Raw genomic sequence first — 288,358 nt, 5'->3', positions numbered from 1 at the left:
TGAAACTCCACTGAGCCTGAGAGCTATCACGTCCTCTTTGTTGGTTGTTGTTTGGGTGGAGCAATAAACAGAACTATATCCTGAGAAAGACACTGCTTTGATGCATTATTCAGAGTGCATAGAGGAAGACGCATCTCACACACACACCAGCACTTGCACAAATTTGGAGGAAGAGCTTCGGGCACCATAGACACTCTGAATCCAAAACACCATTAACACACCCTACAACACTTGTTTTCTCCTCTAGGAAACCAAGGAACTAGATTATCCTTGAGGAAAGTGTATACTTTTTTGCTTTTGAGTACAGTTTCATACTTGTAGTTGATATGATACGGTACATTAATGCATTGTGTCTATGTAAGGGACTGACATAGGTATGATAAATTAGAGGTAGTATGTTGTCACTGCATCCTATGGGGACATGGCTAACACTTTGGATTTGTCATTTCTTAAAATCCCATAGGGCTCGGCTTCAGTATTGCAGGTGGTGTGGGAAACCAACACATCCCGGGTGATAACAGCATTTATGTCACTAAAATCATCGATGGGGGCGCTGCGCAGAAGGACGGACGGTTACAGGTTGGAGACAGACTGCTTATGGTAGGTTTAAAATGAAATGAAAACATTTGAAATTGTACTTTAGTTTAGTTTAGGAGGTTTCATTTAGTTAAATCACTGACCAAACACATAGAAGCAGCCCTCGGAGATGTTACATCCATAGTTGGCTGATTACGTTCCTGAAGTTTCGCTCTAGTGTCCGTGTCAAACTCCATTTGCTTTTAATCCAGGGGGGTTGTTAAATTCTTTAAGACTGAGTTTGATTTAATTAGCAAGATCAGTGCTGTGTGTAATCCACTGGGCAGGACACATTTGGCAGCGCTGATTCGCCATTGACCACTAGAGCGTAACTGTTTACGTAACTCTGGATTGCCCGCTTAACACTCCCTGCTTGTTTTCTCTTTCGCCCAGGTGAATAACTACACTCTAGAAGAAGTGACCCATGAAGAAGCAGTGGCCATATTGAAGAACACGTCAGATGTGGTATACCTAAAGGTTGGGAAACCCACTAGTGTCTATCTCTCAGACCCCTATGGGCCACCTGACATCACACACTGTGAGTTATTCTTACCACGTTTCACACTTGATTACGTAATACATATGCTTAACCCAGTAGAATGATTATTTTCATTCAGTCATTCAAGCTGTTGGTTGTTCTATTGATTGGCATTGTATACTGTAATATACACTTTCTCTCTCTTTCTGTGTCTCTACAGCATTCTCACCCGCAATGGAAAATCATATCTCTTCCCCCGGTAATAACGGCACTCTGGAATATAAGTCCAGTCTTCCGCCCATCTCCCCCGGCCGATATTCCCCCCTGCCCAAGCACTTGCTGGGGGAAGAGGACATTAACAGGTTGGATGGTTTTTCCTTCCTACGGTAATTCCCTCCCTCTCTACCAGATGCCACTGCCCACAGGTAGACTGTGTAGCCCCCTTCCCCCATGTGTCCTGTGGAAAATCCGAAAGACAATCAAGCAGCGTCATCACACCTAGTGATGGGATTGTTTGGGGATTTACTGTCCCATCCTAACTCCCTCCCGTCCTGTTAGTTCCGTACTGTTTTATGTCCCTGGATGTTTGTTGTGAATGTACAGAACAACATAGGCTCTATCTACATTTTTGTACTATGTTATGACATGTTTACCATACTATGTAATTTGTAAGCGAATACATGTTGACGTGTGCATCACATATGTATGGCTTTTCTGATGTAGTAAACTTGCTCAGTAGCTCACCTGGTAGAGCATTGCACTTGCGATGTGGAGTAATCGGGTACGTCTCCCGTGTAACCGTCGTGATAAAAGAGCTCAAAGACTTGTAGAAGCAAGCTAAAATGGCATGGTAGTTTTAACATGCGCTTTTTATCTAACGTTTGCTTTTGTTAAGACTATCGGTTAGGTTTAGGGTTAGGTGGTACATTAATTTTAAACACAATAGAGCATTCATTCATTTCTGAACTGCTGCAATATGTACAACAACCAACGTTATAAAAGGTTGCCAGATTCACGTTCATCTGTTTTGGATAAAACTGAATGTTTTTAGCACCATTCACTGGAGGTTTTATTTTGAAAATTCATGAGTTATGTTAAAAAAGTCCTGGCTAATCCAAGCTTTATAATGGCAGTGAATTGTTGCCTCGTTTATGAAGTCCATAAAAGTGCATCTATCCATCATATAACTGCTCCACACGGCTCCGGGGAGTTAATGAAAGCCTTTTATTAAGTGCCGTGTTTGTGTAAGAAAAATATCCATATTTAAAACTTTATAGACTAAAATAACTAACTTCCGGTGGATTGCCGTACGCATCGATTTACGACGAAAGAGTAACCCTTGAAACTTGAACCCTTGATGTATGCATATTAACCCCCCCGGAGCCGTGTGAAGCAGTTATATGATGGATAGATGCACTTTTATGGACTTCACTGCCTTTATAAAGCTTGGATTAGCCAGGACTTTTTAAATATAACTCTGATTGTATCCGTCTGAAAGAAGAATGTCATATACACCTAGGATGACTTGAGGGGGAGTAAATCATGGGCTAATTTTCATTTTTGGGTGAACTATCCCTTTAGGAGTGGGCTTTTTTTGTACTTGAGTCAGTAAAGCTGGGCTCACACTACAGGATTTTTAGGCTGATTTATCCCCTATTTTCTGCTCCCGAGAATCAGAGAACAAAACTTGTTGAGGGCCTCAATCGGTTTCCGATGTTTGGAGCAGATTATCTGGTAATGTGAGGCGTTCACAGATCAAATCTTACACCTCCCGATCTGCTCTCGCACAAATCGGGGCCGCCCCTATCATATCAAACATGTTAGGATTTTAAATTGGGATGATTACGCCAGTGAATGAAATGAAATGAAGCTCTTGTGTGAGTCCGTTGAACAGCGGAGGTGGCGGAACAGCGTGTGGAGTGTTGCAAGAACACATCTATTTGTATAAAGTGTCCTTTAAAACATGACACAACTGTACGGACAAAGTGAAGGAATCGCCTTGGTTTTGAACATACCGCGTGAGTGTAGAAAGCTGTTAGCAAATTTAAACATTACCTGTTGAGACCTCAATGACGATCTAATACGTGTTTACATCCGCTTCCCTAACATGATAATCTTAATAATATCTTGTAGTGTGTGATGCGCAAAAATGTTAAAATCTTGTAGTGTGTGCACGTTTGAGATTTGAGAGAAAAAACCTGTGAAGATTCTCCTTTTGCGAGTGATGCCACCAGATTTCATAATCGGTTAGGATTTAAAAAACCCTCTAGTCTGAGTCCAGCTTAAGAAACCACCTAAAACACCTCGTACAGCATCTACCAAAAAAGGGCAAAATTATTGTAAGGATTCAAACTCATAGTGTGTGTCGACAGCATGAGCTTGTTTTTGCGCGCTTGCTTGCTTTTAAGGGTGTTTTGGGAGACATATGTTCAGGACTGCAGGGCTGGGGATGTGTTTGGTTCACTGCAATGCAACCTGAACCTCCGAGTGATGTGAATACTGAGCATCATCCCTGGAGTTTTCTGGAAAAGAAAACTAAAGCACATAGTCAGAACTGAATCTGTGGACTTATCGAAATCCCTAAGAACTGTGAATTCAGAATAGCAAAAAAAAAACATCTCAGCAGACTTCGGTTTTGATTAACTTGTCATGCCCTGTTTCTGCAGGCTGGATTCTCGATTTGTTAATATGGACCCTGTGGTTGTTTGGGGCTTCTGAGGCTTTTGATAGCAGCGCTATGAGTGTCTAGCGACGGTTGCTTGACAACATTTGGGGCTGTTGCCTCTCGGACATGTATTGGACGTGTTGTAGCTGAATCAGAATTCCACTAGTCTTATTGGCTTATGGTTTACCATAATAAGCTTTATCTACTCCTAGGGGAAAGTCATTTTGTTTTCCTGTATTTTTTAGACGAATATCTAATTACTAAATAAATACCTAAGTTCGACCTGCACTGTAATATCTCAGCAATGTTTTACTTTTAACGGACGGTGTTACACATTTAATGCAGTGAAAAATTCCCAGTTTCTCAGTGAATGTTAAACGTGCATGCAAACATGCATGCCAAACAAACAAAGGGTGTGACCTTTCTTTGAGGTGAGTGAGATTAAACCCCCTCCTCTTTGCCGGGGGTAAGAGGTTTACATGGTCCCTGTGTTTGTAGAAGGCATAAGCCCATCTGGAAGTTCAGCCCCCTTCATCTTCACTGTGTTTTCCACAGGAGAATTGAGCACTCTGAGAAAATCAAAAGTCTGGATGAAGATTATAACATGGAATGACAGAATGTTGTAGCCGCTAATATCTTCTCTTTTTTTTAAGTTCAGAGGCTCGGGAATTGATTGCAAGTGAAATATGGTATGGGGCGTTTTATGTGGATTTGCATAATAAAATTTGAACTTATGTTATGGCTCACAAGTTGAATAATTAATTAGGTGTGACATTAGGCAGATGTTCAAGGGGGGAAGGATGAACATGTTTCTGTGCATGTGTGTGTCATCTCGGTTTAGGGGAAATGGAGTGTGCAGATGTAGGGTGTGTAAGAGTTGGTTATGTTGCAATAATCGGTAAAGCACAGCATTGCATTAAGGGAACACACAAATGCACACACACATACACCTTAACATTATACACGAAATGTTAAAAACAGAACATCTTTTAAGCTTTAGGCCAGCAAACACACACACACACACACACACAGCCTAGTCATTCATTCATCATGAATAATACAGTTTAAAAGGTAGAACATTCCATACTCACATCATGTACATACACACTCAGCAGTGCTACATTGGGTCAGTACTCAATTATTACTAAGCTCACATTTAATGAACTGGACATTCATAATTATTAGATGTGTAGTCAGAAAGTTCTTATGAATTATATAGTTCAGCAAACTATGTGGTTTGTTGCTGTGTGGTCACCCTCAAGTTGTTCCAAACCTGTTTGAGTTTCATTCTTCTGCTGAACACAAAAGAAGATCTTGTGAAGAATATGGGTAACCAAACAGTTGATGGACCCCATTGACTTCCATAGTATTTGTTTCTCCCATACCATGGAAGTCAGTGGGGCTCATTAACGGTTTGGTTACCCAGATTCTTCACAATATCTTCTTTTGCGTTCAGCAGTAGAAAGATATGTATGCAGGTTTGGAACAACAGAATTTTTTGGGTGACCTATCCCTTTAAGGACCAGTTTAAATCCCAGGAACTGTTGTGCATGGTTATGTATGTACAGTATGTGTGGGTATGCACAGTGATGTACCAAAGTAGGACACGTTCTTGCATCACAATCCTTGTTGGTCATGAAAAGACAATCAACCATTGTACAATCATAGTGTTAACCTTTACCTTAAAGCAGTTTTTCTCAACCTTTTCGATTGCAAGGCCACTCTAAACTTTTGAACGGTAGTGTAAATTATTATATTTTTAAGAAATAATCATTTTAAGACATATTGCCAAACATGGAAGTTAGCTGAGGCCCCCTAGTGGGCTCCCTGGTCCTAAACCCACTCCTAAATAAAGGCATTTGTCTGTCCACATGAAATGAGAAATTTCGGAAGGTATTGATGTTTAACACACAGACTTTAGACTAGTAGTGAGAACTCACAATGAGCAGGGCTAACCAGTACAACAAACTAATGTATTATGTGATATATTCAAAATATAAGCCATCATTGATAATTATCCATAAACGTGCTACTTAAGTAAATCCACATTAGGTTTGTGGATCTCTGTATGTAGCGTGAGTGGGTGACGCTAGCCTGTTCCCAATTCTATCTCTGTGCCTGCCGTCACTGTGAAGGGCCAGAGGGTTTGTGCCGTGGTTGATAATAAGGGTTTTGTCATGGTTTTATTTAGCCCTCTGTGACCCTGCATTAAGGGCAAGGAGAAGGGAAATATTGCAGATGTGCTGAGAGAGAGGCAAGACACACAGAGGACTAAAAGAGACAATGAGAACTGTTAAATATAGAATGATAAAGAGACAAGGGGGTTGAATGAAGGGTCTGTCAACCATCTCTGTTCAGGACAAGTCACAAGCTAGCATCACATGATGCACAGCGAAGAGAGAAAGCAGTCCAGTGAGGAGGCTGTCAAAAATATATTCCACTTGCATTATCTTCAGTATACCTAATGTAGCCTTGCATCCGCAATGCGATCTCGCTCTCTCTTACCCACAACCAGATGCTACAAATTAGCTCACTGAAACTTGCAGGGAATGCTAGAGCCATAGTGATTATCACACATACTTGCTGCTCATGTACCGATCCCATTCCTGAAAATGTGTGTCAATAACTGTAGCGAAGGATTGATTCGTTGTATACAGGAATGCCGTCTCTATTTTTTCAGTGGAGAGTTTGTTTACATACACTACCTTTCAAAAGTTTGGAATCGACCATTTTTTTAAAGTCTCATGCTAACTGTAAGTAAGTAAAACTGTAATATTGTGAAATATTATTACAATTATTCAGTTTCTATGTTGTTATATTTTGCAATGTAATTTATTCCTGTGCTGTCAAAGCTGAATTTTCAGTATCATTACTCCAGTCTTCACTGTAAAAAAAAAAAAAAAATCCCGTACAATTTACGGTAAGAAACCGGCAGCTGTGGTTGCCAGAACTTTACCGGTAAAAATACGGTAGCAACATTTGAGGTTTTACAAATTTAAGTTAAATTTACAGTAAATAACCGTATTTCATTAACTGAAATCATGTTAAATAACCAACCTTTTGAAATACTAATATCTGTTATGTACCTTTGATATATACTGACAACCACCAGTCACATGATGAATCAAAGCTCATCACAAGCAGCTTTTAGGAGGACAATACTAATTTATAGATGGTGCACACAAACACTGAACACCATCATGGTAACACACATGGAATGTAAAAAATTCAATAAACATTAATTTATATAACTGATTCGAAAAAACTAAGAAGAAACCGTTATTTCAATGAAAATACATCAAATGTGAAGTCACCAAAGGAATTCTGGGAATGTCAATTTACATTTTTTCACTGTACATTACACAACAACTTGTTGTTTTTCACTTCCAAAAACTGTAAATGTAATGGTATTTTACTGTAAATTATATTAACTGTAAGGTTAGATCTGTTACAGTTATTGACTGTATACGGAAACTTTCTGTTAACCAGTTAACTGTTTTTAACCGTAGTATTTTTACAGTCTTTTACCATTAAAATCACGATAATTTTTTACAGTGCGTAAAATTTCTGGATCCTTCAGAAATCATTCTTATATGTTGATTTGCTGCTCAAGAAACATTTGTCATTATTTTCAATGTTGAAAACATTTTCACTGCTTAATATTGTTGTGGAAACTTTCATTTATTTGAAATAGGATTTTTTGTGTAATATTATAAATGTCTTTACTGTCACTTTAGATCAATTTAATGCTCAATTGAATTTCTTATGGAGCCCAAACTTTTGAATAGTAGTGTATCTGGCTTTACATTCAAATATTTAGTGGTTTATTATGTTTGTGTCAAACCCAGTTGTATTGTATAAGGGGGCTTGTTGTGTTGTCCTGAATTCTGTTGGTGTCTGTTTTGTTTCTGCATGCTACACGTAACAAGTACTGAATACATTTCTACAATACTAGTTTCATTAAAAAAAAAACTGTCTTCATGCTAACCTATTGTCTGTTTCTGATCAGAAATCCCTCGTTAGATGAGATGGAAGGTCACAGGTTTGATTCCCAGCACTTCCAGTTGAGGTGAGCGACTTGAGTGAGCCGTCGTTTGGGTCTTGATTGTTCATTTGTATCTCACTTCCAGCAGCCTTTTCTGTTTTGAACCTTAGAAACTGCGGATTGCTTGTATAAAATAAAACGCAGACAGTCAGATCTGTAATTCTGAGAGTCCAAAAGTGATTCAGAAAAAGGGAATTAATAAAAGAAATGAAAGAGAAAGCAAGACTCTGGATATCAGTCCCTGTGAAGTCTCTTTAAACTTCCATGATAGTATTAACACAGCACATTCATTTTTATTTTGAAAGTTTTGAAGATCTGAGGGATGATTGAAGATGCATTTGCAACACTACTTATCAAAGCTAATGTACTTACAAAGGTTGAACTAATGCTGCCGTTCCTTCCTTACTCCTTTAACACACTTCCACTGCCATGTTTTTCACCCTCTCTCTTTTTCTCTCTCTGTCTATGTTTCTCTTTCTTTCACTCTCTCTCTGTTAGTGGTCGACCGATATGGGTTTTATAATGGCTGATACCAATATCAATTACCCATCATAATGTAGATATATGGCACATTTCAGTAGCATAAGAGATGTAATGAAATATACACTAAATTGATCAGTTATCTACTTATTTTTACTGATATCTACTCAAAATAATGTAATAAGGAAAAAGATTTTTTTCATCAGTATTCATCAGTAATAGGTTTAAAGGGATAGTTCGCCCAAAAATTAAATTTTTATCATTAATTACTCACCCTCACAAATTAAGATATTTTTGATGGAATCTGAGATGTTTCTGAACCAGCCATGGGCAGCAACTTCGGAAAGGTAGTAAAGACATTGTTAAACAGTCCATGTGACTACAGCGGTTCAACCTTAATGTTATGAAGTGACGAGGATACTTTTTTAATTGTTGAATAAAGTCGTTATTTTTGTTTGTTTGTTTTTTTTTGAGTGTATAAAAAGTATTCTCATCGCCTAACATTAAGAATAACATTAAGGATGAACCACTGTAGTCACATGGACTATTTTAGCGATGTCTCAAAGGAACACTCCACTTTTTTGGAAAATAGGCTCATTTTCCAAGTCCCCTAGAGTTAAACATTTGAGTTTTACCGTTTTCGTATCCATTCAGCCGATCTCTGGGTCTGATGTAGCACTTTTAGCATATTTTAGCATAGATCATTGAATCTGATTAGACCGTTAGCATCTCGCTCAAAAAATGACCAAAGACTTTCGATATTTTTCCTATTTAAAACTTGACTCTTCTGAAAATCCTAGAAAATCGCAACTTTTCATTTTCCGTCGGTCTTAGTACATGATGTAACTACAGAAGAGTCAAGTCTTAAATAGGAAAAATATCGAAACTCTTTAGTCATTTTTTAGAGCGAGATGCTAACGGTCTAATCAGATTCAATGATCTATGCTAAGCTATGCTAAAAGTGCTACCGCCAGACCCGGAGATCGGCTGAATGGATTCGAAAACGGTAAAACTCAACTGTTTAACTCTAGGGGAGTTGGAAAATGTGCATCTTTTGAAAAAAAAGTGGAGCGTTCCTTTAAAAGTTGCTGCCTATGGCTAGTTCAGAAAGTGCTCGGATTTCATCAAAAACATCTTAATTTGTGTACTGACGATTAGCAAAGGTCTTAAGGGTTTGGAAGGACATGAGGGCGAGTTATTTTCAGAATTTTCATTTTTGAGTGAACTAACCCTTTAAAAACAAGAAGAAAAAACATTTCAAGATAGTGTATTTTATTAAGTGAAAACACTGAATTCAGGACATATTCTCTGAAATCTGGAGTCTTAATATTTTATGCAGTTTTGTTTCTCAGGTAAATGTGTCTTGTAGGCATGTTTAAATATTTATATTGGAAACCAAGTCAAAAAATACACACAAAAAAAAGTATATGGCTAATTCTGCTTCTATATACATATATCGGTCTGTCACAACTCTCTATCCATCTACTTGAGCGCACTAACCCTAGCTGCTCTGCTCTCTGCCTCTCTCTTTCTCTCCCACACCAGGCCTCCAGAGCCAGTTTACAGCACTGTGAACAAACTGAGTGACCGCGCCCCCTCTCCCCGTCTCTACTCCCCCGTGGAGTTTGATAAAAGCCCCATGCACTCACTTCCCCACTTCCCGCACTATCACGTAGGCCTGCTCCCTGACTCCGAGATCACCAGGTACTGAGCACAGCGCTCTGCATGGGACGTGAATACAAATCCACACCACACCGCATGACCACACCATAATTTATGCTGGCTTGCATGCTCCGCCCCTTTTTAAAGTCATCTGCATGCCTCGCCCATCATGTACTAGTTCTAGTGTACCTCACTCTTTTTTCTTTTTTGGCATTTTGTGTTTTGTGAGCATCGTATAACAAAATTAAATGATTTTACTTACATTTTTTTAATAAGAAATACACTTCCATTCAAAAGTTTGGGGTTGCTGAATTCTGAAATCATTCTAATATGCTGATGTGGTGGTCATGAAACATTTCTTACGATTATCGAAAAGTTTATATTTTTTGTGAAAAATATTCTTTGATGAATTGAAAACTCTTCTGTGAAATTATGAATGCCTTTACCGTCAATTTGAATGCATCCCTGCTCAATACATTTCTTTCCACAAAAAAAAGGAAAAAATCTTACTGACCCCAAACTTGAACGACAGTGTACATCTGATAACAGAAGAAAACAGGTTGCGAATGCCTTTTCATGTTGGCTTTAATGAAAAAATGATGGCAGCGAGGACTGCAAATGAGCAGTTCTTGCAGCTTTGCATAATTCTCATTGATTTTGATTCTTCATACTTCATCCGACAATAATGCAAAGTGCACACAGAGGACACAAGCGTGGAGATTGGTAGTTACCATGGCAGTTACCCGTGACAACAGTATAACTGAATCACATCTCTGCTGCAGCTGTCCACTTACTTCCTTCCCTTCCGCTGCCACTGTCAATTTGTCTGTATTTTCATTTGTTAGACTGTATTGCTTATTGACAGCTTCCCCATGAAGGTCAGAGCTTGGCCGCTGTCATTCGCGGTTTGCCTGCGTGCCTGTGGCATCCATTCAACATTAGTGCATTATAAATCAGAGTGAATTGATTTTATCTTCCTTATTTCCTGCCTAACTGATTTTACTGTAGGTCCAGGCAGCAGCTTGTATCATTAATTGGACATAAAACTTTATTAGCAATAACGCGATATCTCTGCTCTTGCTGATTAAACGACTAGGCTTATAAATGTAATAGTCGAGAGATGAACGGAGTGTAAACAGGGGGTTCGGCCGCGAAGGAAATGCTCCTCGGGACTAAGAGACTCTCTGGCACGAATGGCTGAGTAATGTTTCGCTGTTATCCAAAACCTGCGCATAATGCCCTCAGCGTGGGTGTGCTTTGTTTGCCGGTTTGTTTTGATTTGAATTTTTTCGTTCATTACTCTATGAATTATAAAGCGCCGTCTAATTGGCTTCTCTGGGATTTGAATTGATTTGCATTTCAGAACGCCACCGCTAACACCTAATGCCTCGCTTAAATCCTCAGGACTTGCGAAAAAAGCATTCATGAAAATGCCAGCGTTAACGTCTGTGATTAATGGATCGCTGTCTCTCATGTTCAGGGTCTGCCGGTTTTTGATGATGCTCTTCAAGGGAACGCTCAGGCAGCAGTTCTGTGAAAACGGCCAATTCTGTGTGACCGAGAATGTGAGATTGTCAGTAGCTTACCAAAAGGGAACAGTTATCATTTTATGATGCATAAACACCAAAATACTCTACCTAAGAGTGCTGTTACTTCAGATTAGCCTTGTTCGAGTCGCTCCTGACAGCAGCCAGAAAAAATTCTGAAACAAATCTCATGTGGTGCTCTAGGAATATATTGTGTGACGGAATGTTAAATAGCTGTGATTTATGCCCTTGTGCATTTTCTATGCCATTCATGGTTCAAGTTACCCAGCAAGCAATTGCCGTCATTTCAGTTAACGTCTCAGTTAACTATAGAGTCCGGCTATGAGTAACCCACTTCTAGAAAAAATAACCTTGAATTAGTTTTTTGCCAAAATATTCCATGTAAGCAAAGTCAACAGTGATGGATTACAAGGTGTTTGGTTTAATTTCTTTGACATGTTCATGTTCTAGATGACTAGGCTATTCTTAGGCTATGGTTAGACATCTATTTAGTCCGTTTTTCCACTGTCGGGCCAAGGCGAGCCAGGGCTTTCCACGGGCCGGGCTAGGATAATAGGCTCAGACCTGTAGCACCGAGCCCAAAAGCACACTGCGCTTCCACCGTCGGGTCAGAAGCTCCACAGCATGTCACTAAAACCCGCCCGTAACACGCCTGTCTGGAACAACATCACACAAACCCATCATTTCACCAACAAATGGAAGTTTTATCAGAAAACCAATCAGAAAGAAATCACTGGAAACTAGCGAGATCGCAAAACCAACATGTAAAAGCGGCCGTTTGTTGGCATTTTTGTAGTTTACTTAAAGATTTAAAACCCAAGAATCTCTGTTTTTCCACAGTTTTACAATAATAAGGGATACATTGATCATAATGTATTAAGTTGTGTCAAGATTGCTCATTAGTCCCACAGAAATAAATTGGCATGAACCGTTATTTCACGAAAGAAAGAAGGCACACATGCTTATTCAGTCACGCCTGTTTCTGTTTATTTGTAGTCAGAAGACAGTATGTCTACATCACATTTAGAAAGAACAATCATTTCTGTAAATTTTCCACCAAAAATACGATCTTCCTGAGGAGCTTTAGCACTCTCTCCAGTGACAGTCCCAATACAGTTATATTTACAGTCAGAGAAACTAAGTATGAAGCTAATATAGAGCTAAATATGGATATCAGACAGTCCGGTATAAAGGGACGTACTGACGGATTAAATAAATATGAGTGTGATAGCCTATATGATTTGTCTGATTTCTTCAAGCGGTCGTATTTATGTGTACTATAGTAATTGTTGGCATTTGTAGTCTTTTGCATTCTGCCTTAAACGGTGATCAGAATCCACATCAGATCACAAACTCTGCTGTCTTAAAGTGGCAGCTAAAGTCAGTGCGTCTTTTAATACTGGACTGTCTGATATCCATATTTAGCTCTGCATATGTCATTAAATAACGCAACTCCAGTTTTTCAGGAGCTTCCTCTGTTTCTCTGACTGAAAATATAACCGTATTGGGACTGTCACTGGAGACAGCTAAAAGGAAGGTCGTATTTTTGATGGAAAATGTACAGAAATTATCGTTCTTTCTAAATGTGTTGTAGACGTACTGTCCTGTGACTACAAATAAACAGAAAGAGACGCGACTGAATAATGTGTGTCCTCTTTCTTTCGGGAAATAACGGTAAATAGCACTTCAGTCAGGTCCACTTAAGTCAAAAACACCATAGACAAACTTTTAGTCAACTCTCTATTGGCATATTTTGCAAAAATTTACATTTGGCGATATGGCTCGGTTCTAAATTCCCCATCCTTTTCATGAGCTCCATGAAAAGCCAAGACAGCAGCAGATTCTGGGGACAACCTCCCATTTTTAAACTGGGAGGGCAGCGAAACCCCCCTTTTAGAACAGAGTATACATCAATGACAACAGAATGACATTGATTAAGTTAAACACAGTTTAAGGAGGAGCTGGGGAGGGAGGTGGGTTGCAAAGCAGCTTGCAGCAGAAGCAGCCAAGCAGGCAGATTGAACTGATGCTACGCTTAAGTAAGGCGCCCTGTTTGAGAGTTGCCAATTGAGTGCATAGGAATCGGATCATCTCATATGGGTGGGGTTGGAATTTTTCCAATCAGCTGATAGCGGAGCTTTACTATGTGGCCTGCCTGAACTAACGCAGAATGCTTGATTTTATTTCTGTGGGACTAATGTGCAATCTTGACACAACTTAATACATTATGATCAATGTATCACTTATTATTGTAAAGCTGTGGTAAAACCGAGCAGCAACCTTCCACAGTTTCTCTTGAAGCCAATACGGAAGTGACATATACTGCAATTCATCGACTGGCTCCAGAAGGGAGCAGAATCTCATTGAGCCCCATGTTAAAATGCCCAACTTTACAGCTGAAAAAAACACTACGATTTCAAAACAAGGCATCGTGAAGCTTCGAAGCGTTACAAATCACTGAGCCGAATCATGATTCGGATCGCGTGTCAAACCGCCAAACTGCTGAAATTTGGCGATTCAAACCGCTGAATCGACTCGCTGATTCATAACGCTTCGAGGCTTCATGATGCCGTGTTTTGAAATCGTCATCACTATGTAAGTCGTTATGTAGGGTTTTTTTGCGCACAAAAACTATTATCGCCGATTCATAAAGTTATTGTAGAACCACTGTAGTGAGATGGACTTTGTAACGACGTCTTTAGTACCTTTTAAGGGTCTTGAGAGTGAACCGTGCATTGTGCCAATGGAGGCCTTTCAGAGCCATCAGATTTCAACTAAAATATCTTAATTTCTGTTCCGAAGATGAACGGAGGTCTTACGGGTGTCGAACGACATGAGGGTAAGTAATTAATGACAGAATTTTCATTTTTGGGTGAACTAACTCTTTAATGCTGATGTTAGTATATGAAATCATCCATGGTGCTGCCGTCTCTAGACTGGTCTGCTTCGGTCCTAGGTATTCGGTGGGCCAAAAAACCCTGGCCATTGGCCCCGGAAGTGACAGTGGAGCTGTGACTTGCCCTGGCACACACTAGCACGACCGCTTTGGGCCCGACAGTGGAAACACGGCTACTGACAGCCCAAATTTAGCCTTGGTAGACGTCAGGGCTGTGTTTGGAACGGCTATTATACATCTTTTAAATGCAAAATTTGCTGGGTATTAGCTCAAACCCCTGTATCTAGAAATGTGGTCCATGAGCTGGCGGATGTCAAATCCGAGAACCATTTCCAGGTATTACTGTCCTCTTTTAGGCATCACCAGGAGATACTGGTATACAATTTGCTAAATTATCCTCCAAGCAGATTCTTTCTTGTTCAGTGTAGTCGTACGCTTTGATTTGACTAGAATTCAAATGTCTTTGATGTTTTCTTAATGTGTATCCACTTGGCAACTGTTAGTGTGATCTTAATCAACAACCTCAAGCGTGGTTCCCAGAGAGATGATGCATTTCAAGTATTTCTGAGGACCGCAGAGGATCCAGATCCTGTCATCTCTGAATCATCAGTCAGGAGGGAGATTCCTTTACATCACTCAATTCAGATCCAAATAGATGAAGCCATTTGGCAGAATCGCTCTTGGTTTCCGGGCACTTCTATAGCTTTGCACCATATGCATTGGGGGCTGTGTCCCCAACACCGGCTGCTCGCTGATTTGAACTGATAGTTTTGTTTGTATCATGATTAATAATTTGTTTGGGGCTAAAAGCGAAGGGTGCATACTAATTGTGTTTAGCTGATGTGGACAATTTTGCAATGACATAGACCATAAATCACAGTTCCCACAAGATTTTGTTACTTCTAATTTGTATGACTTGTGTTCCTGTTAGAGCAGGATAAACTAGCTTAATCTAGTTTGCTGGCATATTTCTGAAATATGCTTCTGGAGAATGCAAATAACAAATGTCTGAAATCTAAAACCATTTTCTAGCAGTGACAGGTGTTGTTTATGTATATTAGTATTTTACGAGAAGAATACTAATTATACTACAGCTTTTCATCTTTTATTCATAACTTATATTATCAGTGAGGATGTGAAGATTATATTAGCTTAATGTATTAGTGGTGTTTGCTAAAACAGCCTAGGATGAGAGATTTTAACTAACCAACGAGCGAACATTAAGAATTTTTCTTTGGTAAATAACAAAAAGCCTTTTGCCTATGAATTCTGATGGATTTATTAATTAAAAAATAAAACGATTTAATTATATAAATATGTTTAAAAATATGATTACATGATTTTTAGTGGTGTTTGCCCTAGCAAAACTCTAGTATTCAAAATGAAATGGCAAAAACAAAGAACACGTACAGATCTTGATGTGGTCAAATGAACGATTTAATCATTTTGCTGCTTGCCGTGATAACGTTTGACAATCCATCTTAATGAACTGTGTTTATATTTAATGTGCTCTTTGGCTGTTTACTTAGAAACAAAATGTTAGATTCCCAGAAAAGCTGTTTACATTGTGGCAAAACTGCATCCATTGTTTGTTCTTTATTCCCTAGATGTCCTTTGCAATGCATTGTGGGACATGCACTTCAGTGAACCAGAAAATAATGAAACATTCTCTACTTAACCTCCATCTTCTCTCTCACTGATAGTTGGCAATACGGATGCAGCTCACATTGATCGGCTGTACAATTTCTGCCAGCTTTGTCACACTTGTTTTCATGATATACCAAGCATTTTCCCTCGGGAGAAAACATTGAAGTTTTTTAATAACAAAAGTTCAATGTTTACTATTGTGTCATCCTTAAAAATTCCCTGGAGTGGCCAACCTGCTCTTTAAAAGGGACAGAAAATGAAGCAGAAAAGATTCGATTGCACCTACTGAGTGTTTCGGGGTTTACCGCTGTGATTCTTACAGTTAAAGGTGCAGAAGAGGCTGCTATCTGGAGACTGCATTGAGCTAAGAAGTGAAAAGGCCATCCAGTTCTCTCGCTGAGAGAGCGTTTTTGAGGACAGCGGGGAGGTGCGCGTATCAATACGCGCCTTAACATTTATACTCAACAGCTAAATTGCTCTGTGAGTGTTCTTTGAATCTGTGAATCTGATGAAAGCCTATTGATTGTGTCGAGAGGTATCGGATATGTTTGAGGGTGTTGATCGATCTGCGGCATTTATAGATTGGCATCACAGAGTGTTGAAGTCTGAGAGAAGCCCAACAAAGGTCATAAGGTATTCATGGTTTTATTTCGGAGGTCATAGCTGTTGAACGGATGGATGGATGGATGGATGGATGGATGGATGGATGGATGGATGGATGGACGGATGGATGGATGGCCGATAGGTAGATGGAGGAATGGATGGATGGAGGAATTGATAGATTGATAGATAGATGTATTTATAGGTGGCTGGACGGATGGATGTATAGATGCATGGATGGATGGATAAATATATGGATGGATGTATAAATAGATGGATGGATGTATAAATAGACAGGTAGATGGAGGAATGGATTGAGGAATCAACGGATGGTTAGATGGATCAATAGATGGATAAATCAATAGATGGAAGGATTGATGGATGGATGGATATATGGACGGACGGACGGACGGTTATATAGATATATGGACAGAGACAGACAGACAGACAGACAGACAGACAGACAGACAGACAGACAGATAGACAGATAGACAGATAGATAGATAGATAGATAGATAGATAGATAGATAGATAGATAGATAGATAGATAGATAGATAGATAGATAGATAGATAGATAGATAGATAGATAGATGTATTTATAGGTGGCTGGACGGATGGATGTATAGATAGATGAATGGATGGATGGAAGTGTAGATAGATGGATGGACTGGTGGATGGATGGATGTATAGATAGACAGGTAGATGGAGGAATGGATTGAGGAATCAACGGATAGTTAGATGGATCAATAGATGGGTGGATTTATGGATGGATGGATCAATATATGGATGGATGTATAGATAAAAGGATGGATGGACTGGTGGATGGATGTATAGATAGATAGATGGAGGAATCAACGGATGGATGGATGGATGGATAGATAAGGAAATCAAGGGATAGATGGATGGATGGATCAATAGATAGATAGATAGGTGGCTGGATAGATGGATGAATGGAAGGATAGATGGATGGATCAATATATGGATGGATGTATAGATGGATAGGTAGATTGAGGAATGGATGGAGGAATCAACGGTTAGATGGTTAGATGGATCAATAGATGGATAAATCAATATATAGATGGATTTATAGATGGCTGGATAGATAGATAGATAGATAGATAGATAGATAGATAGATAGATAGATAGATAGATAGATAGATAGATAGATAGATAGATAGATAGATAGATAGATAGATAGATAGATAGATAGATAGATAGATAGATAGATAGATAGATAGATAGATAGATAGATAGATAGATCAAGGGATAGATGGATGGATGGATCAATAGATAGATGGATGGATGGATCTCTACTATTGACAGATATGATGCTTGAACTCTGCGTGTGCAGAAGAAAACTGACAGCCATATTGAGCTCCAGTGTTGTTGACGTGCCTGATATTTGTGTCCAACAGATGGCATGTAATGGGACTAATGCTCTTTACAGCACACGTCACACACACAGTTTCGCTGACAAACCTACAATTTGTTTCAAGTTACCAACCATCTAGAAGCAGAAAGAAAATGTTAAAGAACAAAGATCCATTAAGGGGTTTTCTTGCTTTGTCTTTAGTGCTGAAATATGCAGCTTTTAGCTTTCAGCTCGTTTCTTCAAGGCTGAGGGTCATTACAGGCATTCTGCAATTCTTCTCCTTTATTAAGGTTGAATGTGAAAGGCAATGGTTATTTTTGCCATCCGACAACAGCGCTGCATGCAAACCCAGTGGAAATGAGTTTATATTTCACACCGATGAGGCTTCTGACACATTTTCATATTCAGATCGCTCTTACAGTGGAGGAATGTTTGGAGTGAGAAGGGAGGATGACAGTGAACAAACGGTTGAGGGTCGAGATGTGTGTGAGGGGCTGCATATGAAACGCCAGGCCGCCCCTCTCCTCCTCCTCAGGTATTGTGAATTGAAAACGAGTGTAATCTATTGGGTTTGTTTTCCCATTTGGCTCTGAACTTGAGATGATAAACAGTGGCTGTTTGTAATCTGGGACTGAGGTGTTGGAGGAGGCAGACAGGAGCTCTATCTGTGTTTTGCAGCTGGTAGAGAGAGAGAGAGGAAGAGAGAGAAAGAGAAGTTTGGAGCATAGAAATACAAGAGAAGAGAGAGTTTAATGAGGAGACAGCCGACGGGGCGCTACACGCACTCAACCCACCTCTGAGCCAGCTACTCAAAATAAATCTATATGCAGTGTCAAATACCGACTGATGATCGGCATATGATTATTATCAGCGTGAGTGTGACTCCAGATCGGCTGTCACAGATGCTCTCTGAGTGATAAGATGCAAATTATGTTTGTATTAGCTGGAATAATGCAGGGCTCAAGCGTTTCTTTTATAGACTTGGTCGGCATTACTGGGAACGCCCACAAAACGTCATATTCGCCATATGCCATGGGGGAAAACAAGCCATTCGAATGACACGCGTAGACCATGTTAGACGCTTTATCTTTACTCTTTGTAATGATTACGATTGATTTTTGCTTGATGCAGTCCCGAAAAGTTGCCATGTGGCATTCTGCACCTCTAGTAAGTTAAAAAACCCTGATCTGAAGTTTTAAGGCCTGTACACACCGGGACGAATATCGCACGCGCTTATCGCCAGCGTTTTTCGTGACGTTTTTAGGCGCATCTTGAGTGTTCACACCCAAGCGATTTCCACTGGCGATGCGCCGAGTGAACGTGCACATTCAGTAGATGCGCTCCCGGTACACAAGGTGATGCTGCGGCACTTACGCTTCTGACACTCGCTTGTCACACAGAAGAAGAGGAGAGACAGTATTTACGTGCTTGCCAAAACCACAGATATATTATGTCTATGGCAAAACCATTCACACACTTTTTGCTAACTGGCAAGCAGCATTAGCAGCCCATCTTCTTCTTTGTCTACTTACTACTTCTTCGTCGTATCAATGTGTGCTCGGCAAGACCGATTTTGTGCTTGAGCGCCACCAAGTCGTGTTTTACTGTCACTTCAGCAGCTCCAGGCATGTGAACAAAAGCGCTGATCTCATTGGTCGGCCAGTTTTTAACGCGCCGCGTCAAAATAAAAAAACGAACCCGAGGCGTTTTTTTTAAAATGACGCTTTTACGCCTGGCGTTTTACGCGTCGGTGTGAACACTCACATTGGCGCCCATTGTTTAATCACGAGGCGTTAAACGTCGGCGATAAACGCGCGCGAAAATCGTCCCGGTGTGAACAGGCCTTTATACTGCCAAATAAACAGACAGAGCCGTTCGTCAATTCCGAAAGCCTGTGCAAATATACGTCTATTACAATTAAACATTTGCTCTACGTGATGCTGGTATTATTGTACAGATTAAAAAAGAGATTTCATTCATTGCAATGGCAAAGCTGATAGTCACATCATATGTACGGCACTTGTACATGTTCTCGTCTAAATGCGTGCTGCTCCCACAAATATTACACAACATAATAGCTAGGCTACTTCATAAATCACCCAGTCTTTTGATGAAGACGGTTGCTATAAAAAAGTAAAGAAAAAACTTCGCTATTGTTGTAATTCTAATAATATTGTGACACTCACATGTCAATTTCATTGCACAAGACACGTTTTATGATCATTTTAAAACGTTAAATGTATGTAATAGGAAAGACTGTGTGATTTATGAAGTAGGCATGTCATGCCTATATGGGGTTTGGCGGAGCAGCATGTGTTTTGAGGAGAAAATGACACCTCTGGCCAATGATTCCGTTGGGTCATTTATCAGTCACAGATACTGTACGGACAATCTGACCCAATATGGCTCAGTATTTCTATATATCTTGCTCAGTCAAGCGGCAAAAGTGATTCTACACCGGCTAAACTGGGTTAACCCCATTCATTTACATTGAGAGGGAATGGACGGTTTTCCCCCAGCTGTGACACAACGCCGACCAAGTCTATAGCCTGACAAGCCAGACCCACATCAAGAGGTTGGGTCTGGGAACGCACCATTGGCAGGGCTCAATCCGAGGGGCGGGATAAACGGTTGTCTTTCAAATTCCCTCTGCACGCAGTAGGATAGCACTACAACCAACCAGAGCAACAAAGAAGGTGAAGCGGAGCTAGTTGATAGATTAAACTTTCGCCATATCCGGTCGGCAAAACTCCAAACACATCTTCCTTTTTTAAGAATGACTTCAGTGCCGTTCTTTTCTCAAGAGAAGCTTAACTCCAAGTCTTCCAGAATCGCGGCCAAAGCCGATTCGAAAGACAGCTGTTCGCCAGCTTCTTTGTTTACAAGTAGCACACGGAACCGCAGCCAGTGTTGCCAACTATTTTCCAAGGAAAGTAGGTAAAGCCTGGCCAAAAAGTTGCTAAATTTCGCTAGATGACGTCATGCGTCAATTAGCATATCCGTGAAGTCACCATGTCGTCCTTGCGTTCTGCCTGCCTAATGTGCTTTCTCTCCTAATCTGTGCTCACATACTGCATTTAAAAATAATACAATATAGCCAACTGTCCAATAAATGTTCTAATTTCCTATATCTTTTTTTCGTACAGTATAACGAGTACGATAGAGTGAATGACTAAATTTTTTTAAACAATCTGAATTGAGAGATGGATGAACTAAAGCCCTGTGATGATAAGCACACGGGAAGAATGGAAATCATAATGGGTCAAACTAAATTCTTTAAATATGAACTTTACAACATTTGTAAAGTAGCTGATGTTTGTCCAAAAAGTCGCTAGATTTGTCGGTAGTCGCTTTTTTGAAAAAAAGTCGCTAAAGGGGTCTGAAAAGTCACTAAATATAGCGACAAAGTCACTAAGTTGGCAACATTGACCGCAGGAACTCTGCCGTCATTATGTTAAGCCCGCCCACTGACTCAATACACGATGTGATTGGCCTGACCGGAGTTTTGTTTTTCCAGCTCGCAAGCCAACGGAGAGTTGCTGGACGCCCTGGCGCTAGGGTGCATCTAGATTTCTAGGCTATTTCTTTTATGCTCTAAAGTAAAACCGATTACTTGCTTATCCAAAAATCTATTATTGTGTAAATTTTGGCTATTCTTAAAGTTACCATGAAATCAAAATCGTATTTTTTTATGTAATATTGCACGGTTTTTAAATGATTTATCCCTTTTTTTAATTCATGTGCCTTTGTAATGTTTAATTAAAATAACTTAATAAATGTCTTTTATATTAACTTTCATTTCAGACTGACCTTAATTATAATAATTTTATTAGTCAGATTTTATTTTATTCAGAATTTTACAATTACGTTATAAATATCCTATCCTATTTAAATTCTCTGAATAGTATGAAAGCTTGTTTCCGCCACAGAATAAAAAATAAAACAGGTTATTGCAACTTTTTATCTCACAATTCTGACTTTTTTCTCGAAATTGCGAGTTATAAAGTCAGAATTGTGAGATAAAAAGTCAGAATTGTGAGATTTAAACTCCTTTTCTTTTTCGCCCCGCAATTCTGACTTTATAACTCGCAATTCTGACTTCTTTTCTCAGAATTGTGAGATATAAACTATTATTTTATTTAGGGGTTTTTATTTTATTTTATTTTCTGAGGGGTATTTCTTCCCCTCAGAATTGGACTTTGTAACTCGCAAGTTTAAATCTTGTAATTTTAAGGTAAAAAGTCAGAATTGCGATTGTGAGATAAAAAGTTGCAATTATCTTCAAAAATGTTTTATTCTGTGGTGTAAACAAGCTTCCGTAGATTAGAATCAGAGCCATCCTGAACTTGCATGTGTCTTGTCTTCTGTCAGCTGTGCAAGACAATTATCAGTCAGCAATCATGCCACTTCTGTGCCTCGGTTAAAATGTCTGTCAGCACACATTTTCTGTTCCATATTTACAGTGTAAGACTTATACTTTCTCTATCAGTATGCTGTTGGGATTCAGGGTAGATTCTGTTTTCACTGAATTTAGTGGTTGAAAAAAATGGAATAGAGTGCCATCTAGTGGTAACAATGGACTGGTGTAGATCACTTTTTCCCCATGTTCACTTCAGAGTGGCTCTCATTCATTAACAATGGGCGGCGTAATTATATCTAATTTGTACTACTAAACATGTGAGCATCATTTCTGCAGCATCAGACCAAACATAGATCAGAATAAGTGAGGTAGACTAACCACTTTTATAGACTAAAGGTGAATTTAATGGGCAGCATTTATTCTAGTTGTCTTAATAGCAACCATATATATATATATATATATATATATATATATATATATATATATATATATATATATATATATATATATATATATATATATATATATATATATATATATATATATATATATATATATATATATGTATATATGTATATGTGTATATGTATATATATATATATATATATATATATATATATATTAGTGCTGTCAATAGATAAAAAAAAAATTACCAAATAATCGCACATTTTTAATTTAATTAATCGCAATTAATATTTTTATATTGTGATAATTTCACATTTAATCTTCAAATTAACATAAAAACAACAATATCCGTATCCTATATTTTAAATATTTGTTGTGATGGCATATTTTTATGAAAGAAGGCCAGTATCACCAATACTGGTACTGATGTCTCTGTGAAATTGATTTATTTTCTAAATTTTAGCCATTATAGGCATTCAGCATTACAGTATAACTGAAAGCTATAATTCTTTAACAGTTATTAGGCTTTAAATAATATAACAACTTTAAATTTAAGTGAATTTAAAAACAATCTTCACATAAACCCATTATTCAGATTTTTACTTGCCCTGTAAAATACACAAAAAGTTATTGTTTTCATATTGTTTTGACCCATATGACCTTGTAAACAGTTCTTAAAGATTTTTAGGTAGGTCTAACAGATATATACAGAAATTAAATAAAGTTATCAAACACTTCATAGTCTTCACTGCATAAATGATCAATTAAATATAGATGAATCCTTCTTAAAGCTACAAATGTTATTCAAATGTTAGTGTCTTTTGTTCATGATGTACGTTAATGACAGTCGGCAGTGGGTTTATTAGGCTGCTGTCCCTTTAAGAGCTGCCGCGCATTACCTGGATCTGACGCACATATCAACTTTTACGTTCATTTTGGCATAATTTTGTGTGTTTTTGTCCGTGCAAGCCTGTCTGAAGTGGCTTTCTGTGTGCACAAGTGTGTGTGAATCTCCTGTCTGTGTGACACACACACACTTGTGCACACAGAAAGCCACTTCAGACAGGCTTGCATGAACAAACACGCGCCAGTAGTAACGTGTGAATGGATTAAAAGCATTTGCTTGAATAAGAGCATGATCATATATTGTAACGCTAGCCAAAGGATGACGGGAAAAAATGATATATATATATATAGTGATGTTACAGTACATGTCTTCCTGAGAGGGGGGGTAGCCAGAGGCCGTGCCAGTCTGACTCATGGGTATTAATTAGGTTGTTTACCATTGGCCAAGTAGTCGTGACTGATTTGCTGAAAAGCAGGATTACTGGCACTATCGGGATTAACACTAACTAATTACATGTTTGTTTGATCAACTTCTGATGCAATCGGCTCTTCTGGGTTTAATGCTGTTGTTTATGTGGTCTGCTACAGTTTTCTTCTTCATACTGCAGCCAGACAGAAAAAAAGCTCATAAATATAATGATTATGCCCAAAAAGTGTGTTCTCACATTTCATGGGATGCAGTTTGGCTTAGTTTGTGTTTATGGCCTGAAGAGCATCATCACTCCGAGGCGAGGCGAGGCAAACCGACGTACTGGGAGAGAGAGAGAGAGAGAGAGAGAGAGAGAGAGAGAGAGAGAGAGAGAGGAAGGGCCTGCCTCCTCCTCACAACTAGGTCAGATTGAGCACAGCGCTCACGGATTAGCCTTCTGTTCTAAAATAGCTCCATCTCGGGTGTCGTCTCTTTGCATTATCATCTGTAAACTCAGGAGATTGTTTATCTCCACATTTCAAGTGTATCTGACAGAAGTGTCACAGCTCAAGATATCTCTGGGTTTGATTGGTCACACTTGACAGGATGATGTCCCATCTGTCAGGATCCCATGACTAACTGAATGGGCCCAAGCTAAGTGGATCAGACTTTTTGCCCAACCTGTAATGCATTTCAGCACAGCTTGGTATTTTTTTTTTTTTTTAGGATTTTTGATAAATTAAAAGAATAAAGAAATGTTGTGACATAAATTAAGATAGTTTTTTTCATATTTTCAATCCTATAATAATATACATTTTTACTATTTTATTTTAAAAATGGTTTATCATATTTTATATATTATGTTTTTATCATATTTTCTGTTTTAACTATTTAATTGACAATTACCATCGCACACCTGTTGGTAATAGATAGGTGCGTAGGAAAGAGGATTAAAAAAAATCCAAAAATCTCAAAAGTTAAAGGAAATCCCGCACACTATCTATATTTGCAGGCGATATCAAAAACTTTGTATGCCTGTTTTAACTATTGAAATGTATTATTATGCTATTTTATTATATTTTATTACATGTTATATACACACACATTGTTAGAAAAAGGCACAATATATCAATGTCATATATTTTAATCACAAGATAATTAGGAACGTACTATCTGTCATAGTATATACAGTATGAAGTAACTGTGTGTGTGTGGGGGGGGGCATTTGGTCCCCATGAGGAAACCAGCTTATAAACCATACGAAATTATGTTTTCTGAAAATGTAAAACTGTGTGGTTTAGGGTTAGGGGATGGAATATACAGTTTGTACAGTATAAAAATCATGTCTATGCCATGTCCCCATAATGATAGGAATACCCGTGTGTGTGTGAGTGTGTCCCCACAAAGATGGCAATATCCAAAATCCATCCTTGTCCATTTTCGGTCCCCATGAGGAAAACAGCTTATAAATCATACTAAATTATGTTTTTTGAAAATAGTTTTGTGTGATGGATTTAGGGGTAGGGTTAGTGTAAGGGTAGAGAATATACCGTTTTACAGAATTAAAATCATTATGTCCCCATAAAACATGGAAACCAGGTGGGTGTGTGTGTGCGTGTGTGAGAGGCTGTGCGTCGACTCCGTTTCTAGGAAACCGGGCGGAAATGGGACAAATAGCACCATAAGTGGAGCAGTCCCCAATAGGTGTCAGCTAATGTACTCGACTACATTGTAGACGGTTTGGACTGACCCAAGTGTGTGTGGATACGTGTGCACGCATAGGTTGCATGTGTATATTTACAAAGTAGCGCAGCGTGTGTCAGTGGAGATGCTGAGCCCTACGGACTCTGATCTGATGTATTACCTGAACTGTGTGTACAGGGAGCCCAGGAAGATCGTTCTGCACAAGGGCTCGACCGGGCTGGGCTTCAACATCGTTGGAGGAGAAGATGGAGAAGGCATTTTCGTCTCCTTCATCCTCGCAGGAGGGCCGGCAGACCTCAGCGGAGAGCTGCGGAGAGGAGACCAGATCCTATCTGTAAGTGGATGCCCGAAAATACACAAATATAGATGGGTTTATCATACATATGAGGGCAAATATAATCCTCACAAGGTACATCATTCTTCCTGTTTGTTTCTAAACATGAGATAATCAGTCATTTATTGGGTTTGCATTTATTAAGGTTCAAATATCTGCCTCAAAGGTCATGGATAGATGTCATTGTTTGCTTTTCTATGCTGTAAACACTATAGAAACATTTAAGAGGACACATCACCCTTAATGTTCAAATGAATAGTTGATAAACCCATGTTTTTAAATGACCTTGTTTCTTTAACTTTACATTAGGGTCCACTAGTCATGCGTATCATTGGTTAAAGAGCCCTAAATGTGTTATGGAGTAATATTCATTATTATACAGATAATTTTTGAATTGAACAAACATCATGTCTTTAGGTAGTTGTTCAATTTGGTAGATACAATTCCCACGGAGTAGTGCAGAACCTGTGCTGAACAGGAGATGGCGCCATTACATTTTTCTGTGAATCCTAAAAAACGTGTGCCAAAAACGTAGTTTTATTTGTTACATTTTTGGTCTAGTCCCTACTCAGAACTCCACCAGTACCAGGTTTCCTTTTTCTCATTATAATTTCAGCACAGAGTTTTTGGCACAGATACAGTGCCGTAACTTTTTTTTGGCGGTGTGTTAATTGACGGTGCAATTACAGCTCTCATTGAAAGAATTCAGATCAGCGATCCACTCGAGAAACTCTCCAAGCTGATTTCTCGTCGCTGATCTCATCATTTATGTTTATCAGAGCTTCATCAGAACTCGCCGGTCGTAATCAGACCCCTCCATCCAGATCCCGCCGCAATTACTGTCGCTGCCACTTGAGCTGAGAGCAATCACGGCCTGCCTCCTCAGGACACTGATTAGAAAGCGAGAAAGAACAAGGGAGAGGAGAGAAATAGAGAGGGAAGGAAGAGATAATGGAGTGCTGGCCTGATTTGGAGTCTAAGAATAGCTGTGGTGTACCTTCTGAGTTCACACTGTTAAATGAGCATTAGGACACGCTGCAGGCGCACTGAGACTGGCATACACACACACCTCGTCTGCCCCTCGTGTTAGTTCTTCTGTTTGTTTTCACACTAGATCCTCTTCCCCAGCAGAGACCGGCCCTCCATGGACCCCAAAGAGATTCCATTGGCTGAACCTAACTATAAATGATAGAACATCGCTTTATTTAGTCTTAATCAAGTATTTTAATTTAACAAACTAGTTAAGAAAAAAGCTTTGATTAGCTAAAACAAGAAATAACAATAGGTTGTTTTTTTCAGGCATTTAGAAAGGGTTCTTTTAAGACACAGAAAGAGAGTTGGTATTTTGCATTTTCAGTTTATGAGCTGCATAAGTTCTGTGCTTAACTTTACTTGAAGATACTTTCCCAATTTCTTTTAAAACATAAATTACGCACCGTCATTACACACATACCATTAAAAAAACATAAATTTATAAGAGGTCCTGACTCTCTGTGGTCATTCAAAATTTCCCAGGATGTCCTTCGATAAAGAGTAGAGGTGTAACCCCGGCATTCTGGCCAATTTTGCCCACTGGCCTCTGTCCAACATGGCCTCCTAATCATCCCCCTATCCTGATTGGCTTCATCACCCTGTCTCCTCTCCACCAATCAGCTGGTGTGTGGTGGGCGTTCTGGCACAATATGGCTGCCGTCGCATCATCCAGGTGATGCTGCACATTGGTGGTGGTTGAGGAGATTTCCCCCTTCTGTATGTAAAGCTCTTTGAGTGCCTAGAAAAGCGCTATATAAATGTAACAAATTATTATTATTAATTATTATTATTATTATAAGACATTTATAATTTCTATATCTATATCAAATATATGATGTTCTTTTGAACTTTCGATTCATCTTTTCTATTCTGTTTTCTTAACTTTTTATTAATCAAGATTCCGGAAATAAATATGTTACGGTTTTCACAAAAATGTTAAGCATCACAACTGTTTTCAACATTGATATTTAGAAAAAAATTAGCAGCAAATCATCATATTAGAAGGTTTTCTGAAGGATCATGTGACACTGAAGACAGGAGTAATGATGCTGAAAAATCTGCTTTGCAATCACAGGAATAAATTACATTTTAAAATATTTTCACATAGAAAACTGTTATTTTAAATTGTAATAATATGTCACAATATTACAGTTTTTCCTATATTTTGAGTTCTTTAAAAAGATATTTAATAATCTTACCAACTCCAAACATTTGAATCGTATAGTGTGTATATAAGGACTGCAACACTTGTCAGCCATGATTAATTTATTCCACAACTGAAAGTGTCCTGTAATGGGGTGATACCGAACAAAAAAAAAAGGTATTTGCCTGGTCATGTGATCTAGACGTTTCAACCCCGACAAAACAGCTTTTATTCAGCTTCTGATTTGACTGGAGCCTTCATGGGAGTGTACATCATTTAATACATATTTTTCACAATTACTGTTGATTTATGTGCAAAACTTTTTAATGAGGAAAAATGAGTGCACCTTTAATAGCAGTTTGCCTGCAACACCTGCTCCAGGTTTGTGTGCCAGCAGTGTACAGCAGTTTCCTGCCCTCAGTCGGACTTGAACCGGGACTTTCAATGGATCAGTTTGGGTCATAAACAGAGCTGATGATGCACTACAGCTCATAGCCAAACTCATATTGTAGAGGAACACTGATTACTTAGAGGTCCAATTGTTGCAGACTCTGGCTTACAGTGTACTGCCACCCACTGATCCGCTACTGTAGGCTTTTTCTGAACCTAGGAACTGTGCATCTGGATCACAGCAGGCGTTTCCACTGCCAGATAACTCCCGGCTGCTCTGCAGCAAGATAGCACATTTTCTGAAAGTCAGGCAATTTAAATATGAATTTGCCAGAGAGCTTTAATAATACTGACAGTTTAATGCTTACAATTTGTGACACTAATATACACTATTATTGCCTAAAGTATTGGGACATCCCTCTAAATAATTGATTTCAGGTGTTCCAATCACTTCCATGGCCAAAGGCATGCAGACGCTTCTACAAACAAGGTGCGCAGAAGTAACTTTCTGCAGAGTCAATAGCTACAGATCTCCAAACTTCATGTGGCCTTCAGATGAGCTTCATGGAATGGGTTTCCATGGCCGAGCAGCTCACCCAAGCCTTACATCACCAAGTGCAATGCAAAGTGTGGGATGCAGTGGGGTAAAGCACGCCGCCACTGGACTCTAGAGCAGTGGAGACTTGTTTTCTGGAGTGACTAATCACGCTTCTCTGTCTGGCAATCCGATGGACGAGTCTGGGTTTGGCGGTTGCCAGGAGAACGGTACTTGCCTGACTGCATTGTGCCAAGTGTAAAGTTTGGTGGAGGGGGGATTATGGGGTGGGGTTGTTTTTAGGAGTTGGGCTTGGCCCCTTAGTTCCAGTGAAAGGAACTCTTAAAGGGTTAGTTCACCCAAAAATGAAAATTCTGTAATTAATTACTTACCCTCATGTCGTTCGACACCCGTGAGACTTCCGTTCATCTTCAGAACACAAATGAAGATATTTTAGTTGAAATCTGATGGCTCTGAAAGGCCTCCATTGGCACAATGCACGGTACACTCTAAAGGTACTAAAGACGTCGTTACAAAGTCCATCTCACTACAGTGGTTCTACAATAACTTTATGGAGTGACGAGAATATTTTTTGTGCGCAAAAAAACCCTAAATAACGACTTATATAGTGATGACGATTTCAAAACACAGCATCATGAAGCTTCGAAGCATTATGAATCAGTGAGTCGAATGATGATTCGGATCGCATGTCAAACCGCCAAACTGCTGAAATTTGCCGATCCAATCTGCTGAATCGACTCACTGACTCACAGAGGTCTTACGGGTGTCGAACGACATGAGGGTAAGTAATTAATGACAGAATTTTCATTTTTGGGTGAACTAACCCTTTAATGCTTCAGCATACCAAGACATTTTGGACAATTTCATGCTCCCAACTTTGTGTGAACAGTTTGGGGACGGCCCCTTCCTGTTCCAACATGACAAAGCGTCGGTCCATAAAGACATGGATGAGCGAGTTTGGTGTGGAGGAACTTGACTGGCCTGCACAGAGTCCTGACCTCAACCCAATAGAATTAAGAGCGGAGACTGAGAGCCAGGCCTTCTCGTCCAACATCAGTGCCTGACCTCACAAATGCGCTTCTAGAAGAATGGTCAAAAATTCCCATAAACACACTCCTAAACCTTGTGGAAAGCCTTCCCAGAAGAGCTGAAAGGATGCAAAGGGTGGGCCAACTCCATATTAAATCCTACTGATTAGGACAGGGATGTCATTAAAGGTCATGTTCATGTAAAGGCAGGCGTCCCAAAATGTTGGCAATATAGTGTAGGTCAGGTGATGAATGAGCTTTTATTTAATGCTTTATGTACACTTATAATCTGTTGTAAGGGTAATACATTGTCAAAAAGTCATTCTGTTGTTTGTTTAATTAATGTTTCAGGTGAGTGTTATTGATGAAACATCATTCACAGTTAGATGCTAATGATGTAACAACCTTTGTTGCGATTGATTTCAGGTTAATGGGATCGATCTGCGAGGTGCCACTCATGAACAAGCTGCAGCTGCACTGAAAGGAGCGGGGCAGACGGTAACCATCATCGCCCAATACCGGCCCGAGGGTAAGTGTCCGTCAGCTCCTCCTGACCAAACACTGAAGGTCACATGATTCTTACTCATGGGGGTGCAGAGGTCACCTTTAGCTGCAGGCAGGACAGAAACACAACTCACCCAGACGTTTTTGGGCCAAGCCCAACCCGGTGCGCTCATTATTCCTCCTGACTGTTACAGAATAGCGCATGTGCCCTCGGAGTGTTGAGGTGCCATGTTTGATAAGTGTCAATTAGGGGGTTTGGCTGCTCTGGACTCCAGTGACCCATTCAGATGGGGTCGGATGCATCACCGTAGTCTCGGATCTGAGAATGTGTTCACTGGCTTATCTTACTTAAAGGTGAAGTGTGTTGTTTTGTTCGATGTGACAATACTTTATTTAATGCTCGTTCAATGTGCTTAGACAACTACGAAACTAAAACCTTTGTAGGGCTCACAAATTCCACTAAAAATGTTTTCACGCTATCCACAAAAATATAAAAAACAACACAACCGATTTCAACTGAGATAATAAGAAATGTTTTTGAGCACCAAATCAGCTTATTATAATGATTATTTATGAAGGACCATGCAACACTGAAATTCACATTAAATTAAATTACAGTTATTCAATTGTAATTAAATATCACAATAATACTGTTTTTACTGTATTTTTGATCAAAGAAATGCAGCCTTGATGAGCATAAGAGACTTTTTTAAAAACATAAAAAAGCTTACCAACTCAAACTTTTGAACAGTAGTGTAAGTTTTCACTCTTCCAAAAAAGACTCAAACACAAAAACCTCCATTATAAAAGATTAAATATTAGTGTTATTTATGTTACTTGCACATATTTTTTTTAAAGAATATATCATTTTTTCTAACTATATACTAATTTGAACAAATATTAATAGAAAAAATGCGGTAACACTACATAATTAGGTTGTATTAGTTAACATTAGTTAATGTATTAGTTAACATGAACTAACCATGAACAACACCTCTGTTCAGCATTAGTTAATCTTTGTTAACTTTAGTTAATAAAAATCCAGCTGTTCATGGTTTGTTCATGTTATTAGTTCACAGTGCATTAACTAATGTTACCAAGATTTTAATATGCATTAGTAAATGAATAAATAATAATAATAAAAAAAGATAAATAAATGCTTTATAAGTGCAGTTCATTATTAGTTCATATTAACTAATGTAGTTAACTAATGTTAACTAATAAACCTTATTGTAAAATGTTACCGAAAATGCTTTGTAGAAGCAGATGGTGTACTGTAGTTGTGTTATCAACCAGCAGAGGCCAACTGAAACATACAGAGACTAAAGGGACATGGTGGTGAAAAACAGAATTGAGACGGGAGGAAAATTATATTTCAGTGCTTTTGTGTTCTTTTGCAAAACATTTGCGTTCCCCTTAGAAACGTTATGTTCACTTGCAAAAATGCTCTGGGTTTTTTTGTCACTAAGTTGGAAATAATTTACTTTTTTAAGCTAGAATAGTTTGCAAGAGCACGAATAAAAGTGGACAAGTAGTTTTCCTGTGTGATGACGTTTAATATTGTCCCAGTCCCATTTAGCCACTTATTAAAGGGTTAGTTCACCCAAAAATGAAAATTAGCCCAAGATTTACTCACCCTCAACTCATCCTAGGTGTGTATGACATTCTTCTTTCAGACGAACACAATTGACTGTACGCAAAGACCCGCCCCCTTTAGTTACTGTTGCTATGTCCGACAAGCCATGGCGCTCTCACACCACACACACGTTCTCACGCAGAGAAAATACACCACGGAGCAAAGAGGACACTGACAAAAACGCCGACAGACAGGACAGAGCAAGTTACTTTTGATTGGAAACAAAGTCTCAACTTTCTTTTTTCAAAGAAATTTAAACAATAAATAGCGTTTTGTGGCTCTTTAATGTGCCGTGATCGCTGTAGCTCCGCAGATAAAGCTGCTCGTGAACTGATTATCTCTTCCTTCTAGTTCATTGATAAGCTAGAAATAAACATGAATGAACTCTAAAAGACCATTGAAAGACGTCAGTACACACCGTTTTTCCAAGTTCAAGTCCACCGACGTTAATCTACTAACTCTCCTGACTGCTTTGTCGGACAAAACGGGATGTGATTGGTCAGATCGCCTGTCAATCAAACTTGCTGAAAAGGGTGAATTGGAATTATAATAAAAAATGTCCTGGCTCTTCCAAGCTTTATTATGGCAGTGAATGTTGCTCTGTTTATGAAGTCCATAAAAGTGCATCTATCCATCATATAACTGCTCCACACAGCTCCGGGGGGTTAATAAAGGCCTTCTGAAGCGAAGTGATGCGTTTGTGTAAGGAAAATATCCATATTTAAAACTTTATAAAGTAAATTATAGCTTTTATGGACTTCAAAAAGAGCAACATTCACTGCCATTATAAAGCTTGGAAGAGCCAGGACTTTTTTAATATAACTCTGATTGTGTTTGTCTGAAAGAAGAATGTCATATACACCTAGTATGGCTTGAGGGGGGGTAAATCATGGGCTCATTTTCATTTTTGGGTGAACTATCCCTTTAACAACTACCTTAAATGTGAAAATATTTTGATCTTTGTTAAGCACAGACGTTATTTCAGTCATTTAACCAAAAAAACAAATAAATAAAAAAACTCGTTGACTTTGGGACGTTGGAACTTAAAGTGCAAAAACGCTCTGGTTTTAGGATTCATTCCTGCAGCGAATTTTTCCCAATTCCAGTTGCTGTCACGATAGGAACCAGAAATGACACATTTCACCTTTAAATTGTGGCTATACAAAATTCAAGTTATCATATTTCCCTTGATAGGAATTGGTGTATGAGGTGTGCATAGCATGAGCTACAGGTGTGTGCTCATACAGTCTGTGATAAGGTGAGAGAGACAGAGTGGCAGTGTGGTCAGGTGTGTACTGATATGTCCTCTCTTTTTTCACCCGTCAGAACTTGCCCTGTGCTCCCCACGCCGGGCCCCGCCTCCAACTGCAGGTTTGTGCCATGTGATCAGCACCTGGGTCAAAAGCAGTACCACGCAGACAGACTGCACAGAGCTAGACCGCAACTAAAGACTCGACCGCTAGAACTGCAGATTTTACGGTTCCTTTGTTTTGCCTTCCCGTGAGGCTTTGGGAACTCCTAGATCTGACGGTCTGGGTTCAGAGCTCAGGTTCTGTCTAACTCTCTGCAGTCTGGCTGAGGAACGTGGTCTCATTCTTGCCCCAGTGGCGGCTCTGACCATGGGCCTCTCATTCAGGGGAAGGGACAGAGAGAGACCTTGCTCTCCTGATAATCCTGTGTGCATCCTGTGTTCTCCCTGCCTGCTGCCTCACTTGATAAACTCCTCGGCTCCTGTTGTGTTTGTTCTTGGCTCTAACCCGCTCGTCCAACACAGACGGCTGCTATACAGTACATACACAATCTAGATATTAATACTGAGATGCAGACATTTTAAAATGTTTGTGGAAACATGATAGATTTATTTGTAGCATTTATTTTGATTTAGATTTTCATTTTATGATTCCCTGATGAATAGAAAGCATTTTTCAAATAGTAAAGACTTTTATAATGTTACAATTTTTGGACCGATGTTTAGTGATTATAACCAAGCTGAAAGAAGGGGCTGATTCATATGAATTACACAATTCAATACGAAACACTGAGTGTTATTATTTTACACAGTTACTAGAAGATGTAGTAGCACTGTTTTATTTTATTTCAGTGTTGACAAATTGACAAATTCATATATGTATGCAAAACACATGGACACACATGGACTTAAAGGGATAGTTCACCCAAAAATGAAAATTCTGTCATCATTTACTCACCCTCAAGTTGTTTCAAACCTTTATGAGTTTCTTTGTTTTGATGAACACAAAAGAAGATATTTAGAAAAATCTTTGTAAACAAGCAGAGAGAGCAACCATTGACTACCATAGTAGGGACAAAAAATACTACAGTAGTCAATATTTGCTCTCTCTACTTGGTTACAAACATTCTTCTAAATATCTTCTTTTGTGTTCATCAAAACAAAGAAACTCATACAGGTTTGAAACAACTTGAGGGTGACTAAATGATGACAGAATTTTCATTTTTGAGTGAACTATCCCTTTAAAGGGATAGTTCACCCAAAAATGAGAATTAGCCCATGATTTTCTCACCCTCAAGTCATCCTAGGTGTATATGACATTCTTCTTTCAGACGAATACAATCTGAGTTATATTTAAAAAGTTCTGGCTAATCCAAGCATTATTATAGCAGTAATAGTTGCTCTGTTTTTGAAGTCCATAAAAAATGCATCTGTCCGTCAAATAATGTGCTCCACACGGCTCCGGGGTGTTAATAAAGGCCTTCTGAAGCGAATCGATGCGTTTATGTAAGAAAAATATCCATATTTAAAACTTTATAAAGGAAAGTTTCGGCCAACCGCCTTCCGTATTCAATTTATGGAAAAAGTGTTGAAAGTGCCTCTGCCGATCTAAGGCTTACGTTACCGGGTATGCCCGTCAGACGTTGTGTACTTATCTTGAATTGCGAGAAGGCACTTTCAACACTTTTCCATGGAAGGCGATCGGCTGGAACTTTACTTGATAAAGTTTTAAATATGGATATTTTTCTTACACAAACGCATCGATTCGCTTCAGAAGGCCTTTATTAACACCCCAGAGCCGCGTGGAGCACGTTATTCGACGGACAGGTGCAGTTTTTATGAACTTCAAAAACAGAGCAACTATTACTGCTATTATAAAGCTCGGAAGAGCCAGAACTTTTTTAATATAACTCAGATTTTATTCGTCTGAAAGAATGTCATACACACCTAGGATGACTTGAGGGTGAGTAAATCATGGGCTAATTTTCATTTTTGGGTGAACTATCCCTTTAAAGCCACAAAATTGGGTCTTTTACAGTAAGTTAAATGGGCTTTACCAGAATGTAAATGAATAGCTCAGGGTCAGCAGCCATGCTTGTTTACTGCTCTGCTCACTGTCTCCGCTCCTCTCCTCCTCTTCCTCCTTTGACCTTTTCCTCTCCCGAACTACCTGCTGCCCCCTGCTGAAGCCACATCCTTTCCACAACACACATAGATCATGCTCACAGAATGCCAGCATGTTAGCACAAACACAAACTACTATGGCAGTTTTCTAAACTAATATGTTTCTGCATATTAGTTCATATTCAGATTCAATCTATTCTATCAATTGTAACACAACTGTGGCCCCAAAAGTATTCGGACAATGACGCCACACTTAAAAATGAAAGAATGTATTAAAAAAACGACATTTTCAGGTGCAGCTATTTTGTATTTAATGCAATAATGTTTATTTTTAAGTGTGACTTTATTGTCTAGATACTTTTTGGGGCCAAGGTATGTATTCATGCATGTATTATTCAATGAGAAGTAACGCTGTTACATTCAAAATAATAAACACACGGCAAATCACTGACACGTGATGTTCTATTTTAGGAATAAAACATCTTTCTCAGATAATACTGCATTTATATTATTTCACTTTAAGACATCAGACGCCAACTATATTCATACTGAAGACTGATGATACATTATTCGTGTTAAGATTCCTGTCCTTCTGAGTCTGGCTAATGACATTCTAGCATCTGACACCCATCCAGCATATATCACTGAATGAGGTCCTATAGGAGAGACATAGTTAAGGTGACGATCTCTGTCTGCCAAGAGCTTAGAGGGGCGGAAGTGCTCTGGGGCAATCAGTTTGGCAAGTGCATAGGATTCCCCATTCATTAATAAGGACTTGAGGACTACTTTAGCAGATGGAGGAGGTTAGGATGCTTTTTTATTCAAATGGCAGCAAGAGACAGTCATCAGAGGTTTCTAGAGCAGCGTACTTGTCCCAACGACTTTTGACTCCCCTTGCATTTTGGCTGAGTGCGATAATGTTGATCTTTTGCCGACAAAGCTTTTGTTTGGGGTATTGTGAATCAACAAAAATTGATTCTCTTGCCATTAATATTTAATTCTAATGGCGTTTTCCTCTGTTTGCAATATAGCCGTGCACCCACTAAGCAAAACTGTTTAGTATAGACGTTTCGTGGGCTCTCACAATAAGTTTTGGAGGCAAGCTTTCACAAGTTCTAGATAGTCAGCATTATGATTATTTAGTCATAGAGCCGTGGTTCCAACGAGGCTGATCTTTTCTCCGTAGCTCAATCCAATTCCCCTGATGCTCTTGGGATCGATTCCGGGGAGGTAGTGCTCATTAAGGTGCAGAGGTAAATGCGAGCTTGCACTTTCTGCAGGGGTGTTGTGGGACTGCTGAGATGGGCTTTCCAAGGGTCCTTTTCATCAACAACTCCCCGAGCCATTGCAATTCGACATCCTCGCTGAAACATTCAATTCCAAGAATACTGAAGATGGATTGATAATCAAGCAAAATCATAGTCAAGCTGAGATTGAGGTTCTTAGTCTGTCAAATCAAAACATGAAGTAGACTCTTATTGCAGAAACGTTTGCTTGGATAAGCCCTAAAATGACTATAATCTAAGCCTGAATTGCTCTTGCAGGAGGAAAATAACTTATTTGGGAATCTATGTACTGGTCAGGGGACATTATTGAATGTGTTGGATTTTTTTATTTTTTTAGACTTTTATTTAACATTTTATAGCTTGGTTTTATTAAAAAAAATATTGGATTTTTTATATTTTATATGTATTTTTATTTTAGCTGCAATACAATTTTGGATTTTTTTTATATATATGACCTCAGATACAAGGGTTACAGAATGTATCCTCCATAAAATTAGACAAAACTGGTAGAGAGATGGTAGGCAGATCATTTAAGCGTGGTCAGACAGCAGCTAGCTTGTGTACCATCGCTGGGAAACATAATTACATGTGATTTTATCAAAGTGCCCTCAGGTACAGCAAACATTTCCTGCACCTTGGTAATTTCAGGTCAGAGTGTTCTAATAGGTTACTGAAACTCACACACAGATCCACATTCTGACTGACACAGACTGAATGGATTGTGGGATTTTGTGTGTAGCTTTTAGCACCATCACTACAAAAAATACTTTAATGGCTGTCCCTCAGTGCTAGCCGACTGATCATAGACATCCTCTCAGAACACACTGCAGTCTTTAGCTGGCATTTTGAAAAGCAGAGAACAATAGGGCTTGAAAAGGTTTTTCAGACCTGACATTTTCATTTGTGTTTGTGTCTGTGGCATTCTGGGAGACAGGATTGAGGCCACTTTTTGGGATATACTGACAGTGTGCATGCACTAAACTCAACAGACAGCCAATGATGGGCCAAGAACACCTGAGGGATCTCTGGACACACACGCACACACACATTTACCTAGCTGTCTAGATTAGGACATTGACTTCTGTTGTTTTAATATAAAGCAAATTAGAGATTCACTCCAAAAAAAAACATTTTTCTCAAGTCAGTATGTTTTCCCAATACAATTATTAATGTTTTCAGAGAATGTATCTTGAATTAAGTATATTATTCCTAGCCTATTAGCAAATTCTTTTTAAGCATATCTTGTTTTATAAACCACACTAAATTTTCTTAGAATGGGGAACAATGGGGACAAAAATTATGTTTAATTTAAGATAGATAAATAGACAGACAGACAGAAATTATACAATCCGTTCATGCGTTCTTAAAATCTAGCATTTTAGCACAAAATTCAAATTGGCCGACAGCCAAAATTTAAAAATTGGATATCATTCGACTCGGCATGTCACCCCGAATCTAACAAGACAATATTTATGATTTTTTTGACAAACCCATCAGAAATTATAAGCAAAAATAGCCATTTTTCGTATCTCCGGACCAGTAGGTGTCGCTGTGCCGAATTGCTGCATGTTGCCTCAGGTCATGCTTGTGACCACATGTTCCAAATTTGGTCTGAATATGATAAAGCATTGTGGAGATATAGCCTTAAGTGTATTTTCGCAACCGCTACGTAAAATGTGTTTGCGCGTTGTTTGCGAACGGTTGTACGGATAACTTTTTGTCGGCATGGTCTGAAGATGGTTTGGTTCGAGTTCTAAGGAGTTTCGGCTTTCGAGTTAAAAAAAGAAAATTTTCATGACTGAAAATGACTTCATGGGGTGCAAAGCTCAGGAATCAGAGGAAAAAAGAATTTTGTTGCTAGGCATATGGTTCAAAAGTTATTAGCATAAATATGAGTGAAACTTTGGATAGGTGGTGGCGCTAGAGGGAATGAGTTAGAGCAGGGGTTCTCAACCCTGGTCCTCGAGGCCCACAGTCCTGCAGAGTTTAGCTCCAACCCTAATCAAACACACCTGAACCAGCTAATTAAGCTCTTCAGGATTACAGGCAGGTGAGTTAGATCAGGGTTGGAGCTAAACTCTGTAGGACAGTGGGCCTCGAGGACCAGGGTTGAGAAACCCTGAGATAGAGAGACCAAAACTGTTGTATTTAAACCTGCACTATGTAACTTTTCCGTCCACTAGAGGTCGCCTATTCAAAACAAAGGCGTAGTTTGATGACGTCAAGTTTGAGCGCAGAATCTTGGGACATATGGTCTTCACCTCACAGCTGGTGGAAAAGAATCGGGACAGGACTCGGGCAGAAATCATGTTCATGGATGTGATTATTAACGTTACTGTAGTATGAAGCAGGAGCAATTGTTAATAAGAAGAGCGTAACACAAGCCTTGCGAGCAGCGGGTCCTTTATTATGGCATAGTCGCCGGTGGGACATAGTCGCCGGTGGGACATAGTCGCGGCGCCATTTCCGCTTTTCCGGCCATTAGTATGAAGTAACGCAGCTCTGTTTATCATATTAGACACATCTGAGTGTGTTGAAAATGATGCTATGACGTTACTCTGTGCGTTCTCTCTGCGGCTGCTATGACACTTGTTCACACTGTAGTAAGAGTAAAGCGTTTCTGCAAAATAAAACCGGAAACCGAGGGGAACGCAGATATGACGCCATTAACAGGCGACTCCCTCATAAGTCCCGGTTCCTTGGGTAAAATAGCAATTTTCTCACGATTTACAAATAGTTGGGAACATTTGGGATATTGTAAGTGCTCAACTGAACAAAATATATAACACTGGCCTAGTGGTTTTTGGATATTTTACTAAAAATGTTTTACATAATGCACCTTTAATGTTGGGACTGTCCTCTATCAGAATGTCCAGCCGTTACAACTTTCCCACAAACGGTTCTATGGGCTGCCATAGACTCCCAATGATAATATTATTAATACTATATTATAGAAAATAGATAATAATATAATAATAAATCTATATGAAATATGAATAATTTGTACCTTTGGAGACATCCAAACAGAATTATATTTTAACAGAATAATAGTTAACATTTGTTTATAGTTTAATAACATGATTTCAAAAAAGGTAGCCTATACCCTACATATCTTATCACAGAGAATGTATAGTAAAACTATTAATGAAATCAGTTGTCTGCATAAATGTAACGTCACTCTGATAAAGCTGGTTTCCATCAAAAATCCTAATATCTAACGTTTGTGTGTGAAAGAGAATGCAGTGTGCAGCTAACAGGCCATTAATCATTGAGCTGAATAGCCAGAGCTCTATGAATGAGTATTTTACTGCCATATTGTGTGTCTCGTCTGATTTATGACTAACCTCTGCTCTCTTCCATCTCATTCTTTCTAATGAAGCCCAAACATCTGAAGAACTTCCACAGAGATTGAATCTTCCACATAGCTAGTGTTTTATTGTTCTGGCAGGTTGTAATACATTCAAGTTTTGTGGTGCTACTAATTTAAAGGGCAACTTTGTGCCTGAACATGATTTATAATATTTATAATCATATCCTGGCTGTTTTGTCTTGCATGAACTGTACAAAAAATAATTAGTTTAACCTTCTTAGAAGCATTTTTAAGGTATCTCTCCTGTGAGGAATAGTTTTAATTGTGTTGTTGGTTATTTTATGGCGATGTCCATTATCTTCAGTGCGTAACTCGTCTCGGGCATGAATTATACATCAAATTGTGCAGCAGTACGTCATTTCTAAGTAATCAGACTTACAATTTTCACCTGGCAAGCGAGAAAACGTATCCTAAACACTTGGAAGGAGGAACCCAAGCCATAAATAGAGACCAAAATATCATAAAAACACCCAGAACATCCTAACAGTCACATAGCAATGTCTTGGCATCCACCCAGAACACCCTTTCATTGTTTTGCGCGGGTAAGCTTCAGAAAATACAAAAGTCTCATTTTAAATGTTCTTTTTGGTTTTGGACTGGTTTTCCAAACTCCCTTTGGATTGTTTTGCGAGTATATATTTCTGTAATGGGCTGTGAGGTGGACTTTTGCCAGCGTTTAGCCACTGCTTGGCCCTGATTCCAGATATCCTGCGGCTGAGTTTCGTTGGCTGAGCTTCTATATTGGCAGATTCTCAGGAGGACACACAGTCTCTGCATTCAAACATACATGACCGCTGTTTACACACAAACTCACTTGTGTCTGTGTAAACCACACCTTCATAGCACTCTATCACTCTTAAGGTACGGTCACCTTTACGGGTGCTCGGCAAAATGCCCACCTGGAGGGCTTTCCTCCATTGCCTGCCAGTTGTTGTTTTTTTACCAGGTTTGTACTAAGACAGTGATATTAAAAGACCGAATTCAATATACACCTAATTGATGATGCATGCTATGTTCAGCCAAGTAGATGAACACAGAATATAAATGCAATGCACAGTTTCTTGTTAAGCATTTTTCCACAGAAAATCATTATAAAGCGCTTAAAGGGATAGTTCACCCAAAAATGAAAATTAGCCCATGATTTATTCACCCTCAAGCCGTCCTAGGTGTATATGACATTCTTCTTTCAGACGAATTAAATCGGAGTTATATTAAAAAATGTCCTGGCTCTTCCAAGCATTGTAATGGCAGTCCACAATTTGAAGCCCAAAAAAGTGTATCTATCCATCATAAATGTAATCCACACGGTGTTGCTCCGGGGAGTTAATAAAGGCCTTCTGAAGTTAACCGATGGGTTTTTATAAGAAAAATATTCATATTTAACGCGTTATACAGTAAAATATATAGCTTCTGGTGGAACTGGTGCGATGATGGCGACAGACGTACGGGTAAGCGTGAGTTGAAAGCGGAAGGCGGTCCGCCGGAAGCTATATATTTTACTTATAAAGTTTTAGATATGTATATTTTGCTTACACAAACCCATCGATTCGCTTCAGAAGGCCTTTTAAAGGGATAGTTCATCCAAAAATTTAAATTGTCAACATTTACATCAGTTGTTCCAAACTTGCATGAATTTCTTTCTTCTGCTGAACACAAAAGAAGATATTTTGAAGAATGTTGGCAATCAAACAGTTAATGGACCCTACTGACTTCCATTGAGACAGAGCGACACGCGTCATAATCTGAAGACCACGCCCACCAGCAATCAAACCGTCTCCATTGACTTTGTATTGCGTGAAGCAGCCTCCTTGTCATTTTTGACTTATAACAAAAAACAGAACAATGTCTAAAAGCTGATATGTGACAAGCTAAACAACCCAGAACCAAAAACCCAGAAGTTTTTATAAGCTGTTGACCCAAAAAACGAGTGTTAAAGAACACAAAAGGGGATACAGTCAATTGAGACAGAGCGCAACATGTTATATTACAATGAGAACTACGCCCACTAGAGGGGAACGTAATCAGCGACAGGAAATATAATATATAAAACTGACATTTGGCACTTTTGTCTCCTTAAACGCTCGTTTTTTTGGGTCGACCGCTTATAAAAACGTACTTCTGGGTTTTTTAGCTTGTTTGCTGTACACCTTGTCACATATCAGCTTTTAGATATTGTTCTGTTTTTTGTTATAAGTCAGAAATGACAAAGAGGCCGCTTCATGCGATACAAAGCCAATGGAGAGCGTTGGTTTGTTTTCACCCCCGGTGTGGGCGTGGCCTAAATGCGCTCTGTCTCTATAGTAGGGGAAAAAATACTATGGAAGTCAATGGGGTCCATCAACTGTTCTTCTTTTGTGTTCAGCAGAAGAAAGAAATTCATTCAGTTTTGGAACAACTTGTATTTTCCAAAACTGAAAAATTCCAAAAGTTTGTTTGGGTGAACTATCCTTTTAACCATTTAGCCGTTCATATGAATTCACATTCATATATTTTGCCCTCCAGGTCTCCGCGCCGTCATGTGACTGAAAACTTTGAATCGGAAGTTCACCATGCAGATTTTGTTCATGTTCAAGTCATGCGAAATTGCCGCACTGACCCACAAAAAAGCTGCTTGGTTTAAAAAAGGCTTCTGTGTGAGCAGTCAGTGATTTATACATCTCTACAGTATTGACAATGCTTACAAAATGTCAGACTGCCATCATTACAAGCATCACTCACCATTGTCTTCTTCCTATCTCAGCTCTGCAGTCTGTAGATACAGTAGAATTATTTGAGCTAAAAGCTTGTGCACACTTGTGTGCTGACATATTACTCATGATGTTGGCTTAATTTACAGTCTCTACTTCCCTGAAATGTCACACTGCCAGTTCTGCAGCTCACACATTGTGATTGTACCTGCTGGCGCAGTGATGCTCTTTTCCCCTGCTGCGGGTGGAGCTGTATTTGGCATGTTGGAGTCACTGCACAGCAGCTAATGAGACTACACAAGCTGTCCTCTATTAACCGAAAGCACCTCGCTCCAGACTGACACAAGTGTGTGTCTGTGTGTGTGTATGAGTGATGTGCAAGGGCGTCTGTCAGCCTGGAAGTGTCCGACTGCATGCACCCTAATATAAAGCCAACGCTCATAATGGAACATATGCGCAGAATCAAGACATGTTTTGAATGAACTCGTTTGATTATATCAGAGCTCTGAATTTCCATCTGCTGTACAGTTTCTTATCTCTGTCTCTGGACATGCGCTAATCCATCATCCCAAACAGCCTGTAATCTTCCTCGAATTTCTCAGCTTGAAATGTGACAGGCAGAGGTAGAAATCTTTTCATCTGTATAGAAGGTTCTCTGTGCAGCAGATTCTTGCTGCTTTTCAGGGAAAGGTGCAATTTTGGGGAATTACAGTACAATCTGATTTCGAACATGGAGTTATAGCTCAGAGATTTAGATTTAGTCCACATTAAAAAAGAAAAAAAGGACATTTCCTTGAAAGTAATGAGATTGAATGAGGCTTTTGCTTAGATCTGCTTACTCCTGAGAAAAAAAAACTACAATAAAAAATTATATTACATATTAATTATAGCTGAGAAAATCAACCCAATCTCACGGCAATTTGCGCATATTTTACGAGGTGGCTAATCCGTACGAATTTGTACGACCTCACTCGATATTTTTGCTATATCGTACGTATGAATTCGTATGAATGAACTACCTCAAACCCGCCCTAAAAGCTACCCGTCACTGGAGTTTAAACAAAACTTACAAATTCGTCCAAGTGAGGTCGTACAAATTAGCCACCTCTAGGCATGTGCCGGTATCAAATTTTCATGTTGCGATTAATTGCTGAAGCTTTTATCACGGTATACGGTATTATCACGATATTGAAATAAGTTGCAAAAAAAGTGTTGTCATACTATAAAAGGTTAAATCACTTACTTATAACAAAAGAACCAAACATTTAAATACAATAAAGCAATACACAAAAATGTATAAAGTAAACAAATATTTAAAACAGATTAAAGTGCTAAAGAATTATAAAGAACAATAGGTATGCTGAAATGTACATTTAACTAAGATTAATACATGCTTTAGAAGTATTTTTCATTGTCTGTTTGTTAATGAAGGAACTAATGTTAAATACTGGAGCCTTGTAAAGTGTGTGATTGAACAACAGTCAGAACATATTCAAACAATATCTAGGGCATGTAATTTAGTCCAGATTAAAATATAAAATGCAAGTTTGAAAATGAAAAGCCTTAAGTCTTTAAGTATTATGTATTAGGTTATGTGATTACTGGGGAAACGGCTGCATTTCTGCTGTTCCGTCAGCGCCCTCTGCTGTCGAAGAATGAATGTGCACTTCAGCGTGTCTCCTCATTCCGCCATGTGCTCGGCTCATGCACGGTCTATTTACATCAGTGCGCGTTCCTCTTTGACGTGTTTTTCATTTTAAACGGTTGATGAGTAAAGTATTCTTAAAATTCATTCTAAAAATCTGAATAATTCGTAATAAATAATTATTCACGGTATTTTGAAGTGCCCACGATAACAATATTGTGCATGTTCATTATTGCGGTATATCGTATTACCGTTTACCGGCACATGTCTAGCCACCTCGTAAAATACGTACGAATTGGTCATGAGATGGCGTTGGAGAAAATACATGCAGTCTTGGTGAGCTTCAGTTGTCACTTCTGATCAATTGAATTCATCCTTTCTGAATAAAAGTATTAAAGGGTTACTTCAGCGATTTAGCATTAAGCTTTGTATCAGTAGAAACCCGGTAGTGTAATCAAATGATCGCATATCCCCCTGAGACGAGAGATTTATGTATTTTATGTCTGGACAAAAGCCATCGGAGGCTTTTTTGGCCAGAGGCTAGAGACTACAGCCAGTAGTAGGAGCTAGGGGGTGGGATGGGATCTCACTCACAGAATGTAAGGGTGCTTTTACACTTGGTTCGATTGCCTGGACCGAACCTGAATTCGATTGCTCCCCCCTCCCCCTACCCCTTATTTGGGTCTGAACTGGGGTGCGTTCACGTCATCAAAGCAGCAGCTGTTTACCCGGTTGCTTAGTAACGACAGCGACGAGCGTGAAGGCGGCAAAGTTTTTTTTGTTTTGTTTTTTTAACTGTTGGTTTTGTTTCCAAAGCTTCAGTACGTAATAGCACTTGCGTCTTTCTGCCGCGAATGTTCTGCAAATGCTCTAAAGAACGCTGAAGAGTTCAGCGTTCACATGAACCGTACCCCGGACCACCCTTTTTAAGCGGACTCTGGTACAGTTCGCGGGTGCGCACCTGAGGTCGGAGGACTGCGTTCACATCATCCAAACGTACCGAACTCTGACGTCAACCGAACCCGGGTGCGCACCAACACTGCTAGTGTGAAAGCACCATAAGACATAGACGGCCGCACGGACATTCATAACGGAGCGGTGCGGAGCAAAGTGAGTGTTCTCAATGAATTCCTATGAAAGTTAAGCTTCCATATAGCCTGACAAGCCAGACCCACATCAAGATGTTGGGTCTGGAAACTCACCATTGGCAGGGCTCAATCCGAGGGGCGGGATAAACGGTTGTCTTTCAAATTCCCTCTGCACGAAACTGGATAGCGCTACAACCAACCAGAGCAAAGAAGAAGGTGAAGCCGAGCTAACGTTAGTTGATATACTTTCGCCGTATCCGGTCGGCAAAACTCTGAACACATCTTCCTTTCTTAAGAATGACTTCAGTGCCGTTCTTTGTTCTTTTCTCAAATAAAAGCTTAACTCCAAGTCTTCCAGAGTCGCTCCAAAGCCAATTCGAGCTTTGTTGCTAGACTACACTCGCAGCAAAACAAATTTTCTGCTGCTAGGGTGCGTCTAGATTTCTAGGCTAGCTTCCATAGGCATGAACTGAAAACAAGCTAGACTGAATGAATGCCGGTCGTCCGTCCTCATTTCAGTTTCGGTTTAAAATTAGCGCCAATTTGGGGCGGGTTGCTTGAATTGTGGGTTCATGAAAACACAACAACAAAACGGTACAATGACAAACTCACTTAAATAGGCGCATTTCGCTTTGAAACCAAATCTTCCGCGATCATCTGGTTTGTCATCTCCTCACTCTCTGATGAATGAAATCTGACTCCTGCTGTGTTTGTGTTGCGACTCTCGTTCGGCTCGTGCTGTATTGAGCAGACAAGTTCAGTTTTTAATTGCAGTCTGTTCTCCAACTGAACTAAATAATTGTATTACTATAAAAATGAACACGATGGTGGGGCGGTGCCGCGGTGGGCAAGAGATGTAACCGTTAGGCGTGGCTTGGGAGTGGCCTTGTTGGGCAGCGAAGCAAGTGCATTCTGGGAGTTGTTGTCTTTCATCCATATGAGCCAAAAATACAACATTTTCTGGCTTTTCTCAGTCTAGAAGGCACCAACTTCAAAATAATTTCACATTTCTACTACATAAATGACCCAAATTTAAATACACATGCATCTTTCCAACGCTGAAGTACCCCTTTAATTTCTTTTTTTTTTTAAAGAATTATGTAGTCATTTTTTGACTATTTACATTTTTAAAATACAATTTAAAAGTGATTTTGTAGATCCATCATATGTCTGTTTGTCTCAATTAAGATAAACTAAGCTATGGAGGAGTTATTTTCCTCTCCCTTCACACCTGTGTACTGTAAATGTGTCTGTATCCTGCTGCATTTACCTTTTCATCTGACCCCCGGCCAGCAGTTAAAAATCAATTGCTTTTCACAAGCCTCCTGCTCATGTGCACGAATTCCTTTCATATGCTTGTGGAATCCGCACGTTTTGAAGGACAGTTAAAGCTGAAATATTTGCTGGATTTGTGGCTTGTTTACCTTTAAGCGGGCTAATACGCTGCAGATTGAAAACACAAAGCCGACATCAAGAGAGAAAATCCAGCATGGCTTTTGATCTGGACTTCTTCAGGGGGAGGAGGGGCTCTAAGACACTCAACCCCGCCCACTCTAGAGATCTAGCCAATCGGAATGTATCTGGAGGAGAGCGTGTGTGTGAGAGAGAGGGGAGAGGAGGTGGTAGAGTGGCAGTCTTTGCTTGTGTGTAGGGAGCGGTCAATCTCTCACGCTGCTGCAGTCTGCGAGCATCCTCAAGAGTGAGACTCTCTTTTTATTCTCTTTCATTCATTCATTCTTTCATTCATCCTTTATTCCAGCCCCTCACCTTCTTAGTTTCTCCACCTTGTTGCTGATTCCTTTCTGTTTAAGTGGGAGTATACTTGCAAGCACATGTGTGTGTGTGTATGTGTGCGTCTGTAAAGCATGTCTTCAGGGTTTGATTTGGTTTAGTCGAGCTTATCTGTGTGTTGTACTTTTGAAAAGTGCATTTATTTTGAAAGCGTGCATGATGTGAATTTATATATATATATATTTTGCCATTGTCCTGCCTTAAGCGGCAAGCAGTTCTCTGGGTATTAACTTCTTTCAATCTTTATATAGAAAAAATTCTGAAATATTTCTAACTGTGTTCCTGATGGACCCAAAAACATCTCCTGAAGGTTTGTGTGCTCAGCAGTCTGTTTTCATTTAAATGGATTTGTTCGGGATGAGTGCGTCCCTCACTGCGGGATTGTTTTGGGTTCTCTACTTTATCCTTCTTCTGAGCTTTGCACCACTCCGAGACTCTTTAATCTGTCTCTCTCTCTTTCTTTCTGTCTTTTTCTCTGGAGAAGAAGCATCTCTTTGTGTCATTTTTTTATTGTTTAGAGGATTCGCTGATTTTTTTAAATAACATTGAGGCCATCAGAGAAAGAGGTAGAGCTTAGTTTCCAAAGGTGGGAGTTTGAATTTGAATAAATCCTGCATATTTCATTGGGAGGGAATGCGGATATGTGAGTGCTTTTACTGCACATCGCTGATTGTATCATCATCATAATTGTCCTTGATCTTCCTCTTCCAGCCCGCAGCCTAATGACAAAATTCACTTGTCATTTGACCTTTAAGTTCCTGCAAGGACAGACGGGCTCTCAAATCAGCCTTATTCCTCGGCTGAACCTTTCAAGACCCTCATGCTCATTTAAAACATTTTAGTTATTTATATAAGGCAGTTTAGACCACTTAAATGGGTTAAAAACTTAAGATAAAATGAAAGACACTGAATGAAAAAGGAAGTGGAAATAGAGACTAAATCAGCTGCAACATGTGGCTCAGGTGCAGTAGGTGCTCTTTTGGGGCTGTTGTGCTGGTCTGGTTGGTCTAATGGTGTTCAGGCTGGGCTTTGGGGCATTGCCGAGTTCTTATGTTCAGCACACGGTGTGTGTGTGTGTGTGTGCGCATCGGTCTCAGCAGCAGCAGAGCAGATGTAGTTCTCTGCTGAAACAGGGCTGAGATGTGCAGCACCCTCAACACACTGCCATGCACCAGATTACCTGCTGAACGAGCTTGAGTCTGTGTGCACACGTCTGTGTTTTAAAGCTCAGGAGTCTGTGCCATCCTAAAAGAAATTAGACATTCTTTCTCTCTGTGAAATATTATTTTCTATAATATTTCGTGAGATGGTGGTCCAGTGGGTTAAACCATGGAACTGATAAGCAGAAGGTTGCTGGTTCGATCCCAGCGGTCACCACCAGTGTGTCCTTGAGCAAGGCACTTTACTCCATGTTGCTCCCTGTAAAAAGGTCCCTGTAAGTCGCTTTGGATAAAAGCGTCTGCCAAATGCATAAATGTAAATGTATACACTACCCTTCAAAATTTTGGGTCAGTTCGATTTTTTTAATGCTTTTGAAGTCACCAAGGATGCATTTATTTGATCAAAATACTGTGAAAAATAGTCATTGTGAAATATTATCATAATATAAGATTACTTAAGATAGAGTAAACTACTGTAGTACATTTTGAAATGTAATTTATTTCTATGATGGCAATTTTCAGTAGTGTCACATGATCCTTCAGAAATCATTCGTATTATGCTGATGTGGGGCTCAAGTAACATTTCCTGTTATTATTTATTTATTTATTGCCATAACAACCTGGTTGTCTGGATTTTTTCTTGGCGAGCTCAACCAGGATTATGACACTGAGAAGAAAAAAAAAAACATACATTGATAGGTACATATATCCCAAGCGTTACAAAGAATGAAATACTGATTCATAAATACCAGAAGAGTTCATGTTATCAATGTTTTGCTGCTTAATGTTTTTGTGCAAACTTTTTTCAGGATTATTTAATGTATAGACAGTTCAAAAGAACAGCTCTTATTTGAAATAGAAACCTTTTGTAATATTAAAAAATGTCTTTACTGTCAACGTTGCAATAACATTTTTGACCAGGATTTTTGTTTTGGGAGGATTTTTTGAATCAGATGAAGTTAAAGCTATCATCATATTTTTAAAGTTCAATAGCTTTTTTTATTTTGGCTTTTACCCAGGGTGGTTACTTAAGGCTTGAACACCCAAAGGAAGGCAAAAGTATGGAATAATATACAGTCAGCTGGTTATTATCTTGCTGAATGATGAATGTTTCAGTTCTGCAGAAATCTGTGGAGATTCGGTATCAGCCGGCATATAACAAAGAGACTGAAGTGGAATCTTATCGGATATCATACATTTGCACCACAGAAGATACATAATATGACATTACCAGCTCTCTCTTTCTCTCTCTCTCTCTCTCTTACTCTTTCTTTCCTATATTGACTGTGTGACCTTGTGCTAGAAGTCAGCACAGAACAGCTACAGAATCTGCTTGTATCGATCGGAGCTGCTATCTCAGACACTAAGACAGCATTTCCCTCGAGAGATCTTTTTATTAATTCTTTGGTTTGAGACTGTTTGTTTGCATGTGCTATGTTCTTTTGTAGATTTTAAAATAGTTTGAGTTAAACAAAGGAAAGATTTTTGCGTCATGTTTATGCTTGCTTGGTTATTTTTGTGTTTACAGAATACGGGCGTTTCGAGGCCAAAATTCATGACTTACGAGAGCAGATGATGAACCACAGCATGAGTTCTGGATCCGGATCCCTCAGAACCAATCAGAAACGCACACTCTATGTCAGGTAGACCTTGTCTATTTAAACATAAATTCACAGACACTTAATCAGAACTGCAAGAATTCATTTTCTTAGTATGTTTTTCGTAAATTATCTAAACAAGCAAAACTTTATATTTTCCTGCCCCATTGGCATTTTCTGGCTCTTTTTTAGAAAGATTTATGCTTAAAACCATAAGATTAATTACAATTATTTCAAGAAATCATCTTCTGAAGACAGTTTATCTTGTTTACATATTTTAACTGAAAAACAAGAGGAAAAATTTTTTTTTTCGTAGCAAATATCATTACAGACGGGATACTGATATCCCAACAGCCCCGTGATCATGTAAACGTGGCATTAACTGTCTCTCCATGGCACTCTTGTTATGTTGGACTGATGTTGGATTGATGTGAACATCAGTGTGGTCTCTCTGGACGATGAGACATGTTTCTAGCCTGAAGCAAGATGTTTGTTAGACACACACATCCACACACACACTTCAGGGGTTTGCGTGTGAACCAGCAGGGTATCTGTATGAGTCGAGTCAGAATTCATCAGTGTCCACATTTCTTCTTATATACACACACACACACACACACACACACACACTCATGCTGGCTCATGTGTGCACTCTGATCCTAGATCAGCCAGGATTGGGGATCATATGTTCACTACACAGGAAGTCATACTGTTTTAAATGACATTTAAAAGAGCTGTTGATATTTAAAATCAGTAGGAAAGTGAGCAACAGTGATCCTTTTTAGGAAAAAAACTCTCTTTGCTCACGTCTTCTCTCTTCTTAGATCAACACAAAATCCATTTTAATTCAACAATGTGATGTATGAAACAAGATATTCTACAAAATTTGTTTTGTTAAAAAAGTGGTCTATATATGTGACCCTGGACCACAAAACCAGTCATAATGGTAAAAATGTTTTAATTGAAATGTATACAGGACATGGAAAATGGATAAATAAGCTTTTTCCATTGATGTATGGTTTGTTAGGACAATATTTGGCCGAGATACAACTATTTGAAAATCTGAAATCTGAGGGTGCAAAAAAATCTAAATATTGAGAAAATCCCCTTTAAAGTTATCCAAATGAAGTCCTTAGCAACGCACATTACCACTAATAATAAATCTTTGATATATTTACATTAGGACATTTACAAAAGATCTTCATGGAACATGATCTTTATTTTATATCCTAATGATTTTTGGCATAAAAGAAAGTTATAATTTTGACCCATACAATGGTTTGTTGGCTATTGCCACAAATGCACCCGTGTGACCTATGACTGGTTTTGTGGTCCAGTGTCACAAATGTAACAAATTTTATTCTTTAGGAGGATAAACCCCTTGAGATGCATCATCTCGTTTTCAAGGGGGTCCTAATACACAAAAGTTAAATAACACAAAACAAAACCATAACAACAGTCACCTAGGGTATATTCCAGAAAGCAGGTTATGTGACATACCTGGGTATGTTTATGAGGAAGTAAACGGATAACCTCAACTTTCGGCTCCAAAAACGGAGGTAACTTTCAGGGTATGTAAGTAAGTAGCCATAGCAACTCACTCTCAACTCGCTCTCCAGAGCAGGTTATGTTCCAGGGTTAGTTTGCTTAAGAGGTATTCAGACGCGTGTTATATAATTAATATAGTTATATTAATATAACCAAATTTATTATATAGTTACAGTTATATAATGTACAATATTATTAATTATAAATCACTATTATAACAAGGTAATGTTTAAATGTTAATTCAATTAAAATAGATTTATTATTTAATTTAATTTTCATCTCACACATGGATCTGCATTCAATTAATTAGCTTCAACCAAACAATATCATTTTTTAAAGATTACTTATTAAACGAAAAGATTGAAAAATGATTGCACAACCACCAAATAGGTGGCGATGTGCACTAAGTAGGTTATGTAAATCAGCATTAAACAAAAGAAGAAGGAAGTAGAACAGTGTGCTTTTTCTTAGCGTCTATTTCCATGGTGAATCGTCGATTTGTTGCTCTGTTGAGAATGTTGTGTGTGTTAATCGGGAACATACTCTGAACTTACTCCCGAACTCGTTTTTGTAACCGGCATACCTTGAGTAAGCAAGGTTTGGGTTAAAGGAACACGCCGACTTTTTGGGACTTTATCTTATTCCCCGTATCCCCCAGAGTTAGATAAGTCCATACACACCATTCTCATCTCTGTGCGTGCCATAACTCTGTCTGACGCACCCAGTGCTAGCCTAGCTTAGCACAAAGACTGGAGGTAAATGGCTCCAGCTAGCCGACTGCTCAATACCATGAGTGCAACGGCGCAATGAAATTACGCAGCGCCTGAAAATAGTCCCCAGCACTCTCTGTGTAAGCAGGTTGTCACGTTGGTTATGTTGACGGAAGTTAGCCAATTTTCAGGCACTGTGTAATATCATTGCGCCGCTGTACTCATGGTACGGGTGCAAAGTTCCTTGATTATTATGTAGGAATGAGCGAATAGTTCCTAGCCATATTGGCCTAGAAAATCACAACTTTTCATTTTCCGTCGGTCTTAGTACACAATGTAACTATACACATCACAACATGTAAATAGGAAAATGTTGGTGTTATTTTGTCACTTATCGAGCAGTAGGCTAGCTGGAGCCATTTACCTCCAGTCTTTGTGCTAAGCTAGGCTAGCACTGGGTGCGTCAGACAGAGTTATGGCACGCACAGAGATGAGAATGGTGTGCATGGACTTATCTAACTCTGGGGGATACGGGGAATAAGATAAAGTCCCAAAAAGTCGCGTGTTCCTTTAATCAACCGGGAGTTCAGGGTACATGTGATAGTAAGTTAACCTTTCTTTCTGGAATACCCCCCTGATTCAAAACAGCAAACACACCACTACAGAAATAACACATACAAATATGAATTTTTGCCTAGCATTAATAAATATAATCATATCATCTAAAGCAATTTCAACAAGTTTCAAAACAACAAAATAATAAATTTTTAAACATATAAAATGAAGATTGTACATTTAAAGGTAAATTACTCCAAACTGCAGGAGCCTTAAAGGGATAGTTCACCCAAAAATGAAAATTCTGTCATCATTTACTCACCCTCAAGTTGTTCCAAACCTGTATGAGTTTCTTTGTTCTGCTGAACACAAAAGAAGATATTCGGATGAATGTTTGTAACCAAGCAGATAGAGCAACCATTGACTACCATAGTAGGGAAAAAAATACTATGGTAGTCAATGGTTGCTCTATCTGCTTTGTTACAAACATTCATCCGAATATCTTCTTTTGTGTTCAGCAGAACAAAGAAACTCATACAGGTTTGGAACAACTTGAGGGTGAGTAAATGATGACAGAATTTAAATTTTTGGGTGAACTATCCCTTTAAATCTGAATGCTTTCTTCCCAGAAAATATGTGATTTTTGGTTGATGGGCTTGGTGACATCCGCTGAAAAGGAAAGCTATTAGTATTTATTTAGTTAGTTAGTTTGATATTTTTGATTACAGTAAAAAAGGGGTACATTTAATATCATATTGCTTGAAATAATTGAACTTTGATTTTGTTTGTCTATTTTTCTGCATTATGCATTTCTCATTTGCTGGCTTTATTCTCATAAATTAATCTTATAGTAGAAGTAGTTCTTGTTTAATAATGTTTGTCCAATATTAATGTTTTTAGATATGTGATAAATATTTCATATTTATTTTCTTGGGGCCACTAAACTTTTTACCTCCTCCATAATACCGACTTCAGCTCAAGAAATGATTAGGAAGATAAACAGTATAATCAAAAGACCTGCGTGATGTACTCCAGCCTCCAGGTTCACTCCAAACGTCCCATGCGTCAGCACTCTTTGGCTAGTCCTCTGAACAGCTGCCATGGCTCTCTCAGATATGTTTCACAATACAATCAGCAGAACAGAGATTAGTTCTTCATTAGCTGGACAAGCAGCTGTAGATCCCTGATTTGGCTTCGTTATTGTGTGCTAGCCGGAAAATTTCAGCAGAACCAGCGCACCTGTGGAGATCCATTGTGATAAATAGCTCTCCTGTCAGCAATTATACACATACACACCTCCTCTCCTCATGATGTACAGCATACACCCCTCCCACAGCATTAAAAGATGCTCAATATCTCCTTCCCAGCTGCAGTCTAATGCCGCAGGCCCCCTCTGTGGGTGCTGGATAATTGTACTGTGCTGTAGCCAGTCATTTGGGCCGTAGAGCTGGCCGGGTTTGCCGAACACGGATGTTGGGAAGAGCCGAGACGCAGGAAATCAGACCTTATAAGGAGTCATTTATTTCCTGCAGCACAGATCAGCTCACTAAACTCACCTGTTTTTTATGTGGTTTTACTAATGCTGTACTTAGGGCTCGTCATTTTGTTAACTATTTTATCTCATTAAGTTATTGGCATCACAACCATGAGCATACAGTTGCATGTGAACCCTTGGATTTAATAAATATAATGAATTCATGAGCATAAATTCAGTCACTCACAATAACTGGCAAAACAGGCTTAAATAGCAACCAAAGAGTGATTTTCATGTATTTTTTGAACACACACTTGACTTTTCTGTGCGCATTCATAGAATATGGTGGAAAAAGTATGCCAAGTCAGCTAACCTAGAGTCCAAACAGTGAGACAAGATTTTAGGTGCAAGTCAGAGATCATCTTAATGTTCTTTGATTAACATTAATGACAGACAGCATTAGTGGCTGCCGCTGCTGCACAGGATGCGGATCTCACACACGTCTCATTTCCTCACAACTCTTTACGTTCATTTAAGACTTTATTTAACTAATTTAAGACTGCTCTAATGAGAATATTCGACAAAATGTACATTTTGGCATAATTGTGTGTGTTATTGTTCGTTGAAGCGTGAAAGAGAACTCGATTCTGGCGATCGTCTTTCTGTTCGTTGTGTGTGTGTCACATAGTCAGGACATTCACAGTCAGCGTGTTCTCTTCTGTCTTTCTGAGCGTTGTGTGTGTGTGTCATAGTCAGGACATTCACTGTCAGCGCGTTCTCTTCTGTCTTTCTGACCGTTGTGTGTGTGTCATAGTCAGGACATTCACAGTCAGTACATTCTCTTCTGTCTTTCTGAGCGTTGTGTGTGTGTGTGTCATAGTCAGGACATTCACAGTCAGCGCGTTCTCTTCTGTCTTTCTGAGCGTTGTGTGTGTGTCATAGTCAGGACATTCACTGTCAGCGCGTTCTCTTCTGTCTTTCTGAGCGTTGTGTGTGTGTCAGTCAGGACATTCACAGTCAGTACGTTCTCTTCTGTCTTTCTGAGCGTTGTGTGTGTGTGTGTGTGTCATAGTCAGGACATTCACAGTCAGTACGTTCTCTTCTGTCTTTCTGAGCGTTGTGTGTGTGTGTGTGTGTGTGTGTGTCATAGTCAGGACATTCACTGTCAGCGCGTTCTCTTCTGTCTTTCTGAGCGTTGTGTGTGTGTGTCATAGTCAGGACATTCACAGTCAGTACGTTCTCTTCTGTCTTTCTGAGCGTTGTGTGTGTGTGTGTCATAGTCAGGACATTCACAGTCAGTACGTTCTCTTCTGTCTTTCTGAGCGTTGTGTGTGTGTGTGTGTGTCATAGTCAGGACATTCACAGTCAGTACGTTCTCTTCTGTCTTTCTGAGCGTTGTGTGTGTGTGTGTGTGTGTGTCATAGTCAGGACATTCACTGTCAGCGCATTCTCTTCTGTCTTTCTGAGCGTTGTGTGTGTGTCATAGTCAGGACATTCACAGTCAGTACGTTCTCTTCTGTCTTTCTGATCGTTGTGTGTGTGTGTGTGTCATAGTCAGGACATTCACTGTCAGCGCGTTCTCTTCTGTCTTTCTGAGCGTTGTGTGTGTGTGTCATAGTCAGGACATTCACAGTCAGTACGTTCTCTTCTGTCTTTCTGAGCGTTGTGTGTGTGTGTCACAGTCAGGACATTCATAGTCAGTACGTTCTCTTCTGTCTTTCTGAGCGTTGTGTGTGTGTGTGTGTGTGTGTCATAGTCAGGACATTCACAGTCAGTACGTTCTCTTCTGTCTTTCTGAGCGTTGTGTGTGTGTGTGTGTGTGTCATAGAAGAGAACGTACTGACTGTGAATGTCCTGACTATGACACACACACACACACACAACGCTCAGAAAGACAGAAGAGAACGTACTGACTGTGAATGTCCTGACTGTCTTTCTGAGCGTTGTGTGTGTGTGTGTCATTGTCAGGACATTCACAGTCAGCGCGTTCTCTTCTGTCTTTCTGAGCGTTGTGTGTGTGTGTGTCATAGTCAGGACATTCACAGTCAGCGCGTTCTCTTTTGTCGCGTTTGAATATTTTAAAAGCATTTGCATGAATAAGAGCGTGATTGTATAATGTAACGCCAAAGGATGACAGAAAAAAACATGATGCGTTAATTGCGTTACATATACTTTGTCCAGCAGCCGAGCACCAGCATTATTTTACTATTATAGTATTTATTAATATATAGAATTTGTTTTTATTTTGATGTGCTATTGTCATTAATTTCATTTACTCCCCAAGGCAACATTTATAATTTTCGTTTAAGTTCGACATTTTTCATTTTCTATCAGTTTTTTTTTTTAATTACCAAAAATATTTTTGATAGTTTTAGTTTAAATTTTAGTTAAAAATAACAGCACTACTGCAAACTGTTAAAGGGATAGTTCCCCCAAAAATGAAAATTCTCTCATTACTCAGCCTCATGTCTTTCCAAACCCATAAGATCCATCTTCGGAACACAAATGAAGATCTTTTTGATGTAATCTGAGAGCTTTCTGTCCCTCCATTTACGACAACACAACTACCACTTTGATGCTTCATAAAGTTCATAAAGAGATCGTAAAACTAATCCATATGAATTGAGCGGTTTAGTCCACATTTTCTGAAGAGACTTGATCACTTTATATGATGAACAGATTGAACTTAAGCTTTTATTTAGGCTTCTGACGATGAATGAAAGTCTTGTGGGGTTGTAATTAATGAGTAATTAACAACAGAATTTTCATTTTTGGGTGAACTAACCCTCTAAGCACCAATATTTACTTTTGGAAATGTAGCTCATCCAGTTGTAATTTACATATAGACTCTTGGTGCAATAACAGCCTGCAAATCTGAGGGTCAAACAAAGTATTGAAAATTGTTTTGGTACAAGAACTTTATAAGTGTACATTCTCTAATATATACTCTAAGAGTATCTGAGGGAAATAAACTTGAATACGTACATACTAGTATACTGTATGCCTAGAATTCTGCAGTGAAGGAAGGAGAGTCTCCACAAACCTCTGCTCAGTCTGTAGAGAGAGAAAAAAGAAAATTATGACAAAAGTATCATTTCCAGTTTGCCTCCGCTGAGCATTGAGATGCATTAGAGTTCTGCTGAGATGAATGCAGAGGTGTGATCGCTGTTGGCTGAGTACTATGAATAGAAAGCACATGTCAATGTTAAAGCAATGAATGCACGATTCCATTCACACACTGACTGACTGAGTTATTGAGTGATTTTCCTCAATCAGCATGTTTCAGTGTTTCTGTCACAATGAATCAACATCACAATTTCTCTAATGTGGAAATGTGTGTGTACCTCCGCAAAGGGTTCTCTCTGTCCCTCTGCGGTAGCATTTACATGTAACCATAACAACACCCTTCCTCTGTGTGATCAGAGAAAGAAATATACATCGCCTCATCCCGTTCATTATGCAAGAAAGTCCAGCGTGTGTGTGTAATTTGTTCAGTGCAAATGTAAATTCGGAATATAAATTGCAAAGTTGTCTGGTTTGATTTATTTTGTGGGAAGTTGGCTGTGTTGTGTCTATGGGCTGCGACAGTAAGAGAGCTAGGGATTTCATTTCTTTTTTCTAAACACTGCAAATAATACCATGAATATTGATGATATTGTCACTGTTGGTGACCCAGGAACGGGCTGAAGCCTCAGAAGATCACAATCGAACATAAACTTTAATCTTAACTTCACAGGAACATGCAGACAGGCAACGGAAACACAATATTACATAACAGTGACTAGACAAAGACTGCGCGAACAAGAGGAGCTTAAATAGCAGACAGAAACGAGATAATTAGCTAAACACAGCTGAACAGAACTAAACTAATGAGGGTAACCTAGGAAACGGACAAGTGGCGGGAAACTAAGACAAAGGAACATGTGACAGAATCAAAACACAACAGGTGTGTTGGACATCGGCCGGATGCAACCAATCGGCGGGAGTAGCCGCGTGCAGGCGGGGAGGAGCTGCAAACGGAGACGTGAAGTCGGACACTTAATGCTTCCCGTAGTGACGCTCGTGCTGTGTTTGCATACTTTATCACAGCTGAAGTGAAATAAATGCAATACAATGCACATATGTTTCTGAGACATTTTCATGTTGGCTAACACTTTTTGACTTTCTCAGTTTATGTAAATCCACTTGGGGTTCAGAGTTTTTATTTTTTCCCGCATTAATTGCTCACATGTCTAGTACAATTATGTGGTTGTTTCATTAATACAGTGTATACTTTTTTCTTGATTTACCACGAAAGAATGAAAGTGAAATGTGACAACATGCCCCATAGGTGGGGTACATTGTAACGTGAGGGGCACAATGTAACATGACCAAATGACAGCTTAAAATGTTACCTAATATAATAAAAAAAATATCCAAAACAAACTAAAATATTTTGTCCACAAAATACAATTATTAACTTTTTAAAATAAAATAATGGCATTTTTTAATCATTAAAAATATACTAATTTTTGAGTTTGATAACAAACACATCGCTAAACGCAGCTATACAGCATAGTTCAAAACATAATAATAATTAATAATTTCTGAACATTAACGCTCAGTCATTATTCACCCTTTTCTCATGGTTTCTCAAAAGAATTCATAAAAGTATAGAATATAACAGCATATTTCTAATAGGGTTTCATTATAACGCAATGTTACAATCTGCACAACTGGGATTTAAACCGCGGCTTGTATCTTCTGCTGGTTAGATCCGCATTAAAGAACTATATCGACTGTTAAATAACAGATATAAGATTACAATAATATTGGATTTGTCTTATTTTAAATAAACACAAAAAACAGAGATGAAAACTAAACTTAAGTAATAAATGTACTTTTGCTATGGTCAAATAAATGTTCAGTAATATCTTCCAAAGATTTTTAAAATTTTGGCGTTATTTTTTCTCCAAATAATGTTGATATGGCAACTGGTAAGTTTACAGTGAGAAATGTATGATTATTTATTTACAAATCATCACTTTTACCAATAATTGGAATTTCAAAAATATTTTGCCAGAAATGGTCTATTAATCTATTAGTCTGCCTTTACATTGCTTTAAAGCGTTACTGGTATTTTCCTGAGAACCAGAAAAAAAGGTTTTGTGAATTTAGATTTTTTCCCCCGGTCATTACATTGTTTGGAGCATAAAAAACAAATTGATATATTTTTTTAATTCCTATGTTATATGCTATAACCTCTGCTCTGTAGAGGACACCAGAACCCATTTATTGATAAAATTAAAAGACATGAATAGACAAACAATGGGATTTTAATATTTTCATAAGAATGTCTCCTATTTCATAAGAATATCCAGACTTAAAACTGTGTATGTTGTCAGAGAAATTCGCTAAATATAATGTCCTCTACAGAGGCAAAACCTCTATTCTGGGTCTCAGGAGAATATTTCTGTCACGTGCAGAGTGCCGTTTATATTTAGATGTCACTTCCGAAACTTTGCAGTATGTGATTGGCTGTCGGTCCTCTTAGCAATAAAAGTTTTATTCAATGAATGACTGTAGCCTCGAAAGTGAGCCAAGATCGCTACGATCACTAAAATGCTGTTGCTTTGTCGGTTCATCGCGATCTCACAAAGTTCCGTTATAAAAATGAAGTTGTCAACAATAAATCTCTTACTTACATTGTGTTTTGACTTTGGTTTCGCGAACCTGCATTAACTCAGAAGCTCGAGAGAGAGAGAGCAACAACTGTCTGTGATTGGCTACATTACTCACCGCTGCAAAAACACGCTGTAAATAGATGCATGTAACGCTCTCCAGAGTTCGGACACAGCAAATCTTTTTGCAAATCTGCCAAATCTATTTCGCCAATATTACAGTATTAACTGAGGGTGCTTTTGCTTGCGTTTGAGGGTGCTTAGCACCCCCGTAGAACCGGGCCTAACCGGCATGCACAAAGTCAGTCGCCGACCAGTCTGTACATCACTGCATGAGGTCTTAACAAGCCTAAAGACCAAACAAGCCGACAGACATTTGACAGTTATGTTCATGTGGTTTTGTGTGTTTAGTTTAGGAAAGGGTTCCCAGGTTCTTATCCTGACCTAATATGCATGTTTTATTTAATAAACCAAGATTACAACAAACTACAAACTACTCAGTACACTTTAACAAACACATAAGACCCTGACAACCACCATGAAGGTGGGCTCTTTTGACTTTGGCCAGTAAGGCTGCGTTCACACTGCAGGGCTTAATGCTCAATTCCGATTTTTTGAAAAAATGCGATTTTTTTTGCAAGGCCGTTCACATTTCCAATTAAATGCGACCTTTTGTGATCTCCTGTGTGAACGTGAAATGACCCAGAAGTGACCCGCATGCGCAGAAGAGTACTCAACGGTCAACGACGTCACTTGTTGTTTACGGAAGTAGCCAAATATGGGTGTCAGCATTGGAGTTCGTTTAGCTTTATTAAAGTTATTTTCGCAACGGAGCCAGCACCATTACAACCTTCTCATGTTAAGAAGAAAATTAAAAAAGAGGAGGAGAGCAAGGTTTTTGGCCATGGCGTTTTGTGGAGCAGTGGTAGCAACGTCGGTACATAGTTGTTTATCTTCTCATTCCCGCCTACTTCAACGTACAATCAGTACGTTTACATGGACAACAATACTCCGATATTAATCTGATTAAGACCATACTCTGATTAAGAAACTACCATGTAAACAGTGATTTCTAATTACCTTAATCCGGTTAAAGCCATACTCGAATTAAACAAAAATCGAATTAAGACATGTGGAGTATGCCTATTTTAGTCGCATTATCCAAGTGCATTGGAGACATGTACACACCTTAATCTAACTATTAACGTCGTGTATGAGTTTTCGCCGCATTTTGTGACAGGCACACACACCAGGCAAGTGCAGAGGGGAGGGCTTTGGGGGCTCGTATCAAAAGTATATAAAGTGCCCCTCTAAACAATCATCAATAATATTGTGACAAATAAAACAGAATTTGGATTATAATTAATATAACCGTGCGTACAAAACAGTAACAATGCGCTCAAATTCCCGTTTATCTTTTACGTATCTTTCAGTCTGAAATGTCGTTGCCATGACGTGTTGCTATGGTGCGTGACTGCGTGTCTTGCTTGACTGCTCACTCGGACATGGCCTCCTCTATATTTTTTTTCTTTGTGTTGTAATAATTCTGCTCATTGTAAAAGTAAAATACAATACGTTTGTATCTGTAATCCCAGATTCATAATTGTCTGCTTACAACAGCGGTCGAGAACCTCTAGGCTCGCGAGCCATATGGCCATTCAGTGAGCGCTTGTGGCTCGATGGCAGAAAAAAACAATCCAAACAATCACGATTTTGAAACCTTAATTTTCATCATTAATCAAAGCTATTATTCGAAATGTTGGCTGTCAAGAAGGAGGCAAGATGGGCAGTGTCTCTTAAAAAAAACTGAAAGACACAATATATACAAAAAATAAAACTATATATATATAAAAAGTATCAAAGTCACTCGTTTTTATAAAGTCACACTGTCCAACAGCGACACCCGCAGGTAAAGTTACAGCGGGTTGCCTGAGCCCATTGATTTGAACAGACCTACGAAAGTCGCGCTATGATTGGACGCCGGACAGCGTAGCGTGGCATGGGTACGTAATGACGTACTATTAATCGAGCTATGTTCTGTAACATGTAAAATGGGAACATGAACGTAATATTCTAAAAGCAACTCATGTAAACGCCTTAATCAGATTATTGTCTTATTCAGAGTAAGGTCAATAATTAGATTACTGCTGTCCATGTAAACGTAGTCAGTGATGACGTTTGTCGCGTATCAACGATGTGCGGGTCGGATACATGTGACCTGGCAGTTCAGACTGAAGACGCATTTCAAAAAATCGGATATGTATCGGATTTGGACCACATACCCAAGTGGCCTGGGTCGCATTTGAAAAGATCGGATCTGTGTCGTTCAGACTGTCATGAAAAGATCAGATACAGGTCGCATAAGGGCAAAACAATCGGAATTGGGTCGTTTCAGCCTGCAGTGTGAACGCAGCCTAAGTGTCTATCCTAACATTGTGACGGAGACTTTCGCACTAATATACACCCCTCCCATTTCTTTCAGAAAATGTAAAAATGTGGTTATTGCATAAAATCCCCAATTGCTGCAGTGCATGTAATCCACTCTTGCAAATGTCAGCTAGGCTCGTGTTATTTCACTAGCCCAAGCTCTTATTGTTATGAGGCCGCTGATCTACACATACAGATAGCACTCTACCTTACTCTCAGGAGGCTTTTAAACCACATTTCACTGTAACAAGCAAAAGCACCACATTTTCTGCACCTTTGCCAGCACTCTGACACTTTCTCCTAGTTTGCGTGTTGTAATGTTTTTTTCTCTTTTGCCATGCTGATGGCTTCAGCTTTTATCTCACTGCTTAGCAAATACTACACTCATTGTTTTTTCTTTTTCAAGGACTGAGGCAGCACTCACTCTTAACAAATTATGTTACAGACATTTGCTGGTGTGGAAAATGCTGTCCATGAGGTTCACCGCCCATGGATGTATCCTTTTCTGCTGAGCTCTGTATATTACACACATACCTGGATTGTTTCTCTTGCTATTGCACAGAGATTCAGCCCTGCAGCTCTACTGCAAGACCAACACAATAAATCACAAGACAAAACACTCAGGGGCGAATTCAGTTCACTAAACACTTTGGGCACTTGTGCATGCAGTATTTCAAGTGCACTAAGATAGACTCCAAACCAGTGTTGTTATTTTTAACTTAAACTATTAAAAATGCCAATTTAAAACTATTAAAAACACTTTTCTTTATCGGAAATAACGCTGAAATAAAATATAAATATTACATGAAAAAAAAAATATATATATATATTTTAAAAAGAAGAAATTAAATAAGTTGACATACTAAAATTAAATAAAAATGTGTACAATGACATGGGTATTACAACATAAGAATGGTTTATGAGGTCAGTTCCTGTGTTCTCGTAAACCAAATGGCTTAAAAACACTAAACTGAACACTAAACACTAAACTAAACACTAAATTCAAAAATGCAGGAATTTTGTGTGATGGTAGGTTTAGGGTTCGTGTAGAGGTAAAGAATTTACAGTTTGTACAGTTTAAAAACCCTTACACCTATGGAGAGTCCCCGTAAACCACTTATACAAGTGTGTGTGTGTGTGTGTGCAGTGGCGTAACTGTTTTAAAAAGAGTGTGGGACAGGTGTGTGTGTGGGGGGTGAAATAGCATTGCTAATACAATCCTATATAAGATGTAAAATATATACAATAACAATTGCAGAAAAAAATGATATTAAGATGTCCAGAAATCAATTGCAATACTACATTGGGTTTAATTTATCGATATAGATGTTCTGTTCTACCAGAAAGACTCGGGAGGCCAGATGAAGTACAATAAAGTAACACATTTATTGACAGACCAGCAAGTATAATATTTAGTGTTTCTTTGGCGTAGGCCCCGTCCATAGCTCCCGTCTCGGGGGTAACTGACTCTGCATTTCCTGCCTGGAGATGAAGGAGGTATAGGCCATCCTGGTGGTGGTGGGGAGGATGGAGGTAAATGTTGGCGTCAGCATCTGTGAACTCAAACATGTGTAGGGGATCATCTTTTATACTCTGAGAATTAGGACATGATTGTTAGGACTGAAAGTGATAAGTAACATTGAATGTTCCTGGCAGAACTTTACGCTAGAGCTTTCATTTTCATTCTTGCGCAATATCGAAATACAATATATTGCTAGTGCCAAGATTTTCCACGTGAATACGTGCATAGATTCAGGTCTGTATTTGTATTCTCTAATGGTCTAGTGATAAAGCTTTTGTTAAGCGTGTCAGAGGTTCTGGGTTCTAATCTGTTTTCTCATCAAAACCGAATATCATCAGTGATTGTATATCAAGAGCAGGGACAGTTTTTTTGTGCTTTTTGTTTTGTGATTTCACCGGAACAAATAGAAAGTCTCCGAAATGAGATTAAGAGATAGATTGAAGCCCTCGTCCGTGTGAAAACTGCACGAGCCACAAGAGAAATCCGCACCATTGATAACAGCGGCAACGAGCGCCAGATTTCCTCTTGTTTAACAATCGAACTGAATTATGCTCTGCTAGTTATCTGGAGATCTTTTGTTTGTATTAGGTAGGTTCATCCGTGCCGCGAGATGTTTCAAAAAGTGGTGGGGACAATATCGACCCTGCTAAAAAGTGGTGGGGACACTCGTCCCACCTGCAAATTATGCCTGTGTTTGTGTGTAAACCTATGGGGGCAATGGGGCCGTTATGAGGACAAAATGTCCCCACAGAAATTGCAATATCTGAAATCTTTGTCCTATGGGGACATTTTCTGTCCCCATGAGGAAAACAGCTTATAAATCATACTAATGATGTTTTTTGAAAATGTAAAAATGCAGAAGATTTTCTGTGATGGTAGGTTTAGTGGTAGGGTTAGTGTAAGGGGAGAGAATATACAGTTTGTACAGTGTAAAAATCATTAGTCCCCATAAAACATGAAAGTGAGTGTGTGTGTGCAATATTAAAAAGGTAAATAGAAATATTAAAAAACAACAAAAACAAAACAGCTCAAATAAAAATGACTAAAATTTAATCTAAAGTAATCTAAGTGAAAATATAACAATAAAAGCTAATTCAAAAACACTAAAATGTCATTGACTTGAACTTGGACTATCCACATCCATCAATTCCATCGCTTCTTTACAGACATGAATTTGCTCTATTTATTATCATAAGGGCACATAATGTCTGCATAGGGGAGAGAGCATTACTCAATATATGTTATGTGACAGTAAATTTGAGTTTTGGTCTGCAGACTGCACTAGCACACTGTTTTTTTGGGTTTTTTCTTGAGAAGCATCATTGGCGTAATGATGCCATGGAGGCACGGATTCACTGTAATGGGCTGAGAACCTGCCAGCATACAAACATGTAAAAATATGATTTATCTGCACTGTACGCAGCTTTGCAGTTTCCATAACAACCGCAATGTCTTTGTTGGCCGATGATAGGGAACATGTGCTTTTTTCCCTAGGCATGTGTTCCAATGTGTGTGTGTGTGTTTATGTTTTATACTTTAACGAAGCAGGGGTTAATGAGGACATTGAAGATAATACTTTGTTCGTGTGCAGTGCGGATCATTTCTTTGCACTCATTACGGTTTGTCTTTTGTAATGGATCCGTAATGGTGACTTGCCGCCATTACACCATACATTATTGTTTGCTTTTATAAATAATGTTGTACCAGTGACTGTAGTAACCCTAACGGACCTATTTACAACATCACATGACTTTTTGAGCAGTTTGTGCTCAAATACAGCTGGAAGTGCAGATCAATCTGAATTTGTGTTTGTTGTGGAGTAATGCATGCTCAGTAAATTATGTCTGTGAGCTTGAATGTTCCATCCATTAGAGTAGCATATGTGCCAACCTTTATGTGCTACCCATTCATCTTGGCATGCAGTTATCTGCTCACAGCAGTGCAGTATGGGTAGCTGGTGTATTTTTTCATTGATTTCATCCTTGATCACCAGCACAAGATGCAGAAACATTCTTTATGTTTAGTTAGTTTCAGAATGACTTATATAATACACTATATTGCTAAAAGTTTTGTGACGCCTGCCTTTACATGCACATGAACTTTAGTGACATCCCATTCTTAATCTGTAGGGTTTAATATGGAGTTGGCCCACCCTTTGCACCTCTAACAGCTTCAGCTCTTCTGGAAGGCTTTCCACAAGGTTTAGGAGTGTGTTTATGGGAATGTTTGACCATTCTTCTAGAAGCGCATTTGTGAGGTCAGGCACTGATGTTGGACGAGAAGGCCTGGCTCGCATCCCAAAGGTGTTCTATCGGGTTGAGGTCAGGACTCTGTGCAGGCCAGTCAAGTTCCTCCACACCAAACTCGCTCATCCATGTCTTTATGGACCGACGCTTTGTGCACAGGGGCCGTCCCCAAACTGTTCCCACAAAGTTGGGAGCATGAAATTGTCCAAAATGTCTTGGTATGCTGAAGCATTAAGAGTTCCTTTTACTGGAACTAAGGGGCCAAGACCAACCCCTGAAGAACAAAACCACACCATAATCCCCCCTCCACCAAACTTTACACTTGGCACAATACAGTCAGGCAAGTCCCGTTCTCCTGGCAACCGCCAAACTCAGAATCATCCATCGGATTGCCAGACAGAGAAGCGTGATTGGTCACTCCAGAGAACACGTCTCAACTGCTCTAGAGTCCAGTGGCGGCGTGCTTTACCCCACTGCATCCGATGCTTTGCATTGCACTTGGTGATGTAAGGCTTGGATGAGCTGCTCGGCCATGGAAACCCATTACATTATTTATGAGAACATTGAAAATTGTATTTTAAGACATCCTCTTTAGACATCCTATAAGTAACTTTGCAACTATACTGTATGTCAAATAACTCTCATTAGAGTATTAGTAGACGGTCTGCTTAATATCTGCTAATACTATTTTGATGCTCCCCAAACAGACATTCTACTGACTAACTTTGCAACTACACTCTAAAAAATGCTGGGTTAAAAATAACCCAAGTTAGGTTGAAAATGGACTAACCCAGCAATTGGGTTGTTTTAACCCAGCGATTGGGTTGTTTTAAGCAAACATTTAACCCAACCGCTGGGTTAAAACAACCCAATTGCTGTGTTAGTCCATTTTCAACCCAACTTATCAACTTATTCTACTAACACCTAACCCTAACCTAACAGTCTACTAATACTATAATGAGAGAAGTTGCAGTTTCTTATAGTTTAGTAGAATGTCTAAGGTGGACCATCAAAATACAGTGTAATATAATGTTCTCTGGCAAGAAAGATTTTGCAGGGAAAATGTCACCCAACGGAAGTGACATCATTAGTCCCTCTTTTGATTTCAGTCCTGTTTTGTCTACATCTCATTTGTGGCGTCTGCATCATAGGCTTCCTTTATAAAAAAAAAGTATTGTCATGGTTACAAAAGGCCGTATAAAAGAGAGGTGAAGTGAGTGCTAGCAGTGAACACAGACGGCCAGGGCTAGTGTACTAGTATTACCTGTTTTGTTGTGTTTTTTTGTTCCCCAAACTCTTGATCAGGAGAGACTCTTCTTACGTGAGAGCTTTTATCAGTGCTGTTTTAGTGTGCTGTGTCACTGCAGCATTTAATTTAGGAACAGCATGTTCTAAAAGGAAAATTGGCTTGAATAAAGGCCTCTCATTTGTTGTTATCAGACATCCACTTTACTGTGCTAAAAGCTTCATCAAGGGGTCAAAGGTTGATTTGGTTTTGTTTAGTTACCCCCTGCTGGTAGATGTTGTAACTAACCATCAGTATCATTCATTGATTGCTGTAGCTGTAATTTTGAAAAAAAAAAATTTAATAAATAAATAAATATATACACACAAATTCTGTAAGCATTTGTACGGAAGAGGACTAGGGCCACGTAATAATAAAAAAAGAAAACAATCTCAAGATTAAAGTAATTATAATGTGATATTGAACTTGTTAATGTGTGATGAATTGAGAAATCAACCTTCCCTTGAGCCTTTGATATATAAAAGTTCATTGTGACATATTCTGTAAGTTTCGGAGCTCAAAACTTCCTTGTTAGTCAAAGAAAAGCTTTTATTGACACCAGGCCCAGAAAAAGCTCGATCTCAGAATATGTCGAGCCTTGACGTCATCGTATACTGAAACACCGCCTCCACAGAAGAATAGAGTACGCCTGATTCTGTAGCCCCGCCCACCGACTCATGGAGCTAAACGGATCGTGCTACCGAGCAAAAAACATGCCGAGGATAGCAAGTGCCTGTTTGCGCTGTGCCTGGTTGTGGAAGAACACATAAGCTTCCTTCGGATTCTAATATTAGGAATGTGTGGTTGAACTTTATTTTTAATGAATATCCAGCTCACGTGGGGAAGACATTGCACATATGTGATCGGAGTCATCACGCCGGAGACGGGTTTATTGAGGATTCCGTATTGATGAAACAATTAGTAAAGTGCAATATTCGAAAGATCGGAGGCAACACGCCGGAGACGGGTTTATTGAGGATGACATATCGATTTAACAATTATTAAATTGTAATATTCGAACAATCGGAGTCATCACGCCGGAGACGGGTTTATTGAGGATGCCGTGTCGATGAGGTGATTTTAGGGGGAGTTTAATTGACATGGTCTCTGCAGAATAATAAGTAGCGTATGAACTTTAAAGCTACACTGTGTAACTTTTTTTGTTTATTCTTAGCTAAAAACACTTAGTTCTTTCAAAAATATATGTGCTCATTAAATGTATATTTACGTCTTTCAAGTAATAAAGTATTCTCGTAAGTTTATAATATGCCATTGAAAATACATACGGGTAAGGGGTTCGAATGCGGGTCGCCATGTTGCCCCTCCATCTTGAAAGTACATTAGCCAAAGAGGGACATACCCGTAAATTCAAGCTTCGCCTTTCGCGTTTTAACACTCGAAAGGCACCGTGTTGCATGTGGACGAGGTCGAACTGGAAGCCATGTTAATCTTGGACTAAATCGGCCACCGTAGGAGTTAAAACGAAATCGGAATTGAGAGGAACAGAAACTAAAATTCACTGGATGGTCATATACAAGTTCACCACTAGATGGGGGAAAATATCACACAGTGTAGCTTTATAGAGAATTTGCTAGTGGCAGTGTCTTTTTAGGAGAAAAGGAACAGCCCAATTTGCGCAATAATTGTATTTATTTTCCGAAACACAATGGCTTTATTCTCAAAATGTAATGATTTTATTCTCAACTTTGTATTTCGACTCTCGCATTATAATGACTTTAATCTCGAGATGGTTTTATTTTTTATTATTGCTTGGCCCTAATCCTAATTCCGTACATTTGCAGTAAAGGAGAAATGCTTATGCCAACATTGTTTTCTCCAGGTATATGAATACAATTCATACAATATGTCTCCTTGGTTTTCACCTTCATTCTCGTCTCAATAGAAACAATAGAGAGAATCATGAAATGCAGTAAGTCTAATTCTGCTTATCGCTGGTCTGCATTAAAGTATTTCTGCTAAGCTTGCAGTGACTCAATGCACCTGAAGGAACAAATTTAATGGCCATTATTGCGGTTATCTCTTGCATTGTGTACTTAGTGGGCAGGCCTATAGGACACAGTGACAGCCTGTCTGTTCTTTTGTGTACAGATGCGTCTGAGCTATAGTGCCTTCTTTTACGGTGTGTCATTGCTTGATCATCCACACTGCCCTGCTGGAGATAGATAAGCAAAACAGCCTGGGACATTTCTGTTGTTCAATGTAATTCAATGTAATCGAAAGCACAAAAATAAAACAAAACAACTTTTCCGCCTTATTTTTGAAGCGCACACTAAAGATCAGTGGGTGACTCCAGTTCACAGAGTGTTTTTTTATTCAGCCCACCTTTTATCTGGCCTTTGAGCCTCGATCATCAGTGTAAAATCTGTTCCTTAAATAGAGTGGATTGCATTTGTGCCTCTTTCTTAGACTGAGTACATGAATCATGTGGTTATTTTTGAAACGCTAGCCTGTCTCTCCAGATAGTGCTCCTTCATATGAGGATGAATGAGAGGTTTCTTCTGTCTCCGCAGTGATTCACCCACTTCAGACGGCAGGAGCGTAGTAAACTATGATCGCCTTTGAAAGGGCTTCGTATTTCTGATCTGTGCTTCTCTCTTAGTGGAGGTTTTCTGTTATGTGAAGTAGCTGAGATTTCTCAGTCAAAATGATGTGAATTGTATCATATAATATGATATAATATGGGTTTGTGGCATCTGAGAACTGATTTCCATATTAATACAGTACCATTGAAAATTTTAGGTTTGGTTAATGTTTTTGAAAGAAGCCTCTCATGCTCACCATGACTGCATTAATTCGATCAAAATACAGTAAAAACAGTAATATTGCAAAATATTATTATTATTATTTTAAAAATAACATATTCCTGTGAATTTTCAGCATCATTACTCCAGTCTTCAGTGTCACATGATCCCTCAGAAATCATTCTAATATGATGATGTGCTGCTCAAGAAATACAGTTGTGCTGCTTAATTTCTTTTTAAAAAATCGTACTGACCCCAAACTCTGAAACGATAGTATTTAGTGATTTTTATGTCTGTTGTTTACAATATTTTTGGCTTTTTGCGAGTGGAGAGGAAATGATAGCTAGAAAGGGCTGAAATTTTCAGAATAAATTAATTGTTCATTCATTTGTTTCATTTTTAAAACAGACTGAATAATGCCACACTCGTCATACCCCACAGAAATATTAATATAAAATGATTTTGGCTGTAATATAACATGATGCAAGCCCTTCCAGGCTTGGCAAGAAAACTGACTGCAGCCGCTTGTAGATTTATATGCCGATGGAACGGAGCATTCGGTTGTTGTTTTAATCCATCATATCATACCATAATTCTACACACACACAGCTATGAAATGTGATAGTGTCGCTAGTGGCACTTATTGTACATCTCACAGCCGTATATCTGCACATTTCACACATGCTGTTTTCAGTCAACCGTTGCTGCTTTAGTGACAGATTTTAGTTACTGTTTTAGTGACAGATGGATGTGAAATGTTGCACTAATTTGTCAGGTCTGTAAAGCTGACATTATGTGTGTGTGTGTGTGTGTGTGTGTGTGTGTGTGTGTGTGTGTGTGTGTGTGTGTGTGTGTGTGTGTGTGTGTGTGTGTGTGTGTGTGTGTGTGTGTGTGTGTGTGTGTGTGTGTGTGTGTGTGTGTGTGTGTGTGTGTGTGTGTGTGTGTGTGTGTGTGTGTGTGTGTGTGTGTGTGTCTCTCTCTCTCTCTCTCTCTCTCCAGGGCTCTGTTTGACTACGAGAGAGCGAAGGATAGTGGTCTGCCCAGTCAAGGTCTCAGTTTCCGATATGGAGACATCCTCCATGTCATCAATGCGTCTGATGATGAGTGGTGGCAGGCCAGGAGAGTGACGCCAGAAGGGGACAGTGAGGAGATGGGCGTCATCCCCAGCAAGAGGAGGTGAGTGTCATGCTGAATCACCTACACGAACAAACACTAAACCTGTGGTAAATGCAGATTTATGACCACCATTTTAAACATTTTGTGATCCCATTAGTGACTTGATAACCACAAATTACAAACAATCTTCCTTTTTTATAAGAGCTGCCATTTATGAAATTGCACACACATATACACCGATCAGGCATAACATTATGACCACTGAGAGGTGAAGTGAATAACACTGATTATCTCTTCATCACGGCACCTGTTAGTGGGTGGGATATATTAGGCAGCAAGTGAACATTATGTCCTCAAAGTTGATGTGTTAAAAGCAGGAAAAATGGGCAAGCGTAAGGATTTGAGCGAGTTTGACAAGGGTCGAATAGTGATGGCTAGACGACTGGGTCAGAGCATCTCCAAAACTGCAGCTCTTGTGGGGTGTTCCCGGTCTGCAGTGGTCAGTATTGATCAAAAGTGCTCCAAGGAAGAAACAGTGGTGAACCGGCCACAGGGTCATGGGCGGCCAAGGCTCATTGATGTCCGTGGGGAGCGAAGGCTGGCCCGTGTGGTCCGATCAAACAGACGAGCTACTGGAGCTCAAAGTGGTCAAGAAGTTAATGCTGGTTCTGATAGAAAGGTGTCAGAATACACAGTGCATTGCATATGTTGCGTATGGGGCGGCATAGCCGCTGACCAGTCAGGGTGCCCATGCTGACCCCTGTCCACCGCCCAAAGCACCAACAGTGGCACATGAGCATCAGAACTAGACCACGGAACAATGGAAGGAGGTGGCCTGGTCTTGGCAGTAAGAGGGGGGACCAACACAACAGTAGGATGCCTGATCGGTGTGTGTGTGTGTATCCACAGTTTTGGACACAGGCACAATATTTTTTCAGGTATTTATAAAAACTATTCAAACTATAGTTAATAATGGATATGGGCTTAAAGTGCACACTCTCAGGTTTAATTTTATATATTTTGAATTTTTATATCCAAAGTGGAGGAAGGGTTTAGGAATTACAGCTCTTGTAAGACCCCCCCCCCCCCTTTTTTTTTTTCAATGGACCAAATATAATTGGACATTTGGCTAAAAAGCTGTTTCATGGACAGGTGTGGGCTATTCCTTTGTTATTTCTTCATCAATTACACAGGTAAAAGGTCTGGAGTTGATTCTAAGTGTGGTATTTGCATTTGGAAGCTATTGCTGTGAACCCACATCATGCATTCAAAGGAGCTCTCCAAGCAAGTCAAACAGGCCATCATTAGGCTTCAAAAACGAAAAACAAATCCATCAGAGAGATACTATAGCAGGAACATTAGGAGTGGCCAAATCACTGGTGGGCTCAGCAACATAAAAAGGCCTGGACGTCCACGGAAGGCAACAGTGGTAGATGATCCTCTCCATGGTAAAGAAAAACCCAATTCACAACATCCAGCCAAGTGAAGAACACTCTCCAGGAGGTATGCGTGTCATTGTCAAAGTCTACAATCAAGAGAAGACTTCACAAGAGCAAATACAGAGGGTTCACCACAAGGTGCAAACCATTCATACGCCTCAAGAATAGAAAGGCCAGATTACACTCTGCCAAAAAAAACACCAAAAAATGACCAGTTCTGGAAAAGCATTCGGATGAATGAAACTAAGATCAACGTGTACCAGAGATGATGGGAAGAAAAAAGTATGGAGAAGGCTTGGAACAGCTCATAATGCAAAGCATACATCATCATCATCTGTAAAACATGGTGGAGGCAGTGTGATGACATGAGCTTCAAGTGGTACTGGATCACTGGTGTTTATTGATGATGTGATAGAAGCAGCCGGATGAATTCTGAAGTGTATAGGGATATACTGTCTGCCCACAATGCAGCAAAGTTGATTCGACCGCGCTTCACGGTACAGATGGACAATGATCCAAAACACACTGCAAAAGCAACCCAGGAGTTTTTGAAGGAAAAGAAGTGGAATGTTCTGCAGTGGCCGAGTCAGTTACCTGATCTTAACCCGATTGAGCATGCATTTCACTTGCTGAAGGCAAAACTAAACGCAGAAAGACCCATGAACAAACAACAACTGAAGACAGCTGCAGTTAAAGGCTGGCAAAGTGTCAGAAAGGGAACCCAGTCTTTAGTAATATCCATGGGCTGCAAGGGATTCTCAACAAACATTTTATTTATCATTGTATTCATTTGTCCAATTACATTTGAGCCCCTGAAAATTGGGGGGGGCTGTGTAATAAAAAATGGTTCAGTGCCTAAACTTTTTACTTGATATTTTTTTTCAACCCCTTGAATTAAATCTGAAAGTCTGCACTTTAAATTCATCTTGATTGTTTCCTTTAAATTTTACTCTGGTGGTATACAGAGCTAAAATTATAAAAATTGTGTCTGTGTACAAATATATATGGACCTAACTGTATATATACATACGTACAATGAAACTGAAACATCTCGTTTTAAACCTGGTTTATAATTAATTGTACTAAATTAACTTGTGACAGGCCTAGTTCTAATTGTTACCCTACTGCCCTATATTTAAGTTGGCTCTTTAAAGGGAATGTACAAACGGAAAATAGAATTTTCCTTACTCTTATGATATCAAAGAGTTCAATACGCTATGTGCATAATAAGCAGCAAAAATGGGTCAGTCGCTAACATTAATGCGTCACATTCTTGCCTATCAATTCCTAATCTGTATTCGCATACAAATGTCTTAAAGATACAGCAGCAAAAGATTTGAACGATCAAGTGAAAAAACTTTCATGTTGGTAGTTTCAGATTGTATGTATTCTACCTTTCAAACGTTTAGGGTTGGTAAGTGTTTTAATGCTCATCAAGGCTGCATTTTTTTGTAAAAACAGGAATATTCTGACATATTAGCACCATTTAAAGGGGTCATGAACTGGCTTTTTTTTTATACTGTCAACTTATTACGTTTGCGTGGTTTTACATTCAAAAACATCATAAGGAATAAGTAATAGGCTATTTTCTGCCCTGGTTTTGAGCCTCTCTCCTGGAATGCTCGGTTTTTATGGGCGTGCCACAATGAAGACTTGGAAGTAAACGCCCACTGCTTTGATTGGATAACAGTTTTGCATATTAATGAGTTTTGGCTCTGCAGTCAGTTCATGTGGGGTATTGTTTTGAAAACTTCCAATGTGGAGAAACGGCAACCGGAATCCCCCAACAAGGCTCGCGCAAAATGTCATCCACACGCAATTATTATAAATGTTATATTTTATTACTTGGCCCACCCGATCGGTGGATATATACGCAAACCGTGCATCACTAACACACAAACACACACACGCCAAATACGTCCATCAGCAAAACTTCATTGCAGACAAATCAGCATGTTCAAAACTTCCGCAACATAATCAGTAGAAATCAAACGATCTGTAACAATGCAATACTATCACATATAAAACGCATTTTTTACTCACATAAGTGTTGCACCATTCCTGTCGGATCCAATATAGAAGGCACAGCATTTCTGTTTTAATCTCAATCTGTCTGCAAATCCAGTCTCGACCTGTGTCTTGTTTACAAACGATTCCGCGGTGAAATGAAGTGAACAAACGTGCAACGTCTTCCCCACGGGATCTTCATTAAAAATAAAGTTCAACTACACATTTCTAATATTATAATCCAAAGGAAGCTTATGCAGCAACTGTGTTCTTCCACAACCAGGCACAGCGCAATATCTTGCTATCCTCGGCATGTTTTTTGCTCGGTAGCGCGATCCGTTTAGCTCCACGAGTCGGTGGGCGGGGCTACAGAATCAGGCGTACTCTATTCTTCTGTGGAGGCGGCTTTTCACCACACGCTGATGTCAAGGGTTTGTTGGGCCTGGTGTCAATAAAAGCTTTTCTTTGACTAACAAGGAAGTTTTCAGCTCTGAAACGGACGGGATATTCTTATATCACAATTAACTTTTACATATCAAAGGCTGAATTAAAAGTTTATTTCTCAATTCATGACCCCTTTAAAATAAGTTTTTTTATTTTATTCCTGTACTTTTTTTAGCATCATTACTTCAGTTTTCACTTTTCAGTGTCACATGACTCTTCAGAAATCGTACTAATAATATCTAATATGATGATTTGGTGCTCAATAAACGTATAATTATCCTATTTCTTATATTTATCAATGTTGAAAACAGCTTAATATTTTTGTGAAAACCGTGCAAATGTAGTGTCAGTGTTTCACTGACTTTGTCTATATTCCTGTGGCAGGGTGGAGAGAAAAGAGAGAGCTCGTCTGAAGACGGTTAAATTCAACTCAAAACCCGGTAGCCTCGATTCTAAAGGGGTAAGTGTTCTATTTGTTAAGTGATCAACTTTAAGTCAGTGCCAACATCCGAAATTCTGTTCGCCCCAGTTTTCTGGTATAAACAGGAAGGGCCCAGTGATTTGATGACAGTTTAGACACAGTTCACCAGCCTGTCGTGTCTCTTCACTCATCTCTCTTCAGTCTATTCGGTTTAGTTTCTGTCGTTCCCTGTCGTCTTCAAATTTCTTTCCATTTCAAGTTGTGCTGGTGGGTCATTGAGTGAGTCAGTCAGAATGAAAGTGTGTGTGCCGCAGTGTGACAGCTCAGTCTGAGCTCTCAGCATCAGTACTGCAGCACAGAAGCAGCCGCACTATTATGTCTGTACATAGATGTGTCTCTTCGTCTTTTATGAGATCAGTATGGTAAGGTCATCTGTAGTACATATTTCTTTTGTGTGTGTGTGTGTGTATGTACTTGAGAGGGGTAAATGAATAAAACTCAAGGAAGCAGGATGTATTTTTAGTTCGGCAAAACAACCGCAGAGCCGTTCAGGATTTTAGCCTTATGATTCCCACTAGTATCCATAGCAACGTCGCAGCCAGGCCTGCACATTTCCGTTTCTTCCTTGTCTCTTGTTTCTCTTTTTTCCCCGCTCCCTCTGTCTTTTGAAGATGGGGAGAGGGGTGGGGTGTTGGCACTGATGAATTACTTGAGGATTTTGTTGTGTGGTTTTGTCTTTGTGTTAAGTTCCAACTTGTGTATGTATCATTTCAGGTTTATGACTCATAGGATTTGAGTGTTGATTAAAAATGCAGTGATTAGAATGGTTTAATGCCTTATAATAGGGAGAATTAGTACCATGAAAGTTATGAATATTCCCTTTAATCACTATCAGGGGTGCAATTGGTTTCTTGCATACACTGTGCTGAGGCAAAAACCACAAAAATACACACAAAAGCATTCAAATCAAAATTATATTTATTGGCAAACATTTAAGGAGGAATCTCATTAAGAAATGTCTGGTTATATTTCACCCTCAGATCATTAAAACATGTTTTGCATAAAGGAAATTAAACCTATTTTAGATCCATTGCAATTCATAATTAAGCATAATGCTTGTGATTTCATTGCTGTAATAATTCTCATTCTCATTAACGTATCACTTCAAGTCTGGATTATTTTTATTAAACCATTAAAGGCACAATATGTAATTTTCGCAGCTAGAGGTCGCTTATTCAGAACAAAGGCGTAGCTTGATGATGACGTGATTGATCGTGGAATCATTGGGAGTTGTTGTCTTCACCTCTACAGCCGGTGAAAAAAAATCTGACGGGACTCGGGCAGAAATCCTATTCATGGATGAGCTAATGTATTTAAGATGTATTAATGTTACTGTAGTATGAAGCAGGGTGGGACGAAACGAGGCACTGGAGCGATTTGAGTGTGTTGAAAGTTGTTATAATGCTACTCTGAGCATTCACTCGGCGGCTACTATGAGACACTTGTTCACACTGCAGTGAGCTAGATCAATATTAGCCATGGTAAAACATGGTACTCACAGTAAATCAAGAAAGCGAGATGTAAACAATAAGACTAACTGTGTTGAGCTGTAGAACAATTATTTTTTTATCAATGAATGTATCAAAACAGTTGCTCACCTGTCTAATAAAACACATAATATATTAAAGCATCTTAAGTGTTTCCATTTAGAGCCCTGCATTTCTTCCCGAGCCCGACAGGCCCCGACTTTTTTACGCCCTTAGGGCCAGGCTTCGGGACAATTTTCACGTCATACCTCAAACACGGGCCGGGCTTTGCGCCTTTTTCCTTCATTTTATATTTTAGACATTCATTCATTAAAATAAACAATGAGGTGTGCTGCACTGGTGGAAACAACATGCGAACATGATACGGCGACTGTAAAGACTGGCTCGCACAGTGTTTAGAGTACGGCGCTATGCAACGCATCGACGCAAATGAGTAAAGCAAGCCAACACGCAAACTGCCGCAAGTGAAACTGAAAATAGACTAAGTCTTAGAGGCTCGGAAACACAACAATCTTCATTAAAACGAATGAGACTAAATGCTCTTACCAGTGCTTAGGTCGCTCATTCTCATATTGCGGTCTTTGATCTTGAAATGAGCTGATGAATAGCCTAAAACGCAGCTCATATATGTTGCTTTCGTTGACGTGAACTCCGTTAAATGTGCATATAGTGCGGCAGTTGAAGATAGGATTTATATTCATTTTGAGGAGAGGTGTAAGGTAAGACAACCTGCATGTTTATTTTTATTTGTTTCAATCGTATAGCCCGTTTCGTTTGCGTGCGCCGTTGCGAGCATCATCATCCATGCCTCAGCTTGTAAAAAATGCCTTTTTACTGATGTGGTGGTGATATAGGCTAAACGTTTAAACTAATATTGTGATGCTTGAAGTGATTTATAGGCCTATCTATGGATTGTGTTATAAGCAAGACAAGTCAAGTGTTGATTTGAGAGGCTAAATTGATCAAACATGTTTAACTCACTGTCAGCCGCTTGGTCGTTTCTTTAAAAAACAAAAACTTTAATTTAACAAACAAAAAAATGCTTCAAACATTTTTCTAAATTAACTTAATAAAGAAACAAAACATAACTACTTTGACATTAAAAATAAAACAGAACTATTTTAATGGCTGCAACAATGTGTAATAGGGAGGATACAATTTTTTTTTTTTAAACATGGGCTCCAGTCGGACTCGGGCCGAAAATTTTGATAAGCTGTCGGACACGGGCCGGGCTAGGGCCTCAGCGTCTCGGGCCAGGGCCTAGATTTTGAGATTAGATTTGTCTTGGTTAAAATTGCTTATTTCTCTGGATTTAAACATTCTTGGAAACATTTGGGATAATGTTAGTACACAAGTCAACAAAATATATAACATTGTCCTAGTGGTTTTTGGATATTTTAATCCAAAAATCTTACATATTGTGCCTTTAATTAAATTCATGATAAAAAAATGATATTGTTTACATACTCTACAGTTTGTTTCTTATTTGAGACTAATTAATATCATTTTTTTGTGTCATTATTTTGGGGTGAAAGATGATGTGGACATATCCTTGATGGGTTTCTCCATTATAGATTAATCAGGAAAATTATGTTCATATCAGGCAGCATATTGTGCTCAGGTTCACCGAATTAGATTAAAAAATCACCCCAGGCACATTTATATTACCTTGTTTATTTTTCTCTGCATTTTATAACCATTTTAAAAACAATTCACCTTCAGAACATGATAATACTACACACGAGCAGCACAAATTTTGCCCCTTTGATCAGCATGTCACCCTGTCAGGAGTCCTGCATGCTTAATATTTTAATATGAGTTAGTCACCTTTGCCTTTGCATGGCACCAAACCAGCTTCAGTTGGCCTTTTGTTTATCATTGTTTACCTCCCTTGTATGTTCATTTCTAAAGATCATGTTTTCATTTGAATACATTTGAGCTGTCTGAGAATAGCTCAGGTGCTGTGACGTCATGGACAGCAGGGTTTGGATCAGCCTTCACAACAAACAAAGACCATCTATTCAGGACCGTCCAAGTGCTTTCACCTCTAGCCAAAAAGAATGTCATTGGTTTGGTGCAAATGCAACCCTATTTAAAAACGGCCATGAAAATGATACAATTGGATGTTTGGTTGTTTCCTGGCTGCTGTCCCTCACGTCCAGCTCCGGTCGTTGTGTTGTTTTTGTCAGCATGTTTGTGACAGCGTTTAGAGCCCCCTGTTTGCACCATGCTCTCTCTCCGCACAGTCATTCAGTGAAAAACGTAGAAAGAACTTCATCTTTTCACGCAAGTTCCCTTTCTACAAGAACAAGGACGCCGACGAGCAAGACGGCAGCGACTCGGAACGTAAGTAGCCACAAACGCACGTGCACTCTCACACGCAGGTACATAAAGACAGCGCACACTCACACAAACGCATCCTCGGGGTGGGGTGAAAGGTCTTAGGTGTGTGTAGGTAGCTCCAGGAAGCCCATGCCCTCCTTCTTCTGCTGCTGGCGTTTCTCCCCGCCCCACCAACAACCTTACTGTCTCTCTCTCTCCCTCTGTCTCTCTGTCTCCCATTCTTTCATTCTCTCTCTTTCTCCGCCCCCCTGATCGGCTGTGTGGTGTAGGACATCTCTGGAATAGGGGAGGACGGGTACGGAGCAAAGACACTGAGTAAGTGTGTTAAGGAATGGACCCAATACCCCTCTCCCAACCGCACATGTAACATTTCAGTTCAGATTTGTTCTTTTCTGTTACGTCAACAACAGACCTGTCTGCATGTCAGAATACTAATGTGTGTTGGTCTACAGGTCCTAATGTTTCAGGGATTCCTGCATTATCATCCTTAGGTTTATGTGGTAGCCAGGGCTGGACTGGGGCTAAAATTCGGCCATGGGCAAATCCAGCCCATGCGGCCCACGAGTTCCCCCGTGAATGTTTTTGCTAGGGTTAGGGTCTTAAATTAAAAATAAATGGATAAATAAAGCTAGGACAGGGACTTTTGTCACATAGAAGTGCACTTGAGCTAGGATGCCGTAAAGTAAATTTACTGCGGCCATCATTTACTCACCCTCATGTCGTTCCAAACCTGTAAGACTTTCTTGCTTCTGTGAAACACAACAGAAGATATTTTGAAGAATGTAACCATTTTGGTTACCCTTGACTTCTATTGTATGACACAGAAAGTAAATCATTCAGGTTTGGAATGACATTAGGGTGAGTGTGATGACATTTTGGGTTGAACTACCCCTTTAAAAACAATACCATTTTTAAAGAGTTAACACCTAATTTATGTAAGACACTTATATCTACAGTATCTTTCATGAGACTCTCATTGAATTAATAATTTACTTCAATTAAAATTTATGAGAACTATGAAACAGTTCATAAAACCAATTTAAAGAGAAAAAAGCTTTGTCCTTAATGTGGCTTTAAATGATCCTTTAATTGCCCTAATGAAATTTGCCTTGGTTCTTGGATATAATCCAGAGTTTAACTGTAAGATTATGGCAGACACAGGTAAAACCATGCTCCTCATTACCATGGGTTGGCCTATATGGTTTCTAAAATAAAGAAATAATAATAAACCATGGGCGTCAGAACCATTGTATGTGGGTGGGACAAGATCCACCCACTTTTTAGGATCAATGATATTGGACTCACTCACTTTTATCATCTCTAATTCTGCACATGTCTGTTTACCTACCCCTAACCGATAAACACTTTTTATTAAACACGTTAGATGCTTTATTTCCATTTTTCTAATATTTTCTTCATTTTTATTGAAAATAAATGCCTTTCCGATCTGATATGTGATGAGAGAGTGGAGTGAGTTCGGCAAAAGGCGGATTCGAACCTCGGTTTGATTTGCATCAAAACTTGATGCAATCTTACCCCTAAACTACTGCTGCTCTCAATGATATGGTGATTTCCGTAATTTTGTCTTGCCCAAGCAGACGTTTAACAAACAAGGCAATATTTGTACTTAATGTAAATGGCATCTGCTCCAGTACAATTTTTCTGAAAGAGGACCCACCCAAATTTTTTCTGCTTCCGACGCCCATGTAATAAACTATAGAATTTGTAATAAAATATTGTAAACATGTAGAAAATATGAAAAAGGGCTTCTAAAAGGGATTTATATTCCGCAATATTTAATGTAAGTAATAATAGCAACATTTTTTATAAATACATTTCTGCCAAAACACCGCATTTCTTCACTGTAAGCTGCAAGGTAAATTACTATAAAGGTGGTGGCAAGCTTTTAGTTGTGTGTATTGGTGTTTTCCAATTGACCTCGTCATGTACAGTTTGTGAACCCAGAAAAGAATCTGTGAAAATGTGAATAATTTAAACAAAAGTGAATAATTTAAAAATGACCCTGTTCAAAAGTTTACATATCCTTGATTCTTAATACTGTGTGTTGTTCCCTAGATGATCCATGGCTGTTTTTTTTTTTGTTTGAGTCCCTTGTTTGTCCTGAGTCAACACGATCACATGAGAATGCGTATCAATAGTACGAGTGTGCAATGTCGTGGAATGTATACTGGATGCCAAAATGAGTTTTGGTGTGCATTTGGTATGCAGTTTTTTGCGTGCATATGATACGCACTTTATGGCATGTATATGACACGCTCTTGGGTAGGATGGGGGTGGGGGGGCTTGTGCGTATAATATGCCATGAAGTGCATATCATATGCATGCGAAAACTCATTTTGGCATATACATTCCACGACATTGCATGTATTATTTATACGCATTTTCGTGTGATCGGGCTCCCTGAGCAGTTAAACTGCCCAACGTTCTTCAGAAAAATCCTCCAGGTCCCGAAAAATCTTCAGTTTTCCAACATCTTTTGCATATTTGAACCCTCTCCAGCAGGGACTGTATGATTTCAAGATCCATCTTTTCACTCTGAGGACGATTGAGGGAGTCAACACAACTATTAAAAAAGGTTCAAACATTCACTGATGCTCCAGAAGAAAACACAACGCATTAAGACCCGGGGGAAGAGGATGAAGATGTCCAAATTTTTCTTATTTTGTTTAAATATAAGTTTTTTTCATTTAGGTCTGCCCTTCAAAAGCAACAGAAGATACTTACATGTTTCCCAGAAGACAAACTACAATTTACCTTGATCTTCAAATTCAAAAGGTTTCCACCCCCGGCTCTTAATGCAGTGTGTTTCCTTCTGGAGCATCAGTGAATGTTTGAACCTTTTTTAATAGTTGTGTTGACTCCCTCAATCGTCCTCAGAGTGAAAAGATGGATCTTAAAATCATACAGTCACTGCTGGAGAGGGTTCAAATATGCAAAAGATGCTGGGAAACTGAAGAATTTGCAGCACCTGGAGGATTTTTCAAAAGAACATTGGGCAGTTTAACTGCTCAGGACAAACAAGGGACTCATGAACAACCATCACAAAACAAAAAAACAGCCGTGGATCATCCAGGGTAGACACCAGGGGCGTTTCTAGGATTTTCATTTTAGGGGGGCTCAAAAAAAACTTAATTTAGGGTCCAATTCTCACTATTAACTAGAAGCTTATTAGTATGCATATTAGGATATTGGCTGTTTATTATTTCGTTTCGAGGGCATGGCCCCTAGAGAAAATTTTGATTTCTATGATCTACATATATGCATTTTAAAATGTTCTAAACGCCAAAAAAATGTGATAACAATAGCTTGAAAACCATGTCAGTGGGCAGGTATGACTGATTAAGTTTTTCCATTTTTGTCAGTGAAGAAAGTAAACATATGTTTAACTGATATTTATATATTTTATGAATCATTCTCGAAGGCTAACAGGAAAGCTAGGTAACTACATTTATTAAATTATTTCACAATATGCACACATTCATTACTAATCTTATGCCCAATACAGGCTGAAAAAAGCTTAACTTTTGTATTTACTGAGAGCTACAAATGAAATTATTAATTTACAATATGCACACATTCATTACTATTAATCTAATGCCTAATCTGAAGAAAACGGCTTTGTTAATATTTCTTGTTTGTTAATTATATGACATTACATAGGCCTAGTTCAAAACAAAATGGCGAAATTAGACATTTGCCTGAATATAAATTTGCCTGAATATTTTTGTCCTTTGTTTAACATTTCTGACTTACAGAAGCAGCTGTTAAATATGAAACCACTTACATATCTCGCACTTGATGTTGAGTCTGCTGCTAAAATTCGTGCTCAGCCTCAGCAGCTTCTGTGTGAACATGAATCCGCCTACTCTGATTTGATTGGTTTTCTCAAATATTTTGACATTGACGAGCGGTGACAGACCAATGAGGCTCAGATCAACGCACACACGTGCGCTCTATTCGCCGCCACAGCGGATTGAAGAACACGCTGATTAACGCAGATTAAAAAAACGTGACAAAGCCGAAACCGAAGCCTCCCGTTAATCACACATTTTGGCTGGACAGAATTTTAGGGTGGCAGAAGCCCCCCCAAAAAGGGCCTAGTGACGCCCATGGTAGACGCACAGTATTGAGAATCAATGGTTCATAAACATTTGAACTGGGTCATTTTTATAAATTCAGCTTTATGTAAACATGTGTTTTGTATGATCCCTCTTATTTTGTTACAATTATTCACATTTTCACTGCAAGGGGTTCACATACTTTCCCAGCATAACTGTATTTACATGGTTGCAGCTGATTTCCGCTAGATTCACCAGAGAACCTGTAATGTTCCCTGTATAAAAAAAAATTCGGAGACAAATCTGAATGGATCAAGCGACTTGTGCTGTTTATCACTTTATAGACCGGCAGAAATGCAGCGCATGTTCGTCAGCGGCAGTGCTGTGCGGGTATTCACATAAAAAAAAACACCTATAGAGACACGCGTCATAATCTGAAAACCACGCCCACTGGGGGGGAAACAATCCAACGCTCTCCATTGACTTTGTATTGTGTGAAGCGGCCTCCTTGTCATTTCTGAAATAATGCAGCAGATTAACAAAAAAACAGAACAATGTCTAAAAGCTGATATGTGACTATTGCAAACAAGCTAAACAGGATCCCAAAATGTACCCATTCTTCCTGCTGAAGCTTCACGTCTTATTGCCTGTATCCACTTTTGTCTCCTTAAACGCTTGTTTTTTTGGGTCGACAGCTTTTAAAAACGTACTTCTGTGTTTCTTTAGCTTGTTTGCTGTACACCCTGTCAAATATCAGCTTTTAGACATTGTTCTGTTTTTGTTATAAGTCAGAAATGACAAGGATGCCGCTTCACGCAATGCAAAGTCAATGGAGAGCGTTGGATTGTTTTCCCCCAGGTGTGGGCGTGGCCTAAATATGCTCTGTCTCTATATGGGAAGGGAGGGGGAGGTCTCTCTCGCTTTGGCCTGTCAATTCAGAAAACAAACCAATGGGCCACATTTCCTGGATTATGGACCAGTCCATGGCAAAAAAAACAAAAATAAAACTTGTATCGGCCCCAAAGTGCGACAGCCAACTGAGAAAATGCCCGATTACCAATCCAGCCCTGGTGGTAGCTAAAATGTTGCATGAACTTAACACGTGTGAGAATAGTTTGTCAAATGTTGTTCGTTTAGTTTGTATGTCGAGACTGTTGTGCTGTTTTCTGATGTTTAGTCTTGCATAGCTGGGAAAAAAAAAGTTTATTCTGGCCAAAAATGATGAAATGTAAATTTGTTTTGTTTTTATGTCTCGTTTAGGGTGGGTTTTTCCCAAAAAATATGCCATAATAAAAGACATATAATTCTGATTATCTCACTGACATGATTCAAAACAAATCCGAATATACAGTTACGCTTATAGACATCTAGGCTACTTTCTAGTCCTTTTATCATTTCTCTGCAGTGCTGTGCCAAATGATGTCTTGTGTGTTTGACAGTGTTTTATGTTCACATCAGGAGCATTTAGCCAAAACAGTTATTAAAATATGGTTTAAAGGGAATTCCTGTCAGTCAAACAGAATATTTAGCATTATTCTCAATTCATTAATATGTATTTGTGCCAAGATATAATCCATAGAGAGGGAAAGAGAAAAGTGTTCACAGAAAACAAAGCTTATGTATAAGCAACTGTAGCTCGATCAGAATAGAGAGTTGAACGTGTTCGTCTCTCTTTCTCGGTACTGGGTCGCTAATTTAATCTCCTGTGTCTAATTGTATTTTACGCTTGAAACTCAAGTCTAATTTTGTCCGATACAACCAACTTAGACTGTCAGAGTTTATAGCGAGCCCCTGATAATGATCTCCAGCAACACTCTTAAAAACTAGAACGTACTGTTATAAGAAAGTTCCTGAGTAACATGACGACTTTAGGTCAGATATAGTACTGTAGTCCAGCTCTGAAACATTAGCTGTCAGGTTTTGTAGTCGTCTTGAGAGTGGCAGGTTTCCAGAGCGAGTGTGTATCCAGAGCCTGGATGGATGAGCTTGTCACTTTGGACAGATTAGGTTTAGCCATATAATTGTCATATTGCATGATGCTCTTCAAGACAGCCATAGAGTGCCATCGTCAGCGTAATGAAATATGACTTGTTTGTTTCCCCTTGGCCGGTAAACAGGATTTGTGGCTTTTATTTAATTTATTTTGGAAATGGACTCACTTGATAACGCGCTGATGGGAAACGAGATGTGCTGTCAGAAAGAATCTTTTCCAGTTTGTTTAATTTTAGAAAGATGGAAAGTTTAAACATTTCAGAGTTACGTTTCAACAAACATTTCATTAATATGAATTTTTGTTGTTGTTTTGTTTTTGAAAGAAAGAAAGACTTTTATTCCGCAAGAGCGCATTAAATTGATTAAATGTGACAGTAAATACATAATTGTATTCATCAAAGAATGCTGGAGAAAAAGAATATGTATCACAAAAGCAGCACAGTTGTTTTGAACATTGATTATAATAAGACATTTTCTTGAGCACCAAATCAAATTAGAATGATTCGAGGATCATATGACTGAAGATTGGAGTAATGATAGCTTTGCATCACAGGATTAAATTATGTTTTGAAATATATTCAAATAGAAAACAGCTATTTAAAATTGGAATCATATTCTTAACTGTTTTTACTGTATTTTGATCAAATAAATGCAGCCTTGGTGAGCATAAGAGACGTCTTTCAATATTTGTTTCTAAAGTCACCATGTTTCATTTGATGTTAGTACAAGCATAATTATGAAGTCCACCTTATTTTGCAACACGCCCACTCTTATGTTAAAAGTAAGGTTGATAGCTGGCTCCATATTAGGGTCAGAGGGCACCCAATATGATGTATGCTCTGTCTCCACCAAAAGCTCCAGGCATTGATCAAACCCACATAACCTTGTTTAAGCCCCTCACAGATGCTGTCCTCTTAGCTTGACTGCTGTTTAATGCATAGAACTCATTATTTCCTGCTGTATTCAAAAGAATATGCATAACTGTTCTGTTCAAAGTGAGTTGTCTTGTTGCTTACTACCTAGATAGGCTTCTAGCTGCTCTCTAACTACCATGACTGAGTTTGAGCACTCTACATAACCAACCATGTGAGACTCAACTTGCAATAATATTTTCATTTGAGTTTGTTGCTAGCATTTTGCTAAGCTAACAATAGAGCTCCGCTCTAATAAGCATAAAAATACCACACTCAAATATTAGGTAAAATTATTTAATTTAATTTTTTTCTATTTATTTTCTATTTAATTTAATTTAATTTATTTTAATTATTAGTGCTGTCAATCGATTAAAAAATTATTAATCACACATTTCTTTCTGTAATTAATCGTGATTAAAATCTGAGGCGTTGTCAAACTGCTCTTTTGAGAATACTCGCCAAAACAGCCATTTTGGCATAATTGTGTGTGTTATTGTTCGCTCAAGCACGGAAGAGAACTCAACACTGTCAGCGAGCTGTCTGTCCGCACGATACTGGCGCGCGTCTTTCTGAGCGTCGTGTGTGTGTGTGTGTCATAGTCAGGACATTCACAGTCAGCGCGTTCTCTTCTGTCTTTCTGAGCGTCGTGTGTGTGTGTCATAGTCAGGACATTCACAGTCAGTGCATTCTCTTCTGTCTTTCTGAGCGTTGTGTGTGTGTGTCATAGTCAGGACATTCACAGTCAGCGCATTCTCTTCTGTCTTTCTGAGCGTCGTGTGTGTGTGTCATGGTCAGGACATTCACAGTCAGCGCATTCTCTTCTGTCTTTCTGAGCGTTGTGTGTGTGTCATAGTCAGGACATTCACAGTCAGCGCATTCTCTTCTGTCTTTCTGAGCGTTGTGTGTGTGTCATAGTCAGGACATTCACAGACAGTGCATTCTCTTCTTTCTTTCTGAGCGTTGTGTGTGTGTCATAGTCAGGACATTCACAGTCAGCGCATTCTCTTCTGTCTTTCTGAGCGTTGTGTGTGTGTCATAGTCAGGACATTCACAGACAGCGCATTCTCTTCTGTCTTTCTGAGCGTCGTGTGTGTGTGTCATGGTCAGGACATTCACAGTCAGCGCGTTCTCTTCTGTCTTTCTGAGCGTTGTGTGTGTGTCATAGTCAGGACATTCACAGTCAGCGCATTCTCTTCTGTCTTTCTGAGCGTTGTGTGTGTGTCATAGTCAGGACATTCACAGACAGTGCATTCTCTTCTTTCTTTCTGAGCGTTGTGTGTGTGTCATAGTCAGGACATTCACAGTCAGCGCATTCTCTTCTGTCTTTCTGAGCGTCGCGTGTGTGTCATAGTAAGGACATTCACAGACAGCGTGTTCTCTTTTGTCTTGTCATGCTTGAAGGGTTTAAAAGCATTTGCATGAATAAGAGTGTGATCAACGTTAACCAAAGGATGACAGAAAAACGGATGCTGCGTTAATTAACTAATTTTGACAGCACTAATAATTATAAATTTTTATTGATACTTTTAAGTGTTTATGTATAAATGTTTTTTTTTTATAGTTTTTTACATTTCACCTCATTCACTCATTTTGGACCTGTAATATAAAGTTCTGCCTTTAAAATTTGATCAAACAAGAAACGTTGCCCAGCTTTTAGAACAGCCTTTGTGTTGCGAGTCTGCATTTTATGCCTTAACATTCTGCTTCTGTAGGCAGCTCATTAGGTTGTTGAACAGAGCTTTAGAGTGTGCTTCGTGTTTGTAAGGCTTTATACAGACATAATCCATTCTGTTTATGGCAATAGCTACACCAATAATGGCCATCTAGCTTTTCCACAGCATCTAAATTGTTTTGGGTAAGAGTGGAGCACTACACAGAAGCTGATTCGTGCGTGATTCATTCTGTATAGTTTAATGTTACCACTTCCAATGAGAGAAATTAAGCTCTGGCTCAGAATAACACTCGATCCTATCTGGGTTTGAATCGATGGATAATAACCGTATTGTGTTCCTGCGGCAGCCTGCTTCTGTTCATCCCAGGGCTAAAAATAAACTACTCTGGCTCCCCAAGCCCCTGTGTGCGCAGACCACCTCAGAACTCGCGTCACTTTGGACCTGCGTTCCCATAATTGGACTTATATATTCAATTAGTATTGTCACTGTCTGAAACTTCAGTCTCATCTGTGATTAAATTGCTTTACTGTTGTCCGTCATCGTCCCAAAGCCTTTCTGCCGATCCCTTTAATCTCCCAAATGAGCGCTAACTAAATTTTGCCACTGTTTTTCATTTTTCTCTTTTTTTTATGCAAATGTCCTTGTCAACAAGTACGTAATGACATTACATGCTCAGTAACTCATTTACACATCCACTCGAGCTGCACTCTGAGATGCGAGACCTTGGTGAAGGGCACATCAAATGTGGCCGTCTCGATCACTGGCGTTGTACAGAAAGCAAGCTGAGTCCTATCACAAACGCCCACCCCGCTGAGTATGTTTCTCTGTTCTGTTTCCAGGGAGTCAAGAGGAACTGATCCTCTCGTATGAGCCTGTCATCAGACAAGAGAGTAAGTGCTTCTCCACCGTCTCTCATGCTCACGAAGTTCACTATAAGTTAAATATATTACGTGATTGTTGTTCAATTTGAGCAAGAGATCATGTTTTTTTTATTCTGTTTGAACAGTTAATTACGCCAGACCAGTTATAATCTTGGGGCCCATGAAGGACAGAGTCAACGATGACCTCATCTCAGAGTTCCCGGACAAGTTTGGGTCATGTGTGCCACGTAAGTACCCTACAGAGATCTTGTGGTTCTTGGTATCAGACCAATTAATCTTCAATTAATTATTAATTTTTCATCTTTAGAATGCACAAATTAACCTTCAGTAGAGGCTGACTCAACCACAGTCTCAAAAGAGCCCAAATGGGCAATAGTGTACTGTGTTATTCTCACTGGTGCCGTTATAAATTTCAATTGGAGTGTTAGAAAAACCTGTGGCCAAGGTAGTTTGTAATTATATCCAGTAGTCTTGAGGGTTTTTAAGCCTTTGTGCTGATGGCGGTACTGGTGGGATTCATCAAAATGAGATGGTGAGGTAAGTGGCCTGACCATAAGAGTCCGTGGTGTTCCCTACTGCCCCACAGTGCTCATAACTATTGCTGTGTAGTTCTTCGCAACTCATTTCCTTGTGCTGTGACTATGAAATCACTTACTTCAAGGTTTGCTGATAAACAAACTTCAACTAGGTCACCTTATTGTGATGTCTTAGCGATGTTTTCAGAAGTTGTAATTGGTCTAAGTAAATTAGTGTTGTCAAAAGTACCGACTTAGGTACCAAGTCGGTACTGAAATTTTCAAAATGTGACGAAACCAGCATTTTCCTCTAGCATTCTGAGTGCTGTTGAACTGATTCTTAAACACCTCTGATTGGCCATTGTGTTCACACGCTCAACATATATGTCTCTGATTGGCCATCGTGTTCACGTGCTCAACATATTTGTCTCTGATTGGCCATTGTGTTCACACGCTCAACATATATGTCTCTGATTGGCCATCGTGTTCACGTGCTCAACATATATGTCTCTGATTGGCCATTGTGTTCACACGCTCAACATATATGTCTCTGATTGGCCATTGTGTTCACACGCTCAACATATATGTCTCTGATTGGCCATTGTGTTCACGTGCTCAACATATATGTCTCTGATTGGCCATTGTGTTCACACGCTCAACATATACGTCTCTGATTGGCCATTGTGTTCACGTGCTCAACATATATGTCTCTGATTGGCCATTGTGTTCACACACTCATCATATATGTCTCTGATTGGCCATTGTGTTCACACACTCAACATATATGTCTCTGATTGGCCATTGTGTTCACACGCACAACATATATGTCTCTGATTGGCCATTGTGTTCACACGCTCAACATATAATGTCTGTGATTGGCTACAATGATCAACGCTCTTCACCAAGTGCTTACACAGATACACACGGGAGCATTTGAAAGCAGGTATCTTTCAGCAGATCCCTAATATATCCGCTTATAGATGGATCTGCTGATTGATAGACACCTGGTCCTATGTGTATCTGTGTAAGCACTCGATGAAGAGGGTCAAAGACGTCTATTTACAACATGTTTTTAAGCGTTGATCATTGTAGCCAATCACAGACATTTATGTTTAGCGCATTAACACAATGGCCAATCAGAGAATATATGTTGAGCTTGTGAACATGATGGCCAATCAGAGGTGTTTATGAATCAAAATCAAATGCTAGAGGGAAATGCTGTTATCGTCACATTTTTTAAATGTCAGTACCGACTTGGTACCGAAGTCGGTACTATAGACAACACTAGAGTAAATTAGAAAACAATAAAAGGTCTTTGGGCAAACCTTGAAAAGTAGTGTTAACCCACACTTTCTAAGATTTCCTTTGTATTATAATTTTCCTGAGTTTTATCATGTTTTTGGAAAAGAGCTTTGTTGGCTTGTGCTATACATATTAGCCAAAATATTGACAATATTGTGGGTCTTCATCTCAGACCCAAAAGGCAATAAAGATCCCATTTCATTCTCATAGTTTGCTGATGAGAGCCACAGAGCTCTTTCATGTTTTCCATCTTAAACACTTTATTTATTGTTCAGTTTTTCAGACTTTTATTTAACCATTTTTGTTTATGTTCATAATTTAAAAAAAGCGGCTAACAGTTCTGATCAAGAAGGTAAGTGAGATTATTAGTCTGCAGTGAGCGAGATACAAGTAGAAAATGTAATAGCGTCAGTCTTTCCCTGTAGTATACAGTTCATCCAGTCAGTTGGATCTATGGGTAGTTCAGCATAGCTCACTGTTGCTGTACTATCGCTTAGAATGTTACCCCAATAGCTAGAGATATAGGGTACAACGAGGCTAGAGGTGCACCGGGGTAAAAGGAGTCTTTGATTTTATTTTCCTCTAAACCACTAGATGGCACAAAAACCTGCCGCAACACTTTCCACCACATCCGCTTTTCAAGATGCACGTGGAAATTTCTCTGATCCTTGACTCGATCGTGGGCAGCAACGCAAAGTTTATTCTGCGCTAATTTGGTCTAATATTTGATGCTTTTTTAAATCTTGTAGATTTAAGTGGCAAACGAGAATCGCTAAAATTATTGAATATATTTTGAGACAATCTCCTTATTGATTTTCAGTTTTGTTCAAGGTAATTAAAGCAACAGTTTTTAAATAATGGAATAATATGTAAAAGTATTAGCCTGACGTCGTCATACTCAATTCTAGTCAGAATATGAGTCTGATACTGCTCTATTGGGCTGATTATGGGGGCGTGTTTCAACCGAACCAGGTAAGAAAATGCCTCTGCACTCAATTGGATAGACCTACAACCAATCAGAGCAACGGAGCGACGCATAGATTAGAACAAATTCAACCCTAGCGCTCTTTGGTGATGTGATGATTACGTTACTGTTTATCATCTGTCCATCATCGTATAAAGCCCGCCCTGACAATTTGATTGGTCCGAACAGCTCTGGTTCGAGCATAGTTGCTCCACAACGGATCAAGTCCAGACCGAACTTCCCGACCTCAAATGTTTTGGGCGGGGCTAAGTTCGGCTTTGGGATGAAAAGCGCACCTGCTGTTGGGGCAAAAAGCACAATAATTAACATGATAATGAAATTAAATTAAATGTACTTTATTGTCCCTTGAAGGGAAATTCGAGATGGACTCAGTAGCCAGCATTTTACCAAACCTGATACATTATAAAATTATACACAATAATCATTCACACCATACATACCATACACATAAAAATATGTAGAACTTGAACTGTATCTGATTGATACAGGCACACTTTTTTTTTTTTTAAACCTGTTTAGTTTATAACGGATAAATCTATACCTTCTTAACAGGGATAAAGTACATGAGTTGGGTCACTTAAAATCCTTTTTGCCTCATTTAGAGTGCATTGCTGATACAGAGTTTGAATACTGGGATATTCTTTCAGTCCAATCATTTTCATCGCAAATAGCTGGCTGACTTTTCCATTTGTTGACAAGGCAACGGTTAGATTCACATGGCAAATATCATATAATAATCGTTTAATCATACCATATCATAAAATATAATTTATTGTTACTACTGTAAATCCATGTTAAATTATTATGGGATCTCATTCTGTGCATTCAAAATCTTTACTTTTTAACATAGTTTTGTTTCTGTATTTTTAAAACATATTTTTTAATTAACATATTTTAATGACAGTATATTTATTGAACAAAAATGAATGCTTTTATTTATCAAACTAAAAAGAAAATAGTACAAACTCTGCGAAAGTGATTGTTTTGAACAAGTATTAACTTAGACATTGTTAAAAACAATATTATTTTAGCTAAAGTATTTGTGTCTTTTGCCCCATGTGTCGGTGGGGTAAAAGCCCCCCCTTGCCACCTCATACATTTATAAGATTTTTAAACAAAATAAACCACTTTTATGATTTATTTTTAACAAAATATTTTGCTCCATAAATGTTCAATACAAAAATACACTATAGGAGTAGTGAAAAGCAAAAAAAATTCTTAAGGTGTGCCTTTAGCCCCGCTGTACACAAATTGTTTATTTGTGAAAGTAGAATTGCCCTCTGCACTCTTACAGTTTATGGTATTTCTCATGATCGTGTATGTAGATAATAAAGGTGATGATTTCCCATTTGTATGTGTTGTAGAACCGAGTACTAAAGTATTATAAAACTAAAGCCTGGATTTTTTTTAACCAATCTCAGATACTACCAGACCAAAGCGGGATTATGAAGTGGATGGGAGAGATTATCACTTCATGAATTCACGAGAGCAGATGGAGAAAGACATCCAAGAGCACAAGTTCATCGAGGCTGGACAGTACAATGACAATCTGTACGGAACCAGTGTCATGTCTGTCAAATATGTGGCTGAGAGGGTCAGTACTTGCTATGGTTTTACAACCACAACATTGGCATGAAGTCTTACTAATATGGATTTTAGGCTCGCTAGTTAGGAGCCATTTACACAAGACGTGTCCCTGCTGAACTTCTTTTAACCCTCTGGGGTTCTTCATTTATGGGTCACACTCAGGGCCTTTGGGTCAAAAATGACCCGGAGGGCGGGATTAAGATAAAAAAAGATTTGAGTAAAATCAATGAAATATATTTTTGTTCAATAATATTTTTTCTTTTCTTTTTTGGTGTTTTGAGATAATTGAATGATTAATAATTAATATTTATGCAATAATTATGACCCATTTTTCCCATTGAATATAATAAAACATTTATATATATATATTATTATTATTATTATTTATTAAAGCTGTATTTCATTTTAGAGTCAAGCCTAGGCCTCATGAAAGCAATTTTTTAAATGAGATCGGTGCCATCCGATGGACACATTGAGCATTTTTATCTCGCAATAGCACATTTTGACCACTATAGTGGATCTTGCGTTTTATAAAAAAATGTAAAAAATTGTAGCTTCAACGGAATGGTCTGAAACTTGGTGACTTTATTGGTACTTGGTATATGAACACCCCAAAAATTTGTGGACAGGATTTGAAAAGTCTTAGTGGTCGTAAAAAAAAAAATAGTCACATTCAGGACCTTCGGGTCAAAAATGACCCCCATAGGAAATGAATGGGAAATTAGTTTTTTTCTGCATACAATCTACAAATCAGCCAGGATGCAGAAAAAAAGGACTCAACAGTGAAGGGGTGAATCTCTAAAACATCAAGAGTGCAAAACAGACAAAAAAACTCACACACACACAAATTAACTCGTGCCATTCCAAAAGCTGTTTGTGTGTGTGTGTGTGTGTGTGTGTGTGTGTGTGTGTGTGTGTGTGTGTGTGTGTGTGTGTGAGAGTTTTTTTGTTTGTTTTGCACTCTTGATGTTTTAGAGATTCACCCCTTCACTTTTGAGTCCTTTTTTCTGCATCCTGGCTAATATGTAGATTGTATGCACAAAAAAACTCTGTATTTTCATATTTTTGCCAATTTCCCATTCATTTCCTATGGGAGTCATTTTTGACCCGAAGGTTCTGAGTGTGACTATTTTTTTTACGACCACTTAGACTTTTCAAATCCTGTCCCCAATTTTTTTGTGTTCATATACCAAGTACCAATAAAGTCACAAGTTCCGTACCATTCCGTTGAAGCTACGATTTTTAACATTTTAACAAACAAAAAAATGCGGGTCAGAAATGACAGAAGACCCCCAGAGGGTTAACTTGACTCTCATAGGCCAACACTTGTCCTTTGTGTCTACTGTTCAGCTTCCAACCATTTAGCAAGTCTTTATTGCTTCTCTAGGGAAAGCACTGCATACTTGACGTGTCTGGGAATGCCATAAAACGACTACAAGTAGCACAACTCTACCCCATTGCCATCTTTATAAAGCCTAGATCCATCGAGTCCTTAATGTAAGTTTACCACACAGCTCCATGATGGTGTATTTATTCAATAAATAATACAAATTCCATTGCGCTCAGGCTCCAAGGGATTGATACGTTTCTAAACCCTTTGTGTTTCAGGGAGATGAATAAGAGGTTGACGGAGGAACAGGCCAAAAAGACATATGACCGTGCCATGAAGCTGGAGCAGGAGTTCGGCGAGTTCTTCACAGGTAACAGTAAAGTTCCTAATCCATCGAGAGGACCTGAGCGGCGCCTTCACGCTCAGAGCCTGTCCGATATCACCTGGATTTGCATATTCTGATAGTCTGTTGCATATGCATTACCTCGGAGGGCAACCATTGCAGCTGGTTACATCCATCATATTTGACAGCAGAGCCGCAGAGCTGATGCTTTTCCCTGAGTGAAACACATCCACTTTCTCTTGAAATATGCATTAGCCTGACCCCTGTGAGTGTTTGGAGGAATATGAAAAAGAACTCAGCGACATAATGATTCATTAGTGGACATTTTGAACCTGTGTGACTATGCTGTTGCTTTACTTTTTATTCCGTTGATCTGCTTCAGCAAAGAAAAGAGATTTCAAGAGTGTGTTGCTTTACTGATAATTCTAATAGACAAACTATTTTTCTTATGAGAAAAAAATTCTGTTATTTTTAAAGTGCCCCTTTTATGTATTTTTGAAAATGACCTTTCATGTAGTGTGTAACACAGCTCTAAGTGAATGAAAACATCCTGCAAAGTTTTAAATCTGAAAGTGCACCGTATATAAAGTTATCTCTCAAAAGTAAGAGGCAATTAAACGAATCCCAAGCCAATTCGTTGTGACGTCAAGACGAAACATTAGCATATTGCCTGCATTTTCAGCCTTGCTTGCCATTTTGATACAGTTCCCACACGTGCACCTAAATTAAAGGAACACGGCGACTTTTTGGGACTTTAGCTTATTCACGGTATCCCCCAGAGTTAGATAAGTCCATACATACCATTCTCATCTCCGTGCGTGCCATAACTCTGTCTGACACACCCACCGCTAGCCTAGCTTAGCACAAAGACTGGAGGTAAATGGCTCCAGCTAGCCTACTGCTCAAAATAATATACAAAATAACGCCAACCTTTTCCTATTTACATGTTGTGATGTGTATAGTTGCATCGTGTACTAAGACCGACGGAAAATGAAAAGTTGTGATTTTTTTAGACCAGTGTTACTCATTGCGCGGCTCGCACCAGCTTAATCTGCGGCTCACATAGCAGTACATAATACGGTGAAATGATCATGCAGTCAATACATATGTATTTCATAAAAGCAAGCAGGGCTATAACATAACCCATTAGAAACTCAAAGTGTCTGCTCTATTACAAATCATTTCTATTAAAAAAATACCCCAAAACAGCGGCATTACAAGATGGAAATACAGAAAGGATATTTAAACTTGCTCTGCCCTTACGTCCATGACTCTGTGGAGTTGTCAGCTTTGGCTGTTTTTCCAGCTTTTGACAGTGAATGTGCTCTTATAGATCAACACGTTCTCATGAAATGCGTAGCTATAACACAATTTGTCAGTAATTACTTTTTACGTGCATATTATACGCATTGTCAACTAGGTTGAGTGGTGTGGGTTACGCGCCAGCATCATGAGCACAGACAGCGCGCCAGAATCCAGTTCTCTTTCGCTCTTGAACAAACTATAACATACAGAATTATGCCTAAATGTCTGTTTTGTCGAGTGTCCTCATAAGAACAGTTTTATATGAGTTAAATAACGTCTTAAATGAACTTAGAGCTGTGAGGAAATGGGATGTGCGTTTCAGCGCGCCAGATCCGCGTCATGTTCGACAGCGGCAGATCTTAAAGTCACAGCGGCACTAACTACTAATGAAGTTTGAAGCCTAATAAATGTTCAAAAGCCTTCAATTACACTGTAATGTTGAATGGCTATAATTAATGTTTAAAATTACTGGCCTTCATTCTTAAAAAGATGCCATTGAACAAATATTATAATTACATTAATTTAGTGATTTACTGTGAAATGATTACATTATAAATTATATTAAAAACGTGTTTTAAACAAAAAAATGTGTGAATAATCTAGTTTAAAACAGCACTAAAAGAAAGTTTACATTAAAAATATATCATGCATAGGCCTACCCACTATCTATCTACCTTTTGTATTTATTGCATAGCATATTGTATGTTCAGGGATGACAGACTGATAAGCAGACATGCTATTTATGACTGGATGTAACTTTTGATACTTTGCGATAAAAGTGGCTCTTCCATTGATTTTGTCCTATCAGTGTGGCTCTCCTGAAAAAAATAGCGAAGAGCACTGTTCTAGACCGATATGGCTAGGAACTATTCTCTCATTCCTGCGTACTAGTAATCAAGGAACTTTGCTGCTGTTCCATGGGTGCACTGCAGCGGCGCAATGATATTACGCAGCGCCTGAAAATAGTCCCTCCCAGTAACCCCCAGTCTCTGGGCAAGCACGTTGTCACATTGGTTATGTTGACGGAAATCAAGTTCCTTGATTACTACGCAGGAATGAGAGTATAGTTCCTAGCCATATAGCACGGAGATGAGAATGCTATGTATGGACTTATCTAACTCTGGGGATACGGTGAATAAGATAAAGTCCCAAAAAGTCGGCGTGTTCCTTTAATTCTGCAATTCATTTGTCTGTGACGCCTTACACTGAACTAACAAATGGCGACAGACAGCAAGAATAATCAGATTACAGCACGTCACTTCTCAGACTTCTGCATGTTCAATCGACCTGAAGTGCCATAAACTACATTGACACTTACCCTTGAGAAAGGTCCTGTCCAGTTGTGTTTGCGATTGACTTTCTGGTTCATCAGCAACTCTGGACGTTTCCTCGTCAGGCTCTGGCTCGAATTGATAAGGCAAAATTGATGCCATGTCTGTTCATACACTCTATACAATTTTCAACACTTGACAAGCCGTAATCCAGTAATGGTGATAGGCGTTCCGTCAGCATGTGTTGCACGCAATAGACCAATCCCAATCACAACTGACTGGGTCATCTGACCAATCACCGGTCAGATGACCGGAAAAAATTCATCTTGAGCGAATCCTTTGGGAGTCGTTGAGCGAATAAGGTAAAAAATAAATGCATATTATAAGACAATGAAAGTGTTTTTTTGACCTTGTAAACCTGTTGTTGGGGACTCACAAAACTAAAATAGGAACCTTTCAAATGCCATAATAGGGGCACTTTAAATGAAAAGCTGCATAGTTCTCTCTGCTTGGTTAGAGACTGGGTTGCTGGGTAAAATGTTGCTGGGTAAAATTGCTATTCTTACCGTTTACACGAGAAGAATTCATAAGTGATAAAGTGGCTAATGATCCATTAAGTTCAAAAATGATCATTATGAAACTGTCATTGGGGTTTCTTACTTCTTGTGGTGCAAAATGATAACGACGTTGCTCTGTAAAGTGCATAAGAATCTAATAACGTCAGCTCTTTCTCTCTCTCTCTCTCTCTCAGCGCTGGTTCAAGGGGAAACACTAGAGGACATTTATAACCAGTGTAAGATGGTGATAGAGGAACAGTCTGGACCTTACATCTGGATTCCCTCAAAAGAAAAACTATAAAAAATCACCTTACCCTGGGAGGGACCTTGGACTGCAAAAAAACAAAAACAAAACAAAAACATAGGAATAATTTGTAATATAATATAAATTATTATTATGGCAATGTTTATTGTTAACTCTTACGGTGATTTTATTTCTTTTCCGTTTGTTTGTTTGGTTATTTTCCATTGCATTTTTTTTTTTTCACTTTCAATATGAATGTTCCTGAATGTACACCACAAAGTGTTAGAAGCATTTTTGGTCTCAACAAAAAAAAAGTGGACTCTTTTGTTTGTATATTTATTGGTTAGCATTTTAATATAAGGAAAAAAAGGAAACAAAATTTAGCGCTGAGTATTCTTCTTCAAACAATCTTCAGTTGGGATTTCGAGCAGAAGGACAAAGAAGTAGGCCAGATCATCACAGATGATTTCCACGCACCATCACCACCTCCAAGAAGAAAAGGAAAAGAAATCAATGTTGATATCAGCTTTCGGCACTTTTCACCCAATCGGTTGGTTTCACACACCTCCCAGACTCATTTCACAAACTCGGCATCTATGCACACACCTTGATTGTGTTCTCTCTTTTTTTTTGTATTTGTATTATTTTGTTTATTTTGTTTTGTACAGACATCTGTTTTGTTTGAGTACATTGCTTCAAAGATTTAGTACATTATTTCTTACGTTTCAGAAAGATCTCTTGTGATTAAAAGATGCTTTAGTTCCGAGGGGATTCAACTAGCTGTAGGAAATATGACACTATATTTTGCTATTTATAAAGGGCACAACAGCACAGAAAATATTTATAAAGATGATATATAACTTTGTCTAAAGAATCATTTTGGAAAAGAGATTTTACTGGTACTGGTATATCATGTTGTGCTGGTGAGAATGAAAGGTAATGAGCGCGTGTTTTCCCTGAACAAAACGCCCCCTTATCCGCTAGTTCTGAAATCCCCGGAACCCAGAACTTTAATTGGCTGAAAATTGGAATCGAGTGGGTTTCAGCTTTGTTCAGTCTGGATAACAGGAAGGAGCTCGATGTTTGTGAATGGTTCATTGAACGGTGGTTCAGTCGTGGCCTCCCTCAAGCACCCTCTAAAGTGTTTACTGTACCTCAACTACAGTTCAGAGAAAAAGGTCTGCAAGCGGTCCTTTCTTAAAAGCTTTTACGTAAACGTAGTATAATTTTAGTTAGTTCCGTTTTGTCCATTTCGGCATGCTTTACACTTGTGGACATGACCTCGGCTTCCTGTCCACTCATTCACAGTGCATACTTCGGTCATTCGTGCCCTTTCCATGTCTAGTTGAGAGAGATTCCCGTCCTTCTTCATTAATAGTAAAGCTCTCGCCATTCGTGGAAACTACAAATGCCAAAAGCCATTAAGTCTGCTCACTCGTTTCAAACGTGGGGGGGAATTATTTGTTGCAATATTTATTGAGAAATGTTACAGCGCGGTTCTGTGGCAAGAGTCTTTTGACCTACTGGTCACCACTTGCCTTAAAAAAAGGGAAGAGGCTTTTCGGGCCAGATAGACATTTTTTACGCTTTCTTGAAGACTGAGCACTTTTGTATATTTGAGAAATTATTCACAGATTGTGTTCAACCAGATAGTGGACACAGAGGGGGATTTTCAGAAGAGAGGGACTGAATATCACTCTTCAGGGTGTAATATGACATTTCTTTGAATAAAAATAGATAAAGTATATGTTACTATGACAATGTAAACCATGGATGGCATCGGTGACTATCAGAATTTAAATTGAACATTTTAAATGCTGTGAAATTGATTATTTTCTCTACTCATGTATAATCTTTTTTTCCCCCCTCCTTATTCAATGTGATTGTTCTATCATCTGTAGCATATCATTTTCTAAATGTAGTTATTAATGCACACAAAGCATCTCACAGGTACCCTTCATGTCCAAATATTTTGATTATTAGGTAATCAAAAGCGCATCTCAATTACTGATGCAGTGGCTTTTATGAAAATCAAAACCCTGCAGATTGTACGCACTTGAACGAGGCTCTCCGAAGCCTTATGGTGCTCAGAGTCTGATTTGGTCCATTAATTCCAAGTGAATGTTCAGCTTAGTCAAACGTGCTGAAATGGGGTTGTTTTTGTCTCAGGGTTGCCAGATAGGGCTTAATCACTGATATTAAACCTTCAGATCAAAGTGCATCTGTTTATCACTCAAATCTCAAATGTTTCATTCCTGAGTCTCACTGTTTTGTTCCGGAGCATCTGTGTCCGGTGAGTTCGCTTTGTGATTTATTTATCCCCAAACGGGCGATGCAAAATGTTTTCCACACATTGTTTATTCTTTTTTTCCCCCCTGAAACCCAAATGATATGTGCAATTTTGTATATAAATATCTGTTTGCACTTATTGTAGTTGTATAGGAGATCTTTAATTAACACTGTCCCCCAAACCTCTCTGTTTTTTCTATTTATATCACAGGAAATTAAAGTTAAATTATTAAACACTTACATCCCCCTTCTGTTTGTAGGTATCATTTCCCAGCATTCCATGGGTGCAACAGTGTGAGTGTACAATTATCTGTTCAAATGAAATAGTTTTAATTTCATTTCACTCCTTTCTTCCTTATGGCTTTTCTGAAGGCAAAACAAAGAAAGGAACTTATCCTTTGCATCCTTTTGCAGTCTGTATCCCAATAGCTTTAGGTATACACATAGACATGATAAAAGTGCTCTATTGGATGATTTTAGACTCAAAATGATTAATAAATGCACACACACTTATCCATGAACTTGATAAATGTTGAAGACATGTTTGACTATCCACAAACAAATGCCTTTTAACTTGTGTGTGCAAAATACAGAATTACATGAACGTGCAGCGATTTGTACAAATAGAGACATAGTTGTGAATACAAAACTTTGATTTTGTATTAATGCAAGTCAGAAATTGTGCGTGAATAAAATTATATAAAAAAGTGAATGAAAATCGTCTTTATAACGAGGACACACAAAGCGTCTTATAGGCAGAATAACGCTCACGGTGCCGGTGACTGTTTTGGCAGAATACTGCCATCTAGTGGCAGCAGGTTTTCTTAGACAGCTGTGTGTGTGGATCGTGCAAGTCTCAAAATCCAAATGAATCAAACAGAATCGACTCGTACAAACGAGTCAATCAATGAATCCACAAATGCACATCTTACTCGTTGTACGCACAAATTCTGACTTACATTAATACAAAATCGAAGTTTTGTATTCACAACTATATCTCAATTTGTACAAATCGCTGCACATTCACGTAATTCTGTATTTTGCACACACAAGTTAAAAGGCATTTGTTTGTGGATAGTCAAACATGCCTGCAACATTTATCAAGTTCATGGATAAGTGTGTGTGCATTTATTAATCATTTTGAGTCTAAAATCATCCCACAGTTCTCTACTCTAACTGTAAATTTGGTGAGACTTTAATACTCGGGTCATTGACAGCTGTCAAATGCTGTTTTTGGGCTCTTTTGCGCACTGTGAGAGTTTACACCTCTTTACTGACATCTAGATTTGCCTTTTAACATCAATTAATCTGCCGCTGACTTCATGACTTGCCTTTTAATTGATAGACAGAACCTTTAACAGAGTTTGTCATGCAAGACAAACCACTTGAGCTCTCCCAACTGCTCTGAAAGGCTCAAGTCATTTATCTAATCATTTTGTATGACATTTACTAATGGGTAGGCTGGAAACTTACGACCTCACAGTGTGGCACTTCAAATACTGTATCCTTGACATTATTGCAAGGCACTGGTGTTTTCAGTGAAGTCCTTTTATTATGTACTTAAGTCTTTATAGTGTGTTCGTGCTGTACATTATCCAGGACCAAGTGCAAGAGAGGAAGTAAGTTTCTTCACTTTTTTTTCAGAATGGTAATTGAAACGATTATTCTGAAGACGCCTATGGTCCATTCAGAGAAATTCTTGCTGATTCTGCGTTTTTAAGGACCAGAAACAATTAGGTGGTAGAACTGCTATGTTCTCAGCTGTTTTTTCTGCCATCTGGTGGTTGATCAGGATGTCAAGATGTTTTTTCCCCCCTTCTCGTCTGGCTTGAATGTGTTGCTCTTGTAAGTTGCACTGCACCAGATTCATTAACTCTTTCCCCGCCGGCGTTTTTGAAAAAAGTTACCAGCCACCGCCAGCATTTTGAATAATTTTCACAAAATGTTCATGGCTCCCAGAATATTATGTTCTGTGAATATTTGGACATGCTGTTCTCAAAAAGAAACAACAGAGCCTCTGCTTTTAAAAAGTTTTATTCTATCTTAATGCATTCCCTTTTATCAACACTTGAATGTGGGTAAATTTCCTTAAAAAAAAAAAAACATTTTCAGCAAAAAGCTGAGAAAATCACGCTATGAATCGGATTCATAATGATGATCAAAACACAGACGGTTCAGATCGCTAGCCTAGAAATCTAGACGGCAGCAAATGTAATTTGCAGCTAAGGTCGTCTAGCAACTCTCCGTTGGCTTGCGAGCTGGAAAAACCAAACTCTCATTTCATTTAATTCATTTATTATTTATTTAAAAGACGACAATGTACATTAATCAACATTACAATAATGTAAATGTACCCGAGTTAGCTCAAAAGTTCTAATTTTCTTCGACAGTCCTCCAGCCAGGTGTAAAAAAAAAGCAACCTTAAAAATAATCACAATTATAAAATCATTGCATACAACACATTATGGTTAGCAAATACAATTAATGTAAAATAGTTATATAATATATAAATACACACAGAGGGAATTAGTGCCCACAGGTTTGGTTCTCTACAAGCCATTTTTTTGCATTCTTTTTGAATGAAGAGAATGACAAAGACTCTCTAATGGTTTCCGGTACTGTGTTCCATTGCTGACCTGCCCTTACGGAGAAAACAGCCTGACCAAAAGCAGATTTTCTCCGGGGGATAATACAGTCTTCCCTCACTGCTCCCCTTGTTACCCTAACCTCACTTGATCTAAACTGTATAAAGTCACATAGTGAAAGAGGTGCTAAACCACGTCTGATTTTATAAATTAAACAGATGTTGTTGAATTTAAAGAGATTATCCCAGGTATATCTGATATTTACTTAGAATACTACAGTGGTGGTAGTGGTATGGTTTTTTTATCCAGTATTTTTAATGCCAAGGTTTCTAATGGTTTTATCGTTGTAGAGTGCGTATTTGACCAGCTTATTAAACAAAATGTAATGTGGGATAAAATCATGGAAAAGAAATATAATTTAGCAGCTTCTGTTGAGAGGGAATCTCTAATGAATCTAAAGTTTACTAAAATGAATTTAATCCTATTACTAACTTTTTTTATGTGAGTTTTGAAATTGAGATTTTAATCTATATATAATCCTAAATATTGGAATTCTGTGACGATCTGTACTCTTTCTCCAGATATAAAAATTTCTAATCAAGCCAATCACATCGTGTATAGAGTCGGTGGGCGGGCTTAACATAATGACGGCAGAGTTGCGGCGGTTCCGCGTGTTACTTGTAAACAAAGAAGCTGGCGAACAGCAGTCTTTCGAATCGGCTTTGGCCTAACCCTGATTACCTAATCCAAACCCCACCCCCACACCTACTCCTAAATCTACCAATACAAGGGGGGTAATAATTCGGCACAACAACGGCACTGAAGTCATTCTTAAGAAAGGAAGATGTGTTCGGAGTTTTGCCGACCGGATACGGCGAAAGTTTAATCTATCAACTAGCTCCGCTTCACCTTCGTTGCTCTGGTTGGTTGTAGCGCTATCCTATTGCGTGCAGAGGGAATTCGAAAGACAACCGTTTATCCCGCCCCTCGGATTGAGCCCTGCCAATGGCTTGTCAGGCTAGTAGATCGCAACAACCCCAAAGCTTCAGAGTCCTATAGCTCGTCCTGGGTCGATATTTAATTCGGTAACATTAGGCATTTTTTTTAATGTATATGATGTTTAATGTTGATGGTTGCATTATTTTACATATGCATCTGCTTATATGATATCACCTGTTGCGGTTTATCAGTGAAAACCGGAAATGTCCATCAATGGCGGGGAAAGAGTTAAAAGGGTTGGTTCACCTAAAAAATTTTATTCAGTCATTAATTACTCACCCTCGTCGTTTCAAACCCGTTCATCTACGGAACACAAATTAAGAAATTTTTGATGAAATCCGAGAGGTTTCTGAACCACCCATAGGCAGAAACGTCATTGCAACTTAGTTCCATAATGTTATGAAGCGATGAGAATACTTTTTGTGCAAAAAAAGACACATTTATTCAACAATGTCATTCTCCTACGCTATTCACGTAGTAAATACAGTGCAGCGCTTCCAGGTTCTACGTCAGAACGCCGGCTCCTGCGTCAGCATCACACGTGTGTCGCGCTCACGTGAACAGTGTCGGACAATAATGAGCCTGTGTTTCGTGTTACGAAAATGAAGGAATGTCTTACGGGTTTGGAACGACATGATGGTGAATAATTAATGACAGAATTTTAATCTTTGGGCGAACTATCCCTTTAATATTCAAGCGTGTTAGTATTCTTTCTTTTAACTTCAACACGTTTTGTAGTCTCTTATATTAGTTGTCATTCCTCTCCAGCATCAGGGCACGCTGTGGACTGTTCTTCAGAACACTGAACAACTGTTTCCGTCCTGCATGCGGGTCCAACCTCAGAGTAACCAAAGTCCTCAAAGTGTTGCGCTGTGGCGGAGGCCTGATTGGGCTCTTTCGGCTTTATGAAGTCTGTGTAGACATACGGCAAAGGAGTCACTTCTTCAGTGCCAGGTACTTCCTGAGAGACAAGAGTGGCCATATTAGTAGGTATTATTAAAAAAATTCATAAACCTGGCTATAATAGGCCTACATTTATCATTCATAGCATTCCGCTGGAAGAGTTTTTCCTGACTTAAAGACCCCATAAAATGATTTGCGTCAGGGGCCATGGCAACTTCTGGTGCAGTGAAATTGTAAAAAATGTAAACATAAAAATAAATGTTGAAGAGAAGTGTCACACAAGAGGACAAAGTAATATTGATAAGATTCAACTTCTTGCTAAAGTGAAGATGGATTGTATAAAATATAACATGATATATATGATTGTGATCAACAGCTATCAGAAATATGACAGGGAAAATACTGCGTGCATAGTGTGTTTTTGGGTTGGACATACTTGTCACATTTTTAATAGATAAAAAAAATGTGGACATGTCTGTAGGTGCAAGATTAGACTCAAAAAATTGTAAAAAATCTGCTAAGAGATTAATTTGTTAACATGTATTAATGCTAATACACAAGGACTAAAAGCCTCGTTTTTAAAAAATGCCTTTCATAGGGTCTTTAAGATAAGGAAAATATCAATAATTTTATTGTCCATCTAAATATCTACCAAAAATATTATTACATCTGTTTATTAATGTTTTTAATTGACCATTACCTGATAAATTCCAAGGGCATTATCTGCATCCCCTGTGAAGTATATTTCACAGATATTATATGACAATGCAATTGTATAATAATACAATATACATGTGTACACACACACACACACACACACACACACACACACACACACACACACACACACACAATATACCTTCATCTGTAGTTCTGCCATTTTCTGTTCTTTGCCCTAAAAATGTAATTACAGTCAAATATTCTGTACAAAATAGAACAATAGTTGCTGTAATTGTATGTCAGGTTTTAGGTAGCTTGCGGAGTGGCTGGGGAGTTTTTGTAAGCAGAAAATTTGTCTGTGATTCATTCTCCTTTTCTTCCTGTCTGTTTTTGAGAACGTTTGTTGAGATTACGTGGTACTGACATTCATGATCTGAGTCACAGAATCATCCTAAATCATAAAGGCTATGGGTTTCAGAAACATTCTAAAGCAACATGTATGGACATCGTTCATGTATTTGGGAGAAAGTCTTACTGTGGTGGTGGTAGTATTTGTAAAGGATGTAGAACATGATGCACAATCCAAAAACACCCATGAGTGTTAATCCTCTTGAAAGCAGAATCTGACCAGACTGATTACCAATAGTGCCATTTCCTTGGGTAACATTTCCTTGCGTAACATTTCCTTGGGTAACAGTTGCGTTTTCATCTTAAAACCAGAAAATGACGATTACTCAATGCTGCTTTCTTTTCACAATCGTGCTACTATTGAAAGACACCTTTGTGTTTAAAGATGTATCAACTTTAAAGGATGTTTTAAGTTTAATTTCTGGTCCTGAATCATTTTGAGGATTTAAATAAGGTGCGCAACAGATGGAAAACTGCTTACCGATAATATGTATGTGCTGTTCTGATTCTCCATATGCATTTGACACAACACAGCTGTACGTTCCGTAATCTGAGCTGGTTATGTTGCAGATGTGTAGAGTTTGGTTCCTCTCGCTGAATGAGTGTCTGTGTTTCTCTAGAAGGGGGACGCTTTCTCTCATCCACATCAGGTGCAGAAATGACCCGCTCACTTCACATTTGAGAGTCACAGATGTGTTGTTTGTCCATGAGACCACAATTTCTGTTGCATTCGGTGGGTCTTAAAATAAAACGTGTTAATGAGCAAACTTAGATCAAATAGAGGAATTACGTATGAATAAGGACAATCAGGTGTCTTGACTTACATTCAATAATTAATGTAAAGTTTTGGAATGTTTTGGTTCCGTTTCTTCTAACTATAGTTTCCATGTAGACTCCTTCATCCTGTGCTGTCACGTTCTTCAGAATGAGGGTGTTATTGCTCAAAGAGAAATGAGCATTTTCCCTGCAGTCTTGGTAGCATTTGGGACCATTTTTGTCATACTTAAGATATAATTGTGATCTTTTTAGATTTTTCCATTCCACTGACTCAATAGTATCTTGATCAAGTGTCTTTCCAGTGAGTTCAACACGACTGTATAAGCCCGTCTTTTTAACTTCAAGAATGTCTTCTGCTGTTAAATCAATATAGTCATTACCATCCATAAACAGATTTAAACATTTGAATGAAAGACAATTGTCTAGAAGCACACTATGATATATTGACCATAAATGTAGAATGTAATAATTTATCCAAAACTACCTAGAAAAAAAAACTGCATTTTCAAAATACTCATATACACAGGAGCATTAATAGCACAAAAAAATTAATAAATAGCAGACACACCAAAAGAGAAATAATTAAACACACTTACCCAACACAGCAAACAGAAACAGCCAGACATGAATGTAACCTCCAGTCATTGTAAGTCTAAATTATCATGAAGTTAAATTAGCATTTTACTATCGTTAATAAAACCGTTCTAATCTGTAGATGTGCTTTATATGATTTACGCTTTAATGCACTCGAAGCTGTCACCTCAAAGTAAAAATAATGCCACGGTAAACCACAACAGGAAAACAAAAGCGGGTAGAATGAGGAAGAAGGCAGGGCTGCTCTTATTCAGATTATGAAAGATGTACATGTTTCATGTGCATTTCACACAGTATATCAGGCTAATAACATGCTATGCTATGATTCAGTTTAATATTCAAATTTATTCCCATGTATCGTGATGTCATCCAGCTTTGTTAAATCTCCAGTGTTTAGTGTTGATTCTTGTATTATTTTTTATGGGATATTTACAGTACTGTACTTTCTGTTATTTAATTTAATATCGGTTATATAAACATTTATTAAAATAAGGAAGTGTAACTCAAAAGGGAAACCCATCATCCTCTGGTCAGCTCACAGGTGTTACCCTTCAGTAAGAAAGTACCACTTCATTTTAAACTGTAAAATAATTAGGCAATGTAGATTTGATTATTTTTGAAGACACATTTCCAGTCTAGAGTTTGAGGAAATATGTTTTATTAAAATGCACAATCTAACACAGACATGTGAAGAATATGTAGAACATAACAGTAATAATATTACAATCTGAAATTATTTTGAGGATTTAAATAAGGTGCACAACGGATTGAAAACTGCTTACCATTAACATTTATGTGCCGTTCTGATTCTCCATATGCATTTGACACAACACAGCTGTACGTTCAGTAATCTGAGCTGGTCATGTTGCTGATGGGTAGAGTTTGGTAGACAAGGTGACAGTTGGCGGCAGGAACAAAACAGGATGTAATAAAATAGGCCATGATGGAGACTTCAGTCCAAAGTGAGTCTTTCAGCAGTAGCTGTATGTGAAGCAGGCGGTGTGTCAGACTTGTGGCCCTCCGCTACGGATTTAAAGTGCTGATCACGGGGGAAAAAGATAATGTCATCAAAAGTACTTCCAAAAAAAGGCAGCAAGCATACAAAAACACAAATTAAACATTCAGAAATACTACATAATACCACTGATCTATAGAGAACTGGATTGCTTATGAGTGAAGCCACCGCGTCGCCATATTGGTATTCCATAGTAAGCTCATGCATTATATCAAATTAATAGGAAATTATATGATTTTACTGAGAAAACTCCAGATTGTCTGGTGAAAGACCATTACTCACTGAGAGGACACTTTTCCCTGAGTGAATGAACTGGAAATGGCCTTAATTTGCATGCATTTACCTTGCCCTGAATTCCCCCCCCCCCCCCCCCATCTTATTCCACTTCCTGCTGAGATATCACTTAGAATTCACCCAAAATCTATTGGATTTAATGTCAATTCTCACTATACAGTATTATGTGTTTGATATCGTTTGAAATGTCTCAGTGCAACTGGTTCAAAAATCGTATAACCACAGAAGTATACAAGAAGTTAATAAGAGTTTTTAGAGCTTAGAGATATTTTACTCATGACGGTGGGTGTGGCTTTTGGAGCCATTTGGTCTCTTCTTTCAATCCAGGCCAATGGGACATCGATTCAATTTAAATTCCCTTTGTTATCAGAGGTTTCCATTTGAAAGAGGTTTCAGTCTGGTCTGAACTTCTTAAAGCGATGTAGCAATGAGTTCAGGGCGCAATACTTTAATAAGATTGGCCCGTAACACCGCAAATGCTCTGTGTTACGTAATATTCAGAAAGTCAGGAAATCTTTCAGTCTTTAGGCTATTTTGGAATATTTTATGTTATGTACAAATTATCTTTGAATTGATTATGTAATTGGCATTATACATTTACCTGACTGTTAAAATTGTTAAATTTTGACCTATTCTGATTTACTCTGGAATGATTAATTATCTCCGATTGTCAAACGAATATAATTTCAACAAAGGGTTAAAATGGAATGATTAAATGTATGCCTAACTGTTAAATAAAAATGACCAAACAACCAATTGGCATCCTATCCTAAATTCGACAATATGATAAAATGGAGTCAGATAAAGAATATTATAATCAAATCCATTTTGCCAAGCTGAAACACAGAACGCGCAGTGACCTTCAACCGCAGCTCGTCCTTCCTTGGAATGAGATTTTAGCGGGCCTTACAGCACCAAAAGTGGTTCCTCTATGATTACGACAAAGAACCACTTTTAGCGCCATATAGAACCTTTTTTTTTTTTAGAGTGTAGTAAACATCAGATTAGCTGACGGATGAGACACTTGGACCACAAAACTAGTCATAAAGGTACATTTTTTTTAAATTGAGATGTATACATCATATGAAAGCGGGATAAATAAGCTTTCCATTGATGTATGGTGTGTTATGATAAGACAATATTTGGCATCTGAGGGTGTAAAAAAGTCTAAATATTAAGAAAATCGCCTTTAAAGTTGTCCAGATGAAGTCCTTAGCAATGCATGTTACTAATTATGATAAATTTTTGATTGGTAGTAAATTTACAAAATATCTTCATGAAACATGATCTTTACTTAATAACCTAATGATTTTTGGCATAAAAGAAAAATGGATAATTTTGACCCATACAATGTATTGTTGACTATTGCCACAAATATACCTGTGAGACTTATGACTGGTTTTGTGCTCCAGGGTCACAAATGTCAAAGTGTGCATTCTGAAATCGGAATAAATATTTATGCCTTGTAACCTGAAATACCCTTGTACTGTTGTGTTTATGCATTTATGTTGTGTAGTATTGTTTTTATTCATACAGAAGGCTAACTGCAAATGTTTCAACAATGATTTTGTTAACAGCATGCATTTCGAAGCAGTTAATGCTGGTTAAATTAATCAATTCAACAACATAGCATACATAACACTTTACTCATATGGTAACAGTAAACGCCATAAATTTGCATTGTCTTTAAGAGTCTGAAATACATGTTGCTCAATGAGGAAATAAAGTACATGCATCATAACTTTAGACAAATAACGCTGACTGCTTTATTTCTGAGATGTTGCATGGAAAACTTTGAATTTTAATACAATATGGTGCAATATAGTAAAAGAGGCTTGTATTAATATTTATTGCATATGCTATTCAAATCAATTTCTGCCGCTAAACACAGATATAATGTTTAATATTTCCTCCATAATTATAAACATAATTGTGTTTGTGTTTGGTCAGTTACCCGTGTTGGCAGTGTGCAGTAGACACACCCACATCAATGATTTCACTATACTGTATGACTTATCCTCTCCGAAAAGACCATACACATTACAGATAACATCTGAAGTAACTATTAACCCCTAGGAGTCTGAGCTGTTTTGGGGCCCTTTAGAAGTTGACATGCTCTGACATTTGTGTTTTTTTTTTCAGTTGCTTATAAACACATTAATGGAAAAAGTGTAATTACACTGTATTCAACACAAACCATAATATGTGAGCAACATGTATGTACATGCTTTTATTTTTGAGAGAAAAATGTTTATGCAAGGTTTTTGAGAAAACAAAGAAATTTGTTTTAAAATTAAGGCCTCAAAACACACAATAGATGGGTGTCCACAAGACTTTTGACTAATGGGTGTATTTGCCTAGAGTTTTTACTTTAAACTGATGTGAGAATCATTGAGCCTACTCATTCACATAAAACAATACACTGATTTAAAATTTGTAAGAGTTTTTCCTTCACAAAGCCTGTATGGGAAGAGGCGTGATAGCTAATTAATAACGATGGATATCACCTGAGAGGACAAAATAACATAATAGCCTGCATAATGACCTGCATAATGAATGAGCTTAATTCAGGTGTGTGACTGAGAGCAACAGGGCATATATTATACTTATCTAGTAAATTAATCTTGATTTAAGAATGTTTAAATATTAAGACTAGAAACAAGACAAAAATTACTAAGAGCATTTTTTTCTACATTTTTTGTACTATTTTTTGTTTTTGAAAGTGGTCTCATGCTAAATAATTAAATAATAAATAATTAAAATGAAGGTACAATTGATACAAAACGGAATTCACCGTAAAGAAAGCAATTCACTTTGTTTCTACAAAACAAAACTCTATATTAACTTGATAAAACAAACTTTGATATTAAATTTAAAAGATTAGATTTAATTTAAGACATTAGATTAAATTTAAGACATTAGGCTATAATTTTTAAACATCAATATGAATAAAAATACGTTTGACTGGTACTATATTTATAGCATCTGAGCAGACATTTGTGAATAAAAGCTTTATTGATGTGACACTAGGCTCTTTTTCAATAAACACGTTATAATCCATCCAAAACAGGCCAAATAAATCTATTATTTTATATTGCAGCAGGATTTATTTTTGCGTTTAATATTCACAGATGCTAACAGAATAATCTAACCTACCTTATAGGGCTGCACAATATATCGAAATTATTGAAATATCGCAAATGTACATATCGCAATATGCATATCGCAAGGGCACGCAATATCTGAATGATTTTAATAGGCTACTTCAACATTGTGAAAAGTCTACGTTTTAGGTTGACACATATAGCAGAGAATAGACTCGGCACACGACTTACTTATGTGACTGACGTTAAAAAGAGTTATTAAACATAATAACTTGCAAACAACAACTCGTTGCAGTCTCGTGCTGTCTGACACACACACCGAAACATGCGCACAAGCCGTTCTTTTTTTTGTGTCGTGTTACACACTTGAACCAGGGATGGAAATTAACTTTTTTGTCCACCGGCCACTGTGGCTGGTGGATTTCAAAATCTACCAGCCACTCAATGTTTTTACCAGCCACTTTCTTGTTTTTAACCGACAATGTGTAACTGCATGTGAAAATTAATACTACAAGCTCTACAATACTTAAGTCAGTCTAAGCAACTGAAATGTTTCTCTGCAAAGTGTGCAGTTCGCCTGAGGTTCATCACGAGTTACTGGACAGACCCACTGATACCTTTTTTTCTATTCAGCCCTATATCTGGAGATCCTCTTGCATTCAAACGGTGGACGAAACGAAAGCTCGATATGATTATAAAAAACCGCGCATGTTCTCGAGACTCCGCCGCTATGGCAATAAAGCCGCTAAAACGCAACCATGCGCATATTGGCCTCTCTACTACTTATTGTGAATTTGATTTATAACGCCTCATTTTTTTTGAAGGTGTGCCTCCTCTAAAAGTGTCCGCCGTCCAGGTGAAACAGTAGGCTATGCTATTTTTATTTACCCGCCACGGTGGCCGGTAGGTGAAGCGAGTTTACCCGCTACAACACAAAATCACCCACATTTGGCTGGTGGCGGGTGCTAATTTCAAACCCTGACTTGAACTGTCAAATACACACAGTTATTTCAAAATGGCTGTCTTGATGAGAATTCATATAAACACAGTCGGTTATGCTTTAAGTGAAAGATATCATTTGGGGAAAGAAATAGATTTTACAAACTTAAAGCAATATGGTATCGCATATCAAATATTGCACTATTTAACAAGGATATCGCATTTTTCTCCAATATCGCACAGCCCTACTACCTTACAAAACCAATTCTGTGAGACTGAGACGCAGCAAATTGGGAGATTGTTGCTCAATGTTTGGCTGTAAGTCAATGATGCAAACACTTCCGGTGGCTTCACCGCCTGATGCAACTTTAGAATGCAATGAGCAATCCAGTCATTTATATAGACAGTGCATAATACAAACTAAAACTAAAAAAGCTAATCAATATTTGCAGATTGTGATAGGTATTTTTAACATTTAAATTAATATTGTAGAGTATCTCATACTAACCTGTGAGTTTTTGAATTCGGAGTAGAGTGTGAACAGGACGTGAAGTGAGTGAATGCGGTTCTTGTACACAGGGATGTCCAGGATTCCTGACAGGGTACACGAACAGTCATTAACATAACCAACAAAAGCATCAAACATGTGAATGCAAGAAACATGCAATAGACCAACTTACCACAAATAATGTCAACATAATCTGCCAAATCACAGTCAATGTCTGCTGTGGGGAGATTCACCTGGTGAACAGACCGGGAAGTGAAGATGAACGGTTTGATGAAGGATCATAAGCAGAACATATTTCAGTCGAAAACTAACCTTCCCCAAAAGCTCCTCAAATTCAGGTGGCCACTCTTGCATCAGGCTGTCGATGTCTGGCATGGGTCTGATATGAAATATACAAGACATTTCTAACTAACATTTCTTTTTCTTGCAGGATTAACATATATATGCTTTTTTTTAATAAATTAAATATCCCCAAACACTTAGACCAAAGTGTGTCTGATTAGAGTGGTGGAGGTATGACATCACTTTGTAGGCCAAATGGGGAAGCGATTTAGCATTTTAGCGCTTCCGGTTCCATCGTCCCGAAGTCAATGGATTTTTGGAAAGGAGTTTTGGTTAAATGGCTGGAAAACGTTTTATTATAGGACATAAAATACATCAGTATTACCCCATTCATGATTTTTTAAGCTGTTACGTGTCTTGAAGAAGGCGGTTACTAACAAGTGGCTAAATGGGACTAGAAGCTGTCGAGGAAATGAAACGTCATCATCACGCCGAACAGGTAAACTCTTTACGTTTTACAGCCTCTGTACGCTCATAATTGTGCTTTAATAAACTATTCTAACTCAAATGTTCTGGGAGAATGTTTTGAGATAAAAACTTAAAGAGTTGTCAGAAGCTCAGCGATGGTGACGTTCAAGTCAAGCGACCATGGTGAGCAACAGTTGTGTTCATCTGAGAAAATGATCTTGATTGACAAAACTTGGAAGTATCATAACTTGTGTTGACAGAGCTTGTTTTTAGCAATAATCCAAAAGCCTATGGTCAAGGAAAACTGATGCGAAACGACGGTTGGCCTACAAAGTGACGTCACACCTGCACCACTCTATATGTGTCTAAATGTAACAAAAGAGGAAACAAAACTAGACATCCTGTCTGAACTTATACACACACATATACATATACATATAACCTTATGAGTCATGACCCTAGCAACAAGCGGAAGTATTAAGGAATCCAAATTTGCTTTCATCTAGTAACAGAGAATTATACATATGAAGATCATATTGTAGAAAAATTATGCAATGAAACGTCACCTTTTTCATGCTCCTATTCTATAAAAACTGCTGTACTCTTTTTGTCAGGGGGGATTGGTCTGAGATCCCCCGGCCGTGATTAAAGCATATTCAAAGGCATTATCTGGAGTCTGTCTGATTACTGCTAGACACTAGAGATCTTACTTACATTCTCAAGTGATCGTGTTTAGTGGAGCACTAGAGATCTTATATGATAGTGATAGTGTTCCACTTCAGCACTAATGATAGTGTCCATAAGTGTTCTTATGCTGTCTGACTCGAAGCAGGTGTCGAAGTGGAGATGTCCTGTTTAGCTTAAGTCAGGGGCGTAGGGGAATTTCTGGCACACTTGTTACAAAATGACGCAGATGTTCTGCTTTCAAGATGTTTGTGGTTCATGCATGTCAGTGCTTGCCTTGTGTAGTGTACGGTAGCTGGAGGTTTGGACCGATGCAGCTCAGTAATGCTCTCGATCCAGTTGTCTATGGCTTTGGGGTTCTTCTCCGGGTTTTCAATGCTCTTAACTTTCACTTCCTGTGAAAGAGATGTGCATTGCATTCTCAAATCACATGCCAGGCCAAAATCATCAAAGCACCTTGATTAGTCTTGTAGTGTGTGGACTCACAGCGACATTGTGTTGTTTGCTGTTCTCTGACAGCCACAAGGAAAGCACGGTTGGGTCTGACTGTTTAACGCATGGCTCGTCTAGAACGAGGAGACCCAGATTGTCACCCTTCCCATCCGCCCGTGGTACCTGCAGAACACAAAGAGTATAAAACATATAAAGAAATTGTCAATTGACACTTTCAGACCTGAACCACACCTGAATGTTCACTCACTTTGAGGAAAGCATCAATGTCCCCCACAGCTGGGATGAAATCAGGGATAAAGGGCTTCAGTTTGTGGTCAAGCTCTATCGTCTGAGGAGTGTATCTGAAGGAAACAGTCATGCAATTCATACCAGTAACAATCCATGATATATCTACAAATCTAATGAGTGTTTTTTTTGTTTCTTCAACTAAAGCCACTGTTTGAGATTTGTCTTTTTGTTATTTGAAGGGCACATTATTTTTGTGCATTATGTGAACATTACTTTATATATACAGTAAGGAAAATAAGTATTTGAACACTCTGCTATTTTGCAAGTTCTCCCACTTAGAAATCATGGAGGGGTCTGAAATTGTCATCGTAGGTGCATGTCCACTGTGAGACATAATCTATAAAAAAAAAGCCAGAAATCACAATGTATTATTTTTTAACTATTTATTTGTATTATACAGCTGCAAATAAGTATTTGAACACCTGAGAAAATCAATGTTAATATTTGGTACAGTAACCTTTGTTTGCCATTACAGAAGTCAAACGTTTCCTGTAGTTTTTCACCAGGTTTGCACACACTGCAGGAGGGATTTTGGCCCACTCCTCCACACAGATCTTCTCTAGATCAGTCAGGTTTCTGACCTGTCGCTGAGAAACACAGAGTTTGAGCTCCCTCCAAAGATTCTCTATTGGGTTTAGGTCTGGAGACTGGCTAGGCCACGCCAGAACCTGATATGCTTCTTACAGAGCCACTCCTTGGTTATCCTGGCTGTGTGCTTCGGGTCATTGTCATGTTGGAAGACCCAGCCTCGACCCATCTTCAATGCTCTAACTGAGTGAAGGAGGTTGTTCCCCAAAATCTCGCAATACATGGCCCCGGTCATCCTCTCCTTAATACAGTGCAGTCGCCCTGTCCCATGTGCAGAAAAACACCCCCAAAGCATGATGCTACCACCCCCATGCTTCACAGTAGGGATGGTGTTCTTGGGATGGTACTCATCATTCTTCTTCCTCCAAACATGTTTAGTGGAATTATGACCAAAAAGTTCTATTTTGGTCTCATCTGACCACATGACTTTCTCCCATGACTCCTCTGGATCATCCAAATGGTCATTGGCAAACTTAAGACGGGCCTGGACATGTGCTGGTTTAAGCAGGGGAAACTTCCGTGCCATGCATGATTTCAAACCATGACATCTTAGTGTATTACCAACAGTAACCTTGGAAACGGTGGTCCCAGCTCTTTTTAGGTCATTGACCAGCTCCTCCCTTGTAGTTCTGGGCTGATTTCTCACCTTTCTTAGGATCATTGAGACCCCACGAGGTGAGATCTTGCATGGAGCCCCAGTCCGAGGGAGATTGACAGTCATGTTTAGCTTCTTCCATTTTCTAATGATTGCTCCAACAGTGGACCTTTTTTCACCAAGCTGCTTGGCAATTTCCCCGTAGCCCTTTGCAGCCTTGTGCAGGTGTACAATTTTGTCTCTAGTGTCTTTGGACAGCTCTTTGGTCTTGGCCATGTTAGTAGTTGGATTCCTACTGATTGTATGGGGTGGACAGGTGTCTTTATGCAGCTAACAACCTCAAACAGGTGCATCTAATTTAGGATAATACAACCCAAAATCAGAAAAAGTTGGGACAGTATGGAAAACGCAAAAAAAAAAAAAGAAGTGATTTCTAAATTTACTTTGACTTGTATTTCATTGCAGACCATATGAACACAAAATATTTCATGTTTTGTCTGGTCAACTTCATGTAATTTGTAAATATGCATCCTTTCCTTTCATTCAGACCTGCAATTATTGAAATGTTTAAAAACAATGTTCCTCAAAGAAAGATAGGAAGAGATTTGGATATTTCACATTCAACAGTGCATAACATAATTAAAAGATTCAAGGAATCTGGAGGAATTTCAGTGCGTAAAGGACAAGTGCGCAAGCCTAAGCTGAACAACCGTGATCTCCGATCCCTCAAGCGGCACTGCATCAAGAATCGTCATTCATCTATAAGCGATGTCACCACATGGGCTCAGGACTACTTTGGCAAACCTTTGTCAAGTACCACAATACGTAGTTACATCCACAAATGCCAGTTAAAACTGTACTGTGCCAAAAGGAAGCCCTATGTTAACAGTGTCCAGAAGCGCCGTCGACTTCTCTGGGCTCGGAGGCATCTGGGATGGACCATCACACAGTGGAAACGTGTACTGTGGTCAGATGAATCAGTATTTCAGGTATTTTTTGGGAGGAATGGACGCCGTGTGCTCCGGACCAAAGAAGAAAAGGATCATCCAGACTGTTACCAGCAACAAGTCCAAAAGCCAGGGTCTGTCATGGTATGGGGTTGTGTCAGTGCCCTTGGCAAAGGTAACTTGCACTTCTGTGAAGGCACCATTAATGCTGAAAAGAACATAAGAGATTTTGGAGCATAATATGCTGCCTTCAAGAAGACATCTTTTCCAGGGACGTCCATGCATATTTCAACAAGACAATGCAAAACCACATTCTGCACACATTTCAAAGTCCTGGCTGCGGAGGAAGAGGGTACGGGTACTTGACTGGCCTGCCTGCAGTCCCGACCTGTCTCCCATAGAGAATGTGTGGCGCATTTTAAAATGCAAAATGCGACAACAAAGACCCCGTACTGTTGCCCACCTTAAGACTTGTTTGCAGGAAGAATGGGACAAAATTACACCTGAAACACTTCATCACTTGGTGTCTTCAGTCCCTAAACGTCTTTTAAGTGTTGTGAAAAGGAATGGCAACATTACAAAGTGGTAAATGCTTTACGGTCCCAACTTTTTTTTGAAATGTGTTGCAGGTCTGAATGACAGGAAAGGATGCATATTTACAAATGACATGAAGTTGACCAGACAAAACATGAAATATTTTTTGTTCATATTGTCTGCAATGAAATACAAGTCAAAGTAAATTTAGAAATCACTTATTTTTTTTATTTTTTTTGCGTTTCCATACTGTCCCAACTTTTTCTGATTTGGGGTTGTAAATGGAGGTGGACATTTTATAAGTGGAGGTGGACATTTTAAAGGCAGACTAACAGGTCTTTGAGGGTCAGAATTCTAGCTGATAGACAGGTGTTAAAATACTTATTTGCAGCTGTATCATACAAATAAATAGTTAAAAAAATCATACATTGTGATTTCTGGATTTTTTTTATAGATTATGTCTCTCACAGTGGACATGCACCTACGATGACAATTTCAGACCCCTCCATGATTTCTAAGTGGGAGAACTTGCAAAATAGCAGGGTGTTCAAATACTTATTTTCCTCACTGTGTATATATATAAAATTGTATTTATATTATAATTTATTTATTTTATATACTACTCTTTTGAAGTTAACTAAATAGTATTCACTGTGTGAAAATATTACCAGGCAAAACAAAAGAAGTTTAAAAACATTATTATTATTATTATTATTATTATTGTATTATTTATATTAAAATTGTAATTATATGCATGTATGTATGTATGTATGTATGCATGTATGTATGTGTATATATATATATATATAAAAAAGTGTGTGTGTGTGTGTGTATATACATATGTAAAATTGTATATAATTAATTATATATACAATTTATTTTATATACAATTACATTAAAGTTACATAAATTTCATTCACTGTGCATTAAAATGTGTTATATTTCCAATCAAGCTGTAATTTTATCAAATTAAAAAGTGTGAAAATATTATTTAATTGTGTTTAATTAGCCCAGATAAAGAAAACAAATTGTTTAAATATAATTTTCATTATCAATTCCAGCAGAGAATGCCATCAAACTAATTCATAAAAGTTTAGTTTGAAGAGAGTTTGTATTTCTTCTTAATGTCCACAGGGTCAAAAGTGCAAGTTAAAACACTCATTTACAGTGTTAAGAGGGTTAAGGGCGTGTTTCTCGTATGTCCGTGTGCTTGGTGTGCAGGAGCACAAAGGTGTGAAGTTGTTGCATGCTCACCGTGTGATGTACTGAAACAGCTCTTTGATCTCAGCTGTGACAGGAAGATGTTCATAATCGGCTGGGTCATATGCACTGTGAGGAGTCACACACACACATCCCACCTTATTTTATAATAAAATAGCTTGTTGTTTTGAGTAAATACTTTAACTATAATGCTCTTAGTACTATTGTTAAAAACTGACATTTTACATTTGCATCTTCTAGCCCACTTCCTTATTGTATATCTGTAATGTCTATCAATCTCTTTCACCTTGGCCAGTAGACAGTGTGCAAGTTTATGTTTCAGATGAGCGGGCCTACCCTTCCGGAGCAGAACCGGGCTCCCCTTCCTCCTCATCAGACTCTGTGTCATCAGAATCATCATCATCATCGTCGTCGTCATCATCATCCTCCTCTTCCTCTTCATCATTAGTACCGTGAGCACCAGATGGCGGCTCTTTCTTTCTCTGTGGTCAGATGTGAGCAGGTCATTCATACCTCACTTTATGCATTCGTGAAAACGAGCCTGTTAACTGTAATCTTACTTTAGTGTCCTCTTCTAGATTCTCACCAGCATAGCTGGCCATGGCGCTGTGCTTCTGCCTGCCCGCCCTCCTGGAAACTGGCATGATGATACACAGTTGGTGAATGGGAGAAGGTAAAATATTAAAAGAAGTGGTTGAGATTTCTCACCTATCTGTCGTGGGGATGGTGTGTGAACGCTGGCCGCCTCGTCTGCATTCACCTCAAAACTCTCGTCGTATGGCTGGTTGGTTGTGAGTTGAATCTGATTGCAGATTTATTTGAAGTTTAGTACACACTAAAACTGGGTCTCAGAACCTATGGAGCTGCCTACCCAGACTGCATTTCGAGGAGTCATAGTGATACCAAAAAAGCTGCTGACTTAGAACACTTCTATGATGCCCTAAATGCTGTCTAGGTAAGCAGCATACTAATACACACACACACACAATCTCTCTTCAAATAAATAACACTACATATATAACAATACGTTTAGAGAAAAAGCCTATGAACTCTCGCTTATGATGGGATTTATGTTAAGCAACTATTTCATAAACTTCATGGCATGTAGTGAAATATTTAGACAAAATGTAACATTCTGGAATAACATTGTTTTGCTGCAGCTCAGTGTTCAACTCTCGCGCTAACGTTACGTTGATTCAGTGGCCACGTCTCATTATCGAGGCAGAAAATAAAGCACGTTAGCGTGTTGTATGAATTCCTACATATGTATTATGGTATAAACGATTAAATGAATGATATTTGCGCTATAATAACAAACCTTTTGTCGCTCAGACCTCTCCATGAAAACACCGTGTATTGTTGCCAAGGAAACTTGTTCTCGCGAGATGTTCAGCGGAAGTGCGTGAGAAGAGAACATCAGTTTATTAGACTCACGCACTGATGTATTTATATCAGATTTTAGATCAGTAGTTACGCATTTTGTTTAATTTAATGCAGGAAAAAGAGTCACATTATTAACAACTTTAGCTGCCAGAAGAAAAACAAATTCAGGGTTTCTTTTCAGCGCGTTTTGTTCTTAGTTTGTTCCTAAAATAATTTAAAGTCATGTATAAAATATAAAAAAATTGTTTTGCGCCAACTTTTTTTTATGTGTATTGTATTTTCCTAATAAAATAAATAAATGCTTAATGTATTGTTCTTTACATTTCATAGTCATTTTGAAAAGAAAACCGCCCATCATATACACACATTTCTGTTAACATGGGTTTCTAAATCTTTCCAAAATGATCTTGAGTAAATGAAATGATAAAACAAATGCTCGAGTGTTTCTTTTTCCAGTCTACAAAATTCACAGGTAAATGTTTAGTCTAATTAATGACGATAGGCGAGAGTGTGGTAAGATGAGCCAGTGGGTAAGTTAACCCACCCCGTTTATCTTTGCATATGTATACTTCTATTGTCATGTGACCATATATTTTGGAATATCCCATAATTTACTGTGGAAAAGGAGATCATGGGAGGAGTGGAAGGCCCCCATTTACTTTTTAAACTGTTTTGGGCTTGTCAAAGTAATATTTAGCAGAACAGATGTAATGGCAAAGCTGCATCAAAGCAAATTTGTCCAAGTCTAAAATATTTATGATCCATATTGGTGATTTTATGTATAAAAAACATGCAAATCATTTAGCTAAATATTAGCCTGAATTGTTAAGCTAGCTAGTTTTATCCAAAATGGGAGCTATGGGGCAAAGTGAGCCAAATGCTATGGGGTAAATTAGGGCAGTGTTTAACTTACTCCACCATAAGGCCCTGTAGTTAAATCTATGAAGTATACACTGGTATAATTTCAATATATTGTTACACAACTGGTTAAGCTGATCATTTTCTTTGATAGGAACAATGTACAAGTTCACCAAATTCTTCTCTGATAAGAACCATAAGATGCTTAAGATAATCATATCTTTCCACCTGTAGTCCCCAATGACCTAACATGTTTGATATTGCAGAAAAACTACCATGCCAAGAAAATGACTAAAATGTTTATTAGTTCAGTGACATTTATTCATTCATTCTAATTCATTTTTAATGTTTTGGGGAAGGTTACAACTTTGGTGTTCACCATATTGTTTCAGAAATACAAACAATTAAAGATATTGAAAATTAAACTTAATTTGGTTGGTTTTATGTTGTTTAAGTTAGCTTTAAGAAAACAAATTTCATATATTAATATATTTCATTATTGAAGGTGTTTTTAAAAGAGGATGGTGCAACTTACCCACTGACTCAGATCAACTTACCCCTAACCTGGGGTAAACTGAGCCACTGGAACACATATTTTATGAGTATTTTTATGTCATAGATGCATTATGATCATTTAAAATGATAGCAAACATCCTGAAATTACTTTAGATACTTTCATTGCAGATTGAATGGTTGTAAAAGAAAATAAAGCAGAAGTACATAGGGGAGAGGGGGTAAGATGAGCCATTTTTTAATAAGTAATCTTTTAATAAGTAATCATTTTAATCTCCCCTATGCAGATTGAATGGTTGTAAAAACAGGAAGCAATGTCTGTAAAAGTGCAGATGCAGCATCATTAGACTTAAAAGATTACTGATAAACCTGAAAAGCTTGCACGCGTTTCTTCTGAATAAGAGACACTTTATGACACCATTAGGTTTCACTCAGTCTTCTGAGACATGGTGGGAAAAATAAAAAAATAAAAATCATTATGCACCGGTAGCTAGGAAGACATAATATATACTATTTCAATGACCTATTCTCTTCATGCATGTTTTTTATTTATTTAAATGGTTTTATCTGTGACACTGTTATGAAAATGGCTCAGGTCAAAGTGCTGAGATTTTTTGAGTCACCGGGTTAAGCAGAGCTTAAGAAAACCATCATTGGTTTCACAAAAAAAACTTCAACGACGATGATAGGGGAACTTTTCAGTTCAAAGCTAAGGGACAACTTGTGGGTGAAACAAGTTGCTAAAATGTGATCTGGTTTTGAAAGTCTGTCAGTCATCAGAGGTGAATAAAATTAGGCATACATCAGTTCTATGTGCCATCTCTTGTGAACAGGATGTGGTTCTTGCTGGTTCAGCTGTTTAGCATCTTTTCTAACCTCTCAAATCGTTTTCCGAAATTTGCTCAGAGATTTCCTGAAATGCGTCTTTTACACATAATCTTTGCATGCTGTGGCAATGTAAAATACTGTGTAAATATTAAATTTTTATTCATTCATGACAAATCTCGAACATCTGAGATGTGTACATACAATAAAATCAATCATAATGTTTTACATTTATTGATGACACTTTTACAGGCATTTGATTATTGTTGATTAGTTGCTTTATCTGCAGTAATGAGTGGCTGCAATACTAATTCAATTATCAAGGGATGCAAAATAAAGTTGTGCAAGTTGTCTGCTATAGTGCTTGAAAAGGTCACGGTCCTGAAGCGTAAGTTCTTACCGTCGCCCACTGCGTTTTTGATATTTTCCCCTTTATGCTTATCTGATCTTGCAGACTGCACAGATGGAGAGATTCTGCATGAGCTGTGAACCTGCTCTCAACTATCCAGCCTATAAATAAATCAACACCACGAAGAGGAGTTGCAAAGGTTAATCTGGATTTGTTCCAAGGAGGGTAGAGCTGTTGCTGGAGCAAACCAAGAGTCAGATATCAGCGATTCTTTTAACGTGCACTCCAGTCCAGCTCTCAAACATTCCTCTTGGTGTTAATGAGCAGATCTCTGTTGAATTCAGCCTCCAGATTCACAGCTCCACTCTTTCCTCCGGGAGGATCCGTTATCAGAGTGAGTTTGTTAAACACTCCACGGCCAAAATACTCAGCGATGACTGAGAAGCCATCATTAGAGCATTTCAACTAAAAGAAAGAGTCAAAAAGATGATTAAATTCTATTAAACTGTCATGATATGCATTGTTGTTTTTTGATCAATTCAAAATGTCCTTAAAGGCACAATATGTAATTTTCGCCACTAGAGGTCGCTTATTCAGAACAAAGGTGTAGCTTGATGATGAGGTGATTTCGCAGAATCATGGGAGTTGTTGTCTTTACCGCTAGAGCCGGTGGAAAAGAATCTGACGGGACTCGGGCTACTATGAGACACTTGTTCACACTGCAGTGAGCTAGATCATATTAGGCATGGTAAAACATGGTACTCACGGTAAATCATGAAAACCAGATGTAAACAATAAGAATAACTGTGATGAGCTGTAGAACAATGATTCGTTTTCTGTCCATGAATGCATCCCAACAGTTGTTTGGTCTAATAAAACACATCATATATTAAGGGGTGGTGGTATTTCATGCATTCTGACTTATTTACACTGTTAAAGGAACACCACTTTTTTGAAAATAGGCTCATTTTACAAGTCCCCTAGAGTTAAATAGTTGAGTTTTACCGTTTTTGAATCCATTCAGCCGATCTTTGTATCTGGCGGTAGCACTTTTAGCATAGCTTAGCATACATCATTGATTCTGGTCAGTCCATTAGCTTCTCATTCAAAAAATGACCAAAGACACTTTCAATATTTTTCCTATTTAAAACTTGACTCTTGTACAGTTACATCGTGTGCTAAGACCAACTGAAAATGAAAAGTTGCGATTTTCTACACCTATATGGCTAGGAACTACTTTCTCATTCCTGTGTAATAGTCGCGGATCTTCGCGGCCGTACCATGGCTGCAGCAGCGCAATGATATTACAGCGCCTGAAAGTAGACCCCAGCTAGGTAACTTTCAATGTGACCGGCACTAAGTTTGTGTAGTTGCAGAGAAAGTTTCAGGCTTGCAGCCGACAAATTGTGTTGTGGATTCACCTGTGTGATTAGCCATGGTTCTGTGTGTTGTAAAGGGCTGTGATAGTAAGTCGAAGGTGTAACTACCACCATGTTTCACAGAATACCAACGGATCATTGCGCCGCTGCAGCCGTGGTACTTGTAAAATGAGCCTATTTTCAAAAAAAGTGGAGTGTTCCTTTAAAGAGTTGATTCTCAGGCTAAACATGGCCAAAATGTCAAAAAATTTGTTGGACGTATGGACATATAATTGGAGTATTTCTGTGCCAAATGCACTCCTTCCGGTTTCGAACAAGTTTCTGAAAGGTTTTTTTTTTGAGTATAGAGACAGAGCAACACTCGTCATAATCTGAAGACCACGCCCACCGGGGGCGAAAACAATCAAACCGTCTCCATTGACTTTGTATTGCGGGAGGCTGCCTCCATGTCATTTCGGACTTATAACAAAAAACTGAACAATGTATAAAAGCTGATATGTGACAAAGTGTACAGCAAACAAGCTAAACAAAACCCAGAACCAAAAACCCAGAAGTTTTTATAAGCTGTTGACCCCAAAAAACGAGCGTTAAAGGACAAAAAAGTGGATTCAGGCCATTGAGACACATTTTATTACACTGAGAACTACACCTACTGGAGGGGAACGTGATCAGTGACAGTAAATATAATATATAAAACGAACATTTGGATATTTGACTTAACAGTGACAAAATGTTTACTGCACACATAGACATATTGAGGCATACTGAGTGTCAGGATCCCAAAATTTACCCATTCTTCCTGCTGAAGCTTCACTTCGTATTGCCTGTATCCACGATCTTCTTAAACGCTCGTTTTTTTGGGTCGACAGCTTATAAAAAAAACGTATTTCTGTGTTTTTTAGCTTGTTTGCTGTACACCTTGTCACATCTCAGCTTTTAGACATTGTTCTGTTTTTTGTTAAAAGTCCGAAATGGCAAGGATGCAGCCTCCCGCAATGCAAAGTCAATGGAGACAGTTGGATTGTTTTCTCCCCCGGTGTGGGCGTGGCCTAAATACGCTCTGTCTCTATGGGCCTGTGTGAGGTCATAATGGGTGGAATTCGCACGCAAATCAACAAGCTTTGTTCGGGTTACAGGAGCCGTCGGCAGCGCTGTCATTTTTTTTTTAAACCACGAAATCAACAATGTCACTAAAGAAGTGTGTTTCTGGGTGTGAGGGAAATATAATCATGTTCAGCTTTCCAAATAACCCAGCGTTAAACAGCGGATGCAGTTTGTTTATAATAATAATAATAATAATAATACATTGTATTTGTACTTCACTTTACATTTGGAACAAATCTCAAAGTGCTACAGTTTATCCACAGCAGCAACTGAGTTCTGCAAGTGTGTTTGTTTGTTCCCGGTCAGGAGTTGAAATCGGTGAGTGAAACTGCATCAAATGTGTGTGTTTTGTTGGCAAATGGAGCGCAAGTGCATATAAATATCAACAACACGGACGTATAGTGAATAGAAAGTTACCCAGGGAGGGATAATGCCAAGAATGTAATGTGCATGTGTGTGTGCGCGCTCTCTTTAGCTCCGCCCACTGCACGCCTCCACAAATCTGGCTGTTTAGGGGCGTTGATAGGCTACACGGACACATCCATGTCCTGGTTAAAATTGCTTAATTCTCTGGATTTAAACATTTGGGATTATGTCAACAAAATATATAACATTGTTCTAGAGGTTTTAGGGTATTTTAATCCAAAAGCCTTACATACTGTGCCTTTAAACTGCAGGAGAAAATTCCGCACCTGTCTGTGGAAATGGTCATGCAGATCTCGTTTCTGATCTTGCGCACGCAACATGTCCATCACCTTCCTGTTCTCAGGGGTGCAGGTGGGGCACTCGGCCTCGCTTTCAGCGAAGCTCTCTAAACAGTGCTGGTGGAAGGAGTGGCCACACAGGAAGTGCACGGATGGCAGCTCTAGCGGGCTGTTACACATGCTGCACTTGGTCTTCTGGAAGATCTTTGCACTGAAAAAAGCAATGTGAGCAGTTTTTAAAAACTATACAATGACAGCATACTCTGACACTTGATTGGTGAATTTTTTGATACCATTCAGAAGTAGGTGCATCCAAATTCACAAACTTATGCACTATTCTATGCCGTTTTGTAGTATAAATAATGAGAGTTGTGTTTTCACTGAAAATTCCAAAAAAAGAAAAAGTGCTCTCCCTCATCTTTCCCTCGCACTTTGTAACAAATCCTTCCCTCGCGGCCCGCGGGTCAAAATGACCCGAAGGCATAAACTATATATATATATATATATATATATATATATTTTGTCCAGAAAGCTAATTTCATCTCATTGTGATAATGTTTTTCTATTTTTCAATGGATTTTTTTGGTTATTTTTTATTTTATTTTATTTACCGTTAAACTACTAGATTTTTTTTATCAATAATTAAATAGTAATTTAAGAACATTCTTCACATTCTTTCAACTTAAATTCAAAATAACAATTCCATGCATAACCCTTTTAATTCAGCTCAAAATATCTCACATTTGGTGTTTTTGCCGACCTCTGGACTCTTGCCCCTAGATGGCCTTATAGCTCTAAATAGAGCAAATGAGCTGGGTCCTAAAAGTCAGTTTCTCTTCAGTATGCATTCAAATACATGTAGATATTATAAAATCATTTCTAGGTAAATTTTTAGCACTTTTTTTTTTTTCTATGTATACTGAAAATGAGCTATGATGCGGTTTGGCGGCAACCGGGCGGACACCAATGTGAATGTAGAAGTGCTCCGCTTGAGAGGATTCCAGAGAACGCTGTCCTGTAAACGTTGGTTCCGACCACATTAGTTCCCAAGCAAAATGGAGGAGAGGTTGATCATTGCGATGGCGGGTTTGATAAGAAGGCACACGACACTGTTTATAGGCAACATTTTCGCTCTAGAACGCTTGTTTTTCAGTGGGAATACAATTAATATGCTCAAAACAACACCGATGTGACCAATTGCATTAATCCTGCACTTCAACCAGGACAGTTATTGTAATGTAGGCTGTACACAAATTAATGTTAATTATAGACCAATGCTAGCAAACGTCTCCTATAAACTGCATGATGAAATTAGACTAGCACTTAACCATGAACACAAAAGCCACACCACACAAATGGGTTCATTTCGTTAGCAGACATGTTAAGTTCTTTCAATCTATCTGTTTTTTGTTTTTTTACTTTCACAGTCTCATGAAATCATTTCAATATCTTGTACGTTTATACCCTACCTGTGCTCAGTTTGCACAAAGGCCGAACAACGTGATTGTTTGCTTTGCAGCCCCTTTAAATAAAGTTTAAATAAAGACCAAGCATTTGATCTACGTCAGAGTGGCAGCAGGTCCACAAATCTTTCTACAGCGTCGTTGGCAGGGCAGCCAGAGCGAAGTTTGAGTAAGGGGGTCAAAATGACCCGCGAGGGAAGAATTTGTTTCTTTTTTAATTTTCAACCACCAAACTCCTCGAATCCAGTTAATTAAGCGAAACACAAGTGTGGGATGTTGGGCATTTCAGTCACTCAACTGTTGCAGCTTTCCTGGCATAGGAGAAGTGGCTATGGCTCATTTCCACTGAGCGGTACAGTAGAGTACAGTATGGTATGCAATTATTTCCATTTCGATTGTCAGAAATTGTCAATGGTACCAAAACACTGAACTGTACCATACCACTTTTTTGGGATGCTTCCATTGGGGTACTCCAGTACCTAAAGGGTGGAGCAAGACTGGTGTGCAAGAATGGTGATTGGTTGACAGAGAATCATCACTTGCGCGTGCTACAAGGAGAATGCAAAGTCGATCTCTACTTTCCGGCATTCACCAAGTTGGTGATGGAGGAAATGCAAACCGGATCAGGGTTTACCGTCCCTAATTGTACTATACTGTACTGTACCACTCGGAGGAAGCGGGCCAGATGTCTAAATAACCTTATATAACGCATACACCTCACGATTGAGTACAAAGTGCATTGTGTGTCATTTGGTACACGTCTTGTTTCACTCACGAGGTTTTGAGTTCCTTTATCTCAGCACGTAGATGGGTCGTCTCCTCTCTATACTGTTGAATCTTCCTTTCATCTTCCTCAATCTGCTGGGTCTCTCTCTCCAGTTTATTTATCAGGTAGTCTTTTATGACTGACAGAGATGCTGTGGAATTATGGGCCAAAGTCTGCACCACTGCAACACAGACACTCGCATAAGGTCTAAATTATGATGAACAATACTGCAAACGCTACATTTATACAGGGTTCCCACTCTTTCATGAACACCAGATTCAAGGACTTTTTCAAGCACCATTTATTTTATTTCAAGCACCGATCAGATTCATTACCCAGCATATGTAGCATCACGAAAGACCTCTTAAAGGGATCTCATTGTGTTGAGACTTATATGGCTTAATTTAACATAAATGTTGTCTCTTACTGAAATATGTTGTAGAAAACCCATGAAAGATCCACGTTATTTAAAAAATCCATTATATATTTGGACAATGGGCGGCGCCATTTTGTTTGCGTTCTAGGTTGATGACGTAGAATGGTTGCACTCGGCAATCTACTGGCGCTACCCACAGCTATTCTTACCACAGCACAACTCGAAAAATGTGTCAGAGTTAGATAAACCCAATTAATTGCTTTGTAATTGCATTTAAAAAACACTCAAACACACGTGCACACAAACTCTCTCTCACAAACACTCATACACAACAACAGATCGACGCGCGTACGCGCTCACACACACACTCACACACACACACACACACACACACACACACATCTGACACAGACTGCTGTCTCAATCGAGATCGCGCGCGCACCCAAGCACACACACACACACACATCTGACAGACTGCTCTGTCTCAATCGAGATGTGTTATGGGCTGCCCTCGTCAGTCTCCACGACAGGGGCTGAATCTGAAATTGCCCCCTAATTCACTATTCCCTAGTCCACTAATACAGTTCACTTGATGAGGGAATGAAAACGAGTGAGTTTATTCGGACAGCTGTTGTGTGTACATCGGCTGTAACCTACATTCGTTGCGGTGCAGTGTGAGATTGAATGAGTGCACTCAATAACCACTATGGTTTCGGACACCACAGGCTGTCCCCTCAAATAATGCCCTATTTGACGCCGATCTGTTCTGTGTATGTGTGTGTGTGTGTGTGTGTGTGTGAGTTTGTGTGCACATGTGTTTTAAATGCAATCACAAAGCAATGAATTGGTTTTATTTAACTCTGACACATTTTTCAAGTTGTGTTGCGGTAAGAATAGCTGCGGGTAGCGCCATTGTCCAAATATATAATGGATTTTTTAAATAACGTGGATCTTTCATGGGTTTTCTACTACATATTTCAGTAAGAGACAACATTTATATTATATTAAGCCATACAAGTCTTGACACCATGGGATCCCTTTAAAGTAGGCTACTTACAGGAACACGCCAACTTTTTGGGACTTTATCTTATTCCCCGTATCCCCCAGAGTTAGATAAGTCCATACATACCATTCTCATCTCTGTGCGTGCCATAACTCTGTCTGACGCACCCACCGCTAGCCTAGCTTAGCACAAAGACTGGAGGTAAACGGCTCCAGCTAGCCTACTGCTCAATAAGTGACAAAATAATGCCAACATTTTCCTATTTACATGTTGTGATGTGTATAGTTGCATCGTGTACTAAGACCGACGGAAAATTAAAAGTTGTGATTTTCTAGACCGATATGGCTACGAACTATTCTCTCATTCCTGCGTAATGATCAAGGAACTTTGTGCCGTACCAAGAGTGCAGCGGCACAATGATATTACACAGCGCCTGAAAATAGTCCCCAGCGCTCTCTGGGCAAGCAGGTTGTCACGTTGGTTATGTTGACGGAAGTTAGCCTATTTTCAGGTGCTGCGTAATATCATTGCGTCGCTGCACTCATGGTACAGCTCAAAGTTCCTTGATCATTACGCAGGAATGAGAGAATAGTTCCTAGCCATATCGGCCTAGAAAATCATTTTCAGCAAGTGTATGTACTGCTCTCCATCAGTTCAAGTTTTAACATAAGCAACATTTCGTTCTGTCTTTGATAGCGCGTATACTGTAGGAGAATTTTTGAAATAACACCATTCTAAACTAAATTTATCTCTAATTTAATTCAAGCACTTTCAAGGACCTATATTTGTTTTCAAGTACTTTCCAGGCTTTGAATCCATGTGTCTGAAATTCAAGTACTTTCAAGAAGCGTGGGAACCCTGTTTATAAGATTGAAAAGGTGAAGAGGACATTCTGTCATCATTTCCTCTTTTGAAGACACATTACTCACCCAGAAGAGGAGGCATCAGGTTATTTTCATCTATGTGCTGCAGGACTTCACTGATGTAGGCCTTGCAGTTCTCTTCTTTACGTGCAAAATAGCCTAGTGCCTGTTCCCACAAACACACCTCGTTGTCCCCATAGCGCTTACAGGCCTCCACGACTTTCCCATACTCTTCATTCTGCATGTGGTAATGCATGATCTGCTGGTACCTGCAAAACAGACAGTTCTGTCACTATTAATGTGAAAAGATTGCAATCTCAATTCAAACTCTCAGGTGATCTTATGCCTAAATGACAACGATTTGGCTGCTGCGGACCCAGAGAAAGCTGTTATAATGTATAAGTATGAAACAACTTTACATACAGTCTTTTTAACGTCACAGTATATCTATTACAAATATTCTAATTATCACAGACTGGGATAAAAGTGTATAGTTCGGATATAAGCACTGACGTCTACAGTAGCGATCAAATCACCTTTTGAAAGTAACTTGAAGTTTTAAATAAAGATTGTATCATTCACACTGTTACACCTGTAGGTGGCGACAAGTGACTGTTAAAAAATATTGTATTTGTCATTGATTCAGAATCAGAATCAGAAAGAGCTTTATTGGTAGGTGTGCTTGCACACACAAGGAATTTTTCTTGGTGCTGAAGCTTCCAGTGCACATATACAATACAAACACAACAAGAACATAGTAATACAAATTCTAAGAATAAAAATATGAAAATAGCATTAAAAAAAATATTAGGTCACAGTTACGTTTAGTCAGAATAAACATTTACAGATTATAAACATATTTACAGTATGTGAGTAGTATGAATAAATATAAATATTTAGTTTAGAAGATATTGCACTAAACAGTGGGAGTATTGATTCAAGAGTTTGTCAAAAATGCTGATTCATCCAGTAATAAGTTAATTATTTATGAGCAAGTCATTGAATCATTCATTCAAACCCATTTTTTTAATTATTAAAAAAAATAAATAAGACTGCAGAAATTAACATTTTGTCATAATCTTTATAAAATTAAAAACAAAACAAAAAAAACAAAATCTCAATTTATCCAGAATTGTGTCGCTCTAGTCATTAAAGGATTTCAGTTTTCAGAATTACATTTTGGTCTGTTGTCACATAAAAAAAAGAAACTGAAGTAAAGTGACATGTGGCCAAGTATGGTGACCCAAGTGCACACACACAGTAGTGAACACGTATTGCGGATGGAGGAGAGCGCTGGTTATTCACTCCCCCCACCGACTAATCCTGCTGGACCTGAGACTCGAACCCACAACCTTCGGGTTACAAGTCAGACTCTCTAACCATTGGGCCACGACTAAAGCTATCCACCTTATTTTAAACACAAGAACGATCATGGTCATTTGAAAACTTGAATGTTCGAGGCTTTTGGTGTCATTTGTTTTCATTTATTTTAGCTCTACAAAACTGTTAAGCTGCTTTGAATTGCAAACTGGTGTTTGTTATTAAATGTTAATTCATTATCATAAGCACCGGATTGCAGCACAAGTTTTATGCAAACTTCAGTAATTGACCTATAGCAGCTAATGAATCTGAAGTCTCGTACATTCATACAGAAAAGCTCACTTCCATGCTGCAAAATAAGGCGGTTTGTATGGCTCTATATGTCGTGTAGATAACTTTCATGAGTAAGTGAGATTGAACAGTGATAAGAAATGAGAAAGATCGCTTACAGTTTGCCCTTTTCATACAGATACAGCACTCCTTCCTTGAAGTTGTGCATCTGGCAGAGCACCAGGGCCTTGTCAAACACAGTGTTGTCGCTCCTCAGAAGCGACAGTGCTGCCTCCTGCAGGACCTTCTTCTTCTGTCACACAAAAGACAGAAAGAGAGACGAGTTACCAATACGCTTTCACAACAGCATATGTACAATCAATCAGAACGGCATACTTTTTTTCTAGGGATGCACTGATTACAATGCAAATAATTATTGTAAATAACTATGTTCTGACTGATATTAAAATTCTACTAAATTAATCGAAAACAAACACTAGAAAATTTAACACATTTAAACATCATATTAGAATGTACAGTATAAAAAATGGATTCAACTTGATTTGACATTTGAAATTTGACATTTGTAATATCACCCTGATAGCTTAAGCTTCCTTTTTTTTTTTACATTTTCCATGCTGAATGTTGGGGGGAAATTAGTCTCAGCCTCAGACGTCACGCCCACAGGCCATTGGCTGAACGTCCGATGCATATGGCACACTTATCTGGAAACACCTCAGGAGTTTCAAAGTGATCAGCTGATTGGTTGAATTCGACAGGATGTCCACAAGATGTGTGTGTGTCGCGTTCTTTAACTCTCCGCCTGGAAACAAATGCCCTAACAACAAAATCCCTCGTGGAACGCCGTCGTGTTTACAACTGTGACAATGAGCTCTTACCATGATCGACTAAATGCTGGATTTCCAAAAGTATGTGAAGTTCGCGGCTCCATTGTTGCAGTAAACTTACATTTTCACAACACTAAACATGAATCGGAACTAAACGAATTGTGATTGGTTGAGTCACATGTCAGTCAAATGTCCTCTTGGGCGGTCCTTGGCCAATGAAAGCTGCGAAAGAGTCCAGACCTTCTGCCGTCAGTCTGAAGGTCTGGCTATGCGAGACAAGGGGCAAATATGCAGGATTCTGTGGAATGGGCTTGGTCAAAATAATAGAGTAAAATTAAATTACTTGGTGCTGAGAGAACTGCACATACATTAGTTAAAAACATTAGATATTTTTGCCAATTTTATATTCTTCAAAAATCTGCAGAGCTGCTGTCTATAATAACTTAATATAACATGAGGGGCCCTATCATACACCGGTGCAAGTGTTTTTTGCTAGTTTCAGCTCGACGAAGTTATCATTTTCACATTGTGAAAAATAGCAAATGCACTCGCGCACATCTGTTCGCCCATGGGTGTGCTGGTCTGAAAACCAGGTGTGTTCAGGCGCATTGTTGGCGTGTTGCTATTTTTAGGAACTGAAAACGACTGCGCCATTGACCAACACAAACCTGCTCTAAAGTCAGTAGCCCAGTATTTTGGTTGAGGGTGTATATATTCCGCCATATAAATGGTGAATCCGCTATGGTGCAAGCACGACTGGCTTTTAAAGGTGCCTTAGAATGAACAATTGAATTAACCTTGCCATAGTTAAATAACAAGAGTTCAGTACATGGAAATCACATACAGTGAGTCTCAAACACCATTGCCTCCTCCTTCATATGTAAATCTCATTTGTGAAAAACACCACGGAAAAATAGGAGAATCTCAACATAACACAGAGAGTGACGCAACCGTCGGGATCATTAATATGTACGCCCCCCAACATTTACATATGCCAGCACGTGTTCAATGTCAGGTGGAACTGCGCAGCCGAATCATCGGAAGTTCTGCAGGTAAACAAGAATCACGCGAGGACAGCGAAAATGGCAGATCATGGAAACAAATGTTATGTTCCAGGCTGTGCAGGGGATGTGAGGACTTTTCATACCCTTCCCACAGATAAAAAATGTCAACAGGCATGGTTGATGTCTATTTATAATCGGATACCTCAACAATTTAATTCAAAGTTGTTAGTTTGCTCGGCCCATTTCACCACGGACAGTTTTTCAAACCTGGGACAATATCAAACAGGCTTCGCTCAGCGTCTGATACTGAAGAAAGTGGCAATTCCAACCATATTCCTGCAAGCAGTAAGTAGTGATTTTATCCACTTATTGACTGTCTAAACAATTTCAAATGTATTTATTTTTTAAATTGAAAGTTTCTTAGAGAGACAACTTTAACGATAATATCCCGTGTTGTCTATATCCATGCTAGTACAATAACAATAGGAAACTCAAAGTAGCATACATAACTAAATAGTATGTCTAATAACAAAGGTTAATATTATTATTTCCTGCCAGTGTTGTCATAAATTACAAAATACAACCGTAGATACGCATGTCGATCCTTTTGTCGGATAGAAATCTAATTTAGCCTATATTTCATCAACAACACATAACTCAGGAGCTAACTACGTTAGTTTAGTTGCTTACAGATAGCTCACTCGATCCTTCTAGCTAACGTCACCTTCTCCACCACTTAAGTTGAAACGATAGTCATTTGAAAACAAAAACAAAGTTGTGACTTCTGACGTGTAAAGTTAATGCTATATGCTAGTTATCGTTTAGGCTGAAGTTCTAGTATGGACGTAACAATTTTGCAGGTTCTTAATGAAAATAAATACTAAACTTACCACTCAGAAGCGTCCTTTTCCAATCTCAAAACATTTTGTTGTTCCTCAAAATCTGCATCTTCGTCAGAAACGGGCTCAAACATATAAGGTTGAATGCCTAATCTCTCCATTATCATGACGGACAGTATGGATGTGTTTGCTGTCATTGAGCCGCGCAGTGAAACAGCCAATCAGAGCAGAACTCGGCATTAATATTCATGACCCTTCCAAATAAGGCAAAAACAGACCATTTCATCCTAGGGACAATTTCTAGGGTTGTAAATGGACTTGTAAAACCGTATCTGGACAATTCTTGACTTTAAATAATCCACATACCCTCTATGTAGATATCAGAGAACAATTTAAAATATTGTTTCAAATCATTCTAGGGCACCTTTAAAGGAAATGGGAGATGAGACTCTGGTTTATTGCACGTTATGCCCAAAACCCACCCATGACTCATTAAGAGAATAGGGACAAACCTTTTGGACCATGCGCCGGCACGCTGACCATTTTTTCCGTCGTTAAACTAGCAAAAGTGGATTCGGACACACCCTAAGTGCACTTGCGCCGTGCGCTTTAGACCATGCGCTTAGATCGTTAAAATAAAGTATGTGTAGCGTTTGTATAAATCATGTTTTTACCCCTGGGTCCTGCTCATGTGCCCAGTCCTGTAGCCTGAGCTCTAGTAGAGTGTCATAAACTCCCTCAGGAGAGAACGGATCCACCTGAATCATGTGTTCCAGGAACGCTCGCAGCTCTCTTGGGTTATTGGCAAAGACTGGGATGAACTCTTCTGGATTAGCCTGTAAAAGAAAATTGAGATATAAGACATCTGGTGTAATGCTTAACTCAATGTTCTTCAGAATCTCACATTATTTGAAGGTGCTATTGCTAACCTAAATGAATTACCTTGTTTTCCACAGGCCTATCCAGGCTGTCCCGGTCAGTTGAGTCTTTGTTGGGGTGATAGTCGGTGCAGAGACGCTTTAAGAGGATGGTGGTGCTCTCAGGCACATGGTGCATTAGTGTTTTACCATAACGCTTCATATTACTCTCCGCCTGATCAAATGGCAACCTTCCTATGTAGCGCAAAGCCTCCTGATAATTCTGAAAAAATGTAAAAACAAAAAAGTATTGGCTCATAGAAACTCACTGAAAAGCATTAGTTATGTGTCAGTTTCTATCATAGCACAAAAAAATGCTGTATTCACCTTCAAATCCTCTAGCTGGATCTTCAGATACCATTCATGGTGCATGTGTCTCTCTGCCAGAAACACGGCGTGACTGTGATAACCGGCCTGACGTAACACCTTGATGGCGATTTCAACATCGAAATGCACCTCACTTTCATTGCTCTACATTCAGAGGAGGGATGCAGAGTATAGAAAGCATTGGTAGTGGTCAAGGCTACGTTTACAAAGCCTAAACGCACAATCAAAGCAAAGGTTTTCATGATCATTTTTTCCACAGACCTTTATGAACTCTTCCAGCTTGGAGCTGTCTTTCAGTTTGGTGTAACAGTTCAGCAGTAGAGTAGTGTGGTCAGCGTTGGCCAGGGACTGCCTGTGGAGGGCCTGTAGGTACGCCGTCAGGTTATGGATCCTCTGTGCATCCAAGAACTTACGAATTACATATGAGGGTTCAAGCTTTCCAATGGTGCTGAGAGAGACAGAAGGTCAGGACCATGAGAAAACAGTTCTTATTCACGGTTTAACATGAAATGTGCAAGCAGAAATCTGAACTGTACACCTACCGGATGTACTGTTGAATGGCTCCATCGTGATCCCCTTTGGTATAGAGATGGTCTCCATAATGTCTGAATATCTCAGACAGACCATCATTGTCCAAGTGTTGACTTTTAGCCAAGTTAATGGCCATCACAAACAGGTTCTTCTTAAACAGCATCTAAGTAACACATAAAAGCTTATATTATAAATAAATATTTATCATAAAGGATAATATTATGTAGGGATGCACCGAATGTTCGGCAACCGAAATTATTCGGCCAAAAATAGCACTTTCAATTTTCAATAAGTGAAAAGACCGAATAAATTTAACCGAACAATGACGTCAAATATAGCAACCAGCGCTTGTGAGAGAGAGGCGCGCACACTTCTAAATGCAGCAAACATGTCGGAAGTGTGGAAGCATTAACCCTCTGGGGTACTTCGGGTCAAAAATTAGTGCAATCGAGAAACATCAAGAGTGCAAAACAGACCAAAAAACTCACACACAAAAACACAATTAGCTTTTGGAATGGCACGTGTTCATTTGTGTGTGCCTGTGTTTTTGTGTGTAAAAGTGTGTGTGTGTGTGTGAGTTTTTTTGTCTGTTTTGCACTCTTGATGTTTTAGAGATTCACCCCTTCACTGTTGAGTCCTTTTTTTCTGCATCCTGGCTGATTTGTAGATTGTATGCACAAAAAAAACTGTATTTTCATATTTTTGCCAATTTACCATTCATTTCCTATGGGGGTCATTTTTGACCCGAAGGTCCTGACTCCTGAGTGTGACTATTTTTTTTTTTACGACCACTTAGACTTTTCAAATCCTGTCCCCAATTTTTTGGGGTGTTCATATACCAAGTACCAATAAAGTCACCAAGTTTCGGACCATTCCGATTAAGCTACGATTTTTAAAATATTTACCACTATAGTGGTAAAAATGTGCTATTGCGTGATAAAAATGCTCAATGTGTCCACCGGATGGCACGATCTCATTTAAAAAATTGCTTTCATGAGGCCTAGGCTTGACTCTAAAATGAAATACAGCTTTAATAAAAAAAAAAAGAAAATAATATAGAAATGTTTTATTATATTCAATGGGAAAAAATGGGTCATAATTATTGCATAAATATTAATTATTAATCATAAAATTATCTCAAAACACCAAAAAAGAAAAGAAAAAATATTATTGAACAAAAATATATTTCATTGATTTTACTCAAACATTTTTTATCTTAATCCCGCCCTCCGGGTTATTTTTGACCCAAAGGTCCTGAGTGTGACCCATAAATAAAATAAATAAATAAAAAATAAATAAAAAATAATATTTTTTATTATTTTTTGTTTTGTTAAGGCTGTCTGGGTGGAAGAGGTTGAGAGACGGGGGAGCGATAAATCGAAATGCCTCCGGTGCGAGGACGATCCGTTTAGATCTGCTCTGACGGATAGATCTGTATAGCCTTGGTGGTAAGAGGAAGGACCGTGTAGATCCGCTCTGACGGTCAAACAAAGTAGAGATAGCCCTGGTGTTCCTGTCCAGGAAGATTTGTCTGCAAGGGTAATGTTTAAATGCACAGTTACCTGACAAATATTTTTTGAGTACTCCCTCCGGTGCGAGGAAGACCCGTTTAGATCTGCTCTGACGGGTAAAACATCTAGAGAACGCCCTCAAGTTAGGCCAAGAAGATTTGTCTGTAAGGGTACTGTCTAAACGCACAGTTACCTGACAAATATTTTTAAAGTAAACCTGACTCTCCATTTTCTTCCACCCCAGATAGGGGATTTCATCTTTATTTTTATTTCCTTTTAATTCCTATTATAACTGTTATACTATATATATTTTTATTTTTTTTCACTTATGACTATTTTAACTTCATTTCTGTGTAAAGCACTTTGAATTGCCACTGTGTATGAAATGTGCTATACAAATAAACTTGCCTTGCCTTGCCTAAATGAAGAACCCCAGAGGGTTAAAGTGTCCGAGATTGATGCAAAAATGGCCATTGGCAGACACTCGAATGCAAGCAATAATTGGCAAATGCTCCAGTGCGTATTTGTGTCTGTAGAATGTCAAATGTGTCCATTTACAACGTGTTTCTGCAGCGGTGACAGGCTCGCAAAACCTCTCATGAACAAACAAACAAAGTGTAGACACGAATCGACGCAAGTAAGATATTTATTGGGCATTGTTAGCAGCTTCATTGAACTTCGCGATGAACTGACATAGCGACAGCTTTTAGTGATGGTAAATGGAGCGGTCTTGGCTCGCTTTCGAGTCTACAGTCTATATAATCCATTGAATAAAACTAGTATTGTTCATGTTGCAAAAAGGATTAATGGCCAATTGCACCCTGCAAAGTTTCGGAAGTGACAGTGAAATAGTAACGCATTAAAGCAATGTAAATGCAGACTGATAGATTAATAGAAAAATATTTGTTACAAAATATTTTTGAAATTCTAAATAATCTTAAATGTCTCTCTGTACACACCACAGTGCTGTGGTGGAGCCGTTGCTTAGCCTACATCTGCACTTTGATAGAGCACTCTCAGTGATTTGATTATGAGAACTGTAGGCATAATTGGCCACAGATAAGAGAAGATGGTATAAAAATAAAAAAATTATTTTAAGTTATATTGTGCTTTGTTTGTATAATGTCTGATGGAATGCTAAAAAATTTTAAGTGTTAAATGAATAAATTGTAGTTTTGTAATTTATTTTTCTTTAAAAAATGCAAGACAAAATAGTAAAAAGCTCATTTTTACAATTTAATTTATGCAAATTTGAAAAAATTGGCAAAATAAATTTAAAAAATAAATTTAAAAAAATATCGAAAAACCGCATTCGGTATTCGGCCAAGAATTTTCATTTTGGTGCAGTTATTATAGTTGACTTGTACATTTAGTTCAGTTTTCGTTTAATCTCTATAATTTTATTTTAATTTAGTGTTTAAGGGTAATGTGTGAAAAGATATTCTTTAAATATGTTTAATCTCAGGTCCATCTAGTGTAAATAGTATCTAGTGGCATTTTCATGTTTTAAATTTGATAATAAACTGTATGAAAAAAAAAAAAATGTTCCCCCTCCCGATTACATTATCATTCATAAGTTTGGGGTCAGTGAGATTTTTTTTTAAAGAAAAACATTAATACTTTTATTCTGTAAGGTCAAATTATTCATCAACGAATCAACAAATATATTAAGTGTTTTCAACATTGATAATAATAAAAGTTTAATGAGCAGCAAATCAGAATATTAAAATGATTTCTGAAGGACCATGTGATACTGAAAATTCACTTTACCATCACAGGAATAAATTACATTTTAAAATATATTAAAATAGAAAAGTTATTTTAAATTGTAATAATATTTTACAATATTTTAAAGGGGTACTTCAGCTCTGGGAAGATGAATGTGGATTTAAACTGTCATTTATGTAGTAGAAATGTGAAATTATATGTGGAATTTGGTGCCTTCTAGACTGAGAAAAGACAGAAAATGTATTTTTGTCTCATGTGGATAAAAGACAACAACTCCCAGAATGCACTTGCTTCACCATCGTTTTGATCTTCATAATAATATCATAATTTAACTTCTGTGCTTGAGATCCCTCCCCTATGGGTGGGTTGAAAACATGCGGACCAGCTCCTTCTACTGGCTGTAGTCTTTAGCCTCTGCCCAAAAAATCCTCCGATGACACAAAATGACGATATTTGTGTCATCTGAGGATTTTTCCCAGAAATAAAATGCATAATTCTCTCGTCTCAGGGGGGGAAAAATGAGGGGGGGAAAGTACCATAATTCAAAATATTACAGGGTTTCTACTGATACAAAGCCAAATGCTAAATCACTGAAGTGACCCTTTAATATATTTTTTATCAAATAAATATATCTTTTTTTTTTTTTTTAAATCTTAACTTTTGAACATCAGTGTATATAACATTTTACTTCAGGTAAAAAAAAAGATATTTTTTTGCCTTTAATGATAATAACACTGTACTAACCTCTAGCTTGGTCTGTGTGTCTTTTTCTTGCAGCATATACATTGTTTTATCCCTCGTTAGGACATAGAACGACCCCCACTCTGCCAGGACGTCAATGACATCATCAAACGCCGCACTGTAAGCGATGAACTTGTTGTCCAGGTCGTAAATGGTCAGGATGTGCTTTTCCGTAGGGGATGTCTGTCTGCTGCCATAATCCGATCTGTACAAATGAAATGTGATCAGTATGAATGCATATATAAAACAAAAGAAAAGATAATCCATGCCATTCGAATGAGTCGTACTTGTTAGGTGACTTGTTATTGTGTGTGAGCAGCAGCAGATATCCTCTGTGCCACTGAGTTAGAAGCTTGTGCCCATCGAAAGCGAAACAGGGTCCTCTCTCGTCAGGCTGGTACAGATACACGCAGTCGTCTCCAGCCACGATGAACTGCGAGTCCTGCGAGGGGTCAGTGATCGCCGAGCAGCGGAGGCCGCAGCCGTGCGTGTCCAGTTCTAGACGAGGGTACTCCTTCACTGACAATGTGTAACACTGTCAACGCAAGAATATTCCTGCTTTTAGTTCTGTATAATTTACATCAGTTTCATCACAAAGGCAGGATATCACATTCCGTGCAACTAATACGTACCTGCACTTTTTCTAAAGTGGCGACAAACAGGTGTGTGACTTTGCCAGCCTGTCGGAAAGCCAGGCCTGTGATTGGACAGTTGCCCTCATGGAGGCTGAGAGTTTTACTGTGTCTGTCTCTGGTGATGTCCCCCTTTGTCAGCACAACACTGCCATCTGTAAAACCTGAGCATTTAACACAGATATTAAGCAACATAAAATCGCATTTGGTATTGGGGCATGTAACGCCCACATAACCCATAATTGATGGATAAACTCCTTCACTTTTTCCCCCTACGGGTTGCAAATGCATTTAGCGTTATCTTCAATCAATTAAATTATTCACATATTCAAAGCGGGACTTGAAGTTATATTTACATATGTTTAGAAAACCGAACTCAAATAAATGTAACTATTATTAATTAGAAAACAACTGTTTTTATTTTATTAGCTGCTTTCTAAAAACAATTTTTTTTCAAACCTTGTATAAATACTCAATAAATGAATTAAAATAAATTCTCAGTCTGAATAATTAGAGTATTTAACTAGGTTTAGAATAATCCTGAAAGACGTATATGAGATTTTACATTTTGGGGACATGAAACATTACTAACAATAGTGAGTTTTTTTTATCATTGAGAATTTTATATTTTCCATTTTTATTTTAAGTTTTAGTCATTTTTTTAAATGTCTACACTGCCGTTGTCATGAGAAATCGTGTCCTCCTGTGAAACAGTGTCCGCTTAGGACGCAACGTGGTCAGGGCCGGCCCTGACCAATTTGCTGCCCTAGGCAAGATTTTACTTGGTGCCCCTTGTATCAAGGTTTAACACTACATGTTAACAGTCTAAGTTGTGGAAACACTGCTACTGTTTTATTTTTGTAATGCATTGATGTTTTTTTTATAGTTGTTTTATATGATGTCCAGTCCTTTCTACCCCGTCATTATGTTCATGATATTATTATTATTTATTTTTTTAAAGGCTGATGATAGTTAAACTATACAAAAATAGCACCTACAGCCTAAACACTAATAGCAAGAGTGCATCTGGCATTCATGCACAAACTATTCATTGAGAACTAGCAAAAGTTTCTTCCACTAAACTATGCACATTCATGTTTTCACCATGAATTAAACTGAGAAATTTAGATATTTAATGTGAAATTTACATAAAATTATGCTAAATAAACCTGTATATAAATATCATTACTAATTTCGGCAAATACATTTTAAAATTGCCATATGTCTCCTTAAAACTGCACAACTGTAGAATAAAAACATTAGGCTATTAAAAAAGTGATATTACATGCGTTTAAAAAAACAGATATGATTTTTTTTGACAAAATCACACTGTCTGTGGCCTCTGGAGAACCCAGAACGGCTGCTTGCATATAGTTTAAGGAATTAATCAGAGAACATTAGTATTTTACTTCTATGCAGGTAAATAAACTGTTCATTCATTAGCCTACGTCACTTTACCTCTGTCTTTACACTGCAAAAAATGCTCTTCTTATTTAGTATTTTTCTTCTTGTTTCCAGTCCAAACATCTAAAAATTCTTAAATCAAGATGCATTTACTAGATAAGTAAAATGACATAAGATATATTTTCCTTGTTTTCTGGGGAAAAAAAAATCTAAATGAAGTGAGTTTTTGCTTAAAACAAGCTAAATTATCTGCCAAATGGGGTGAGAAAAAATATCTTATTTCTGTTTGGGACAGAAACACGATTTCAATCAGAAACTAGATTATTTTTCTCACCCCATTGGCAGATCATTTAGCTTGTTTTAAGCATAAACTCACTTAAGAAAAAATATAATTTTACTTATCTAGCAAATGCATCTTGATGTAAGAATTTTTAAATATTTAGACTAGAAAGACAAAAATACTAAATAAGAAGAGCAGTGTATCCCTTATCTTCCCTGCATCAGAGTCTACACCTTGAGCGAGCGACCAAGCGCCCTAAAAAATGAAAGTAATCCTGTCTACATTAGATGCGGCGAGAGGCGACGCGACACAACAAATCTCCCCAACGTTAAACTGATAGCGCGTTATATTTCTGACGCCCTTCAAGTAGCTCGGCGGGGGAGATTGATGAGGTGGACCGGGAAGAGGCGGGGGACTTGGTTAAGTTTTTTGCGCTTTATTTGGTAATATTACAAATTAATATGAATAAAATAGTATCAGTAATACATTTTGGCGCCCCTATAGATGAGTGGCGCCCCTAGCATTTGCCTATTCCGCCTATGCCACGGGCCGGCCCTGAACGTGGTAATGCCTGATCAAAATGGGAGCAATAACATGCCTAACATATTGTAAATAATTTCAATTGATAAACCAAAGACTGGAGTAATGATGCTGAAAATTCAGCTTTGATCACAGGAATAAATTACATTTTAAAATATTTCAAACAGAAAACAGTTATTTTAAATTGTAATAACATTTAACAATATTACCGTTTTTTTTCCTATTTTTAATAAATGCAGCCTTGGTGCGCAGAAGAGACTTCTTTTTAAAAACATTAAAAATCTTACAACTTTTGAACAGCATGAAAAAATACTATAGTATATTATAGTAAAATAACTAGTAAATACTATAGAGTTTTTGAACCGTACTATAGTAAATATACTACAGTAAATTAACAAAGTGTAGTAAATACTACAATTTACTACAATTTACTGTAGTATATTTACTATAGTATGGTTCAAAAAGTCAAGTCAAGTCAACCTTATTTATATAGCGCTTTTAACAATGCAGATTGTTTCAAAGCAGCTTTACAGTGTTAAACAGGAAAATAATGCAACAGAATTTTATTCAGCCGTATAGCCATTCTGGAGAAAACGGTTTTGTCATCAGTTCATTTCAATTATCATACAGTGACAGTGTGGGCTTTAGATCAATAATTTAGTTTATATGGTTAATTTAGTTTAATAATTAGATTTATTTGGATATTTAGTTGAACAATTTAGAAAAATGTAGTGTCCCCCAACTGAGCACGCCAAGCCAGAGGCAACAGTGGCAAGGAAACCAAAACCCCATCAGGTGACCTAATGGAGAAAAATAAACCTTGGGAGAAACCAGGCTCAGTCGGGGTGCCAGTTCTCCTCTGGCCAATTAACAAGCAGTGTATGATTATTATTCTGGCAACTTTACAGGTCAGAGGTCATAATACATCGGAATATTTGAAGGATCGGAGGCAACACGCCGGAGACGGGTTTATTGAGGATGATATGTTGATTAAATTATTATTAAAGTGCAATATTCGAAAGATCGGAAGCAACACGCTGGAGACGGGTTTATTGAGGATCACATATCGATTTAAGTATTATTAAAATGTAATATTCGAACAATCGGAGTCATCACGCCGGAGACGGGTTTATTGAATAATTTAGAATACTATAAAAACACTATAGTATTTACTAGAGTAATTTTACTATAATATACTATAGTATTTTTTCATGTGGGAGTGTATACATATTTCAGTTTTAGTTTACCTTTTTAATGGTTTTATTGAACTATAATAATAACCCCGATTTGTGAATTTAAAGCTCCTACCTATAGCCATGAAATTGAGATTTTCATGTACACTGAGACAAGACACTTCAGTGGGTTTGTTTCCAGGTATGGCAGGGAATATCCGGGTACACAGAGGACTGCCACTGTCCTTCTTATCAAGGTTCCACACCTTCACCTGATGGGCAGACACTCTCGAAATCAGCGCACATTTCTAAAGCACACACAGATCAGCACTTGCATTGGGGCATGTGACTTCAGTTTGACTCTTACCAGAGGATTGATGCCATGCTCGTCCTGCCCCACTGACACCAGGATGTTGTGTTGTTTCAGCTGGTACAGGTGTGTCACGCGCAGCTTATACGCCTGAAAGCTGGAGAGCTGCAAGGAGCGGGTCAAAAACCAGATCTGCCCATCCATATGTGCATTACACGAGTTAAAGAAAACATATGACATGCCTGAAATCGCCATAATCAGCTAGAAAGTGTTGGATGTTGGACGTATGAATACATTAAAGGAAACACGCACGTCTAGCATAAGCATATCCATTTTACAAAGCACAGATGCGACTATAATTATGAAACACACTTGGTATTATTGTTTAACAGTGTCATCATTGCTAGCTATAGCCACAAGCTTGACTTCAGCATTATAAGGATATCTCCAAGCACAATGTGTCCTCGCCCTGAATCACAGGCTGATATGCCCATCGGTAGCTGGAAATTTTGCCCATTTTCGCTCGGATCTTTCACCGTTTCTTTATCGAAAAACACAAATCGTCTCCACTGTAAGAACGCTGCCATTTTCCCAAGCGATTCTTGTTTAGCAAAATCATGTGACTTACATCACGGTCATGTGACTGGTGTCAGGATATTTTTGTTTCTGTTATTTATCTAATCACATTTTAAGGGTTGACACAAAAAACTTAAATCAGTTCGATTTAAATAGTTGACATTTTATTTTACATTTTTATTTATTTATTTAAATATGAATTAAATAATTGATGCTTTTCAAACAAAAATATAGACAGTCAGAATTGGGGACAAAAATACACATTTGATTTAAATGTGCACTTTTGAAAGTTAGAATAGAATATAACTCGACAAAAAGTTACTGGCGATGTCAGTATCGCAAATACAGCGGAAACAGTAATATTGTGAAATATTATTACAATTTAAAACGACTGATTTCTGTTTTAAAATATATTAAAATGTATTTTATTCCTGTGATGGTAAAGCTGAATTTTCAGCATCATTACTCCAGTCTTCAGTGTCACATGATCCCTCAGAAATAATTCTAATATGATGATTTGCTGCTCAAGAAACATTTCAGATTATTATCATGTTGAAAACAGATTCTTTCATGAATAGTTCAAAAGAACTGGATTTATTTGAAATAGAATCTTTTGTAACTTATAAATGTCTTACTGTCACTTTTGATCAATGTAATGCATCCTTGCTGAATAAAAGTATTAATTTCTTTAATTTTTATTTCAAAAAAATCTTACTGACCCCGAACCTTTAATATTACAAAAGCTTTTTATTTCGGATATATGCTGTTCTTTTTAATTTCTATTCATGAAAGAATCCTGAAAAAATTTACACACAACTGTTATATTGAATATTTATTGAACAGGAAATCATATTATTAGAATGATTTCTGAAGGATAATGTGACACTGAAAACTGGAGTAATGATGCTGAAGATTCAGCTTTACCATCACAGGAATAAATTACATTTTACAATATATTCAAACAGAAACAGTTATTTTAAAGTGCAATAATATTTCACAATAGAACTAACGAACCGTTCTTTTGATTCGGAACTTTTCAGTGAATCGTACTGAACGATTCGTGAACAAATCCGGTTCTTGGGTCAACAAGCAATGAACTGGTTTAACGGTTCAATTGGTTTTATTATGCACGAATATGTTCCCGTACGTATTAAATATAGTGCGCTATGGTTAATTGAAATAAAAATCATTCGTATATAACGTTACATAGGATAATCATTAACTGACAATTTGAGGAGACTCGATTTCGAGGGAGGACCTGATTTGTCATGACACCATCTATTTCTTATCGTATTCAGTTTCCTGTAAAGAGCATATGTTACTAGCAAAACGCATACGAAGCAGAGATGGTTTAATACATGTCATTTTATTTATACCTTAATTGAAACAACGTAATAAACAGAAATATGTTCTACATAGCTTTATTGGACGGTTTTACAACATGTAATATATGTAGCGAATGAAAATAATAGCTGTTTTGTATCTTTGAAAGGAACTGTTAAAAATAAAACCTATTCTCGGAAATGATTCAGCCTCCCTTCGCTAGCATCAAAAACTACAACTTGTCGCACAGCCGTTACGTTCCCCTATTTAACGTGGACCAATCAGATCTATGCTTACTTACACGACTGACCACTCGCGGGTACTCGTTGGCACGTGGACCAATCAGCGCGCTCCACTCAAGGGAAAAGGGGTGGGACTTACGATCACAGCGATGAGGCTTCAGTCAGCGAGCAGCGAGTTGTGTGGATCCAATGAGATCACGCCGCGTTCCGGGCCCAATGTGTTAGAACAAGCCGGTGACTGCAAGAGCAAAATCAAGCAAGCGAGGTGGTCTGGTCAGAGAGCATTGCTGTTTTAGTGCGGTCGTATTGCTATCTGTAAGGCATTAGGTATTAAGAATCAACACAAAACTTTTGGTTCAAAATTAGGACAGGATAAGCGTTTCTAAATATTGTTGTTCAGGTGGCAAGAGAGATTTATCATTCAACAAGAGCCAATATAAAACTTGATCTGGCTGAAGGTAAGTGCCATGCCATCACTTTCTTTGTTGGAGATGTTTGGGGTCTGCCGGGTGGTTGCATATGTTCATAGATTAGATTATTTATGTTTGAGCCATTTGAAAAGGTCTAATGTTTACTGCACATTATCAAGAAGTGTAATGACAGTTTGACATGATGCTCAGCACCATTAGGATCAGTGCAACTAGAAGTTTCCTCTGCATTTTTGAATCAGCATTGATAACAGTCAATCGAGGGAGAACTGTGACTGTAAAAAATTAAAGCAATCCAACTTTTGAACATGTATCAAGTATTGTTCCCTTGTATTCTTCATGCCTACTGAGGAAAGCTCTTCAAAAGTATTTCCCAATGTTCCTGGAGGCCCCCCCAAAACAATTTCAGGTTTTGTGGGTTCTCTACTACAGAGAGAACCACTATCGTTTGAGTCAGGTGTGCTTGATTAATAGGTTGACATCCACAATGTACTGTCAGGGGCCTCCAGGAACCGGTTTAAGGGCCACGGCTCTCCACTACAGTATTGAGATCCATGTGCTCTCAGGCTTTGTCTCAGACTTGTGGGAGGGATCCCATCAAACCAGCATACATGGGTGACACCTGTCACTGGACGACTGTTTCCACCTACACATCCATATATGGCACTCAGGGTTGTGATGCAATACTGTCAGTTTTAGTAATAATCCTGACTTGATGATTTGAGGGAACTTGTGTGCTTTTGATAAACTTTCTGGTTAATGGTACAGACAGTTGAGTCTTTTAACCGCATGCTTTTGAACCAGTCTTTCTTCTCTGCAGATCACAATGAGGGAACGGCTGTCATTATGGGCAGTTTTTTGCCTAGTAGCAGCATTCCTGCCTTCTCAAACAGGTAAGCACCATATAAAATGATGATTATATTCTTATATTTGCTGTATGTTTCCAGTGGTGGTCATCCATCAGGATGAATTTAAAGGGTTAATTCACCCGGAAGTGAAAATTCTGTCATTACTCGCCTCATGTCGTTCCAAACCCTCAGATCTTCAGAACACAAATGAAGATATTTTTGATGAAATCCGAGAGATTTCTGAACCACACAGAATGTAATGTTATTACCACTGTCAAGGCCCAGAAAGGTAGTAAAGACATCGTTAAAATAGTCCATGTGACTCCGGTGGTTCAACCGTAATGTTATGAAGCGACAAGAATACTTTTTGTGCAAGGAAAAAATTACTTTATTCAACAATCTCTTCCCTTCAACGTCATTCTCCTACGCTGTTGATGTAGTAAACCCTAGCTGTATCCGAAATCGAATACTTCTCTACTATATAGTATGCAAAAAAACGTACGCCAACAGAGTAGTATGTCCGAATCAGTGTTAATTTCGTTGACGAATAATTTTCGTCATAATTTTCGTCAACAACCTTTTTTCACTGACGAAAACGAGACGATGACTAAATAAAAACTAGTGTTGGATGACAAAAACTATGACGAAAATCAACTCATTTTCGTCAACAAATAAAAACGAGACGAAAATGTTAGGGAGGGACGATTAGGGAAGAGATCCAGTCAGAACTGATGTCGTGTGTAACAGATGCGCACATTTGATTTGAACGTGCTGATCTAACCGCTGGAAAACACGGCACTGTTGCGTTTCTACAGGCTCACCAGCGCTCCAGAGCGGCTCGCAATCAATGAACATTAGCGCACATTTATGCCAGGCAACTGTTTATGAACTAATGCTGATGAATAATGACTGTTTACTTTACGATGTTTATATAGTAATATGTTTTAGACGGTTGTAACAAAGCATATTTTATCCCATCTGAACTTGAATGAGCTCCTGCAACTGCAACAGAGGCGCAAACATTTCAAAATAAGAGTCCCGGTGTATTTCGAGCTTGTTTATCATTAAAAGTCATGCATTATATATTTGTTTTTGGTTACACAATAAACTGTATTTAATTTCATTCCCATTTAATTTATAGTCAGGAGGAAAGACCAGTATTTGACACATTCAATAAAGTATCAGGGTTAGTTAACTAAAACCATTAAAAAAAAAACATTCATTACTTGAAATTAAATAAATGTTAACTGAAATATAAATAAATAAATAAACTTATTTGAAGCTTTAGCTTAACCTGATATTTCCTTCTGACTAAAACAGAAATACAAAGTTATAAAAACGATGTAGCTGTTTTTAAAAAAACAGACAAAAAAGGTGAATTGAGCTCTTTCGTGTATTTTTAATGTCAAAAACAAAATTATGTCAAAATGTCAGTTCAAGTGACAGTCGGTTATGTAATGCTTAAATGCTTAATGTAGGCCTATTACAATTTAACTAAACTCATTAGATTTTAGGAGACTAAATCTACTGTAGATTTAGTCGACTAAAATCTTATATTTAGTCGACTAAAGGCCTGTTCACACCGGGACGATTTTCGTGCGCGTTTATCGCCGACGTTTAACGCCTCGTGACTAAACAATGGGCGCCAATGTAAGTGTGCACACCGACGCGTAAAACGGCAGGCGTAAAAGCGTCATTTTAAAAAAACGCCTCGGGTTGGTTTTTTATTTTGACGCGGCGTGTTAACTGGCCGACCAATTAGATCAGCGCTTTTGTTCACGTGCCTGGAGCTGCTGAAGTGACAGTAAAACACAACTTGGTGGCGCTCAAGCACAAAATCGGTCTTGCCGAGCACACATTGATACGACGAAGTAGTAAGTAGACAAAGAAGAAGATGGGCTGCTAATGCTGCTTGCCAGTTAGCAAAAAGTGTGTGAATGGTTTTGGCCATAGACATATGTCTGCGGTTTTGGCAAGCACGTAAATACTGTCTCTCCTCTTCTTCTGTGTGACAAGCGAGTGTCAGAAGCGTAAAGTGCCACAGCACCGCCTTGTGTACCCGGAGCGCTATCTACTGAATTTGCACGTTCACTCGGCGCATCGCCAGTGAAAATCGCTTGGGTGTGAACACTTTACGCGCCGAAAAACGTCACGAAAAACGCTGCCGATAAGCGCGTGCGATATTCGTCCCGGTGTGTACAGGCCTTAAAACTAAAAACAATTCAGGTGACTAAAATATGACTAAAACTAAATGGCATTTTAGTCGAAAGACTATGACTAAAACTAAATAAAAGTTTGCTGTCAAAATTAACACTGGTCCGAGTTCATAGTATTCGAAAAACAGTAGGCGAAAAGTACCCGGATAACCTACTACTTCTGACGAGATTCTGAAGTGCGCATACGATGGACACTTTACTATCCCATGAGGCCACGGTAGATGAATGGAGGTGATGGGACGCAACTGACGCTAGTAGGTCACATGATCATGACAACATGGCGGATGTAGTACGTCCGGATTACATTCATACTATATAGAACATACTTTTTTAACGGTCGCAAAGTTCGTTCAAATTCAAATGTAGTGCCTACTCACATAGTACGCGATTTCGTACGCAGCCCCAGTGCAGCACTTGCAGGTTCTACATCAGGACGCCGGCTCATTATTGGTCGACTTTGTTCATGTGAGCACCACGACACATGCATGTAGTGCTGACGCAGGAGCTAGCCAATAATGAGCCGGCGTTCTGATGTAGTACCAGGAAGTGCTGCCTAGGTGTGGTTCAGAAACCTCTCGGATTTCATCAAATATCTTAATGTGTGTTTTGAAGATGAACGAAGGTCGTATGGGTCATGTCGTAACGACATGAGGGTGAATAATTGATGACAGAATTTTCATTTGTGGGTGAACTATCCCTTTAAGGCCTGTTCAAACCAAGAAAGATGACTAACTATATTATCATCTATAATAATCTGTTCTTATAAGCATGTGCTCTAGTTTTGTCATCTGCCGCTATAAATACTCAAGCTCTTAAAAACAGGAAGGATTCTGATTGGCTGTCAATGACTTTATCGATCAGTCAATCTGAAAGTGGATCCAACGATATTGTTTCTCTGTGCCGTTATAGTTGTGGTGTGGACTCTGCTATATTAATAAACAAATTTTAAGACTATCTATATTGTTATAGTTATTGTCCATGGTTTGAACAATTCATGTAAACATGCATTTTGTCATTACGGGTTTCTTTTCTTCTCCTAGAGCAGGGTATTTCAAACTTTATGATGCTAAGGACCCCCAAATAAGATGAACCTTTGTGAGGGACCCCCTTCCTAAAATCCATCTATAAATTTTTATGTATGATAAAACATTTTAAACTGTTAGATAAATAGTAAATGTGACATAATAAATACAACACATTGTTTCCAAACTTAAATTGGCTATACTTAATGTTGGATGTATAAACCTGAAGAACATTTTCAATTAAAAATTATTTGTATAAGCAACTTTCACAATAAATTTATGTAAGCAGCTTAAGTACTGCGTTAAGAAAACTGCCTTACAAACCCAGTGAGCAAGATAAAGGGGACTATAGTGAGAAACTCACTAGAAATGTATGAATCAAACATACAATTCTGGAAAGTATGTATAAGGCAAGAAATGAGAGAAACATTTAGAATGTTCGGTAGACTTTATCCATTTTTTTGCTTTGTCTTTTTATTCTCTGACATTTTCTGGGGACCCCTTAGAACCTTCTGGAGGACCCCAGTTTGAAAACCCCTGTCCTAGAGCATAATTTCAGCTCTGGTATTTTGTGTTGCAGAATCGGTGGCTGTGATGTCTGTGGACTTGGGCAGTGAATGGATGAAAATCGCTATAGTGAAACCCGGTGTGCCAATGGAGATTGTATTAAACAAGTATGTTTTAGAACAGAGCGCAATTTTTCTTGCACCTAAAATCAACAAACACACCTGCAGTTTCAGACAGAATTAAGCCGTTGTGACATTTCGCTTCTTTTTTGTGCAGGGAGTCCCGGCGGAAAACTCCAGTCGCTGTGTGCTTAAAGGAAAACGAGAGGCTTTTTGGAGACGGTGCTTTAGGAGTGGTAAGTCTTTGTACTTTATATTACCTTCTGTAAAAGTCAACATGCATTTGCAAGAGATAAGGTATCATTTATAGGCCTGGTTTGACAGACATTAGACTAAGTCAGGATTAGGCCTTAGTTCAATTAGGACATTTAAGTAGCTTTTATAATTGTCATTTACTCACCCTCAAGTTGTTCCAAACCATGTATGAGTTTCTTTCTTCTGCTGAATACAAAATATATTTTGAAGAATATGGGTTCTCAAACAGTTGACGGTAGCCATTGACTTCCATATAATAGGGAAAAAAATACTATGAAGTCAGTGTTCTTCAATATATCATCTTTGTGTTCAACAGAAGAGAGAGAAATGTATGCAGGTTTGGAACAATTTGAGGGCGAGTAAATGACAGAATTTTTGCGTGAACCATCCCTTTAATGTTAACTTTTAAATTCCTGATTTATAAAATGTTATTTTCACCGCCATGCCCTCCTTTTGATGTCAGCTGGGAAGGAAAGTTATTAAGTTTTATTAAAAGTTTTTAAAGTTTTTCTTAACGATTACACTGATGAACATAACGTGCATGTACACTACCATTCAAAAGTTTGTGTTCGGTAAGATTTTTGTTTGATAGAAGTCACCAAGGCTGCATGTATTTGATCGCAAATACAGCGGAAACAGTAATATTGGGAAATATTATAATGATTTCTGTTTTAATACTAAAATGTAATTTATCTCTGATGTCAACTGAATTTGGTATCATTACTCCAGTCTTAAGGGTTAGTTCGCTCAAATGAAAATTAGCCCATGATTTATTCACCCTCAAGTCATCCTAGGTGTATATGACATTCTTCTTTCAGACGATTATAATCGGAGTTATTTTAAAAATGTCCTAGCACTTCAAAGCAGGGGTTACTCTTTCACCGTAAGTCGACTTGCGTACCACTAGTTAGTTATTTTAGGCTATAAAGTTTTAAATATGTATATTTTTCTTACACAAATGCATCACTTTGCTTCAGAAGGCGTTTATTAACCTCCCGGAGCAGTTGGACTTAAAAAATGACCTAACAATTCACTGCCGTTGTAAAGACTTTTTTAACTCTGATTTTATTATTCTGAAAGAAGAATGTCATATACACCTAGGATGACTTGAGGGTGAGTAAATCATGGGATAATTTAAATTTTTTGGTGAACTAACCCTTTAAGTGTCACATGATCCTTCAGAAATCATTCTGATGTGCTGATTTGATGCTCAAGAAACATTTATCAATGTTGAAAACAGTTGTGCTGGATTTCAAAAGAACGGCATTTATTTGAGAGAAAATGTTTTGTAACATTATAAAGTATACCTTTTTTTTTATTTTTTATTTTTATATTAAATCTTACTGACCCCAAACCTTTGAACAAGTGTACATAACTCAACATAGGACCAGGAACATGGATTAAAAATGTACATAGTCCACTTTGAATTCATGTTAACCAATAAAGTTGAGTAGCATGAGGAAAAATCAGCATATGTGACCAGCTCTGACTCTCGCAAACTTGAATCATGACAGGCTGTGAAGAACCCCAAGGTGGTTTACAGATTCCTCCAGAGCATTCTGGGAAAGACGGCAGACAACCCACAGGTGGAGCAGTATCTGAAACACTTCCCTGAGCACCAGCTGCAGAGAGATGAGAAAAGAGGAACTGTTTATTTCAAATTCGAGTAAGTAATGAAGCACTTGCAGAAACATTAGCTGTAACCAATGTGTTTATATTAACATAAAATCATTTCTGAGAATATTTTGTGTGTACATCATCCAGAGAGATGCAGTATACTCCAGAGGAACTTCTGGGCATGATGTTAAACTACTCTCGGGTTCTGGCTCAAGACTTTGCAGGTTTGATTGGAATCATTCAGCTGTCTTGGTTTTTGCAGGTTTGGATATTTGAACGGGCTGATAAATTGTATTTGTTTTTCTCCTAACAGAGCAGCCCATAAAAGATGCGGTGATCACAGTGCCAGCCTATTTTAATCAGGCAGAGCGCAGGGCTGTCTTGCAGGCTGCCCACATAGCAGGTCTAAAGGTCCTTCAGCTTATTAATGATAATACTGCTGTGGCTTTGAACTATGGAGTATTCCGGAGAAAAGATATCAACTCTACTGCACAGGTACTACTGAGAAGATTTAAGTGAATTTTATTCATTTGGTCAACCAATGGGGTGAGTGTGTGGGCGGGACTATCTGTTTGGCCAGCCAATAGAAAACTGGGAGACCAGAAATTATGACTTTGCTGACACTTGTGATATAGAAATTAAGTGGAATTTATGACAGATTTGTGATGTTAACTGTTCTTTTCTGTGTCTTTTACAGAATGTCATGTTTTATGATATGGGATCGGGCAGCACAACAGCCACGATTGTCACATATCAGACAATAAAGACCAAAGAATCTGGCACTCAGCCACAGCTTCAGATCCGTGGAGTTGGGTTAGTCATGTTTTGGCCACTTCGATCTATTCATATGTATACGCATTAGGCAAACATCTAACTATCACTTTTTTTATATATATATTCAGCTTTGATAGAACGCTTGGTGGCTTTGAGATTGAGCTGAGGCTCAGAGATCATCTCGCCAAACTCTTCAACGAACAGAAGAAGTCAAAGAAGGACGTGAGGGAGAATCTGCGGGCCATGGCCAAACTCCTTAAAGAGGCTCAGAGACTCAAGACGGTGCTGAGTGCTAATGCTGATCATACAGCACAGGTACTGGAAATGTTGAATTGACTTGAAACCGTTTTTTTGTTTGTTTTTTTTACAGAATATTTAGTTGGTCAAAATGCGTTATCAATTTGCTAAAAGAAACCGCATTAAAGGAAACATTTCTAAATGCGTTATTGATCTTGACGATTCACCAATGAATGCGTTCTGAATTGAATCTTCTGATGAAATGAGACTTCTGTCGGATGTATTCCTGGACTCTTCCGGTCATTTTGTTTGCTTAAAACCTGCCACTTTCTTCCAATCAACTGCAAGCTCACATTCAGATCTGCCTAGACTTTACCAATTAGATTTGTTTTGGTGCAACACCCAAATGAACCGATGGATTCACCCCGATGGACACTTGAACTAACATTTTTCAATCAACCGATGGATAGAACCAAGTTCCCGACCTACAGTTATTGTCTTCCATGTGAAACGGATTATTGGGAAAAAGAGGATGTACATCACTAAGTAAAATCTGTCACTGCTTCCATTTCATCGTGACTTAAAATTTGTGGAGCTCACTATTCAAATATAAGCAAATATGACATTGACCGTTTAAGCATCCACTGCAGCTTTGGTTTGTTCTCAAATTCTGAATCACATGATCATCAGGTTTTATACAAACTTGCAGAGTCAGCTCGAGTGCTAGGCTGATCCTACCAGACTCTCGTACATTTCATTTGTGCAGAGAGTCTGGCCACTCTCCATTGACAAGCGTTAACTTCCTTGAAGTCGGGTACTCTGTTGAAGTTTAAAACTATTGGATCTGCCCAGAGGCACTTTGGATCTGCCATAACCAATCGCTAACGTTTGGTCGTGACGCATGTCATCGTTCTCAGCCACTCCGTCGGTTCGCTGATTGGACCGGTTAAAATTTGACCGGAGAATATACAGCGCACTATCCCAGACGGAGTACATAGGAGGGCGGAACCAGGCTACTCGAGTGCTGCTGTCAATAAAACAATTGAGTAACAAACCAAATACTAAGACATTTTTCAAAATTCATTCGTTTTTCAATTTGAGTGACTCAAATTATGATGACTTAAAATCCCCTTGTAGTCAATAATCTTATCCCTTAACTCATCTCTGATCAAAATTACGTCTTTTAAATGTTTTTTTTCTGGAAGAAAAATTCATGCCTTCAATGTAACTCTACACCCTTGCCTCATTTAGTATACGCTGTTCTATGAATATGCAAATTAGCCCCGCTACCACACCAACTCAGAGAGCCACTCATTTACGATCACACGCTGACGTGATTGGTTACAAGGTAGTTTGTGATGTCAGAAACACCTGTGATTTCAAACTGTGTTTTTGAGACTGTCTTTGGTTCACTGCCTTTGGTTTTGGTTCACTTGTTGTAGCCATTAAACAATGTATTTTGTTTTATATTTAAATTTTATAATGTTATTTTAAAATTTCATCTAGGCTATATTGATTATGAAAAGTGCAAAGATGCGAGTGGGTCAGAAATTATGATGACCACTTCATTATTTTTTGTAGAAAGCCTTTCTTTAAAGTGAATTGCGTTTTGTATAAATTGTATCTGAAGTTTTAAGGAGAAAATGCTCAGCAATGGTGTTGACTTATGAATTTGCACGTTTTGTCTGAAAGCATATTAAAAATGCCACACAGACACACAAACAATATTTTAAAAGCTTGATTTTTCACCACAGAGTGACTTTTGTAATGAATGAGAATAGTGCAAACTAGGAATTTTCTCTTTTCTTAAAACCCACTTTATCTGCTAGAAGAAATATTTTGTTAAATGGGTGTTATCAAATGTCTCTTTTCTTGACTTGTGTGAGATTTTGTTAGACCTTCATTATATGTAAACAGACAAACAATGTCTGTATATTAGACTTGATACTTATACAGTTTTTTTTAACAGAAGTCTGTGTTGTGAATATCTGGGTGGTTTAGTAACGTCTTGATGTTCTTCTTTCTTCAGATTGAAGGTCTGATGGACGACATAGACTTCAAGGCGAAAGTGACTCGCTCTGAGTTCGAGGCCCTCTGTGAGGATCTGTTTGACAGAGTACCAGGACCTGTTCAGCAAGCTTTAGCTGCTTCTGAGATGAACATGGTGAGGAGCTAAATATCAAGGCATTGGCTTTATACAGGTTTTCTGTGTATCTCTGATTTAAAAATAATATTTGTTGTCCAACAGGATGAGATTGAACAGGTTATTCTGGTTGGAGGATCCACCAGAGTGCCCAGAGTGCAGGATGTGCTTCTTAAAGCTGTGGGAAGGTTTGTCTTTTTGTGATTTCTATTTCCTATTGAACCTATAGTAGATGCCTTTGATTGGCTGTCAATGGAAACCGATGCTATTTGGAGTAGGGTTGGTGAAGTTATGACATCAACCAACCAACCAAATAACTAGCCTAACCTTGACCCCTTAGTATGGATTAGTAGTTTAGGTTTGGTTCTTTATTTGCTCAAAATCAGAAACACTTGAAGGGATGCACACCCTGATAAAGCACATTCTTTATAACTTAAATTCAAAATAACCTACAATTTCATGCATAACCGTTTTAATTTAGCTCCGAATATCTCACATTGGGTGTCTCTGCTGACCTCTTGTGGGAAAAAAAATATAAAATTTCATGACTCTTGTGGCATTATAGCTCTATATGGAGCAAATTAGCTGTTCTGCTGGGTCCTAAAGTAATTTCTCTATTCAGGATGCATTCAGATACACACATTATACAATAATGTTTTTGGTAAAGTTTTAGCATTTTTAGTTTGAATTGAGCATTTTTTAGGTTTTTCTATGTGTACTGAAGCATTCCTCGCATTCCATTCATTCCTAATGGGGTCAAATTAACCTGCGAGGGAAGCATTTATTTTATTAAATTTCAACCACAAAACTCCTTGAATCCAGTCTTTTTTTGTGTAATCGTGGTTCAAGTGCGACAATAGTCCCAGGGTCTTGGACAACTCCGATGAAATTATTTTTAATTTTGGGGCAAAATGACCAGAGGGAAGAATTAGATCGGGCCCAGCTTAGATGCCCGACCCTACCTGTGCACGTTGTGTCCAAGCCTGGCCCGACACATTTACCGTAATTATGAGCCCGTGCCCAATTTAAACTCAACCATTTTTTTAATACGTGGGCGTTCTGAAGAGAACGAGCGAAGCGGACCGATGTGACGCTCAGCTCAATAATCCACTCTGTCAGCGCTCAACTCATGAACCGCTCACCGGTAAAATGACGTTCACTCCAATCCTGCTCAGATTTATTTATCTGTACTGTAGCCTACTATACTTGTTGTAGCCATTAAACAATATATTTTGTTTTATATTAAAATTTCATAATGTTATTTTTAAATTTCATCTAGGCTATATTGATTATGAAAAGTGCAAAGATGCGAGTGGGTCAGAAATGATGTTGACCACTTCATTATTTTTTGTAGAAAGCCTTTCTTTAAAGTGAATTTCGATTGGTATAAATTGTATCTTAATTTTAATCAATGTTTCATCAGCCAATTGCCTGGATTTATTAAATAAGAAGCAAATAGGCTATAGCAGACAATAATAGTGACATCAAGGCGCCGGAGCGATCACTTTCATTGCACATGAACTGGAGCGCGTCTCTAAATAAACCGAAACTCAGCGGGCTACTTGACTCACAGACATGAGAAATATGTGTATAGAAAGCTTAATGTCCACTTTTAAACGAAACAATTTGAAACAAAATAGTTAAAGGGATAGTTCACCCAAATACGAAAATGTGATGTTTATCTGCTCACCCCCAAGGCATCCAAGATGTAGGTGTCTTTGTTTCTTCAGTAGAACACAAATTAAGATTTTTAACTGCAACCGTTGCTGTGTGTCACTCATATAATGCATGTCAATGGGGTCTAATTCTATTAGAGTAAAAAAAACATGGACAGACAACTTCAAATTAAACCCAGCGGCTCGTGACGAAACAATGATGTCTTAAAACACGAAACGATTGGTTTCTGAGAGAAACCCAACGGTATTTATGCAAATATATCACCTCATATCAGACGAACGCTTCAGCTCTCCAGACTGCCATCACTTCCCGTGAGTGAGGTCAAAATTCCGGCTGGGTCATAGATATATACATGGATGCCTCATTAGTGATGGTGTGGATTGCTCGAATGAGGAATCTATGTATACATATCTATGACCCGGCCGGAGTTTTGACCTCACTCACGGGAAGTGATGGCAGGTTGGAGTTAAAAATCTTGATTTGTGTTCTAATGAAGAAACGAAGACACCTACATCTTGGATGCCTTAGGGGTAAGCATAAAAACATAAAATTTGTTTTTGGGTGAACTATCCCTTTAAGCAAAGCGCAGTGTTCACGCGAGCAGCTCATGACTGGCGTCTCAGAGCCGTTCTGTTCAGAATGCTGCTCTTCATCACTGCATGTGCTGAGTTTAACATGCATTTTTAGACTAATCCTCATAACAAACTGATTTAATTTAGGCTTTTATTCACATAAACTGAAAACCTTGATGCGCAAGGACCAATGAGGTTCCTTCTCACATGTCACGCCAGCATGTTTGAGCTTTCACAGGAAGTAATGAGGTTTTTCATACATCAACCAAGTGCAGTTGAGCTTCCGTTTTCCATTTATCTCTTTATGAATGTTTTGTAGCATGAGAGTTTTGGTTGAATAGACTTTCAATGGAGCTACAGAAATCTCTGAGATTATAATTTTTTTTGTGAAGATGGGTTTGGAATGAAAGTAATTGAGAATTTTCATTTTGGGTTGAACCCTTTTAGAGAACCTCTAATAAGATGGATTACACTTAGCATTGATTAACATTATAAGTGAGTAGATGTTTTGAAATTGGTACAGTGCCAAATTATTCAGCTTTTTTTCTTTTTTTTTTGTCTCCAGAGAGGAACTGAGCAAGAACATCAATGCAGATGAAGCTGCAGCGATGGGCGCCGTCTATCAGGCCGCTGCGCTCAGCAAAGCCTTCAAAGTCAAACCTTTCTTGGTCCGAGATGCAGCTGTGTTTCCCATACAGGTGAGAGGGTGAAGACAAAGGCCTTGTGTTCTTTCCTAACATTGGATTTGAATTAATAGTCTTCACTCAGCCTGAGACGTTTCATTTAACAGACAAGTAGGGGGCAGTTTTACAGTGCGTGTGCATGTAAGAAGTTCTCAAGTGTTTTCTGTCACTCTCCTTAGGTCGAGTTCAATCGTGAGGCTGAGGAAGAGGATGGCGTGAAGACCATGAAGCACAACAAGCGCATTCTGTTCCAGAGGATGGCCCCGTATCCCCAGAGGAAAGTCATCACGTTCAATCGCTACACGGACGACTTTGTCTTTTACATCAATTATGGAGACCTCAGCTTTCTCAGTGAACAGGACATGAAGTACGACACATTATGTTCATGCTACTCATATTCTTTTACATTTTTTCAGAACTATCAGAAGTTAGAAGTTCAGATATCAAACCTCAATGTCTGTCTCTCTATCTAAGAGTGTTTGGCTCTCAGAATCTGACGACGGTGAAACTGTCTGGAGTGGGCAGCAGCTTTAAGAAACATTCAGATGCTGAATCTAAGGGCATCAAGGCCCATTTCAACATGGATGAAAGCGGAGTGTTAATTCTGGATCGGGTTAGTACTAGATTTTTAGTGACAAACTAGTGCTAGTATTTTCACTAGTTTTTTTGTATTCGATGTTTCTATGCTATTGTACTAGATGCTTAATAAGCCATAACTGAATTCTTTATTTTTTTTTTCTCTCTCAGGTTGAGTCAGTGTTTGAGACCATTGTGGAGGAGAAAGAGGAGGAGTCCACGCTCACGAGTAAGTTTGGGGGGGGAATCATACTTTTTTATTTTTTATATATATATTGTTGTTGGACCAAAGACCGAGCTATAATAAAGCAGTTAGCATTGACTTAAAAACTACAATAAAAATTATTATTTATATCTATAATCTCACATAGCAAATGTTTTAAGTCTCTTACCAAGACTGCATTTATTTGATGAAAATTACGGTAAAATGTTAGTGTGAAATATTACAATTTAAAGTTTTCTACTTGAATATACATTACAATGTAATTGTAATAACGCACACATATATTACAATTACATTAAAATAACAAATAATTAAGAACTAAAATAAATGAAAACAACATGCTATATACATTAGTGCAGTCAATCAATTTGGTTACTTTTTATCCACACTATTTTCTGTGATTAATCTTAAAAACATAATTTTTTCTTTAAATATTTTTATATTGTATTTTCACAAGTTAATGTGTAAATATTTTTTTTAAACATTAACGATAGATATCCAACATTACAGTATAATTGAACGCTATCAATTTCAACATGTATTAGTCTTTAAAAAAAATAGCATTTGTTTTAAGTCCACTTAAATTAAATCTTCACATAAACCACATTATAATAAATATAACTAAAAATATAAGGTAGCCTTCCTACCTTTTAGACATAAACAGAAATTGAATAAAGTTATCAAACACTTTTCTGCATAAATTATAAATTAAATATATATTAATCCTTATTAAAGCTACACATTTCTGTTCTTTGATGAACATCAATGACAGAATCACAGTAACTGGTTTATTAGGCTGCTGTCACTTTAAGATGTGCCGCTGCCAAACATGACACGGATCTGACGCATCTCATTTCCTCACAACTCTTTAAGTAGTGTAATATAGTATACTATTTTTATTTTTTAAATGGTGTGGATATTTGTCTGCTTCGCTTGTTCAATTTCTTTCTTTTTCCCCAGAGCTTGGAAACACCATTTCCAGCCTGTTCGGGGGTGGCAGCTCAGAGCCAACTGCAAATATGTCAGAACCGGTGACGGTAAATCTGCTTAATGTCTGTTTCCATATAAGATGGACATTTTCTCAGACTTGAGCTTGACATTTTGCTTTTTCATAATGGCCAAGGATGAAGAAGAAGTGCCTCCAGAGGCTGGGAAAGAACAGGAACAGTCAGAGAAACAGGAAGAGACTGCCCAGGAGAAACCGGAGATGGAAGAGGGGAAAGAGGGAGAGCCTCAGGCTGAAGAGCAGAAAGACGACAAGGAGGATAAAGCGGAAACTCAGGTGAGAGGATTGGCAGTTAATCACCTTTCTGGAGAGGTGCAGAATGATTATGAATCCTCTAGGCTTTCATGAGACTCAAATTCACTTGTTCCGCCGTGTTATTCTCAGGAGAGTCCGCTCATGTTTTATTTTACTACATGTAATACTGAATGCCTGCAGATAGGGATCTGACGGTGAGAATTTTCCCACCGGTTAATCAACATGTGACAACAGCGGTAATACCGGTAGTGGGGTGGACTTTGGAGTTTTCCCTTCTTTTTCACCCGGCTTCTAAATCGCGTATGTGTGGCCGTGAGCATTTTACATTAACTTTTGAATTAGTGGTAATTCATGGGCGGCAATTGCTTGAATTGTGCATTTTTCATAATGGAAAAACACAACAACAAAACTGTTTATTACAAGCAAGTTTGTCATTGTAATGAGCTTTTATTACCACAAAACAAGACCTCTTTATTAAAGGCACAATGTAAGATTTTTGGATTAAAATATCCAAAAACCACTAGAACAACGTTCTATATTTTGTTGACTTGTGTACTTAAATTATCCCAAATTTTTCCAAGAATGTTTAAATCCAGAGAAATAAGCTATTTGAATGCCTATCAATGGCATCAAACCTGCGTTATCCTCAATTTATTTTGTAGAAACCATGGAAACACCAAAGACGCTTTAATATGATGTGTTTATTAGACTGTTTGATACATTCATTGACATTGCGGGTACCATGTTTTACCGCCTAATATCGATTAGCAATCGCTCCAGCGCCTTCATACTACAGTAACGTTAATAAATCTTTAATACATTAGCTCTTCCATGAATATGATTTCTGCCCGAGTCCTGTCAGATTCTTTTCCACTGGCTGTAGAGGTGAAGACTACAACTCCCATGATTCTGTGAAATCAAAGCATTATCAAGCTACACCTTTGTTCTAAATAAGCGACCTCTAGTGGCGAAAATTACATTGAGCCTTTAAATTTGTAGCTGTCACAAAAAATTTATTGACTTAATCACTAACGTCAGCAAGGGTCAGAATATAATTCAACCATGTATTATATTGCATTTTCATACTCCATGTGATTTAGTTTTGGAATCTGTCTCAAACTAAACACACAGGGAGAGACTGAAGCAGAGAAAGCTGAAAAGCCTGAAGAGAAATCAAATGGTGAGAAAGCAGCAGAGGAGGAGGCGGAGGCGGAGGCGGCGGACAAGAAACCCAAACCACAGAAAAAGAGCAAAATATCAGAAGACATCACAGTGGAGCTGGAGGTGAACGATGTTCTCAATCCCAGCACAGAGGACATCGAAGTGTCCAAAAAGAAGTAAGTGTCTCTCGCTTCTCAGAAGTAATTAACGTGGAGAATGAATTAACTGAGAGCGGGAAGTGGGACAGACTGTAGTAGCTGAAGAATCTCTAAAGAATTGCCATGTGTTCCTCCCTCATATCAGGCTGCAGGACCTCACTGACCGCGATTTGGAGAAGCAGGAGAGAGAAAAGACCCTGAACAGCCTGGAGGCTTTTATCTTTGAGACGCAGGTATAATGAAGCTCTCTGCGGCCCTTCCCAGTGTTTGAGCAGTGACTCATAGATCCAGTGGCGTGACAATGACGGAACTGTCTTTGTCCGTGTCTAAAAAGCTTCATTTGCAGAGCTTTAGGCTTCAAAAAAAGCTTTAAAGCTTTTTCACGAATGAGCATTGTGGAAGATGGTGATTACAACTAAATAGATTGAATATTTGTATTTCACAACAAATCCAGTTCATTTGATCCTCTCCCCATCTAGGATAAGCTGTATCAGGATGAGTATCTGGCTGTCGTGACTGAGGAGGAGAAGGAACAGATCACAGGCAAGCTGAGCGAGGCGTCTAACTGGATGGATGAGGACGGATATTCCGCTGGAACAAAGGAGCTGAAAGAGAAGCTGTCTGAACTGCGAAAGCTTTGTAGAGCCATGTTCTTCAGAGTGGAGGAGAGGAAGAAATGGCCTGACAGACTGGCAGCTCTCAACAGCCTGCTCAACCACTCCACCATCTTCCTCAAGTGAGTGAGACGGCATCATTTATTTAAAATAAAAACATTTTTTTACATTTTATTTATTTTATTTTTTAATTCATGCGTTTAGAAAATAAATGTAAATTATATTATTTTCACAAAACATATTTAAATACATTTAATATTCATTATTACAATATTCACATAATATATATATTTTTTATCTAAATGTTTATTTAATAAAATATTATATTAATAAACAAATTGTAAAATGTATGCATTTTCTAAAATACATTAAAAAATAAAGATTACATTGTGTATTTTAATTTAAATGTTAATAATTAAAAAAATATTAAAATGATTAATTTAAATATAAAAATATATTAATTTACAAATAATTTTAATTTATTTAACAAATATGTATCATTTAAATAATTTTTTTTGAAAATCAGAAAATAAATCATTTTATTTAAAAATATATATTTACAAGAATTTTAAATCTACTTTTTAAAATTTAATTCAATTTATAATTATTTCTTTATTTTTTTATACTTTAAATATATTAATTTGTTTTAATTTCAATACATAAATATAATAAAGTTATAATATACATAAGTTAATATATTTAAAATAAAAAAATACATTGTTTTTTTTTGGTGGAAAGAATCCTCAGACTCTTGTGTGCAGCACAGTTTTGAGTTCAGTCTGCAACATGTTCAAATAAAATAACCACTTTGTAACTTGCATGGTCCTTTGTTCACAGGGGCGCTAGAATGATTCCTGAGAGTGACCAGATCTTCACAGAGGTTGAACTGAAGACCCTAGAGAGGGTCATCAATGAGACAATGGTATGTCATCGCTTTATTTCCCTCCCTCATTCCCATTTATTTCCTCCTTCCCTCGACTTCCACACAGTAAACACTTTTTGTTTTTATTGCAGACATGGAAGAACGAGACCGTTGCTGAACAAGAGAAATTGTCCCCAACAGAGAAACCTGTTCTGCTCTCAAAAGACATTGAAGCTAAGCTTTCCCTCTTAGACAGGGAGGTCAACTACCTGCTGAACAAAGCAAAGTTTGCCAAACCGAAGCCTAAAGATAAGGCTAAAGACAAGAACAGCACCTCCACAGAGAACAAAGCTAACAGCACAGAAGATGCAGAGAAGGTTATTCCTCCCAAGAGCGACGACGGTGAGACACCATTATTTTACCATGAACACTTTCGTTTTTGTGTTAATGTGGAGTAAATCTTGTATTTAAATTGTGCTTTTAGCTGAAAAGGTGAAGCCGGCTGAGGAGCCTCCAACTGAAGAAAAAGAGGAAGACCCCTTACCTGAACTAAATCCAGCGGAAAAAACGGATAATACAGGTACATCTCAGTCTTTTAGCGTTTAATAATGCAGCTTTAGTTAGTGGACTGTGATCTTGATTCAATTGCCCCCACAATCTTATTCCTAAATGTCAGAGGTTTAATAAACATCTAGCCGAACCGTTGTCAAGTACATTCACAGTGAACTTTCCAATCTGCATTTGCACAGACGGCGAGAGCGTTGGGACAAAACAGCTTCACACACAGTCATTTCAACCAGACAGTGTTGTTATTTCTGTTAGAATAATTCAGATGATCACAGAAGTGCTGGGAAAAAGTTTATCAATCAGATGAAAACAATGAGGTCTATAGTAGTGATCCAAAGAGTAGATCAGAAAGTTTTGAAAGTAACTTGATACTTTAAATAATGATTTATCATCATTTGCTTAAAAAACGCTGGATGGAAACAAAAAAACTATTTGATGCGCATCAAAAAAGTATTTGCGATGGACTAACCCATCATCTGAAATGCCTGAGCAAAGTCTGTCGTCCAAGTGGTTTGGTATAAGAGAACTTTGTGTTTCGTCTGCATGCTGTGAGACGCAAGTCATTTATAAAATATGAAATTATTATATACAGTTGCTTCTCCTAATGCAGCAACTTACATTTTTCTTAGTGATATTTAGCTCCAGTTTTTCAGAAAGTGACGATTTTGTTCTCTTCGGTTCACTTGATGGAAACTGTGCTGTATTTGCAAATGTTTTATGCAGTATTCCAATTTCGCGCAGAAGTTAAATTTGCAACTTTGGATGGAAACATGGCTATTGAATCATTCATTAGTTCACGAGATTCATTTGTTCACGGGATTCATTCGTTCACGGGATTCATTCGTTCACGGGATTCATTCGTTCACGGGATTCATTCGTTCACGAGATTCATTTGCTCACGAGATTCATTTGCTCACGAGATTCATTTGCTCACGAGATTAATTTGTTCACGGGATTCATTTGTTCACGGGATTCATTTGCTCACGAGATTCATTTGCTCACAAGATTCATTTGCTCACGAGATTCATTCGTTCACGAGATTCATTTGCTCACGAGATTCATTTGCTCACGAGATTCATTCGTTCACGGGATTCATTCGTTCACGGGATTCATTCGTTCACGGGATTCATTTGTTCACGGGATTCATTTGTTCACGGGATTCATTTGCTCACGAGATTCATTTGTTCACGAGATTCATTTGTTCACGGGATTCATTTGCTCACGGGATTCATTTGTTCACGGGATTCATTTGTTCACGGGATTCATTTGTTCACGGGATTCATTTGTTCACGAGATTCATTCGCTCACGAGATTAATTTGCTCACGAGATTCATTTGTTCACGGGATTCATTTGTTCACGGGATTCATTTGTTCACGGGATTCATTTGTTCACGGGATTCATTTGCTCACGAGATTCATTTGCTCACGAGATTCATTTGCTCACGAGATTTATTCGTTCACGAGATTCATTTGCTCACGAGATTCATTTGCTCACGAGATTCATTTGCTCACGAGATTCATTTGCTCACGGGATTCATTTGCTCACGAGATTCATTTGTTCACGAGATTCATTTGTTCACGAGATTAATTTGTTCACGGGATTCATTTGTTCACGGGATTCATTTGTTCACGGGATTCATTTGTTCACGGGATTCATTTGTTCACTGGATTCATTCGCTCACGGGATTCATTCGCTCACGAGATTCATTTGTTCACGGGATTCATTCGTTCACGGGATTCATTCGTTCACGGGATTCATTCGTTCACGGGATTCATTCGTTCACGGGATTCATTCGTTCACGGGATTCATTCGTTCACGGGATTCATTTGTTCACGGGATTCATTTGCTCACAAGATTCATTTGCTCACGAGATTCATTTGCTCACGAGATTTATTCGTTCACGAGATTCATTTGCTCACGAGATTCATTTGCTCACGAGATTCATTTGCTCACGAGATTCATTTGCTCACGGGATTCATTTGCTCACGAGATTCATTTGTTCACGAGATTCATTTGTTCACGAGATTAATTTGTTCACGGGATTCATTTGTTCACTGGATTCATTCGCTCACGGGATTCATTCGCTCACGAGATTCATTTGTTCACGGGATTCATTCGTTCACGGGATTCATTCGTTCACGGGATTCATTCGTTCACGGGATTCATTCGTTCACGGGATTCATTCGTTCACGGGATTCATTCGTTCACGGGATTCATTTGTTCACGGGATTCATTTGCTCACAAGATTCATTTGCTCACGAGATTCATTCGTTCACGAGATTTCATCCAGGAATAAAAGAAGTGAAGTCTTGGAGTCATTCAAACCGTTTCAAATCAATTACTTATTTTTTTAAATGTACTACAGCAATTAACATTTTGTCAGAACCTCTAGTGAATTGCATGTTTTGTTTACTTCTACTCTGAATCGTGGGAGAATCGCGATCACTGTTTTTAACAAAATCGTGATTCTCAATTTATCCAAAATCATGCATCCAACAAAACCCTTTCATGGCTACACGGCATGCTCTATGACCTAAAATAACAGGATCTATAGGTTTAGTATCTTTATGTAAATGTAGTAGTTCATTGAATGCTAATATGCCAATATACACATTTGTTTCTCTTTTTGCAGAGTCAACAGAGGGCAGTAAATCAGAAAACCATATAGGGGATGAATTATAACATCTGGAGTTCTTAAAGGGTTTTTTTTTGTTATATTTATTGACCATTAAGTGGTTCAAATTTATTATTTTTTCTGCCCCACCCCTCAACAAATTGGAACAGCTTGAAATCGACTGTCATTTGAGTAGTTCATGTTCAGTGACCCTGAGCCAAAAGAAAATCCCAAACCCAACAAGGCTGTGCTCCTTCCATTCACATTTAATTTGGCTTCTTAATCTATGAATTATTGATCTTCTCCCTCTCAGAAACCTGACCCCCCATCTGTTTTGAGTCACATGGAAATTAAAAATGGCATGCTTGACCGAAGCAAACAGGCTGTCCTTTTTATTACTTGTAAATGGGAGTCATTTATGCAGCTCAGCTGAAAATGGTCATTCAAGTCCTCTTGTCTCAAGACACCTTTGCGTCCAAATATTGTGGAAATGTGAAGTTCCTGCTGAATTGTGTTGCTTAATTGTCTCATCTTTTGTTTTGGTTTGCTAGTTTACCTTTTTCAATGTAGCCCATTACCAAAACAATCCGTTCATACCTGTGAGCTTCTATGCCAAACGCCTCCTGTATTTCTGGACTTCGGTAGAATTAGTCTGTTCTGCTGCACTGACATAAAAAGGAATTTCACTTGACTGAAAAAGTGGAAACATTTGTTGTTGTTTTTTCACATCTTCACTGGTTTTGTCATTCACATGTTTTCATGTGCAAGTCTGTGTGGAAAAGGGAGAAGATTGTTTCTAAACTGTTAATAAAGTCTCTTTTTTTTAAACTGCTCTGCACTGTGTGTAATATCTTCTCATTGCATTGAATCAACCTTCATGTTGGTTTGCACTGCTTTTAAATGCATTATATATAAATGCATTAAAGGGATAGTTCACCCAAAAATTGCCATTTTCTCACCCTCAAGTTGTTCCGAACCTGTATGAGTTTCTTTTTTCTGCTGAACACAAGATATTTTGAAGAAAATGGGCAATCAAACAGTTGATGGGCTTCATCAGGGGGGTCCAAACTTGGTCCTGGAGGGCCACTGTCCTGCAGAGTTTAGCTCTTACTTGCCTCAACACCTGTCTGGAAGTTTCTAGTATGCCTAATAAGACCTTGATTAGCTGGTTCAGGTGTGTTTAATTGGGTTTGGAGCGAAACTTTGCATGACAGTGGCCCTCCAGGATCAGGATTGGACACCCCTGGCTACATTGACTTCCATAGTATTATTTTTTTTTTAATTCATATTATGGAAGTCAATTGGGCTCACTTGATGGAAAACATTGTTTGTATTGTTTTATGCAATATTCCAATTTTGCACACGTTGAATTTGCAACTTTGAATGGAAACATAGCTATTGAATCATTCATTCAATGAGATTCGTTCAGAAACACTGATTCCTCCAGTAATGAAAAACGTGAAGTATTCAATTGATTTGAATCATTTTGAATGACTCAGGTTTTCTTTTTTTTTCTTTTTTTTAATGAACCGCAGCAATAAACATTTTGTCAGAACCTCTAGTATGTTATTAGGACCCGAGCACAGATGATGTGACGACCCTGTTGTAATTGCTTGGCCTATCATTCTTCTCCAAAATGAAACTCATTTGAGGGCCTAAACATGCTCAAACTCATGAAACTTTGCACACGTGTCCGAACCAAGCGACAACCCCTCGCAGTTTCTCTTGAAGCCAATACGGAAGTGACTTAAACTGCAATTCATCGACTGGCCACTAGGTACAGGCTCCAGAAGGAGCAGAATCCTTGAATGAGGAATCCAGAATGGCCAACTTTACAGCAGAATAAAACATGTTTACAGCCTGGTACAAATAGTGGTTTTGATCTATATATCTAATTTTGCCCTTTGTGACCACTGAGGGGGGTGATTTTTTTTTTTTTTTTGTGATTTTTTTTTTTTATAACTCATTCGTTTACATTATATAAAGCTTTAAAGTCCTGCATAATTAAGGGCGTGGCCACTTTGAGTGACAGGTGGATAGCCATTTGTCTGCTGTCTGTTAGTCATTGCGTCACCTCATCTCCGCCCACGTCCCGCCTCTTTGCCCATTTTCTATTATCCGGGAGTGCTGGCTGACAAGATGGCGACGGCCAGCTCGACCCTACTTTGTGCTTCAAAACGGCTCTTCAGAATCCAATGGGTGACGTCACGGACACTACGTCCATATTTTTTTTTACAGTCTATGGTCAGAAGTGGTGAAAATTTACATCTGATATCGGTTTCGGAATTAGGTGTGGCAAAATGGTTCAATAGCGCCACCTACAATTGTTCAATTATGCGCCGTTTGCTCTACGTTTCACGTATAGGTATGAAATTCGGTACACATGTAACCGCCCAATACCTACAAAAAAGTCCCCGGGAGCAAAATCTGAAAACCCAACAGGAAGTGAGATATTTAACAAACTCCTCCTAGAGATTTAATTAGATCAACATCATATTTGGTCAGTCTAATCTAAAGGTGAAGATCTTGAGTTTTCGCTGAAGGGTGTGTCCGTGGCGGCATGGAACAGGAAGCTGTTGTACGTCTGTCTTAAACTTCACATGTTTGCTAAGAGTCCAAGCCTGAAGACATCTACATACCAATATTCAGTTAGTCATAGCGCCACCTGCTGACAACAGGAAATGGAATGCCTTACACTGTAATTCACTCCCAGAAACACATTTAAATAAGTTGTAATGTATGCAATTCATGCCACTAAAAAGGACATTGTTGTAACTCAGGCATACAATGACCAATCTGCCTTAAACTTCATGTTAGATAATAGTCCTGACCTGAAGACATCTACATGGCAATATTCAGTTATAGTCAAAGAGCCACCTGCTGGCAGCAGGAAGTGTGGCACATCCCATATTTCTCCTATTTACCCGCTTAAATGCATGTTGACCCACCATTCACGGTTTTCCGTTTTTAAAGCTTGCAGCTTTAATTTTGTTTAGTTGTACTCAGAATCGTGGGAGCACCGTGATCACCATTTAAAAAAAAATTGATTCTCAATTTATCCAAAATCATTTATCTCTAACACTAACATCCAACAAAATCATTTCATCAGGCTAAACGGCATGCGTTATGACCTAAAATAACAGGATCTATAGGTTTAGTGTATTTATGTAAATATAGCAGTTCATTAGATATACTCATGTTGTTGTTTTTTTGTTTGTTTTTTTGCAGAATCAACAGAGAGCAGTAAATCAGAAAACCATATAGGGAATGAATTATAACATTATGTAAGTCAATGGGGCCTATTAACTGTTTGGTGGCCCATATTTGTCAAAATATCATCATTTGTATTCAGCAGAAGAAATAAATTCATACAGGTTTGGAACAACTTGAGTAAACGATGACAGAATTTTCATTTTTGGGTGAACTATCCATTTAAAATGCATATGATTATTTTATTTAATGAATGCATTAGATATAACATAAATTAAGAAAATCAAATGTCACATAGGCATTTACACTTTTGGGGGACAGTTTTGACATGAGGTCTAACAATTCCATGAAGGCCAGTGTTTACAACTGTTCATTAATATTTCTTAGTTTTGCCTTTAAGGCAAACAATAACATTAGCAAAATACTTTTTTACAAGAATGCCCTCATACAGAAAACCCAAATGCAGATATATAAATTAAATGGTTAATATCAAAATGAACCTTGGCATGCAAAAAAAAGTATGATGAATAAACCATTCAGGAGACTGTAAGGCACAGATCTATTTATAATAGTGTTTTGGTGGGATCTTCCTTGTGGCATCATCTGCTCATCGTCCCATTCCTATCCTCTTAAACTACAGGTCACTGTAGCAAGGGAACATTGTCAGAGTACAGGAATGGGCTCTCTGTTTGAGAGCTGTCAGTGAAAAAGGGTTGATTTGTCTCCATTGAACTTGTCCCTGCGGATCTTGTAGACAAGCACAGCCAGCATGATGACGCACAGCCCTCCGAATATTCCCGCTGCCACAGAAACACCCACCACTGTGTCCGCTGGCTTCTGATCCGTATACACTGCACAAACATTACAACAACAAACTGAGCTGAGCAAAAGGTTAAGGTGATCTCTACTTCAAATTGCGGTATCACGTTATATTAGGTCTTCAACTACTATGTATTATGTAATGTACTTATTGTGTTCATGTTGTATTGCAAAACACTTGCTGCTGTTGAGATGGGATAGGGGTGAGTACGGACAGGTTTGGTAGAATGGTTAGGTTTAAGGGTGGGATAAGTTATATGCAGGCATTGTGTAATTATATATTTAAAGGGATAGTTGACCCAAAAATGAAAATTAGCCCATGATTTACTCACCCTCAAGTCATCCTAGGTGTATATGACATTCTTCTTTCAGACGAATAAAATCTGAGTTATATTACAAAAGTCCTGGCTAATCCAAGCATTATTATAGCAGTAATAGTTGCTCTGTTTTTGAAGTTCAAAAAAAGTGCATCTGTCCATCAAATAACTTGCTCCACGCGGCTCTGTGGTGTTAATAAAGGCCTTCTGAAGCGAATCGACGCTTTTATGTAAGAAAAATATCCATATTTACAACTTTATCAAGTAAACTTTTGGCCGACCGCCTAAAAAGTGGAAAAGTGTTGAATGTTGAAAGTGAAACTCAAGATGCATACGTGACGTCATGACGAGTGGACCTGGTCGCGTTAGTCTTTCGATCGGCAGGGGAACTTTCAACAATTTTTCCATAAGTTGAACAGGGAAGGCAGTCGGCCGAAAGTTTACTTTATAAAGTTTTAAATATGTATATTTTTATTACACAAACGCATCGATTCGCTTCAGAAGGTCTTTATTAACACCACAGAGCCGTGTGGAGCAGTTATTTGACGGACAGATGCACTTTTTATGAACTTCAAAAACAGAGCAACTGTTACTGCTATAATAATGCTTGGATTAGCCAGGACTTTTGTAATATAACTCAGATTTTATTCGGTTGAAAGAAGATTGTCATATACACCTAGGATGACTTAAGGGAGAATAAATGATGGGCTAATTTTCATTTTTGGGTGAACTATCCCTTTAAGGGATGTAATTTACTGTTATTACTATGGTAAGTACATGTAACAAGGACACTAAAATAAAGTATTTCCAAATCTTAAATAGGAATTAAAGGTACTTAATGTAAAGTGGGACCCATATTTCCTTGAAAAATGTCAGAAAGCATGCATACCTGCTGCAACAGGTGCAAACGGTTCTAAAAGGATTATAAAAAGAAGAGAAAATACAAATGAGTTCAAACACAAATCAAAATACATAAAAAAATCAATGCACAAGCAAATGATAATCTTTACTGCAATTTATTCGTGCATATTGCATTCATGTTATTGAACTGACCTGAATAAACATTGAACTGAATGAGGATTTGATTGTCCTCTGTAGAGCTGCTTATGACTGAATTGAACTCATGATGAACTTGACAACTGAGCTGAGCGCTGTATAAACGAAGGTGAATCGACTTGCATATTGCTCTTACCATCCACTTTGGTGTTGATTGGTCCAGAGCTCACCGTGGCGACGTCACTCACTGAGGTTCCCTTAGCCGACTGGACTTCTCTCCTCTTCCTCACGGGAGTTGTGCAGTTCTGATGCATGTCATTTGAATACACTTCAGTTAGATGATGGCGTATGTGGCCCATATTGAGGGTTTTGGTGGTGCACGTTGTGTTCATACCTGCCGTAAGGATCTGCAGAACGAGCTCTCGCAGAGCCTGGTGGCACAGTGCAGGTAAAAGGTGGAAACCGTCCTGTTTCTGTGCTCCACAAAGCGAAAGGTCTCGAACGAGAAGCGTGCCACCTGCTGTTCTCCATTCACTCCCATTATGGTCTGTAGATCACGATTACATCTGAGAATGACAGAGGATATAATCAGTGCTGGGTTCTGCATTATGTAATCAGATTGCAAAAATTAAGTACTGATAATTGGATTATACTACATTTTAAAATACTTATAATCAGAATACTGTTATATATTATTCACACAATGGCAGTAAAGTATTCATAAAGTATTGATTCTGCCAACAAAAAAACAAAAAAAATCTTTTTAAAATGCACATATTCAAGTCATTTAATATTTAAATGTTTTTGTTTCTCTTTGACCTAATAAGGAACCCTCTGAGATGTATTTTCTGTATTAGAAAGTTAATAATTTAACAGCACATTCACAGTTCTCTTATGATCACTTAACATGAAGGTAATCAAATAAAATATTTAATTTTTCAGAAAGTGTTTAATTTTGAATTGTTTTTATTTGTGTATTTTAGTCATACCTTTTTATGATTTAACCCTCATCCTTCCCTAGGGTCATTTTGACCCGAAACGCTTAATTTTTTTTAATTCAAACCTTGAAAATGGCTTGTCGCAATTGAACCACGAATACACAAAAAAATTGACTGGATTCAAGGAGTTTTGTGGTTGAAATTTTTAAAAGTAACAAATCTTTCCCTTGCGGGTCAATTTGAGCCCCATAGGAATGAATGTGTTTTTTAATTAGATTTATTCAATTATATAATGAGAATGTACAACATGAATCCATTTTCCAAACCGTGTTTTTGTCCTACCCTGAATCATTATGGTAAACTTATAATAAGTGTTTACGCTGGGACTATTTCAGACCGGTCTGGTAGGAACTGCAGCGGAGGAGCACAGTCCCTGCGTGATTCGCCATAGATATAAACAGAGAGAAGTAGCTCCGGCTGCAATGTTCTTCCGCAAGACACATGCAGTTCTGTTTATTAACCGCTAGAGCGCAAAAAGTTACGGACTGCAGCTTTAAGTACTCAGTCATAGAAAAAAATGCTCAAAATTCAAATGCTAAAGAACAGCTCATTTGTTCCATATAGAGCTATAAAGCCATATAGTGGCAAGAAATATAGTGGAAAAAATATCATGTTATATTATTTTTCCACACAAGGTCGGCAAAGACGCCCAATGTGAGATATTTTGAGCTGAATTAAATGGGTTATGCATGAAAGTTATTTTGAATTTAAGTTGAAAGAATGTGCTTAAATTATTATTTATGTATTATTTATTGATACAAATCTAGTCATTTAAAGGTTAAAAAAAATTGCATTAAAAAATAAATTAAAAACATTATCAAAATGAAATTATGCTTTTTTTTGTCCAGAAAGATTAGGTATAATTTTAGGGCTTCGGGTCATTTTGACCCGCTAGGGGAAAGATTTATTACAAAGTGCAAGGGAAGCATGAGGGTCAAGTATTATATTTGATGCAATTTCATTCAATTAAAATTCAAGAAATTAAATTTGGCCAACTGAAAATTTTAGATGTGATCGCTCACTAGAAAATTTTCAATTGGAGACCTGATTTTTTTTTACAGTGAAGTAATTCAGAGGACCTGTTACCACAACTTAAATAAATGCACGGCTGCAAGTTAAAAATTCTAATTTATTGTTTTAATGAAATCTTTTCAGTTTCAAACATTATTTTGTAGAGTTCTGTTGACATAATGTTGATCATTACATCAACTTGATATCGTCTGTAATTTAAACTAACATTTCTGCGTTAATTGGCTTTTTTAAAATTAGGTTGTAGTAATGAAATTGTCTTGATAACTTCAGAAATTAGGCAATGGATTTCTACTTCCCAGCATGCTTTGCATAGGACTGGGTGAGGAGAATAAATGTTGAAATTAAGTGTTAATTTATTTGTTTTTAGTGAAGGGAAAGACCTGTTAGTGTTTAATGCATTTAAAAGAGTTTTTGTAATGTTGAAGTTTTTGTGGTTATCATTGTGTTGAAGAGTAGATACAAGAAGAATAAACACCACATGTTCTCTATAAGCAATGACTGCACTAATGCAAGTGACAATATCTTACTTGTTCAATAAATATACATGTTAAATAGCATGTTGAAAAATATAAGAAATAGATAAGATTAATTGGTTCCAGGGTTACAACTCTGGTAGTTGGAGCAACTTAATTTTTTCGAGTAATCAACTTAAAAATGTGTGTTTATGCTACAAATTATTAAGTTCCACTAACTCAATGTAGTTTGTTGGTTAAACGTAAATTCACTCAAAGTTGTCATAAATATCAATTGTCAAAATATTTGTTTAGAGTGCAGTAACAGACTACAATTTGTAAGTAATCTACACTTGGTATAACTGAGCAGTGGAATCACATTTAGATGCTAATTTGAATCTGAATCATCCTTTTGCAGCCATCTTCACTTAATTTAATTTAAAATGAGATTGTTAAACATTAGCTAAAATGTATAAATGAAAAAAATTTAAACCTTCACACTTACCCGACGAACAGGTCAAATGATGTGCTGTTGCCTGGGTAAGGACTAGTGGTTGTATAGCATCGATCCAAAAGAACATTGAACCTTTAAGGGGGATACATTTTCAAAAGTGATCTATCAATTTCAAAACTGAAGATTTATTATAATTATTCTTTTTATATAATGGTTATAAGATTTTCATTCTGGACAACATCAGGGCTGTCACTATAATTTTCTCCCTTCTCTTATATCATATACCACCTTACGATGGATAACATAATTCATAATCTCAAACTGAGCAAAGTACCTCTCTGTGAGATTAGTGGCCCGAACTTCCACAAAAACCCTGGTCTTCAGCGTGAGACCCGTTGGAGGGATGAAGAGACGAGATGTATATGTGAAGTCCTTTGAGTCAGTGCAGACAGACAGTTATGAACACATCCATTAACTCTCGACTGTAATTGTCAATAAAGTGTCATTGCAAATCCAAGCCAAAGGAACTAATACCTCGAAGAGAGCCATGCTCAGAGTGCTGATGAAACTACCATTATTGTCCTTAATTGCCAGACTCACTCCAGATCTGCCCCAAAAACACAGAACAACAGTGGTTTGTGTAACTCATTCTAAAACATGTTCGATCTAATGATCTAATAAGACATAGAGTGGAGGCCAAAAGTCTGAGACTACTGAAAACTTTTATTTTGTTTGTTCGTTTAGTACATTTTTCTTTACAAAATCCATAAAATGTGATTTTTCTGTGCAAGTTTTAATGCTTTAATGAACATCTAAGAACATCTGATTTTTTGTACAACATTCACATGCTCACAAAGTTGCTTATTGATTAGTGACCTAGAAATAGTGTAGACACAAACATTTCTTCATTTTATGGCATTGCGTTTTTTTGAACCTTAAATCCCAGTTTTCAGTGTGGTCTCAGGCCGTTGGACCCCACTGGTCACTCGACTCACACACTCATCTCCGTGTTGTTGACCATGTACTGGAGTGGGTATCTACAGGAAAAGAGGTATTTAATCTCCTGCCGGTAGGTGATGGTTCCAGCATTAGAGTCCTGAGTGTTGACCACCCCAGAGATGTTCACAGACTGCACATTAGAGAAGTCCGAGAACAGCCCAGATCCCACCTCCTGAGTGATCTGTTGAATTGGTTTAACAGTGGAACATGCAAACAAATTAGAAACACCTTTTGAATATCAATACAACGTATATATTGTGAAGCCAATTTTAGATAAATAATCCGAAATGTTTACAAGACCATTAAATAATTAAATGCAACTTAATGTTCTTCATAGGTCAGAATATAATATATGCTGTCAAAATTAGAATGTAAACGTATGCAATTAAGTTTTTCAGTTAAAAAATTTTTTTAGTGCAATTAATGCAGCGTCCGTTTTTTCTGTCATCTTTTGGCGTTACATTATATGATCACGCTCTTATTCATGCAAATGCTTTTAAACCATTCAAGCGCAACAAGAGAAAAGAGAACACGCTGACTGTGAATGTCCTGACCATGACACACACACAACGCTCAGAAAGACAGAAGAGAACGCGCTGACTGTGAATGTCCTGACTATGACACACACACACACGACGCTCAGAAAGACAGAAGAGAACGCGCTGACTGTGACACACACACACAACGCTCAGAAAGACAGAAGAGAACGCGCTGACTGTGAATGTCCTGACTATGACACACACACAACGCTCAGAAAGACAGAAGAGAACGCGCTGACTGTGAATGTCCTGACTATGACACACACACACACAACGCTCAGAAAGACAGAAGAGAACGCGCTGACTGTGAATGTCCTGACTATGACACACACACACACGAAGCTCAGAAAGACAGAAGAGAACGCGCTGACTGTGACACACACACACAACGCTCAGAAAGACAGAAGAGAACGAGCTGTCTGTGGATGTCCTGACTATGACACACACACACACACAACGCTCAGAAAGACAGAAGAGAATGCGCTGACTGTGAATGTCCTGATTATGACACACACACGACACTCAGAAAGACAGAAGAGAACGCGCTGACTGTGACACACACACACACATAACGCTCAGAAAGACAGAAGTGAACGCGCTGACTGTGACACACACACACACATAACGCTCAGAAAGACAGAAGTGAACGCGCTGACTGTGACACACACACAACGCTCAGAAAGACAGAAGAGAACGCGCTGACTGTGACACACACACACACACACGATGCTCAGAAAGACAGAAGAGAATGCGCTGACTGTGAATGTCCTGACTATGACACACACACACAACGCTCAGAAAGACAGAAGAGAACGCGCTTTTTGTGAATGTCCTGACTATGACACACACACACACACAACGCTCAGAAAGACAGAAGAAAACGCGCTTTCTGTGAATGTCCTGACTATGACACACACACACGGCGCTCAGAAAGACAGAAGAGAACGCGCTGACTGTGAATGTCCTGACTATGACACACACACACAACGCTCAGAAAGACAGAAGAGAACACGCTTTTTGTGAATGTCCTGACTATGACACACACACACACACACACACAACGCTCAGAAAGACAGAAGAAAACGCGCTTTCTGTGAATGTCCTGACTATGACACACACACACGGCGCTCAGAAAGACGCACGGCAGAATCGAGTTCTCTTTCATGCTTTAACGAACAATAACACACACAATTATGCCAAAATGTCCGTTTTGTCGAATATTCTCATAAGAGCAGTTTTAAATTAATTAAATAACATCTTAAATGAACTTAAAGAGTTAAATTTGTAGCTTTAATAAGGATTAATCTATATTTAATTTATAATTTATGCAGTTAAGACTGTAAAGTGTTTGATAACTTTATTCAATTTCTGTATATTGATTATATATGAAGGTCACAGGTAAATATGACATTTATTATTATGGGTTTATGTGAAGATTGTTTTAAGTTCACTTAAATTAAAAGTTGTTATTTTTGTAAAGCCTAATAAATGTTGAAATTGATAGCTTTCATTATGCTGTAATGTTGAATGTCTATTATTAATGTTTAAAAATAATTTTCATAGAGACATCAGTATCAGTAAAAAAGATTCCATTACAACAAACATTTTAAATATACTGTCTTTAAGTTGTTTCTACATTTATTTGGAGAGAAACTGTGAAATTATTACAATATAAAAATATTAAAAACTCTTTTTAATTGCGAGAAATTACAGAAATAAATGTGTGATTAATTTGTTCCTTTATTTTAATCGATTGACAGCACTAATATATATATATATATATATATATATATATATATATATATATATATATATATATATAGTTATATATAGTTATCATTAGTCTCTTTTTCTAAATGTTTTCATATTCTAACCTGTCAAGAACTTTGAGTTGCATTATATGTATGAAAGGTGCTCTACAAATAAAATAATTTGAATAATACCGCCAGCTTATTGGAGCAAGTGGATATGTATGGTTCAGTGATGTAGAACTGGAATTTCAGTACAGGTGGGTCGACGGTCCAGTCAGCGGTTCCTTTGCACTCGGGCTTGGCAAAGTTACCATTAAGAGCCACCATGGATTCATTATATCCATAGAAGTACACAGGGCACAGCAAAATGTGCAACTCCATCCTGTTTGTGCCACACACAACTGTGATATCAGAGCTGTCTGTAAAATAAAAAGGAAAACAGTCACCTCTCATGATGTTGGTATGGAAATATATTAAGCTGTTTAAGTTGCGAGGACATTTAAAACCACAAACCACAACTAAAAGAAGGACACATCATTAAAATAATACTGCATGTTTAAGAAAACACACTCCTCAGATTGCTTGGTGGTCTCAAGTTCCTTTGTGGTTCCAAAGGAATTGAAAGGTGAGATAGTGACGAGAGAATTAAGGATGCATAAAGAGGAAGAGGAGAAGAGGAGAAGGATACATCCATACTGCGACTGACCTGGGTCTCTGAATGTTGGGAGGGTGATGCAGGAATTCTGAGCCTCCGACTGGAGAATCAGGACAAGCTGACACACTAGGAGGGCCGGCCACATGATGCTCTGGCTGCAGGGGAAATCCCACACATCACATTATCACCTTGACCTCGATTAGCTCAAAAACAGATTAGCTTTTAAAAGCAAAAACAGACACTTACTATCAGATCACGCTACAAGTTTTCTGTTCTGTGTGCAGGTCTCAACAACAACCACTGAATGCTGCAATTCAAATGAATCTGATGTCACAGACAGACAGACGATAGATAGACAGACAGACAGACAGACAGACAGACGATAGAACGATAGATAGATAGATAGATAGATAGATAGATAGATAGACAGACAGACAGACAGACAGACAGACAGACAGACAGATGATAGATAGATAGATAAATAGACAGACAGACAGACAGACAGACAGACAGATAGCTAGATAGATAGATAGACAGACAGACAGACAGAAGACAGACAGACGATAGATAGACAGACAGACGATAGATAGATAGACAGACAGACGATAGATAGATAGATAGATAGATAGATAGATAGATAGATAGATGGATAGATAGACAGACAGACAGACAGACGATAGATAGATAGATAAATAGACAGACAGACAGACAGACAGACAGACAGATAGCTAGATAGATAGATAGATAGACAGACAGACAGAAGACAGACAGACGATAGATAGACAGATAGACGATAGATAGATAGACAGACAGACAGACGATAGATAGATAGATAGATAGATAGATAGATAGACAGACAGACAGACAGACAGACAGACAGACAGACAGACAGACGATAGATAGACAGACAGACAACACCAGACAGACTGACACAGAAGATAGATAGACAGACAGACAGAAGATAGATAGACAGACAGACAGATAAACAGAAGATAGCAAGATAGATAGACAGACAGATGTTAGATAGATAGACAGACAGACGATAGATAGACAGACAGACAGACGATAGATAGACAGACTGACAGACAGACAGACAGACGATAGATAGATAGATAGATAGATAGATAGATAGATAGATAGATAGATAGATAGATAGATAGATAGATAGATAGATAGATAGATAGATAGATAGATAGATAGATAGATAGATAGATAGATAGACAGACAGACGATACATTGATAGGTAGATAGACAGAGAGACGATAGATAGATAGACAGACAGACAGACAGACGTTAGATAGATAGACAGACAGACAGACAGACAGACAGACGATAGATAGATAGATAGACAGACAGACAGACAGACAGACAGACAGACAGACAGACAGACGATAGATAGATAGATAGATAGATAGACAGACAGACAGACAGACAGACAGACAGACGATACATTGATGGGTAGATAGACAGACAGAGAGACGATAGATAGACAGACAGACAGACAGACAGACAGACAGACAGACGTTAGATAGATAGACAGACAGACAGACAGACAGACAGACGATAGATAGATAGATAGATAGATAGACAGACAGACAGACAGACAGACGATACATTGATGGGTAGATAGACAGAGAGACGATATATAGATAGATAGACAGACAGACAGACAGACAGACAGACGATACATTGATAGGTAGATAGACAGACAGAGAGACAATAGATAGATAGATAGATAGATAGATAGATAGATAGATAGATAGATAGATAGATAGATAGATAGATAGATAGATAGATAGATAGATAGATAGATAGATAGATAGATAGATAGATAGATAGATAGATAGATAGATAGATAGATAGATAGATAGATAGATAGATAGATAGATAGATAGATAGATAGATAGATAGACGTTATTTAAAAAAAATGCTGTATTCTTTAAAAGTAAAGAAAAACACAAACAAATAACTATTACCTTATAAAAACATGATCAGTAATTACATTTATGTAAAATACATTCAAACTATAAATAAATCATAAAGGTCACATACCAGTACCTTGTTCACCTTCTGTCTTCCGTTGTCTCTTTTCTCTGAGTTTATGACGATGTAGCTATTTATACTGTCCTCTTTCTATCTATAGGTGTGAGGGAGGGCCCCAGAAACAAAACAGCTGGGCTCATGAGAAATACGGGACGCAGAGGAGGAACACGAGGAGCTCCAGACCCGCATTAATTCAGGATCAGGTAACATCTCACTGCTCATGCAGCCCCGGCTTTTGCATCGACTTATATTCTATAAATGCATTATATCACAGTGGGTCAGGCTGCACTTAACTATGCTATTATAATGACGCATTATGCAACAAATATGTCCACTTGAAGATGAAAGGTGGTCAAGTGTACAAAACAGGACCTCATGAGACACATGGTCCATAATGACACACTATTGACTTTTAATTGACTTTTTTTTTAATGGTCATATCTTTTCATTTGTTGATTTACATTTATAGAACAAAATAATTATTTATTATATAGAAAATTGTACACACATTCTTCTTACTTTCACAAAATGACTATGAAATCCAATCCAAAATGTAAATAACTAGCAATTTCAGCACTATTATATTTCATAAATTGAAGGTAATTTCAGCATCATAATGCCTTCCTTAAACCAACAATAACAGCGGTGTTAGTTGTCTAATCTATTCATATAATTTTTCATAAAATACGCATACAATATCCTTTTTTTTTAGTGTAGGTGGTTTCCGATTTGCCGTCTTCGTGAGAAATGGTTTCCTCTCCTCATCCTTTTCTAGAAATAGATATCACACCCTTTCAAACAAAGCCGGCCATCGTCAGTGTGTTATTTCAACAAAGACAGCCCCTCTTAAAACGACATAAGAAAGGAACAATGTAGTACATGATCTTCTAAGACACTGTCAGTCTGGCTATCTGGTTCCTCGGTCACATGCTTTCGTTTTTTAATCTTCTGGACCGGCCAACCTATGGACCCATAATATACCCAAGACGCTTTATATACCTGCAGAAGCTTCAAAGACCCCTGGTTACAAAAAAAGAAAAGAAAAAAGTCCTCTATTTCCTCCATAATCTAGCTTGTGCTGCTCTGGGTAATGCCCAAAACTTTTTCGCCTCTTCATGACAGATCGCTTCCTGTATTCCACAGTTGAAAGTCGCTTTGGATAAAAGCGTCTGCTAAATGAATAAATATAAATGGTTAAAATGGACAATGCACATTTATTTTTTATATGGTACCAATTGACTGATGCTCAGGAAAATGATATCCTAATAACTATAGGTAATTATATTCCTCAAGTACTTATTTGGTTACTTGATGTGTGCCACACACATTTATTCAAGGCCAAATGTCAAAACATGATCATGTGGATTCTTCTCAGTATTCTCTCTTTGCCTGCAGGGGTGTCATGATCAAATCATCTCCATCCATTATGTGTCCCAGTAACACAAGCTGGATGATATCACAGGGAACAAATCGTACGGTATGGTGTACAAATACCCTGATTTCACTGTAACGCGAGATTACCTCATTAGTACTTTTAAGGCTTCTTTTAAAGCTGCTCTGAAGAGGCTCTGTGTGGCCACCAACCTGTTTGTAAAGAATACTAAAATACTAAAACAGGACTTTGTTGTGCCAAATCCTAATCCTAAACCTTCCTATAATGGGGCGGTAATAATCTGGCAGGGGTCAGAATTCGGCACAGCCTGATATCAAAGGTGACTATCCATCTTTTTCCAATGCCCCATGATGCTTTGCGTGGTTTATGGGAATAACTTCCGTTAAACTGTAAACAATTAGAGAAAGGTTTGCTCCCTTGCCAACATGTCCATGTGGGCCCTACATAGGTTTCATCTGGGTTATATGGGCATTGTCCGGGCATTAAAGTGGGCACTTTAATGGGCTGAATTGTGGGCTCCAGTTAGGTTGCCAATATTGTTAATTTGAGGGTCCCACATGGGCCACATTTGGGGTACATTTATAATTAGGCCTACTTTGGTTTATACCAGGGGTGGGGAACATTGATTCTGGAGGGCCGCTCTCTTGCAGAGTTTGGCCCTGTCCCAAATGGCACACTTCATGTGCACTTTCGGTCTTGTGGACTTACAATGGCCACTGCATGCGTGTATACGTTAAGTAGGGTGACCAAACGTCCTGTTTTCCCAGGACATGTCCTGTTTTCAAGTCCTGTCCTGGCCCTAATATAACAATTTTCTATCCATACAGAAGGGGGATACTTTAAATGTATTGAAATGAATAAGGGATCTTTGAGTAAACTTCGAGTATCATTTGAGTATCTCATTGCCGGGCCGAGTGTCCTGGTTTTTGGTAATCAAAATATGGTCACCCTACGTTAAATCCAGGTTGATATGCGCCCTCGATGCGCACTTCTGCCGAGTTACGCAGTGGACTTCTTCCCGGCAGTCAAAGCGGCATTACGTCGTGAAAGTGCGGACTCAGAGGAAGACCGTGAGGGTTTAGGGTGCTCTCACCCATAGATATCCATAATAAAGGCTAAATGTCTTACGGCGGAGTCTCTAACGTCATCACCGGCGGCCATCTTGTCACAGCCAGTGATCTGCATGAACACAAATACTCTTATCTCACTGAAATCTTGACGGATTTACAAAAGATTTGGTTTCTTACAAACGTTATTAACGTGGCTATAATTATGGATGCTTGAACAAATTATGAATAATTTTTCATAAGTATGCAGTGTCATAACTACATCTCTGACGTTTATAACAAACCAAACAGTTTGAAAATCGGTCGAAAATTCAGCAAGTTATGGTTATTTAAGAAGTGCAAGCACCCATGAAAACAATGTTACGAGTGAGCGAGCTGCCTGTGACAAGATGGCCGCCAGGTGCGGACGCCGACCTCCATTGGCCAGCAGAGCGGACGAGACATCTAGCCTTTATTATGGATATCTATGCTCTCACCTGCCTGTACCTTTAGTAATCCTGTAGACATTGATTAGCTTCAGGTGTGTTTGATTAGGGTTGGAGCTAAACTCTGCAAGAGAGTGGCCCTCCAGGATCAACGATCCCCACCCCTGGTTTATACCATTATGGGTAACAGCCAATAATGGTAACAAATTGTACATGTAAGGAATAATTGACGACAGGCCGTTGAATTATTATAAAAATATGGCGGATGGACAGATAGATATATACAGACAGATAGAAATACACAGAGAGATGATGGACCGACGGACAGACAGACAGATTGTTCATTAGGGCGGCAGTGGCTCAGTGGTTCATGTTGTCTACAAACCGGAAGGTTGGTGGTTCAATCCCCGGTTCCACCTGAACAAGTGTCCATGAGCAAGACACCTAACCCCAGCTGCTCCCGACGAGCTGGATGGCGCCTTGCATGGCTGACACCGCCGTCAGTGTGTGAATGTGTGAATGTGAGGCAATATGTAAAGTGCTGCCTTTGGATGGCCATGGGTCTGTTGAAAGCGCTATATAAATGCAGTCCATTTACCATTTACCATCTTGGGTGTTCCTTATTTTTCAATAATTAAATGGTCCGAAGTCAATTATTCCGCTTCTACGGTTACCACACTTCAAAACATTGTTCGGATGATTTATTTCAAGACATTTGTCAGGTTTTGTCCAACGCTCTTGTGTGAATTACCTCAGTCTGTGCATCTCCCTCAACAGTGTTCTGCAGCAGCGCCTACTAATACAAAACTGTAAACAGAGACATTATCATAGTGAGAAATGTCATGTTGCTAAACTATTTTACTGATAAAATCATCAGAGCCACGCTGACAACATGTTTCTGACTGTGTGTCCACAGTGTATGTGTGTTTGAGTGGGAGAGAGAGAGAGAGAGAGAGAGAGAGAGAGAGCGAGAGCGAGAGAAAGAGAGAGAGAGAGAGAGAGAGAGAGAGAGAGAGAGAGAGAGAGAGAGAGAGAGAGAGAGAGAGAGAGAGAGAGAGAAGGAAAGAGTAGGCTATGCGCAGCGCTTTCCATAGCCTAATTAAACGTGTCAATAAAAAAAAACATGGAAATAATTTGTTTTGTTTTCCCATTGTTTACTATTTATTTGCTTGGTCAGTGTTGTTGTGGGTTTTGGTTCTTTTGCTGTATTACTGAAATCATTTGGCGGAGTGATTTGGAACTGTAATGCGGTCAAGAGCTGCTGGAACTACTTTACCCGTGCGTTTCCCTGAAAATAATAAAATAAAACGTTCGTCAAACAATCAGATTCAAGCACTCAACAGCCTCATAGTATAATTTAAGTTAATTTGTTTTATGATTATGTAATAATTTAATAAATAATAGCAATAGGCTACTTGATCCTTGACTCATTTCTTTGTATTTACAATACAAAAGCACTTGCATCCCCTTCCCCACAAGCCAAAATAATTGGTGTGTGCCTTTCCGAATCCCGCCTTCTCATTTGAATAAAGAAAGAAAAAACAGTCACCCTGGTAAGATATTTATATTTCAGATAATAATTCAGTAGGCCTGATGGCAGACTCAAGAGTGAACTATTTGACCCACTGGAATCTTTAAAATAAATAAATTAATAAGGCCCAATTTTCATCCACTGTGATGTGTGGTCCCACAAAAATAATAATAATAATAATAATGGGGCCATTTGTGGGCCTAGTGTGATCACCCCATAGGGTTTTTGTGTGTAGCCCACTTTGGCATCCTTATTAGCACCCATTTGGGACCCAAGTGAGCACATATAATGAACATCTAAATGGGCCCCATTAGAGCCCACTATCATGTGCCCCTATGGGCTAACATAGATAGGGCCCCATTTGGAGGGCCCAAGTGACAGCCCATCAAAACCCACATGGAAATATTGGCTGGGTCTATAAACAATAAGCATTTTCAAAACCTAATGAGATGACATTGGTATCACCCTTCAACCATCAAACATTAAAAGGACATTTAAAACAAGTAAAAGCAGAGACCATGAATAACCCGGTTATTTTATAATAGGCCTATATTCCCCAATATATTTTAGCCTTTTGACTGGAACTTCCCCAAAAATTGGAAGTGCCATCCATAATCTAACACGCAATGGCTGGTTAGGAAAAATTGTGGATGTGGTCTGAACATTACATTTATTTCATAAATACTAATTATATAATTGCTAAATAATTTAATCGATTTTAATTTAAATAGCCCTAATCATTGTAATTTCATAATTCTATATTCAAACATTCATAAAAGTCAGTCATTTTCGGGGCCAATCGAAGGGTTTTGGTTCCCTCTAAACAAAAATCTTGAAACGTGTGATGAGTAAATCTATAATTAAGTAATAAATGCCATTGAGTACTAAATAAATGACAGTGCTTGTTTTCACCAATGCTCCAGCATCTGCCTCACTGTTGCTATGGTTACCTCCTCCTCCTGTTCGCAAGACAAGCGTCTATTAGTGTAAACTTTCGTAGATTCTTATTTTAAAACGCTATATTTACATGTATAGCCTTGGCTATTGCGTCCAAGTCCATAGTAATAAGCTACATATTAATTGGCAGGAAAACTCAGGAAAGATCTGATTGTAGTTACCATTAACCAATATATTTATTTCTTTGTGGTAAATGGCAGGGTAATTATGAAGAAACATTCAGGCATAAGACAGTACAGCAAATTCTTGTCATACAAGAAATCAATAAAAACCAAAACCACAGTGTTTTCCCTCCGGTAACTTGAGTTTACAGCCACACGAGTTAACAAATGACGACCATATGCCATAATAGTACAAGCGTTCACACGTGCAAACACGATCAAATATGAACAACCTCAGGTGTTACAGATGGAAAGCACTGTGTGTGTGTGTGTGTGTGTGTGTGTGTGTGTGTGTGTGTGTGTGTGTGTGTGTGTGTGTGTGTGTGTGTGTGTGTGTGTGTGTTCTTCCAGAGCCGCGTTTCGCTCAAGATGTACCAGAGGTCCCTCATGCGGACATCAAACAACAGAGGATGGGTTTCGTCTTCCATCCTTAAGGATAGAGTCCAGTCCATCTTGTTTGTTCACTTGGAGCTGGTGTATTTGGTCACGGCTTTTGTGCCCTCGGACACGGCGTGTTTGGCCAGCTCTCCCGGCAGGAGCAGGCGCACGGCCGTCTGGATCTCCCGGGATGTGATAGTGGAGCGCTTGTTGTAATGCGCCAGGCGCGAGGCTTCTCCGGCGATGCGCTCGAAGATGTCGTTTACAAACGAGTTCATTATGCCCATAGCTTTTGAGGAGATGCCGGTGTCCGGGTGGACTTGTTTCAGTACTTTGTACACGTAAATGGCGTAACTCTCTTTCCTGGTCTTACGCCTTTTCTTATCCCCCTTCTTCTGGGTCTTGGTGACAGCTTTTTTAGACCCCTTTTTGGGAGCGGGCGCTGACTTCGCAGGTTCAGGCATTGTACCGGTTTTTCACAAACGCTCAACTGCCACAGTAACCGTTATGGTGTGCGAACGAGCTGCGCACATTTCTGCCCCTTATTTATAGAGTCGGTATGCAAATTCGAGTGAGCAAAGTCTCGGTTTCGATAGGACGGCTTTCTATGGTCATGGACGTTCCGAGCGGCGATTGGCTGTTCGCTGTAAAGTGAATCCATCCAATCAGAGCACACGTCCTGGTATATATACCAATCCCTGCTTACATCATACGCGAAAGCGCATTTGACTACCAACACCGAGCAGGACGTTGCTAGCGAAACGGTCGGTTCCTTTGTTGTCAAAACATGTCTGGAAGAGGTAAAACCGGCGGAAAGGCCCGCGCAAAGGCCAAGTCTCGTTCATCCAGAGCTGGGCTTCAGTTTCCAGTCGGACGTGTACACAGATTATTACGCAAGGGAAATTACGCCGAGCGCGTAGGCGCAGGAGCCCCCGTGTATTTGGCCGCTGTCCTGGAATACCTAACGGCTGAGATCCTCGAGCTGGCCGGAAACGCAGCCCGAGACAACAAGAAAACAAGAATCATCCCGCGTCACCTGCAGCTGGCTGTCCGCAACGACGAAGAGCTCAACAAGCTTTTAGGCGGTGTTACCATCGCGCAGGGCGGAGTGCTTCCAAACATCCAGGCGGTGCTGCTTCCCAAGAAAACCGAGAAGCCTGCCAAGAGCAAGTAACGGGTCTTCGCGACCACGGACAATGACACAAACGCAGCTCCTCTAGTTTGAGTCCAAGCAATGTTATGTTTCCTTCGCGTTATATTGTGTTTGTTTTAACGAAGACGACAGCTGCATCTTGTAAACTTTGATTTTCTTCTTCTTTTCTAATGAATGATTGCTCTTTTGGACAGACGCACTCCCTCACAAGATCTACACCACCACTGGCTATAAATGGCCATGGGACATTTTACCTGCCATCACGGTGGACTATCCTGGCTGAAAACTCCATTTTGTGGGGTGGACGAACATTAGTAGTTTATTGTATATGGACCAATGTTGGTTACATTTTTATTTGTCACTGCTTTAAATTACATGCAAGTCATGTCCTTTATCTGCTGTTCGGTGGTTATGTTGTTTCAATAAATGTTAAGTGCCGGTGGAAGGCACAAAGACCCCGTGATTCATTGTTTTTCTCGAAGCCGCATTGTGCTGCATGACTTCAATAGTCTAAAAGAGAAGCTCTAATAGTACGCTAGTGTAAAGGGAGCACTTGTATTGTTTGTTTTTTTTTTTACATTAAAAATTGACAGCACATCATTAAAACAAGATCAATTATGTAAATATGAGCTGAAGATATAGAGAGAAAAAGCAATGTACATGGAGCAGGTCTCATGTGCACCACCATGTTGACATTTCATGTCACAATATTGACAATCATAATTTACTTGGTCAACAACTTCTCATTGTGCTTTAATAATAATAAAATCAAGCAACAAAGACATTTACTCAAACTTACATTTACAATATAATTGTGCATAAATAAAGAAAATAATTTGACTACAAATAACCCATAGTATACAGTGCATCGGGAAAGTCGCTTCACTTTTTCCACATTTTGTTAGTCTTATTCCAAAATTGATTAAAATGGTTATTTTCCTAAACTCTACAAACAATACCCCATAATGACAACGTGAAAAGTTTGTTTGAAATCTTTGCAAATTTATTAAAAATAAAAAACAAGTATTCACAGCCTTTGCTCAATGCTTTGTTGAAGCACCTTTGGCACCAAATACAGCCTCTCTTGAGTTTGATGCTACAAGCTTGGCTCACTTTTGGCAGTTTCAGCCATTTTCAGATCTCTCCAGAGATGTTCAATCGGGTTCAAGTCTGGGCCACTCAAGGACATTCCCAGAGTTGTCCCGTAGCCACTCATTTGTTATCTTGGCTTTGTGCTTGGGTTCGTTGTCCTGTGGGAAGAAGAACCTTTCCCCCAGTCTGAGGCCCAGAGCGCTCTGGAGCAGGTTTTCATCAAGGATGTCTCTACATTGCTGCATTCATCTTTCCCTTGATCCTGACTAGTCTCCCAGTTCCTGCTGCTGAAAAACATCCCCACAGCATGATGCTGCCACCACCATGCTTTACTGTAGGGATGGTATTGGCCAGGTGATGGGCGGGGCCTGGCTTCCTCCAGACATTACGCTTGCCATTCAGACCAAAGAGTTCAATCTTTCTTTTTTATCAGACCAGAGAATTTTGTTTCCCGTGGTCTGAGTCCTTCAGTTGCCTTTTGGCTAACTCCAGGTGGGCTGTCATGTGCCGTCTGGCCACTCTACATACAGGCCTGATTGGTGGGGAGCTGCAGAGATGGTTGTTCTTCTGGAAGGTTCTCCTCTTTCCACAGAGAAACGCTGGAGCTCTGTCAGAGTGACCATCAGGTTCTGGGTCACCTCCCTGACTAAGGCCCTTCTCCCCCGATCGGCCAGCTCTAGGAAGAGTCCTGGTGGTTCCAAACTTCTTCCACTCATTGGGACCTTCAATGCTGCAGAAATCTTTCTGTATCTGTGCATCGATACAATCCCGTCTCGGAGGTCTACAGACAATTCCTTGGACTTAATGGCTGGGTTTGTGCTCTGACATGCACTGTTAACTGTAGGACCTTATAAAGACAGGTGTGTGCCTTTCCAAATCATGTCCAATCAACTGAATTTACCACAGGTGGACTCCAATCACGTTGTAGAAACATCTCAGGGATGATCAGTGGAAACAGGAGCACCTGAGCTCAATTTTGAGTGTCATGGCAAAGGCTGTGAATACTTATGTACATGTGATTTTTTTTTTCAAATGTGAAATTTGCAAAGATTTCAAACAAACTTCTTTCACGTTGTCATCATGGAGTATTGTTTGTAGAATTGAGGAAAATTAATTTAATCCATTTTGGAATAAGGCTGTAACATAAAATGTGGAAAAAGCGAATCGGCGTGAATACTTTCCGGATGCACTGTATAATTATTCATACCATTATATTTATGCTAATTTACACATTTTGGGCAGTCTTGAGAATGCATAATGCTTCTTAACTTGAAAACACTGTCGTTTCATGTTAAAAGGACCGTGATGTAATGGCTTTTGTGGGTGCTATTCCTAAGAGACTCAAAAACTGCTATGTTTATCAGTAGCAACTACGACTAATTAGAAAAGTGCAAATGTCAATGTAAACATTGGTCAAACTAATTATCAGTTTATCTCAAACACAAGTATATAACACAATAGACCCTTTTCACAGACTGTGATGACGCGTTTTAATGGTTTTCTGCAACGTTTTTTTGTATTTTTTAACACTAATACTTTGTATTTTATTACTTTTGCATCAAATTACAAAAAGCAAGTTACCGCTGCTGTCAGGGTGTTTATAATACAGCGTCTATGGGAGTGACGGTAAAATTAACATTTCTCTTTTGACTGCCGTTATCAATATCACAATTTTTTCCCTCTTTTTGAAAGTTGTGAAATCACTATTGTGGCGTTTTTCTTTTGCTATGTGAGCAAATGGGCACACACAACAACAAAAAAAATGTATGTATTCTCATTCACAACTAATAATTAACCCAACTATGACGACTTCCGCCCTGAGAAAGCCGGAAATGTGAAAAGGGTCTATACACTAAAGATTCAAATTAAATGTAAACACAAACAGAATGCCTCAGCCAATACAGTCACAAAATCTATTAGCTAAAGCATATGTTTCAATGCTATGCTGAAGCCATTGTTAAATAGATTTCTTAATGAACTTTGCAAAGATAAGCGTAAATAGATCAACACCACATTACATATTTGAAACTCATTTATTGTACAAACAACCCGTTTTATATTACAGCCTTTATGAGTGAGTCCATTTTAATGGAAAAAAAAATGCGTCCACAGAATTCACATCTGTAGTGTGCGTAGACTACTTTATTAAGCGTCTAGTTTTAAGTACTTCAAAAACTTTGTAACAATTTTGTTGTTACATTGCTAATTAACACAAGTGTTTCATAGCCAACATAACCATAACTTAAAAATTATTTATAGGCAGCAAGGAACATTCACAACCTTGCATTTATTCGAGCCTAAACCTCAAATTATAACGATGCTTTTAAAGACATGGTTTTCAGAAGTGCTAATTACATGATATCACAATAAATGTAAAAGTTAATTAAATAATGTTATATAATGATTTCAACAGAATTTGGCATATAATAACATATCATCTCCATGTTTCTCTGACTTAAAGCCTATTTCTCTGCGTACCCTTCGGTTTTCATGTCATTGAGCCCCAAGTCTTCGTTCTGCTCAAAGGTCCTGGTGTACTTTTCAATCTTCAGTTCTGGATCTGGATCTGGGGCATAAACATTCTGCAAAAAGGAGTCCGGTTATTAGCCTTCACACAAACAACAAGATACATTCATCCAAATATTTTAAATCAGACATTTGAAGATATTAAATCTTAGAGTGCCACTATTATGGTTTTTCGAGTATTCCCTTTCATGCAGTGTGTAATATCACTTTGTGAATGTAAACGTTCTGCAAAGTTGTGAAATCGAAAGTGCACAAAAAATAAAGTTATCGTCTCCCAAAAGAAAGAATGGACTCTGAACACCTATAGGAGTGGTTTGTATTTTGAATCCCACTGCATTACGGTCACTAGAATATAGGGATGTGCAATATTGAAGAAAAATGCGATATGCAATACCTTGTTAAATAATTCGATATGCGATACGATATTGCTTTAAGTGTGTGTGTAAAATCTATAAAAAAAAAAAAGATTTACAAACTGAGAATGATATAATTTATGTGTTTTAGCAAAAATGTATGTCAAATCAAATCTGACAATATAATTTTAACATCAATGTAAACAAACAAAACATGTAATGCCAATATTTAAATACCTAATGCTACTAATGCTACCTAATGCTCACACCAAAAATAGAGCGTCAAAATCGCTTCTACCGCGTCTAGTTTCACGCGCAAACATTTTGAATGCATTCGCACGTCCACAGCAACTTGGACGCGCGTAGAAATCGAGCGCTGGAAGCGAAATTGATGCGCGTTCAAGGCGCTCCAGGAGAAATATGTCATAAAACACCACTCTGCCTCTTTTCATTTTCATTAAAAATATATATTAAGCATTAATAGCCACACAAATGTGGTCCAGGCAACTCCTACATTATCTTCACTGCATGTATATTTAAATATCCTTAAAATATAAAGTTATGAAACTTCTCTTTGCCCTCAGTCAAAATGATTTGGCAGACAACAAATTATAGATTCATGACACCAAAGATCGCCCGTTAGATCCACACAAGACGAACCACTACAGGACAGAGCCAGTGGCAAACGTTAGAAGGACTGGCCGAGGAAAGGCTGCCCTCGCTGGGGTTATGAGCGGTGATTGAGCGGTGAGTGCCCGGTGATCGCCTGGATCTCACAACTCCAAAAACACAAGATTATTTTATATTAAATAGGGGCTCTCTTTATAAATAAACCACAGATTTGAGCTTTAAACAACTACATTCTCATCTGACATTTTGTGACACAATAGTTGTATTTTTTAATTATGCAGGGTTTCTCATCACGTCACTTTACCACGTGACCGCAGCGAACAGGCTCCTGATTGGTTAACGCGACGCGAATTGACGCCAAAGTTAAAAATTTTCAACTCGGGCGTCAGACGTGAATTCGCTTCAAACGCGTGAATGCACAAAAGCACCATTCGCGAGTAACGCGCAAGACGCTTAATTCGCGTCCAATTCGCGCGAACTGGACGCGCGAATGAGGCGGATTCGCGTCGCGTGAAACGCACCTTCCGCGCCGCGGGACCTCTAGACGCGCCTTTCCATTGACTTAACATTGAAATCACTCGCGCCAGACGCTCTAATCGCGTTTGGTGTGAACGCAGCATAACTCTTTGCTTGACTTGGTAATATATAGATATATCAACCTAAAACTTAAAGGACAACTCCGGTAAAAAATGAACCTAGGGGTAATTAACACATGGTTACCGAGTAGATCGTTCTCTGGGATGCGTTTTCATGAAAATCGAATGTAAAGAGTTTTATCTCTAAAAACAGATTCTCTTATAACGCTAGTATATGGAGCACAGAATAAGTAAAATTAAATCGCAAGGAGCCATCTTGGAAAACAAGTCGAGCCACGAAAACTGTGCTAAACTGAGCTTAATTCCTATCGACCAGCTCACTTAGCACAGCGTTCGTGGCTCGACTTGTCGAGACTGTTTTCAAGATGGCTCCTGTCTGTATACGCCTAATGTACTGTCTTTATAAAGCATCTTCTTGTTAAACTGTTTGTACACTTACAAAGTTCTCAATGCTTCGGTTTGCATGTAGGGACCCTCATTATGCTACCGTGTTAGTGTGAGGCTATGTTGTTAGTGGTATTAACTAGCGATTTAATTTGACTTATTCTACGCCCCATAGACTAGCGTTATAAGCTAATCTGTTTTTAGAGATAAAACTCTTTACATTCAATTTTCATGAAAACGCATCCCAGAGAACGATTTACTCGGTAACCATGTGTTAATTACCCCTAGGTTAATTTTTCACCAAAGTTGTCCTTTAACATCAAGAACATCCAGGAAACAAAGACACCTGAACTAGGGGTGGACTTTATTTTTCTTTGTTATTAAACAGTAGTCTTCACATGAATTAAATATACACTGATACATAATGAGCTACAAAGGTTATTCAGTTAAGAGCACAGTGATTCTCTTTTTCTTCTGTTGTTTGACAGACAGCGGCAGGTTTTCTACTCGTTGCCTCTAGCTTGGCGTGCTCAGTTGGAGACACTAAATTTTTCAACTAAACATCGAAAAATCGAATTAATAAACTAAATTAACCATTTAAACTAAATTACTGATCTAATTATTGATCTAAAGCCCACACTGTCACTGTATGATGATTTAAATGAACTGATGACATCAGCGTTTTTTCCAGAATGGCTATACAGCTGAATTATTCTGTATTAGCAGGCTGTCACTTTAAGACCTAATGCACGGATCCTATTGACACGCATTCGGTTTCTTTCCCCAACTGATATCGTTCACTTAAAGCATAACCGACTGTGCTTAAATGAATACTCGTTAAGACAACCAATTTTGACATAACTATGTGTATTTGATAGTTTGAGTGTGTAACAAGGCACAAAACAGAACTGAAGGGATCACACGCTTTCAGAGAGGCGGCTTGTACGCACGTTTTGGTGTGTGTCAGACAAGGAGTTGTTTTTCGCAAGTTATTGCGTTTAGTAACTTTTAGTAACAGTCGTGTGCCCAGTTTATTCTCTGCTGTATGCGTCGACCTAAAATGTACACTTTTCACTATGTTGAAGCAGCCTATTAAAACCATTCAGATATTGCGTGCCGTTGCGATATGAACATTTGTGATATTTCGATATATTGTGCAGCCCTACAAGAATACAATACTGGATCAGTACCAGTTTATTTAGACCAGCTGCTCCTCAGAATCACAACCTGTACGTATGAATTAAGGATGCCACAATTCTCAATGTAATAGTGAACCGTTCGGTACGGCATTCACGGTTCAATACGCGCTTGTGAATTGCGGTTTTCGGTTTTGCATTTAATTAATTATTTTTCTACAAATTCTATAATTTGTCTCCATCCCAATACTGAACAACGCGACATACATTCACATCACACATTAGTGGTAGAGTTATACTCACGGAACACTATAGTTATTCACAATCACGAAAGTTCATTATTTGCATGCGTTTTAAAGCCTTCATTCGCGTGCATATGCACTGTTTTAACATGCGCTTCTCTGAACGCGCGCACTAAAAGCCTGTCAAACATGTGATTACTGGACTAAGTAGTCGTCTTACTGCGCTAATACACACAAGGTTAACAAAAACAGTCGGTTATGTCTAAAGTGAAAGTAAAATCGGCGTGTGTCTGTATATTAGATGCACGCAGGTCTTAAATTGACAGCAGGCAGCCTAGTGAACATGCTGTCCTTAAAGGGACAGTTCACCTATAAAATGATGTCATTATTTACTCACTCTAATATTGTTCCAAACCTGTATTCATTTCTCGATGACAATTTTCATTTTTGAGTGAACTATCCCTTTAATGTTAATACAACAACAAAAGACAAAGAGAAAATCACTCATTGCTCTTGACTGAAGAACTTTAATACAGTAGCTTTAATAAGAATCAATGTATATCTTATAGTGAAGTTTATGTAGCGTTTTATTTTTTACATTTATTCATTAAATGTCATACTTAAATACTGCTGTACAGCTCTGAGCTGCCAGTGTAAATCTTTACATACATTTATTTTATATTATACAATACACTAGGAATGTGTACAAGGGTTTTTTTCTTTAAGTAAAGTTTTAAGTTTAAGTAAGGTTTTTCAATTATTTTAAGTAAAATAAAGTAAGAGTATTGTAATAAAAAATATATACTTTTTTCTCCTTAACCTCTTGCTGTTCCTGCCGCCTAAGAATAGAATAGCAAAAAGCTGATGTGACAAGCCATCAGAACCGAACCGAACACAGTGGTTAAAAACCGAGGTATGTATTGAACCATGGACTATTTGTATTGTTGCATCCCTAGTATTAATAATAATTGATTATATATTTTCTACCGGGTGTTCAAAATACATAGTTTTGTGTTTTATATTGTGTAAGTTTCTAGCTAACTCGCGTTATGACTGTCTTACTGAAATACTTCTGCTCATCAGCTGTGGGCCACTGTTAGCTAAAACTGTGTGTATTAATGCAGATCATCTGTCGCTCTTACTACTTTGAGTAAAGATAAAGGATGGAGCAAGATTTGTTTTACATACTTTAAAATGCTATGGCTAACGTATGCGCTGTTATTGATACAGTTCCCACATGTGCACTGCAATAAATCAGAAATACACACACGTGTTTGTTGATGGACGTACAATTGTTAATGCTGATGGTGAGGAATTACAGCTGCAACATCTCATAACAAACCTCAAAATGAGTAGCGTATCACTGAGAAACTCCTGCTCAAGTCGTCCTTGTGATGGAGGTTGGGGTTGAATAACTAGTTCTTTCAATGTTTCATCATCGGACTCGCGCTCGGATTGATGTGGTAAAATCGACGTCATCGTTACTGTCTTTACAGTGTGTACTATCACTGAGTTTTAGGAAGCCTCTGGAGCTGAAGTTCAGTTATGTTAATGGACGTTTAGCTTCCGAAACATGCACTGTATACGGTAGACCAAATCACAACAGACTGGGCCAATTGGCCAATCAGAGCAGAGTAGCTTGCAGAAAGGAGGGATTTAGAGAGATTGATTCATCCATTGGGTCGTTTGAGATTCATTGAAAAATGTGGTGATGTGCGATGTATATTATGAGGAAAATTAAAGTGTTTTTTGACCTTTGATGCATGTAAACCTCCAAAACAAAACAAAAAACTGGCCTCACCTGAAGATAACTATTGCCTGTCGGATCGTCCAGGATTATATGCACATCCATTTCCCCCGCCATTATCTAAGAAACATTTTGTAAACACAACACATTAATTTATTGACAATTCTTGATAAATACAATAAAAGCAAACTTATTTTAAATAAATAAAAAATTCTCTATATATTTAGACAAAAAGTATATATTTAATAAGCCTATACTTAATTATTTTCCAAAATTATAAATAAGTTCCTTTTTAGACCCCTATATTGAGAATATTGCCATAGCATTTAACAGTGAAGTTAACGTAGTAACATCATTCAAACCTTGTCAAGCTTTTGTCCAAAAAGCTGCAGTTTCTCTGCTCTATCCGCTGTAAAGCTGTCTCCACACATGAAGGGGTTTTTTGAAACAATCTAAAATAAGCATAAAAGCATAAAATAAGCATAAGAGAGGCTGTTTGTTGATGATAGCCAAAGCTGTTAGCTGGGCTTTGATTCCTACCAGTTCTTTGATGTCCTTGAGGAGTCCTTCCAGCGTAGTGAACTTCCCTCCGAGAGCCGCCATCCCCAAATCAAACTCCAGCTCGGGGATCAACACGCTACACGTCTCGGACTGTCACACAGACACATGAATGATGAAACGGTAAAGCATGCTCACAGAGTGTCATATGGAGTCAAACCCACCTTCAGCAGGTCTCTGGACATATCTGAAGGGTCGGTTAAGTGAAGAGTTATTCTGGTTCCCAGCTCTTCTGTGGCTCCTCCTGATTTCACCTATTTAATGATGTCAATGATTAATTCCAGAGCAAAACACATCAGCAAAAACTAAACAAACAAAAAATGTATGCTTTATTATTCAAACCTCATTGGTGCGATGTCCACAGCTGTCGCAATTAGTGGCCATTATAATGACCTCTTTAAAGTGTGGAATTTCTGCAATTGGGTTAAAGAGACCAATAAACTGCTTTCTTTAAATTATGACCCACAACTGTTAGACTTCATGTACCATAACTCCATGCGCCATATAATGCCATTTTCACAAAATAATATTACAATAAAATGTTTGCGAAACTTAGTGCTGCTAATTTTAGCCACAACTTGAAATTAAAATCCCCAAGGGCTCCCATGGTACTAACGGTGGGCGATATACCGGTAGAAAGTTGTCAACCTGTAGAGATTTCGTTTCTATCAAGGTTATGCTCATTTGACGTTGTTGTGCTTTTGAATGTGTTAAGTATTGTGGTTTAAATGATTTTAAACCGTTGAAGTGCAGTAAGCAGAGAAAGACAACAATTCGCAATATATGCACTTGAGAGAGACTGTTTCTCGGCGCTGTCTGTAACACACACACACAGTGCAAGTACTGAGTTCTTTTTGACGCCTAAATGAGCTTAAACGGTACATACAGGGAGTGCAGAATTATTAGGCACGTTGATTTTCTGATCATATTTTTTTTCCAGGCACATTTGACCAATTCCAAACCAATTCATCTTCCAGAATCTGGCAGTACGTTTTGGGAGTTCATTTTAGTCCATCCTGAAGTCCGTTTTGCAGAGATGGACTAAAAATGAACTCCCAAAACGTACTGCCAGATTCTGGAAGATGAATTCTTCAAACAGTGGTACTAGAGGATGTGGTGCTGGTCCTTCAAGAGTCACTCTCAACCTATCTGTCCATAAAGCCTATAAAAAAACCTTCTTCATGTATTTTACAACACTTCAGCTTGTGATTCTTATCTAGTGGGGGTCATTTTTTAGGATTCTTTACCTAACTGAAGTCTCTGAGATCCTGACACCTTCACTTCTGAAGACTCCAGGTAGGTTGCAGCTTTGGAAAATGGTGGCGCTGGAGACTAAAGGCTTCCTGATGGTTTCACCCTTAATTCTTCACCTTAATTCTTCATTCTTTTGCAGTTAACAGGTGTCTTTTCTCCGCCACATGTTTTTGTCAGATCCTGCTGACCCAACGAGCATTTCACTGTCCAATGGTCATGCCTTAACTGCAATGTCTAGTATTGCATTAGTATTGCATCCTTCTCATGGGCATTTAATACTTTTTGACTTTTCAGTCTGAGTTTAATCTCTTTTTTGGCTCAATTTATCTGTAAAAGAAAACATGCCTAATAATTCTGCACACCTGAATATAAGGTGATTTTCATTTCCAGCCTTCATGAACAATTATATATCACTTATACATTATTAAATACTAAATCAATAGTAGTTATTAGGATTACTGTGGTTTGGAATTGGTCAAATGTGCCTGGAAAAAAAATATGATCAGAAAATCAACGTGCCTAATAATTCTGCACTCCCTGTACACATACTTATGTGTCAAAATGACCACCTCTGCAAGTAAACAGTCATTTATGTCTTAAAGGGATAGTTTTAAATAAAGTTTTAAATATGGATATTTTTCTTAAACAAACACGTCGATTCGCTTCAGGAGGCCTTTATTAACCCCCCCGGAGCCGCGTGGAGCACGTTATTTGACGGACAGGTGCATTTTTTATGGACTTCAAAAACAGAACAACTATTACTGCTATTATAATGCTTGGATTAGCCTGGACTTTTGTAATATAACTCCGATTTTATTTGTCTGAAAGAAGAATGTCATACACACCTAGGATGACTTTAGGGTGAGTAAATCATGGACTAATTTTCATTTCCGGGTGAACTATCCCTTTAAGTCAACGTAAACAGATGAATTGGGCTGAGTTTACATTGCAAGTCTTAAAGGGTCCTGAAAGCCCAAAACACATTTTTTGAGATGTGCACAGGCTGCACCGCTGAAAACAACTCCTAAATTTGACCAGTAAGTGGAAATTGAAGTGCAAAGTCAAAGTAACGTCACATAATGTGAGGCAGAAGCGTGCCTTCGGGAGTGTGTGACTGGCTGTGGGCACGATTCTACGTCGGCCGGTCCTCTGCATTTATTCATGAGATTGAGCTCTTTTAATCCAATCATTATTCTGATACACCGAAGACAATGATGTAGACCGAAAATTCAAAGAGTGGGCAAAAAAAGTAACTATGCCTTTATTCTTTCTGTTTTAAACTGACTGTTCAGAGACTGTAGTGCTCTTAAATTCGAGTGTTTCTCCCTCTTTTTTAGGCAGTTTGATATTATACAGGGTTAGATTTTTCAATTGCATTACGATGCCCTCAACTGTTTTTTTCTTTCTCTCCATGGTCATATTTTAATATTCATGTGTCTGTTGTAAGTCTGTGTTTTATTGGTTGTTGTCCCCCCTCTACACTCCCACTGTTCCACAGCTTTACACGCACCTTTTTATACACTCTTTGCAACTCTGAGTTGTGAACGACCAGGCTAAAACAGGGGGTTTCATGACACTTTAATGCACAGATCTGGGGCCGTATTCACAAAACATCTTAAGGCTAAAAGTAGCTCCTAATTTGCAGATTTAGGAGAAACTCTTAAAAATAATGGGCGTGTCAGTCCTATAACAAAGCATTTTAGCGCTAAAACTAGCTCCCAAATCAGTGAAACGCTAGGAGTAGTCAAGAGGACTCCTAAGTCACCAAGACCAAATCACAAACAAGCCTAATGACTGTTGCGCCCCTTTCTCCCCTTTCTCTTATTAAATAGTATTTATTTAATTAAAAAAAATACTGTCCGATTACCTGTGGCAGTTGTTTCACGAGTTCCCATTTACAAATGACTGGATAGAGTAAAAGAGTAAAATAAGCCTATTTGCCATGTTGTCTGAGAGGATCGAGATCTCCGAGCCCAAACCCAGAGTAGGCCTACTCCCCTGAATCCCCGGCTGGGCCGAGAGTGAGGAGTTGGGGTGGCGGAGGGATGCAGAAAACTGTGGAGGTAACTGTGATTCGGCTGTGTGTACTGTACGTCTCCCGAGCTGATTAGGTAGTGCTCCTCCCGAACTTTGTTTATAAAACATAATTTGTCATTTGAATTATGCAATCTCTCTCCAGAGGCTGATAATTAGCTGAACATATACTTGTTTAATTAGTGACACTTAGCCTACTTTTAAAAATCTTTATTTTAATATGGCAACATGATACGTTCTACAATATTTCTATCACTGACTGAGACTCCTCCCCCATCAGCCAAATCACTGTGGGCATAGAGACAGAGCGTATTTAGGCCACGCCCACACCAGGGGGGAAAACAATCCAACACTCTCCATTGACTTTGCATTGCGGGAGGCTGCATCCTTGTCATTTCGGACTTGTAACAAAAAACAGAACAATGTCTAAAAGCTGAGATGTGACAAGGTGTACAGCAAACAAGCTAAAAAACACAGAAATAAGTTTTTATAAGCTGTCGACCCAAAAAAACGAGCGTTTAAGGAGACAAAAGTGGATACAGGCAATACGAAGTGAAGCTTCAGCAGGAACAATGGGTAAATTTTGGGATCCTGACACTCAGTATGCCTCAATATGTCTATGTGTGCAGTAAACATTTTGTCACTGTTAAATCAAATATCCAAATGTCAGTTTTATATATTATATTTACTGTCACTGATCACGTTCCCCTCTAGTGGGTGTAGTTCTCAGTGTAATATAACGTGCCGCGCTCTGTCTCAATGGCCTGAATCCACTTTTTTGTCCTTAAACGCTCGTTTTTTGGGTCAACAGCTTATAAAAACTGCTGGGTTTTTGCTTCTGGGTGTTGTTTAGCTTGTTTGCTGTACACTTTGTCACATATCAGCTTTTATACATTGTTCAGGTTTTTGTTATAAGTCCGAAATGACAAGGAGGCAGCCTCCCGCAATACAAAGTCAATGGAGACGGTTTGATTGTTTTCCCCCCCGGTGGGCGTGGCCTTCAGATTATGAGGCGTGTCGCTCTGTCTCTATAGTTAGTAAGTGTGATGACATCATTCATAGCAATGAGGTCAACCCCACCCTTATTCTTAGCTTAAGACTATTCTCTATTCCTTAGTAAGAGTTGCTCTCAGCAGCTTTGTGAATAGGTTAAGAGAAAACTCTTAGCTAAGAACTTTTACTGCTATTTAGGAGAACTCTTTGTGCTAAGATAAAATGTTTTGTGACCCCTGATCTTTTGGCCATATCCAATTTTTTTTTCCGCCCGTTTACACGACTGGTATCCGATATCCATTTACATTAATCCCCACCCAAAATGATTTTGTTGGTGATCCCTTTACTATGTGACATGGTTGGCCCTTAGGTTTTGAATGGCCATAATAAAATCATTTTGTAATTCACAATGGGTGGCTATGATTATTTGACAGCATGGCTAAGTTAAAAACTGTAATGAATGTTTGACTGAATGGATATAGACCGGGAAAGAACACATTTTTAATTTGTTATTTTATCTATGGTGAAATAAAAGGGGCTTTCGCACCAGAGGAACCTTTTCATAGTTCCTAGAACTAATGGTGGAAGTACCCGCTTTGGTGTGTTCGCACCGCAGGAACTAGGAACGATTTTAGTTCTAGGAACTCCTTTTGGGGGAAATAACTTAGCTCCTACTTCAGAGTAGGGTCTAACCCAGCACAATAAGAACTACCAGTGACGTACACGATCAGGCATATTACGATTTTGGCAAAGTGAATAACACTGATTATCTCTTCATCACAGCACCTGTTAGTGGGTGGGATATATTAGGCAGCAAGTAGGGATGAAACGATTACCGGTTTCACGATAAAATTTAGTGACGGTTAGTAATATCGTATAAAATGTAATTATCATTAAAACCGCATGTGATTATCACGATTGTGAAAACTTGCGGTAAATCTTGTCCAGTCAGCGTAAGTCTGTTGCACACACTGCTGTTTTTTTAATGAAACGAGAAATGGCAGAAGGCAAGGACTAAAAGGACCAAATCTGAGTGGTCATATTTTGGCTTTTACAAAAGTCCTGAGGGAAACTTAATCGAAGATGGTCACCCTGTCTGTAGAACATGCCAGAAGAAAGTCGCTGTAATAGGGGGAACACTTCAAAACTACGAACGCAAGGCAAGTGGACTTTGACCTGAATACCAAAACTACGTCTGGGAAATAATAACGTGAAGCGAACAAACAAATTCAGACAAGGCTAGGGTGACATTTAAGGGATAATAATCAGGGCTTGACATTAACAACCACCATTTGCGGGTGCAAGTTAACGTTATTTCGGCTGCACACTATAGCCACTCTGGCTGTTGAACTTATTATAGTCTTCTCAAAAGCCGTCTGTTATAATCGCGTTGCGCATTGAGTTTATAAATGCAATGTCTCATAATCAGAGGCGTTCAGATTAGCCGGAGTTTTGTTCAGAGCGCGCGCCGCTCTCACGCTGAAATATACACTCAAAGCAGAGATAAACGTGCCCTGTACGCAAGAGATTCATTCATCATACCATGGTTGACTGTTTTTGTTCTATTTCAGCAGCGAAAAAAATGGCTTAAAAAAACACAGCAGAACCGCAGCACATATGATATGACTGGCATAACGCTGGCAAATTTAGGGACCGTCACTAAAGTTACATACAACATTGGTAACGTTACACGTTTGAAACTTCAATAGCATTTGAAGAGAATGACAGTCATAAAACTGACTGTAAAGTGTTCAACTAGGTGTCAGGTATGATGCACACATTTTGATATTTAATAAAATAAACTGTCAAATCATATGGAAATATGGATATGCATTATTTCACTAGGATACTGTTTGGGCTCTTACACAAAACATGCTAGATTTAAATGTGTCATAGCTGAACACTGATGAGAATATTGCTTGAGAATATATTTACAGAGATAATAGAGATTATATTTACGACAAATTATTATTATTTATGCGTTATGCGTTGCTATTGACGACGGCCATTATAAGGAAGGAAATCCCACAGAATCTAGCTTAAAAAAATTGCATAGAGCTGCTTTAGTTATTTAAAATATAAAACTTGTTGAAATGTTTAAAGTGTGTGCATCTGTTCTTTTTAAACACTTTCATCTCGTTTGAACAAAACCGTGATAATATTGATAACCGTGATAATTTGGGTCACTATAATCGTGATGTGAAATTTCCATACCGTTTAATCCCTAGCAGCAAGTTAACATTTTGTCCTCAAAGTTGATGTGTTAGAAGAATAATACTAACGCCCTTTACAAAACAAACTTCATCTCAAACTTCAAAATCGTCCAACATCGTTGTTTTACCTTTTTTGCTAAAGGATGTTTGTATTAGTCTTCGCACGAGCGCTTTGTAAACATGGGGGCGGTACTTCTGCCTATGTCTAGCATGACCTTTCTGATGTGATTACGCAATCCGTGGCACTCCACAGAGCACCGCAAGATGAGCAATTTAGGTTAAAAAGTATATACATTTTTATTTTTATTTATGTTTCGCTAGATAAGACCCTATTCCTCAGATGGGATTGTGCAGAGCCCTTTGAAACTGCATTGATTTGGACCGTCAACATTTTGGTTGCCATTGAAGCCCATTATATGGAGAAAAATCCTGAAATGTTTTCCTCAAAAAAATTAATTTCTTTTCCACTGAAGAAAGAAAGACATGAACATCTTGGATGGCACGGGGGCAAGTCAAATATCAGGAAATTTTCATTTTGAAGTGAACTAATCCATTAAAAAGCTGTCTTTGTGGCCTTATTGTGGCCTTTTGGAATTCAAAGGGGAATCGGCTATATGCGTTTAGACATAGGTCAGATGTCCAGATATCAGATATGTATCTGATTTTAAACCACATTTGTGGAAAGTGTGGAAGCAAAAAAAAACCAGATCGCTTCTTTGTTCTTTCTTTTAAAATGATTTTACTTGTCTTCAGTCAGCTTGAGTGTTTTTTTTTTACTTAGGCTAGAATTTATTTTTGTGATATTGAAAACGGTGACAATAATTATGAAGCTACAATGCTATCAATTATTGCTTATATAAAGCAAACATAACTATATTGTGATGATATACATTATTATTGTGACTTTTTGGTCATATCACCCACCCTTATTTGGTACCATCATTTATTGAACAACACTTTTCTCTGCATTAAAATAAATTAATTTTTTTAGGTTTTTTAAAAATAAATAAATGCTGAAATCTACAATCTCTGTTATTTGGTTAGCAATTTAAAACACAAAGATTCAAAATGCATGTCGTTTGCTAGCGTACTTTAAAGGATACGGACAAGCTTCATGTTTGTATTGGCCGGGGCGTTGCATTCTGGACAGTTAGTGTTGAACACTAATACCTCATTCCTCATTGTGTCTATATCATCGCCTGCCTTTTCGTCTTCTTGTTTTTCCTCTACCTGAAAAAGAGATGGTAGAAGTTGAAGAAACTGAGATTGAGCCGTTCTGCACTCCCAGCAGAACAGATGTTTCTCACCTCTATTCCTAGCGCAGCGTTGTGTTCAGCAGTCCTGTTATAATACGTGACAGAGAGAGCCGTGTCTTTCTGAGGCGCAAACGGGTTCTCAATAAAACTATTCCCTGATGGATCTTCAATAACCTGCAGACAGAAGACAAATGCGGCATTCATTAGTTCATGATAATAATACGGTTGAATATTTGTGACCCTGGGACTCTCAACCAGTCATAAGGGTTTTAAAAAAAAAAATATATATATATATATATATATATATATTTATACATCATCTGAAAGCTGAATAAATAATCTTTCCATTGAAGTATGGTTTGTAAGGACAATGTTTGGTTGAGATACAACTATTTGAAAATGCAGAAAAATCTAAATATTGAGAAAAATCACCTTTAAAGTTGTCCAAATGAAGTCCTTAGCAACGCATATTACTAATTTTTATACATTTTGTATATATTTATGGTAGGAAATTTCCAGAATATCTTCATGGAACATGATCTTTACTTAATATTCTAATGTTTTTTGGTATAAAAGAAAAATGGATAATTTTGACCCATATAATGCATTGTTGGCTATTATACAAATATACCCATGTGACTTATGACTGGTTTTGTGCTCCAGGGTTGTGTGTCAATCGCATAGTTCAGTTTGCCATCAGCAAAACTTACTAATGTGAACTCCTCTTCAACTTCTTTAAGTTTTTTCAGCCTCTGGATGAATTCTTCTATTTTTTCAGCAACAACTGGATCTGTTGCCTGCAATGTGGAGAGGAACATAAACAAAACGATTTATAATTATATATAGACAAATATTCTCTATATAAAGCAGAACGCTTTGCATACATACTGCACACCTGATGAAACATAGAATAAACAAGGCTATTAAAAAACATGTTTTAATCTGAGGTGCACAGATAAAACACGCACCTTTCTAACGGATTGGTCTTGTTCTAAACCCGCCACTGCTCTGTCCAGAAGGCCCTCGATTGTTGACAAGCCTAACCCATCAGAAGGAAGACAAAGTCATTATTGATAACCATACAAACATTATTTATTATATTATAATTTACACAGGCTGTAATAGCATTTTAATCTAAACAACAGACAGAGGTCAAAATGTAAATACACAACTTACAGCCCTTCTGCGTGAAAGGAGGAATTTCAAAATCAAGTTGTGGTATTCTGGTGGATGCGCTGTCAGTCTTCACGACCTCTCGATTCATGTCCTGCACAAGAGGAAAAACTGCTTACTGATTCTGGAGAGAAACTTCAAATGCGACTACACGAGATGCCACCCACCCACAGCTATGATTTTCTGATTTAGAGATCTGCACACGAACATCACATCACAATTATTCAAACTCTTGGTAATGAACATTTATTTAAAGGGTTAGTTCACCCAAAAATGAAAATTCTGTCATTAATTACTTACCCTCATGTCGTTCAACACCCGTAAGACCTCCGTTCATCTTTGGAACAGAAATGAAGATATTTTAGTTGATATCTGATGGCTCTGAAAGGCCTCCATTGGCACAATGAACGGTTCACTCTCAAGACCCTTAAAAGGTACTAAAGACATCGTTACAAAGTCCATCTCACTACAGTGGTTCTAAAATAACTTTATGAATCAGCGATAATAGTTTTTGTGCGCAAAGAAACCCTAAATAACGACTTACATAGTGATGACGATTTCAAAACAAGGCATCATGAAGCTTCGAAGCGTTATGAATCAGTGAGTCGATTCAGCAGTTTGAATCGCCAAATTTCAGAAGTTTGGCAGTTTGACACGCAATCCTAATCATGAATTGGCTCACTGATTCATAACGCTGCGAAGCTTCATGATTCCGTGTTTTGAAATCGTCATCACTATGGAAGTCGTTATTTAGGGTTTTTTTGCGCACAAAAACTATTCTCGCCGATTCATAAAGTTATTGTAGAACCATGGATGGACTTTGTTACGATGTCTTTAGTACCCTTTAAGGGTCTTGAGAGTGAACCGTGCCATTGTGCCAATGGAGGCCTTTCAGAGCCATCAGATTTCAACTAAAATATCTTAATTTCTGTTCCGAAGATGAACGGAGGTGTTACGGGTGTCGAACGACATGAGGGCAAGTAATTAATGACAGAATTTTCATTTTTGGGTGAACTAACCCTTTAAAGCAAAAATTCTTCTTTGGTGAAATTACATTTCTTTAATAGCCTAAACCAGTGGTCGCCAAGCTATGCAGAAGGTGTACGTACGTCTAGCTCCTCCTCGCTAGACCTCCAGCGAGGAGTAGCCAATGTAATTTGGGCCTAATGGGTGGAGCTACTAACAACTCTATCCCTCCACCCCATTGGACGTCCAGAGAGTTGGAGCTTGACTATTCCCACCATTCCCACAGCAAGTACCATTTGAAACTATGGGCCAGAATTACCAAATTAGCATGAAAGCGCAATTCCAAAAGATGGGAGTGGAAGGTTCTGCACATGATCTACTGACAACGCACAAATTAAAGAATGCCGCCGGATAATTTCCATAATGACCAGCGTAATCTACCAGTTAGTGTCTAGACGTGCTTTTTTTGGGGCAGTAAATAACGCTGCAAACACCAGTAAATTGACGAGCGCAAACCTTAGTAAATTACCTTACACGATTCATTCAAATACTCACCACCATGAACACAACTTTCATGAATTTTGAAGCCTAAATGCAGTTTCCAGAAGGAAAAAGCTGAAGGAAGGCAATAAACGAACAACACCACGTTCCCACACCCCGGTCCCACAACACAACTCTTTCAGTTATCATCTAAAAATGTTTTCACAGAACGTTTGAGTTGGAATAGTTTATAAAAGCACAATTATAACTGTAAATGCGGACGGAGGTTACAAGGTAGTGTGTGACGTAAGAAACACCAGCGATTTCAAACTGTGTTTTTGGTTCACTGCAGTTTTAAAGAGAAAATAATTAGCAATGGTGTTGACTTATAAATTTGCACATGGTTTGTCTGAAAGCATATTAAAAACACCACACAAACATATAAACAACATTCAAAACATTGATTTTCACCACAGGGGGTGATATCTCATATAAAACAAAGAAATAAAACCTATAATGACCACTAGGAGGTGCTCTAGGCATGTTTTCTTTGATTGGTTCCCCCTGAAGAGATACACGTTGTTGTTGAAAACTAAAAGCGTGAGTGCGTGACGCACTTTCGTTGAGTTTTTACGTTACCGTGAAAAGAGAGTTCAGTGTCTTTATTAAAATCAACACATTAATGATTTCTCTCTCATTCACTCGCAAGTTTAGCCTGTTTATTACTTGACCCGCCCGATATAACCGCGAAGTGCACATCACTAATCAATAATAATATCTATACAACAGTTTATGGCCAAAGCGAACAGTCTGTACCTGTTTGGTCTTGACCTGTAAGCTGTACTGGATGCCCTGCTCTTGGATGCGGCCCGCGGACTGGATCTCGGTGTTGGTCCAGTTGCAGTGTGGACATGTGAAGGAGCTGATGATGATTTCTTTGAAGAAAGGGATCTTAGTAATCAGAAGACGTGTGCTTCCCTGGACAGGTCATACAATTGGAATCAAGTAATGTATTAATATAAAAAGGTAATACTTGATATATGCATTACCTAATACTACTAATAATAAAAAGTTGCTTATGTACATTTTTATAACAGTTCATGCACAAACTCTCAATCACTGTAGGTTGATGATCTTCATCATCTGCATTAATGTCCTTAAAAACGCCTCCGCGGACGCGCTCCTCCTCGATAACTGACATCTTGTCAGGTACTGTAGGGTGAAAGTATTTAAACTGCCTGGTTTGCTGGTAGAAGTGGTTATTAATGAGTGTCGTTCTGCTAGAAGTTTCCAGCAGCTTTCGCAGTTCGCACGTTTTTGTGTAATATCCTCATGTGCGCAGAATCAACACCGGGTCAACGAGCCGTGTCAAAATAAAAGTCTCTCGGCTAGGCTACATATTTGTTAGCTGGGTCATTCCTGGTAACATTTTGGCTTCATAAATGTTGGGGAAAAAGTACATGATTTTCATGTTTTTAGCATTCTACCAAAATAGTGACATGTTTAACTAGTAGGAATACATATTGGTCAAGCTCAGGGACTAAAAAAAGAATAATTATGAGTAGATTCATTGTTCAGACACTGGCCGTGAAGGTGTTCCACCCTGCTAGGGACATAGCCTATAGTTATCACAAAACGTTAATAATGTAAATGTTAAACAATAACAAGTTTTTCTTGGATAATATATGTCCCTTATGCCATCATGGTATTCTTGAAACAATAACAAAACTATTATTTATGAATAGAATGTCTTGATTATTAAGAACAGGTGGTAAATAATAAAATAATGTGTTCAAAAACATATATTGTATATGCTGTTAATGATCCTCACCTCCCAAAATAAAACATAAGTATGAAAAACATTTAACATTGCTGTCAAATTATTATTTAAAAATGACTCGCCTAACAGGGTGGAAGACCATAACAGTGGATGAGTTTTCCGTCATTGTCCTGCATGGTTTGCCATCAGTAATGTGTGGAACTGCCCCTATATAATATTGTTTTATATATATATATATGTGTATATAGAATTTTCAATATACACTAAATACGATTTATTCTATTAGAATTTCCACCCTGTTAGGTTTATAGACTAACAGGGTGGAACATTTTAAGCTATGTTAGCCGTAGCTCTTTGAGTGATCAACATTTAGCTAGCTAACCTTCTACAGATAAACAGAACCTTTATAACTGTGTCAGATATGTTTTTACGTTTTTTTGAACGGACAAACATTCTTCATAACAGAGTCTAACAGGGTGGAACTTTAAGAGTGGGACAAGCAGGATAACCTTTCAAAAACAAAACAAAAAAGGTAGAGGTGAGAGTTGAAGCTTACTTAATTTTTTTAAGGTTGAATTCTAGCAGGAAAAATAAATGATGTAATTTCCTGAAAATTGTCTCAATGGAATTGTGGTCTTTTTTGGAAGTCAAGAAATACATACTAACGGGGTGGAAGATGACTTCAGGGACACAGTAAATGAAGACAATTAAAAAAATAAAAAAATACTATAGTTTCACATGATTTATATGTATAACTAGAGGTAGTCTAGAGCCTATTCTATAACATAATCTAAAAATATTTTGAGATTTTTTATCATTTCATGGTTTATAGTTCTTGTGGAAGTTGCTTACTTTGCACTGAGGACATGATCAAATTGAATCCATATCAATAAAAAGGTGTGTGAAATACAAAATAGTATTTTTTATGTCTATTATATCTGTTTAAGTGATAAAGAAGACCTACATTTATAATTTAAGCCATTTCTTATAAATATGTGACTCATTTTATAGAAAATATGAGTAAGTAAATCATAAAGACAGAAAAGTCACTGTATAACAGGAACGGCCCAGCTAGTGCGTTCATTTATGTCATTGCTCAATTCATATCTTAGGGTGACCAAACGTCTTGTTTTCCCAGGACATGTCCTGTTTTCAAGTCCTGTCCTGGAACAATGGAACAATTTTCTATCCATACAGAGGGGGGGATACTTGAAATGTATTGAAATGAATAAGGAATCTTTGAGTAAACTTCGAGTATCATTTGAGTATCTCATTGGCGGGCCGAGTGTCCTGGTTTTCGGTAATCAAAATACTTGTATCATGTATTTATAATAAATGCAAACTCGTCTTTAATCGTGAACACAGTACAGCAATAGCGGTTATACCATTGCTGGATAAATACAATAACATCCAGGATTTGTGGAACATTTTTTATTAATGCTGGTCTCAACGTTCACCAAAAAACACTGTAGCAACTCATAACTGCACATAATGTAATAAATATTACATTATTAATGTAATAAAATGTTCATAATGTAATAATTTTCTTAAAATGTAATACAATCTTGAGCTCATAATGTAATAACAATTTTTACATTATGAGAAATGTATTTATAAACATGTCATATTTTCATTATTGTAATAGTTTTTAAAACATAAGAAAATATTATTCCCTTATCACAGTACATTTTTAAAACTCTAAAGTCAGTCTCAAACTACCTGCAAAATACAATTATTATTATTAAACAAATGTTTTTTTTATTTTTTAAATGTACCGTAAAGCAATACCAATGCTTTACGTTTAATAAATAAACAGCTTTTACCCACAGGCCATCAGGCTTGTGAATGGCACACACCCACTGCCTCTTCCCCCAATACTGCAGACTGCCCTCTGATCTGGAGAGGTGCAATGATGCACACACACACACGCACGCACGCACGCACGCACGCACGCACGCACACACACACACACACACACACACACACACACACATAAACACGCAACACAACTACTGACAACCTACCTCTGCAGATTTTTACTCCTCATGTTTACAGGGCATATGCACAACTACTTACCTTTTGCACATTGTTTTATGTTTCTTTTGTTATTCATGTCACTTGTTTTTTTTGTTTAACTGATGTCTAATGTTGCTGGGAGGATTCGCAGAATAAGAATTTATTTGTACTGTGTGACGACTGTTTCCTGTACATATGACAACAATACAGTTTAAAGTAAAGTAAACACTACAAAATAATGCTGCCCCACCAAGAAACTTTTATTTTGTTATCATTGATGGTTGTTTCCACTAGATGGCGCTCCATCAGCTTCTGTCTCTTTGCCTCATTTATTTATTTGTAACTTTTTTTATGAGTTCAATTACAGTAACAAATATAATACATTGTGTACAGTTCAGAGTAAGTAATAACAACAACTAAAATATAGAATGAACATGTATGTAAAAAAAATAATACAATAAAAAAAACTGAAGTAAAGTATAATATTAGGGCAGTTGAATTTGAAAAGCTTTAACATTTGTATTATTTGAATACGTTTTTTGTTTTGAATTGCAAACCCTGTAAGATTCTACTAATACACACATTATTTATTCTCAGTGGCCCGAAAGGAAAGACACTTTTTTTGTTTATATGTATGTAAGCAACATTAGACATTTCTTAAAATAAGGCTTTCAGGATTTCACAAGGTTCCTGTGAAGAAACATACACAGTGAGAATCTTATTGTCCTCCAGCATCTCATTCACTGTAGTGGACTTCATGTTGACCATCCATGTGTCCATAGTGTCCTAGCCAGAACATGAGCTAGCAGACCAGCATTGTGTAAACCGGCCTTTGGTGGCAGAAACTATCTGACTTTTTTATACTGTAAACCAAAGTAGAATATATTATTAATGAACAGATATAAAGTAACAGGTTACGCAACTATGTCTGTAACCAAACTCAATTGTGTGAGATATGTAATAACGTATGATCTATTTCGGTTGTGTACCGAAATAGGGAAGTATTTTTTTATGCCTGGTGGTGAAATGGCCAGTGAATTTGGTCATGTGTTTTTCCCCTTACAAACCTAATAAGGACCATGCCTGTGTTTTTGTGGAATCCATGACACTTCAGTGACGCTGAGGGTGCTGTCGTAGAGATTAAAAATATCTTTTATTCGACCATCCAACACTGATGCTTATGCGAATGGTGACCTATAAAATCTGATCAAATCTTCACATAAATATCCAGATATAAACACAGGATTTAGTGAAGAAATATTACAAAATCGACATAGAAATACATCAAAAAAATAATATAATATAAATAGAATGGTAAATAAAGATAAACATACCAATGCAAACTACCTGCAGGTAACAGGTAAATACATTCACAAATTCAATTTATTATATAAAAATAAAAAACTGTTCCCATTTAAAATACATTGAGTTCCAGATTTTCAACACTGAAATATTCTGCCAAAGTCAAGAGATTGTTAGTGTAGATACTGGATGATTCACGAGGAAGGTTATTGAAACTGATGAAGATCTTTAAGAAACGAAGCATATTAATAGGCCTATATTATATTACACTCTAAAAAAAATGGTGCTATATGGCACTAAAAATGGTTCTTGGCTATTTATCACAGGGGAACCTTTTTTAGTGCTATATAGCACCAATTTTGGTGCTTCAGTGGTTCTTCAGCGATTCTTCAGAGGTTCTTCGACTAAGGTGCTATATATAGCACCTCTGAAGAACCGCTGAAGAACCAAGATTTGGTGCTATTCAGCACTTAAAGTGGTTTTGGTATGATTACGAGCCAAATAACCACTTTTAGTGCTATATAGCACCATTTTTTAGAGTGAGTGAGGTGACGTGTGGCCAAGTTTGGTGACGCATACTTGGAATTTGTGCACTGCATTTAACCCATCCAACCCACACACACAATAGTGAACACACACACCCAGAGCAGTGGGCAGCCATATTGCTGCGGCGCCCGGGCAGCAGTTGCTCAAGGGTCTCACCTCAGTCGTGGTATTGAGGGTGGAGGAGGGCGCTGCTTATTCACTCCACCCACCGACAATTCCTGGCGGACCTGAGACTCGAACCGGCAACCTTCGGGTTACAAGCCGACTCTCTAACCATTAGGCCACAACTGCCCAGAGTGTATGTTACACTACCGTTTGGAGTTAGTATTAGTAATACTGTGAAATACATTATTCAATACATGAAATACCATATTTTAAAATGTCATGTATTCCTGTGATCAAAGATAAATTTTCAGCATCATATATCATATGATCCTTCAGAAATCATTCTAATATGATTTGATGCTAAAGAAACATTTATTATATTATCAATGTTGAAATGTTCTGCTTAATATATTTAACTATGATACATTTATTTCAGGATTTATTTTTTATGAATAAAAAGATCAAAAGAACTGCATTTATTTGAAATAGAAATCTTTTGTCGCATTATAAATGTTTCTGCAACTATTGATCAATTTAATGTCCTTGCTAGTAAAAGTATTAAAGTATCTTACTTACTGGAAAAATCTTATTGACCCCAAACTTTAGAACATTTATTATATTAATTATATTATATTATATTATATTATATTATATTATATTATATTATATTATATTTAGTGCTGTCAAATCAATTAATCACATCCAAAATAAAACTTCATGTTTATGTTATATATGTGCATGCACTGTGTATAATTATTATGTATATATAAAATACACACACATGCATGTACACCGATCAGGCATAACGTTATGACCTCTGACAGGTGAAGTGAATAACACTGATTATCTCTTCATCACGGCACCTGTTAGTGGGTGGGATATATTAGGCAGCAAGTAAACATTTTGTCTTCAAAGTTAATGTGTTAGAAGCCAAAACTGCAGCTCTTGTGGGGTGTTCCCGGTCTGCAGTGGTCAGTCTCTATCAAAAGTGCTCCAAGGAAGGAACAGTGGAGAACCGGCCACAGGGTCATGGGCGGCCAAGGATCATTGATGCATGTGGGGAGTGAAGGCTGGCCCGTGTGGTCCGATCAAACAGATGAGCTCCTGGAGCTCAAATTGCTCAAGAAGTTAATGCTGGTTCTGATAGAAAGGTGTCAGAATACACAGTGTTGTTCTTTGCATTTTGTTGCGTATGGGGCGGCATAGCCGCTGACCAGTCAGGGTGCCCATGCTGACCCCTGTCCACCGCCAAAATGGCCAACAGTGGGCATGTGAGCATCTGAACTGGACCACGGAGCAATGGAAGAAGGTGGCCTGGTCTGATGAATCACATTTTCTTTTACATCACATGGATGGCCGTGTGCGTGGCTTACCTGGGGAACACATGGCACCAGGTGCACTATGGGAAGAAGGCAAGCCGGGGGAGGCAGTGATGCTTTGGGCAATGTTCTGCTGGGAAACCTTGGGTCCTGCCATCCATGTGGATGTTACTTTGACACGTCCCACATACCTAAGCATTGTTGCAGATCATGTACAGCCTTTCATGTAAACGGTATTCCCTGGTGGCTGTGGCTCTTTCAGCAGATAATGCACCTGACACAAAGCAAAAATGCTTCAGGAATGGTTTGAGGAGCACAACAACAAGTTTGAGGTGTTGACTTGGCCTCTAAATTCCCCAGATCTCAATCCAATCGAGCATTTGTGGGATTTGCTGAACAAACAAGTCAGATCCATGGAGGCCCCACCTCGCAACTTACAGGACTTAAAGGATCTGCTGCTAACATCTTGGTGCCAGATAGGGTCAGGGCTGGGCTGTTTTGGCAGCAAAAGGGGGACCACACTGATCTAAAGCCCACACTGTCACTGTATGATACTTGAAATTTTTCCAGAATGGCTATACAGCTGAATAAAATTATGCTGCATTATTTTCCTGTTTAACACTGTAAAGCTGCTTTGAAACAATCTACATTGTTAAAAGCGCTATATAAATAAAGTTGACTTGACTTGACTTGACCAACACAATATTAGGACGGTATTATGCACACATATTATGAAAACACAAACTTTTATTTTGGATGTGATTAATCGATTTGACAGCACTACTTGAATTATATTATATTATATTATGTTATGTTATGTTATGTTATGTTATGTTATGTTATGTTATGTTATGTTATGTTATGTTATGTTATGTTATATTATATTATATTAATATTATATATTAATTGAACCTTCATATATGAAATTGTTAAGTTGGAATACTGTATTTAAGTCTGAATTAGACATAACATTTGACCGCATAGATTATAACTTAAAAAGGTCAAAAGGTGGTAAGTGTGAATTAGCTCAACGAGAACCAAACACTGGCCGAAATGCCCCTGAAACTTCACACATAAATTCACGCAGGGGAAAAGATCATGACATTTCATGATGTCATGGAAGCCGCTCTCTTTAAAAGAGTCTAAGCAGAGGAAGTGAGCTTCAGAGTTCAAGAGCGAGCAGTATGGAGATCAAAACAGCCTTTGTTATTCACATTCTGGTGTTGATCGTAGGAGGTAAGAAAAACATATTTCTTACTTACAAAGGTTATATCTCTGAGTTAATAAAGTGGCGTTGTGTTTGACTAGTTTGTGAATGTATTTACCTGTTACCTGCAGGTAGTTTGCATGGGTATGTAGTTATGTTTGGGAAGGTTACGTTGTCCGATATATGTCAGTGCTTTCAGATTTTCACATGATTGTAACATATTTTTTGAGCAACTCATTACTATAGATTGAGTTAAATAATATAACTTTAGATTTTAAGTTTGCTTACCGTAGTCAATATTCTTAAATACGGTATAAACACAGCAGTGAAGCTTTTCAGGAACTAAATAATGAAAGAACATATCAGTGACTATATTGCACAAAAATTATAAATGAGTTCAAAGGTGAATTTTTATTTTTTATTAAATTAAATGAATCATTGCACAGTATGGTTTACTGTACTGTAACTCCCACATACAAATGCACATTAGGCACTATAGGTTCATTTTACATTATGACTAAAAAAATTACACCCTCATGTCGCCTGCTTTAGAACTTCATCTGTTTTATGTTTAGACCTCTGTGAGTAACGTTTTAACACCACTGTTTCCTGTTCCAGCATGTCGCTTTATGTGTCACAGTGGCAAGTTTTCTCTCGCTGCAAGATCGAACCACACAAGCAAATAAAAGACCACTTACAGCAGTCACTTTTCCTCTCTAATGCAAAGTGTAGCCCACTCTCACTTTCAGCCACAGCTGCTGTGAGCGCTGAGAATACTCCAATGAGTCAGAGCGTAGGGTGTCTGCGGTCTTATCTGCCCCCTATCAACCTACTATTCTTCCATTAAACTAGCCCACCTCTTGACTGTATTTAGCATTGATCAATACTTTAGGTCGGAAGGTTTTGTTCAAACTTGATGATTCTGACTTCTCTTCTTTCTGAACAGGCATACGAGAATGTTTGGCAACAAAGTACGTTACAGTGGCAGAAGGAGACACACTGGTACTGAAATGTCCTCGAAGAAATTTAAGTGAGAATGCATTCATGGAGTGGAGAAATCCACAGGGTCATGTTATGTTCTTCAACAACATCAGAGGTGAGGGCAAGAACACTGTATATTGTGTGAAAACCTTTGAAAAACACAATTTCAAACATTCCCTCTTTGTTGTATTTCAGGTCTACGAGATACAAGAAGCAGCGTTTTTACTTTCAACAGCTCTGAATATACATTACTCCTGTCGAACATTACCTTCGACGACGAAGGGCTTTATAAATGCATACTGTATGACGATAAAGTCGTTCCAAAAAGATTTAGAGTCAAAGTTTTGGGTAAATATAAATATTTGATCACTTGTGTTTTCTGAAAGCATGCATAAAATATGACTAAAATTATTTGCAGATGAATAATGGCATATGAATTTGATCTGGTCACAGGAAAACCAAAAATAGACATGGCTGAGTATGAAGACAAAACAATCCTCAAATGTTCAGTGGCGGCGAATGGCAACCCACCTGAACTCTCTTGGCGGATCAGTGGGGTTGAAATTGAAGGTAAGTTACGAGAAGTGTGAGTGGGCAGACAGTTTCCAAACTTTTGACCGGTACTGTGTGCATAGGCCTATACCTATTTTTTTAAGAAATGAATACTTGTAATCAGCAGGAATGCTTAAAATTGATCAAAAGTGATAGAAAAGACATTTAAAATGCTGCAAAACATTTTTATTAATCAAAAAAAGCATTACAGTTTTCACAAAAATATTAAAGAGTTAGTTCACCCAAAAATGAAAATTAGCCCATGATTTACTCACCCTCAAGTCCTGGGTTTATATGACATTCTTCTTTCAGACGAATAAAAGTTATATTTAATAGTTATATAAAAAATGTCCTGGCTCTTCCAAGCTTTATAATGGCATTGACTTGTTGTTTAGTTTTTGAAGTCCATAAAAGTGCATCTATCCATCATAAAACTGCTCCACACGGGTCCGGGGGGGGGGGGTTAATAAAGGCCTTCTGAAGCAAAGCGATGCGTTTGTGTAAGAAAAATATCCATATTTAAAACTTTATGAGGTAAAATATCTAACTTCCACCAGATCGGAAAAAGCGTAACTTGTGTGCAATGTCGTCAGACGTAGCGTAAGCATTTTGAACTGCGAGAGGCACTACACATTTTCCGTAAGTTGAATACGGAAGGCGATCTGGTGGAAGGTAGATAATTTACTTTTTTAAAGTTTTAAATATGGATATTTTTCTTACACAAATGCATCGCTTCGCTTCAGAAGGCCTTTATTAACCCCCCTGATCCGTGTGGAGCAGTTATATGATGGATAGATGCACTTTTATGGACTTCAAAAACAAAGCTTCAAAAAGCTGGGAAGAACCAGGACTTTTTTATATATAACTCCGATTGTATTCGTCTGAAAGAAGAATGTCATATACACCTAGGATTACTTGAGGGTGAGTAAATCATGGGCTAATTTTAATTTTTGGGGTGAACTAATCGTTTAAGCAGCACAGCTGTTTTCAACATTGATAACAATAAGAAATAATGTTTCTTGAGCACCAGATCAGTATATTAGAATGCAGGCTTGGTGAGCACAAGACAAATTTTCAGGCAGGCAAGTTTTCTTTCAAAAGTGAAACATATATTGACAAATAAATTCCCATGCCTTCTGACATTTCACTCACTGTGAAGTCACTAATACCTCGTGAAAATAGAGGAACCACTATATTCTGAAGCAGGTCAGCTAAGGAGACATGCAAACAACAGTCTCAATAGTAAATTTAGGGTGTTTCTCAGACTATTTGACTATAAAAATCACAAATTACTGAATAAATGTATGCCCTGTTTTGCCCTGACAGCTCAACCCAATACCTTACGAGAGGGAAGATCCAACAGGTCACTGGCAGTTAGCATCTTAACAATCAAAACTCATATCAGGGATGCAACGGTGATGTGCTTGGCAAAACACAAAGATCTCGCAAAACAAGTGTTGGATTTTATCATCGTTGAAAATCACTGTAAGTACCACAAATGGTACAGCTCCACCATATCTGCTCACACCTCACCACCACCACTGATTTCCCTAGCATGTGACCAAAAACAGGAGCATTTTGCCGGACATGACATTAGCCATTATTAGAAAAGAGAACTGAAAAGATTAGGGGATTTTGTTTGGCTGTGCTGCACAGGGAAAGTTAATCTAAACACTGAGTATTTGGTAGTTTCCTATTAAAGTGAAACGTGTGGTCCACACTAGAGTGATCAATCACATGATATCAGGGAAGTCAGCTCTTTCTGTGAACCAAACAGGCTGTGTTGTGTGTTCCTCATCCAGAATAGACACACTAAATATTCATATTAACAAACACTTTAAAAGCTATGGACTACTTTGACCAGAGTGATGTAGACGTTTTCACTGTGAAGCTTACACAGAGAAAACGGACTTCACGTTAAGTGATATAATTTTTAACAGCAAGAAGTGTTTTAAAGCTTGCTGTCTTGCAGAACATCACAGTTTTATATGAGCTGAAAAGTGCAAGGCCTATAGTTAGTGAGTACTTGTTATTTAAGAAAACTATATTTGTATTTTCAAATCTAGTCTGTGGGTTAAAACGCCTCCAGTGAGCATCGCTTCCCACTATCATAAATACTTAACCATGTTCTGAACATCACATTCTTTCTTTTTCCATCAAATGTAATCTAACTAGGTGGTTGAGTAAAAATATTTGGACTTTATATTTAAAAATTACCTCACATTAGCATCAGCTAGCTAGTTAGCAAGCCAGTTAGCATCAGCTAACATGAAAACTCTTGACATTTTTCATACTTGGTTTATAATTTATGTCATTGTCACTGAAAACTAGGATAACTATTCTAGACACATATACTTTTGTTTCACAGAAAAAGTTACACAGTCCTTTAGGGGGGCGTTTACGGTTCCCCCACTCTAACTTCACGTTTTATTGTGTTTTCACAGCTGTCACTGCCTCCACGTCAAGGTATTCCAGTACCAGAGATGTGCTGAAAACTGAGACAATGACCACAGTAACGTCTGCTCCTGCCATCGGCAGTACAAGTGAGTGTTAAATATTAATTTCATATGTTTGGACAAGTACTGAAATATGTCACGTCACACCAGTTACACTACATAGGGATCTCAAAAGAGCCAGCGAGCGCATGAGAGAACTTTAAATACAGCTCAAATAAAAATAAAAGCAGAACCTTTTTTGTGTGAGGGCATCACATAAAACCACATGATGGAAATTTCTACTGCTCTTATAACTCTCTGCCTCCACCTACTGGTAGCTTTTGCATAAAAACATACAGTCACTTCTATGCAGTATTAGTGCTTGATACCTCACATCTGATTAACAAAACACCTTCTGATCACAGCACACATGGAATTGTCGACAGAAAATACTGAAGTGCTCCCAACAGGAGACAGCACTACCTCAAACCACAGACAAGGTAATTATGCAATTTTGCATGATAAAACACAGTTGATGTCTGTTTTGTATAAGTCCGTTTCAGTGATTTAATTAATCTTTGTGATTAATTAATTTGCTTTGTATCTCTTTTAGTAGAGGAACATTCTACAGCAACAGATATAAACTTGACAAGTAAGTGTTATTTCATTTATTTCATATTTAACATGATATTGACCATGATATAAGGCCGTAACCATGTCTTAGACATTGGGGGGGACCAAACTTTTTTGTTGTTGTTGTTGCTTTTTTGCATGGGGTATTGGTTTTGTTGGTTTATTTAAAGGAATTAAATGATTAAAGGATTAAAAGAGATTTAAGGAAATAAATAAGAACAGTAAAAGTTCCAGTTATTAAGTATTAAAGTTTTTTTTTTTATGCACACATTCATTTTTCTTTTTGCCTGCATAATATGTAAAAATACATATTGTCACATCAAATTCAGTTATGATTTACATAAATAATGTCATATTTTCAATTCAAAACAGTGAAACTTCATTAAAATTGTCAAGTAGATTGCATCACTTGATATTACTGTTGGTTGCTGAATGTTTTTATTGTAAACAAATTGATTTGATTGGCAATCTCACTCATTCTGACAGCGACGAGCGCTATCTAAAAATGTAACATTTTACTTCTGTCATCCTAGCAACAAACAGATATTGGGGGGACAATTTGGCCATTTCGAATTATTCGGGGGGACTTGTCCCCCTCAATGTCTAGGGTTACGGCCCTGTGATATAGCCTACCATTAATTTCCAGCTTTTGTTATGCTTTGAAATTGATCTCAATCTACCTTTGCATTTCAGCACAGAACATAAACTCTTCCGAGTCCAGTTCACCTGGAGGATTCCTGACCAAAAATGGCACCAGCTTACAAGGTGTGAATCTCATGAAAAATAAAATGCTTCCAATAAGCCAGCAAAACAAAATTTCCATCTTGTTCTCATCTAAAATTAAAATCAAAGCAGCATGTAAAGGACATTATTGATGATTGCAGTGATAAAAAGAGCTTTTTTCTTATGCCTTTGTGATGCTATCCGACGTAACTTGATGATAATTATATTACTTTGTGTATTTGCAGGTTTTGACAAACGATACAATCGCAAGGAAAGCTCACCGCTGCTGATCCTGCTGGTCACATGCCTTATTATATGTTTACTTATTGTGGTCCTCTTCTTCGTGATCAGACTGCGAAGGGCACATATGGCCTGGAAAAAAGGTAATATAAGATTATTTATACTTAAATTCAATCTTTTTTATATTCTAGGGTTTAGCTGTGATTTTTAATTTTAATTTTAATCTGATTTTACAACAGAGAATGAGGAATCAGACCAGTCTGTGGAAAGCAGCAAATCAAAATCCAGTCATGAAGAAAAGCAGTCCCAGGCGAGGAGAAGACAAGGTATAACCACATTTAAACAATCTAATCTGGTAGATCAACCACACAAGCTTTTGTGTCTATACAAACTACTAATATTAATATGTTTCTCTTGATTTTACAGGCTTTTGGAACTCAAATTTCACAGAATACAAAGTAGAAGAAACGCCACAGAATACAGAAAAGCCAATAGCCACAATAGAAGTGATCACTGAAACACAAGACAGTTCAACAACAGCTTGTAACAAACTTGATGGAGCTTGTGTCAAGGAGACTGAACTTTAGAGCAAAATTCAGCTGTGTCTGAATCCTCATAAGAGACTGAACTGGTTTTGCAGTTCTGTTATGAACAATGGTGCTTACTTAGCCTATTTTCGGGAAAAATAAAAGATGACGAATGTAGGCTTTTGTATATACTGTTAGCTGTTCTTACAATGTTGCTGGTTAACATTATTTTTTATACAGAATGTAAATAAGTGTTTTATAATAATGTGTTGTTTACAGTTTAATAACTTTAAAGTGTTCCCATGATAAAATTGGAATAAGCCTGCATGACATTTCATCATTAGGATATATGAAATGGCTGCTGCTCTCCCAGAAGTCAATATGTCTCTTCTATGAATAGTAACTGTTTTTGTATGAAATAAAACTCTATTTTATGTAACATGTGGGTGCTATGCTTGGTGAATCTTCTGTCATGTGATATATGGGCCAGTATTTTCAGAAAGTTTTGGAATATTTTTCCTCTCTCCAAATTTGTCACTAACGAAACACAATAATATATCATTTATTAACAAGGTTTATTTTGACCTATTAAGATTTTGTTTACATCTACCTTGAAAATATTTATTTTTCTATTTTATTAAAAAGCTTTCACAGGTAAATCAATAACAATTACAATTTTAACAATATTTCAAGCGTAATTTATGAGATTTGTTGTATCTTGAATCCAATCTTTCTTTGTAAAAGTCATGTTTATCATACTGATTTCAAAGTTAAGGATTCATTAGTTTGAATGTACATTGAACCAAACACCATCATAACATCTTCAGTTGATATTTTTGCCAAAACATCCCATGTTGACTGCACATTTTTGCCAGTGACAGTAATGTTTTGGTCGTGACCAGAATTTTAACACATATGGATAAACATATGAATAGTTAATGATTTGCATAACTGTACTAAAATTTTGTTTATTTCCCCCCAAATAAAGGATTAGGCCTATGTGTTCCCTTTTGTCACTACCAACTGTTGTCACTACAGTCACATGACTGTTTCAGTAGTGACAATTTTAGTTTTGAGCTAGCTCAAAGATGCTAATCAGCACATGGTTAGCTAGCATAGTTCTGACCAGTTGTACAAAGCAATCATTTTATCAAATAACACTCCAAAAAACAATGTCACAACCGAAACTTCACCACATGTTTCGGTCGTGACAATTTTAGATACTAAGATGCTAATCAGCACATGGTTAGCTAGCACAGTTCTGAACACCCAAAAAAGTTTGCTTGCAGAAAAAAAGGTGTTTAGTAGTGACGTTCCTTAAAGTTACACACAGATTTTCAGACTTTTGAACACATTTACCTCAAAATGATGGGCCTTATCTAGCTACTCACCATGAGCTATGAGAGAGAGGGTCACAGGAAAACTTCCTGGAAAAAATGTAGGGTTGTAGTTAAAATCAGCCTCAGCCAGTGGACTAAAACATACACTGTTTCGGTAGGGACATGAAAACGCGGGACACGTTTTTTGTGCTGGGCAATCGATGAATCGCAATTAATCGCATTCAAAATGAAAGTTTGTGTTTATATAATATGTGTGTGTGTGTGTGTTTGTGTGTGTGTGTGTGTGTGTGTGTGTGTACTCTGTATAATTATTATGTATACATAAATACACACACATGCATGCATATATTTAAGAAAATGTTACATAAATATTTATATTTATTTATAAGATAAATTATATAAATATGTATACAGTATATATATGCAAAAATTTCTTAAATAGATACATGAAGAAGTGTGTATTTATACATAATAATAATAATAATAATAATAATAATAATAATAATACACAGTAGCCTACACACAAACTTTTATTTTCGATGTGATTAATCGATTGCCCAGCACTAGTTTCTTTTTACATAAAGTTTCATGATTTACAAAGAACATATAAAATTATATATTTTTTAACTGAGTGAAAATATATTTTTAATAACAACAATGGAAAAATTACATCAATATCATTTTAGGGTTAGGATTTGGGACAGCACCCCCCAATTGAATGTCCCCAATAAATTAGGATTTTATATATATATATATATATAGTGAGGAAAATAAGTATTTGAACACCCTGCTATTTTGCAAGTTCTCCCACTTAGAAATCATGGAGGGGTCTGAAATTGTCATCGTAGGTGCATGTCCACTGTAAGAGACATAATCTAAAAAAAAATCCAGAAATCACTATGTATTATTTTTTTTAACTATTTATTTGTATGATACAGCTGCAAATAAGTATTTGAACACCTGTCTATCAGCTAGAATTCTGACCCTCAAAGACCTGCTAGTCTGCCTTTAAAATGTCCACCTCCACTCCGTTTATTATCCTAAATTAGATGCACCTGTTTGAGGTCGTAAGCTGCATAAAGACACCTGTCCACCCCATACAATCATGAAGAATCCAACTACTAACATGGCCAAGACCAAAGAGCTGTCCAAAGACACTGGAGACAAAATTGTACACCTCCACAAGGCTGGAAAGGGCTACGGGGAAATTGCCAAGCAGCTTGGTGAAAAAAGGTCCACTGTTGGAGCAATCATTAGAAAATGGAAGAAGCTAAACATGACTGTCAATCTCCCTTGGACTGGGGCTCCATGCAAGATCTCACCTCGTGGGGTCTCAATGATCCTAAGAAAGGTGAGAAATCCGCCCAGAACTACACGGGAGGAGCTGGTCAATGACCTGAAAAGAGCTTGGACCACCGTTTCCAAGGTTACTGTTGGTAATACACTAAGACGTCATGGTTTGAAATCATGCATGGCACGGAAGGTTCCCCTGCTTAAACCAGCACATGTCCAGGCCCGTCTTAAGTTTGCCAATGACCATTTGGATGATCCAGAGGAGTCATGGGAGAAAGTCATGTGGTCAGATGAGACCAAAATAGAACGTTTTGGTCATAATTCCACTAAACGTGTTTGGAGGAAGAAGAATGATGAGTACCATCCCAAGAACACCATCCCTACTGTGAAGCATGGGGGTGGTAGCATACATCATGCTTTAGGGGTGTTTTTCTGCACATGGGACAGGGCGACTGCACTGTATTAAGGAGAGGATGACCGGGGCCATGTATTGCGAGATTTTGGGGAACAACCTCCTTCCCTCAGTTAGAGCATTGAAGATGGGTCGAGGCTGGGTCTTTCAACATGACAATGACCCGAAGCACACAGCCAGGATAACCAAGGAGTGGCTCTGTAAGAAGCATATCAAGGTTCTGGCGTGGCCTAGCCAGTCTCCAGACCTAAACCCAATAGAGAATCTTTGGAGGGAGCTCAAACTCCGTGTTTGGCCAGGCCAGAAACCTGACTGATCTAGAGAAGATCTGTGTGGAGGAGTGGGCCAAAATCCCTCCTGCAGTGTGTGCAAACCTGGTGAAAAACTACAGGAAACATTTGACCTCTGTAATTGCAAAAAAAGGCTACTGTACCAAATATTAACATTGATTTCCTCAGGTGTTCAAATACTTATTTGCAGCTGTATCATACAAATAAATAGTTAAAAAATCATACATTGTGATTTCTGGATTTTTTTTTTTAGAATATATCTCTTACAGTGGACATGCACCTACGATGACATTTTCAGACCCCTCCATGATTTCTAAGTGGGATAACTTGCAAAATAGCAGGGTGTTCAAATACTTATTTTCCTCACTGTATATAGGATATATATATATATATTTATATATATATATATATATATATATATATATATATATATATATATATATATATATATATATATCCTATATACAGTGAGGAAAATAAGTATTTGAACATATATATATATATATATGAAGCTGACTGATACTTTAGATATTACTATGGGTTTCAATAGATAATAGAAGGATAGTAAACATCTTAGATTTGAATACTTGTTTTTTTATTTTTTTTATTTAAAAATGATTTTGAAATGTGTTTTTTTTGGTTGTGGGACAGCAGTTTGCTGTAGAATGGCCCATACATGCCCCAAACGGGCTCACTTTTTGATGTAACTTCCTCTTCAGTATTGTTTTAGACAAAAAAAGAAAAGAAAAGCATACTCATTAAATATTAAGATTTTTAGCACCTATATGTGAGTTTTCTATGTTTAGTGAATTCCATCAAATGTTGTGGACACTTCCTCATGTGTTTGTGTGTCTGATTCTAATTGTGCGTTCGTATCGCCACCTACTGGGATATTGTGCAATAGTTTATTCCTCTGATTAGTTTACTTTCGTTTAGTTTCATTCATATCCCTTTTCTGGATAATATAATACATTAAATAAAAAAATATTTGACACTCTGCCCCAAACATCGAAGCAAAGTATTACCAACCCATTGTAAAAGAGTTTGCATATTCAAAGATGTGCTCTATAGTTTAAAAAAGCTATAATCTACTCAAACTCTATTACAAATGGTATTATATAATGTAATGACTGATATAGTTTACTAGACACGACCTTACAGTTCCAAACCAAGGTCATTTAGATATGATTTATAGACCAAGATATGTATGCTATATTTGTCATTGTTTTATTATATTTATGTGCTTATCTTAGCGTAATCTACTAAGCGACGCCTTTTCCTTCGTCAAACATTTGTGTTTTGTGTGTATCATCGTCGAACTTCCAGTGAATTTCGTTCATATATACAGCAGGACAAACTGTTCCGCATTGAAAGCGGCAGTTGCGGCAAACCTGAGGGGGGATGGTCAGGATTTTTTTCTAACCAGTTTTATCTTCATTAGTGGGCGTGGCTACACTGAGTATTACGATTTTACATTGGTGCTTACAGGTTGAAGTCGAGTTATCTGAAATCTCATTGGCTCAGCCACCGGCAATAAATGCTGTTCTAGAACATTCGACCGGTCTCTCTTCTAAGCAAGGCGAGGCAGCTTGTCGCCATTCCAGCTCTCCAACCGGCATCTTCACACATCAAGGAAATTTCCAGCCTGGTAAGGTCTTTGTTCTGTCTTTCTCGAGGATATTGACTTTACAATATCACAGTAAAAACAGCTTCTCTGCTAGCACAGCGTTACCACTGTTTTGTTATTAAATTCAATTGAGAGGGCTGGATTTATTTTTATTTTTAACGTATATCGAATGTTTTCAGATATGCTGAACTCGTTAATAATGGTTCCGTTGTTGATTAATGTGTTTATACCGTTGAATTACACATTAAATGTGGTTTCACTTTCCCAGCCGGGTGTTTTGACGATTTTTTTCCCCCCTTATTTTCGACGAGAAAATCAGTCTGCTAAAGCTACTCGGTGTTACTACAGGCAAAATGTCTGAGAGAACAATACGTTAAATTTAAACCGCAGCCGGCACCTCGTGTAATCTTATCACGCGCCTCAACCGGCCTTAATGTTTGACTAGGTTTACATGGCCACACAATGCCGGGTATATCTTGTTTTCTTCTTTAAATGCTCGTGCTTTATTTATTAAAGTAACAAGAGGTTTGAAAAACGCATTTAGAACCGATTTTGATCCCGGTGATCCTGAATTTAGTGTTTGACCATCGAGTGTTCCAGGAACTCATACCACGTGGTCTGACTCATTTCCGCATGTGCTCCTGGCCTAGTATCGGCTTTGTGGTTTCACAGCAGCATGTTTGCTAATCGAAGAGGTCAGGATCACTTTCTGTACTTCAGACCACCCGACTCCATTTATTAATTTAAAAATTTGTTTTCCAGACATCATGTCCAAGGGACCAGCTGTTGGTATCGATCTCGGGACCACCTACTCCTGTGTAGGTGTCTTCCAACATGGAAAAGTTGAAATCATCGCTAATGACCAAGGAAACAGGACCACACCAAGCTATGTAGCTTTCACAGATTCCGAGAGATTGATTGGAGATGCTGCGAAAAACCAGGTCGCTATGAACCCCACCAACACAGTCTTTGGTAAGTAGTCATTTTATTAACCTTAAAGGGATAGTTCACCCAAAAATGAATATTCTGAATATGAATTTCTTTCTTCTGCTGAACACAAGATATTTGGAAGACTGTTTGTAACCAAGCAGAGCTACCATTCACTACCATAGTAGGGGAAAAAAATACTATGGTAGTCAATGGTTGCTCTATCTGCTTTTGTTACAAACATAATTTATAATATCTTATTTTGGGTTCAGCAGAACAAAGTAATTCATACATGTTAGGAGCAACTTGAGGGTGATTTAAATGATGAAAGAATATCCATTTTTGGGTGAACTATCCCTTTATTTCCAAAAATGATTCGCTATGATGAAGTTGATTCCTTACCATTCGTAGTTTCCACCAGAGGTTGAAAAACCAAAGATGGCCCAAGCACCTTCCTTGGATGTCTGAGCGAAATCTTTGCAAGGATGTTGTGTTCTTTTCAAACCTCTAAATGGTCTAAACATTATCTATTTCTTGTCCTCCCATTAGATGCCAAGCGTCTGATTGGCCGCCGGTTTGATGATGGCGTTGTTCAGTCTGACATGAAGCACTGGCCTTTTAATGTCATCAATGACAATACCCGTCCCAAGGTCCAGGTTGAATACAAGGGTGAGACCAAGTCTTTCTACCCTGAGGAGGTTTCCTCCATGGTCCTTACCAAGATGAAGGAAATTGCTGAGGCCTACCTGGGAAAGGTGAGCGATCCTTCAGTTCTTTGTCAAGTAGCTCTTTCCTTTAGACTCGATGTGCTTCGCTATGATGAAGTTGATTCCTTACCATTCGTAGTTTCCACCAGAGGTTGAAAGACCAAAGATGGCCCAAGCACCTTCCTTGGATGTCTGAGCGACCTGCACTATGCTTTATTTAAACTGTTGGTATTGGCTTTTGTTCCATGTGGCAACTAGCGTCTAAACTTGCACTCTCCTTGCAGACTGTCTCCAACGCTGTGGTCACCGTGCCTGCCTACTTCAATGACTCTCAGCGACAGGCCACCAAGGATGCTGGAACCATCTCTGGCTTAAATGTTCTGCGTATCATCAATGAACCGACAGCTGCTGCTATTGCTTATGGCCTGGACAAAAAGGTTAGTTAAACTTGCATGTCAAAAATAGCTTTATTAACTGGTGACCTCATGCAGTTCTTTTTAGCTTTAGTTTCGCTATGATGAAGTTGATTCCTTACCATTCGTAGTTTCCACCAGAGGTTGAAAAACCAAAGATGGCCGAAGCACCTTCCTTGGATGTCTGAGCGAAATTTGAGTATTTAGTGTTGTACGACTTATTGATGGCTGTGCAGATGCTTAACTCTTTTATTCCTCTTTTCAGGTTGGTGCTGAAAGGAACGTCCTCATCTTCGATCTTGGTGGTGGCACCTTCGACGTGTCCATCCTCACCATCGAGGATGGCATCTTTGAGGTAAAATCTACTGCTGGAGACACTCACTTGGGTGGAGAAGACTTTGACAACCGCATGGTGAACCACTTCATCACAGAGTTCAAGCGCAAGCACAAGAAGGACATCAGCGACAACAAGAGAGCCGTTCGCCGTCTCCGCACTGCCTGCGAGAGGGCTAAGCGTACCCTGTCATCCAGCACTCAGGCCAGTATCGAGATCGACTCCCTCTATGAGGGTATCGATTTCTACACCTCCATCACCAGGGCTCGTTTTGAGGAGCTCAACGCAGACCTCTTCCGTGGCACCCTCGACCCAGTTGAGAAGTCCCTTCGTGACGCCAAGATGGACAAGGCTCAGATCCATGACATTGTCCTGGTTGGTGGCTCCACTCGCATTCCCAAAATCCAGAAGCTGCTCCAAGACTACTTCAATGGCAAGGAGCTCAACAAGAGCATCAACCCAGATGAGGCCGTCGCCTATGGAGCAGGTGAGCTTTTTTGCACATTTTATTCTTCATGTTCACTCGCTATGATGAAGTTGATTCCTTTCCATTCGTAGTTTCCACCAGAGGTTGAAAGACCAAAGATGGCCCAAGCACCTTCCTTGGATGTCTGAGCGACTGTTGTCATTTTCTATCTGACCGTCTCAAGTTGCCCAAGGTTCTTATATTCACTCTTTTCTTTCAGCTGTCCAGGCTGCTATTCTCTCTGGTGACAAGTCTGAGAACGTTCAGGACTTGCTGCTGCTCGATGTCACTCCTCTGTCCCTTGGAATTGAGACAGCTGGCGGAGTCATGACCGTCCTCATCAAGCGTAACACCACCATCCCAACCAAACAGACTCAGACTTTCACCACCTACTCTGACAACCAGCCTGGTGTGCTCATTCAGGTGGGTGCCAAGAAGTTCTGAGTTAAGCGTTTTTCTCACTAAGCTCCCTTGGATCTCTAATGTTTTCTCCTCTTCTCAGGTCTATGAGGGTGAGCGTGCAATGACCAAGGATAACAACTTGCTGGGCAAGTTTGAGCTTACTGGAATCCCCCCTGCACCTCGTGGTGTTCCCCAGATTGAGGTCACCTTTGACATTGATGCCAACGGCATCATGAATGTGTCCGCCGTTGATAAGAGCACTGGCAAGGAGAACAAAATCACAATCACCAACGATAAAGGTGAATCTTTCTCTTCAGTGCTGAAATATTTCATTTGTATTTTACTGGCCACTTCAGAGGTTAACTAAAAGTGTATTTCAGGTCGTCTCAGCAAGGAGGACATTGAGCGCATGGTGCAGGAGGCTGAGAAGTACAAGGCTGAAGATGATGTGCAGCGCGACAAGGTGTCTACCAAGAATAGCCTGGAGTCCTATGCCTTCAACATGAAGTCCACCGTTGAGGATGAGAAACTGAAGGGCAAGATCAGTGACGAGGACAAGCAGAAGATCCTTGAAAAGTGCAATGAAGTCATCGCTTGGCTTGACAAGAACCAGGTAAGTTCTCCATTAGTTGAGACTCATGAGTTCAATCATGTGGCAATTTGATTACTTTTCTAAACTTTCATTGGCAAACCCAAAATGACTTTCGTCTGCTTTTTTTAGACTGCTGAGAGGGAAGAGTTTGAGCACCAGCAGAAGGAGCTGGAGAAGGTATGCAACCCCATCATCACCAAGCTGTACCAGAGTGCGGGAGGCATGCCAGGTGGAATGCCCGAAGGCATGCCTGGTGGCTTCCCAGGAGCCGGCGCTGCTCCAGGAGGAGGTGGATCCTCCGGCCCAACCATTGAGGAGGTCGACTAAGCCATTCCAGAGCCACTATTGCTACCTCCATAGCAATGTTTACTGTTGCCCTCTGTAGTTGGACTCTTCTAAAATGTTACTTTTGACTTTTAGTTGACTTCAACTTGCAGAGTGATTGTTGCAATTAATAAAAAAGGGGGATTAAGGGATCACATTTCCAGATCACAGGGAACAGATTTTCTACCTAGATTGCACAACCTATTTATCGACTTGTGAAATGTGATTTTCATAAGCTTTTTTCCAACTGCCTCAATGCTTTGAAGGAAATGAATAAAATTGTGACTTATTCCCAATGCTGCCTTCTGTCTTGGTTTTTTCTTTGCCTCATATCTTGTAGATTATGAATCTGTGTAATTTGGACTTTGACTGAAATGTTTAACTTCAATTTGCTTGACCTCTACTTTAAACTCTAAACTATCAGGGTTAAGTGTCACTATGTGCTAAGAATAGGCAACATTATCTTAATGCCCTGACATCTAACACCTGGCCTTTAAAGGATCACCAAAAATGAAACCTATAGTTTACTCACCCTCAAGCTGTTCCAAACTTAATTTCTTTGTGCTAAACATATATTTTGAATATTATGGACCCAATTGACTTCCATGGTAGGGGAGAAGATGCTATGGAAGTCAATGGGGTTGAACTGGTTACTGACATTATTTAAAATATCTTCAGCAGAAATGCATGTTTGGTACAACTTAAGGGGTGAGCATTTTTTTGGGGAGAACTCTTCAACTACACTGCCTTCAGTCTGCAATAGAAACAAGGGAAGTGGGGATATGCTGAATTTAAGGGAATATAGATCTTCCAGAGGTGCTTTTTGGTCTGTCAAAGACTTTTGAAATCAGGTTGAATACAAGTGGCAACTATCCATAAGGGCTTGTGTATATAAACCGCATGTCGCTGTTACTTGTTTTAATGCTCCATGACTTTTCCTTATGAAGCCTATGTCAGGGGTTTTCAAACTGGGGGGCCCTCCAGAAGTTTCTACTGGGATCCCCAGAAAATTTTAGTAAATAAAGACAAAACAAAATGGTTAGTGATTCATTTCTAAACGTTTCCCTCCTTTCTTGCTGTGTACATATTTTCCAGAATTGTATGTTTGCTTTACGTTTAATTATAAAAGTTGCTTTTACAAATATTTTTTAATTGAAAATGTTCTTCAGGTTTCCAACATTAAGTATTAAGTTTGGGGAAAAAAAATATTTGTTACACTATCAAACAATTTAATTTTTTTTTTTATACATATACGGATTTTAGGAAGGGTTTGGCATAAGGTTTGAAAACACCTGGCCTATTTAACGTATGTACACGTTAAATTATTTAAATGTATGCTTTTCGTCAACATGAGAAACCATGAAGTATTAAGTTTATTTGTCCGTCAGTTGGTGCTAGGAATAATTCTGCGCATGCGCGCTCACTAAAGGCGTCCAGGTCTCCACGGCAACAGTTTAGCAAACGAAACGTTACCTGGAAATGAACGTCTCATCTTTCGACATACATAGCAGGTAAAAATCAACAAATCCGGAGCAGATCAATGGATTTGTGTACGAGGTAAAGTTTTGATGCTGTTAAATTGATCACCGTTTAAGATGCCTACACACCGCAGTTACACAGCTGAATCGGAGTCAGTCAACAACCGAATGAACGATCAGCATTCAACGCAAACAACGTCGCTAGCTTAATTAAACTGAAAATAAACGTTTTACCACTACTAATGTTGATTTTGTTACATTAGCCATGAAGACGATAGTCTCACAGCAACACCGGCATGAGCTCAACGGGCCTGAGGCGCTGAAAAAAGTAAAATTTAACATGGTCAAAGACTCTAACGTTAGTCCAAGGGATAATGTGCCCGATTTACCGCTGATGTGGGATTCCCTGGAGTCAGATACTGAGAGTTTGGTGCAGGAGAAAGAGTACCAGCGAGAGCTTCAGGTGCGCACTGACCTCGTCTCAGCTGAGAACTCAACACATTGTGCTGAGACTGACAGCGAGGAAGAGCATCTTAATGTGTATGATAGTCTGGATCTGAAACCAAGACGAGTGAGCAGACCACATGAGCCACTGAGGTAAGACAACACCTCTAATAATAGCTGACATGGCATTTTCAAACAGTCTCCGACTCTCCTGTGATGTAAAATGCTATTTCAATTGTTGTACAGGAGGTTTTATGACTTCATATTAATTAAGAGACTAACTTACATTTGATATCTGTCACTATTTGAAAGGATAGTTAACTCAAAACATTAAAATTCTGTCATACTCACCCTCATGTCTTTCCAAATCAGTATGATTTTCTTTCTTCTGTGGAACATAAAGAAGATATGCAAGTTAAATGTAAGGTTTTTAATTGTTTGTTTTATTCACACAATGTAAGTCAGTAGTAAACAAAACTGTTTTGTTACCAACATTCTTCAAAACATCTTCTTTTGTGTACCAGAGAAGAAATAAAGGTATACAGGTTTGGAATGATGCGAGGTTGAGTAAATGATGACCATTATTAAAGGCACAATATGTAATTTTCACTGTTTAAAAAAAGAAAGAAAAAGTTGCCAGCCACTGCCAGGGGTTTTGATCATTTTCACAAAAATGTAATGGCCCAGAGAATATTTTGTTGTATGAATATATGAGCATGCAATATATCAAAAGAAAGAGCAGACACTCAGCTTTAAAAATGGCTCCAGCTCCAGGGTGTTAATAAAGGCCTTCTGAAGCGAATCGATGCGTTTGTGTAAGAAAAATATCCATATTTAAAACTTTATAAAGTAAAGTTTCGGCCGATCGCCTTCCATATTCAATTTATGGAAAAAGTGTTGAAAGTGCTTCTGCCGTTCATAAGGCTTCCGTTACCAGGTACGCCCGTCAGGCGTCACGTACGCATCTTGAATTGCGAGAAGGCACTTTCAACCAGGGCTCTGAACCGGTTCAAGGAACGAAAATGAAAACCGGAAACGAACGAAATTTTAAGAGGAACGAAAACGAAATCAAAATCAATTTGAATCGTTCTGAACAGAAACGTTAATTTGAAATGGCCATAATTATTTTATCGTTCTTTTAATATTTTAATTTGACAGTGACCAATCAGGAATGAGTAGTTCAGCATGTGACGTTGACGGATCAAGCGTGAGTGAAATGTCATCTATGAATCTACCGGTACGCAAGTCAGTATGAGCGCGCATTTTCATGCCTCAAGTACATTTCTTTCCCCGCTGAGGTCTACAATGAAAGCGCAGGTATTGGAGGACATTCTTTTCGTATGTTTAAATAAGCAGTACGGACTTTAAGCTCAAATAGTCTGATTTAGGCTAGTTTGTGGATTCCGTTTAAGCCTATCCAAGTAGGCTATAGCATCTATCAAACATTTTTCCTATAGTCTTTCAGATTGCCAATACAGGACAGGTCAATGTTTTCTATAGACGGTTGATGCTTCGTATTAAATGGTATGTTATATTAAATGATCAAGCTTTATTAGCTGACTGAATTTGATTATGTGATGCAAGGACGTGTTGCGCAGTGTTTGCTTTGAAATTAGCAGTTGACGGTGCATTAAAAGAGCAATGGTTATCCAGTTTATTTATTCTTTATTCATGCAATTTTTAAAACAAGTCGTGTTGAAAAAAAGTTATGTACAAAGAATGTTTTCACTCTTCTGAAAAGAATTAGGCATAAGAGGGCCACTTTAGATTGTCTAACGCTCCATTAAAACAGGTCAATATTTGTCCCGCTGTTTATGCTTTGTAATTAATGCATGTATTTCTGTTGTGGTTTTAAAAATTTTATGAAATAAATATTCAAGTTTAATTACCATGCGTATTATTATTATTGAGTGAAAAATAAGTCTATTTATACATATTTGTATAGGCTAAATTAAAATAACGTTATTAACCGGTATTTTTTCAAATTAAACCGTTTTCGGAACAGTAATGTTTAATGAGGAACGTAAAAACGGAAACGCTATAATATCGATTCTGCTCGGAGTGAACCGATTGATATTTTTTTCCATTTTTAAGCCCTGCTTTCAACACTTTTCCACGGAAGGCGATCGGCTGGAGCTTTACTTTATAAAGTTTTAAATATGGATGTTTTTCTTACACAAACGCATCGATTCGCTTCAGAAGGCCTTTATTAACACCCTGGAGCCGTGTGGAGCACGTTATTCGACGGACAGATGCTTTTTTTTATGGACTTCAAAAACAGAGCAACTAGTGATGCACCGAAATGAAAATTCTGGGCCGAAACCGAAAATGTAGAATGCACAAAAACGAAATTGAAGCCAAAAATGGCTTCTTTTAAAAACGTATATATCATATAAATTGCTTGAATTTAATAGATCGGAAATGAAGAAAAATCCCGAAACAATAGAATAATCAACTTTTATTAAGTTACATAACAAAACCTAAAACATTTGTAACAATAAATATAAATAATAATACCAAATAATATTATTCTTCAGGTTTTATGTTACATCAAATAATAAAAAAAATTTTAACAGTTGTGCAAAAAAAGCTCCACAATTATCTGAATAACTGCACACAAAATCACAGAATGGTTCTCATTAAGAACATGAGGTGCTGCACTGAATAGTCTCTCACTGTCTGTGCTGGTGCTTGGGGCAGATGAAATAAAGTGTCACACCTGCGTGCAATCTGCGCAAGCAATGTAAAGCGGCCTTCGTTCGCACGCCAGTAGTCAAGGGGATTGTCGCTTCTGGCAATGGGTAGTTCAGCTATACGTCTCTATTTGTGCCGTACCATGAGTGCAGCGGCGCAATGATATTACGCAGCGCCTGAAAATAGGCTAACTTCCGTCAACATAACCAACGTGACAACCTGCTGGCACAGAGAGTGCTGGGGAATATTTTCAGGTGCTGTGTAATATCATTGCGCCGCTGCACTCATGGTACGGCACAAAGTTCCTTGATCATTACGCAGGAATGAGAGAATAGTTCCTAGCCATATCGGCCTAGAAAATCACAACTTTTCATTTTCCGTCGGTTTTAGTACACGATGTAACTACACACATCACAACATGTAAATAGGAAAATGTTGACGTTATTTTGTCACTTATTGAGCAGTAGTTTAGCTGGAGCCGTGCTGCTTAGGGCCCCATTGGCCACCAGGGGGCCCCCAAGAGCACAATAAATTACCATCCGGCAATGTTATTTTATGATGATTGAAATCGCGAAATGGCCTTAATTGTTTAAGTTTTCTAATATATGAACGGATTGATTCAGCGCTGCACGAGCTCGCAGCGCCATCGGCTGGACACTATTCACTTGTTAGCCAGGGTTCAAAGTCCAAGTGCAAGAAAATACGCCTCGTCAGTTGCCCGGTAACCTTTTTATGAATGGATGGATTTGAGAATGCGCTATGGTTTAGTGCGAATATCTTGTCTGACGTGCTGCATGTTTTGGACAGAGTAGCCTACACTATATAGCTTCCAGTTTCTCAGTAAATGTTTTTCTGCAAGTGCTATATCGTCCCCTTGGAATTATAAGTTGTATAGCCTACATCTTGGACATTTTTATTTAGAAAATAAAAAGGTTCTTTCTACACGGTCGAATGGAATGCAAAAAAATAAAAGCTCTGTTTAATGTTTGAGAGAAATCAACATGTCTTGTTTTTAAAAGAAGTCTCTTCGGCTCAGCAAGGCTGCATTTATTTGATTCAAAATACAGTAAAAACAGTAATATTGTGAAATAATTTTATAATGTAAAACAGCTGTTTTCTATGTGAATATATAGTAAAGTGTAATTTATTCCTGTGATCAAAGCTGAATTTATCATCATTACTCCAGTCTCCAGTGTCACATGACCCTTCACTAATCATTCTAATGATGATTTGATGCTCAACAAACATTTATGATTATCAGTGTTGAAAACCGTTGTGTACAAGGTTTTTAGGATTTTTTTGAAAGCTTTCTATTTCCGAGAAATGCTGTTCTTTTTAACCTACTATTCATCAAAGAATCCTGGGGAAAAGTGAGCATATTCAGCATTAGATAATACTTTTAAAAAAGTACATATCCCAGTCTGAACTGTAGTACTGAGACTTTGAATATTAACACCTGACCACTCTTGTGTGTTTGCTACTGTTACAATAAAAACCGTATAAGGGAAAAAACATGCCAGGCAGACATGATGTAAGCAATACAGCTAAATATTAACATTGATACTGGGTGTGCAAATGATCAAGAATTTACATTAGTCAGTCGTATTGGTGGCACAGAGGGGTCCCCAAATAAAATGATGCTTAGGGCCCCATAAGGGCTTGGGCCGGCCCTGCGTTTACCTCCAGTCTTTGTGCTAAGCTAGGCTAGCGGTGTGTGCGTCAGACAGGCACGTTATGGCACGCATGGAGATGAGAATGGTATGTATGGACCCAAAAAGTTTACGTTTTAAAGTTACCTGTAATTATGGGTGTCACCCAGAGATCAAAATACAGAAGAATGAGCCGAGCAATAAACGTACTAAGATCATAACTGTCTCATTAAGGTGTGCTACTCGACTATTGTTCATTCAATTTAATTAATGTACTTTATATTTTAACATGTGAAAGGTAGGTAAATGTATTAAATGGACTAAAACAGGCAATAGAGACAAGCATTCATGTATTAGGTTGTAGAGCCGTGTATCAATGAGAGTGAATTGCCTATTGAATGTCCCTCTGTTTTGAATGTCAGGTTTAGCTTCTGTTGCCGAGATAGACTGAATAAACAATGGCAATACCCGAAAACACTAAATGAATCACCAATAAAACGACTGAGCTTTTTGTGTTTGGCTGCTCTGCAAACAGCCGAGATGACTGACAGCTTTTATTCACATGTCTAATAGATAATGACAGTCTTTGAAAATGATGTTTGCGCTTGCATTTTAATTGAACCCGAAATACCCACTAATTTTTGTACTTTCCAAACAAGTGCCCTCATTTAGGGGAAATTAGATTTTTAGTTTGCAGGACGTTACCACAATAAGGTCTCATTCAGTAGTCTGTTAAAAAGCGGTTGCTTTGTTGCCAATGAATGAACGAGCTCTCTGCGCTGCCCGAACACAGATTGCTGGAATCTGAAGTGTGGATCACCGCATCTGTCTCCACTCCTTCATCTCCAGACCAACTGTTGTGTCCGCCACTCAAAATCTGCCTCGGGATGAAAACGGGAGGCGTTTGTTTGAATTTTTTGCAGATTGATAGCCGATGCGCCGAAGAGGTGCTTAACCCCACGCATAGTTTTTTTCATGGTTATGGCGAACCTCGACAAAGACTTTATTGTCGAAGCGAAGCAGCTCCCTCATCATATTTCCATGCTCAAGAATGAAATCCTCCGAATGAATGGCATGCAGCAATATTTGGCATAATATCATTGAGATCTAATAACTACCCATTTAGTTTACATCCTCTTTACCGCACACATTGTCTTTAAAGAGACTCAAGTGTCGCATTCACATTCAGAATGAAATGAGCTGAAAGCAATAGTCTGCGTTTCCTATTGGATTTAATTCATTTATATTAGCACAAGAGAGACTTTGCATGTTAAAGACCCCGTCACAGCTGCGAGCCCGCGACGCATTCTCAAGACCACGTCGGTGGAATCATTACAGAGCCATTCCTTGCCCTTTGCCCTCATTGGCTGAAGTGCCATGCATCCAGGCAGCCTCATATTTGGCATCATATGTGAAGAGCATCTTGTACTATTCAGAGGCACACAACAAAGAGGCACTCTTCTAATTATTTTAATGAGATCTTTTCATCCAATGATGCTAGGAGCACATTAGGTTGTAGTTTGAACCTATTTCATATGTTTGAATTAGCCATTTGCAAAACTATCCCCAAATTGTGGTCTTCAGACCCATAGTCATTAGAGGTAAGAGAAGGCGGTGGGGGGGAGAGACTACAACACGCTATTACAATTTCGCTTCGGCCGAGAAGTGTAGCTGATTTTTTTCCTTGTGTTTTGATGGCTGTTTGAGGCATTCAGGCGGTCTTGCTGACAATGCCGAAAACACTAAATGAGACGCAGCCAGCCTGCTCTTCAATTTGAAGCTAAGTGTTTATGACTTATTAACTCTTTTTGAAATATTTCAGACAAACCCCGCCTGAAGATGAATACGCATACTTGCGTTACGACCCAAACTGGAGGAAGAATCAGGAAGGGGCTCAGTTTCTCAACCAGCTAACTGGGAGACTTTCTCTCGACTCGTCTGAAGATAGTATTGAACCTTTGGAGAACAGTAGCAGACAAGATTATGTCGTTGTCAGAAATCCACCCACAGTTCAGATGGAAAATGATTTATCCCAGCCACCATCATCTCCTTTCCGCCTGCACCCACAACAGGAAGACAGTCTTGATTCCCCCGGATCAAAAAGTTCTTGCATGTCCTCTGAAGGCACACCATGGGATGATGGAGAGCACCTGAATGTCAAATCAGTTTCCCCCCAGAAGACAAGCTCTCGACATCTTTCTGATCCGAGGCCAGTCAGAGCTAAGGAAGACATTGTGGAGCGTAACAAAGCTACTCTTGGTATCAACACACTTAAGCGGGGGTCTTACCTGAAAGCTCACCAGCAGAAGGATAGACCAGATGAAATAAAGCAAGTAAGTATTTTTGGAACATTACCTCCATATATTTCTCTCCTCTGGGTATTCCATGATTCAGTTTAGCTTATACCATATTAAACTAATTGTTTGAAAGCATTGGTGACCGAATTGAAATCTCATGGCTAACCACTAGGGGGTGGACTAACACAGCATACAGTCAATGCTTCCTCAACGTCAGGCCCAAGGCTAGTGTTATTCCATAGACATTTTCATGATGACTCCATTTGTAAAATCCTTTTTTAATTACCCATTATCCTGAATTAATTATGGTTTTTTAAATGTAATTCACCATTCATTTCAATAACTACATAATGACTGTATGTCATTGCTGTTAGTAGTACTTTTATTTTTGTATTCATATTTAAGTCTTCCCGATTCCTTTTTAAGTATTCGATTGTGTATAGATGCACAAACAAGGCCATATCATGACCTGACCTTTATCTTTTAATCTGAATAAGTGACCTTGGTGTTTTCATTGCTCCTGGTTTTAAGGAGACCACACTGCCTGTGTCACGGAAATTAATTTGGCAGTCTTCAGATGGAGCAGATAGAAGAGAATGAATCGTGTCTGTCTATGTAGTGCCTATTATGAGTTGATCTGCACAACAGTGGCCGTTAAGAACATCAGAGGGGCATGGTTACCAATAGGCTCTTAGTTATCAGTGCACCTGGCCCAGGGTATAATTGGCAGGGTTGGCTTGTCTGCACACTGCGGCCCATGTGTATTTGCTACATTTAAGACCTTACCCAGCCCATCTGAGCCCAGTCCCACCTTAATGTCTCACATCAGCTGCATTAGCATAGTGAAGAGCCGTTAGCATTGTGACATGGTAAACAGAGCAAAGCTTTAGACGGTGCCCTGAATGCACCAGCGGTGCCCTGGTATGAATTCAGTGCATTGTCTTTCCAAGAAATATGGTGCACTGTCAAGTTCCATTTACTAGGCAGCATTGTAAGCCTTAAAGAGGCGGCTCATTGAAAAATGGTCATTTTGAGTTTATTTTTCATGTCCCTGGAAAAAGAAAAGTGGATTTCCCCAAGAAAACAAGGATATATTCCACGTAGCCTTGTTTATTTAGAGTAAATATCAGTCAAGATAATGTAAAAAGATTACGAGATGCTCTTAAACCCATATAGATTTTTTGAAAAGCCATTGAAAGGGATTGGCAGATATGGATAACTCGGCGTCAACAGGTTGTAATACTTGAAATTTCATGTATTATTCCAAGAGCGTAAACAAATGTTTGTTCATGAAAAATATCTGTCGGATCCATTTCAAGGATTTGTTTAAATAATGCACATAATATTTTCAGTATTTTTTATTTTTTTATGCACGGCACATTAATGTCTAAAATCTGTCAATAAATCAGTTCCACATGGCAGATTATCATACAACAAGGCTTTTGCGGTACAACATAACACCTGAAGAGCCATCAGAATGCTTCGGCCACTTGGTTAAAGTTTTGCTTTTTTTGTCATTTGCCTACTATGAGAGCGAGAGCACAAAACCTCATGCCTTGTGTTCGTTATGTAGCTAAGCGCCTGTTCGTAAATTTGATACAGCCTTTACTTTTGCCCTTTTTTGTGGCCCTGTTTCCTTCAAAGGGAATAAAAAGCCCCTCAGCTCCCATCAGTTTTCAACATCATTATCGGGGCGCGTCTGTTGGGCTTTTAAAAAGCCACTATTTACTCTTTCACAAACCCCTAACTCCTGATAATTAGCAGTGTTATTAAATGTACACAATCTCATAATGCACCAACTTCCTACCGGCGTGTGTGGGAGTGATGATGAGCTCCAGCAGAGACCCCTTTGATAAAGACAGAAGTAGCAGTGCAATCTTCTGCCATTGCACTCAGCCCCAATCCCTCGTCATCCCCCAGACCCTCACTTCAAAGCCAGAAACATAATGTACAATCTCTTAATAGCTCTAGACCAAGGCTCCGCGGCTCTCTGCCACTGTATACCCTACCTCAGTGTAAACACCTAATCAAGATTGCCTGGGCGGTCACAATAGCAACCAAATGCAATTCAAGAATTGCGGCCCTTTGAAGTCTTCATCGCAAAAGCTGTGTTTCCCAGTCTTGAGGAAAATGGCAAGCTCCAATCGCCTGACTTTGTTGTGCCACGTCTCGCCCCAAGAGGCAATTACGGGCCCCAATTTAACAGAATAGATATTACACAGCTTATGAAGCTCAAAATGCAATTTTGTTTGATCATTTCCTCAATTTGATTGAGATTATTAAAATGGCAGACAAAAGGCAGTGGTCGTGGATGGGGCAGAGGTTGTGGCCTGCTGCGGCTAAGAGGACATGAAGGGCAGGTCTGTGATGTCTGCTACTCACACACCTGTTACAGCACAGCTCAATCTCTCTACTCGAAATGATACTTGCCCGATACAGGAAAATGAGCTGGATGCGCAGCCTCCTATTAACCGTGCATCATAACAAACAACGGATATTGCAATGCATTTTTGCCCCGATAGATATTTTCATTTATAATGAGGACCACTACTATGAACATTTGCGCATTGCCTGGTCGTTGTTTTGCAATGCTGTTTTTGGTGCGATTTCCAAACTTTCGGTTTTTCAACAAACAAGCCATTTTGCATTTAAAAGACGTCTAATGCCGACCAAACACAGCCCTGACGTCTAGGCTAAAACAAGGCAAAATTTGTAGCCTGACAAGCCAGACCCACATCAAGGTGTTGGGTCTGGGAACGCACCATTGGCAGGGCTCAATCCGAGGGGCGGGACAAACGGTTGTCTTTCAAATTCCCTCTGCACGCAATAGGATAGCGCTACAACCAACCAGAGCAACGAAGGTGAAGCGGAGCTAGTTGATAGATTAAACTTTCGCCGTATCCGGTCGGTAAAACTCAGAACACATCTTCCTTTCTTAAGAATGACTTCAGTGCCGTTCTTTGTTCTTTTCTCAAAGAAAATCTTAACTCCAAGTCTTCCAGAGTCGCGGCCAAAGCCGATTCGAAAGGCCGCTGTTCGCCAGCTTCTTTGTTTACAAGTAGCACGCGGAACCATAGATAAACATAATAAAGGCTAGATGTCTTACGGCGAAGTCTCTAACATCATCACCGGCGGCCATCTTGTCACAGGCAGGGCTCTGTGGTGCCTGATGTAAGGCGAGTGATCTGCACGAACACAAATACTCTTATCTCACTGAAATCTTGACGGATTTACAAATGGTTTGGTTTCTTACAAACGTTATTAACGTGGCTATAATTATGGATGCTTGAACAAATTATGAATAATTTTTCATAAGTATGCAGTGTCATAACTACATCTCTGACGTTTATAACGAACCAAACAGTTTGAAAATCGGTAGAAAATTGAGCAAGTTATGGTTATTTAAAAAGTGCAAGCACCATGAAAACAATGTTACGAGTGAGCGAGCTGCCTGTGACAAGATGGCCGCCAGGTGCGGACGTCCACCTCCATTGGCCAGCAGTGCAGACGAGATATCTAGTCTTTATTATGTATATCTACGCGCGGAACCGCCGCAACTCTGCCGTCATTATGTTAAGCCCGCCCACCGACTAGTCATCTAGAACATGAACATGTCAAAGAAATGAAACCAAACACCTTGTAATCACTTTGCTTACATGATGGAATATCATAAACCTAGCAAGTTATTTTGGCAAACACGACATGTAACCAAATTCAAGGTCATTTCGACTAGAAGTGGGTTACTCATAACCGGACTATATCGGTTTTATAGTTAACTGAGACGGTGAAATGACGTCTATTGCTGCTGGCTCAATTTCACACAGTCTAATTGCTGTATAAAAATATGAACATCCATCTGTCCATCCATACGTCCATCCATCTGGAAGCACTAATTGAAGGTTTGGTGTTTTCCCCTAACAAATAACTGTCCACGTCTCCCAGTAACGTTGAAGGCTGTTCGCAAATCAGTTCCTTGCGCACATGGCCTTTCGCTAAATACATGGACCAGCATGGCTGCCTGTTTATTGATGGATATGTTACAACTCAATCCACTCAGTGCTGCATGTGTCTCTTTGACCTTCCTCTATTCACGCTTTCAGAATTAACTGCATGCATTCAGGGACGCCGCAAGCTGTCAATACCATCGATCGGTGAGAATTGTCCTCAGCAGCCAAAGTGACTGGAAGTTTACTAAATGATTTTCATTACAGCATTAGCTGTAGATATTCCGCCTCTGAACGGGTGCATTAAGAAAAATTGAGAGAGTGCACTGATGTAACGTGGATGTATCTAGACACTTATCTCCGAACTGCTTCGAGAGAATCATTTTAAAGAGAATCAATAGAACACTCTTCTAGACACATGTAGGTCAGCTCAGAGGAGCTGTGGTTCGTAATTAAGAATGAAAAGTTGATCATCAAAAGTCGATTGAATTAAGTTTGCCAGACACTCAGGGTCGAATTATTTTATTGAGAAGCCTGACTGGCTCTGTTTTTGAGTTGGTGGATTATAAGTTACAGTTTTCAGCACATGTTGACACCACGCGCGGCATGTAATTTATCGCCCGGCCGTTTCTTCTCATTCTCACGGATGTCTTTGTTTCGCTCTCACGGTGCACAGTTCACGCCTGTTGTTTGCAATCAATACTTGAATATAAATGTGAGGCGAAATAATAGCATTTCATCTACATGGCAACAGGTGATTTGTTAAAAGGAGGTTTATCAAGCAGTCACTCCCCTGACCCTTCTTTCTTCTCTTCCCACAGCCCAGGAAAACCTCTTACGAGACTATCAACACTTGTAGCCCGGAGAGTCAAGACAATGTCCGGGATCCCGAGCTGATGTGGCTCCAAAAAACACAAAAACTGAAGGTAGAGCTCACTTTATTGATTCCATCCATCTCTATCTGTGAAGACGTAGGTGGGGCTGCTTGGCACAATCCATTGGCCTAATGCATAACAGTCTGCGAGGGCTTCCTCTCAAGATGAAAATGTCTGCACAGTGGGCACACTGTCACCCGGGATTTCATTTCTGCTGTGATGGACGCAATTTCTGATAGAGTTGTTCAGGCACAATGGAGCCTCTGAAATGTCTTGAAAAGGAGCCTGTGCCGAGGAAAGAGGGGGAATGGAGAAGCATCATTATTTTGAGCACTTGAACGGTCACCTTAATGCCGGCAAGCAGAGGAGTGTAAATATTTTCCCATTAAGAATGGTGCAAGCTGGTGTTGGCTAAATCAGAGGCATTACATGCTGAGGCACAGCCCCAGACCGCACAAGAATAATGTCCGTCGGTCCCCCGTGCATGCCAGGCTCACCACAAAGAAACATTATATAAATGCTCCTGTCTTTCTTTCCTCTCGGTCATGACAATAGCCATGAAGCCACGGTTATATAAGGGCATATCTCTGCTCAATGGGATGGATTCTTTTAGCCCTTGCCCTGACATATTTAGAATAAGAGTGCGTGGGACGCTGTCGTCAAAACCTTTGTGATGCTTGTATTTGTAATTTCATTTTTAAGGGGCATTATTTTGTGCAAATGGATTTTGCTCAAAAGAGCCCTCGTCATATTTGGGGAAAGTATTTCATTTATGCTAATATCATTCTTTTGTGCCTTCAGACTTTGAAAAACAACATCCAAAACGCAGCTTCATGTCATCTTAACTCAGAATCCATTTGGTCAGATTGTTGGCTTGCTTAGTTGGGGTTTAAAAGACACTTAATATTCAGCAGTATGATCAATTATTATTACAACTGCTATTAAACTGATCTGAATCATCACTAAATGGACTTGAGCTGAATATTGACACTGCTTATAGCTGAATTGAACTTGTTTCATAATTGATGACAACAAAACTAACTTGAGATGAATAATGACACTTGTCTTTTTAGAGCTGCTTTACTGCAGAATTTGTCTCGTATTTGATAACGTTTGCATCACTGATTCTTGTAATTTTCCTGTTTATGACTCTGAAGGTGCTTTAAAACAATCTGCATTGTATAAAGTGCTATGTAAGGTTTCTTGACTTGAGATTTTAAATAAATCTTAATTGCCCCCCCTAATTATAACAGAGCCATAAAGAGAGGAAGGAACCGAAGAGGAGGGAGCGAACCAGCAACCACCAAGATCAGCTCAAGCCATCCGTTCCTGAATCCAAACCCAGAGCGCAGCTTAAACCCCATACAGAGAGACACGTCATCAGCGTTGATGACCTACCGCAGGACTCTAAGGAAACTCCAGTGGCCTACACCCATGACCCACCACAACACCAGTCTGGACTTCCATCTCACACTCCATCTCATGCTCCACCAACCGTCAACCTTAACATAAACCTCCACACACCTGCCAATCCAGCACAGCCACTGAATCTTTCTCAGAAAGAGACGATTTTGTCTCTTGTTTCTAAAGCACTGCAATGGGACAGGCCTGATCTGTTTAACCCGCCCTTTTTACAACCAGGTTATCACCATTCTGTGCTTCCTAATTCAGAAGGGCAGATGGGATTGGCTCCAAAAGCAGTTGTATCTTCCCCAGCCCCCCACTCTGGAGTGGTACATGCTGTGGACAGAAGTGTTCCTCAGAGGCATGCTGGGAAACCTCTTACCAATGCATTTGAAAATTCATCATTCAGGAATCACAACAGACTCAGGCAAGTCCACAAACATACTTCATGCAAGTATGCCAACACAAACCCACAGTATTTAGTATGTATGTTCATACACTATATTGTTTTTAAAGCTGAGGTGTGTCGTTTTTAGTGGATGCTTGATGACGGTCATATTTTGTCCTACCTGGTAATTTATTAAAAATGCATTACAGATTCAATTGATACATAATGACTTCAGTACACACATTTTATAATGATTTGTTTTTGTGTGTGAGCAGCATTAAGTAAAAAATGTCCGGGTGATACAACTGTTGTGATGTCATATTGAAGAAAAATAATTACCATAAATTATTAAGGAAAGAAACACACAAAACAGGAATATAATTGAGAGAACCTCTGCAGACCCTCATGAGTGTGGTCTCTTGAAACATCATATAAATGGACCTTTTTATGACGAGATTGGTTCAATGATATCATTTTTATTTTTTATTTTTTTAATGCCACAAATGAAAATTTAACAAATGCATAACAAGAACAATAAAAAAAGACATAGATCACAAAAAGTATACAAACAAAATAAAGTGCCAGAGGAAAGAAAAAAGATTATACAAGGTTAAAAATTGAAAGCAATCTTTTGCTTTTCAAAGATTTTTGTTTTTTTAATGCCCATCAAAGACGAAACATAGGAATTCTAGTCTACTAGAAAAATAGACAGTAACAGGATTTTACCCAAAAATTTACCAAGAATCATAAACAGATTAACAATGTACTGAATATGAGAATTTGGAGTATGATAAAGAAAAATAATACTAAAGGTGTTAATACATATTTAGTCTCTTTTTTTTTTTTTTGAGAGAGATAGGTACATAACTCATTCCAAAAAGCTTTAACACAAACACATTCACAAAAAAGATTTGTCTCCTCATCATCACAGAAAGTGCATTTATCGTCTATATTTTGGATATACTTACTGAGTACACTATTACAGGGGTAACATCTATGTAGTATTTTATATGTAATTTCATGATATTAACTGAATAGTTTTATTTTAAAAGGGCCTTTACCTTTAACAATATATTTAAAAACATTGTTTCTTTGAGCAAATTGAAGACAGTTTGAAAACTTTTTAAAAATATTGTTTTATTTAGTCATTTTATATATTTTGTAAATTTGTATTTTGTCTTTTTTTTTTTTTTGCACTAATTCCACAGAAATGACACACTGCAGTTTCAAATACATAGCTTTTATTGGTGCTTTAATAATGAATTTAGAACATGCAATATGCAAAACATGTTCCCTAAGCCTTGGCATTCATGATGTGCTCCATGTTTCTGTAGGATACCAATGCTAAAATTGCCCACATTTCCTCAAGTGGAGGCCAACCACTATCCCAATGTTTTGCCCAATGATGAGGAGAGCGTGGGACCCTTTGTGCCCCCAACACAGATCCCTGCTCCTTACACGGTGCTGCCCCCTATAGGCCGAGCTAACGGCAGCGACACAGAACTCGGCTCGGATAGATCAGAGCAGCTGCTGAATCCAATCCACAGAAGCAGCTCAGAAGGTTACCTTTCACAAATGGAAAAACACAGACAGCTGAAGGCTAAAACAAATTATAAGGTGTGTATATATGTTTAGTTAATGCGTTGCGTTCATGCATGCATTGTCTAGTTCAGGGGTGTCCAACCCTGTTCCTGGAGGGACATTGTCCTGACACTGTATAGATTCACCGAAATCGCCCCCTATGCCCTCAAATAGGGCATTATTTCAGGGGACAGCCATTTGTAGTGGTGTCCGAAACAAAAACTAAAAAAACTCTATAGGCCGTTTTTCAAGCACCTTATTACAACCTTTATTTACGCTAGTAATGTGTGTTCATTTAAATGCAATGTGTGGACTTTTTTATCACCATTTGTCATATTTCCATTTAGCAAAAATAATTTTTTTATTAACAACTACAAACACCCCACCCCTAAACATACCCAGTGATTTATAGTGCATATACACTTTATGAGCACATGCGTTCCCTGGGATCGAACCCACGATTGCATGATTACATGATGTATTTTGCAATGCTCAATTGAGCTACGCCAAACCCGAAATATGACGCAAATAAAAGGAAACAAAGCATTAAAATGAAAGTGTCCTTTTGTCGAAAGGGGCACTCCTTTAGTAAACGCTCCTATGGGTCGTATTTCAGGGATGTGACAAACGACCTATATAGGCGTATTGGTTGGAGGACATGTTGGTCCGAAACCATAGGGGACGTTATCGAGTGCACTCATTCTATCCCATATTGCACCACAATAACGAGTGTATAGCCGATGTACCCTCGACGGCTGGCCGAATTCACTAATTTGTTTTCATTCACTTCTTTAAGTGAACCGTATTAGTGGACTAACATAGGGAATAGTGATTGAGGGTTTAGGGGTCTTACTAAGCTTACTAGAAACTTCCAGGCAGGTGTGTTGAGGCAAGATGAGGCTAAACTCTGCAGGACAGTGGCCCTCCAGGACTGAGTTCGAACACCTCTTACAGCCTGACACTACTCAGCTTAAAGGGATAGTTCACTCAAAAATGAAAATTAGCCCATGATTTACTCACCCTCAAGTCATCCTAGGTGTGTATGACATTCTTCTTTCAGACGAATAAAATCAGAGGTATGTTAAAAAAGTCCAGGCTAATCTGCTCTGTTTTTGAAGTCCATAAAAAAATGCACCTGTCCGTCAAATAACGTGCTCCACGCGGCTCCGGGGGGTTAATAAATGAAGCGAAGCGAATCGATGCGTTTGTGTAAGAAAAATATCAATTTTTAAAACTTTATCAAGTAAAGTTCCAGCCGATCGCTTTCTGTGGAAAAGTGTTGAAATTTCCTTCTCGCAATTCAGATTTTATTCGTCTGAAAGAAGAATGTCATACACACCTAGGATGACTTGAGGGTGAGTAAATCATGGGCTAATTTTCATTTTTGGGTGAACTAACCCTTTAAAACAGGGTTAAAAAAAAAAAAAAAATTTAAATATAATATTTATTTTATAATATATTGATGTGTAAATAAATTAAATTATACTTTAATATACATTGGAATATTTTAGATTTTAGTAAAGGAGAACATGGCAAAGGAATCATTTTAAAAAACCCTGATTTAAACCCACATGGCACAATTCTTGTAATAATTAGCAATATAGCAAAGCAAATGACTACAATGTCCTGTTTATACTTAGTAACCATCTTTAAGTTGCCATGACAGTATCTCAATGGGGCCTGGTGCAGATGTAACGATTATTGTGTGGGCCGATTCAGACAGCAGGTTAATTGTATAAGTAATTGAAGACACTCTTAATTGCAATGAGATGATGATATAAGGCACGGTCACAAAGACGACATTGAACAGCGTTAGAGGATAAGGTGATTAAGCAGCACCCCCGTCTGTGCGGACCAGGGCTGGTAAGATGGTGATTTGCATTTAATGATAGCCTCTTTGTCCTCTAGCACCTTGAGCTCTGCAGGAAAGTCTCTCTTAGGAGCAGACGTACTCAACAGCAATGCGGCCATTTACACAGATTGAATATTTTAAGTTTACTCAACAGTCCATTATAGTTCACATAAATGTATTTGTCAAATGGGCTCCAATTAATATATTGGACCCCACCGACTTTCGAGATTGAGATGTTTTTCGAAATATATTCTGTTGTGTTTTACAGAAGAAAGAAAGTCACACAGCTTTGAAATAAAATAGCGGAATAGCATAGATCAGTAAAGTGTTCAGTGCTGCATGAAGACGTCACAATTTAAGGGTCATTATGTCATGGAACACATCCACTTGATGCTGTGTCCGGATTATACGGTTCTTACACCATAAAACAGATTGCTTTCCTGGGAGAAGCTTGATCTCCTCACCTTGATGTGCCCGCCATCATGTCTCATAGGATTATGGGATAAATTTGTAAAACAGCTAGTGTGGCAGCCCAAGGGGAAGCAGATCAGAGTGGAAAACAGCCATCCTGCAGTGTCCATGACCAATGGCTGAGTCCTGAGAACCTGAAGGAGCCTGACCTGATTAGCGCTTTTGTTTGCGGATTGTTGCATGAGTGCACCTTGAGATCAAGACTTTTTCTCACAATATCTTTGCTGTTTATAACAGTCATGCGGATAATAAATAAATATGTATGCTTCTTTTCAGGCTTATACACTGAAGGACTACAAAGACATGAGACAGGAGGTGAAGCTTGGAGGTCTTGGACCAACAAACACAATACCAGAAGCTGTGGTAAATACTCACTTCAGATTGTATAAAGACTTAAGCATCTGACGATATTCACAAATAATGTTGTTAAATCCGAATAATTTGTGTGTGTGGAGTTATACGAGAGAGCCTCAATGGATAATTGGTGCTCTCTTTGTTGAATATTGATTTAGCTAATCCCTAATTGCTACGTCCAATTGTCAAGTATGGCCGTGTCTCAATAACCCCCTCTTTTCATTTCCTCATGAATTTAAAAGACTTGTGTTTCTGAACACAATGGAAATGGGCCAACTAATCTAATGAGCATAGCCCTCAAAATGCAAAAAGAGCTCGGCTGATGTAAAATGTTTATGGGAAATAACTGTTTTTAGCACCGCTCACAGCCTGGGAGAGGTGTTAACGCTGATTCTGGAGGGATGATGAGTTTTATTTGCAGCTGTTGAGTAGCTTCATGGATGGATGTACAAAGAAACAGAGGGGCCTTAGGGGAGAAATGGCTTAGGTAATTAAAGCTCCCTTTTGTAATCTTGCTGCTCTTTCTTTCACTGCTGTCAGGCAGAGAAAATTAGACGACAGAAGCTGTATTCAAATGTGATCCGCGAACAGAACAAGAAGATAAGTAGGATTCCCTCTCTGTCGTCCAAGGACCCAGTGGGCAGTGACAACAAGGACACCGTTCCCAGGAGGAAGGTATAGGAGAATCTCATTCTGAAAACATGAGCTTTACTTAAAAGGATAGTTCACCTAAAAAGGAAAATTCTGACATTAATTACTCAGCCTCATGTCGTTCCAAAGTTTAAGACTTTTGTTCATCTTCGGAACACAAATGAAGATCTTTTTGATGACATCTGTGAGATGTCTGTCCCTCCGTTGACAGCTACTCAACTACCACTGCTTCAAAAAGTTCATAAAGAGATCGTAAAACTAATACTTATGAATTGAGCGGTTTAGTCCAAATTTTCTGAAGAGACACGATTGCTTGATATGATGAACAGATTGAATTTAGGCTTTTATACACATATAAACATTGATCAGTGAACATAAACAGAAGCTCATCGAACCTACTTGCCGCGTGAGGACAAACCTCATTGGTTCTTGCTGAAGCTCAAACGTGCTGTGTAACACAAGAATGAACCTCATTCGTTCTTGCTGAAGCTCAAACGTGCTGCGTAACACAAGAATGATCCTCATTGGTTCTCACAGAAGCTCAAACGTGCTGCGTAACACGAGAATGAACCTCATTGGTTCTTGCAGAAGCTCAAACGTGCTGCGTAACATTAGAATGATCCTCATTGGTTCTCACAGAAGCTCAAACGTGCTGCGTAACACGAGAATGAACCTCATTGGTTCTTGCGTACGCTCAAACGTGCTGCGTAACACGAGAATGAACCTCACTGGTTCTTGCAGAAGCTCAAACGTGCTGCGCAACACGAGAATGAACCTCATTGGTTCTTGCTGAAGCTCAAACGCACTGCGTAACACGAGAATGAACCTCATTGGTTCTTGCTGAAGCTCAAAGGTGCTGCGTAACACGAGAATGAACCTCATTGGTTCTTGCTGAAGCTCAAATGTGCTGCGTAACATGAGAATGAATCTCATTGGTTCTTACAGAAGCTCAAACGCACTGCGTAACACGAGAATGAACCTCATTGGTTCTTGCTGAAGCTCAAAGGTGCTGCGTAACACGAGAATGAACCTCATTGGTTCTTGCTGAAGCTCAAATGTGCTGCGTAACATGAGAATGAACCTCATTAGTTCTTTCAGAAGCTCAAACGTGCTGCGTAACATGAGAATTAACCTCCATTGGTTCTTACAGAAGCTCAAACGTGCAGCGTAACAAGAGAATGAACCTCATTGGTTCTTGCAGAAGCTCAAAGGTGCTGCGTAACACGAGAATGAACCTCATTGGTTCTTACAGAAGCTCAAACGTGCTGCGTAACACAAGAATGAACCTCATTGGTTCTTGCTGAAGCTCAAACGTGCTGTGTAACATGAGAATGAACCTCATTGGTTCTTACAGAAGCTCAAACGTGCTGCGTTACACGAGAATGAACCTCATTGGTTCTTACAGAAGCTCAAACGTGCTGCATAACACGAGAATAAACTTCATTGGTTCTTACAGAAGCTCAAACGTGCTGCGTAACACGAGAATGAACCTCATTGGTTCTTGCAGAAGCTCAAACGTGCTGCGTAACACGAGAATGAACCTCATTGGTTCTTGAGGAAGCTCAAACGTGCTGCGTAACATGAGAATGAACCTCATTGGTTCTTACAGAAGCTCAAACGTGCTGCGTGACACAAGAATGAACCTCATTGGTTCCTGCTGAAGCTCAAACGTGCTGCGTAACACAAGAATGAACCTCATTGGTTCTTACAGAAGCTCAAAAGTGCTACGTAACACAAGAATGAACCTCATTGGTTCTTACAGAAGCTCAAACGTGCTGCGTAACACAAGAATGAACCTCATTGGTTCTTACAGAAGCTCAAACGTGCAGTGTAACACGAGAATGAACCTCATTGGTTCTTACAGAAGCTCAAACGTGCTGCATAACACAAGAATAAACTTCATTGGTTCTTACAGAAGCTCAAACGTGCTGCGTAACACGAGAATGAACCTCATTAGTTCTTGCTGAAGCTCAAACGTGCTGCGTAACTCGAGAATGAACCTCATTGGTTCTTGCAGAAGCTCAAACGTGCTGCGTAACACGAGAATGAACCTCATTGGTTCTTGAGGAAGCTCAAACTTGCTGCGTAACATGAGAATGATCCTCATTGGTTCTTACAGAAGCTCAAACGTGCTGCATAACACGAGAATGAACCTCATTAGTTCTTGCTGAAGCTCAAACGTGCTGCGTAACACGAGAATGAACCTCATTGGTTCTTGCAGAAGCTCAAACGTGCTGTGTAACACGAGAATGAACCTCATTGGTTCTTGAGGAAGCTCAAACGTGCTGTGTAACACGAGAATGAACCTCATTGGTTCTTTCAGAAGCTCAAACGTGCTGCATAACACGAGAATAAACTTCATTGGTTCTTACAGAAGCTCAAACGTGCTGCGTAACACGAGAATGAACCTCATTGGTTCTGGCAGAAGCTCAAACGTGCTGCGTAACACGAGAATGAACCTCATTGGTTCTTGAGGAAGCTCAAATGTGCTGCGTAACATGAGAATGAACCTCATTGGTTCTTACAGAAGCTCAAACGTGCTGCGTAACACAAGAATGAACCTCATTGGTTCTTACAGAAGCTCAAACGTGCTGCGTAACACAAGAATGAACCTCATTGGTTCTTACAGAAGCTCAAACGTGCTGCGTAACACAAGAATGAACCTCATTGGTTCTTACAGAAGCTCAAACGTGCTGTGTAACACGAGAATGAACCTCATTGGTTCTTACAGAAGCTCAAACGTGCTGCATAACACAAGAATAAACTTCATTGGTTCTTACAGAAGCTCAAACGTGCTGCGTAACACGAGAATGAACCTCATTAGTTCTTGCTGAAGCTCAAACGTGCTGCGTAACACGAGAATGAACCTCATTGGTTCTGGCAGAAGCTCAAACGTGCTGCGTAACACGAGAATGAACCTCATTGGTTCTTGAGGAAGCTCAAACTTGCTGCGTAACATGAGAATGAACCTCATTGGTTCTTACAGAAGCTCAAACGTGCAGCGTAACATGAGAATGAACCTCATTGGTTCTTACAGAAGCTCAAACGTGCTGCATAACACGAGAATAAACTTCATTGGTTCTTACAGAAGCTCAAACATGCTGCGTAACACGAGAATGAACCTCATTGGTTCTTACAGAAGCTCAAACGTGCTGCATAACACGAGAATAAACTTCATTGGTTCTTGCTGAAGCTCAAACATGCTGCGTAACACGAGAATGAACCTCAATGGTTCTTGCAGAAGCTCAAACGTGCTGCGTAACACGAGAATGAACCTCATTGGTTCTTCCTGAAGCTCAAACGTGCTGCGTAATACGAGAATGAACCTCATTGGTTCCTCCTGAAGCTCAAACGTGCCGCGTAACACGAGAATGAACCTCATTGGTTCTTGCTGAAGCTCAAACGTGCCGCGTAACATGAGAATGAACCTCATTGGTTCTTGCTGAAGCTCAAACGTGCTGCGTAACACGAGAATAAACCTCATTGGTTCTCGCTGAAGCTCAAACGTGCCGCGTAACATGAGAATGAACCTCATTGGTTCTTGCAGAAGCTCAAACGTGCTGCGTAACACGGGAATGAACCTCATTGGTTCTTACAGAAGCTCAAACGTGCTGCGTAATATGAGAATGAACCTCATTGGTTCTTGCTGAAGCTCAAACGTGTTGCGTAACACAAGAATGAATCTCACTGTTTCTTGAGGAAGCTCAAACGTGCTCCGTAACACGAGAATGAACCTCATTGGTTCCTCCTGAAGCTCAAACGTGCTGCGTAACACGAGAATGAACCTCATTGGTTCTTGAGGAAGCTCAAACGTGCTGCGTAATACGAGAATGAACCTCATTGGTTCTTACAGAAGCTCAAACGTGCTGCGTAACACGAGAATGAACCTCATTGGTTCTTCCTGAAGCTCAAACATGCTGCGTAACACGAGAATTAACCTCATTGGTTCTTGCTGAAGCTCAAATGTGCTGCGTAACACGAGAATGAACCTCAATGGTTCTTGCAGAAGCTCAAACGTGCTGCGTAACACGAGAATGAACCTCATTGGTTCTTCCTGAAGCTCAAACGTGCTGCGTAATACGAGAATGAACCTCATTGGTTCCTCCTGAAGCTCAAACGTGCCGCGTAACACGAGAATGAACCTCATTGGTTCTTGCTGAAGCTCAAACGTGCCGCGTAACATGAGAATGAACCTCATTGGTTCTTGCAGAAGCTCAAACGTGCTGCGTAACACGGGAATGAACCTCATTGGTTCTTACAGAAGCTCAAACGTGCTGCGTAATATGAGAATGAACCTCATTGGTTCTTGCTGAAGCTCAAACGTGTTGCGTAACACAAGAATGAACCTCATTGGTTCCTCCTGAAGCTCAAACGTGCTGCGTAATATGAGAATGAACCTCATTGGTTCTTGAGGAAGCTCAAACGTGCTGCGTAACACGAGAATGAACCTCATTGGTTCCTCCTGAAGCTCAAACGTGCTGCGTAACACGAGAATGAACCTCATTGGTTCTTGAGGAAGCTCAAACGTGCTGCGTAACACAAGAATGAACCTCATTGGTTCTTGAGGAAGCTCAAACGTGCTGCGTAACATGAGAATGAACCTCATTGGTTCTTGCTGAAGCTCAAACGTGCTGCGTAACACGAGAATGAACCTCATTGGTTCTTGCAGAAGCTGAAACCTGCTGCGTAACACGAGAATGAACCTCATTGGTTCTTGCTGAAGCTCAAACCTGCTGCGTAACACGAGAATGAACCTCATTGGTTCTTGCTGAAGCTCAAACGTGCTGCGTAACACGAGAATGAACCTCATTGGTTCTTACAGAAGCTCAAATGTGCTGCGTAACACGAGAATGAACCTCATTGGTTCTTACAGAAGCTCAAACGTGCTGCGTAACACAAGAATGAACCTCATTGGTTCTTGCAGAAGCTCAAACGTGCTGCGTAACACGAGAATGAACCTCATTGGTTCTTGCTGAAGCTCAAACGTGCTGGGTAACACGAGAATTAACCTCATTGGTTCTCGAGGAAGCTCAAACGTGCTGCGTAACACGAGAATTAACCTCATTGGTTCTCGCTGAAGCTCAAACGTGTTGCGTAACACAAGAATGAATCTCACTGTTTCTTGAGGAAGCTCAAACGTGCTCCGTAACACGAGAATGAACCTCATTGGTTCCTCCTGAAGCTCAAACGTGCTGCGTAACACGAGAATGAACCTCATTGGTTCTTGAGGAAGCTCAAACGTGCTGCGTAATACGAGAATGAACCTCATTGGTTCTTGCTGAAGCTCAAACGTGTTGCGTAACACAAGAATGAATCTCAGTGTTTCTTGAGGAAGCTCAAACGTGCTGCGTAACACGAGAATGAACCTCATTGGTTCCTCCTGAAGCTCAAACGTGCTGCGTAACACGAGAATGAACCTCATTGGTTCTTGAGGAAGCTCAAACGTGCTGCGTAACACAAGAATGAACCTCATTGGTTCTTGAGGAAGCTCAAACGTGCTGCGTAACATGAGAATGAACCTCATTGGTTCTTGCTGAAGCTCAAACGTGCTGCGTAACACGAGAATGAACCTCATTGGTTCTCGCTGAAGCTCAAACGTGCTGCGTAACACGAGAATGAACCTCATTGGTTCTCGAGGAAGCTCAAACGTGCTGCGTAACACGAGAATGAACCTCATTGGTTCTTGCTGAAGCTCAAACGTGCTACGAAACACGAGAATGAACCTCATTGGCTCTTGCTGAAGCTCAAACGTGCTGCGTAACACGAGAATTAACCTCATTGGTTCTCGCTGAATCTCAAACGTGCTGCGTAACACGAGAATGAACCTCATTGGTTCTCGCTGAGGCTCAAACGTGCCGCGTAACACGAGAATGAACCTCATTGGTTCTCGAGGAAGCTCAAACGTGCTGCGTAACACGAGAATGAACCTCATTGGTTCTTGCTGAAGCTCAAACGTGCTGCGTAACACGAGAATGAACCTCATTGGTTCTTGCTGAAGCTCAAACGTGTCGCGTAACACGAGAATGAACCTCATTGGTTCTCGAGGAAGCTCAAACGTGCTGCGTAACACGAGAATGAACCTCATTGGTTCTTGAGGAAGCTCAAACGTGCTGCGTAACACGAGAATGAACCTCATTGGTTCTTGCTGAAGCTCAAACGTGCTGCGTAACACGAGAATGAACCTCATTGGTTCTTGCTGAAGCTCAAACGTGCTGCGTAACACGAGAATGAACCTCATTGGTTCTTGCTGAAGCTCAAACGTGCTGCGTAATACGAGAATTAACCTCATTGGTTCCTCCTGAAGCTCAAACGTGCCGCGTAACACGAGAATGAACCTCATTGGTTCTTGCTGAAGCTCAAACGTGCTGCGTAACACGAGAATGAACCTCATTGGTTCTTGAGGAAGCTCAAACGTGCTGCGTAACACGAGAATTAACCTCATTGGTTCTTGAGGAAGCTCAAACGTGCTGCGTAACACGAGAATGAACCTCATTGGTTCTGGCAGAAGCTCAAACGTGCTGCGTAACACGAGAATGAACCTCATTGGTTCTTGAGGAAGCTCAAACTTGCTGCGTAACATGAGAATGAACCTCATTGGTTCTTACAGAAGCTCAAACGTGCAGCGTAACATGAGAATGAACCTCATTGGTTCTTACAGAAGCTCAAACGTGCTGCATAACACGAGAATAAACTTCATTGGTTCTTACAGAAGCTCAAACATGCTGCGTAACACGAGAATGAACCTCATTGGTTCTTACAGAAGCTCAAACGTGCAGCGTAACATGAGAATGAACCTCATTGGTTCTTACAGAAGCTCAAACGTGCTGCATAACACGAGAATAAACTTCATTGGTTCTTGCTGAAGCTCAAACATGCTGCGTAACACGAGAATGAACCTCAATGGTTCTTGCAGAAGCTCAAACGTGCTGCGTAACACGAGAATGAACCTCATTGGTTCTTCCTGAAGCTCAAACGTGCTGCGTAATACGAGAATGAACCTCATTGGTTCCTCCTGAAGCTCAAACGTGCCGCGTAACACGAGAATGAACCTCATTGGTTCTTGCTGAAGCTCAAACGTGCCGCGTAACATGAGAATGAACCTCATTGGTTCTTGCTGAAGCTCAAACGTGCTGCGTAACACGAGAATAAACCTCATTGGTTCTCGCTGAAGCTCAAACGTGCCGCGTAACATGAGAATGAACCTCATTGGTTCTTGCAGAAGCTCAAACGTGCTGCGTAACACGGGAATGAACCTCATTGGTTCTTACAGAAGCTCAAACGTGCTGCGTAATATGAGAATGAACCTCATTGGTTCTTGCTGAAGCTCAAACGTGTTGCGTAACACAAGAATGAATCTCACTGTTTCTTGAGGAAGCTCAAACGTGCTCCGTAACACGAGAATGAACCTCATTGGTTCCTCCTGAAGCTCAAACGTGCTGCGTAACACGAGAATGAACCTCATTGGTTCTTGAGGAAGCTCAAACGTGCTGCGTAATACGAGAATGAACCTCATTGGTTCTTACAGAAGCTCAAACGTGCTGCGTAACACGAGAATGAACCTCATTGGTTCTTCCTGAAGCTCAAACATGCTGCGTAACACGAGAATTAACCTCATTGGTTCTTGCTGAAGCTCAAATGTGCTGCGTAACACGAGAATGAACCTCAATGGTTCTTGCAGAAGCTCAAACGTGCTGCGTAACACGAGAATGAACCTCATTGGTTCTTCCTGAAGCTCAAACGTGCTGCGTAATACGAGAATGAACCTCATTGGTTCTTGCTGAAGCTCAAACGTGCCGCGTAACATGAGAATGAACCTCATTGGTTCTTGCAGAAGCTCAAACGTGCTGCGTAACACGGGAATGAACCTCATTGGTTCTTACAGAAGCTCAAACGTGCTGCGTAATATGAGAATGAACCTCATTGGTTCTTGCTGAAGCTCAAACGTGTTGCGTAACACAAGAATGAACCTCATTGGTTCCTCCTGAAGCTCAAACGTGCTGCGTAATATGAGAATGAACCTCATTGGTTCTTGAGGAAGCTCAAACGTGCTGCGTAACACGAGAATGAACCTCATTGGTTCCTCCTGAAGCTCAAACGTGCTGCGTAACACGAGAATGAACCTCATTGGTTCTTGAGGAAGCTCAAACGTGCTGCGTAACACAAGAATGAACCTCATTGGTTCTTGAGGAAGCTCAAACGTGCTGCGTAACATGAGAATGAACCTCATTGGTTCTTGCTGAAGCTCAAACGTGCTGCGTAACACGAGAATGAACCTCATTGGTTCTTGCAGAAGCTGAAACCTGCTGCGTAACACGAGAATGAACCTCATTGGTTCTTGCTGAAGCTCAAACGTGCTGCGTAACACGAGAATGAACCTCATTGGTTCTTGCTGAAGCTCAAACGTGCTGCGTAACACAAGAATGAACCTCATTGGTTCTCGAGGAAGCTCAAACGTGCTGCGTAACATGAGAATGAACCTCATTGGTTCTTGCTGAAGCTCAAACGTGCTGCGTAACACGAGAATGAACCTCATTGGTTCTTACAGAAGCTCAAATGTGCTGCGTAACACGAGAATGAACCTCATTGGTTCTTACAGAAGCTCAAACGTGCTGCGTAACACAAGAATGAACCTCATTGGTTCTTGCAGAAGCTCAAACGTGCTGCGTAACACGAGAATGAACCTCATTGGTTCTTGCTGAAGCTCAAACGTGCTGGGTAACACGAGAATTAACCTCATTGGTTCTCGAGGAAGCTCAAACGTGCTGCGTAACACGAGAATTAACCTCATTGGTTCTCGCTGAAGCTCAAACGTGTTGCGTAACACAAGAATGAATCTCACTGTTTCTTGAGGAAGCTCAAACGTGCTCCGTAACACGAGAATGAACCTCATTGGTTCCTCCTGAAGCTCAAACGTGCTGCGTAACACGAGAATGAATCTCAGTGTTTCTTGAGGAAGCTCAAACGTGCTGCGTAACACGAGAATGAACCTCATTGGTTCCTCCTGAAGCTCAAACGTGCTGCGTAACACGAGAATGAACCTCATTGGTTCTTGAGGAAGCTCAAACGTGCTGCGTAACACAAGAATGAACCTCATTGGTTCTTGAGGAAGCTCAAACGTGCTGCGTAACATGAGAATGAACCTCATTGGTTCTTGCTGAAGCTCAAACGTGCTGCGTAACACGAGAATGAACCTCATTGGTTCTCGCTGAAGCTCAAACGTGCTGCGTAACACGAGAATGAACCTCATTGGTTCTCGAGGAAGCTCAAACGTGCTGCGTAACACGAGAATGAACCTCATTGGTTCTTGCTGAAGCTCAAACGTGCTACGAAACACGAGAATGAACCTCATTGGCTCTTGCTGAAGCTCAAACGTGCTGCGTAACACGAGAATTAACCTCATTGGTTCTCGCTGAATCTCAAACGTGCTGCGTAACACGAGAATGAACCTCATTGGTTCTCGCTGAAGCTCAAACGTGCCGCGTAACACGAGAATGAACCTCATTGGTTCTCGAGGAAGCTCAAACGTGCTGCGTAACACGAGAATAAACCTCATTGGTTCTTGCTGAAGCTCAAACGTGCTGCGTAACACGAGAATGAACCTCATTGGTTCTTGCTGAAGCTCAAACGTGTCGCGTAACACGAGAATGAACCTCATTGGTTCTCGAGGAAGCTCAAACGTGCTGCGTAACACGAGAATGAACCTCATTGGTTCTTGAGGAAGCTCAAACGTGCTGCGTAACACGAGAATGAACCTCATTGGTTCTTGCTGAAGCTCAAACGTGCTGCGTAACACGAGAATGAACCTCATTGGTTCTTGCTGAAGCTCAAACGTGCTGCGTAATACGAGAATTAACCTCATTGGTTCCTCCTGAAGCTCAAACGTGCCGCGTAACACGAGAATGAACCTCATTGGTTCTTGCTGAAGCTCAAACGTGCTGCGTAACACGAGAATGAACCTCATTGGTTCTTGAGGAAGCTCAAACGTGCTGCGTAACACGAGAATGAACCTCATTGGTTCTTGCTGAAGCTCAAACGTGCTGCGTAACACAAGAATGAATCTCATTGGTTCTTGAGGAAGCTCAAACGTGCTGCGTAACATGAGAATGAACCTCATTGGTTCTTGAGGAAGCTCAAACGTGCTGCGTAACACAAGAATGAACCTCATTGGTTCTTGCTGAAGCTCAAACGTGCTGCGTAACATGAGAATGAACCTCATTGGTTCTTGCTGAAGCTCAAACGTGCTGCGTAACACGAGAATGAACCTCATTGGTTTTTACAGAAGCTCAAACGTGCTGCGTAACACGAGAATGAACCTCATTGGTTCTTGCAGAAGCTCAAACCTGCTGCGTAACACGAGAATGAACCTCATTGGTTCTTGCTGAAGCTCAAATGTGCTGCGTAACACAAGAATGAACCTCATTGGTTCTTGAGGAAGTTCAAACGTGCTGCGTAACATGAGAATGAACCTCATTGGTTCTTGCTGAAGCTCAAACGTGCTGCGTAACACGAGAATGAACCTCATTGGTTCTTACAGAAGCTCAAATGTGCTGCGTAACACGAGAATGAACCTCATTGGTTCTTACAGAAGCTCAAACGTGCTGCGTAACACAAGAATGAACCTCATTGGTTCTTGCAGAAGCTCAAACGTGCTGCGTAACACAAGAATGAACCTCATTGGTTCTTGCAGAAGCTCAAACGTGCTGCGTAACACGAGAATGAACCTCATTGGTTCTTGCTGAAGCTCAAACGTGCTGGGTAACACGAGAATGAACCTCATTGGTTCTCGAGGAAGCTCAAACGTGCTGCGTAACACGAGAATTAACCTCATTGGTTCTCGCTGAAGCTCAAACGTGCTACGAAACACGAGAATGAACCTCATTGGCTCTTGCTGAAGCTCAAACGTGCTGCGTAACACGAGAATTAACCTCATTGGTTCTCGCTGAAGCTCAAACGTGCTGCGTAACACGAGAATGAACCTCATTGGTTCTCGAGGAAGCTCAAACGTGCTGCGTAACACGAGAATGAACCTCATTGGTTCTTGCTGAAGCTCAAACGTGCTACGAAACACGAGAATGAACCTCATTGGCTCTTGCTGAAGCTCAAACGTGCTGCGTAACACGAGAATTAACCTCATTGGTTCTCGCTGAATCTCAAACGTGCTGCGTAACACGAGAATGAACCTCATTGGTTCTCGCTGAAGCTCAAACGTGCCGCGTAACACGAGAATGAACCTCATTGGTTCTCGAGGAAGCTCAAACGTGCTGCGTAACACGAGAATGAACCTCATTGGTTCTTGAGGAAGCTCAAACGTGCTGCGTAACACGAGAATGAACCTCATTGGTTCTTGCTGAAGCTCAAACGTGCTGCGTAACACGAGAATGAACCTCATTGGTTCTTGCTGAAGCTCAAACGTGCTGCGTAATACGAGAATTAACCTCATTGGTTCCTCCTGAAGCTCAAACGTGCCGCGTAACACGAGAATGAACCTCATTGGTTCTTGCTGAAGCTCAAACGTGCTGCGTAACACGAGAATGAACCTCATTGGTTCTTGCTGAAGCTCAAACGTGCTGCGTAACACGAGAATGAACCTCATTGGTTCTTGCAGAAGCTCAAACGTGCTGCGTAATACGAGAATTAACCTCATTGGTTCCTCCTGAAGCTCAAACGTGCCGCGTAACACGAGAATGAACCTCATTGGTTCTTGCTGAAGCTCAAACGTGCCGCGTAACACGGGAATGAACCTCATTGGTTCTTACAGAAGCTCAAACGTGCTGCGTAATATGAGAATTAACCTCATTGGTTCTTACAGAAGCTCAAACGTGCTGCGTAATATGAGAATTAACCTCATTGGTTCTTGCTGAAGCTCAAACATGCTGCGTAACACGAGAATGAACCTCATTGGTTCTTGCTGAAGCTCAAACATGCTGCGTAACACGAGAATGAACCTCATTGGTTCTTGCTGAAGCTCAAACGTGCTGCGTAACACGAGAATGAACCTCATTGGTTCTTGCTGAAGCTCAAACATGCTGCGTAACATGAGAATGAACCTCATTGGTTCTTGCTGAAGCTCAAACGTGCTGCGTAACACGAGAATGAACCTCATTGGTTCTTGCTGAAGCTCAAACGTGCTGCGTAACACGAGAATGAACCTCATTGGTTCTTGCTGAAGCTCAAACGTGCTGCGTAACACGAGAATGAACCTCATTGGTTCTTACAGAAGCTCAAACATGCTGCGTAACACGAGAATGAACCCCATTGGTTCTTGCTGAAGCTCAAACGTGTCGCGTAACACGAGAATGAACCTCATTGGTTCTCGAGGAAGCTCAAACGTGCTGCGTAACACGAGAATGAACCTCATTGGTTCTTGAGGAAGCTCAAACGTGCTGCGTAACACGAGAATGAACCTCATTGGTTCTTGAGGGAGCTCAAACGTGCTGCGTAACACGAGAATGAACCTCATTGGTTCTTGAGGAAGCTCAAACGTGCTGCGCAACACGAGAATGAACCTCATTGGTTCTTACAGAAGCTCAAACGTGCTGCGTAACACGAGAATAAACCTCATTGGTTCTTGATTAAACCGCTTAATTAATATGGATTAGTTTTACGATCTCTTTATGAACTTTTTGAAGCAGTGGTAGTTGCGTAGCTGTCAACGGAGGGACAGAAAGCTCTCAGATTACATCAAAAAGATCTTCATTTGTGTTCCGAAGATGAACAAAAGTCTTGCGGGTTTGCAACGACATGAGGGGGAGTAATTCATGACAGAATTTTCATTTTTGGGTCACCTATCCTTTTAATCCATGAATCATATATCTTGCACCCAGAGCGATTTACGTTTGTATATGTCATAATTTATTCCTTTATTGTTTATTATTTATAAAATATTTAAATTGTGGCCATAACCTTCATGTGGATATTAAATTAATTTTTGCAATCTTATTTTGACCAGGCTTTAGAATATGCCAAAACTATCGCAAAGCCCAAACCCCCTCCAAACTCAAAGGACAGACCCAGAGAGCAGCCCCAATATCTGCAGGAAACGGACCCAATCCATCTGGCCACTCTGGAGATGTTGAGACGGCACGAGGATGAGAAACGTGCCGTGGCTCGCTTCAGAACCATTCATGCCATTTAATCTAAAGCCTTTAGAAGCCTCACGCATATACGACTTCTGTCCATTGCACTTTTACAGAATCCTTACTTATCCTAGCTTGAACTTTGTGTGTACTGTATATATAAACAACGATATTTCTTGTAATCCCGCTCATCTGCAAAGCACTGGAACAGGTGTGTAGCGCATAATCCACCGCGGACTGATTCCAGAAACAATTTTTGGATATATAAAGAAATCCGGATTGAAATGCTGTGGGGTTTTGTTGCTTGGCTTTGCATTATCCTGCCATTTTCCCCTTGTTTCAATAGGCCTGTGCACAAGAGCACCAATCTCTTCAAGCACACCTGGATGCACCATTAACCCAGTGTAACGTGCCGTTTTCTGTCAGTTCCCGGCTATTAGTCTGATTATATCCACTTTCGCCTGCCCTTTTCTTTCACTGAGAGAAAAAAATAGGTCAAATAAGGATGACACTTTGAAGCCTCCCTTATTAGAGCCCACAAACTTGTTTTCTGTATTTTAAAGTGATAATTTTCCCCCTAAAACAAGCTCAAGCACCTATTTCTTTAATGGAAGCTTTAGATCGTTATCAAAGAGCTATTTACTCCTATGTAATATTTTAATTAGATTATAGCCTCTATTTAACCCATCATGTCTGCTTTGATACTCTGCGTTTCCAGTGTTAAGCCTCAGAGGCGAGGCTAATAAATGCTGGACCTTTTGAATTAATGAGAAATGTTGCCTTTCCAGACCGACTCTCTTTGCATCTTTTTTCTCCTCTCTCTCTCTGTTTCCTGCCATTGAAATCGGTTAATTGAAGGGGTCTCTCTCAACCGCACATGAAGGAGGTTGAATTAGCATCCCTTTTTACAGATTGGGAGACTGAGGCAGGCTTTGATCTGCGGACAGTGCTGAAGGAGGCGGCAGGCCCCTGAAAATGAGCTGATGGCTCTGCTATTAGAGCAACATGCAGATGCGTCCATGTGTTGCAAAACGCTTAATCTTTTAATTGATCACCTTCCGCACGGCCTATTCTCTTGCAGTGTTTTATTTCCCCCGGCTAAATCAGAATCACGTTTTCAAAACGACATGAATTGCTTTTCAAAGGATGGAAGTGTGCCACATACCCTGTTAGAGTAAAAAAAAAAAGGCCTGTTGCCGTAAACGCTATACAAATAAATGCGAGCAACCCCTTAATACACGTGTTAACGTTGAATGTTCATAGAAATTAATATCTGGTTATTTTACGACACCTGTTGAGTCGCAAAGTATACTTTTAGTAAATACATTTTTTATCAAAAAAGGAGAGCGAATTATGAGGAATGTGTGTGGGTATGGCCAAAAGTTTAAAAAAAAGTATCATTATTTATTTTACACATATCGTGTCAACGACGTTTTCGCGAACAGAAATCGGGGTTGAGTGAATAAGTAACCATAGCAACAGCTTTCGCGATCGCTGTTTGCGTCGCACGGTAGCCTACATCACCTCAGAAAACATCCTTGTTTTATCTCGTTATTATCCATCTTATTTTGCAACGCGGAAGTAAACTATTTTTAAGACCTCCCATTCTCGCCTGTAGGTAAACAACTAGACGAATAACAAAGTGCAGTGAACGGTAAACCCATAGGCCTATATCTGTGCTACATACATGTGTTTTTGATAATTCAATTAAAATATGATAACCGTTAAAAGTTTGCAATATAAAGCAGTACAACGGAATGTTTTTTGTACAGGTAAAATAACTGAAAGGGAATGACACCGGAAGCCAGACACATTCAAGTTACAATGACCGCGCCCGCTCTTTCGTGAAATTGACGGTTGGAGACTGCGCTACAAAGACGGAAATGTGAGTAGGCCTAATAACGAACAAAAATTCTCGTTAAACGAATAATGAATGACTAAACTGCAAAAGGTAGGCCTACATTTGTGTAATTATGCTGCCTTCACGTGCTATCATGAACGTAAATACTAGTTTCCCAGTCAAATTGCCCTCTCAAGTCAAATTTTGAATGCGATGAGCTCGTTATCACGACTTCAGAAGTGGGAAGTAGGACATTTCCGTGAAGCACGTGAAGGCAGCATTAAATGCAGGCCAAGTTTGTTTGTTTTTTTAATTGCCAATACCTATTTTAAATACCAATCCCAGTCTGAGTCAGTACAGACGTTATACAACTGATTTTAACATGTCACATGTGAAGGAATAATCAATAATATATACAATGTGAGTTTACAAATGACAAATTGATGTCTGTCGATTGTCCGAGAACAATTCCAATGTTCTCACCGCCAAACCCACAATACAAAAATATGCTCATCATACATTCGGGCTCAGATCTGCTGCACGGTTGAGCCCAGTATTAATTTAAAGTGACGCAGTCCCATTATTTATTTATATTTATGTATTAAGTCTTTATAAATAATAAGGAAAAGCTCAATAAAGGAATAATACATGAGAAACAAAAAGCAGAGCTAAATCTAGAATTTTGTAGCTTTGATGCAAGCAGTTGTTTATTGACAATCGATGGATTTTATTCCATGCGCTTATTTATTTTTATTTGGCCAATATTACTCTTATTTTGTTAATGTTATTATTACTGTTGTTATGTGATAACCAGGACCATTCGTTACTCTGTACTTAAAAATACAAGTTTCAAAAGGGGGTTTTCTCTCTCATTGTGAAAAACAATAATAATCCAAAGAACTGTTTCCACTGTAAAGAATATTTTGTGCAATGGATTCCAAGGATGTTAAAGGATCTTAACCATCGATGACAATAAAGAACCTTTATGTATTTTAAAGAGTGCAGTGCTCGAAATTGTGATAACGCGCAGCTTTCATAAATTTAATGAAATGTTGAATTCAAAAGCTTTCAAAGCACAAAGAAAGAAGACGCAGCTCGTTTAAGAATTGTCTTAGATAATTCACTCAATGTACATCGTTTATATACATTATTTGTTATAACAAATGACAAGTCACAGTTTTCGAGTTCATAAATATGTCAGTCCACGTGCCAAACAACCAATATCGTCCCGCGAAAGTGCTGAAAATGTAAAATGTTACACTTCAATTGGAATGAAAATTAATTGTTACATCTCTTGAATGATTATTTATCAAGTAAATATCATAAATCTATTTACAGTCAGTACATTACGTACCATTCATTCCACATTTACAAAAATGCTCGTCAGACACAAATCCATGTGATAAATGATAATAGTAATAATAATAATAATAATGCTGAATACACACGCATCATTTTTATGTCCTTCAGCTGTCCAAAAAAAAAAATCTTAAGCGCTTGAACAGTAGATGTTTTCAAAATAAAAATTAAAAAAACTATATATAATTTCCTATCTAAAAGATTGTAATTAATATTTGTGTTGCTCGTGGGGGTGATAATACTAGAGTAAATGTTCAGGAGAGCAAATGTCATCTTCAATATCGACATCATCTTCATTGTCGTCCAGCGTGTATCTGTCCGGGCTCATGCCGTTTTTACCGTCTGTGCTTTTCTCGTGCATTTCGCTCTCGCTCGTGTTCTCCAGCGATCTGTCGACATCAGTCGGGGTTTTCTGGTCGTCTTGTGTTTTCCTCAGCTGCTTTTTATGCTTCATCCTCCGGTTCTGAAACCACGTCTTTACCTGCGTGAGGCAAACGATGCATAAGCCTTAATGAACTCTCATAAATCGGATGCGAACACGGATAAGATCTTGGAAATGTTGAACCGCGTTTAACGCCATTACCTGTGTTTCCGATAGACTGAGCGCCGTCGCCAGCTCCACGCGCTCAGGTGTGGACAGATACCTCTGGATCTCGAACCTCTTCTCCAGTCCTGATAACTGTGAGTCTGAGAACACTGTTCTGGCCTTTCTGCGTCTGCAGTGCTTCCCTGGTAACTCCGGATGATGCTGGAATAACGCAGGCATCTGCATTCCTTTGGCATGGGAAACATATTGATAATCTTTAATACATATTCGTTAATATCTTGCAGCCTTATGTTTATATTTCAACTGCTTTTAAACGACGCAAGTGAGTTAAAATATAAGTTAGAAAAAATATTTTAAAACATTTTTTTTTTAAATAAAAAAATTAAATAGATTGGGGAATTTTTTTTTTTTTTTTTAAATCGATAGATGATTTAATAAATAAAAATCATACAGTAGGCCTATCAATTACAAATAGTTTGTTATTTGGTACATGGTTCTTTAATCTACGAATATCACCTTGTATTGTAAAAAATACGTACAATTGTTACCATGGATGATTTTTTTTCCTACCATTAGAAATAATTCTATTAATAATTCTAGTCATTGGGGCAAACGTCAAATTGATTGAACCAATTTTACCACATGAATTACATTTAGATGAACTAAATGTTAACCTAAATTTGCAGAACAGCCCTATTTTTTCCACTTTACGAATTTACTAAAAAATGAAGAGTTTATGGAATGCTTTTTAATATATTAACTGGCATGTAGGCCTGCGTGATTTTTAGATGTTTATCGGTCATATCTTCCGCTCATAGACACACAGACAAGAAATGCAGCAATTTGTGAGCACCATTAAATGCACAAAAACGCGGTCATAATATGCATTATTTCGTCACATAAATGTTTGAATGGAAAAGTAGGGCTACTTACCGGATGCGAAAAAGTACGGATGGTGTTCGGGTTTGTGTAGCGGGTGATGCGGATGAGGAGCCAGGATCGGCGTAGGCATAAGGGGATATCCATACTCTAAAAGAGGCATCCGGGAGGCAAGAGAGTTTGAAAAGGGCGAGGGAAACACCTCTCGCAAAGGTTTAGGCTTATGTAGTAAAATATCTTCAATGAAGAACGACGTTGACCTTTGAGTCGGCATCTGTGGGACCGGAGATGTGTAGTTCAGATTCATTTCAAAACTTTTTATGTAGAAAACACGGGCAATCCGTGAGGCTTAAGATGCCAGACAAAACAAAATCACTCGGTTGGTCCCAGTCTTCAGGACTAAAGCGGAAACGTAGTCTCGTTGGCAACCTGTGCACGCCGCTACAGGTACATTACTATTTATCTGGATCGAGACTGACAGCAGCAAATCAGGAAGTAGATTAGCACTCAGCCAATAGCGAGACGGCTGGGCGGAGGATTGAATGAGTTCTTTATGGATTAATTATGCAGGGGGCGGGAGGAGCGGCCGGGTCGCTCCCCGTGGTGCTGAAAAAGCCTCGCTACAAGAGCCCTGTTCCCGCAACAGTCACTCAGACATAAGCCTGCACTTTCACTGTACACTGGCTTAAAAGGCGCGTGGACCTGTCAAGAACCTTAACAAAGGACTAACACTGGCTGATAGCGTTTAAAGAACTCCGAATAATGCACGGCATGCACCTGTTACAATCCATTTGAAGCGTCTGTTACGACCGTTACAATTTAAATGGTCTCCGCCGGCTCTGATTTAACAGTTTGTTGGATTATCTCAAAAGTTTAAAATGACCCAACATAAGAAATAATTGTGGCTGGAATAAAACGTCTGTATAACGATGTATATTTCTTCGCGAGTTCTGTAGGCCTATTGTTAAAATAACCGAATTAAAATAATACATTAAAAAAAAAAACAATCACGTGTTTATTTAGGCTACACATTTGAAATTGTTTACAGTGACTCGGTATGTCAGTTGCGACCGTTACTATTTAAATGCTTGAGTTGGATTAACTCAAAAAGTTTAAAATAGCGCAACATAATTAATTGTGGTTGGAATTTAAAGAAACTTGTTATAGGCTTTATTTTAATCAGTTTCAACTTGTGTCTGTTACGAATGCTATAACGAGCATTTATTTACTAAAAAAAACGAATTAAATAACACTAAATAAAAAAACAAACAATCACGTGTTCGTTTAAACAACGTTATACATTTGAAATGGTTTTCCCCGCCGCTTCTGTCAGTTACGACCGTTAATATTTAAAATTTCTTCGCTAGCGCGGCATGGCTAACCCTGAATTTTGTCTAGGCTATAGCCAGAAAAAACTTTAAATAACCCAACAAAACAAACAATTTATGGGGGGAGTTTTTACCAATCATAAAGTTAACCGCTTAGCAATTTAGTGAAAAGGTAAAAAGCTATTTTCTAACAGACCTGCTGAAGTAATGGTGTTTCGTGGAGAACTGTCTGTCGCTCTAATGTCTTTTTTTCTTGGTGAGGGAACATGTATGCTGTGTGTGGTAGGCCTATAATTTTGTATTATTATTTCATGTTACGGTACAGGGCAACAGGGCTTCTATGAATTGGGATTTAATTGTAGATATTGAAATCTGCGAGGATACAAGTGTGCTTCAGTTCCGTCTCAACTGATGGAGCGGTAATTTGTTGATATCGTGTTGTCATCACATCTGCAATCACGGGGGCTAATGGCAAAAGTGTTTCATTATTGGCAGAAGTCTTGCAGCAATGCTATTAGGTAATTAGGTTGGATGTTAGAGCGAAAGTAGTAATCCTCGACCGCAGGATTTCCATTTGATCAGATGGGTTAGAACAAATTAATTACTGGATTCAATTGGTCATGAAAACAGTATTCCTGCGAATATGAAACATGGCTTCATTAGTAGGCCACTACGAAGAGACGAGATCCTCGAAATTACAATACATCACAGTTGCTCGGTTTTAATGAGTTTCGAGCCACCCTTGAACGCAAGCAATGGTCTTGTTTGTCTTTGTAGTCTACAGTATACAGCTTTTTGTTTTGTTTTAAACTAACCATTTTGTGGGGTTTATGGCCAAAGCAAGGAAAATTTGCCATATATTCACAAACGTAATTTATCTATTGAAAACAAAATAAAATATCGATAAAAAATTATTTCGTGCGCTGTATGCAAATATTACTGATTTTTTTTTGTTAACTGGCACCTGCTAACGATTCACGGAAACTACTTGATTTTATGGCAAAACGCGAAAGTAAATGTACTAATGGTGATGGAATCGCCTTTACTTGAGAAGTCGATAGAATCCGCACCCATGCAGAGGCAGTTAAGCAGCTTTTAATAGCCATTTAATCAAGTGAAATTGGGGGACAGCACGCCATGCGTCACACCTAAGTGGTGCTTTTCTGTAAGAAGCTTGTGGCATTAGCTCGCGCATCTTATAGAGCAGTTTACCTACTAGACCAGCTTATTGTGGAATGCCAAGTCCTTATGTATCCTAAAATATAGTTTGATACTTTACTCACACGAAGTACCATTAAAAAGCTCGAAAATGATCTGATCAATTAAACACAACCACTTGTATTCTACATGGAACCCCGTTGTTTTAAAGAAAGAAGGAACAAAAGAAACACATGAATTGAAGGAGAAATAAGGAATTATATTATTTTTTAATGTTTTTTAATTTGATTGTCCGCCAGTTGATTTGTGCAGCTTTTCATAATATAGACAGAAAAAAAAAGATTGTAAGTGTTCACACAGTTACACATCTTTATTTAAAATTAGCTTTCTTCTTTTTTTCATGACCTAATGATGTTTCTAAAGTGGCTTCCAATATTGGTGATAAAGCCCAGTCTTCTAGTGAGGATTCGAGTTTCTGGGGCATTCATGCATCCGGTATGCGCACATATAGAAAATACCTAAATAAAGACAAAAACAACCACATTAATTGAAGAAGAAAAAAAACAGTTTGTGTTGTTTAGTTCAGTATAAACCCTTCACAAAAGCAATTCACCTCCCTTAATAATATTAGTTGAGCATGTATAATACACTACATTCAAATATTTTTATTTGAAAAATACAAACGACTAAAGTGAAACGACTACCTGAAAAGAAAGTGAGCACAACAGACACCCAGCCAATGATGTAAGACCAGGAGAACCTCCAGTTACCATAGCGTTTACCATAGTAATTTATTGTGACGCCCGTGTACACAGCCATGGCCAGAAACACAAAGAAGCCTTGTGGGGAAAAAGGAGAGAAGCAGGATTAAATAAAAATAAAATGTGATAAAATATATCTTTTTAACACTACATCACAATTTCCATGCTCCACAAATTGCAGGTTAGTTCACCCAAAAATGAAAATTAGCCCATGATTTACTCACCCCAAAGTCATCCTATTGGTGTACATGGCATTATCTTCTCTCGCAGTTCCAAATGCTTACGCTACGTCTGACGACATTGCACACCAGTTACGCTCATCAGATGTAGCGTAAGCATTTTGAACTGTGAGAGGCGCTACACTTTTTCTGTAGGTTGAATACGGAAGGCGATTAACCGGGAGCTATATCATTTACTTTATAAAGGTTTAAATATGGATATTTTTCTTACACAAACGTCACTTCGCTTCAGAAGGCCTTTATTAACCCCCCGGAGCCATGTGGAACAGTTTTATGATGGATAGATGCACTTTTATGATGGATAGATGCACTTTTATGATGGATAGATGCACTTTTATGATTGATGGATGCACTTTTATGATTGATGGATGCACTTTTATAATGGATGGATGCACTTTTATGATGGATAGATGCACTTTTATAATGGATGGATGCACTTTTATGATGGATAGATGCACTTTTATGATGGATGGATGCACTTTTATGATGGATAGATGCACTTTTATGATGGATGGATGCACCTTTATGATTGATAGATGCACTTTTATGATTGATGGATGCACTTTTATAATGGATGGATGCACTTTTATGATGGATAGATGCACTTTTATGATGGATGGATGCACTTTTATGATGGATAGATGCACTTTTATGATGGATGGATGCACTTTTATGATGGATAGATGCACTTTTATGATGGATGGATGCACTTTTATGATGGATAGATGCACTTTTATGATGGATAGATGCACTTTTATGATGGATAGATGCCCTTTTATGATTAATGGATGCACTTTTATAATGGATGGATGCACTTTTATGATGAATAGATGCACTTTTATGATGGATGGATGCTCTTTTATGTTGGATAGGTGCACTTTTATGATGGATGGATGCACTTTTATGATGGATAGATGCACTTTTATGATGGATGGATGCACTTTTATAATGGATGGATGCACTTGTATGATGATAGATGCACTTTTATGATGGATAGATGCACTTTTATGATTGATGGATGCACTTTTATGATGGATAGATGCACTTTTATGATGGATAGATGCACTTTTATGATGGATGGATGCACTTTTATGATGGATAGATGCACTTTTATGATGATAGATGCACTTTTATGATGGATAGATGCACTTTTATGATGGATAGATGCAGTTTTATAATGGATAGATGCACTTTTATAATGGATGGATGCACTTTTATGATGGATAGATGCACTTTTATGATGATAGATGCACTTGTATGATGGATAGATGCACTTTTATGATGGATAGATGCACTTTTATGATGGATGGATGCACTTTTATGATGGATAGATGCACTTTTATGATGTATGGATGCAGTTTTATGATGGATAGATGCACTTTTATGATGGATGGATGCACTTTTATGATGGATGGATGCACTTTTATGATGGATAGATGCACTTTTATGGACTTCAAAAACAGAGCGACAGTCACTCCCATTATAAAGCTGGGAAGAGCCAGGACTTTTTAAATTTAACTCCGATTTTATTCGTCTGAAAGAAGAATGTCATAAAGGATGGCTTGAGGGGGAGTAAATCATGGGCTAATTTTAATTTTTGGGTGAACTAACCCTTTAATTATAATAGCAAAACAATAACATTTCTCAGATTACATGCACTTGCAAACCCTTACAAAATATCACATTTGAATCAGCATTTAAATGATGAATTCTCTCAAAACGTTCTCATATTTCAATATTTAATATAAAATAAGAAAACGCAACTTACATGAGATGAAGAACAGAATGCCTGCAGCAAAGCTTTTATCAAAGCGGTCAAAGGAAGAGTAGTGGATGAAGGCCATAATACCGATGATGATGCCAAAGAAGCAGGCCAACAGAGACAAGATCATGAACGCTCGTGTAGCATCCCAGTATGCTGTGAACACACACACACACACACACACACACACACACACACACACACACACACACACACACACACACACACACACACACACACACACACACACACACACACACACACACACACACACACACACACACACACACACACACACACACACACACACACACACACACACACACACACACACACAGTCAGAAGGTCAAAGGCCATGTTAGCTTGTTTGTAATGGATAATGAAGTCAAAGTGGAATTGAAGGTCTAGGGATTAACAACACGAGTCAAATGTGCATGTGTGTCTCTGCTGGACTGTAAATCTCACCGATGCCGTCGGTGTGTGTGAAGCATTTTCCCGGCGTGCAGTATCTCCACAGCCCCTGATGCATGTAGTTGTTTGAATGACGGTACTGCATCCAATAATCTGTTGCTGTGGAAACAATCAGGAGTATATTGCCCACTCCTGCACAAAACAGCCCTCCTCCCATGAAGCTGTACATTCTGCACCTACAGACAGACTAAAAACAAAAGCGCACACACATTTAAACACAAGCACACATGCATTAATGCACACACACACATAGGAAGGTCGGGGTTGCGTTAGCATCAGGGGACTGGTGCGGACTCCTCTCAGTAGCGCTGCACTTCACTCAGAGGCATGTAAGTGTCTGTAATTGCATTGTAATGAACACATTACTTCCTCTGAGTGAGCTGAGAGGTCAGTATCAGGAGGCTACTCGCCCGCCCGCTCTTCTGTCCAGGTTAAGCCTAACAGTTTCCAGGTGAACTGGCTGGAAGACATTTAGTTATTGTAAATAGACATCAAGTTTTTGAGGGTTTTTTTCTTCTTCTGTGAATTGATGTGCTTTAAATTCCTCTTGCTGGGGTGCAATGTACATTCATTGAAATGTTGTCAAATATTATCTCGATGTGAATATAATCACATAATCATTCATTTTTCAGTATCATGGACACAAATAAAAAGAGATTGAGGTTAAAAAACACCATTCAGTAGAGGGCGCCATAGTTTCCCTTTGTAATTGGTTAACAAAAAGCATATTTTGTACACTATTTGGTAACTTGTTGGTTATTTGTTTAGAATGAAAAACTGAAAATATTTTTAAAAAGTCATTTTTATTTAATTAAGGTACACTATGTAACTTAGTCCAAATATAAGTACTCCAAATATATATGCGTGCCATAGTGATTTATGACGAGACAAAAACACGGTTTGGGAGATGATGTACTCGCTCATTATGTACATTTTGAACAAAAAAGTTACACAGTGTACCTTTAAATGAAACGTTTAAAATCATAAAACGTCCCATTTTTATAAAAACATTTTCTAAATTAGTGTAACAGTTTATGCAAATTGACAGTCTTTTAATAATAATAATACCATATTTGGTAACACTTTATAATAACTACACGCTATGAAGCATTAGTTAAGCATTAGTAAATGGTTAATTCATCATTTGTAAAGCATTAATAGGCAGGAAGTTTATAAATACAGCTATAACTGCTTTATTCTTGATTTATAATCTATAATGTGTTTAATAATTGTATTTTCATACTTTATAAATTATCAATTTATCATTTTATCATACAAACCAGTTATTTAGGAGTTGTCAGTGGTTCATCGGATCATTTAGAAAGTGTAAGTAAAGGATTAATAAACTATTTAAATGTACTTATTCATCTTATTATTTAATAGTTACTCAGTGTGTTAATAAATGCTTTATAAACATGTAATTCATGATTAATTCAGGAAGTTATAAAACATTTACTATTTCTGTGAGCTCATCTAAAGCGAGGACTAGTTATGCCTCGTAAAGCTTTTACAAAGGCTCAGTTTTCTTCTGCACGGCTGTTCTCTAATGTTTTAAAGTTAGTACTGTTTTGACACTGCAAAATATTTTATTATATTATTATTGTTTTACCTAAATTGTATTTGTTTTGTATAAGTTGTATTTTGGCACTCCTGTAATCCACTGGTACATTTTTATTCAGCAATGTTTACACTTTACATAAATGTATTTTTATATCAGATTGCAGAGGCTTGGTTTCGTTTGACTGCAGTTATGTTTTCTGGCGGTCTTCAGGAATATTACTTTCTATGACATTGAAGAGGTTTAATTTTAATTTTATATTAAGTTACTACACTACAAAAAATGTTGGGCTAAAAACAACCCAAGTTGGTTTGAAAATGGACAAACCCTGCAGTGATTGGGTTGTTTTAACCCAGCGATTATGATTGGGTTGTTTTAACCCAGATATTGGGTTATTTTAAGCAAACATTTAACCCAACCGATGGCTTAAAACAACCCAATTGCTGGGTTTGTCCATTTTCAACCCAACTTGGGTTGTTTTTAACCCAACATTTTTTTAGAGTAGTTGTACAGTCTCCATTTTTGCATTTTGAAATAAATATTCCTCTGTGTTGTGTTTGTTTCCTTTTTATGTTCCAAAGAGAACTGAGCCTTTAAATCTCCTTTGTAAAAGCTTTACGAGGCATAAATCTCACTTTAGATGAGCTCATAGAAATAGTTTACCGACAACTAGTAAATGTTTTATAACATCCTGAATGAATCATGAATTACAGTGGAAATTCATGTTTATAAAGCCGTTATTAACACAGTCAGTGAGTAACTATTACTATATGTCTAAATAATAAGATGTATATGTACATTTAAATAGTTTATTAATCCTTTACACTCTAAAAAATGCTGGATTAAAAACAACCCAAGTTGGGTTGAAAATGGACTAACCCAGTAATTGGGTTGTTTTAACCCAGCGATTGGGTTGTTTTAAGCAAACATTTAACCCAAACGCTGGGTTAAAACGACCCAATGATCCGAGGAACCACTGACAACTCCTAAATAACTGGTTTGTAAATAATGTAATACTTAATTTAGAAATGATAAATTGATAATTTATAAAGTATGAAAATACAATTATTAAACACATTATAGATATATGCTTATAAATCAAGAATAAAGCATTTATAGCTGTATTTATAAACGGTCTATTAATGCTTTATAAACGATGAATTAACTATTGACTAATGCTTAACGAATGCTTCATAGCGTGTAGTTATTATAAAGTGTTACCCACCTGGCAGATGTTAATGTCGTCATTGTATTCTTGGAGGTTTTTCCAAATGTATAAACAAATCACGTTCCAACAAGCAAGCTGATAATCTAGCTATTAAAAGTAGTCACACTTACCTTTATCAAACCCCTTAATGAAGTCTAAATAAACCACGCCAGGGCCCTATAATGGCAGTACAGGCAGCTTTCCAGCAGCTCTTAGCACTAGCGTTTAGCGGGTGAATAGAGAGAACAGGGGAGCTCTGAAACAAAAGAACAGGCCAAACCACAGCCAATCAGCTCCGGCTAGTTTTGTGATTTTGGAATCTGCTGAAGAAACAGAACGATCTACAAATCCTGATGACTGGAGGCTTTCCATTGAGCGGCCGCCGCTAACCGCCCTATAGTTGGGAAGAGGCCGAGCGGAAAATCTGGATCCTAGCATGGAACAATTCAATTCTCCAAACAAAATGTGAATTTTATTGCGTGTGCAGTCTAGCCATGTGAAATTGTGCTTATATGAACCACATATTTAATGTTCACCACCGAATTAGATGGAATGAAAGAACGACAGAATGATAGATAGATAGATAGATAGATAGATAGATAGATAGATAGATAGATAGATAGATAGATAGATAGATAGATAGATAGATGGATGGATGGATGGATGGATGGATGGATGGATGGATGGATGGATGGATGGATGGATGGATGGATGGATGATAGATATATAGAATGAAAGAACGATGGATGGATGATAGATAGATAGATAGATAGATAGATAGATAGATAGATAGATGGATGGATGGATGGATGGATGGATGGATGGATGGATGGCTGGATGGATGGATGGATGGATGGATGGATGATAGATATATAGAATGAAAGAACGATGGATGGATGATAGATAGATAGATAGATAGATAGATAGATAGATAGATAGATAGATAGATAGATAGATAGATAGATAGATAGATAGATAGATAGATAGATAGATAGACCAAATTATATTACACAATACAATTAAAGTAATAAACGTAAAGGGTCTCTCAAAAATACTGGAGTTTGATGAAATATAAGCAAAGCTTTCACTGTCTGAGGCTTTCACAGATCTACGCAATACGCTCTCCGATTTCCTCGACGTTTCAGTCGAACCGTGCGATTGAGAATTAGCTTAGGTTTGCTTTCGCTCGCCCTGATGTGTGTTAGAGTTGTTTTCTCCTCCAGAAGGGTTCCTCTCCCATCTCCCGCACATGGGCCCGAAGATGAAAGGACCACAGTGGATCCATTACCTGCATTAGAGCAAGTTGCTCGGACCAATTGACGACTACAAAATGCAACAGGAAAGGGGTTTTTTTCAAAGATGTGAGTGCCGTACTTACGTCTAACTTCATTTTTATAGACCACCGCCTATTTTGTTCCATTTCAACTGAGGCAGCAGAGGAGCATTTGATATCATTCTGAGCTATCAAAGTGGACAATATGTCTCAGTGAGAGTGAAGCAGTTCTTTTACGAATGCAGCTGGCTTTTCAGAGGATGAATTTGTTATGACACATGTGTATTAAAGCAAACATTAATGATAACAAATGTCTAGCTACTCTGTGGATGCACAGAAAAAGAATATTCCTAACAGACTTTCAGAGGATTCTCGGTACCTTTGTGGGCCAGTTACACACAATAACACGACAGATGACACTGATACAATAACACTGATGCTCACCTCAACCCCAGCCCATTTAAAGATGGATGGAGAGAAATGGTCAGATGATGGATGGATGGGTGGATGGATTGAATTAAAGAACGATAGATAGATAGATAGATAGATAGATAGATAGATAGATAGATAGATAGATAGATAGATAGATAGATAGATAGATAGATAGATAGATAGATAGATAGATAGATAGATAGATAGATAGATAGATAGATGATGGATGGATGGATGGATGGAATGATAGATAGATAGATAGATAGATATTTAGATAGATAGATAGATAGATAGATAGATAGATAGATAGATAGATAGATAGATAGATAGATAGATAGATAGATAGATAGATAGATAGATAGATAGATAGATAGATAGATGGACGGATGGAATAATAGATAGATAGATGATGGATGGATGGATGGATGGATGGATAGATGATAGATAGATAGATAGATAGATAGATAGATAGATAGATAGATAGATAGATAGATAGATAGATAGATAGATAGATAGATAGATAGATAGATAGATGATGGATGGATGGACAGATAGATAGATATATAGATAGATGATGGATGGAATGAAAGATAGATAGATAGATAGATAGATGGAATGAAAGATAGATAGATAGATAGATGATAGATGGAATGAAAGAACGATAGATATATAGATCAATGGATGGATGGAGGATGGATGGACGGACGGATAGATAGATAGATGATGGATGGATGGACGGATGGAATGAAAGAACGATAGATAGATAGATAGATAGATAGATAGATAGATAGATAGATAGATAGATAGATAGATAGATAGATAGATGATGGATGGAATGAAAGAAAGATAGATGGAATGAAAGAACGATAGATAGATACACTCTAAAAAAAAAGGTTCTATATTGCACCAAAAATGGTTCTTGGCTCGTAATCATAGGGGAACCTTTTTTAGTGCTATATAGCACCAATTTTGGTGCTTCAGCGGTTCTTCAGAGGTTCTTCAGCGGTTCTTCAGAGGTTCTTCAGCGGTTCTTTGACTAAGGTGCTATATAGCACCTCTGAAGAACCACTGAAGCACCAAAATTGGTGCTATATAGCACTAAAAAAGGTTCCCCTATGATTACGAGCCTTTTTTTTAGAGTGAATAGATCAATGGATGGATGGACGGACGGATAGATAGATAGATGATGGATGGATAGAATGAAAGATAGATAGATAGATAGATAGATAGATAGATAGATAGATAGATAGATAGATAGATAGATAGATGGATGGATGGATGGATGGATGGATGGATGGATGGATGGATGGATGGATGGATGGATGGATGGAAAGACTGATAGACAGTTGGATGGATGGATGGATGGATGGATGGATGGATGGATGGATGGATGGAAAGACTGATAGACAGTTGGATGGATGGATGGATGGATGGATGGATGGATGGACGGATAGATAGACAGACAGATAGATAGATAGATAGATAGATAGATAGATGGATGGATGGATGGATGGATGGATGGATGGATGGATGGATGGATGGATGGATGGATGGATGGATGGATGGATGGATGGATGGATGGATGGGTGGATGGATGGATGGATGGATGGATGGGTGGGTGGGTGGGTGGGTGTATGGATGGATGGATGGATGGAAAAACTGATAGACAGTTGGATGGATGGATGGATGGATGGATGGATGGATGGAAAGACTGATAGACAGTTAGATGGATGGATGGATGGAAAGACTGATAGAAAGTCAGATAGATTTTCCCAACCCTTGGGTTAAAAATGTACCCCAAGGCTGGGTTTGTTCATATTTCCCCCGAATTTTGGTTAAAATAAGCCAGAATATTTTAGAGTGTAGATGGATGGCTTGACTCCTCCAGTTCACTTTTGGGTCAAAAAGGATATTGAAATAATTTCTGTTTCCAGTGTCTCCCTTTCAGCGGTTTGCCCTTTCATAATGGAACAAAACACAAACCAGTTCCAGCCCTGACCCCTCCAGCATAATGCACACTGCCTGAGAAATGTCTTTGAATCCTTTAAGCTGCCAGGCGCATCCCCCTAAATGCCTAAATCAACTCTTTAGAATTTCATTTCGCAGCCTTCGGTTGGCTAATTTGTACGGCAAGTGCTTTCAACATTTTCCCGGCATTTAAGCGGCTGCCTTAATCAAAAGAGCATGCAGACGATTCTCCCTCCCATCCCTGCTCGACGGCACTGAGTATGGAATAAAACCCTTCCACTTAACCACTTAGATGAATATATCAAGAAACTAATTTGTCATTTTAATTGCATGATTTGAAGAGACGCTGCCTCACTTTGCCTCTTCCATTTTGCTGGATTTTCAATGTGAGCGCACATTAGATTGATCTATGAAAGACAGCAGAAATCACAACATTTATGTCTTTTCATTTTGCCGTAATTAGATAATTGAAATTCCTGTCACTGTCTCTGCACTTTTGCAAAACACAAACATCACGCAGACCCCAGACGGAAGAGATTGCTTTTTTTGCTCTTTGCGTCCTCCTCTTTGTTTTTTTTCCCCAAGTTACTTTTCCTCTCCGTTGTTTTATTATTATTATTTTCCCTTTCCTTTTCACCAGAGCCAATCACTCACTCCATCTGCTGAAGCCAGAAATAGCACAGTGCATGTCCATTTTGTTGAGATTTACCGTCCCCATTAAGTGATTGCTAGCCGAAATGACAGGGCACCTTTCTCTTGATACACTCCGAGAAACCCGGCTGGCTCACATTAAGGACACATTACTCGAGCCCATTTTCATCTAGCTGCAAGGATATCCATTAAGGTGCCTCACAACCCTAAATTTTTCCATTTTCTCTCTCACTAAACTTGACTTCACATATTATTCTCTGCTCTGTTTTGTCATTTGCAGCGACAAATTATATCAGGGCGAGGCTATCTCTCTCAATGTTTTCCCTCCCGACAGGGCAATTTGCCGTGACTGATTCTGAAGTGTCAAAATGGACACATCATTAGTCCTAACTATGACTGATGGATGGTTCTCCTCAGAAGTTCTCCGGAGTCGGCCAAGTTTCCAGCTCTAGAGAGAGGCAGAGTGTTATGGAATCATCTCACAAATGGACATCTCAGGGCTTCGTGTAGGCTTTCTAAACCAATTTGGTCAATACCTTTTAAAAGAAATTACTAAGGAATCTCGAGCACAGAAAATGTCTTGGTCTAAATATCCATTGAAAATTGATTGGATGTTGTAAATGGCCGATACTCAGCAGAATAGAGCCAGGCCAAATGCTAAAACAATGCATAAATTCGGTTATTGTTTAACATTATTCAATTAAATCCATAGCATATGTACCTCGGCAGAAAAGGAACAGCAAGTCATATATATATATATATATATATATATATATATATATATATATATATATATATATATATATATATATATATATATATATATATATATATATATATATATATATATATATATATATATATATATATATATATATATATATATATATATATATATGACTTGCTGTTCCTTTTAAATTTGTTTTCAGGAAAAAAATGAATTCGGACACAAAAAATACATGTCATTGACTCCGAATTAATTTTTTTCCTGAAAACAAATTTAAAGGCCCCCTGAAATCAAAATGGAAGTTTTTTAGCTTTTAGTATGACTATGTTAGCCTTAAGGTTACTTCTCTCACTTCCATTAAAATGGATCACTGATTTTGATGACATCATTGTGTACTTCATCTTCTCATCACATCTTCTGTCCAATCAAATGCTCTCTAGAGTCTGAAGCCCCACCCCCTACACTATAAATAGACGCTGAAGTTGCCTGAAATCGGTCAGCTGTTCACACTATTTTCTACACGGTGAAAAGCACATAGCGCACTATATATGCGATAGGAAACGATTCAGACGGTGTAAATATGCTTTCAGTTGAGGCGAATGAAGTCTGGTTTCACGTTAGTTTCACTCGCACCGCCGCAGCACACACACATAGTCTAGACCAGAGCCGTTGGCTAGAGACACGAGAGCGCAGTGCGGATCATATGCACGAGTCGGCGCATAAAACAAAACATTAAATTCTGCACGAATGTTGTATTTCAAAGCGATATGGTGGAGATTATGATGATAAATGGTTAGAGATTAGGAGGAAACTCTGGCTTTACCAAAGAGAAAGGCTGTAGTCAAACTGTGATATTAACGAAACGCTATTGGCTTTCAAAAATAGGGGAGGAGCTGCAAACCCGTCTGCAATATCGGAGACTGCACTTTCAGGGCCGCATTTCTAGGACCCCATTTTTTTGTGACAGCGCCACCTACCGAATCAGAGAACCGCAATCCCAGGAACGCATTTCCAGGACCCTAGTTTGGAGATCCGAAACAAGTGCCACCAAGGCAGTATTTTAACCCATTTTTTTAGAGGTTTTTAAAGGTTTATTACACCCAAATAACGCTTCCTTTATTGCAATTAAATCGAGTAATTGAGTAATTATTGGGTCCAAGTTGCATAATTTAATAACTCATCAAGTAAAATAAACAAGGAATGGTATAGCCTTTTCAGTCAATCACATTTTGAAGTACAAAGGGAATACACAAGGATGACTCTGGGGGTAGATTTAAGATTGTGTATATTTTATAAAATAATATATTGCAACAGTTGAATTTGAACACACACAAAAACAAATTTGTTCATGACGTGAACCACATAGGAAGAACTTCATGGATAACGTCTTCACTGACTCCTAAGAGAGAGAAAGATAGAGAAGTTAATGAAACAAGGAACATTGAGTTAAACTTGTTCAACTCTCAAATTTTTTATATCAAATTTTAATTTTTCAAATCTTAGTCACCACAGAGCACACACATTATATACAATACAAAATTATATCAATCTTCATACCAAATAATGTTCATATTACTGTTATTGCATACTGTTCAAAGATTTGGGTGAACAGGTTCTTGAAACATTCGTGTCAATAAAGCGCATCTGAACCGAGAAAAAAAAAACTGAGAAAGATGCAAGAAATCTGAATAGAAATAACATGTTATTTCTACAATAATATGACTTTTCCTGTCCTTTAAATATTTAAAGCACACATTGTGATGTATGCAGCAGCACTACCTACCAACTGGATGCTCTCCCTCTTTTCAACAAGTTCATTTTATATAAATAAATAGACATAAATTAGGGCTAAGTCTAGGACTTGACCAATTAATTCATCTTTTGTCATACTTCTGCCTGCCCTGAGCTGTGTCCTTGAAAGCACTTCATAAAGAGTACAGTAGGCCTACACAATGCATGACACAATCTAACACGTGGTAATTTAACAGTCAATTATTATGATGGCCTCTGTTATGCCTGACTATAAAAACGTCATATGTCTCAATCAACATTGTAAAACCATGCCAAAATGAAGAGACGTACTCATAACATGTCATGTATTGTGTGGTAACGTTAAACAGGCTGACTGTGAGCATGTGACAGCTAAAACATTACGATTATTTTAACTTACTTAAAATGAAGAAAAAAAACAAAGAATAACTCAAGCTTTCACAACGAACGTAATACAGTTGTGCTGTCACTAAGTCAACACAAGCTTGCATGCAAGTTTAGTTAAACTAATGTGCTAACAATTCATTTACAGCACTATCTATACGTATGATAGCTATGCATTCAAGACTATTTAGCAAATCACGATCACTTCGGCTACGTTAACTTTCTAATCAAATGCATCACGTTTGTTTTTAATGTTAAAATTTTAATGTCAATAAAAATCTAGGGTCCTAGAAATGCGGTCATAGGACTGCGTTCCTGAAAATGCAGCCTCCGGTTGTGTAGGAAGATGCTACTCGTTTCAGGGGAATTTATGTCAACACATCGAATAATACTGCGCGTTTCAAGGCACTTCAGTGGGCCTTTAAAGGTCCCATGGCATGAAATTTTCATTTTATGATGTTTTTCTACATTAATATGAGTTCCCCTAGCCTGAATATTGTCCCCAAGTGGATAGAAATGTTAATCGGTGTAAACCCGAGTTCTGGCTGTCTTTCTCTGCCTTTGAGAAAATGACAGGCCAGACGAGCCAATCCTGAAGTCTCCTGGTTTGACGTCCAAGCAGGAACGGTTACCTCCCTTTCCTCCGCCCAGAGAATTTGGCACGCCCATGCAAACACTCGAAAGATCATTGCTTGTGAACGAGTGAACGCTGGCAGTTTCTCATTGTTTGGATGTACAAATGAAAACAGAAGTCTTTTTTCAGTTCCTTCTGATCTGTGATCAGTGATTTCTGATGTGTAGCTAATTATTTATTATTCGTGCACACAATGCGGCTTCTCTCTCTCCCGACAGAACGGTGTTTTCATGTTTTCTATCTTGTGAGTCAGTGTTTTTGTACGTCCTTGTCGCGTCTATCTGTTCTAAAATGTGCATACAGTCGTTTCTGATCAACATCAGCAGACTCACATCTCTTTAGAGATAAACCTCACGCACGCCGAAGCTCAGGCTGCACTGACCGGTCGGCCTTCAACATCACCGGCCCCCAGTACTGCATCTGGCCCACAGCGGAGGCACCAAACGCGGCGCGAGATTAAGCAGAAGGGGGGTAAGCGTGAGCATATCCGGGCTAGCCAGCCTAGCCCCACAATAAACTGGATAACATTCGATTACTGCTGTTGTGTCTTTGTTTGCACTGTGTACTCAATGTGCGTCACTGACGCCTTTCATAGGATAGGAACATATCTAAAAATAATGCTATTA

General features: G+C 38.6%; 14 protein-coding genes across 25 annotated transcripts in view; 6 read left to right on the top strand and 8 right to left on the bottom strand.

The window, feature by feature from the left end:
* The window catches only part of dlg2 (discs, large homolog 2), a 394,149-nt gene extending 292,810 nt beyond the window's left edge, over positions 1-101,339 (top strand). Inside the window, exons 10-26 of one of the 4 annotated variants that reach the window (XM_079804837.1) lie at positions 464-600; positions 970-1,114; positions 1,275-1,416; positions 25,871-26,027; positions 30,604-30,706; positions 33,644-33,688; positions 50,246-50,360; positions 71,504-71,680; positions 75,895-75,970; positions 79,725-79,824; positions 89,319-89,369; positions 89,486-89,587; positions 91,506-91,529; positions 93,584-93,756; positions 95,137-95,246; positions 95,358-95,449; positions 98,750-101,339. In XM_079804837.1, the coding sequence (XP_079660963.1) occupies positions 464-600; positions 970-1,114; positions 1,275-1,416; positions 25,871-26,027; positions 30,604-30,706; positions 33,644-33,688; positions 50,246-50,360; positions 71,504-71,680; positions 75,895-75,970; positions 79,725-79,824; positions 89,319-89,369; positions 89,486-89,587; positions 91,506-91,529; positions 93,584-93,756; positions 95,137-95,246; positions 95,358-95,449; positions 98,750-98,856 (1,856 nt within the window). In that variant the 3' untranslated portion in view covers positions 98,857-101,339. Of the gene's footprint in view, positions 1-463; positions 601-969; positions 1,115-1,274; positions 1,441-7,728; positions 7,789-25,870; positions 26,028-30,603; positions 30,707-33,643; positions 33,689-47,415; positions 47,466-50,245; positions 50,361-71,503; positions 71,681-75,894; positions 75,971-79,724; positions 79,825-80,090; positions 80,137-89,318; positions 89,370-89,485; positions 89,588-91,505; positions 91,530-93,583; positions 93,757-95,136; positions 95,247-95,357; positions 95,450-98,749 lie in introns of those variants that run through there. The other 3 variants (XM_079804836.1, XM_079804838.1, XM_079804839.1) reach the window with 3 other exon arrangements.
* A 2,029-nt stretch (positions 101,340-103,368) lies between these two features.
* Positions 103,369-108,215, bottom strand: LOC307118895 (titin). 3 transcript variants are annotated; one of them, XM_079804739.1, is made up of 7 exons: positions 108,017-108,215; positions 107,468-107,776; positions 107,125-107,382; positions 106,771-106,944; positions 106,435-106,470; positions 106,276-106,307; positions 103,369-105,633 (listed from the first exon to the last, which is right to left on the bottom strand). In XM_079804739.1, exons 1-7 carry the CDS (start codon positions 108,063-108,065, stop codon positions 105,427-105,429), a joined length of 1,065 nt encoding a protein of 354 aa, XP_079660865.1. In that variant the 5' UTR covers positions 108,066-108,215; the 3' UTR covers positions 103,369-105,426. The 3 variants fall into 3 exon arrangements, with proteins under 3 accessions (XP_079660865.1, XP_079660866.1, XP_079660867.1); XM_079804740.1 differs by having other exon boundaries at positions 103,370-105,633; positions 107,468-107,773; positions 108,017-108,204; XM_079804741.1 differs by lacking the exon at positions 106,435-106,470 and having other exon boundaries at positions 103,370-105,633; positions 108,017-108,204.
* Positions 108,204-121,317, bottom strand: ift46 (intraflagellar transport 46 homolog (Chlamydomonas)). Of its 4 annotated transcripts, none has more exons than XM_079804743.1 (12): positions 121,253-121,317; positions 120,643-120,736; positions 120,495-120,571; positions 120,271-120,416; positions 119,968-120,042; positions 116,009-116,102; positions 115,795-115,923; positions 115,585-115,703; positions 114,187-114,253; positions 114,047-114,107; positions 113,875-113,960; positions 108,204-109,053 (listed from the first exon to the last, which is right to left on the bottom strand). In XM_079804743.1, exons 1-12 carry the CDS (start codon positions 121,274-121,276, stop codon positions 108,967-108,969), a joined length of 1,059 nt encoding a protein of 352 aa, XP_079660869.1. In that variant the 5' UTR covers positions 121,277-121,317; the 3' UTR covers positions 108,204-108,966. The 4 variants fall into 4 exon arrangements, with proteins under 4 accessions (XP_079660869.1, XP_079660872.1, XP_079660871.1 ...); XM_079804746.1 differs by having other exon boundaries at positions 108,435-109,053; positions 120,521-120,571; positions 121,253-121,314; XM_079804745.1 differs by having other exon boundaries at positions 108,659-109,053; positions 120,495-120,564; positions 121,253-121,316.
* A 1,202-nt stretch (positions 121,318-122,519) lies between these two features.
* On the bottom strand, positions 122,520-146,487 carry vps11 (VPS11 core subunit of CORVET and HOPS complexes). The gene is made up of 16 exons (XM_079804843.1): positions 146,340-146,487; positions 145,952-146,100; positions 145,721-145,856; positions 142,189-142,352; positions 141,844-142,091; positions 141,560-141,761; positions 137,588-137,739; positions 137,307-137,493; positions 137,046-137,189; positions 136,744-136,941; positions 136,476-136,637; positions 133,290-133,423; positions 131,587-131,789; positions 129,288-129,459; positions 127,038-127,260; positions 122,520-124,327 (listed from the first exon to the last, which is right to left on the bottom strand). The coding sequence occupies exons 1-16, from the start codon at positions 146,479-146,481 to the stop codon at positions 124,160-124,162; spliced, it is 2,784 nt and encodes a 927-aa protein (XP_079660969.1). The 5' UTR covers positions 146,482-146,487; the 3' UTR covers positions 122,520-124,159.
* Positions 146,488-148,174: 1,687 nt separating this feature from the next.
* On the top strand, positions 148,175-172,570 carry hyou1 (hypoxia up-regulated 1). Of its 2 annotated transcripts, none has more exons than XM_079804793.1 (24): positions 148,175-148,493; positions 149,284-149,356; positions 153,130-153,223; positions 153,333-153,411; positions 154,945-155,096; positions 155,195-155,271; positions 155,361-155,542; positions 155,745-155,860; positions 155,950-156,136; positions 158,088-158,222; positions 158,307-158,389; positions 161,016-161,148; positions 161,313-161,500; positions 161,608-161,746; positions 161,881-161,938; positions 162,893-162,969; positions 163,056-163,214; positions 164,325-164,530; positions 164,658-164,745; positions 164,992-165,248; positions 165,964-166,048; positions 166,141-166,390; positions 166,473-166,568; positions 172,399-172,570. In XM_079804793.1, exons 2-24 carry the CDS (start codon positions 149,290-149,292, stop codon positions 172,446-172,448), a joined length of 2,958 nt encoding a protein of 985 aa, XP_079660919.1. In that variant the 5' UTR covers positions 148,175-148,493; positions 149,284-149,289; the 3' UTR covers positions 172,449-172,570. The 2 variants fall into 2 exon arrangements, with proteins under 2 accessions (XP_079660919.1, XP_079660918.1); XM_079804792.1 differs by lacking the exon at positions 172,399-172,570 and adding an exon at positions 169,189-170,003 and having other exon boundaries at positions 148,184-148,493.
* A 509-nt stretch (positions 172,571-173,079) lies between these two features.
* On the bottom strand, positions 173,080-181,537 carry LOC307119148 (zona pellucida-like domain-containing protein 1; the record flags this gene model as incomplete). Its single annotated transcript, XM_079805227.1, has 9 exons — positions 173,080-173,231; positions 174,709-174,817; positions 174,907-175,078; positions 177,500-177,580; positions 177,783-177,880; positions 177,983-178,055; positions 178,444-178,628; positions 180,930-181,156; positions 181,444-181,537. The coding sequence occupies 9 exons, from the start codon at positions 181,535-181,537 to the stop codon at positions 173,080-173,082; spliced, it is 1,191 nt and encodes a 396-aa protein (XP_079661353.1).
* Positions 181,538-188,959: 7,422 nt separating this feature from the next.
* hist2h2l (histone 2, H2, like) lies at positions 188,960-190,073 on the bottom strand. The gene has a single exon (XM_079804869.1). It carries the CDS (start codon positions 189,809-189,811, stop codon positions 189,431-189,433), a length of 381 nt encoding a protein of 126 aa, XP_079660995.1. The 5' UTR covers positions 189,812-190,073; the 3' UTR covers positions 188,960-189,430.
* Positions 190,074-190,134: 61 nt separating this feature from the next.
* Positions 190,135-190,521, top strand: h2ax1 (H2A.X variant histone family member 1; the record flags this gene model as incomplete). Its single annotated transcript, XM_079804868.1, has 1 exon — positions 190,135-190,521. The coding sequence occupies one exon, from the start codon at positions 190,135-190,137 to the stop codon at positions 190,519-190,521; it is 387 nt and encodes a 128-aa protein (XP_079660994.1).
* Positions 190,522-191,237: 716 nt separating this feature from the next.
* On the bottom strand, positions 191,238-211,482 carry zpr1 (ZPR1 zinc finger). The gene is made up of 13 exons (XM_079804844.1): positions 211,218-211,482; positions 210,950-211,111; positions 208,691-208,781; positions 208,483-208,553; positions 208,225-208,311; positions 207,566-207,688; positions 207,362-207,488; positions 200,107-200,177; positions 199,929-200,018; positions 199,747-199,857; positions 199,569-199,658; positions 199,261-199,326; positions 191,238-194,174 (listed from the first exon to the last, which is right to left on the bottom strand). The coding sequence occupies exons 1-13, from the start codon at positions 211,332-211,334 to the stop codon at positions 194,055-194,057; spliced, it is 1,326 nt and encodes a 441-aa protein (XP_079660970.1). The 5' UTR covers positions 211,335-211,482; the 3' UTR covers positions 191,238-194,054.
* Positions 211,483-218,371: 6,889 nt separating this feature from the next.
* On the top strand, positions 218,372-225,496 carry crtam (cytotoxic and regulatory T cell molecule). 3 transcript variants are annotated; one of them, XM_079804209.1, is made up of 12 exons: positions 218,372-218,437; positions 219,355-219,504; positions 219,585-219,737; positions 219,843-219,959; positions 221,268-221,426; positions 222,386-222,484; positions 222,802-222,876; positions 222,990-223,028; positions 223,703-223,774; positions 223,978-224,115; positions 224,212-224,298; positions 224,399-225,496. In XM_079804209.1, exons 1-12 carry the CDS (start codon positions 218,386-218,388, stop codon positions 224,557-224,559), a joined length of 1,302 nt encoding a protein of 433 aa, XP_079660335.1. In that variant the 5' UTR covers positions 218,372-218,385; the 3' UTR covers positions 224,560-225,496. The 3 variants fall into 3 exon arrangements, with proteins under 3 accessions (XP_079660335.1, XP_079660336.1, XP_079660337.1); XM_079804210.1 differs by having other exon boundaries at positions 222,993-223,028; positions 224,399-224,936; XM_079804211.1 differs by lacking the exon at positions 221,268-221,426 and having other exon boundaries at positions 224,399-224,936.
* A 3,873-nt stretch (positions 225,497-229,369) lies between these two features.
* On the top strand, positions 229,370-233,922 carry hspa8 (heat shock protein 8). Its single transcript, XM_079804729.1, has 9 exons — positions 229,370-229,482; positions 230,224-230,433; positions 230,938-231,143; positions 231,380-231,532; positions 231,774-232,329; positions 232,529-232,731; positions 232,811-233,009; positions 233,091-233,323; positions 233,432-233,922. Exons 2-9 carry the CDS (start codon positions 230,229-230,231, stop codon positions 233,627-233,629), a joined length of 1,953 nt encoding a protein of 650 aa, XP_079660855.1. The 5' UTR covers positions 229,370-229,482; positions 230,224-230,228; the 3' UTR covers positions 233,630-233,922.
* A 1,447-nt stretch (positions 233,923-235,369) lies between these two features.
* Positions 235,370-266,843, top strand: jhy (junctional cadherin complex regulator; the record flags this gene model as incomplete). Its single annotated transcript, XM_079805226.1, has 8 exons — positions 235,370-235,701; positions 241,714-242,224; positions 246,954-247,058; positions 248,261-248,838; positions 250,134-250,416; positions 252,980-253,066; positions 253,598-253,732; positions 266,658-266,843. The coding sequence occupies 8 exons, from the start codon at positions 235,370-235,372 to the stop codon at positions 266,841-266,843; spliced, it is 2,217 nt and encodes a 738-aa protein (XP_079661352.1).
* A 3,381-nt stretch (positions 266,844-270,224) lies between these two features.
* Positions 270,225-271,716, bottom strand: bsx (brain-specific homeobox; the record flags this gene model as incomplete). Its single annotated transcript, XM_079804975.1, has 3 exons — positions 270,225-270,464; positions 270,567-270,757; positions 271,464-271,716. The coding sequence occupies 3 exons, from the start codon at positions 271,714-271,716 to the stop codon at positions 270,225-270,227; spliced, it is 684 nt and encodes a 227-aa protein (XP_079661101.1).
* Positions 271,717-274,351: 2,635 nt separating this feature from the next.
* On the bottom strand, positions 274,352-277,297 carry lim2.1 (lens intrinsic membrane protein 2.1; the record flags this gene model as incomplete). The annotated part of the gene is made up of 4 exons (XM_079804867.1): positions 274,352-274,413; positions 274,600-274,734; positions 276,664-276,813; positions 277,123-277,297. The coding sequence occupies 4 exons, from the start codon at positions 277,295-277,297 to the stop codon at positions 274,352-274,354; spliced, it is 522 nt and encodes a 173-aa protein (XP_079660993.1).
* Between the last annotated feature and the right edge of the window lie 11,061 nt (positions 277,298-288,358).

This window comes from Gobio gobio (assembly GCF_949357685.1).
Source record: "Gobio gobio genome assembly, chromosome: 22".
NCBI lineage: Eukaryota > Metazoa > Chordata > Actinopteri > Cypriniformes > Gobionidae > Gobio > Gobio gobio.
Note: the sequence above shows the minus strand (reverse complement) of the source record. Positions and strands in the feature narration are given on the sequence as shown.

Bases quoted from the DNA above. Each gene is read 5' to 3' on its own strand.
- zpr1 (XM_079804844.1), bottom strand. From the start codon at position 211,334: ATGTCAGTTATCGAGGAGGAGCGCGTCCGCGGAGGCGTTTTTAAGGAC. The intron at 208,554-208,690 runs GTAAGTTGTGTA...CTGATGGGTTAG, and splicing joins TCCTTTCACGCAGAAGGGCT to GCTTGTCAACAATCGAGGGC. The intron at 199,858-199,928 runs GTGGGTTTGACT...TCTGTGTGACAG, and splicing joins TGTCCAGAGACCTGCTGAAG to TCCGAGACGTGTAGCGTGTT.
- hspa8 (XM_079804729.1), top strand. From the start codon at position 230,229: ATGTCCAAGGGACCAGCTGTTGGTATCGATCTCGGGACCACCTACTCC. The intron at 232,330-232,528 runs GTGAGCTTTTTT...CTTTTCTTTCAG, and splicing joins GGCCGTCGCCTATGGAGCAG to CTGTCCAGGCTGCTATTCTC. The intron at 232,732-232,810 runs GTGGGTGCCAAG...TCCTCTTCTCAG, and splicing joins AGCCTGGTGTGCTCATTCAG to GTCTATGAGGGTGAGCGTGC.
- crtam (XM_079804209.1), top strand. From the start codon at position 218,386: ATGGAGATCAAAACAGCCTTTGTTATTCACATTCTGGTGTTGATCGTA. The intron at 219,960-221,267 runs GTAAGTTACGAG...TTGCCCTGACAG, and splicing joins CAGTGGGGTTGAAATTGAAG to CTCAACCCAATACCTTACGA. The intron at 222,877-222,989 runs GTAATTATGCAA...TATCTCTTTTAG, and splicing joins TACCTCAAACCACAGACAAG to TAGAGGAACATTCTACAGCA.
- hist2h2l (XM_079804869.1), bottom strand. From the start codon at position 189,811: ATGCCTGAACCTGCGAAGTCAGCGCCCGCTCCCAAAAAGGGGTCTAAA.
- LOC307118895 (XM_079804739.1), bottom strand. From the start codon at position 108,065: ATGACTGGAGGTTACATTCATGTCTGGCTGTTTCTGTTTGCTGTGTTG. The intron at 107,777-108,016 runs GTAAGTGTGTTT...TTGATTTAACAG, and splicing joins GTTTCTGTTTGCTGTGTTGG to CAGAAGACATTCTTGAAGTT. The intron at 106,308-106,434 runs GTATATTGTGTG...TATACTTCACAG, and splicing joins TGGCAGAACTACAGATGAAG to GGGATGCAGATAATGCCCTT.
- ift46 (XM_079804743.1), bottom strand. From the start codon at position 121,276: ATGGAGAGGTCTGAGCGACAAAAG. The intron at 120,417-120,494 runs GTAAGATTACAG...ATCTGACCACAG, and splicing joins ATCTAGAAGAGGACACTAAA to AGAAAGAAAGAGCCGCCATC. The intron at 114,254-115,584 runs GCAAGCACTGAC...ATTTCATATCAG, and splicing joins GCTACCGTACACTACACAAG to ACCCATGCCAGACATCGACA.
- vps11 (XM_079804843.1), bottom strand. From the start codon at position 146,481: ATGGCAGCGTTCTTACAGTGGAGACGATTTGTGTTTTTCGATAAAGAA. The intron at 131,790-133,289 runs GTAAGCGATCTT...TCTGTTTTGCAG, and splicing joins CTGTATGAAAAGGGCAAACT to GTACCAGCAGATCATGCATT. The intron at 127,261-129,287 runs GTGAGTGAAACA...TGCTTTTTTCAG, and splicing joins ATAAAGGAACTCAAAACCTC to TGCAAAGATCTTCCAGAAGA.
- hyou1 (XM_079804793.1), top strand. From the start codon at position 149,290: ATGAGGGAACGGCTGTCATTATGGGCAGTTTTTTGCCTAGTAGCAGCA. The intron at 155,097-155,194 runs GTAAGTAATGAA...TACATCATCCAG, and splicing joins ACTGTTTATTTCAAATTCGA to AGAGATGCAGTATACTCCAG. The intron at 164,746-164,991 runs GTATAATGAAGC...CTCCCCATCTAG, and splicing joins CTTTTATCTTTGAGACGCAG to GATAAGCTGTATCAGGATGA.